Source organism: Centruroides vittatus, unplaced genomic scaffold (assembly GCF_030686945.1).
Source record: "Centruroides vittatus isolate TY-2023 unplaced genomic scaffold, ASM3068694v2 contig_790, whole genome shotgun sequence".
Taxonomy (NCBI): Eukaryota; Metazoa; Arthropoda; class Arachnida; order Scorpiones; family Buthidae; genus Centruroides; species Centruroides vittatus.
Window position 1 is genome coordinate 84,522 of NW_027122510.1, and position 288,358 is coordinate 372,879.

Below are 288,358 nucleotides of genomic sequence, written 5' to 3' on the forward strand. Positions count from 1 at the left end.
AATTTTAAATGTGAACGAAAATCACTGTTATAATCATAAATGATTATTTATTTATAGAACCTCATAAAATATAATTGAAATATACAAAGTTCTAATATATACAAGTAATTCAAAGTATTTTTTTTATGTACTGTATTGCAATATATATATATATACACACACTTAGTATCCCAAGTTTACATGCATACAAAAATCATACAATCAAAAGAAATTAATTAAAATGTCAGTATTTAGATTTGTCTTAGTCAATAGACAGAGTAAGGCAACAAAACACATCAATGATCTGCTACTTTGCAGATCTTTATATGTGGAAACCGGATTTTGTTAGGTCTTAGACACATAAACACATGAAGAAAACCCAGAACATTGCATTGTGGTCATTCAGCCACTGGTGGGCTGGAATCGTGTCACTGTATGTAGTTTTTGGACACTGCGTATGTATATTTATACTGTATATATACTAGAAATTCCTTTGTTAAGCATAATGGAATACTTTTTATGAAAAAGTAAAGATTAAAATGGTGAAGAGTAGAGGTTTGAAAAAATTGAATAGTGGCTAATATTTTTCAAATAAAGTTGTTTGTACTAACTATTGTGACATAGAGAGCAACAAAACAAAATTTCACTTCGAGTAAATAAAGATCGAAGTTTTAAGAATTTTACTTACATATACGTAAGGAGATGATGGCTTTTACATTAAAACTAGCATATGAGCCTGGTGTTGCGTAAGCAAAAGGTAACGATAGCGAAGATTAATATTATTAGATTATAGCTGATTTTTCCCATTTACAATATGTACAAAAATTAGGTTAACCTTCTTTAGAAACCTATCAGAACTTATACGAGAAGTCTGAAAATATGATCGATTTACCGTAAAACACCACATCTAAAATAGCACACTAAAATACAACTTTATGGAAATCCTTTCCCTCATTTATTCTGGGGGAAATTTCGAAAACCCCATCTTTGTCTACGTTCTCATGACATACCCTAACTGTGTACAAAATTTCAAATTACAACTCATAACCATTTGGGCTCATAACCATGTTATCAGTGGTAGATGAGCAAGTGTCAGTAGTATCATTAGTAGTAGTTGTTGTGTGTTTGCTATAATCAGTGCTCGTTACTGGACTATCCAGACAGGTTACATGATCATTATTAATGTTAAATGTTTCTATCTGTTGTTGATGTATTTAATCAGTAATCTGTTGTTCGATAAGTTCAAGTGTTGTTTGTGGGAAAATGCTGTTGTGTATAATTGTTCTTTTTTGGATCAACAACCCTTCGATCGGTGATAGTAAGGTGAAGATATTGTTGTATCAATCTATAGTGTAGTTGCTGTCTGTGTGCTGTCATGTTTGTTTCAAATTCTGTGATGGTGTAGTAAGTACAGATAATAAACTCGTTCTTTTCTATTATCCATTTCAGCTGTTTCAGTGGATTCCCAGCCTTTGTGGTCTGTGCATGCATTGACTCAAAACTCCATAGCTAGGTCGGTTCCTCACATTTGAGGACAATGCAGTAGCCATGTTTGGGCCGGTGCTACTTTTGCCACCGGTAACCAAGAAAGACTGTGTCCTATTTATCGAACGTGAGCTTCTTCCTAACTCACGACCGAGACCTTGTTCTCCCGAGCGACGTCCCAGCCAGTATCACACTTACATCATGTTACTACAGTAGAGACTCGTAAATCGGCACCCTGGTAATTGGAATCGCCGGTAATCGGCACGATTTTCAGTCGGACTGTGTCGTGCTGAATCGAACGTTTTTGATAATAAATTTACTTCTAAAGTATAATTTTCATGTTTTTATATTCTTCAATATATTTATTTTGTTTGTACAAAATGCAGAAATAATTTTTAACGATACGATAGCCTCGATTATTATTATAAAAATTTTCGTTAGGCTTAAAATCGACGAAAATTCAACACGAAGCGACACGCAACGGAGAAAAATTCAACACGAAGTGACACGCAACGGAGAAAAATTTGAACATCGGACATGTTAATGTATTTTTTCGTACATAATCGGTAATCCGAACAAATTACTAATCTGAACAACCCCAGTCCCCAATTGATTCCGATTTTCGGTTCGCTACTGTATTATCATAAATATTTCCACAGATTGTGGGTGTGGTCAGACATCTTCATTTCTTTCCATAGGCTTTACTTACTTACTGGCATGAATGTCCTTACCAGGAGCTTATGCTCCAGCCTGCATTGCCCTATGGATCAAAAAAATTACTGGGCTCTCCCACCACGACCAGGTGTAGCATGTAATATATGTACCTGCTAATAGCAGATGCCAGTATTCAGCAGACAAACTTATCTGTTTTGAAGTTGTCTGCTATTCAAAAGTTATACTCCATAACAAAACATTTTTCAAGATATATAGCAATGACAAATTTTCATTTCATCGTGATAAGTAATTGCTAATACACGAGCGGCAGAAGCAATACTAACAAAATGATAATAAATTACAGCAGTATTAGGCTCTAAATCTGTTAATAAGTTATAGAAACTCTGCAGTAAATATTTGATATTTGAAAAATTATCTGTTTTTGATAATTATTAACTCGAAACATTAATAAATCATAATTAATTGTATGTTTTAAAGTGATTTATAAATTCATAAAAAATTAATGGAAGCTTGACAAAAAATTGATTCTTCTATTAATTTTATTAAATGTATTTGTAAATGGTAAGATTATCAACTTTTAATGGCATTACTGTAGGCATATGCAGTATTCATATTAAGAAATATAAATTAACCTATTGTAGATAAATGAAATAATTTATCTTTCCATTTATTACAATCAGAACACGTATGAATATTTTTAAGCACTAGGTTAAAATGTCTGTTATTTTTAACGTTCTCGAGATATATCATTTAATAAAATTTATTTAAATTATACTTTCATTTCAGATTGGTAAAATCGACCTTATTGGTTGATTTTACAAACACACCACAAACATAAAATCTGATGAGGAGTGGACGTTTATATTGAGGCTCTTCTTTGCCTCAGGTTATAAAACTTGTGTGTTATCAATAAGAAATGCTAACACTGATATCGCTGTATGGCTAAAGGGAAGGTCTCTTATAACACGTTTTATATAATGATGTGGAAAAGAGTCTCAAAATAAAGGTGTATTACTTAACTGTAGTATATTATTAACGAAATATAAAAATAACCGACAAAGACAAACGTTTTATTTTATTTTTAAATACACAAGATGTTTACTGTATATTGTGTTTAGGGCTGTTTTTGTGTAGGGCTATGTTCTCACCACGTGTGACGCAATTATGTAGATGTATGTTGCACGATCTCCCATTGTATGAAAGCTCGACATTTTACTGTTTTTCCTTAAGCGTGATTTGTGATTTAATTTCAGACTGAATGTCGAAACAAGCAAACCAGGATTTTATGGCCACTTGCTGCATAGGGCGAAAATTTGCAAGTGGCGTATTTGGCCCTATGCGGCAAGACCTCTGCAAATATATTTATATGTAGTCTATTAATAATGTGAAAGCTGAAATGTAACATAAATTCACGTTTTTTAGTTACTTTGTTACTTTCTATTAAAAAAATGCAAGAAAAAATTGTAATAATGCTTACCGTATTCGCGGATGAAAATACATCTTCCTTTCTGATCGGGTTTAGGCAAAAATTGCATAACATTCAACGTTGAATGTTATGCAAAACATCGTTGAATGTTATGCAAAACATACTTCACCTTGGAATGAAGAAGATCTTCAAATAATTGAGGATAATGCAGTCTAATTTCGTAGTAATTCTTCAGCAACTGCAGAGATCTTCCCATTTCATATTTTCTAGCGCGAAGAATTCCCAGAAGGAAGATGTCGTCCATACAACATTTTATTCCTTGACCTTCTACGTTAAATAAAAAATGCCAATATTTTAATATCTAACATTATGTTTAGTACATATAAACTTTTAAACTTTGATTTCTCGTTTATCACCGTATTAGTGTAATATTTTTTAGTTAGTTGCAGTAATAATTAGTAGCGATAGTTATATTCCTTGTATGTAAAATAATAATTATAAAACTTATTAATTAGATTTGCTAGGTCTATTGTTTTACTTTCCCGGCTGTTCTATATATGACAGAAAGATGTATTAAAATCGTCTCAAATTTGACCTTCTTTTTTGCAAATTTCGATATTTTGAGACTCCTGAGCTTATAAAGCTAAAAAGAAATGAAGAACTTTATGTTGGTATGCATTGTACTTATGTGTTTGTTATTATGTGTGTGTTTGTGTATGTTGGCGTCTATTTCATTTAAATTAATAACTGAAGATAACGAAATAGATAATAAACACAATATGCCATGGTAGCTTATGTATACGAGGCATTGATGTTATTAAGTTTAGTTGAGTAAGGAGACACAAAGGATTGTGTGTCGTCATGTCTCGAGTAGGGTCGGACTTACTAATAACTTGTAAATTATTAATTAATTAATTACATTTAAAAAATAAAAAAATTCATCTCTACCCAAAAAGCTATCAAAGTTACTTAGAAATGGATATATAATATTTAAAATATTTTCAATACAGTTTCAGCTAAAAGCCTAGGAGTCTCGAAATCCAGATAAGTGGCGGAATCAGTTTATTGAATTACGTTGACACAAAGACCTAAAGGGCAATACGAGTACAGTTACTGCTATTGCCGTTTCTTAAGAAGCAATTAATAAATTAAATAAATATATGTACTGTTTCTAAATAAAATAAAAATATTTCACTTACTTATCATTCCTTTAAAATTTTTCAGAGCATTTTCATCCCAAAGAAGCTCTCCTTTGTTTTCCTCAAATATTAAACTTGTTATCTTCATTCTCGATACGTAGTGCTGTAATGTTTAATTAAATTATTTTTAGTGTGTGATATTAAATACTATTCGGAGACATTGATAAATTACAGGCTCCCGTGGTAAACCATAAAACTTATGTTCGAGAAAGTACGCATGCCCAAAAGTGCATGTGTTACACCCGCCGAATTACAGTGGATTACGTCGTCTTCTTGTTTGTGAAGTTGCTTTGTTACTTCAACAGTTATTACAAAGTTAATCACGCATAAAAGGTAATGTTTAGTTTTTAACAAACGGCAAATTATGCTAGGTTGTTCAGAAAACATACTAAACAATAGATATGACGTAATTGACAATGTTATATTAAGTTTTTTTTTCGTTTATTATACCCTAGCAGGAGAAAGTGTTTATAAAAAGCTAAAAATTTTACTTTACTGGCTGTTGTAATATAATACTGTATTGTCATCCTCTCACACTTCTATCCTGTTTTTGGTATCTCGACGTTTCAACATCCCTGAACCAAAAAATTGATTTTATGTAGCTAAACACATCTACATTTATATCCGAGTTAACAATTATAAGGTTGTTATTATGCACTATATATTTCTATTTATAAAGAAAAAAATTTGGAATTACATATGATATTATTAACAATTTTCCCAAGCGTGTTTTAATTCTTTAAATTAAGTAAATTTTATGGGATTTTTTTTTTATTTATCTAAATTACGTAGCGAATCGCAATATTTATATTCGTGTTCGGACTATATTGACAAGTAACTCTTAAACATAAAACATGTTATAATTAATGTCGATCCGAACAAAGACGTACTAAAAGAATTATATGATTTAATATCATTAATTTTTACAGTACCATCTACCAGTGGGTCTGTTGAGTGCAGTTTTTTGACCACGAAGCAAATTCATATATTGGCCAGGAACACTCACTCGGTCGGTGGGAAAATTGTCGTCGCTAGCGTTGCTTTCGATAGAAAAAGAGCTTTTAAATACGTCGATGGAGTCGACGACCAGCGACTTTATTGATAGAGTAATTAACGACTTTGCGGAAAAAATCGCCCAATAGAGTTAGTTTATAAAAAATTAAAAAAACAAGTTTTTCTATCATTGTTTGTATCGTATCAATTTGTATTATGTATGTAATAGTTTATAACTAAAATACATAAATTGTTTATTTTTGTCATTTCTAGTATTTGTTAAAAACTTTTATGGAAATGTCATGTACCGGACGGGTCTGACCCGTCACGAAAGAAGCGAAAAAACGGTTAATTTAGAGAAAAGTTTATTAGTTTAAAAAAACATAGGTGTTATAAAAGTCGTTTGTAGTCGGACACCCATTGTTTATATCAAACTGTCAGGCAGAAACCATAAATCGCGGAAGGAAGTCGTCCTATGATCGGTGGAAGATCGAATTTGACTTTTCTCACTCTCCAGGTATGAGTCTCGTTACGTTTAGTAACTAGGGACCAACCACTCGGGAAGCGTGATTGAGGTAGAACGACCAATCAAAATGGATGAAAGAAAGAACGGAGAATGATATAATCTCCGACAATCGAGGACACCTGGCACTCGGTTAACGTTCCGAATAACCAAAACACCGTGTGTCAACGCCCAAAAAAAAAAAAAAAAAAAAAAAAAAAAAAAAAAAAAAAAAATACAATTTCTCGTCTATTCTGCCAACCTGTAACCCGTGCCACTTTGGACTTAGACCGTGTTCCCGTCTCCAACGGACGAAGTCCCTTCGTGCCTTACAGACTTGTCAACGCCACTGTCCCGGGGCCATCTTCGATCGACCATCGAAGAACTACATCGACGCTCAGGACGTCCGAACGGCTGATTGTCCTAAAGCAAACTATTTTGTACATAGTGTATGTTTATTTTATGTTGAAATAAACGGTTTTTGTCAGATACTTGTCGTCTTTGTCTCTACAGCCACCACCCATGTACGAATGGACCCTAGACCATTACTGACGCGCAATTAAATTGATTGCCGCTGGAAGTCGGCTTCTTACAGAAACACAGCTTTCCAATCATCAAATGTCACGGCACGCCACTGTGATAAAGTAATTTCAAATCGAGCATTAATTTAAATTATAATTGAGGAAATTAATTAAAAATTCCATTCAATCAATACCTTTATGTTTTAACTGACACATCCTAAACGATTACAGAATAAATACACGAACTAATTGTATAGTTTAACAAATTTGCAGCAGATAGATGAAATTTGTATGTTAACTATAAATAATTATATTTTATCATAATTTATTATTTAAAAAGATGAAAAAAGTAGACTTTATTTTCTATTTATCAGTTGTTCTTGCGTGTCTATAGTGTTTAATGGATCTTGGCTGTTTATAGTATTTTTTAGTACTTGATTACTCCCTATTCTCTCTTTTATTACAAAAGTGAGAAAACATTTAATTTATATTTAGGAAGGTTCTCTTACGTAAGAGTTTATCACATCGAGTGCCCAATCTAATGTGTACAGTAGAGGAATAAAGAAATTATAAAATGTTTTTGATTTGTCACGTACGATAAATCCTTACGTAAGATAAACTTTGTAAATATAAGTCAAATACTATAATATTATGTATATAACATAGGGAAAATGTTGAACCGAAAATACTGTATTCCTATAAGTTCTCACTATCTACATATGTGTCTTTCCTTAATCCGAAGAATGCAGTCTGAGAGATAAATGTGGAGACGAGGTATGAAATCATATAGAAGATAAGCCCAGTTAACTATACGTCGACGAAAATCAAAAGTCATATTAAATATAAGCCTTGGCACCTAATTGGTTGATTTACCTGTTAGCTTTCTTTATTTAAACATACAGTATATTGTTATTGGTATTAATTTCTTACATTTTAATTTAAACAAGACTGCTATGGTTGTGTTACTATTGATTAATTTAGCAAACAATTAACGAATTCGTTATGCCGAAAACCTTTACTTTGTTAGGTTAATGTTACCTTAGGTAGCCAAGATGGCGGCTCGTCTCTAATTCCAGCAAGGAGACAGTGGGGACGCACGTTCTAACCTAACCTAATCTATTCTAATAATTTGGTTGCTAATAATTATGGTAATTTATTAGAATAGGTTACGTTAGGTTAGAACGTGCGTCCCCGCTGTTTCCCTGCTGGAATTAGAGACGAGCCGCCATCTTGGCGACTTAAGGTAACAGTAACCCTTTGTTATATATTATATATAAAAGGTAAAATTTGGATATTGAATGGGGGCTTAAAGCCTGTTTAAATTTTAAATGTTTGTCGAATTTCTAATCAGTTATTGCATCATATCGACAGGAAAGAACAAAGAAAATAAGTGAGAAAAATACTAAAATACTTGATATACAATACATTAATTAATACAGAAATAATGGTTTATTTCAAAATGCAGATACAAGGAAGTACCATAAGACAATTTAAGTACTTAAATTGGCATAAATAACGTTGATAATATTTTTATAGCCATTTTTATTATTTACAGACAGGAAAATAAATTATATAACAGTTAATTAAGTCAAACGTGAAAGAAGCGAAAATAATTATTAAATATTTTTTTGCTATATGTTATCTTTATAAAAAAAATTTATAAAATGCTTAATTAGTTGTTATGAGGAAGTATTTTAGTAACATATTAATTGAAAGAGGGTTTCAGTTTGTCCGAATTAATTTGAGTACTGCTGTGGCTAAAAATAAGGTTCAGACATGAAATTAAAAATCTTGTCTTGTAGAAGGTGCCGCTGAATAGAAATCTGAGAAAAGTGCAATGGTTTCATCGTGGCGAAGTGGCATATAGTTAATACTATATAGGAACTTTAAGATTTCAGTCACGTTGTTTCAATTGAAATCTTTCTCCTGAAAGGAGTGAGATAGACGACCGGGACAACTCTTGTAAGCAATAAAAGCATATTGTACAAGAGGCAGATCATTTCTAACATGAGGTGAAGAGCATATATTTTAAATTGAATTTCATCCCTACATTATGACGATGTCATAATAAAATAATTGCTCGTGTTATGTTTTTATAAGCTGTGAATTAAATAACACATCGATTTAATTTAAATATAAACACTTTAATACAGTATATTCGAAAATTTCGCATGTAAGATCTAAAACAAAATGGAATAAAACCACTAAAATTTTTTAAATCAAAATTTAGTTAATTGACAAGTAAAACAATATATTTAATTTTTTAATTAAAATACTTTATAAATTTTTTATCTTTATTAAATTTTTTTTCCATTTAAATTAAGAAAAATACTACTACTATAACATTTATTTCAGCTGTGACAGAATACGACTTATAGATCTGATCTTTTATAATAATAGAAGAAATATATATCAATTAAATTTAAGTAACATTCATAACCTTAATTACTAATTGTCAAAGTTGTTGGCCAAGATTTCGAGATGCTACTCTGGAAGTACGGGATTTTCTAACTAAATCTTGTAGGTAATAAAATCCTCACAAATGTATTGATGTATATAATAGATATATAAACGCGCTGTTTAGATTTATAGATCGTATTAAACAGATATTTAATGAAGTTTAGGTAAATTGGTATTAGATTAGTACAAATATTAAATCGTAAAAACTCGTAGATAATAAAAAGCAACAACGCCATAATGTAAGGAAGTCTCTTATTGGATGTTATGAGAAATCAAGAAAACTTTGTTTTCATCTTCATATAAGAAAACCCATTAGAAAGACTTAGGTAAGTACGCCAGTCCAATTTCTGTGCTGGTAGCTGCTATGTAAATTAATTAACATAATATAAAATAACTAATTAGTGTTATATATTATTTTCGTAATGAAATACGTATTATTTAAAGTTTTCACGTGTTATACAGGATTATTTTGTACCCATTCATCGATATAAAAGCATTAAAAAAATTAACAGTTAATTAATTCTATTTTTTTAAATATTATTTTATCAATATTAGTCTGTAAAAGTTTTAGCCTATTACAAATATTTTCTCCTGTTATGTTATAATTACCGAAAAAGATAATAATCTGACATTGTCAATTACGTCATATTTATTGTTTAGTATCTTTTCTGAACAACCGAGCTTAATTTCCGTTTTGTTAAAAATTAAACACTATCTTTTATTCGTGATTAACTTTGTAATAACCGTTGAAGTAATAAAGCAACTTCAGAAACAAGATGGGGAGATAATCTAGTGTAATTTCGCGAGTGTTGCATATGCACTATTGCGCCTGCGTACTTTCTCGAACGTTAGTTTAATGGTTCACCGCGAAAGCGCTGTAATTTATCAATGTCACCGGATTGTATTTAAGATCACACACAAAAATAATTTAATTGAAAATTACAGCACTACGTATCGAGAATGAAAATAAAAAGTTCGATATTTGAGGAAGACAAAGAGGAGTTTTCTTGGGATGAAAATGCTCTGAAAAGTTTTAAAGAAATAATAAGTAAGTAAAATGTTTTATTTTATTTAGAAATACTATATATATATTTAATTTATTATTTTTCTTCGGGGACTAATGGTATTGCTCTTCAGGTATTCGCATCAACCTAATTCAATAAACTGATTCTGCAACTTATCCAAATTTCTAGACTTCTAGGCTTTAACTCACACTGTATTGAATATCTTTCAAACATATTATATGCGTTTTAAAGAAACGTTAAAAGTTTATTTGTTACCATTAAATCCATACCCACAAGAAATTTTTTTTTTACTTTTTCACTATTTTTTTTAGTTCAGAAAGCTCAAAATATCGAGATTTGCAAGAAAAGGGGTCAAATTTGTGACGATTTCAATACTTCCTCGTAGTAAACGTTAGAGTAATATGCTGATAAATGCGAAATCAAACTTTAGAAGTTTATATGTACTAAACATGGTGTTAGATATTAAAATAGTGACATTTTTTATTTAACGTAGAAGGTCAAGGAATAAAATGTTGTATGGACGACATCTTCCTTCTGGGAATTCTTCGCGCTAGAAAATATGACATGGGAAGATCGCTGCAATTGCTAAAGAATTACTACGATATTAGAGTGCAATATCCTCAATATTTTAAAGATCTTCTTCCTTCCAAGCTGGAGCATGCATTATTGTTGAATGTTATGCAATTTTTGCCTAAACCAGATCAGAATGGAAGATATGTTTTAATTTTTGAATACGGTAAGCATTATTACGATTTTTTCTTACACTTTGTAAAGAAAGTAACGATGTAGCAAAAAGGTGAATTTGTGTTAAAATTTAGCTATCACATTATTAATAGACAACATATAAATATATTTGCAGGGGTCTCGCCGCATAGGGCCAAAATCGCCACTTGCGGATTTTGGCCCTATACAGCAAGTGGCCATAAAATGCTAGTTCGCTTGTTTCGACTTTCAGCGTGAAGTTGAATCACAAATCACACTTCAGGAAAAACAGTAAAATGTCGAGCTTCCGTACAATGGGAGATCGTGCAACATACATCTAGCTACATAATGGCGTCACACGTGGTGAGCACATAGCCTTAAATACAAACCGCTCGTCGCCAAATAATAGGACCCTCGTTTCAAGCGTTTCCAAAGATTGTAGCTTTGAAAATTTAGTGTTTAGTTTAAAGGCGTTTGGAAGATTCAAGCTTTCAGATAACGGAGCGAGTAAAATGCTAAGCTCTGGAGAAAGACGATATAGGTTGGAACCTTTGGAGTTTAGGTTTAATTTAGTTAATTTTAACTTTATTATTAATATTATTATTTTTCATGTTTAAACCTTATAAAGCAAGAGATTAAAAATTGTGATGTGATTTTCTGTTTAGAGAAAACAAGCTTCTGCAGATTTAACTCTTTTACGTCGTTAAAAGAAACTTATTTCTTCACGTTTACTTTCACATATTTTACATGCTATGTTCTGACAAGCGAATAAGCTTCGGACGTTACTGCATGGTAGGAAAATAGCGAAAATAAGGTAGCAAGTCTCAACGTTTTATTTTTTTAATTGTTAATATTATGGATAGTTCTATCTACAGAGGCTCGTTTACGGTAAACAGGAAATAACATTATAATTTATAATCTGTTGTATAATAAGCTATAAATCTGCGAAATAATAATAATAATAACGCTAAAAGTAATAAAAACGCTAGTAAGTAGTAATAACGCTATTAAGTAATATTCAATACTAAAAGTAATAATAACGCTAATAAGTAGTAATATAATAATGTTACACAAAAAAACTAACCCAAAATTTTGAACTCACATCGGCTAATTGTAGTTCATATCGTGTTATTCACTTGACCCCTCATCAATCTTGGATCTCAAATTTCCAGACTTATAAGCTAAACACTAAATTTTTACAGGTCCATTTCGGAAACGCTTGAGAAGAGAGTACTATTATTTGCGCAAGAAACTGTTTTTGTTTAAGGCAACGGGCTCACAAGTTTCGTTGGAATCGGAGACCGGAACGTCTGGCCCTCCCATTGTAAATGACATTTTACATGTTACCTTTCCTTTCCACATGCCAAACTGATAAGGATAACAGCACCTGCATTAATTAGTAAGTAAAACTGGTGGCGATAAATCATTTGAAATGGCGGAAAAAAAAATTAAAACTGGCAAAATGGTGGCGACATTTTAGATTTTCCAGAGTGATTAGTGATTTATTACTTTAACATACTGAGAAATTTAAACTTCAACTCTATATTAAATTTGAAAAATTAAAATTATTATATCATATCATTGTAAATACTTATATATATTTATAAATGTAGATTGTGAAAAAGTTTATAAAGAATGTTTTATATTTCTTTTACTATTTAAGATAAAATTTAAAAAATTTTTAAATATATAATATTGTAGAAGGGTTAGAAGTACAAAATAATCTAATAATCTTACTTGTTAATGTTTACTGTTGTTAGTTTATGCACAAGCAACGCCGGGCTCATCTGCTAGTATTATAAATGGTATTAACTCTATTGTTGAAAGTACGTAATATATTGTATGCTACTATTTATTGTAACTAAGTTTAATTATAAATTAGCGTAGCTAACGTGAAAGAACCTCTTGGTTCTTTCACATAGACAGCCAAAGATATGTTGCGCTCGTGTGACCTTCACATTATTTTTGGTATGTTTGGTTATAGATATCACTCTTTCTTATTTACCTTGACATTCGCGAAGAGGGAGCTGGCTAAAAATACTAAGTGGAAAATTGTAGAATCTACGATTGAAGTGAAAAAAAAGACTGATAGATCTGGAGGCCATGTTTGAGCTGTCGATGTAGATGGTGTGCACTATTGTAAAAAACAGGAAAGCAATAAAAGCAGAAAATATAGCTAAATATGTCACAACGTTGACCTCCAGGAGATCGCGTGTGATTGAAAAGATGAAAATATCTTTTTGGTGTGAATAAATGAGAAGTAATAGGCGGGTGTTATCAACCTTTTTGATGTACTCCAGGGCTGGAAAACTGTACAGATTAAACAAACGTTGTAAATTAATTCATGAAACGGAGTCAGAGATCAACATAAAAAGTTCAGCAACGAGTTGCTTAACATTCTGTGCAACAACGTTTAAAATTGTGTGCGTGTCATCTGTTATAATATTTTATTAAAAATATATATATAATTAATTATTATATAATGACAAATAAGACTAATTTCAATATTACGGATGAGTTTTATAAATATATATATATATATAAATGCTAATAACAAGTAAAATGTTAATTAGTTTATTACCTACTGGAAACGAGAAACGACCACTTTCTATCGATCCCACCCTTTTGGCCTTTAACAACCAAAATTTAATAGCGCCAATTCCCCTGATGTACAAACCTCCTTGCAAAATTTCAGAAATTGTTCAGGAAAAACACGGGAGTTATTAAGCTTCGAAGTGGATGAACAAAGTCGTGTCCTCACATTCACACACATCTATACATACAGAATTTTTACAAACAGAATCGAATCCTGCAAAATATTTGAATATCTCGAAGTTTCAACCTCCTCCCAGTTAAAGAAAATAAACATTCACTCTTCATTATGGTACAATAAATAACGTTTTCATTTAATTGGGCAGTATTTACGTGTTTTATTTACTATTTTCTTGTTCAATATTTAGGGCATTCAATTGTTAATTTTACCTTAAATTATGTATATTTGCTATTTAAGTTTATCGAATGGGTATTGTTTAGAGTCTGAGAACGGATTAATTTACTATTCATTATTTCTAATTGGGAAAATCTATTCGAACAATTCAGAGTTCGAACTGTATCGTGAAACGAGTTAAATTCGAAGTGCGAGGCACTGCTGTATTCAATTTTATATGATATTTCTCATTTATACGTGAAATCTCTTATTACTGTTTCAGGTAAATGGGATACTTCTGTTGCAAATGGATGTGAAATGTTTCGAGTTATGATGCTATTCTTTGACTTACAACTAAATTTACATCGATCTCAAGAAAAAAAAATCGTAATTATAGCAAATGCAGAGGGAATATCAATATCACATTTTCTACAACTTACGCCAAGTTTTCTGAATTCAGTAACAAAAGTTTTATTTGTAAGTAAACCGTAATTTATATGTAATACTTATTTATATGTAAATTTATACAACAGTAATTGCATTATTAATTTACAACACCAGATTAACGGTTTCAATAATTATAAAAATAAATAAAAACATTTCGGAAAATTGTACTAACTCACATAAATTTAAAGTACGTGTAGAAACATGCAGCTTGAAAAATAAATATAGATTTAATAATATTTTATTCTTATATGTTAATTATGTCATATAGGAAACAGTATATTACGTGAAATACATTTTTTCTGTAATCTGAAGAATTCTTGAAAGTTTGAACGAAAAGGAATGTATAGCTAAATCATTAGCAGGAATCTATAGAATTTTTATAATATTTCTAGTTTGATAAACATGAAGAATATGAAAGAATTAGTTGTTATCAGCACATTTAGAAACAAAGTTAAACCAATTTTGCATGTTTTGAAAATACAAAACAGAGAAAATTAAGGAAAGTAAGTTCTATTTGTAACTATTCACTTTTGGCTATAATGTACTGTACAGTGAGAACTGCTTAGGCGACCATTTGCATTCGACGGGCACCTGTCAAAACGAGCAAAAATTTCTGGCACGGAATAGTTTATACGTAGAGTCTTCGTATAAGTTACCTGTATTAATCGACCACCTGTGTAACGCGACCGAGGGCATTGATTTTTGCTCCGAAACAACATACGACAACTGACTAAGCGACTAGCACAAACTCTTGTTGGAACCCATTTCGGGCATTTCTCCCACTCTTGAAATTAGGTGCAGGTGTTAATGAATTAAGTCTACCAACAAAGGAAATTCATTTCTGTTTGTTTGAAATTGTCTGAAAAACGATAGAAATGCGAAATTCTGTCGTTAGAAGATCGGGTTAAAGTTATCGGAGAAAATGAAAATTGTTTATCTTAACGGCAATCACCGGCATTATTACAGCATCACCAGTATTGGACAACCACCTGTCTAAAAGACCACTTTTTGAAGAAACGGTGTGTGGTCGCCATAGACAGGTTTTATTGTATTCACTTTTGTTTCTTTCTTCGGATGACTAAATTTATTTTTTGTAAATTAAAGACACAGTCGATTCAAAAGACTACCATTTATTACGTGCTTTTAGATTAAAACATTTGGACGACCTTACCTTTCTTTTTAGGCTACTTGGCCGCCTTTAGTTTAAAAAACACAAAATTTATCCAATTAAAAATATAAAATTTTCTAAAAAACTGGAGTAGGTTGGTCTTACGACGTCTTCTAATAGTGTTCCATCCTGTTCCACTCTTTAATCTAAAAGCACGTAATAAATGGTGGTCTTTTGAATCGACTGTGTCTTTAATTTACAAAAAATGTATTCACTTTGTCAAAGTCACCACCACATTGTATGGTATATGATCGATGAGAATTTCCTTAATTATGAGTAAGTCTAAAATACAGATAATCAGAAAACATAACAAATTAGAACTGATGTCACCCGTAATACTCATTGTAAATTAAGGGGTAAGAAAGCAGGGTAGAAGTCAAATCCTTCAACAAATAATCTTCACTGATATTTTACATTTGAATTTACAATGCAAATGTAATATGGCGAGAAATAGATTGTCTGCAAGAAATTTTTAAAAAGTTACTTAAAGTAATATTTTCTAATCAACTTTTACAATTAAATTTTTCAAATATACATCTAAAAAATTCGTATGTTTATATGAGGTTTGTTTTTATTTTTTCCTTACTAGAGAGATTCGTATCAGGCTCGATTTAGTGAAATTCATTTCGTGAACTTGAATATCGTCATTAAGGCCATTCTAAGCATTTTTATTCCACTTTTACCAAGTAAACTGAGAGACAGGGTAAGTATTTCTAAATATTTATTAATTCGCATTAAATTTTTATTTTTTTAAATCTTTCTTTTAAATATAAACTTTTATAACACGAATAGAATCAAATTTGGGGAAACTCAACAATAATTTGACTTATACTCAGACTCATTAAATATTATAACACATACTCCTTACGTTGCTGAGAACTTTACTGCTTTAAACGAACGTTTTCAACCTGATCAACAGGCCATGGTCAGGTTATCAATTCTCTTGAACGTTTCATCAGTTTGCCCCAGCTTTGGAATGGTGCTTCTTGTTTACATCGTACATATGTTTCTTAAGTCTTTTTGTATGGTACCTTTTATACCCCAAATTGTTCTTTCTTGATCGTATCTTTGTTGTTCTGAAGCAAGTTATAAGTCGTGAGAGCACTTTTGTACAGTAATTTTGTGTTCTTGTAATCCTCGATTTTTTTCTAATATTGGACATGCTTCTTTTGTAAGTGAACTTAGTAACGTTGTTGTTTACAGTTGTCTTCGTCCACTCTTTGCTAGGATCTGAGTAAGAACTTATTAATTCTTCAATGACTTTTACTCCAAATCCCAGTCCTAGCAACGGCTCTAATCCTATCTAACTCCTACATCCTTTCGTACCAGTTGGAGCAATACTGGAATGCCCTTCTAAGTAGAGCTCTAAACGTTGGAAGTTTATAAGTATGTGGATAATTGGAGAATGAAGGGATGTATAATGGGTCGTGAGGGGGTTTTATGTATACCTTCGTGCTTAAGGAACAGATATTGAATGAAATGTCAATGTCTAAAAAGTGCATTTCTGTATTACTAAGTGCTAAGTATCTTTGTTGGAATTTATCTAATTCAAAAAATGTTGTATTCTTCTATCATTCCTCCATAAAATAAATACATCATCAACGTATATTTTGAATAGGATTATGCTTTCCCTATAACTCCTAATAGTGATCTGTTCTAATCTGCGTAAAACTAACTCTCAGAGTAAGCCGGACATCTGGCTGTCCATTGGAACCTCTTTCCTTTGTTTACAGATTTTGCCGTCAAAGCTGAAGAATGATTGAAAACATTCCACGTTTGCAAGAAGCTTCGTATCCTTATGAAATGCCGACACACCTGGGTTCAATCTGCGCAAGATTTAAATTAACGCATGATAACATGAATACGGACTTTCAAAGTCCATGACGCAACCAATCTCCTCATCCATTTAAGATAAGACCTGAAGATCATTTATTAAATTTTGTGGGTCCTCCGCACGATCATTCCCTCCCTAATCAGTTCAGATAAATATCTATGTAAACGTTTCTCCAGTTTTTATGTCGGTCCTTTACATTTCTGGACTATCGGTCTGATATTCTTGCTGCTTTTATGTGTTTTTGCAAAGCCGATAGTCTAGGTACAGCTGGGCCCAAGTACAATATGATAAATTTGAATTAAATAAGCTTGAACCTGATGCAGAAAACGTAAATGTAATTTATAAGTAAATACCTTAACGTACTGGAAATAGATATGGTCAGAACGTACAATATAGATATTGCTTTTTCCATATTATAATAATTAATAACGATGACAACTTTTAAAATAAATTCTCTTAACAGATAGTGTCACACCCAGTGTTTAAAATTATGATTAATAATATAACAGTTATTTTTTAAATAAACTCTCACAATAGCCTAGAAAGTTGCGCAACACGCTACTCGATTGTTTATTGTTCGACAGGACAAAATTCGGTTAATGTTACCCTAGGATCCAAAATGGCGGCCAGGGAAATTTTTCCCTACTTCGGAGACTGCGACGGGAAAAAAATTTTCCCCTGCATTCAAGATGGCCGCGGTTCCGGCCGCCATCTTGAATTTCTCTGCAGACTCCGCGGATTTTTTAACCGAAATAAACAATAAAAAACAACAAAAAGAGGAGTTTTTTACTCACTTTTCGATTGTTCGATATTCTGAGTATGATCTCCTGTTTGGGGGTCGACGAAATTTTTCGAATGGTTGACTGTTCTATGTTCGACCGCTACTCCTTCTATGTCGTCAATGTGCATATATCCTTTCCATTCGTCCGTTATTATCGTACTGCCGGAATTCACGTATTTACAAACGATCCAATTCACAGTGTTTTCTGATCTGTCGTTCACCTGACATATGAAGCATTTTATCTTCATCGCAATGAATGCAAACGGACTCGGTCGGCTGTATGCTTAATTTTACAGCAAAATTCGATGCGTTATCGATACGGGAGGCAAACCTAGCTCCGAAAAGTCGTCTTCCATTAACTTGTAGAAATCACGGGAAGTGCATCTCGACCAAAATTCGTCGTTGCAACTCAAATCGGCAAAACTAGTCATTATCGAACAATTGGCAATAAACTAAACGCGGGGAGGTAAGGAGAGGAAAAAACACGGTCTTTCCTTAATTTCTGATTACTTGGTTCTCTAACTTTTAGGATTAAATTGTAATAAAAGAAATAATAATACTTACTAATACTGGAGAAATTAATAATAATAAATATTCACCGATAGCAATTTGTGTGCAAATGAAATATCGTTACGAAGAAAAAAAAACACAGCAATTAATCCAATACGCAATTCGTCGCAACACAGCAGTAAACGATTCCAACAGGAAACTAGTCGATTTGCATAAAATTGCCCAGAAATGAACAGAAATCACGTCGCAGATCATGCATTTGCATATTCGTTCGTAACACCCCTACGAATTTCCCGCCGATTTTACTCTCGCACGACGTCACGAAAAGGCTCCCTCTACCGTCGCAAATTTACACACTACCGTCTCCGTTTCGAGGTTACAGGATACTCGGCAACGTCGAACGCAGGGTAGAAACCGAACGGGAAAAAATCCCCACGTCGTCGACGTCTCGACTCTAGGGAAAAATTTTTCCCCGTCGCAGTCTCCGAAGTAGGGAAAAATTTCCCCGGCCGCCATTTTGGATCCTAAGGTAACATTAACCCAAAATTCATTATAAAATTTATATTGCTGTTTAAACAACAAGCTAAGGCTATTAAAGTAAGTAAATGTAAAACTGAATTCATTAAATAAGGTGATGTATGACATTTATTTACTCAAACAGGAGCTTAAGTTTCGTCAAATAACGTCCTCTGAAATTCAATGAATTTCTTTCTGTTTGTCTTTCCTAATCAATGTTTTACGAGAGAAATAAATTTAAGTAATTTGCAGTGAATTATAATTTATATTGTAATTATAATTTATTTGTAAATTACAGGTGCATCTTCATTTTGATATGTCAACATTATACGAATTCGTCAGTCCCGATTGTCTGCCCTTAGAATACGGAGGAAAGTTGTCAAGTTTCGATCCTACTGAAGCCAATAATATGATTAAAGCTAACGAAGAATTCTTTCGCAAGAACGAAGAGTATTTGAAGTTGTACGAAGAACAAAGAAATAAAAATTTCAATCAAGGCACATTTCGCTTTGTTCGTGAAGAAATTGAAGACGATAAAGTGAAGAAACTTATAGAAAAAACAGAAGAAAGATTTAAATGTTATTCTCATGATCCAGAAGCATTTTTCGGTGCTATGAAAGAAGATTCTGAATTTGAATTTACACGTTTTTAAATGGTATAAACTTTAGCTATTCTGATGTAAATTCATATATAAATATATTTGAATTACTTTCAAATAATACGTAAAAGTACTGTTCGTAATAAATTTAGATATAATACAAATATTAAAATATCATTGGTTTAAAGATTCACACCCGGTTTTATCGACCAAATGGTAAGGAAAATTCGAATTTTGTTCATCATTCAATGGTTTAACAACCTTTATTCTTTTCTTCGTCGTACATTTATTACAACTTATTTTATGAATCATTTTAAAATTTATATAATTTCTAAAATAATATTAATATGAATCTTTGCTGAAAATGTCAAATCGCACGAAAGTTTAACAATATACATTTCTTTATTGTTATATCTCTTCGAATTACAAAAGCAAGTAAGAAAAGAACGTGAAAAATTTACTAGAAAATTTAGTAATAATTCATTATTCCCCAAAATATTTAAATGTTATTTTATTATAAATTTTAATTGAATAAACTCTTTTTTAATTCTCTTCTCTTCATTGCAAATGACTTTTATAATCCAGAATTGATATCGTCACTCCATCAATAGAATATAAATAAAATTTATGAGACAATCCTCAAAACATAACTAATAAAATGTCAAAAATACGAGTAGAACACTTTTATATTTTAAAACCACACTCTTTAAATAATCCAATGCCCTGACATGATTCTATCGATTTTATTATAGCAGTATATAGTTACACGAATTTAGTTATAATGGGCGATTTAAAAACTTTTCATACATATTGCCTATGTAATAAAGTATTATAATTGCATCGATAAATATGTTCCCACCATAATATTTTTTTTCGAACTAACAGTCTATGCTTATTGTAATTCATTCATTTAATCTGAAATTAAACGATAAACTATTTAAGATTCGATCAAATTATCATCCTGTTTGTTAAGATCGATCAAATTATCATCCTGATAATTTGATCGATCTCAACATTCGAATTCTATAAATATAATCATTTCTATCAATAGAAATTATTATATTTATAGAATTTTGATTAATTTTGATTAATTTGATCGATCTTAACAAACAAATCTTAACAAACGATCTTAACATGAGGACGATAATTTGATCGATCTTAACAAACAAATCTTAAAAAACGATCTTAACATCAGGACGATAATTTGATCGATATTAACAAACAAATCTTAAAAAACGATCTTAACATCAGGATGATAATTTGATCGATATTAACAAACAAATCTTAACAAACGATCTTAACATGAGGACGATAATTTGATCGATCTTAACAAACAAATCTTAAAAAACGATCTTAACATCAGGACGATAATTTGATCGATATTAACAAACAAATCTTAACAAACGATCTTAACATCAGGACGATAATTTGATCGATCTTAACAAATATAATGAAATCATTATATTTGTTAAGATCGATCAAATTATCATCCTGATCAGTTATCCACATTCGAATTCTATAAATATAACGATTTCTATTGATGTCCGCAAATATGGGATTAATCCCTTCAATTTTTATCAAATTTCCAAGTGGATGAGACGGTGTCAAAGAATATAGAATATCGCTCGTGTAATCGTTGTACTCTACTCCGCTGGTTACATCGCAATGAATATGAATATCATCGACTCCTTTGCTCCTATAACTGTAATAAATTTCTTATATAATAATAAATGCAATATTAACCATTTGATTATAAAGATCTTATATCAAATATTTAAATAAGTATTGTAATATTTATATTAAGCCGCGGGCTTGACCCTGCTTACCCGCTTCTCTGTCATAGGATGGCTATAGGAGGGCAAAAATCGAGTGGGAGGGTGAGTGAGGTGGTGGTAGGGTGTCGCTCGTACTCACTGATGAGACAGGTTTGACATAACAGAACACAATTTATTTGACAGGCAAACAAATATATACAAAAATAACGCAAAATAAACGTAGCTTATAATCTACCTATTCTAGAGTTTAACTAAAATAACATTATTTATCGGCCGTGTCGTTTGTATGTTAATGTTCGGTAATTACTAGTCTAAGTTATAACTATTCGTTAACTTATAACAATAACTAGTCTAACTGAGAGAGGAGAGAGAGTTTGTAATCTATGTAAAATATACCTCACGACTCTCGCTGCGTATGGATCGTTGGAGAGGCTGATCTAGTGGAGTATCGGAAGTGGACCGTCGAAGACTTGGCGTAGATGAGGGCGGCTTCGGGCCGGAAGTAGTAGCCGTAGAGTATGTGGCGGGCCAGGATAATCTGATTGACGTCCGCTGTAGAGTATGGCGGGTGGACTTCTGTCAATGGCCGCCCGGAGGTCTGTATCCGACCCTTTTTATACTTGTTTGGTCGGGGAAATGACTAATACAAATCATGATGTAATCTATTCGAAGTTCACATTGAACCGAGTGTTGTTTATATTAAAATTGATAACAACTGTCAAAACATTTGAAATAAATGTTCGGAGGTGACTAAGGTTAAGATTTGTCTTACGACTCTGGAAAAATTCGTTGCCTCTTATGGTCATGACGGTCCGTGTCATCGTAACATCTGTCGTAATAGGGGGATTGTAATGAATAAATTGCATTCAAAATTTACACAGAAAAGAAATGCTTCTACAGTATATACTGCATCTGTTTGATCTATACGAATCAGGAAGTCTTTTAAATAATTGTAAGATGTTCAGATGGAGAACAGCCTCAATATAAATCTCGATTCATCCAAGTGAAATTGGAGTGTTAACATATTGGTTACAAAGCTCAATTGTTTCTGTGTTTAAACTGTGTCATTCTAGCTTCAATATAACCCCAGAAGTTTACATTAAAAGTTGTATTTACAGCCATAAAGTGTCAACTGAAACATGCTAACAAGGCGTCACCTCTATAGTCCGTAGGAAATACGGTCAATGCTATGGTGTGGTTCACGATTATGAGCTGTGATTCATATTAATAGAAGAATATTCAAAAATTAATTTTATTCCTTTTAAACTTGAGTTAATTATTACGTTATATAATTTGTTTTCATGTCTATAAAGAATATTATCAAGGTTATTTGTGCAAATATGAATGACTTATTTGATAGAAAAAATAAAGAATTATCAGTTCAGTTATTGCATCATGTAGACAAGCAAGGACAAAGAAAACTATTGGAGAAAGTAATGAAAGAGTTTGACGTACTGCTTATTAATAATTATTTATTTCAATTTGTATATTTTTCAGCCAATGTAATTACAGGGCTTATTCAATTAGACCAACAAGATTACTTGAACAAGCCTCAGCCCACTGAAGCCTCAAAATTTAGTTTTCTACAAAAACAAAGCAATGGTTTTTCTAGGCTCATTATTTGTTTAACGATGATGACGATGACTTTTCCGAAAAACTAGATTGAAATTACTCCTAGTTAATATTTGTTTATTAAAAATTTACACAATATATTACAATAAGGATCTATAGATCCACACAAGACCACTCTTCCACACGGGAGCTTTACGAAGAAGTAGGCCTTTCAGATAAACTGGACTAATTGCACGAATATTTATCCTCAAAACTGCCAATGACCTATCTGACTAGTAGAAGCGTATCAGGTGCCCTGTTGTCATTTTCTATTGCCACGTGGTCAATCTTCGAGGAAGGAAACTCTCTTTACTTTCGTTGACTTCCTACGAATTTTGTAGGTTTCTCTCAACCCTGTGATGAGTTTGATACTCTCGTACATTGAGGTTAACTTCCCACTGTAGACTGCTTCCTTCTGCAACAATAGGATTCTATCCTATTCTGTAATTTTTCTATTTAATTTAGGTGACTCTACACGCAAGTGTCAGAAATTCCGCAACGGGAAAAAAACTTTACCTGTGTCAGGATACCACAAAAGTATCGATAACGATATCATGAGTAGATTTAATGTATTAATACTCCTATGATTTTTGTCAAAAATTTCTGAAATTTTGCCGAAAGATTTAGGTATCAGGGAGATTGATCGTATTGAATTTTGGTGGTTAAATATCGAGCGGATGAGGAGATATTGGGAATCGTGTGTATCTCCAGTAGGGTCAGATTTAATGACGATTTTATTCATTATTTAGCATTTAAATTTTTAAAAAAAAATAAAACCCATCTTTACTTTAAAAATTAAACTCTATATTTTTAACTATTTCAAAATAGCAAAAAGTTTTTTTTAAAATAAAATATCAAAACAGATGGCACCAACAAATGTTGCTGTGAAAAGTTAAGCAGTTTGTTGCTTGATTTTTTGTAAGTTTAGCTTAACCGAAAATAGCCTAAAATTCTATTTCGGTTTTTGATTCGGCTGCAAAATCTTATTTTGGTCAGATCTAGCGTCTGTGAAAAATATAACAATACTACGTCTGACACCAATGGAGAAGTATCGATACCAGTATCAGTATCGGGACATATCCAGTGGTAAGTGTATTATATAAGTGCAAAATAGAAATATCAATAAAACCATACCTTTCTATTCTTGGATAAATTTATGATTTTCATTCGTTTCTTGCCTTCCAATAAACAAACCCCTTTAATCTACTTTCTACTTCACTTTAATCTTTTGCTGTAATTCTGTGTAATAGATTTAATTTAAATCATTAATTCATCATTTGATTCAAACGATTCAAATGTCCTGTAAAACTTATTTATATCGACTATTTTAAATATATTTTTATAAATTTGGAGGAAAAGTAAGGCTCCACATTGCAGTTCAAATAGCATCTCGTTTCCACATCCTAATTCTCAATAAATAAATATTAAGTACATTTAAGAGAAGCAGCAGTGCCAAATTTCTTTCTATTGTCAGAATTACAAATTATATTTCTGAATTTACGATATCTTAAGTTATTATCAACTGTTATCATACATATTATTTATGAAATTTAAATCAAATATACTTACATGCATGGTTTCGGATGCTAGAGTCTGCAATAGCATTGCATAATTTTGTAGAACCTGGTCCAGCGCTTGAAAGCAGACTTAGAATATTTGTATCTGTAAGTAGTAGGGTCCTATTTCGAATCGCTTGATCATTAGTTTCTAGAACTCGTTATATGTCTCCACTTCTCTAATTTTTGGGTCTTTTTATGCAAAATCCCGGGATATACCCGTCAATTTTAGTTTCGCAACCCCTAAACTTTGCGTCTTTGCCTAATTGGTTAGTTTTACTATTTCATCTAGCGATTCAAAGAAATCAGTGATCTTAAGGCCACTAGGATTCCCCGAAAAGAAGGGTATTAAAGGAATCGTGCTCTCAAATCCGCCTAACGCAAGTGCAATTTCTGCTGTCTCTCCGCGTGCTCATCTTGGAAAATTTGTTCTCTACTAGCGTCCATCCTCTTTCGAATTGTCTACATCTCATTCAAAAATTCATTACTGCTCTGTCACCAATGTGACCGAAGGGTCAGCATTTCTTTGATGTCACTACATCAGGATGAAACTACTGAGTCCCGTACGAAATAAAATCCGCAATTGTTCTGTTTTTGAAAGTAGGTCACGCAAGCGGCCGCGTGGGTAAGTGATCGGATTCGAGTGAAGAACTGTGAGACAGTACGACAGAAATGATGCACTCAGCACTAGGTTTAACAAAGAAATAACTATTTAATTGAAAAGAAAAAGTTCATAGATATCAATTTAACTGACCTATATAATGTAAGTGGCACAAAAGAGAGAAAGCAACAATTTATCCTGAATATTTGATAAAATAATAAATTATCTTTCTGTAAACTGTATTTTATACACGACAAATATTTTCCTCGCAGAAATAATAATTTCTATAACTGAGTAAACCAATCAAAACCCACTAAACAGTTCCACTAAACAATTTAATGTAAATTCGACCAGATTTTTCCATCTTACATTAGATCAGTGACAATATAAAGTGGAAAGAGAAAAGTTAATTTCGCTCACAACAATTTCTTTTATGAGTTCTATTCTCTTCTGCAGTTCTTCGCTTCTATATGCGAAAGAAAAAAAATGAGATCGCTGTTAGTTATAAAAAAATTTTATAGCAGATGGCGCTACGATCTGACAACAATACGATAGAGGATGTCAACAGATCGTAGCGTCATCTGCTAGAACGGAACAGAATATAGAAAGGCAACACATCGAAAATTTCTGCCATGTTTGACGTGTTTTAAAAATTACCAATCACCCATTATCTCTGATTGTATATGTCAGTTTATATTATTAAAACATTTGCACTTCCCAAGATTCGTTTATTTGCGTCATTTCTAACACTGCATGCTACACCTGTGTACTTTATACGAATGGAGGAGATCATTTAAAATTTTGTAGCATAATTTTAAGGTGATTGATCATATCAATCAGCTTGTAAGTTATTGTATGATAAGTTAACTTAACATTGCAAAAGCCTTTCTATTTATAAACAATTAAAGTACATTGAAAACTGTCTACAGATTATTGTAATTTACAAAGATATAACAATAAATAGCAAGCCTGTTTGTAGTGTCGCCATTTTGTATTTTATTGTGTTTCGTTTCTCGGTCCCCTGACTACCTACAAGACTGGTTTTTTATGCGCGCATGATTTGAACACCTAATACTCTGTGCCAAATTTCAACTCCTGACATGTACTCCTTCATACCTGTATGCTGGTAAGACAGCAGGCAGTACGATTTTATAAATAAGACATAGTCTTGTCAATAATATCCAAAAATAATTACAAAATTTTAATAAGGGTTGTAATAAATTTATGATATGAAGAAAGAGAGCTTGTAAAAAAGTCGATTATAATAAGGAAAATTTTATTCAGAAAAGTACAGTGTGTACCTGACAATCTCATAATTAATGATATTTAAATATACACTTCTTGCCCAAAATTACCCAATATTATCAACTGTTAGTATATATGTTATTTAACAGATTTAAATCAAATATGTTTACATAAGTGTTAATCTACATCTGAATGGCATAAATTTACATCGTTTAGAAATGTGTAATTTCAAAGTCAGGATCTTTTTTCATGGCTTCCACAAATGCTTCTGGATCATGTGCATAAGTTTTAAATCTTTCTTCGGATTTTTCTAAAAGTTTTTTCACCTTTTCGTCTTCAAAGTCTTCACTAAAATAGCGAAATGCTCCTTCGCTGAAATTTTTACTTCTTTGTTCTTCGTACAACTTCAAATACTCTTCGTTCTTGCGAAAGAATTCTTCGTTAGCTTTAATCATATTATTGGCTTCAGTAGGATCGAAACTTGGCAAATTTCCTTCGTATTCTAAGGGCAGACAATCGGGACTGACGAATTCGTGTAGTGTGGACATATCAGAATGAAGATGCACCTGTAATATATGAGTTAATTATTATAATCAATCTTTTCTGAAATAAATAAAAATTATTTAAAAATTCTTTTTTATGATTAACAAAGGAAAATAAATTACAATTTTTTATATAGATTATGAGAAATTGTATCATATGTATATTTTATTGGTTTGATTTTCACAGTGTCTTTAAAGGTTAATTATTTATGAATAATTACTTATAATTTTTCAAATATAACTAATTTTCGGAAAAATTTGACAATAATAAATGACATAATGTTCAATAAAATACTGTAATTAAGTATTATATATTATACGGTGTTGCTTTTAATTCGAGTGTCTCGTCGTATTGTTGCAAGTAATAAGCAAATAAACTTTCAGAATGAATTTTAATTATCGTATAAATAAAACACTAATGTAGATATTAAAGAGTTGTTCTTCTACATAGAATCGTTTCTAGTGTAAATATGCAAAGACATTTCGGTCGTTTTCTAATATATGTTTTCGCAACTATAAAAACTGAAATGTAAAACTTTAATGTAATTAATAATCAATTAAATATACTTACTCTGTCTCTCAGTTTAGTTGGTAAAAGTGGAATTAACAGGCTTAGAAATGCCTTAATGATTATATTCAAGTTTACGAAATGAATTTCAGTATATCGAACCTGATATGCATCTTTCTATAAAGAGAAGATAAAATATACTAATTTCTAGTATTTAGTATTAGATAATATTTATTTAACTGGAGTAATTTGAGAGTTGCTAACTGGAATTAGCGAGGTTAAACGTCCAAACTTCTAAATTCAGCCGTAAAAGCCACTCTATATGGCTGTCAAGACTGTATTCAGAAACAAAAAGAAAAGGAAACAGGAGCAGGAACAACAAATTCTTTCCAATTTTATGTATACAATGGTTTGGTCTCTGAAGAATTTAATCTGTTAAGTAAAACGGAAGAAAAGTTTACAGTTGTAATCTTTAGCATAAACGGAAAATACTGTCCATAACAATATCAAAAAAATTACTTTTTTTCAAATAATAATGGTCATACAAATAATTCTGAATTAGTTTAAAGTCTTTATCCTTTTTTCTGATTCCTACCAAAGACAGATGATAAAAACGACATGAAGATACAAGCAAAAAAGATAAAGACTTTACACAAATAATTCTGGACCAGTTTTATCATTAATTGTTTGAGAAAGTAAATTAATCCTTGGGGATTTAAAATTCATGCAAAACAACCTTTTAAAACTTAGACAAACTGATCATGTGGAAGGTAGTGGTGTGTAGCTACAAAAAGAACTAATTGCGAATATCCTGCGCTTTAATTTTCTATATTTTCTATAATAAAGCGTGTACAAAACTCTGATTTTCACACTCGTTTTTGTATGTACAAGGATTTCTTTACATTTCCGCTTACTCTTATAATCAAATGCAAACTATTGTATCAATTCAGATTTTTGATAATGTACTTTATCTAATTAAAATTTAAATACTTGTTGCAGCAGTAATTCTTTAAAATAACATTAAAAAGTATTTTATGCGGTAGTCTATTTACAATATTATGATATATAAATAATAAAATATTAATACATTCCGTTTAATTTCTATTATACTATGCATTTTAGTCTGAATTTGTAGTGGCTTGCCCCTGTACATCATTCTTTTCCTGATTACAACAGAGTCATGCCGGTCATCTATGTAACTCCATCCAGGAAAAAATTTTTTAATTGAATTCACTGGTCTCGAATTTCATCTATCTAGCACAATTATGGAGATTAACGAAAGACAATGGAAATTTATAAGTGTACAATTTTTCAAATTGCAGCCCAATCTCATTGGTATGTGAAAAGGAAATAATAATCGCTTTCGAAAAGTAACCAGAAAAAAATATACACTTTAGACGATATCACACGAATTGAAACAGTTAAATTGCTTTATTAATCAATTATATACGTATAAATTAGAAATAAATTGATGTATTGTATAAATTTAAGTATACTCACAGTAATGTTCAAAATAACCACTCAGTCGGTTTGACGAAAAACACAAAATTTATATTTACAGTAAATGTACAAAGTAATCCAAATTAGAGTTACAATTAAATATGCACAAACACTAGTCTGAACAACAACCGACTATTCTCGTACAAATCCGTCGAAAGAACTCCTTACGAACAAACAGACTTGTAATTAACAAAACCTCCGGGTCAGGAACAAGTTCGTACACAAACACGTAACTTCCAACGAGAGAGTTAGTTAGCACCTCGATAACGACGATCTCCCTTGATCCGATCCGTTCCGATCACCTCCGATACGATCACACCCGATCCGCTGCCAGCCGATCCCGATACGAACTTCGATCCGAGCTTAAGTAGTCGACGGCGTTCGAACCCTGCTCCAATCAAATTTGAATGTTCCCGCAACGGCCGCCAACGGTCACTTCCCGCCGGCCAATCGTCCGATGGTCGACGATTTGAACTTTAACGGTTCTTCCCACGGAAGTTCCTAACGGTCGTTTCTACCGGCCGATCCTAACGACTTTTCCGTTATGAAAGTTTGTTATAACAAACAGGTGGAAATCGCGCGTCTTGGCGATTCCATACCTTACACTCACGAACAAAACTTTCGTCATTGAATTCATAAAACTTGGTGTACACTGAAGGAAATGTGATAATGATATTCCTTCCCCATTTGCTATAGCTACGATACATTTCTCTTGAGTTCGATGAAAATTTAATTGTAGATCAAAGAAAAGCATACAACGACGAAGCATATCAGTTGAACTTGCAACAGAAGTATTTCAATTAGCTATAAAAGAAACAAGAAACTAAATGTGTCTACAAGAAACTCTAAAAACAATTAATTTAGAAAAATTCTTTAGTTGCTTCCTATGCAATATCGAATAATAAATTATCTAATTTTAGTTGAGATAATTTATAAGTAAACTTTAAATAGTAACATACAATAAGCTATATAACAATGTAATATTGTATAATAAAATATTCAAATATTTTAACTTTGAAGGATATTGAATACAAAAACACTTTATATACTTTAAACAGTAAAATAATTTTAAAATTTTGTGATGAGAATTTTTTATATTAAAAAGACGTAGTCGCTTTAAAAAAAACTTGGTTGATCACCATTTATTTCATTAAAATGTTCCAGAATAAAAAATCCTCAGACTATCCCGACCTTTCTTTGTAGGCTACACGGTAGCCCAGGAAAAAAGTTCCTTAAAACACAGAAATAATCCAATTAAAAATAAAGAATTTTTAAAAAATTGGAATTGGTGACCTTACCACGTCTTGGCTTTTCATCTTGTTCCATTCCATTCGGAAGTTTCGGGTCCTTATATCCACTTGAAAATAGCGCTGTTGAATGGATATAAGGATCCGAAACTCCCGAATGGAATGGAACAGGATGAAAAGCCAAGACGTGGTAAGGTCACCAATTCCAATTTTTTTTAAAATTCTTTATTTTTAATTGGATTATTTCTGTGTTTTAAGGAACTTTTTTCCTGTGCGACCGTGTAGCCTACGAAGAAAGGTCGGAGTCGTCTGAAGATTTTTATTCTGGAACATTTTAATGAAATAAATGCTGATCAATCAAGCGTTTTGGAAGCAACTACGTCTTTTTATTTAATTAAAAAAAAAGCAAAATAATTATAAAACAATTTTATTTTTCCATAAATATAAATCTTATTTATATGCTAAAATAACTATTCATTATGAAATCTTATGGAAATTTCGGAATTTCAATGTAGTTTTGTAGTTTAACATGAAATAAATTTTGCAATAAACCTTTTATAAACTAACAAATATATTTATAAGATTTATTTAATAATAAAATGAAATCTGCATTCTCACAGTACTTTTCTTTTCTCAATTATTTTGTCAATTTAGTAACAATGCTTACTGTATTGAAAAAATGTAAACATATCTTCCCTTCTGATCGGGTTTTGGCAAAAATTGCATGCAATTCAGCGATAACACATGCTCCAACTTGGAAGGAACAAGGTCTTTAAAATATTGGGAATATTGCACTCTAATTTCGTAGTAATTCTTCAGCATTTGCATACATCTTTGCATTTCATTCTTTCTAGCGCGAAGAATTCCCAGAAGAAAGATGTCGTCCATACGACATTTTATTCCTTGATCTTCTACATAAGATATAAAAATATTAATGATTTTCTTCTCTAAAATTATATTTTAAAAATATTAAAGTTATATTGCCCGCTTATCAGTAACCACCTGATGTAATTGCTACTGAATAATAAGTGTATATTAAGTGGCATAAGTTATATAAGTCCCGGATAGTGGAAGAAATCGGGAATATTGATAAAATAATCTAAAAAGTAAAAGTTTGGCAGCATTTTCATGTATCCTATCAGCCACGTGCTGATCACGTGAGATTTTAGACACTTTTTGCATGTCGATAGTAATGGGTTTTGTGCTATTTATTAATGATACATCAAGATGGGGCTAACTAGACTAGGAGCTAGAACTATGGCTACCTACGGGCATAACCAGGGCAATTTCCTTTATTTATATGCTTTGTTTTCTGTCCTATATTCGTCTGCTGCACAAAAGAATTTTAGACATTTTACAGTTACCTAAGTCTTATTCTTTTAAGAACAAAGCTTGGTAGGTGTTTTATTGGCAGATTCTATATGACAGCTAACAGATTGTAGTATCAACTGATACAAAGAGTCTAACCTGTCTCGCGATACAGCGTAAGCAAGCGATTGCCCCGTACTATTAAAGGAAATATTATTACATCATTGTAGCTCCCAATTATTATTGTCTGGCATATTGTTTAGTTTACTCGATTTCTACAGTAATTTAATTAGTAAATTAAGGAATATTTATGCCTCTTTATGCAGTACTTTCTTTCAATGTACTATACCATAATTTCTCAGAGAAAATTCTTCAATCTTCTGCAGCATCTTGAAGAACGAACAATATTTCTCAATTAAGAACCGATAAATATATTTGACAATATTCAATTTACTTACCGGAAACATCCTAATGTAAGTATGTATTGAGTTTATATATATGGCAGATATAAATTTAATAAGTAAATTTATAAAAAAAATTACACTTTAATTTAATTGCTAACGTTTGGCACCGTTCCATAGAAGCATTCGTCTTAAACAGTTATATATAATTGGCTAATAGAGACAAATAGGACTGTAGATTTTCATATTTTAAGTATATTATATGATGTACACAAAATAATTTTTATCAAAATTGAAGCAATTTTCTATTTAGTAATTATAAAAAATTATATTTCACTCACTTATAATTTTTTTTAAAGTTTTTCAGAGCATTTTCATCCCAAGGAAACTCTTCTTTGTCTTCCGCAAATATTGAACATTTAATCCCCATTTTCGTCGTGTAATGCTGTAATTTTTAATCAAATTACTTTTCGTTAATCTTCGGAAATTCAAACCGGTGTGATCAGTTAAATGCATGCCATTTACAAACATTACCGATAATTTTCCGGTAGTGTTTGTGAAAAGCATAACGTAATGTGTAATTATTTTATGTTTGAAGACATAAAATAATTTTTACACCCTCAAAATAACAATTGAATAAACAAACTTATAAAATTATATTACTTAATTACTGTACAACACGAATATAAAATATAAATAAATAAAATACTTAACGAAATTTTTAAGGAGTAATAAAATGTATTTTAATAGTTCTAGAGGTGTAAACACCATGAAATCTTAAGATTATTTCAAGAGAATATACATAAAAATTCAAACAATTTCAATATTTTTAGTAATATTTTTACTGGAATTCTTAATTTATTATAAATTTTAATATTATAAATACTACAGAATGTATTTAAATAACTTATCTGTAGTAAAACCGATATAATTAAGCGGCGCAAATACTGCATTTATTATCGTATAAAAAACTCATTATAGTTACAGGAACAATTAAATACAGTCTTTATGAAGAGTTTAAATAAAAAATATTTACTTTGAAGTTTATAAATGTAAATGTTCACTACAGAAATAATACAGTATATAGTTATTTTGTATTTTTAAGTATTTTAAATATCATCTATAAAGAGAGAAATGAAATTAGTGCACTTACCTTGGTGTTCCTGAAGTGTTCTATTACTTGAACCTGAAATCAAATTTACCTTGATATCTCGTTGCTGCCAATAAAAGAAACTGTTATATTATCACATGTTGATTTGTTGAAATATTTCTATCTAATAGTTTTTTTTATTAGTTACTTGTGTTACTGGTTTAATACTAATTTACATAAATTGCGTATCAATTTAATAAAATGTATAAATCTAAACGATGATTTTATTATTTAAGCACAGTAAATGAACTTCAGTATCATTAAATTGCATTTATATAGGCACATTTACGTATATATATATCAATTATATACATGTATATAATATATAATGATTCACCTGTTATTTACATCAACCAAACAAATTTATATTTAAAGTAAATTCGATGTTGAAGTTAATTAAGCTTTTCTAAAATTTGTTTTTTATATTCATTCTATTTGTTACATACAGAACGGGTATCAATGTATATTATTTCTGTATTTACAAGGTTATTTGGTTGTTGTTTCTACATGTATGTTCCATAGACTTAGCATTGTACAGTAAATTTGCCACTTCGACATACCTAAATCTTTGCATATTCCTCAAATCTCTATTCAGCAGCATCATCTACATGAAAACAGTCTTCTTTCAATTAATATCTATATATATATATATAATCGAGATGAGTTGATAATAATAATAATAATAATAACATAGTTAACCTTCACTACAACAAATACAGTCACTGCGAGAGTTTTTCTACAAAAAACAAGAAATATCACAATTACATAAAGCAGTAACTCTAGCAGACTCAAATAACACACCATTAAACTTACACTCACATCATATGAACACAAGACAACATATAAAAAGCATAGACACCATTAAGCTTTCGTGGGCTCGAAAGGCACTCCATGGCAGGCATCCTTATGATCTGGCCCAAGATTCTGTTGACAAAACTGCGTCAAACAGCTGGTTAGCTCGGGGATGCTTCTTTGGGGAGACGGAAGGATTCATGATCGCCATACAGGATCAGGTCATAAATACTAAAAACTACAGAAAACACATACTCAAAGATGCAACACTCACAAATGACACATGCAGAAAATGTCATGTCATGCCAGAAACTATACAACACATCACTTCTGGTTGCAAGCTCTTGGCACAGACAGATTATTTACACAGACATAATCAAGTAGCAAATATAATACACCAAGAGCTTGTAAAGAAACACAAATTAGTAGACATCCACGAGCCATACTACAAGTACATTCCACAGACAGTATTGGAAAACAACACGCACAAAATGTGCTACGACAGAGCCATAATCACAGATAAAATAATTTACCACAACAGACCAGACATCACACTCATTGACAAACACAATAAAATCACATACATTATAGACATAGCCATTCCAAACACTCACAATATACAAAACGCATGCACTGAAAAAATTAGCAAGTACACAGAACTCGCCCAGGAAATAAGGCATCTGTGGAGGATGGATAGGGTGCTTGTTGTACCTGTTGTTCTCTCCTCTACAGGTGTCATACCACACACACTATACAAAAGCCTGGGCACATTACAATTGAATACAAACACATACACCACACTACAGAAGGCCACTATATTGAATACATGTCATATTGTGAGAAAATTCCTGAATACAGACACACACACTGATACACTTCTTTAATTTCTGTTTTGGTTACTATGCCTTGACTTTGGTCCGGCATAGTACACAGCCATTGAGGTTAACTGAGTATATCTCACTTAACCCAACATAATAATAATCGTAACGACAATAATCCTTAACGGAATTTCTAATAATGTAAATAGTTACATATAATGTTATCAAAGTTATTCGTGTTAATTTAAATACTTAAACGAGGTTAAACGTATACTGAATTTATATAACCTTGTGCGTAAATAATATATATTGATTCAGTTTTTGCATCATGTCAACATGAAAGAACAAAGAAATTAATGAGAAAAATACTATCAACGGTTGTTGATTAACATTAATTAATAATGGTTTATTTCAAGATGTATATTTATCAGAAAATACAGATACAGGGAAGAATAATAAGACTATTTGAACAGGCCTCAAGCCCGTTCGGCCTCCAAGAAACAATTCGATTAAATTTTAAACAATGTATATTTTAAATACGTAAACAATACGTAACACAATAAGGTATTTTATATCTTTTAAATGATTTTAAGTATCAACTACAAGCAATGAAGTTATATTGGTATAATTACTTCGGTCTTTCTGAAGTATTATGTTACATAAAGTTGAAAACAAAATTACTTTGTCATCACGTGGCATCCAATAAAAGATGCCGTTATATTATGACATAGTGATTTCGTGCAGTTGTTGCTCTCCACTAGTATTTTACTATTTTAATTTTAATTACAATTAATTTACATAAACTACACTGTGATTTAATTGTTCATTCTCAGTAAATGTACTTTAGCTCGCATTCAATGTTACAAAATTAAAAAAAGATAAAAATAAGATTTTAATATAAATTTTACAGGCAAAAATAAAAATATTTTATCTTATTTTTGGCTAATTTTTCGTAAATAAAATAATTGATTTGAAATAAGATATTTTGATTTGTTATTTGTAGATGTTGATTGACACAAATACCTTATGTAGTGATGAACAATGGAGTTTAGTGTGTCGTTGTACTGTACGTATTTTATTATATTATAGAATTGACTGAACCTAATATTTTGATAGTTGCAAAGTGTATTTTTATATATGGGGCATTAATGTGATTAAATATTAGTAGGTGAAGGTCAAAGGTGTGGTGAGATAGATAGGAATCAGTCGTGTGAGGTATTTCGAATGGATTCGGATTTAATAAAGATTATGGCCTTTATATTTGTTTTACAATCTTAATACAAAATTATAAAATAAGGCTTTTGCCTTTTTATAATAATTAATAATATAAAATTAGTTTTAAGTAATATCTGATAATAGATAGTGCCCTATAAAACTATGTAAGATATGAATGTCAAAAAAAAGCAGTAAACCCTTGTCGCCTTTCAATATAAGGCATTAAATTGGGTGTAATGACATGGTAATTGCATATAAGAAAATTTCCGAGTCAGTAACGGTAGGAAATAAAACATTAATAATCGTTTCTAAATATAGAGGATGAAACTACCGAACATACTGCTGGTTGAGTCTGGTTTTGTGCCTCGCCAACTGGTTGATCACGTAGAATTTTCCGGGTTTTTTCTCAAGTTAATAACACCTAAATAAGGTACACAAATAGAACACAATAAAAGACACACTGTTTTTTTTATTATTATTCAAAATAAGCATGAAAAAAGCGAAATTTAACGGGTTGATCACGTGTTTAACATCTAAATAGGAAACAGATACCCATTCAAAGCCCTTCTTCAAGACACCTCTTGGCAAATTACTCGTGTTATAGTGCCTTATTTCATAAGTCCAATTCAGTAAGTTACAATGTAAAAGTTTTGAAATCCGTGATTAAATAATTTTGCACCATTGAAACAAATTAATTTTATTTTATTTATTGTGTAATATTGGGAAAAAAAGAAATTAGAATTAAAAATAAGATAGGATATAACAGCATAGATGTAATAAAAATAACTCAACTTATGGGCGCTCTGTCAAGAAGAAAGTACTTTCCTGGAAGACTTTCTGTGAGAAACTGGCCACTATTTAGGTGCTGGATACGTGAATTCCATGCGTGATACATTGATTTCATCCACTCCCTATTTACGAGCAGAATTAAAAATAAACCATCAACGAGTTTCTCAACTTTCTTGGAAACATTTATAATTTTGTTTGGCAACTAATAACAATCGAGCCATGATGGTCATCTGTCTAACTGCGGAACGCTCTTCTGGGACATACTCTTCGACTTTCTACTCCACCTAAACTTTGAATATCAGTGCCGCATCTTCTCATACTCGGATGATGCTTTACTTATCTTTCCTGCAAACGCACGGAGGACAATTGATGTCGTGCTGAAGACAGTACTAGGAAGAACATCGAATGGGGTGATGGAAATAAGCTAAACTTTAATCTGGACAAAACCAAGGGCATTGCGTTATCTGCACCGGGGAAAGCAAATTTCTACAAATGTGTCCCTTGTGTGAGGTTTTACAACATGTCCATAAAGATTGTGAAGTAGCTTACTTTCCTTGGTGTGGTCTTTGACTATAAGCTTTCATGGAAGCCTCACATTCAACATATCACCAATAATACTAGCCTAATTTTTAACAACTCCTGCTTGTCGCTCGTAACAATTGGAGCTTGGAGTTAATCGCTACGAAGCAATTAACTCCAAGTTACGACTGTGTGTTCATCCCGGTTATCTGTTACTGCTCGGCTCGGCTGTTTTGGCTGAAGCCACAAGCTACTCCTACAGGCGGCTGAGGACCTGAGAATGGCGTGGCGTGGCCCAACGCCACGCCATTGATTCGTTTGTTCTTCCGACTCGGAGTTACAGAACGCAGCTCTGCCAGTTATTGCTGGGAAATCTTTAATTGTACAGCAAATCTGTTACACTTTGAGTCGGATCTATGTTTCAAGAGGAAGAAGTGCTGCTCTTCTGGGTATCTCGTTTGATGCCTCGCACATTGAGCTTGAATATCACTTTAGTGATCCTGCATCCTGCTTCTAGAAGCGATCTCAGCCTGGTCAACAGGCTCTCTGACATAGAGGCCTTCACAGACAGCTCGAAGACTTCACAAAGTACAGCTAGTGCATTTGTAATCTTTTCCTTTCGCGTAGAGACTCATCATGGTACTTTTAGCCTTCATCCGGTGTCCTCGGTGTTCCAGGCGGAAATCTTTGCTGTCTTTATGACTGTGTACAGTATTGTAACAATGAGTATAAGGAGAAACTCATCAACATCAGTATAGTTAGTGCCGCCATTGTACAGATCCTGCAGGATAAGGATACTGCCCACCCTATTGCTAGAAACATCCTTTCTGCCACCTCCCTGTCTTATACCAGCTTCCAAATCAAATGGGTCAGGGGTCATCAGGGCACTCCGGGCAATGAGAGTGCAGATTTCTTTGTCCGCACTGCTACAGAGAATTGTGATGGCGTCTTTGCCTACTGTCAGCTTCTCTCCTCCAGTATTAAGTGGTTGCTGTGGAACAGTATGGTTGAATGTTGTCAAAATGACTGGAATTCCTTGCCAGAGACTCGTATTACTAGGCAACTTCTCCCAAATGTCAGCAGTCGTCTGAAATGGAAGTGGATTCACCCACATCATCTCCTTCCTCAATTCCTAAGTGAGCACGGACGTTTCAACGCCTACTTACACAGATTCCATAACAGTAACACAAATTGTTGTCCTTTCTGCGATATTAGTGATGGGGTGTACCACTACCTCATTCACTGTCCTATTCTTGAGGACGCCGTCACCCCCTTTACCAGCTGATTGTTGATAGTATGGCCGATTATGGTGCAAGTTGGAACTTTTAGTGCCCGAAAGAAACGAATTTCACTTTCTTCAAGAACTGGTGAGACTCTACTTTGCTAGAACTAGTATAACCTAAGTGTATTGTGTTTGTACTACCGTCCATTCATTAATATGTATAATGTATTTGATTGTTGTTGATCGGCGCCTGCAATTTGACAAGTTCAGCCCTATTCTTGTAATTTACGAATGTATAACAGTAATTAACAGCTGGATATTGCCTTGTTTTCATCTGATAATTAAAGACATTGAAATGAACATTTCGTACCCAAATTTATTACCTAAATATTATTTGAGATATTTAAATCAAATATGTATAGTACATATAAATCGTAATATACACCAGAAGAGCATAACTTTATAACATTTAGAAATGTGTAATTTCTAATTCAGAATCTTGTTTCATAGCAGCCAAAAATGCTTCTGGATCATGTGAATAAGTTTTAAATCTTTCTTCTGTTTTTTCTATAATTTTCTTCACTTTTTCATCTTCAAAGTCTTCATTAACGTAGCGAAATTTTCCTTCGCTGAAATTTTTATTTTTTTGTTCTTCGTACAACTCCAAATACTCTTCTTTCTTACGAAAGAAATCTTCGTTGGCTTTCAACATATTATTGGCTTCAGTAGGATCGAAACTTGGCAAATTCCCTCCGTATTCTAATGGCAGACAATCGGGACTGACGAATTCATGTAGTGTTGACATATCAGAGTGAAGATGCAACTGTAATATGCAAATCAATTATTATAATCAATCTTTTACTGGAATGAGTAAAAAGTATTTTTAATTATTTTTATAAGAAAAAGATTAAGAAAATGAAAGAAAGTAAAAGAAGCACATAAATATATATTATAAATCATCTTGTTTTCACTTCAATTCAATATTTCTCCTGAACAATATTAGATACATGACCGGTATAACTTCTTTGTTAACAGGAAAAGTATGATGTACAGGGGAAAGACACTGGTGTAAGATCTGCAAATTACGTATTTGTCGGACATGAAACTTTGTCGGAAATTTAAACAAATCCGACGGAAGAACGCTTCGGATGAGAAATTAGATCGTTATCACCGTTTGTGATAAGAACCTGATGAGAAAATTGACAGGTAAGTGCCAACTCAGCACTGTTATCCTCAACATTTGACGGTCATGTGACCCCCTTTTTTCCACGTTAAGGAGATAAAAGCGAGAGTCACCGGAACTCGAGGAGAGAGATTACCGGGAAGTTATATCGGGACGTCGTGCGCACTCCGTCTCCCGACCTCCATACATCGGACTGGACCCAAGAAGAGGAGAAGACACCCGTTGGAAGAACATCCACGACAACGACCCTTTCATACAACGAAGTTCGTCGAATCGACTCTCCGCTACGCATAAAAGAGGTATTTTGGGGGCTAGAAACTTGTAAACTCCCTTCGCGAGCAAACCATTAGAACTTGGGAAATAGAACGAGCACGCGCTTCGCGAGCTAAGTAGAACTGTTTGGCTCTCCACCCTATAGGAGTATTTGTACCTGTATTTAACCGCATATAGATCTGCATATCCTAGCTTTAGTATAGAATAAACTTTTATTTTGGTTGTGTTGAAATCTGTCTCCTGTCTATCCGAGGAAACCTGTCGACTTACCGACGACCTCACCACTCATTTTGCCCTCCTATCCATCCGACGACTCCGAGATCGGGCTCTACCAGCCCGTGCGGATTAAGTTGTCAGAAGGGATTAACTGGCCGTGCAAACTTTACATCAATAGGACTCTAATACACTAAGTATGGTACACCTTAATTTTATTCTCTTTGTACAGTACATACGCGATATTTTGTTTTGTTTTGTTTAATAGTTTTGATGTCGGTTTTTTCTTATATTCGGCATGTGTCGACTGTGTAAACAGTGTACACACTTCCGACTGTGCCTAGAGGTGTCGGGTGAATAAAGAATAGTTTGTCTGTCTGTATTAATTCTGGTATTAGAGATTAGGACATATTTTACATTAAATAATATGAAGGTTAAGAATATAATACAAGTTTTTCTATGTTGTTGTTTAGTATGCAATTTGGAAAAACTCATAAGCTATATGTGTTTTTGCTTCTCCACAATAGTAATGAAAACTGAAATACAAGAATGTGATGTGAATTAATAATTAATTAATCATAGTTACTTACTCTGTCTCTCAGTTTACTTGGTAGAAGTGGAATAAAAATGCTTAAAAACGCCTTAATGATGATATTCAGGTTGACGAAATGAATTTCGATAAGTCGAGCTTGATATGCATCTTTCTAATAAAGAAAATACAAAATAAAGATATTAAGACATACTAATGTGAGGATCAGGACTATTTAATTAAATTAAGCAGAGAAATATATTTAAATTTTATATAAATTGTTTACAAGAGGGAAAGTTGCACTCGCAGTTTTGGAGAAAGAGGAAATCAACTTCCTTTCTCACACGGCCTTATCTCTTTTTCGAACGGCCATATGTCGGTTTACTCTCTCTGCGCTCGTTACATATCCCGTGTGTATCTTGGATGTTATTCGGCCGATGGCCCGTTAAAAAGGGAATTTTCCCGCCACTCGAGGCAGTTCTCGATGACCCCGAAGATGCCATAGGAAGCAATGCTCCATAAGAAGTAACTGCCACATGAACTAGGCAGTCTTCCATAATTTCAAAGGTGCCATAGAAGGCAGTTCTCTATAACCCAGAGATGCCATAGAAAAGTCTCGCTTTATATACTTTAACTTTGTGCGCATAATTACAGGAGAGGAATATCCTGGAACAGTGGACGTGACGTCCACTGTTCCAGGATTTTTCAATAAATAAAGAAACAATGCACTGTAAAATTATTATATATTGATATCATAGTAATATAAGCAGTTACCGAATTTGTTTACCTATTTAACAAACAAATTTTAGTAGAAAATATGTAAAATGTACACTACAGTATGTGTATTTTTTAATTAATTATTTTCTTCTTCCTATTACAGAGACAGTAACGTTTATAAGGAAACATTTCATTCGCCATTACAATTATAATTTTCTTTAATAATCAAACATGTATGAGCAAAGGAAATAAAAAGGAATTTAAATTAGTAACTGTGACTATTATTACAAGGAAACTGTTAAGAAAACTCCTGGAAATAAAGCAGTTATATACGTAAAAATTAGATATAAAATTTTAGTTTACTCACGAGCATAACTTTCGTCATTGAATTCAAAAAACTTGGTGTGGCTTGAAGGAAATGTGATAATGATATTCCCTCCCCATTTGCTATAGCTACGATTCTGTTCTCTTGTGTTCGATGGAAGTTTAATTGAAAATCAAAGAAAAGCATACAACAACGAAACACATCATACGAATTTGCAATCGAAGTATCCCAATTAGCTGTAACAGAGAAGAAATTTTAGATATTTATAAGAGGTTTGAAGAAAACAATTAAAATAGTTAAATTCTTAAGTTCGTTCCTGTAAAATTTGATAGATTAAATTACCCACGTGACCGCAACTTAAAGACAAACACAAGCTAGAAAAAAAAGTGTCTGGGCTTCAGTTTGTAATGGATGTATTCGTGCTGACAGGTCTCTCTGTATAAGTATTGGTAAGAACTTTCCATCCATTCTTAACCTATTCCCAATTGCTGTGTGTAAGACCTACTTTTATTACCTTGATTTCTAAAATCCTACAACTTATTGTGTATTACGTTGTGTTAAACATCACGTGATACAGTTCTTGCCTACATTTACCTGCATTTCTTTTTTATACATATGCAAATGTCGTCAGTCCTTAAGTTTTGCACACGTATATAATAGAATATTTATAATTAAACTAAATTACGATAACATACATTTAATGATAACATTATTTATAATAACAATAAGGCTTACCATATTGAAAAATAAAAACATATCTTCCTTTCTGATCGGGTTTAGGCAAAAATTGCATAGTATTCAACGATAAAACATGCTCCACCTTGGAAGGAAGATGATCTTTAAAATATTGAGGATATTGCAATCTAATTTCGTAGTAATTTTTCAGCAACTGCAGAGATCTTCCCATTTCATATTTTCTGGCGCGAAGAAATCCGAGAAGAAAAATGTCGTCCATGCAACATTTTATTCCTTGATCTTCTACGTAAAATAAACAGATATTAACGATTTTTTCCTTTAAAATTATATTTTAAAAACGTTCAAAGTTGTATTGTCCACTTATCAGTAACAACCGAATGTACAATACTTATTACTGAATGACAACATTCTCTTTACCAATTATTAGTATAGTTAGTATATATAGTATGACATGAAGTTTTCAGATATCTTTATAAATGGAGTCATCTATTGTATTTCTTTTTTATTTCCTTTCTCTACCAAATTTCTGCATTCTTAAGATATTTCGTCGTTGTCCAGGTTACTGTATTTCCTCGCATAAATGGGGGATAGAGGACAATTTATAATTATCTATTTTTTTTAAATATTTTTTTGGGAAATAAAGTTACAATTTTAACAACTTATACCACACGATATGCAATAGATTTGAACATAGATTGATATAAAAAAAATTTAAATTTTAACTAAAAACTCTTACATTTGTAATTCCCCTCAGTCTTTCCTACTATTATAATATTGGAGAGAATACAAATGTATTGTTGTTGCTTACAAACATTCTTTTCTATTCTATTGTTTTATTTTTCTTCGATTTTTTACAGTAATTAATTTAAGAAATCAAGGAAATATTCATATTTTTTTCCATTACTGCAGTTTCCTTTAATGTCCTGTACTGTTCTTTCCAAAAACAGATTGATTAACTTTAACCACCCTTTTTGTACTTTTCCTCGAAGACCAACGATTTTTCTCAATCAAGAACTGTTAAACAATTTTACAATATTTCAATCTGTTAAGCCGGAATTCTCTAATCTAACATTGTGATATATAGACCCTGTGTAAACCGGAATCGCATGGTTACAAATATTTTTTCTGCTTTGATAGGATTCCGTTTACAACAGGTGTTTTTTCATACACAAAATCTCTTCGTTTCGAAGAATTTTTTTCCGTTTTGAACAGGTTTTGCTGCATATATATATATATATATATACACTTTTCATAAATTATGTTTTGGCACCGTTCCATAGAATCGACCGTATTAAACTTACATATAATTTGTTTAAAGAGAAAATATACGACTGTACAATTTCATATTTTACCTTGCCAAGTTATTAGAACCGTGTAAAAAAAACTAGTAATTTGTTACTTCTTGATGTATGGATATTAGTGTGTGCAGTGCCGTCTTTAGGGGAGGGCCTACGGGGCCGGGCCCATTGCCTCGAGGTCGTAGGGGGCCCCTGAATCCAAAAGTAATAAAGTTACAAAGAAAACAAATAGGTTACTTGAAATGAAGAAACCATTAATAATACGATTGAAATTACTCCTCTAACACGTAGTGTGAAGTGTTGTGTACACGGTGAAAAACCTCACTGGCTAAAAAAAAAAGGATAAAGGTCAACAGATTTTCTGGGATATGTTAAAAGGGTGATAGCTACACCAGCGACCCGTAGGTCTGTAATACTAATATTGATTCTGTTTCTTTACGGGGGGCCCCCAACATTTTCTGGTCCAGGGCCCCTTACGTTGTAAAGACGGCACTGAGTGTGTGTATAGGGCACAAGATTTTATTCACCCTATTTAAAGCTTTATAACTCTTGTGATTTTTGTCAAAAATTTCTGAAATTTTACAAGGAGGTTAGTTTATATTAGGGGGATTGATGCTGTTAAATTTTGGTAGTTAACGATCTAGGGGTGAGCAGATAAAGGGGTCTCGTTTTGTATCTCCAATATGGTCGGACTTAATGACAATTTTACTTGTTATTAGCATTTATAATTTTATAAAACTCATTCATACCTTTAACATTGAGCTTGTTACCATTATATAATATGTATAAGTTAATTCCTATAAATGTTCAGGTCTTTAGTGTTTTACTGGATAACCAATTTACCCACAAACAAAAATAATAATTTTTAAATAGCACATTTAAAAATTAGTTAACATAAATATATATCAACAATTTATGACATTTACTCTTCTTAATTATAATAAAAATATATAACTTACTTATAATTTTTTTAAAAGTCTTCAGAGCATTTTCATCCCAAGGAAACTCTTCTTTGTCTTCCGCAAATATTGAACTTTTTATCTCCATTGTCGTCAAGAATGCTGTAATTGTTAATTAGATTATTTTAGAGGATATTCGGAAATTCTAACAAGATCTGTTACTGGATGCCATTCAAAAACATTACTATTAATTCTCCAGCAACCTTTCAGGAAATTGTCGCGTTATCATCTTAATTACTGTATAATTTACTGTCCTTGTCGACTTTCGAGGTCAATCTTGCATATGTATATCTGCTATTAACAATGATCTTATTCCCTGTTAATTGTGTAATCATTTGTTAGTATTTTCGAACATACCTGTTGTAAGTTTGATTTAAAATCTTTTATAATTTATTGAAGAATCATGTTTTTCACTTCTATATTTACAAGAAAGTGGGAATATAAATTATTGTATTAACACTATAATTTGGAACAGTGCTTATATAATGTGATTGACCATGACATTCACAGAGGTTTAGAATGTGTTTAGATTATTTTATGCTTTTTATAACAATGGATGGACACAACTGGATTTACTTTAATATAGAAACAATATGAATTTAAATTACAAAATAAATTATCACATTAATACGTTATTTTATATTTTCTTAATTATTTTAAATATCAGTTACAAGCAGAGAAATTAAATTGGTATTCTTACCTTTGTCTTTCTGAACACGTTTGTCAGCTTACAGGAGAAAATTATTTTGCCTTGAGAATTAACATTCAATAAAAGACACAGTTGTATTATGACGTAGTGATTTTTTGCATGTTTTACTAGTTACTGGTTTAACAGCTATTTATCTAGTACTAATTTGGGGAGACTATACGTTGTTTGACGTGATAACTAACTTCTTTTTTTTCTGTCTTATAGGTGGGTGTAGCTAATTTTTATATAATTTGTTTTCTTATTGTTTAGATAGTTCTCCCATAATTGTTTTGTTTAAAATATTATTTCTTAGTATTGATTTTGCATAATTAGTATTTTATTTATTTTCTGTTTTTGTTTTCTGTAATAATTCATGAATTGTACTATTACTGTAGTTTGTATTGTATATCTAATGATGTATGTATTCCTCGCATCATGGGTTTTTCCAGTATGTCTAAATAAATTAAATTAAATTAATAGTACCAGTGGCGTGCTGTGACTTTTGATGACAGGAAAGCTGGGTTTCTGTATGAAACCGACTTCCAGGGGCAATCAGTTAATTGCGCGTCAGTGATAGTCTAGGGCAGGGATGGGCAACCTGCGGCCCTCGGGCCGCATTCATATATTTTGCGGCCCGCGACGCATAAAATGCGAATAAATATATCAATTTCCCAGCTTAAGGAAGTACGCAGCAAAAATTCAAACGTTATTTTCTACAATTTATGTATGTGAATAGTTTCTCCCGCAATGAATTTAGTAAAAATTAAAACAAGAAACCGGCTAACAGAACACATCGAAACTAATTTAAAACTAGCAGTGACGAATATTTAACCAAATATTTCCAATATATTACGTTTACATCAGTTCCAGAAGCTAAACTAAGTATACCTATGCTAATTTATAATTGTATATGAATAAATAATTTTGATTTCTCAATATTTTTTCTCTCTTTCTCTTGTAGGTGGACCGCATCAGTTGAAAAGTCTTAAAATGCGGCCCTTACATAGAAAAAGCTTGTCCATCTTTGGTCTAGGGTCCATTCGTATTCATTTGTTCGATAAGCCAGTAAAAACTGTAGATGTTCTCTAAATGTATTTTTAATATCACAATTACATTCTGAATCGCTAGCCACGATATAAGAGCTAAAATTAAAAATAAATTATAAAAACCTATTTGGCAAAATAAAATGTGCGGGGGGGGATATACATACCTGGTACAATATATCGTTCAATTGTATTGATATACTTTTAAAGAAAATTATAATTAAATGTAGCTTTGTGAAGAAACGTACATAAAATTAACATAAAAAATTCTTTACTTTTTAAATTTTAAAACAATTCACTTAGTCAAATAGCTCGATACGAGTAGCTAATGGATGGAATCAGAGACGGTCCAGGTAGGTGTGCAGTGTGTGCGTGCCAAATCCCGAGGGTGCCGATACTGGTCAATGTCAAATGCCTCTTGTCGAATGACTAGTGTACCTCAAAGAACGCGACAGGGTTGTTGTAAATTTTAAACGTTTCTCACCATACCTGTAAAAATCTAAATATGTTAAACTTAATACTAAGTAGATTGTCTGTCATTCGTTTTCTAACTAATTCGTTTTAGGACCAGTGTCCACGAAAATTTACAACTTTTCGGTCACTCTCATTGAACTGGAAAAATTTCTGTCTTTATTATCTAATATTACGAAGAAATCAGCCCCTGCTGTACTCGGCTAGACATTGGTTCGGTTAAGCTTTTGTTTAAGTAAAATTCTGGCTCTTTCGGCAGGGTTTTATTTATGTCTCTAATCTCTTAATTATTTAATTACCTTTTAAGTAGAAATAAGTTGAAACCAGTTACTTTGTACCTTTTTTAACATTGTACAAGAATTCTACACGTTTTTTTTCTACATACCTTTATAGATGGGACATACGAAATCGTAATATCACTGGTTTAACATTGAAATCCGTAAGTAATATAAGATGGGAGAGCGGAATAAAAATATTAAATATTTTAATAAATTTTTAAATATTTTGTCAACTATACAGAACTATCATAAAAACATACCAGTAAATTCCTATCGGTTGGATTAAGTCATAGATCTACTTGCGATTCACATAATGGGGCGAGGGCAGCCAAATATCTATCAGGCAGGCAACTAACCGCCCAGAACCAGTCCTGGATAGAATCATCAGAAGCTTTATACGTGTGTAGCTTTCACCAGGTAAACCGGGTGAGGTTGGTTCTCTGTAAAGCGCTTCGAGCGAATGCCTATAATCTGGCTTCTTAGAAGCTGACCCGGTTTCGACAATACGGCGCTTCCATTCCGCCACTGATATAGAACATACAATAGCAATCTTATGGTTTATTTCATATGCAGTATAGAAATTTGTAATAAGATACATAATTCAATTATAATAAAATATTAAATTTTAATTAATTCAAACTACGTTAAAATATGAAAATTTATATTTTATAAAATATAAGGGAAGCGGCGCTTCCACCACTTTCAATGACGGCACGCCACTGAATACTACTAATTTACATAAACTCGTTACATAATATCTGTAAGACATAATAAAAACTATAAAACTGGGTATTAATCGTGTATGCTTAGTAAAGGTACTCTAACTTGAATTTAATTACATTATTATAGGAGTAGGTATGTGTTAATTGATACACATCATAAACGATTTCAGAATAACTAAACGATCGTGTTACAGTTTAATAAATTTGATATCGTGTAATTTTGTAGTAGATATATTTAATTTTTATATTAACCATAAATAATTATATCATCATTTAATCATCATTTAATTTTGATAAGCAAACCGCCAGCTTTGGTGAATCAAAGCCCTTGCCGGCAATTAACAATTAAATAACTGAATCATCAACTGAATTTAAATTTTCTTAATAAAAATGTCGACAATTATATATTGCCTGTTTTCACGCCATTAGTTTAATTTATTGCTTATTAAACATAACCGAAATATGTAATACATATTTAAAACACGTTTTCTTATGATACAAGTACGAGAATATACAACTTTTTAGCTATTAAAATGTTCTTTAATCGCTGAAACGAAGTTTTTATCAAAGTATTTTAAAATTTATACTAAATCAATGCTAAACTTATTTATAATTTATTAACGTTAATTAAAGTTTAATTCATTTTTTTTTCCTTTGTTTCTACTCCAAAAGAATTCTGAGCAGATAGCCTTGTGACAAACCTTGAATCGAAATCTGCATGAACTGTTTATCAAATTAGAACGTACACACCCATAAAATATTCTTTACAAATCGAAAATACAAATAAAAAAATGTTTAAGTTACTAAAAAAAGTTTATACGGTTTGGCTAACTCTTAAATAGGGAAGTCTTCCCCTTTCGTAGTCGTTACCTTTTCCCATCACTTCACTTTAATTACATTTTTATTTAAAAAAAATAAATAAATCGATGCATCTTTACATCCTACTGATTCATTTTTAGTGTTCCCATATAAGACCCAATTTTAAACGCGAGTAATGAATTTATAAAACAATGGTTTAGGGCCCCCCTGTTAGTGAGGGCCCAAGACAATAATTGCCTTTTTGCCCCTTGGATGACTTGCCACTGACGAGGATCCTATTATATCGACTTAAATAGATTATTTTATCTTTAGAAACAATCAATAACAATTAAAATTTGATTAATAAGTAAGATAAATGTGTAAATATAAATACAACCTGTCCTTGTTACAACCGTGTTAATGTTTATTACTAGTTTGTTAAAAATGGTTTAGGGCCCCCTGAACTTTAATGAAGCAATTACACATTACCACTTTAGAGCCAAGAAAGCACGTTCGTAACTTAAAAAAAAACAAACAAATATAAATAATTAAAAAGGAATAACAAAATACTTTTCTATCTTTCATCGATCACCTATAATGTTAATAACACAATTGTATTGTTTATATTTATCAAGATGGCAAGATATTTTCATTTATAAATAAGTTGGGTTAAACTGGATCAGTTTCAGCAAAATCGCTTATTGTAAAAGTAGAACAGAGGAAATTAAATTAATTGCATTGTTAGAAAGTGTCACAATTAGTAATTGAAAAACCATAATTGGCAAACACCTAAGTTTATGGGAATGATGACATTGACATTTCAAAATATATTGTCAAACGATCCAATGTAAAGGTAAAATGAATCGTACCTAATTTCTGTATGAGGTGACATGGATCGCATGCTTTTTAATTATGATTTAAGTTGCTAATTGGCTAATTAGATACAAATAAATTTGTGTTAATTACTTCTTTTTCATAATTCTATGCATTTAAAATTTGAAACACTTTATAAAAGAAAGGAAACATATCATTATTCTTTTTTTTCAAGTCCTGTGTATATCATCCTGTGTATCCTGTGTATATCATCTACTTGAACCTTGTTTAATAATTAATTAATAGGACTTATTATACTGGTGTAGTTTTTGATTAGGAAAGAGGGGAGCTCTTAGTCAAAAGTCAAAACAAAATGTCTTTATTTTCACCTAGTGAAAATAAATTGGCATAAAAGTAATTAAAAGGCCCTCTAGTGCTCTTAGGATGGCGTTCATAGTCTGAGGTTTAATAATACTAAACTATGAATACAAAAAGTTTAATGTATGGTTTATTTGTATGCGACAACACGACACGTGGCGATCCACCAATGAGGATGCCCCCAAGAGGATTTTCTATCAAAAACTGGTCCCTATTTAGGTGTTGTAAACGTGAAGAAAACCTAGAAATCTCCACGTGACTGCACAATGGTAGAGTCATGTGGAGTAAATGGAGCACTGTTACAACTTAAATTCAGTGTATAGTTAACTAGACAACTATTTTTTTATTTAAATTCCCTGTCTTTCGAGTTATTTGAATTAAACCAACACTGTGACTTGCCGCCCTGTCTGACTTTTAATGCTATCTATCGAGGAATGTCGGAGTCGAACAGGTGAGAGAATTTAATACTCTCTCTCCACTTGTACGACTGCACTAAACTGAATTAATGTAATGAAAAAACATTAGAAAAGTACACCTTACATCGCCATTCAAAATTACGCTTAATATCGATGGTCTGACTCATTTTAAGATCATTGCTCATCCGTTTTTATCGTTTCCATAAAAAAAATTAATTCTTTAATTGTGTTTAAACATTACATGTTATAATCCTGGTGTCTCAAATATTAGAATTAAATAAAACATTTTTTGTACAATAAGTGATTTAAATAATAATAATTTTATTTCTCAAAATTTACATATTTTGACATTAATTTAAAATGGATAACGTCTTATTACAAAATAGCTCTGGATTAAATTTTTGTCTACGATTTCTATAAAATACTTTACTCTGTTTTCCACTAATGTTCACCCATTTCTTCTTACCTTAAATATTTTTATCTATTTCTTCTTTATACATCATCAAATATTCTTCGTTTATTCGAAAGAATTCTTCGTTGGCTTTGAGCATGTTATTGGCTTCGGTAGGATCAAAACTTGGCAAATTACCACCTAATTCTGAGGGTAGACAGTCTGGGCTGACTAATTCGTGCAGATTACCCAAACCAGAATGGAAATACAACTGTAATATATAATAAGAAGATATATTATATTAATATATAATAAAATTTTTATAAAATAATAAGTAAATTTGAATAACATACCATATTTTTGATTTCTCTTGGCAAAAGTGGTAAGAAAAGTTTTACAACTGCTTTCATTATAAAATTCATATTGACAACATGCAATTCACTATATTGAATTTGATTGGAATCTTTCTATTTAAAAAATAAATATATTTCAATTTACAAAAGTAATTTAAATTAAATTAAAATTATAGTATTTTTATAATTAAACTTTATTGGGCATTCGTTGTAAATAAAAAAAAATGCAAAGTATGCATCACAACTTGCAGTTATAATAACATTTAGGATTGCTCTTTTTATCTTCTGTTTTAAAAACCAATAGGTGAAAAGAGCAATCTTATAAGAGGAATATCAAAGTAAAATGGGAAGTGAAAAGTATTAATACATCCTACGATTTGCATTGCTGTTACAACGTGGTAATTTGATTCTAGTTAATCACAGACTCGATGTTATACCTTACAAATGTATTTGCACCAATTGTTTTCTGCTTCTTTTATTAATAACTTGAATTATTCTACAGACATTTACTTGCTTTCCAACTATAAATAGAAATAATCTTGATAATGAAATATCTTAATGGGGTTATAAAGATTGTTTAGGGATAAGATAGGATTGATAGAATAAGGAGATACATGTCTTCCAGGATGACTTAGGAAAATTGTCCTTATTTAGGTGTTAGACAGCCATAAAAAACCAAAGTGGCCAACACTTTAATGAAGAGAACGAAACCACGTTATTCCCTTGGCAATTATTTAGGAAACATGATTAGGAAAAAATATTTTAAAATTAATTAACTGAAGTTGTGATTCATCCTGTGTATAAATATTATTTATTTATAACTCGATATTACTTACAAATAAAATATTCACTATTCCATTGATTAATTTCGGTGTAACTTGAAAAAAATGCGATGTGGAAAATCCCGCAGCATTCGTAATACAAACTATTTTATTCACTTGAGTACGGTGGAAGTTTAATTGAAAATCGAAGTGAAGCAACGAAGCACGAAATAAATCGGCTGCATTTGAAATAGAAGTTTTCCAATTACCTGCAAAATACAAGTAATTTTGCTGCAAATTCTGTATTTTTTTTATGAATTGAAAAAATAATAAAATGACGTAGTAAACGAATGTATTTAGCTAATTGCATAATAACAATAAATCATTTTATCAATATAATGAAATTAAATTAACAGAAATTTTACTTTTCGGGCTTAATTTTTAATAAATTTATCGAAAAATATGAAGAAAATGTTTTAGAAATTGTGCATTTGTGTTGCATGGCGAAACCATTTCAAAGTTTGCACGAAATAAAACATCAAGAAAGATCCAAATCAGTACTTTTTTGGACCTTCTGTCACTTGAATTACTTGGAAAAGTCGATTAATCATAGTGTTAATCAACAATTCCTGACACCCTTTAACTATTTCTTCAATGTACACTGAGTAGCTAAACATACAAAATACATGCAAATAACAAATAACTAAATTTTCTAATAGAACATATCGAAAATAGCTTGCAATGTATTTATTAGAGAATTACTCTTCTAATAAACAACATGGCCTCTGTCACGTGGTAGCCTATAACACGAATTAGTCGTGTAAAAATGGTCACGACTGCACGCTGCAGCATGTCCGGATGATTGGTTTTTACCTCATTATTCGCAAAGATAAGACTTACGAAGACGTGATTAAGCCACGTCTACTTATGGCTTAAAACTTATGGCCAAATTGCAATTGCTGATTTGGATAAATAAACTGTAAATACGACGTGCTATTCTAGAATAAGCAAAGTTTATAATTTACGTTATTTAGTTAAAATTTAAATTAATGAATTAAACTATGACTTACCTACTCGATTAATGAAAATGTATCTTCCTTTCTGATCAGGTTTTGGCATAAATTGAACACAATTCAGCGACAGAGCGTGCTCCACCTTAGAAGGAAGAAGATCTTTAAAATATTGAAGATATTGTACTCTAATATTATAATAATTTTTGAGCAAATCGAGGGATTTTTCCACGTCGAAACTTTTAGCACGAAGAAATCCAAGAAGGAAAATGTCATCCACGCGACATTTCATTCCTTCCTCGTCTAATAAAAAATAATTAAATAACTGAGTATTTTTGTTATAAGTTAATACTTATATTTTATTAAAATATAAGCAATTAAATTTTAAAATAATAAAAAAGCAATACAGGAATATAATACTGTTTCATGCAATTTAATTTGTGCTTGTTTCTTATCATCATTATCTCAATTAGTGTTTTAAACACTGTTTCTTTGTCATCTCATCTCGTCGGAGGCTTGCTTTTATCTCTTCATCCATGGGTTTGCAATTTTAACCCAAAATTTCTACCTTTATAATTTATACTTTTCTATACAAGTCTGAATTCCGTAATTACGATTTTACAAATTTATTAAATTATAATTTCAAATAAACAAAATAATATCGCTTACAATTTTATAGATACTTACTTATACGTTTTTTGAAAGCTTCTAGGGCATTTTCGTCCCAGGAAAATAATTCTTTCTCTTCGGGAAATATTGAGTTTTTTATAATTATTTCATTCATTGTAAACTGTAAAATTTAATTTATTTAAAATTACTGTTTAAAAAAAATCTCTTTCTAATTATAGACATAAAAGTAGTGCTACGAGATTCACTTATTATTATTTAACTTTAACTCTGATTAAAACACCTGAAAAGTTCTCCTGAGTATCACCCCTCTTTGGCACATCGCCCAAGTGTCGTTGCCTAATTCCGTCAATCCAACCTTTATCCATGTAAAAGCCAAAATCACGTGTGATCTCTGACATGCGAAATGATTGGATCACCCATTTGAATCTCTACGTACTGTACGTACAACAGACGAGCTATTTATCCTAAGGTGCATTTCCTTCGCTTAAATATTAAATCAAACTTACAAATAGTTTGTACAATAAAAATTATATGAAAAATATAATTACTATAACTATTCTACAGATATTATTGCTAATATAACACAATAGAATACTTGATATATATATACCCTTGGTAACATCTCTGTCAACATCTCATTCTTATTCACTGAATAACTGAATTGAATCCATTGAAATAAGACAAAAACTTATTACGAATACAAAACTATATAATTATTATTATTTACACAAGGAAATATAAAAAATAACAGAAGGTTGTCGCACTACTTTTTACTTTCTGGGATGTTATGATTATAAATAACAGAGAGAAAGTATGGCGATCGGTCAATAAACCACAATTTTTCTTATAAACCTCAAAATTAAGCATTTTGTCATTTTATAATATTTAATAATATAAAATTTCTTTCGTAATACTTCGCGTAATCTTGAGTTCATCAATTTCAAAATTCCTGCACGGACCACGGACCACCGGTTGGAGTCGGCCGATCTAGGTCTGTCTGAAGCACACGCCGTCACATAACATGATGTTTATTGTTAGTCGTACACAGTTCCAGCGCTTTATAGAAAATTTCTGATTACTTTATTCAATATTTATCTCATTCAGTAACCGGTTAATTACCTAGTTGTTCGATTTTTTGAGTACCTAAATTAATGTTACACGTAATACAAAAATATATTGATCGAAATAAGTTTTTTTGTATCACAGATAAACAAAATTTACTTCTTATCTCTTAAAATTATAGATGAGAATGTGAGATATATTACAAGGACATTGCGTGACTTTGTCGTATCTCGATAGAATTGAGGCGGAACCAGAAGGAAAACTTGTTAAGGAGCGCCTCTTCCCAGCCGCTTGCACCTGCTGGAACGGAAGAAAGGATCCTTACACATGCCTCAATGGAAGAGCAGTGGCTTATTTCAATGCATTTTTCTTTTGTTTTTGCCTCCTAAATTCCGTTAGGAGGCAGAAATAAAAGGAAAATTGTCACTCTGACCCCGCTGTATCTCAGAAACGAAGTAATGGAACCTCCATTTTTCATTATATATTTGGATTTATAATAAAACAAAATAATTTCTCGGTAGATGTGGTAGAACCAGTTTAAATTAAATAGCTACTGTTACAAAACTTGTTAAGGGAAAAGCAAAATAAATTAAGAAATCGCTCAGAATTTAGCACAGCAGATAAATATTTGTGAAAATAGTTAAAATTTCCTATTTCCTTCAAGCAGTCACCTTCAACCAATGTCCAATACACCAAAGTACGATTTAAGTTTAAGTTTAGAGAGTAGTGGAGTTTGAAAGGTGGTGGAGAAGATAAATTAGTTACTCATTTTAATCATGGAATAATTTTTATCCATGACAAAATTAAAGTAAAAACATTTGTTTTTAATCATTCGAGTAAACAGTCGAGTACATACGTTCGAATACCGAATTATTCGAGCTGCTACCAGCTCGAGTACGACATTTTCTATTTATTTATGTTATTAGCTTTATAAGGTATCCTTTCGCTGAAGGGAAACGGGTATTGGTCTTTGACACATTTAACAGTTAATCTCACACTTTGAATGTAAGGGCACATCTATATTGTAGGCAGCTAAGCAAGCCAATGATACAGTTCGCTTCATATGAACCGGACTCTGTCATTACTTTCTTACCTAAAGCGTAGACTTAACCTAGTCCAGTATTTTTGTTTACACTACATTATGTTTTAAAAACGTATAGATGTTAAAAACACGGTTCCAAAGCGACTAAAGTAGCCTACACATTAAACTTAAACACTACACGTTTACTTACCTCTGTCTTATAAGATGGGTGAGAATGATTGTAAATGTCGAGTGTACGAAACGAAGCAATCAAGTTTGAGCTATGACTTGTTCTACCTGTATGTCTGTACGGTTTTACTTCGACGCAATAAAATTGCAAAACAACTTCCTTATCATACGTAATTAAGTTTTCAAGAAAAATCACTTTTATTCAGGACGATAGAGTTGCTCTTTTTATATATTAAAATCAAACTTTGTCAATAATCAAACAATATATAAATTATTTTAATATCCTTGAATGTAGAAGGACTCCGAAGGTTAATGAAGCAAAGCACGTAATATTGTAGGAAAAAACTGGTAATGGACTTAAACACAAGAAAATTCATGATAGAAATGAAAGTTTCTGGCTTTATTTTTACAACTTTTACAATAATATTAACTTATTATCTACCATTTAAATACGAAAAATATTCAAGTTTTAATTAATCAAGTACTAAACTCAATTAAATAATAAGTATAGTAGAGACGAATTTCACCTTACTAAAGTGAAACAAACAGTTGGTTGGGGTTTCGTGCTTGACAACATGGAGTTTTTCGGGTTTTCTTCACGTGTATAACACCAAAATAGTAGCCAATTTCACCTAGAAAGTCCTCTTTGGCAGATTGCCCAAGTGTTGCATTATCTTCTCTACTGTCCTATATTCTACATCCTTGCAAATTACGAATTTTTATTTCGTTATTATAATGTTTAACTAAATTAAAAAATTAAATTAAATTTCCGTAATTATAAAATATAAATACAAATAACGCTACTATACAAAACCTGGGGTAAGGTTACTAAATAGTAGAATTCGTTTATTGTAATCATTGGGACTCGATAGTACTGACTATAATAACCCATCGATAAACTTTAAACAGGTTAAGTAAATAAGACTGCAGTTACGTATATCCTTGTTATTAATCCTTGTAATCCTTGTTATTAATAAATAGCTAATGAATCGGACAATGTACCAACGTGTACCAACCTTTAACTAAACATGGTTTAGTTAGACGTTGGTACACGTGGTACAATATTATTCGATGTACAGTACAGCGTGACTAAGTAGGCCTTATATCCCGCTATACATCGAATAATTGTTTCCATCCTAGTGTCATAAATTCTCTTAATAATATAAATTTAGTATTATTTATGTACGTTTGTAGATTCGATCCATCTTATTTTACAAAAATATCCTCAAAGATTATAAATAATTCTTTTGAAACGACGATAAAGATCTTTCTTAGTAGCGCAATCGGCAAGCATTTTAAAAATATATATTTCGAGAGACAATAATTTCTGTACATTATAAGGAAAATAATGGGAAATAATAACGTTTAAGTACTTTCAAAATATTCATGCCTCACTAGGTTTTGCTTCAAAAGCCAAACTAACTTACCTATATTCAGGTAAAGGGAACCGATTAAAAGGTAATAACATGAAGGCCCATTTCAGTTCTAAATATTAAACTATTATTTTGTCTCCTTATGTTAATACACAGATAATTTATTGATTTATTCGTTCCTTTATCAAGTTCAAATTTAATATGACTATTTTATTTTATTTGTTTTTTTCTAATTGGGCTGCAATTTAAAAAAAACTTGTAGGCTTATAAATTCCCACTGTTGTCTGTCATTCCTTAATCTGTACAACGGAGTTACATAAATGAAATCCGAGTTAAGATGAAGAAACCACAGGGACAGGAGGCCCAAATTAATTATATAGAATTATATATCTTTCTTAAACAGGCTTAAACTCCTCACACAAGCAGACAGATTTTCCCCGTTCCATAAAAAAATTGTTTTGGCGATTTTTCTTTAATTGTATTTAAACGATACGTATTATAATCCTGGTGTTTGAGGTAATAAAATTAAACTTAAATGCTGTTTAAGTCAATGAATACAGTATTTAATAAGGTAGCAAAAGCGAAAATTCGAACCAAGTTGATTCTACATAAATTTTCAATAAAACTATAATGAGAACTAAAATTTAGATAAGAAAGAATTTTATTTCTGAAAATTTAAATAATTTGACATTAATTATAAATGTTTAACGTAACATTCGAATCTCGTTACAAAATACATGTGGATCATTGGAATAATAATAATAATAATTCGTTTTCTCGTCTAAAAATTTCTACGAAATGTTTCACTCTGGTCTTCACCCAATCTTCTCACATTGAATATTTTTATCACTTTCTTCTTTGTACATCATCAAATATTCTTCGTTTATTCGAAAGAATTCCTCGTTGTCTTTGATCATGTTATTTGCTTCGGTAGGATTAAAACTTGGCAAATTTCCTCCGTATTCTAAAGGTAGGTATTCTGGACTGACGAATTCGTGCAAATTTCCCAAACCAGAATGGAAATGCAACTGTAATATACAATAATTTATTTATTCCATATAGAAAAGAAAAAGTCATAAGACATTTGGTTTAAATTTGCCTATGGTAGTCAAAATGGCGGCTCGTCTCTGATTCCAGCAAACGGAAGAAGGTAAACAGTGGCGACCACGTTCTAACCTATTCTAATAAATTACCATAATTATTACTAACCAAATTATTAGAATAGGTTAGGTTAGGTTAGAAAGTTCGTCCCCACTGATTCCCTTCTTCTGTTTTCTGGAATCGCAGACGAGCCGCCATTTTGACTACCATAGGTAAATTTAACCGACAATTGATATATTCTCTCCGAGAATAACGCCGGTAATAAAAAGATTAAAATACAAATTAGTTTTAACTCTATAATCGGGTATAGTATTTCATACAGCAAACAAATATCCAACGGTTTAACCACGTACAATTTATTATTCAATTTTCTCTTCTACATATGCATTTAGAACTGATGTAAATTCTCAACCTCTCATGACATGTTGTCTAATAAGCTGAAAAAATAGGCTTTTTAGGCTTAAAAATAGGCGTTAATAGGTCAAGGTTAATTTTACAGATACGAAGGAGGTAACAGGTTCTTTTCTTGTTTTAGGTATAACTTGGCTTATAAAGTTGGAAGAGAGCCATTATTTGGAAGAAAAATGGAAAAGATAACTGCAGATATTAGTTATGAGAATTTAAATTTAAAAAAAAGCTTTGGGCTGTTATAAATATTATTTAAGGTAAATAACAAAGCTGACAACTAGGAAGTATAAATACAAAAATATATATAAACTATATAAGTATGTATTGGACATTTACACGATCTACTTAAAACAAATATAAACATCAATAAATATTTTATCTTTCCGGCTATGTTATATATAACAAAAGGAAAGCGTGGCAATCGGTCAATTCTTCAAGACTTTTACATTTTGGAACTCAGGACACCTTGAAACGTCGAGAAATGCAAAGAAATTAGGAGGTTTTTCTGTATGTATGGATGCTAGTGTATGTATGTATGTGTGTGGGGGGGGCACGATTTCTGGTTCACCCTGTTTGAAGCTTAAATGTATAAGCAATGAAAGATTAAAATTGAATGGTTCTTGAATTGGTTTTTAAATTTTGGATATTAACAATCACAATTACTTTAATTGCAATTTTAGGACGTATGAGTTGAAATCTTTAAGGAGAGATTCGAAATTCTAGTTTGCTCATCATTGAATAATTAGGAAAAAAGAATTTTCAAAAACGTTAATAGAGATGAATAACCTGAAATTAATCAATAAATTCTTTTTAAAATAATAAGTAAATTTTAACAACATACCTTCCTTTTGAGTTCTTGTGGCAAAAATGGCTTGAAAATATTTACAACTGCTTTCATTATAAAATTCATGTTGACAACGTGCAATTCACTGTAATGAATTTGATACGAATCTTTCTATTTAAGAAAAAGTATTTAAATTTACAAAATAATTTCGTTTAGAATTAAAACTTATGGAATATGTGTGCAAAAATGCAAAGGATGCATCACAATTTACAGTTGTAATTACTGTATTAGGATGGCTCTCTGCATCTTCTGGTTCAAACTAAAGGATGCAAAGAGCATTTCAAGATGGATCAGGTTCCTTTTGGCAATCAGATTTATGACATGCTCACGCCGAGAGCACACATATCAAAGTAAAAATAGGAAATTAAGATTTTAAATTCATCTTACATGATCTTCATTTTTATAATGAGAGTTAGCATTACTGTTTCAATGTGTTAATTACTTTCCACTTCATCTATATCATTGAAATGACGTTATATATTACGAATGTACTGTACATTGCACCACATTGGTGTGTTATCCTACGGGCAAAAAAGGCAAAATTTCTAGGGGCACCCACCAACAATTCAATCTTTTATAATAAAAAATTTCCATCAAAAAGTTCCTTCAAAGAAAACACTGTACATAGGGTCCCTCATTCAAATTTACCTGGGTTCATCATTCATAATAATAACATCTGACTTGAAAATCTTCATGGGATCATATTGTTAGTAAATTTACACTGTTTTTAATATTTACTCCCTATTCAATTAACTAAATTTGTGATTCATCCCATACATAAAACATTGAATTAAATAGTATATATATTTGATATTACTCACAAATAAAATATTCACTGTTGCATTGACCATTTTCGGTGTTATTTGAAGAAAATGCGATGTGGAATATCCTGCAGCATCTGTGATGTAAACTATTTGATTCACCTGAGTACGATGGAAGTTTACTTGAAAATCGAAGTGAAGCATCGTAGCGCGAAACATCATATCAATTGAATTTGCAATAGAAGTTTTCCAATTACCTTCAAAACACAAAGTAATTTTGATAATTCTGAAAACAATTTTCCATAAGGGGCATTTATAATTTTTAAGAATTTCAAAAATAATACCGAATATACAGGGTGGTTTTTTTATCTTGAGACAATGAAATAACTTAATTGGATCTCATTACTTTGGGAAAAAGATATAGACTAAAGTTGTAGTGTTTCGAAGGTCCAATCAATTTGTGACCTTGACCTTAACCATCAAGGTCATTTGAGGGTCAAGTCTGTTTTTTCCAATGGGAACACATATTTTTGACCCTGACAATCGAAAGATTGGGCAAATTTCACAAACCGAATATATCTTTGACCTTATGGTCTATGTCAAAGGTCAAGATTATTTTAAGGTTTAAATTATAAGCAGTTTCTGATGGGAAACCATACTTTTTATTACTGGAATAGCAGGGAGGTAAAAGTTACATTTAGATGGAAAGAGCAAGAAATTTCACAATCAGCCATGACCTTGAGTACCCCAAATGTGACCACTGAAGGTCATCTCAAGCATGATAATATTAAACACGGCTCAACAAATGTATCGAAATGGATGGGCATCATTTTGAGCATTTGTTATAAAATTTTTCCCCGAAACCAACATCTCAAGCAATGCTAAGAAGTAAAGTGACTCATAGAAAACAAGCACCACGATAGTGAGAGGCAAGGGGACTCATTGAAAATAAGCACCTCAAAGGGAGAAGAAAACTACTACGTCCACATTGTTACTGCTGGATAGTGCTAAAAGTATTGAATGCTTTTAAAAGTCAAAGTAATAAGGTCGTGAAAAAATGTAACTTTTACCTCCTTGCCTATTTCAGTAAAAAAGGATGGTTTCCCATTAGAAAAAGCTTATAATTTAAACCTTAAAATAATTTTGACCTTTGACATAGACCACAGGGTCAAAGGTATATTCAATTGTGAAATTTCCCGATCTTTCCATTGCCAGGGTCAAAAATATGTGTCCCCCATTGAAGAAAACAGACTTGACCCTCAAATGATCGTGAAGGTCAAGGTCAAGGTCGCATCCAAGGTCACCAATTGATTGGCTCTTTGAAACACTACAACGTTTGTCTATACATTTTTCCCAAAATAATGAGATCCAATTAAGTTATTTCATTGTCTCGAGATAAAAAAACACCCTGTATATAATTATATTGTTAGTATTTATAAGAAAAATACAGCTAAACTGCAAATTTTCTGAAAGAATTTTTTATTATATTTTTACAGTAAAATGGTAAAAATTAAACTATGACTTACCTACTTGATTAATGAAAATGTACCTTCCTTTCTGATCAGGTTTTGGCAAAAATTGAACACAATTCAGCGACAGAGCGTGCTCCACCTTAGAAGGAATAAGATCTTTAAAGTATTGAAGATATTGTACTCTAATATCATAATAACTTTTGAGCATATGGAAGGACTTTTCCACGTCGAAACTTTTAGCACGAAGAAATCCAAGAAGGAAAATGTCATCCATACGACATTTTATTCCTTCTTCGTCTATTAAAAAGAAAATTAATTAAAAAAATAATTTTTAAATTTACGAGTCTTATAAAATCGGGCATTGTAATTCCGAAAAATCATGTTTAATTTTATATATATATATACAGTAAACTCGTTAATTCGAACTTGGAGTGAGGTATTAATATGTTCTTAAAACTGTTATTTTTTAATCTGTAACGGTTTTAAGAACATATTAATACCACATGGCATTCAGAATAAGGTTTAATTAATGATAAATTCAATACAAAGGTTCTGTATTGTCCACGAGAAGTCATGACGACCGTTCCCCACAGAGTGTCCTGTGCCTACTGATTTGAAATGTTTTAAAATTTTGATTAATTTAATTAAATTAATTAATTTATCTATTTTTAATTCGATCTTTAAACTCCTAAACTGAAAGTAAAATATTAATCTAGTAACTCACTCTTGATACGAATAAATAGAAGATGGCACTATCGAGTTCGAATTAACGAGATCTACTGTATTAATATAATTACTGTGTAATATTTATCATACTTAAGGCTTTTTATTTTTAATTATTAGCCACTTCGCTTATCCGGATATCCTGATTTAATCTATGCAGTTTAATTTATGCTTCCTTTTATATTATCGTATGATTGATTATTTGGTAAATTGTATCTTCATATTTCTATGTTTAGCATCATCCCTATGTTTAGCATCAATTATCCCTATGTTTAGCATCAATCATTCCTATGTTTAGCATCAATCATCCCTATGTTTAGCATCAATCATCCCTATGTTTAGCATCAATCATCCCTATGTTTAGCATCAATCATCCCTATGTTTAGCATCAATCATCCCTATGTTTAGCATCAATCATCCCTATGTTTAGCATCAATCATTGTCATCCAAACAATTGCCTCAGATCTTGTTTTGGTCAGAAACATCTCCTCAAGGGCTAGCTTTTACTCTTCATCCACGGGTTAGCGATTTTAGGATAACTTATTATACAAAACGAATAAATTACAAACGTATAAGTCCGAATTATATAATTATTATTTTAAAATTTATTAAATTATAAGTACAAATAACCCAAATAATGTCTTACAATTAACAAATTTTACTTACTTATCAGATTTTTGAAAGCTTCTAAGGCATTTTCATCCCAGCAAAATAATTCTGTTTCTTCAGGAAATATTGAATTCTTTAAAATTATTTTATTCATTGAAAACTGTAAAATTTAATTTATTTAAAATTACTATTTTAAAATTTTTTTTTAATTGGCAAATTAGAAAATTACGTTGAGTTAAATATCCTCTACCGATTATTTTTGTGCAGAAAGTTTATTACATTTTATCATTTTATCTTTTTATTTATAGTCAAAGTAACAATATTATATTGAGAATTAATACAACAATTTTGAAGAGAGTATATAAGATGTCCATAAGTCACACACCATACGAAAACTGTAATACGGGTTTATAATGGATTTCTCTATTTCTAGTAAACTATTTCTGGTGAATTCCCCAGACGATGGTTTGGTCGACGTGGGCCTGTAGAAACACCACCAAATAGACTCGACTTCACACCACTGGAGTTTTACATGAAGGGTCGCCTGAAGACCTTCGTTTATGAACAGATCATGTCACTTACCTTTTTGAAGGCAGATTCACACAGAGACGTCAAGTCGTGACCCCAAGATAAGTGGAATGATTCAATCACTAGTCTGAATAACTGTGCCACAAGAAGACAATTACGTCAAACGTTATTTGAAGAGCTATTTTGTCATGATGCGTGACATATGGATCAGCCATACAGTTAAGTCAGTAGTAATTTAACTTATAGTAAGTTATCGTACTAGAAAAGTATTCGAATAGGAAAAGGATAGGAATAATAACCAATAAAAATGTATTAAATTCAATAATTTAAAACTCAAATAGTCATATGGCTGCGTTACTTCTTTAACCAAAGATTTATCTTCCGTTCAGTATCATTAAATATTCAATCTTAAAGCTTTTACGCTATTATTATTATTATATCTTACCCTTGTTTTGCTGTCAGCGTTGTGAGAGAGTGACTGACCCGTATTACAATACTTATAATTACTTTTTACTTAACTTATATCAATAAAAAGTGCTACATACCCTCTTGGCACAAATACAGAAAGCTATACAGTCTTGATCCTATACTTTATCTATTAACAAGGACGTACAGTACACGTTTCAAGTAAATAAATTTGAAATTTATGGTAAATATAGACCCTGTACTATCGATTAATCAGGTACTGTACATTAAAGTTATTTATCAAAACTCAGAAACTTTCTAGATTTATATATTAATGTTGTGATACTTTTTTTACTTATAAAAACATATCTTAAGCTTAATGTTAGATAAACGATGCAATTTTATAATTATTTATCTGTAATTTGTTTATATTGAACAAGAGATATCATCTCTAAATTTAATTAATTCGTCGATAACGGCAGACTTCTCTTCAGAAACACGTGTAAATCGAAACAAATTACACTTAAAACTTTTAACTTCAACACATAAAAAGATGAATTTAAGTAATGTTGAGATATAAAACTATTTTTTTAGTAATATTTTTGCTTAAATTAATGTTTAAAATTGTCTTTAAAACAGATATAAATAAAAAGATTACAGTTTGATGTAAATAATTGTTATAAAGACTTTAAAACATTTGAAGAACCTTAATGAATACGTTACTCATTCACACGATTTGTGTGCATACAAGCCTATTTATTTGCTAGACACGTACTGGATTTCCTCCCGGAGGTGACTAGCATACCACGTGTCCACCACGTGACAACTTGTTACTCAGGTGAAACTGGCTCCAAAATAATAAGCATTTAAATTTTTGTTACAAAAAAAAACCATACGTTAATTATGTGTTAAGTTTAAGGGTAGGTGTATTTAAGAGCCTTGTAATTTGATCATTGTACTGTACATTTTATATTACTGTATTGATTTGATTTGTTTTAATAGATAGTTGAGCTGTTGAGCTGATAGTAAATGCTGTTGAGAAAGATTTTTATCAATTTAAAAGCAACCAAACCTAATTTGATGACATTCAAAACACATCGAAAACATTCTTGTGAAAGAAAATAAAGAATTAGTATCAGAATTTGCATCTACGGTATATTTAGCGTTGCAAGCAACAAAAAATATTTCTTCAAGACACTCGAGGCGAGGGATAATGCTTAGTTTGATCTTTACTTTTACGGTATAAAACCTGAAGTTGTCCCTAAGGTGTTGTTTTTCTCTTTTTTCCCTTCTGTTTATATCCAGTCTATTGTTTTGGTCTGAGTGTTACATGCAACCGGATGATCTGAAATTAGAATTGCATTCGTAACGTTGGCTGCAAAATGTAACCTGTTTCTATGGCCATGCAATAATAATTAGTCGTGGGTTCGCATCTGACCGACCGGCTGCCCGCGGGGAGTTTTGGGGTTTTCTTAACCTAAGTAACATGTATAAAGATGCCAGATTCTCACAGAAAGTTCTCTCGTGAGGTATTCCCTGTCGGATCGCCCATATATTGCATTAACTCATCCTATCAAACCAATCGCTTTTCTCAAGTTTCCTTGTAAAATTGTTAGCCAGAAAGTCTTCCTTTTCTCATTAAACAGGTTTTAGATTATATATTACAATTTTAAATAGCAAATCTTTTCATTCCTAGTCTTACTTTTCTTACGTTTTAGAAACAGATATTAAAATAAGTAATTAAATATCGTTAATATAACTATAATAAATGTACTCACCTTTGTATCACGTCTGTCTACACTGGTTGAGAATATCACAATGATTTTAAGTATTGCGTGTGCGAAGCAAGGTGATTCAGTTTAAGTTACTATGTTTTAATTGTACTGTACAGTACCTACGTGTGTACGATTTTACTTTAACGCAGCAAATTGCGTAAAACTTCTTTATCACACATAACCATCTAATTAAATTTTTAAGATAAATCACTTCTATTTAGGAATGCAGAGTTGTTTTTTCATAGTGTAACATCGACGTTTGATAATGTAGCTTAATATCTATAGACTATTTTAATGTCCTTGAATAGAGAAGTTTCAGTCCGAAGGTTATTAAGGAGAAAAACACAACGTTAATTACACGAAAACACTGATAATTATCAAAATGGAAATAAATTAGTGACAGAAATGGCTTTCTAGTTTTAATTATTTTCAATTTAAAGACGAAATTTATGAATTTTCTTCGCAGAAAAGCATTCTTCGATTTAAATTGTAAGGAAATGAGTACTAAACTCAATTAAATAGTTAATAGAAAAAAGTATAGTAGGGATGAATTTCACTTTACTTTCAACGGGCGAGTGGATAACGCCAGCAAACACTGATAGTTGGTTGTGGAATCACAAGTGATAGCGCGTCGTGTTTACCGGGTTTTCACCGAGGACCTAACACCTAATTAGAGTAAGAAAGTTCTAAAATGCATCTTCCCCTTGACAAATTGCCCTTGTGTTATGTTGCTTCATGTTATCAAATAAAACGAACCAAACCTACTCACGCAATAACGAATTATATTATGCAAAAATATAAACTATAATTAATTAAAAATTCAAGTTTCCGAAACTTTACAGTACTGTGTATAATTCGTTTATTGTAATTAATTTGCACTGATTATAATAACCGACCAGTAACTTTAATAGGGTAAGTAAAAACGCCAACAATCAATAGAAATTCTTATTTTATCGATTCCGATATTACTAATTTTATTAATTATTATTATTAACCAATATACAATTCATTTAGTATTGTTTTCCTTCTACTGTATTTAGCAGTATTGAAGTAAGAAGTAGTATTTACTACAAATAAGTACTGATTAAAATGATAAATAGTTAACCTTCAGAGAACTGTTTAAATCGATAACGATTGAAGGACAATTATAATATAATTAAATACAAGGGTTTACACTGAGATCGCTATCGATCACGCAGGAATCAGTGAATTAATTAGCAGTGTCGATAAAGTATTATGAGCCTTGTCCACTCACCAGTGGCCGAGTGAATAAAACCACTGAACACAGGTCGCGGGTTCGCGCCTCACTAACGAATTAGCCTCGTGCTTTACGGATTTTCTTGAGATATCTAACGCCTAAATAGGGGCCAGTTTCCCATATAAGTCCTCTCTACTGGTATCTACCACTTCACAGATTGCACGTGTGCATTCATTACCTTATACTATCTATCCTATACTAAGAATCATATATTCTTATAAGATCGGGAGATAAATCAATTATAATAATATTTATAACTTTAAATAGTGTTATATTCTAATAAGAAACTAGTTACGTTTTCTGATTTTAACTAAAGTTATAAGTTAGATTAATGTTTCCCCCATTTCAGGGGGTTCACACCATTAAAGAAATTAATAAATTTAAGTTAAGATTTAGTTTTTAGTTGCATTTAGAAGCCATTTATATACAGAAATTTTTTTAAAACTCATAATATAAAAAGAAATACAAGAAATGTTGGAAACAATACTCGTAAATATTACAGACAGTCATTTTAAAATCAATAGGAAAGATAGTATTTCTTTACTGTTTTGATTTCAAGGTTTACTACTACTTCTTTACTGATGTAAATATGCTATTTATATAGGCGAATACTACATATTTTGTCTTGATAAATCATAATTTTATTGGCTAATTTATTTAGAGGAAAAGTGGAACATTTCGCCTAATAATAATACAAATAAAGCTATAAAATTTGAAAGAAAATATACAATTTAAACTTCCTTACCGTTTTAAAGCAGATAAAAATATGCTAAACGTAAATAAAGTAAAATTAAGCATTTGACTTTTGACTAAAATGTATTAAGCGTGTGTATGTGTGTGTGTGTTTTATTAAAATAAAAGGAAAAATTAAATATATTTCAGTCACGCAAAGGATATATTTGATATCACAACTTGAAAATGAAGTATTAATAATTATTTCTGGGAGCCGAATAAACTTTCAATAGTAAAAAAAATTACATGAGATATTCGAATATAATGAAACATTTTAAACTCCTTTTTAAGTCTTTTATCTTCGAAAAATACCAGAATTTTGTGTATAATTCGCGCTCATCATTAAAACTTGAAATTGCTAAATAACGCTAATTCGCGATCCGTCATTAGGGGTCTTAGGAGTCATCTACACATAACACGAGAAACGTTGAGAACCATTGGTGTAGGTCTTTAAAGTGAAGAGCTGAATCGGGAGTCTCTGAATTAGATATTCTATTTAAATGCGCACTCCAAACAATGTTAAAGTAATTTAGGTTTTATGCAAATTTCATTTTTTTATACAATACATCCCCTACAGTGTTGTAGGGTCCAATTCATCTGAGATGAATCAAGCTATGAGAAGAAGGCTTATAGATGAACACGAAAATTCGGGGCCCTACAGAAAATTAAATTATTATATTAATTAAATGAGAAAATATTGTATAAGCCCCCTACTTTCCAGAGACCAGTGGCGCGTTATCCTACGGGCAAAAAAGGGTAAATGCCTAGGGACACCACCAGCAGGGGGTCCCAAACCAATCTTTTACAAGAAAATTTTCCTCGAAGAAAAATGTTTGAACTCAACGCCTGGGGCCTTCAAATTCAAATTTTCCTGCGACTCGTAAAGTTATAGCACGACATTGCTAGGGACCCAAGCTAATTTGTTTATTTTATCCCCCTCAAGGCTTTCCCAATGATAACTAGTTTATCATCATGTCATTCTGCTTTCATGTTTATTTTCCAGACATATCTTTACAAACACTTATTATTTTACGTTACAACAGAAGGTCGAACTTATACCACAAATTAATTTGCATATTTTGAATTAATTAACGAATTTGTAATTAAATGACTTTCCTGCCAAAAATTAATTAATTTAACGTAACAGACTGCTTTAGTTTGTCTCAAAATAAAGCAGTCGAACATAAATAAATTGATAGTAAAAGCGAATAAGCCATAAGAAACTTTACAAATTAATTTGTAATATATTTAGTTTTATCTAAATTCTAGAAATTTTATTTATTTTCGATATAATAACGATTAATTTATGCACGTCCCGTTCTTGTTTGAATATACACACCTATAATTTTAGCTTTCCTCTTCAAGGTTTTCTACTGATAACTCTATTTTTTTTTAAAGTAGAAACAATATGTAATTATATTTTTAATGACAACACTTTCAGGGTTAAATATTCCTTTACATATTTGAAAATATTATTTTAAAATTAATTAAAATAATGTTTAAAGTTCCCTTAAATAAAAGCATTTTTTCGAAATTAAAAGATATTTAACACAAAGCGGTTTTTCAGGAGGCGTGTCTTTCGAAAGTGTTTCCATGGTAATACCCAGTAGTACAACAGCTAAACGTTGATTGGTCAATTTATGTAGTGGGAAATTGAATATTCTCCATGCGAATTGGACGATAAGTTTTTCTTGTGTGTACGTTGATCAATAGTAATATATTTCGTCGTGTATATCCATGTCTGTCCACGTATGAGTGGAGATATATGGACACACATGAAAACACAAACACATAATTATCTGTCATGTATGTGGGCGTTGTTGTGTTATGTATTTAAGAACCATGTATTTAATTTTTAATTGCTTTTGATAAAATTCTTATGTATTTTCATATATATCATTGTATGAGTGTCAACAGGGCCGGCCTAAAAGTTTTTGACACTCGGCAGATTTCAATCTGCTGCCCTTTTCTTTTACTACTACTGCATGCGCCTTAAAGCTCATTGAACAACCTTTACTCATACACGCGATAGCTTTGGATGTATACGTAATATGTATAATTAACGTAATTCATAAATATTTCCGTGACGCCCGTGCCCTAGGCGACTGCCTAGTGCGTCTGATAGCTCGAGTCGAACCTGTGTTTCGTTATGTATGTCATTGTACGTTTGTCGGTATGTGCTGCCACCTATATATGGGTATTACGTCACGCGAATGACAGACGTTCCTCAGTTCACAAGTGTTACGTATTTAAATTTTAATTGTTCTTTCAAAAGTAAATGGATTAAGGCCAATTTTTATTGTTTCTTTACGCTTTATAAACTTTATTTTCAATAATTTTTCCCCTTTTATTCTATTGTGCAGCTATTGTGATATTATTACTGCTTTTGTGGTACAATACCGTAGAGAATTCGAGATATTGGGCGCATTGCCTGGTAAAGCAGCTCTACCACGATTGTATTTTACTATAAAACAACATAAAAACCGGTTCCCGTGTTTTCTGAAGTATAAATACCTCTACTGTAATATCAAGTAACTTATCAGCCGTCAGAGAACTAACGTAACAAGTCTGATAACAAGAAGTCGCGCGTCACAGGCGCCGCGACAGCGCTCACTATGCATAAAGCTCAATACAATGGCAGGACAATACGATTTATCAATCTTACGTAGTAAAAATAAAATTCGAAAATTCAATTTTTTTTACTATTGTCAGATATTTAATGTAACATTGAATTAATATTTATAATTTCATTATGGCTAATTTAATTTTCATTATTGCAATAAACAATTGATCAGATTATACTTGAAAGTCCTCATCTATTTAATGTAAGATGATGCAGTTTATATCATTTTATTCAGCAACAAATAATTAAATACAATTACCAACAGCTGAAACCATTATATAAAAAGCTGTTCTGCGAGTCAACATTGTCTTTTCCTATTATCAAGGTCAATTGAATTCTAAACGTTTGTAAATATAGGCCTACATGTTCTACGTATAATATATTAATAAAGTACAGATATAGAAGTATTTTTTCTATGTCAATTTACAAAATATTCAATTATTTATGCTGTATTATAATAATTATAAAGCGAAATGACGCAGAAGAGATACGAAAAGAGAGATTGAAGCACAATATACTTTGTATACATAGCAACAATCAATAATCACAGAGTAATCAGATAAAAATAATTAAATTTTAATTATTTTTATCAATGAGAGGGCTTAAGTACTTGGAATCCTCCCTATGCATTCGTCACTGCACGTCACAAAATGATTACGTCATCGTAGTCAGCCATCTTTAACTTGTTTTTTTTCTTCTTGCCAGATAGCGTACAAACGAAGTGCACTTCGCAAGGAAGTCGTATGCTGGATTGGCCGGAGAAATCGTTCATGTCGGTGTACACAGATTTCTTTTTTTGTAATTTTTTATCTTTAGTTAAGGAACTAGAAACAAAAGAAATAAAGAATATAATCATTAAAACATCAGTAATTAAAATTTATTACCTTTAGAAAATAAAACTTTTATACACCTTTCTCGCCGTAAAAAACAAACCTGCGTAAACCGGAATCGTACGACACAGAATATTTTTCCAGTTTGGACAGATTTTACTGTATTTAAAACACTTTTTATTATATTTTATTTAAAGTACATTAAATTAATTATTGTAATTTTAATTATAGAAAAAAGACAATATTGTAATGTTTAGGTATTAGTGAACGAAGCACTATCGACCTTGTGATTATTTTCACGTGGTAATTGTAAATCTTTCCAGTTGGCGGCAGATGTTGCATAATATGAAAACAGCTTACTCTCATCAATATAGTGTTTATAAATCTTTATTTTTTTCATTTCATTTAAAATTATTTTACAAGGTTATTGTTTAGATATCAAACGAAAAAAGTTAAGCAACAAGTTGCGTAATTTTCTCAGTGTGTGGTACCATCTGTTATGATATTTTCATATTGTATTTTAAAAACATTTTTATATAATTATTATAAAACGTCAAGAATGCTTAATTTTGAGTGTAAGTTTTCTAAAGAATAATCAATTCTAATAATGAGTAAACTTTTCATCAAGTCTGATCCCAATCGAAATATTATCCCTCTATCTCGTATCTCCTTGACTTATAATCTCTAAAACACAATAGGATAAAAGCCCCATATATAGAAATATTCCTGTCAGTCCAGTATTCACATTATTTACATTTGTATAACTTGGGATATTAATATAAACAATGAATACCCGTTTCAAAGAGGATCATTTACAGATGTACGACTTCATCATCAGCGCTTTCTTGGACGAATTTTGTAAAATTTTCTGGATCTTCTTTAAACATTTGAAATTTTTCTTCGGATTCTTGTATAAGTTTTTCTTCGTAGTTTACACCATCGGGATCGATATATTTGAAACTTCCTTCAGAAAATCTTTGTTGAACTGCTTCGTTATATATCTTGAGAGATTCCTCGTTTTCTCGAAAGAAATCTTCGTTTTGTTTTACTACGTCCACAAATTCATTTGGATCGAAATCGGGTAATGTGCCTCCATATGCTTCAGGAAGATATTCTGGATTAACAAAATCACGTAAAGTTGTTACACCGGTGTGTACAAATAACTGCAAAGAAGTAAAATTATTTAAAATATTATAATAATATTAATTAATATTCATGTAATTTCAATGCATTATTACGTTACACAGAATCAAATTTTGTAACAAAACTCAAGGAAAATTGATGGATTAAAACGACGCAACACATGGACACTCTAACAAAGGTGAGTGCCTCTCGTGAGATCTATGAGAAACTGGCTCCTATTAACACATTACATAAGTAGGAACCAGTTTCTCATGTACTACATATCTGAAGAAAATGAAGAAAATTACACCGCAACTAACGACTAGTGTTCAGTGGTTTTATCCGTTCAACCACTGGTGGGCGTGGGAAAAAATAGGAAGCATGCAGCAATCAATCAGCCGACAGTGCTGTCGAGATGGACAATTGGAGGTTTTTTTCCGGATCCGGAGAAAACAGAGGACCATAGTGGTTCGTAATGTACAAAATGGACCACTCTGCCCACGCCTCCTAAATCTCTCGAAGGCCCTCTTTTAGCATATATTATACTTAATTGCTGAAGTGGAGAGTATTTTAGAAGTAAACACGCAATTAAACTATTGCCGTTATTATATTTATAATTCAGTACTTCTAAATGTTTAGATTTACTTTTAAGGCAGATAAATTAATTTATCAAGCAATAAGTACTTCAGTCAATTAAATATGAGAAAGGATTAATAAAAAAAATTATGTAGCCTGTTGCATAGAATAGCTTTTATAATTAGGCCTATTATCTACAGGGTATCCGAAAAGTCTGGAACCAATTATAAAAATATGTATGCTGATGTCAATCGCAATATACTGGAAGAATATTGGTCCCAGGAAACATTTGGAACATCAGGGGTGAATATTTGGAGTTATATTGTACACGGGAATAGAGAATAAAGCCAATTTAGTATAAATTCCATTGGTTCCAGAATTTTCGGACACAATATATTCTAAATTTGTTACATTTATAAAAACCACTTACTCGTTTTCGTATTTTCACAGGAAGAAATGGAATAAGAATGCTCAATATGACTTTGACGATGGGGTTGATGTTGACAAAATGAAGTTCTTTGAGTCGTAGTTGATACGCATCTCTCTAATATAAACAAATTCATAGAAAATATAATACGATTAAATAAAAACGTTTAAGATTTGATTATAAAATTTGTATATTCCGTAGAATTATGCTTTAATCATTGGCCAAATTTACTTCAGTTCCACATACAAGATAAAGGCAATTACCAAAAGGCAACTACCAGTTTTATGTTCTATTACAGCTGAGTGGTAAAACTCAAATCAACATCTGAAACCATTTGTATGAGAGACGTATTCGACGTCTTAGCTCATAGCCTCAACATTGTTTTTTTTTTCATACGTTTTTTCTCTTTATGCCCTATGGACACTAAAAAAGATTTCTTCATCCAGGTCCACTATGAGCGACCGGGTGTTGAGGCACGGGGTCCAAATTATCCGGAACAGAATCAGATTCATACGATCTGCCAAATTTCTATGATAAATTGGCCTTAGTTGTGTTAGGCAGGTGAAAAAGACCCGGAAACCTCCACGTGGCGTTAGTAGTTATGCGCGAAACAACCAGTGTTAAGTGGTTTTATACACTGGATCATTGATGGGTGATATTAAATGTAAACAAATAAAAATTTTATTTAGAGAAATTCATACTTACGACTACTAAGGTTACTATATTGCTTATAAATTTGGGTGTAAATTGTAAGAATTGTCCAATGGTCGTTCCTCTAGCATTTATAATTGCAACTACTCCATTCTCTTGAAGGCGATGCAAATTCAACATTAAATCTATGTAAAGGAATACAACACGATACAAATCTAACGCAGTTGTTTCCGAAGGATCCCACGTTTCTGTCAATCAGAGGAAATTAAATTACATCAGAGATTAAAACATAGAAATGTGAAACATGCAAAATAGAATTTTTATTTTTATAAAATTCGTACAATCTATTTTAGTATAAATATAATAGTCTTTGTATAAAATATTAAGAGATTTGATGCTTTTAAATACTCCAACCGAAAAAAATCATTAAGCTCCTATTTTAAATTATATTTTAATGTTTTTAGTAAGATAAAATATCAGGAAATTATAATAAAAATACAAAATGTTACCAGCTTCTAGTATAACAATAACTCTTCCATTTTGATCAGGTTTCGGTATGACTTTTATATAATTTAAAGATAAAACTCTTTGCAGCTTCGATGGAAGGAGATTTTTAAAGAATGAAGGGTGTTCGTTCCTTCTAGTGTAATAATTCTTAAGCAATTGAAACGATCTTTCTAAATTAAACTTTCTGGCACGAAGAATTCCAAGAAGAAACGTGTCGTCCATTCTGCATTTTAGTCCATTTTCATCTGAAAATTTTATATTTACAGTAACTATAAACAGTATAGTTTTGGTAAAAATAATAAAAATATTTCATGATAATATTATAAATTATATTAAATTTATGTGCCACACTGGTGAGCGAATGGATTAAACCACTAAACATATGACGTGAGTTACCGCCTGTCTACAGTTTGGAGTTTTCTGGGTTTATTTATTTATCTAACACGCAAATAAGGGCCAGTTTTCTAGCAACACAACACAAGGACTATCAGGCATATGTTTGCCTGATGGTCTTTGTATTGTGATGCCTTATTCCACTAATGATAATTAAAGTGTTTTCTTACACTCCGATTACTACTTCTAACTTTTTTATTTATTAGATTAATTAACACTCTCTGGAAAATTCCTAATTTAATTTGATTGCCAGCAGGTTATATAATTTACCCAGTATCGTAACTGAGACCTAGGCCCACTTGCTTATGTAAATAAATTAATCAATTCAAAAAAGTACAAGAAACAGGTTCGAATGTGACAAACCACAGCCTACAATAAGAACTGTACGGTTTTTGCACGACCCCTAACTGCAATGAGATTAAAATGCAACTGCAATCTAGCCTAAACTTTTATACAATTTATCTATTTATAGGTAGCTTATACAGTAAATCTATTAGTTATACTATCTATTTTTAAAATTTACAGATGAAGACAGTTCAAAATTTCGGAAGCCAAGTGACTGGTCAGTTGTCTGCAGTACGCACTTTCTGGAATCAGATTATAAACCAGGATTGAAAAAGAGAACTGTGAACGACACATATATTCGGGAGAATCGTAGACCCAAAACTTCAAATAATAAACCTTTATCACGAAAAATAATAAAAGTGTCAACTCTATAAACATGGGGTGGCCACAACTGGTACACAAGTGAGCCAGAACTGGTACAGGCATGGTGAAAACTGGTGATTTTTGTAATATTTTTAAAAAATTTTAAATTTTGTTTATAAAATGTTAAAATTAATAAAAATTAATGTAATAAAGTAAAAGAGAACATGTTTTTGCATTATTTTTACTGTTTCACTGCTTTAAAAAAAATGTAAGAATATAAAAATATTTTTTAAAGTTGAAAATTGTCTTAATGTGGCCAGAACAGGTACAGTACATCCACCCTATTAATTATTATTGCATTAAACCGTCTAGATAATTATTCATAACATGTCTATTGTTTTAGATTGTTCTGCAGAAATCCGGGCAAAATCTTAATTAAAAAAAAATCAATAATTTGCTATATTCTATTTGAATTACTGTTTTATTTTACGAACATATGACAGCATGTACCTAGGATAACTTAATCAGTGTGTGTTGTTATGGTGCGTTGTGTGGCTCTATCTAGCGGGAGAAAATATTTTCGCTTGGACACAACTCCTCAACGGGATTTCCCTCATTTGACTAGACTGTTCTTATTGTAGGCTGTGGACAAACGTACTTATACACATGTGCATATACTATCTAAGAATAGGCCTAGTTTTTATCCACAGTTTTACAGGGCAGAATATGGCTTTGCATGTTCTAATTTGTCCATCCCTATTAGTAATTATTGTATAAATAGGACCATTAGTAAAATTGCAACCTGAAGTGTTCATTATGCACCCCTAATTAGTATTTGTACTAGTTAAGCTACTGTATATATCCTGCACTCATGCTAATAATTGTTGTAAGTAGTCAAACAAATATCACATATGCGGTATATTTTCATGTAAATAATACTTACTTATTAGTTTTTTAAAATCTTCAAGTATTCTTTGATCCCATGGAAATTCTTTACTGTCTTCAGGAAATGATTTGTACAATGCATCCATTATATATATTCAAAAAATACGTTCTCTCTGTATTCGAATCAAGAGCTGATAGATAAATAAATTAATTTTTGTATATATTACATTCATTACTTATATTATTAACTATTACAAAAAGTTTATATTTAAATAAATAAGGAATGTTAAATATTATTCGTTACTTTCTAAGATAAACCAGAGTCCAGAGATTAGAAATATTAAATATTTAGTTGATTTTGTCGAAACCGTGTTGTGTTTGATTAGTGTGTACAGGCACAATGAAGTGACGTTTATTTTTTCAACACTAGGCTAGTTGAATCTTTATTTAGTTAGAACGTGTTTTTCTACATCGACGTTTCGGGCTTCAGCCCCTCATCAGCTAACTAAACATATATAAAAAATATATTTTCTACATGGCATAAATAAAAATCAAAAAACTAAAAACTCACATAAATTCTTTGTAGACCATACCTTGCTTTTGCATGGGTACTATACACACAGCAGAAATCGGACGACACTTAGGCTTTACATTTTCAATATCAATTTTTTCTCGCAACTTTAACTCCATAAAAACCAAACCGTTTTTTCATTTTATTACATAAATAAGATAACTTCTGTAGAAATTAAAAAATTAAAAACCAAAATTTACAAATTCCAAAGGTCGTTTTTACTACCTCATCGACCAATCCGACAATTTGCATATAGCACTGTGTGCCGTAAGTTGCACCTATTAACAAATTAATTAGCCAACATTTAGAAACCCTTAAGGGAATTACAAAGATTTTTAATTTACAATTTTTTTATATTACAATAAATCACTATTTGGCTTAACGTTTACACTGTATATTTTTCTCTTTATCTAATTTACATAACATTAATACGGAACATTATTTCATTAAATAATTCTGTCTTTACCATTCGATTATCGCAAATTATAATAATTTAGTACATTTCTTCATATTATTTTCATTATATTATTTTTAACCAATTATTATGAATTTTAACGCTTAAGTTTTTATTTATACAACCTTGGTTTTTGTTTCGTAGTATTTCAACGCTTTCTTTAAATTTTCTATCATAAATCCTTTTCTCTTTATGTAAAATCTGTATATTTGATTGATTTATATTACAATTATTGATTACACAATGATCATAAAAAGCTGAGTTCAAACGACTATATTTTAAATCGGATATGTGTTCTTTAACACGCGTTTTTAATGTTCTTTTGGTTTCGCCTATGTAAAAACTATTATTCTCACAAGTACAGGGTATTTTATAGACGACATTTTTAATTTCATTTTTATCTTCTATATTATTTGTTGAACGTTGTTTCTGATTTAATCTAGATATTAAATTTTTATAATTTGGTGCAAGCTGTATGTTATTTTTTCTAAGTTCTTTATTAATCTTTTCATATACACATTTTATATATGGAAAACTTAAGTATTTAATTTTTTTATTATTTGCATCTTTTTTGGAAGGGAAAGGGCCTTTATTATGTATGTTTTTTTGCCAATTGTTAATTAATCTTGTAGGATATCCATTCAAACTAAATTTCTTTTTTAGACTGTTTATATATTTCTGATTTGTTTCCTGTTCGCTGGTTCTACTAAGTATATTCATATATTCCATATAAAAGATATTCCTTTTTATATGTAAAGGGATATTTGAACGATAATTCAGTGTCTTATTAACTGAACATTGTTTCCTAAACGGTTCAAGTATTAATTTTCTATTTTTCCGTTTTATCATCACATCAAGGTATGCTATGCTATTATCAGTTTTTTCTTTTTCTATAGTAAACTTAATTTCATTATGGATACCGTTAATTAATTCTTCTATCTTGTCTATTGTTGTTTCAGCTTCGTTATATACTATTAGTATGTCATCAACGTATCTTCTATAAAAATCTATACCCAAAATGTTTTTTATTTTAATATCGATTTCAATCATTATTAATTCCGCTAATTTCGGTCCTATAACTGACCCCATACTAATGCCGTCTTCTTGTGTGTAATATTTATTATTTAATTCTAGGTAATTACTCTTATAAGCAAACTCAATCAAATCTATAATATAAGGGTCTACATTCATTTTGTTTAACTGATTATTAATCAATTTCCATGTAATTGACGGATACATTTCAACAACGTCAATACTAGCTAACTTAGATGTGTTGTTTATCTGAACCTCTTTTAATTCTTGTAAAAATCCTTCCATATTTCGAATAGAACAGATTGAGTTTTCGTAGTCTTTAAGTTTTCCTTTTAGATATTTCTCTAAGTTATACAATACAGTAAATTTGAAGTCAACAATTGGTCGTACTTTTTCATTTTGTTTATGAGTTTTTAACTGAATATTTAATCTAGGGGTTCTTTCGTTATCCTCGGATAGTATAAATATCTTTTCGTTTTTGGTAACCTTTTTTTGTTTGTATAGTATATTAATTCGTTTTTTTAATTCTTCGTATATTATGTTTTTTGGATTTATCGGTAATTCTCTGAAATTCCCCTTATTTATAATTTCTAATTTTTTCGCTATTATCCAGTCTCTGGTTACAACTACAATTTGTTTTGACTTATCCGCTTTTATTATATTAAGGTTATTATCATTTAAATACTTGTACAGTTTTTCTATTTCAGCATTATATTTATAATAGTTTTTATCTCTAATTATTGTTCTATCTTTTTGCCTTATAATATGATGTTTTATAATATTACTTAAATTAATTTTCATTATCTCAGAATCTACTTCAGTCAGTCCTGCACAAGCTTTATCTAAGGTCGGTATTATATCTATTATTCTCCAGTTATTAGGACCATTAAAGTCTAATCCTTTTTGCATAATTTCTAAAATATTTTCAGGGATCGCGTAATTTGTTTTGTTTAACACAAGGGACTTTTTCCACTCATTTATTTCTTCAATAGATGGATATTTAAACTTTTCTATTAATTTTATACTTTTAGCCTTTTTGTAATTGTCAATGCTATCGGTATAAAAGGTTTTAACTTCTTCATTTTCATGTTGGTTTCTTTGTTTCTTATATTTTTGTAGGCTGCGCTTCAGTCTTCTAATATTAAATATTTAATTAATGAAGAAATTAACTGTAAACAGGGTATAAGGTACGATTATATATTAAACGAGATCATGTAATATGAGCCAATAAGCAGCAGAATTTTTTCACTCGACTACTTTTACACCAGATATTATTTTACTCTTTTCGTCCTGTGAACACTAAGAAGGCTTTTTTTATCAAGTCCATTATGGATTAGGCATACCCGTAATAGGGCAGCGGTTGTTGAGATACAGGGCCCGACTTCTAACAAATCAATAAAAAAGAATTGGTATAAATTGAATTAAATGATTAGGCTTCTACCCTGCCAACTTGGTATATGGGTCTAAAACAATACTTTTAATAAAAAGCCTGCCCCGAAAATTTCAGGCCTCGTACATCTCATTGAGGGCTAGCAGCACTCGTGATAGGTATGATTAAAAAGGCAGTCTTAATGCCCACAGGGTAGATGAGTTTAAAAAATCTAGACTGCCTAGACCTATCTATTGTACTAGTGACAGTTGTCACAGGCCTACTTGTCTGTTATTTTTTTTTTTACAAATTTTTTCAATAACAATAGAAACTTTGTTACTGTTATTTACAAATAACTCTAGTTTGCCCGCACTAATAAAATGTGGGTAGTTACCATCTCAATTAGTCGAAAGTAGGCCTTTACTCCATTAAAACTCAAAGTATCAATTTTAACGTATTTCTTTGTTATAAAATTATTAATATCCTTATAAATATATTTTGTACAAGCACACTAGGATAATTTTCTGTCACCGCGAGTCACCTTGACCTCTCTAACATATCACGTGACGTCCAACTTTGTCGTATGACGTTTTATCTCTTATATTCTTACTAGTAGGCATATAAGAAAAGTTATGACAATATTAATTAATACTAAAATCGAAATTAATAGTTTCACTAGTGTCTTTCATGTAGGAGTGGCTTTCAGGCTTGATTCTTCCCTATGCGAAATAGAAACCACCCGTGTCGTAACTACTATTTGTACAATCTGCGCAATAGCTCAGAGGCCAAAAAAAAAAGCAACTAGGGCTCCTGGGCGTCTAATACTACCAACGTAGTTGTTTTATATTATTTATTATTCCCTGAACACTGGGAGTTCGGTCGTGGGCCAGGTACGTGGAGTTTTCCGGTTTTCTTCACGTCTGTAACGTCAGAATAGGGGCTACATATCCTTAAAAAGACCTCTGAGAAAGCATTCCCAAGGCGTTGCGTTGCCATAACGTAACTAAACAAACAACAAACAAGTACTTTCTATCAGAAGTGGAAAAACTGGATTAAACTTCTCAGAATGCTATTCCATTCGTTACTATTGGTCACGTGTATTGTTCTAGTTATTCAAAATCAAGCATTAAGAGTTAGGATATGAAATTAACTAGTCATCATTTACTTTACTTACCATTCAGTAGCTTACGTCAACGCATATTGGTTAACTAGTAAGTCTAACTGTTGGTTCTTGGTTGTTAATACAGATGTAAAAACTGTTGCGTAAAAACCGTCTACTTGACTGAGGCGGAATTAGGTCATAGACAGCTTAGTAGACGGTTACTCCTCCGGCCAAATCCGGCGATTATGGGTCACGTCTACGTAACAAGTAGCTAATGACGATGGCTTGTTTACTTAGTCGCACCCAAGACAACAATGTCTAATACTTATAATTAATTTCTTGATACCGAAAATAATAAGTGAAATAGATTTTTATGCGAAATAATCTATGATAAAACATTTATCAGATTTGACAGTCAATAATTTATTAATTAATTCGAAATTAGATCTAGCATAAGCTGAAAATCACACAGGTTAGATCACAGGTAACTTAAGTTAGTACGTTAAGAATAAAGTTGTTATGCTGTTAAAGGATTAGATTAATTGTGCATACAGATATCCTAGCATGCGAGAATAACGCAACACACGCGATATTCATAAAATACACAATATAATTGTTTGTATACTGACCTTTAAAACATACAAAAATCTATCTAACCTCAGATTGTAGCGGGCCAGTACAGTGTAGTTTAACGAATGTCTGATTTCCTTCAACGTCATGACTTGCCTAACAAATACTCTCGCCGTCTCCTAACAAAATAAAATCATTTCTATGAAAAAAAATACAATAGATATTTTAGACAGGAACATCAATCAAGTGTTTAATTTTCAAAAATCATGTTTATCACGTTACAGTGAAGTCAAAAAAGTGGTTTGGTTCGTTTTATTCAATAACATGAAGAAAGTTAACAGGTGGGCAATTTTTCAAGGGATTTGTGCATACTAGGAAAACATTCTACGAGAAAATACTCACTAGTCACGCGAAAAGAAGCCAAAAAACATTCATATTATTGTAAATTTTCTTCGTACCGAAATTTAATTAATTGACGAGTAAACAAATATATTTTCTGTTCTTATAATAACGCAATTGGATGAGAGGTGAAGTGCTTTTTCTGTGCATAAATAATTTATTTACAGTATAGTTTTACGGATTTTATTAAACAGAAGCGTATGTATATTAGTGTTAAACTACTAAAAAACTAGTAAGCTAGGCATTAGGAATTAAAATAAATCATCACGTCATGATATAACGACGTCTTTCATTGGCTGTTCCAAAATTTTTTTTCGTTATTAACTTTCAAAATATTTTAGAAAAACCAAGAAAAGTACACAAATTAAATTTCTATATGTTTGGGTGTTAGTGCGTGGAAGAACGATTTTTTTACCCTGTTTGAAGCTTAATAACTTTGGTGCTTTTTGTCGAAAATTTACGAAATTTCTCAGGAAGTTTGTTTATTAGGGGAATTGATGCAAATAAAATTTGGTAATAAAAGGTCGAGAGGATGCAGAGATGCTAAGGGTCGTGTGAATCTCCAGTAAGGTCGAACTTAATAATTACGAATCAACCAATGCCGAATTATCGGGCTAGCAAATAGGTAAAGTAATATTAATAATTTAAGGTAATTTGGTACAAGAGTTAGGCGTTATGCGCCATCTCTTGTTAAATTTAATAATTAGAATTTTAATTAAATAATTTAAATAAATTTAGGCCTAACTGGAAGAAAAGAAACAGCCCGAAGCAGGATTCGAATATCCGTGTAGACACGTTACCAGTTACGCTACCCGGACCTCCGATCCGCTTTCCTCTTCCAGTTGATATAAGATTACCGTACGATCGACGGTCATTACAATGCCGGCTGGGAACACATTAATTGCCCACGTCCTCCCAAAAGCACTCAACCGCCCATCGCAACCGCGGCAAGGCGTATATATATATATAACTAAACATTACTAATTATTAACATTTATTTGCAAAAGCTTCATTTTGAGGGCAATGATGAGTTTTATAAAAGAAAAAATGTAAACTCCGACCATGCTCGAGATGTAGCATACACCCCCTTTATCACTTTCACCATTCGATCTTTAACGACCAAAATTGCATAAAATCAATCACCCTAATATGCAAAGCTCACTGCAAAATTTTAGAAATTTTCAACAAATAGCATAGCAGTCATTAAGTTTCAAATAGGCTGAAGAAAATCGTGCCTCCACACACTAACATCCATAATTACAGATATAATACACCGATTTTTTTTTTGCATTTGGGTACCCAGGATGTAAAAATCTTGGAAAAGTCATTTTTTGATCGATCGCCATCTTCACTCTGTTATATAGAGTAGAGGCGAAAAAGTAATATAATAAAGAACAGTTTATTTACTATTTTATTTATTATAATTTGTGGATGTAATTATATATTCATTACAATTATATAATAACAAAATAATCCTTACATATATCAATTTAACTTTAACTTTATAACTTTAGAAGAAATCTCTTGTATAATTGACAGTAAATAAGTTTGGGATACAGAATTGCAAATTCAAATATTTTTAAAATGTTATCAGTCGTGTAATGTCTTGAATAATAATATATTAATTAATGTTCTAAATATAATTTCATCGTACTTAATACATAAATGTATGCAAATATCGTCATTTAAAAATGTGTGACTTCCAGAAGAGTGTTTTTTTTATATTGTTTTCGGTAATTTTCTGGATATTCTTTGATGCGGTTGACTTTCTCCTCTACTTCATTCATAACTTTGTCTTCGTAATTCACATGATCCTGATCAATATACTTAAATCTTCCTTCAGACAATCTTCGTTGGACCTCTTCGTCATACATTTTCACACATTCTTCGTTCTCTCGAAAGAAATCTTCGTTTTGTTTTAATATTTCAATGAACTCACGTGGATCGGAATCCGGTAATTCTCCTCCATAAGCAATTGGAAGATATTCTGGATGAATAAATTTATGCAGACTCGTTACTTCACTATGAATATTCAACTAAAAACAAACGAAAAAAAATTATTTGCAAACGTTATAACAGTATAAAATGAATCTTATAATAAACGAGCTGAGTTTTGTTGGGTGACAGAACAGGGGAGCAATTAAGTAAACTGGTTCAAACAGGAAAAGGGTGAGGAAAAATTTCAAGAAAAATACGGACTTAATTTATTGACAGTCACTAAACAAAAAGTAATATTTCTACATTGAGCTACGATTAAAAATAAAATTCTTTTTTTGTTTATTTTGTATTATTTTGAGTGCATTGTCCATTTTTCAAATTTAATAGTAAAATTACTTACTCGTTTTACGATTTTTTCGGGCACAAATGGAATGAAAATATTCATTACTCCTTTGACTATTGAATTGACATTCACGTAATGGAATTCTTTGAATCGTAGTAGATAACAATCACTCTAATTTAAATACATAAAAAATTCAATTTGGTTAGAAAAAATATCTAGATTTAACATTTTGCTTTAAAATTTAAGAGAAAAATAAAATAATTTGTGTAGGTTTGTATGTATTCGAAAATATGCAAATGATATTAAAATTAAATACTAATTCTTTTCTTTACATGTAGCGAAAAATTTATATTTCAAATGATTCGATTTAAAATTAAAAAGAAAAAAAAAATCTGGCAAGGATCAAGAACAGAAATTATGAGAACCAGAAAGACATTTGTCTCTGAATGATACGTTTCGGACCTTGACAAAGCTGTAGAGCAGGCCTGGCCAACCCGCGGCCCGTCATGTTAAACTGTGTGGCCCGCTAAGCTATTAAAAGCTCTCTATTAAAACTTTTGTTTCCCGTTAAGTGTATACCAAAACAATTAAATAAATGAAAATTTGCGTGTGACGTTATAATGCGCAAGTGCGAGTACGAACTCTTGATATAACAATAAAATCTTATTCATTTTGTATTTGTTTTACTTTTTTAAAGCATGTTTGCCTAAATTGTGGCCTACCGAAATGCTACGCGTGATCAAAGTGGCACGCGAAACAATTTGGGTTGGCCAGGCCTGCTGTAGAGCATACTCATAGCAACAAAATAATTACAGGAACCATAACTCTACCAGTGACCCTTCGCGAGATATAGCCCCCAAAATTACTCTATGTTCAAAATTACTCTATTCACTCAGGCTGACCCAACTTCAGATGTCATTCATTATTTATCTTTTATCTCTCGCTTCCCATTACCTTTAATCACCAAAATGAAACAGTATCAATGTCCATATAAACAGATAACTCTGCCAAATTTCAGAAATTTTGGTTTGTGAATATCCGAAGTATATATCAAAATAAAGTTGTCACACATACATATAAACTTTTGTTAGAGTATTTTGTATTTTTGGACTTATGGAGTGTTAAAATATCTGAAAATACACACAAAGGGGTGAGTAATATAACGTCGTTTTCTCATCTATAAAATAAAACTGTGATATTTTTTTTATAATTCGGAATTGTTTATAGCATTGTTCCATTTAAGCAGTTTTACGTCTAACTTAAAACACGTTTATTGCTTAAATTCTTGAAGCAGTTTAAAACAGTCGATTATAGTTTTTATTTTAAAGTAGATACAATTAGTAAAGCAATTGCAGCGCTGATAAATCTTGGTGTATATTGAAACAAATGTCTAATACTTGCTCTTTGAGTATTTACAATCATAACCACTCCATTTACTTGCGTTCGATGTAAATTTAACATTAAATCTGCTAAAAGAATGTCAATACGGTGGGCATCTAAAATGTCCACTTCTGAAGGATCCCACCGTTCTGTAATTCAAAAATGAAATGAAATACTATCATTTCTATACATAATTATAAAGTACGATACAGTAACCCATTGATTTAACAGACTTCTATTTAGGAGACAAAAGTTTTTCTATAGGAAAAAATTTTTTTCCCGTCGCAGTCTCCAACGTAGAGAAAAATTCCTTCCATCGCCATCTTGGATTTTAAGGTAACATTAACCAGTTTTTTAATGAAAAGAATAATCTTTGTTTCTTAAACACTACGTAGTGTAATAAATTCGAAGACTTGGTGATCTATCATTTTTATTTAGTTCTGCAACGGTCGCCAACGCTGCGACTGACCACCGTCCCCAACCGGCGTGACGTCAAAGTCGATGCTAACCATTTTTCGGCTCGACGTGCTTCGGTTCAAACGTCCGCCTGGTGCGCTTTGACCCTTGTCTCCACGATCGACATTGTTATACTTTCTGTATATATAGTTGTACTTAGCTGTAAATAAACACGTGATAACGGCATTTAGACTTTTTCTTCGATTCGACAATACACCACTGAACGCCACGACGACCCTGTTCGTGGATGCGATCGGATTGACCAATCTAGCCGACTTCGACTATAGAGAGGTACCCTTAACGGTCCCCTCACTGGTGACCCGAACGTGATCTGACAACGTGGGAGCAACACCGAACATTCCCAAGCCCGAAGCCCGAAGCCCAGACGCCATTTATGGAAATTCAGGTAGGCCTCATTTTCTCTTCCACGCCGGTCAAGCAGCTGAACAAAGATGACGGAGCCCGAACCCACCGCAGAAGTGAACAGAGTGACTCTCAAACTACCTCCATTTTGGGACATGACTCCAGAGTTGTGGTTCGTCAATATAGAGGCCCAGTTCGCCATTTCGGGCATCACAAAAGACAGTACCAAGTACTACTCTGTCGTTTCCGCTCTCAACTCTGACATTTTGAACTACGCAAGCGACATAGCTATCGGCGGCTCACTAAATCAAGTTGACTCCTCCAACGGCACACCGAAGATGCAGCCACTAGCTTTCTTCTCTGCCAAATTAACAGAGCCACAACGAAAATGGTCGGTTTTCGATAGAGAGCTTTATGCCATATACGCATCAATAAGTCACTTCAAGCACATGCTCGAAGGCAGGGAGTTTACGGTTTTCACAGACCATCGCCCACTGACGTATGCCTTTAGTTAGAAGCCAGAGAAGTACACCCCTAGGCAATTAAGGCATCTTGACCTTATAGGACAATTTAGCACGGACATCCGCTACATCAAAGGCAGCGACAACACACCGGCAGACGTATTGTCGCGGATCGAAACTATCGAAGTACCAAACGCAATAGACTACGCGAGCATCGCGCAAGCCCAGATCAGCGACCCCGAATTACAACAATTACTGTCTTCGAGTACAGCCTTGCAGCTGAAGAAAATGCCCTTAACGAATGCAGGCCCCGAATTATTCTGTGATATATCTACGAACAAAATTCGCCCATATATCCCGGTTAATTTTCGCAGGCAAGTCTTCGACACCGTACACAATCTGGCTCATCCCGGGATAAGAGCTACCGCCAAATTAATAACTAGTCGTTTTGTTTGACCTTTCAATAGAAAGGACTCCCGTATGTGGACCAAAATCTGTATTCCATGCCAACGAGCGAAAATTCATAGGCACACGTGGAGCCCTGTTTGAAATCTTCACGTCTCTAACGCCCGTTTCGAACACCTGCATATGGATATTGTAGGTCCCCTTCCGCCTTCGCAAGGTAACATATATTGTCTCACGCTCGTCGACAGGTTCACCCGTTGGGTGGAAGCTTTTCCGATCGCCGATTGTACGGCAGAGACGGTGGCAAAGGTTTTCTACGGTCAATGGGTCGCGCGTTATGGTGTACCGAAGACGGTCACTACGACCAGGGTAAACAATTCGAATCGCACCTGTTCCGCGCTCTGACTAAATTATTGGGTAGCAGCCATATACACACGACAGCCTTTCACCCAATGGCAAACGGCCTGGTGGAGAACAGCCATCGCAGACTTAAATCGGCTCTCAAGGCTTGCTTGACCGACCGCTAGACAGAGGTCTTACCGTCAGTGCTGCTAGGGATGCGAGCCGCCTTTAAAAAAGACATCAAGGCAACAACCGCCGAACTCGTCTACGAGACGACCTTACGACTTCCCGGCGAGTTTCTCGCCCCAACACCATCAGACTCAAATGCAGCAGTTTTCGTACAACAGCTCAAGGAGCAAATGCACCAACTGACACCAACTCATACGAGATATCACGGAAGCAAGAAGATATTCGTCCCTTAGGACCTACAGCGCAGCACTCACGTTTTCGTGCGGCACGACGAAGTACGGCCACCTCTGCAGCCGACGTACGACGGACCATTTCCCGTACTGCAGCGTGCAGACAAATTCTTCAAAGTCCGCGTACGGCAAAAAGAGACAGTTATTTCTATAGACAGACTTAAGCCAGCTTACTGTCTGGCAGAACACCTTTCACCAAGCGAGAGACCACCAACAGACGACAAGCAAGAGACCGACACGGAACAAGTTCCCAGTTCAACAGAAGTACAAGACCCTAAATCATCGAGCACCACGCATTCGAAGCAGGAAGCCGAAACCAAAACTACGACGCGCTCCGGAAGACGCGTCCGATTTCCGGAACGTTTTCGTTAGCTACACGATCGTTACACTAAGAAGGGGGTACTGCGGCGGTCGGCAACACTGCGACTGACCACCGTCCCTAACCGGCGTGATGTCAGGGTCGAGGCTAAGCACTTTTCGGCTGGACATGCTTCGGTTCGGACGTCCGCCTCGTGCACTTCGACCCTTGTCTCCACGATCGACATTGTTATACTTTCTGTATATATAGTTGTACTTAGCTGTAAATAAACACGTTATAACGGCATTTAGACTTTTTCTTCGATTCGACAATACACTACTCAACGCCACGACGACCCTGTTCGTGGATGCGATCGAATTGTCCGATCTAGCTGACTTCGACTATAGAGAGGTACCCTTAACGGTTTCCTCAGATCAGCTGATACGCGATCTGAACTAAATAAAGATGATAGAACGAAGTGTTTGAATTCATTACACCACGTACTGTTTATGAAACAATGAAGTGTCAGAACACGGTTTCAGATTATCGAAAGAAATAATTTTTGAACCGTTATATCACATTAAAAAATGAAATATTGATAACACAATATTATTTTGAATTACATTACTCATATAATTTTTGAATCGTAGCCTTCATAAGCTATACAGCGACTTGAACGATTTAAAAACCTTACCAATTTCTTTTAGAATAATAATTCTCCCGTGTTGATCAGGTTTCGGCAATATTCTTGTAATATTTAGAGGTAAAACACTTTCCAGTTTGGATGGAAACAGATTTTTAAAAAAAGATGGATAATTGATCCTTTTAGAATGATAATTCTTCAGCAGTTGAAGCGATCTTTCTAGATTAAACTTTCTGGCACGAAGAAATGCGAGAAGAAACATGTCGTCCATTTTGCATTTTAATCCATTTTCATCTGAAAATTTTATATTTACAGTAACTATAAACAGTATCTTTTTGGTATAAATGATAAAAATATTTTATGATAATATTATAAATTATATTGAATTTACGTGCCACACTGGTGAGCGAATGGATTAAACCACTAAACATATGACGTAGGTTACCGACTGTCCACAGTTTGGAAAGGGCCAGTTTTCTAGCAACACAACACAAGGACTCTCAGGCATATGTTTGCCTGATGGTCCTTGTAATGTAATGCCTTATTCCATTAATGATAATTACAGTTTTTTCTTACACTCTGATTACTACTTCTAACTACTTTATTTATTAGATTAATTAACATTATCTGGAAAATCTCTGATTTAATTTGATTGCCAGCAGGTTATATAATTTACTCAGTATCGTAACTGAGACCTAGGCCCACTTGCTTATGTAAATAAATAAATTAATAAATTCAAATAAGTACAAGAAACAGGTTCGAATGTGACAAACGTACTTATACACATGTGCATATACTATCTAAGAATAGGCCTAGTTTTTATCCACAGTTTTACAGGGCAGAATATGGCTTTGCATGTTCTAATTTGTCCCTTCCTATTAGTAATTATTGTATAAATAGGGCCATTAGTACAATTGACACCTGAAGTGTTCATTATGCACCCTTAAGTAGTATTTTTTTTTTATTTGTGGTTTAAGGCCTTTTACCACTCAAAGAGAGTATAAAAAGGCCCCAAATTTAAGTAGTATTTGTACTAGTTAAGCTGCTGTGTATATCCTGCACTCATGCTAATAATTGTTGTAAGTAGTCAAACAAATATCACTTATGCGGTATATTTTCATGTAAATAACACTTACTTATAAGTTTTTTAAAATCTTCAAGTATTCTTTCATCCCATGGAAATTCTTTACTGTCTTCAGGAAATGATTTGTACAATGCATCCATTATATCTATTCAAAAAATACGTTCTCTCTGTATTCGAATCAAGAGCTGATAAATAAATAAATTAATAATATAAATAATGAATGTAATATATACAAAAATTAACTATTACAAAAAGTTTATATTTAAATAAATAAGGAATGTTAAATATTATTCGTTACTTTCTAAGATAAACCAGAGTCCAGAGATTAGAAATATTAAATATTTAATTAATGAAGAGATTACTTGTAAACAGGGTATAAGGTACGATTATATATTAAAGGAGATCATCTAATATGAGCCAATAAGCAGCAGAATTTTTTCACTAGACTACTTTTACACCAGATATTATTTTACTCTTTTCGTCCTGTGAGCACTAAGAAGGCTTTTTTATTATTCCCTAAACAATGAGAGTTTGGTCGTGGGCCAGGACGGGCTGGCTACGTAGAGTTTTCCGGTTTTCTTCACTTCTGTAACGTCCTTATCATTAAAAAGAGCTCTGAGAAGGCATTCCCAAGGCGTTGCGTTGCCATAACGTTACTACACCCAAGACAACAATGTCTAATACTTATAATTAATTTCTTGATACCGAAAATAATAAGTGAAGTAGATTTTTATGTGAAATAATCTATGATAAAACATATATCAGATTTGACAGTCAATAATTTATTAATTAATTCGAAATTAGAACCTAGCATATGCTGAAAATCACACAGGTTAGATCACAGGTAACTTAAGTTAGTACGTTAAGAATAAAGTTGTTATGCTGTTAAAGGATTAGATTAGTTGTGCATACAGATATCCTAGCATGCGAGAATAACGCAACACACGCGATATTCATAAAATACACAATATAATTGTTTGTATACTGACCTTTAAAACATACAAAAATCTATCTAACCTCAGATTGTAGCGAGCCAGTACAGTGTAGTTTAACGAATGTCTGATTTCCTTCAACGCTATGACTTGCCTAACAAATACTCTCGCCGTCTCCTAACAAAAGAAAATCATTTCTATGAAAGAAAATACAATAGATATTTTAGACAGGAACATCAATCAAGTGTTTAATTTTCAAAAATCATGTTTATCACCTTACAGTGAAAGTCAAAAAAGTGGTTTGGTTCGTTATATTCAATAACATGAAGAAAGTTAACAGGTGGGCAATTTTTCAAGGGATTTGTGCATACTAGGAAAACATTCTACGAGAAAATACTCACTAGTCACGCGAAAAGAAGCCAAAAAACATTCATATTATTGTAAATTTTCTTCGTACCGAAATTTAATTAATTGACGAGTAAACAAATATATTTTCTGTTCTTATAATAACGCAATTGGATGAGAGGTAAAGTGCTTTTTCTGTGCATAAATAATTTATTTACAGTATAGTTTTACAAATTTTATTAAACAGAAGCGTATGTATATTAGTGTTAAACTACTAAAAAACTAGTAAGCTAGGCATTAATAATTGAGATAAATCATCACGTCATGATATAACGACGTCTTTTATTGGCTGTTCCAGAATTTTTTTTCATTATTAACTTTCAAAATATTTTAGAAAAAACCAAGAAAACTACACAAATTAAATTTCTATATGTTTGGATGTTAGTGTGTGTTTTTGTGTGGAAAAAACGATTTTTCTTACCCTGTTTGAAGCTTAATAACTTTGGTGCTTTTTGTCGGAAATTTATGAAATTTCTCAGGGAGTTTATTTATTGGGGGAATTGATACTATTAAAATTTGGTAATATAAGGTCGAAAGGATGGAGAAATCATGAGAATCGTGTGAATCTCCAGTAGAGTCAAACTTAATGACGATTTTACGAATTATTAACATTTACATGCAAAAGCTTCATTTTTACTGTCAGGATGAGTTTTATAAAAGAAAAAATGTAAACTCCGACCATGCTCGAGATGTGGCATATTACACCCTTTATCACTTTTACCACTCGATCTTTAACGATCAAAATTGCATAAACTGAAGATTCTCTGAAGGAAGATTCAAGTATATTGTTTAAGATAATATGAATTACGAAGACAAAGTTATAAATGATGTTGAGGAGAAATTAAACCGCATCAAAGAGGATTCAGAAAATTACGCGAAACACTATGAAAAAAATGCTCTGTTCGAAGTCACGCATATGTAAACGACGACGTTTGCATATCTTAATGTATTACGTTTGGTAAAATTCTATATTATTATTGTTCAAGACATATACGTAATAACATTTCAAAAACATTCGAATTCTCAAGATACCGAACTTATTTACTGTATACGAAATGATATTATTTAATAGATAAAATATATCAATACATAAGCCTATATGTGTGAATTTTTTTTATTGTAATTGTAATGAATGGGCATGGAAAAACTATAATAAACACCAAATAAACCGTTAGTTAATTAATTTTAATTTGTTTGAGTGTATTCTATACAAATACTATACAAGAAACAGGATTCGTCTGCATCGAACTTAAAAACGACCGATAAGGCATATTTGGAATCGATAGAAAACGGATCATTAAAAATTAGTCAAATGTCTTTGTATATTTCATGTTCAAGATGTTGTAAATATTCATACTGTGATTTTGCTTATAAAAATATATTTTTAATGTTACTATAAAGGTCAGCACACCAAAATGTTTGGAAATCCCAGATGTAAATAGTTATTACAATAGTCTGCAGCTCACATGCAATCTTAAACTTTCCTAATGTGTTTCTTAACTATATAAGAGTTTTTAGTTTGCACCAGAAGTTACGTGACTTGAAATCAAAATCTTTTCTCTTAAACGAGTTAGATACATGATTGGCATAACTCTGTTGCTAAAGGAAAAGTATGATGTACAGAAGCAAGACACTATTAGTTTGGGGAAGAAAGTATATATTTTAAATTAAAGAAGTTAAAAATATAATTAGAAACCGCAGCCCGGCTTTGTGACGTTCTCACATTAATCGTTTGAAGTTACATTTTATGTGAAGTTTTGTATTATTGAATATTTTTCGAGTAACACGCAATTGAAATATATTAATTCGAAGCCATATAATTTGTGTTACTTTTCTTTGGTTAGAATTAAATTCCTGATGTGTGACTTGCAGAAATTAATTGTGAGGTTCAAACCGAAGTTTTAAATGCGAAAACGTCTACGTCAGACGTTCAGCGCAGCTTTCCAGTAAGCCTAGAAGTTTGACAATGGCATTTGGAACGTCTTATTCTTGACGTTCCAAACACCACTATATACTTTTATGCTGTAAATATGACCCTTATGACTTTTACAGTTTTGGACTCAGAAGACCTTGAAATTCAGAAAAATAAAAAAAATTCCAGGGTTTTTTTTTCATGTATGTATGAATATCAGTCTGTGCCTTTGATACGATTATGTTTATTCCGTTTGAAGCTTAATAACACCTGTGATTTTTGTTGAAAATTTCTGAAAATTTTCAGGGAGATTTGCGTGTTAGAGAAATTGATGCTGTTAAATTTTGGCGATTAATAATCGAGGAGGTAGAGAGTTAAAGGGAATCGTGTGTATTTCTAGTACAGTCAGACATTATGACGATTTTCCTGGTTATTCGCATTTAGAATTTTATATAAAATCGATGCCTACTTTCAAAATTAAGTTTTTTGCTATTTTATAATAATTTAAAAATATAAAACCTTTTTAAAATAAAATATGATTACAGATGGCGCTACCAGATGGCGCCGGAAAAGTTAAATAACGCGTTGCTGGATTTTTTAAAAATGTATCACAAATTAAATCGTTTAATTTATTTAAAATTTTACTTCTTAAATGTTATGCTTTTGTTACTTTTTTTGTACAAATGAAAATAGAGACCAGATATGGAAAGCTTAGGTTAGTAGCAGGAGGGCTTGATTACCTATATACTAACGGCCATTCTAGTCTGAAAGACACGTGATTTAAATTCAAAAATTTTAACTTAGAAAGTATATACAGAGATAAATTTAATTCAGAATTCATTTGCACTATAAACTAAGATCAGTAATATATCCGTCTATCATCTAAGGTGTGCAATATTTACGTGATTTCATATAATCTGTAATAAAAGTCACGTGAAAAATAACGTCATCATAGTGAACAAGTAATCACAGTATGAGATTCAGAGTTAAAAGTTACATTTAAATTAATTAAAACTTTAATTGTCATTTCCACTGGCAAATTAAGATACTTGGAGCCCTTAGGCTCAGAAGATGGGGTTCTCCTGTACATTATGACATCATAATAACGTGTGATTGGCGCTATTAATGCATATTGAGATATACAATTGCAATTATAAAATAACTTTATTATCTTTAAAAAAATAATCGTTTGTTTTCTTTATTCTAATTAATAATAGAAAATTTATTTTTAACAGCATCTTATAACAGATGGCGCCACACTCAATACTTTCCTATTGTATTTCTTCGATATAAATATTTTTTGCCAGGAAAGTTACGTGACTTGTTGCTTTGGCATCCTATGTCCCTAAACAAAAACTCACTAATGGCAGCCCGTTGGTAAATTCTGATGGCTAGGCGAGAACCAACGACCGACTACCCTGTATTGGTGGTGTTATTCACTAAACCTGTGTGCAGTGGCATAGCGAGGGTGATACAAGAAGGTCTATCATGCACCAGGCGGCATTCGCTGAGGGGCGCCCAAATGGTCTAAAACTATATATAATTCTGGAGGGTAGAAAGGAAAAGGGGGGAATAGAAGAGGGGGCAGAAGGGAAGGGGGAGGAGGAGGGAAGGGGGAATGGAGACGGGGGAAGGGGGGAGGAAGAAGGGTAAAGGGAAAGGGGGAAAAGGGAAGGGATAAGAGGGAAGGGAAAAAGCAATAAAGGAGAGGGGGAGGGCGCCAATAAAGTGTCGTGTCCCCTCCGAAACCGAGTAAGTCTCGTCGCTTAACCCCCGATTCTCGAACGTTGTTACAATAAGTAATTTCCATTTTTTATTTAATATAGTTCAATATTCATTAGAAATATGCAGTAAAGCTTTAATTACAATTTGCAGTGACGAAATCGAAATTATATAGTTCAATGAATATTGAACTATATTAAATAAAAAAATCGAAATTACTTATTGTAACAACGTGTGAAAATTGAAGGTTAAGCGACGATACTTACACGGTTTCCGACGACGGGAAGGTGAGTCCCGCTCAGGGGGTCAGTGGATGGCAATTTAGGAGAGCAAAAAAACGAGTGGGAAGTCGCAAATAAGTCGATAAGGTGTCGGCCGTGTTCGAGTAACCACACATATTTAATAAAGATACTATACAAAAGATACATATACTGGTAATAATAATAATAATAATAATAATAATAACACATACATCACTCTACAGAAACACATACATCACTCTAGAAACACATACATCACTCTACAGAAGGCCACTATATTGAATACATGTCATATTGTGAGAAAATTCCTGAATACAGACACACACACTGATACACTTCTTTAATTTCTGTTTTGGTTACTATGCCTTGACTTTGGTCCGGCATAGTACTTAGCCACCGGTGTTAACCGAGTATATGTAACTTAACCCATAATAATAATAATAAATGTACTACGACAGAGCCATAATCACAGATAAAACAATTTACCACAACAGACCAGACATCACACTCATTGACAAACACAATAAAATCACATACATTATAGACATATCCATTCCAAACACTCACAATATACAAAATGCATGCACTGAAAAAATTAGCAAGTACACAGAACTCGCCCAGGAAATAAGGCATCTGTGGAGGATGGATGGGGTGCTTATTGTACCTGTAGTTCTCTCCTCTACAGGTGTCATACCACACACACTACACAAAAGCCTGGGCACATTAGAATTGAATAGAAACACATACATCACTCTACAAAAGGCCACTATATTGAATACATGTCATATTGTGAGAAAATTCCTGAATACAGACACACACACTGACACACTTCTTTAATTTCTGTTTTGGTTACTATGCCTTGACTTTGGTCCGGCATAGTACTTAGCCACCGGTGTTAACCGAGTATATCTAACTTAACCCAACAAAATAATAATAATAATAATAATAATAATCGTAACGACAATAATCCTTAACGGAATTTCTAATAAGGCGGTTAGCGGGGTTACGCCGTACGTATTCGCGAGCAGAGAAAGGCTTTTAATCCCCTTTCTCTATCTATTCTTAACTAGACCTCGATCAACTGAGAGAAGAGAGAGTTCTACATAATAAGTCAAAAATTGCCTCGCTATCTGTTGTCGTCGGCGTCAATCAGTGTCGAAGGGACGGAGGATGAAAGTTGGTCAGTCCTGGGCTAGTATCCTTGACGTCATCTCTCTCTAATGGGGGTGCGAGCCCTTTTTATACCAAATTCAAGGGGTGTGAACTGTCATACTGTCAGGATTTATACGCACACCTGTTAGTGTGTTCGTGTCTGGATCTGGCTAGTACCGACGCCGGCAATTGAGATGTTTGTTTAAATTATAAACTTAAGTACTTTGCAGAGGTAAATTTCAAATATAAATTTCTATAGATTTGACAGCTCTCACCTATCAATTAGCGTCTAGCTGACAATAATTTCTTTAATTTGGTCAACAATCTCGATACTGTATATGTCAAACGTCGCGCTGGACGAAGAACTAGGTGATTTATTGCTGTAGCCACGAGTTCCGTGCAACAAAGAGGGGATAAAAAACATCGCCCATTCCCGTCTTGTTGACTCTATCGTCTATCCAATTACTCTAATACAAACGACTATTTCTTTCTTGTTGATATAATATATATATTTTAATAATTATTTCGAAGCGATCGTTGCTGTCGTTGACCTTGGAAGGCCTCCTTAAAATTTTTACATAAAATTAAGAGGTTTATAAAAAGAGCGATACTACTATAAAAGAGAATGGGGGGTTTAGACCCTCGCAAACGTCACAATGCCAGTACTGTACATTATACGTTTACTGTTAACAGTATAGTGATGTTGATCATCTATATAACTTCACCCTAGAGAAAATCTTTAAATTGAAATAACATGACCGGTTCAAACCAGAACTTCGTATTTAGTTAATCGGAACTTCCGGCCATTATGTTTACGATATTTAGTTTCGATTTTTATCTATACACTCTATACTAACGAAGAACTGACGGAAAAAACAGGAATGTATAAGTGTATTATTTCAAAATTGCAGCCCATAAATTAAAATTATTGTAACAGAAACACTTCAGATTATTTTCGATGATTGTTTACTGTCAGGCATTTAGGGTTGAATTGCATTGTGCAAAAATCATCATAACATAAACGTAATTAAACCTTTTATAAGGTTGCAATAAAATAGGATTGACTTACAAAGTTACAAAACTTAAAAACAGTATCAGACAATCGATCTGCCTCTATAAAGCCGCTTTTTGTCGAAAATTTATGAAATTTCTCAAGGAGTTTGTTTATTAGGGGAATTGATGCTATTAAAATTTGGTGATAAAAGATCGAGAGGATAGGGAGATGCTAAGGGTCGTGTGAATCTCCAGTAGGGTCGAACTTAATGAGGATTTTACTAATTAACATTTACTTGCAAAAGCTTCATTTTGAGGTTAAGGATGGGTTTCATAAAAGAAAAAATGTAAAGTTCGACCATGCTCGAGATGTGGCATACTACCCCCTTTATCACTTTTACCACTCGATCTTTAACGACCAAAATTGCATAAAATCAATCACCCTAATATGTAAAGCTCACTGCAAATTTTAGAAATTTTCGAAAAACGCATTGCAGTTATTAAGTTTCAAAGAGGCTGAAGAAAATCGTGTCTCCACACACTAACATCCATAATTACAGAAAGAATACTCCGATTTTTTTGCATTTGGGTACCTTGACGTTTGAAGGTTTCCAGAGTCCAAAGTGTAAAAATCTTGGAGGAGTCATTTTTTGATCGATCGCCATCTTCACTGTCTGTTATATAGAGTAGAGGCGGATAAATAATATAATAAAGAACAGTTTATTTACTATTTTATTTATTATAATTTGTGCATGTAATTATATATTCATTACAGTTACATATTAACAAAATAATCCTTACATATATCAATTTAACTTTAACTTTATAACTTTATAAAAAATCTCTTGTATAATTGACAGTAAATAAGTTTGAAATACAGTATTGCAAATTCAAATATTTTTAAAATGTCATCAGTCATGTAATGTCTTTAATAATAATATATTAAATAATGTTCTAAATGTAATTTCATCCTACTTAATACATGAATGTATGCAAATATCGTTATTTAGAAATGTGTGACTTCCAGAAGAGTGTTTTTTTCATATTGTTTTACGTAATTTTCTGGATCTTCTTTGATGCGGTTGACTTTCTCCTCTACTTCATTCATAACTTTGTCTTCGTAATTCACATGATCCTGATCAATATACTTGAATGTTCCTACGGAGAATCTTCGTTGTACCTCTTCGTCATACATTTTCACACATTCTTCGTTCTCTCGAAAGAAATCTTCGTTTTGTTTTAATATTTCAATGAACTCACGTGGATCGGAATCGAGTAATCCTCCTCCATAGGCAATTGGAAGATATTCTGGATGAATAAATTTGTGCAGACTCGTTATTTCACTATGAATATTCAACTGGAAACAAACGAAAAAAATTATTTACAAGCGCTATAACAGTATAAAATAAATCTTACAATAAACGAGCTGAGTTTTGTTGGATGACAACAGGGGAGGGGATAACTAAACTGGTTCAAACAGGAAAAGGGCGAGGAAAAATTTCAAAAAAATATGGACATAATTTATGGACAGTCACTAAACAAAAAGTAATATTTCAACATTGAGCTACGATAAAAAATAACATACTTTTTCTTATTTTGAGTGCATTGTGCATTTTTCAAATTTAATAGTAAAATTACTTACTCGTTTTACGATTTTTTCGGGCACAAATGGAATGAAAATATTCATTACTCCTTTGACTATTGAATTGACATTCACGTAATGGAATTCTTTGAATCGTAGTAAAAAACAATCATTTTAATTTAAATACATTAAAAATTCAATCTGGTTAGAAAAAATATTTAGATTTAACATTTTACTTTAAAATTCAAGACATAAATTAAATAATTTGTGTAGGTTTGTATGTATTCGAAAATATGCAAATGATGTTAAAATTAAATACTAATTCTTTTCTTTACATGTAGCGAAAAATGTATATTTCGGATGATTGATTTGAAATTAAAAAAAAAAGAATCTGGCAAGGATTCAAGAACAAAAATTATGAGAACCAGGAAGACATTTGGCTCTGAATGATACGGTTCGGACCTTGACAAAGCTGTAGAGCAGGCCTGGCCACCCGCGGCCCGTCATGTTGAACTGTGTGGCCCGCTAAGCTATTAAAAGCTCTCTATTAAAACTTCTGTTTCCCGTTAAGTGTATACCAAAACAATAAATAAATGAAAATTTGCGTATGACATTGTTATAATGCGCAAGTGCGAGTACGAACTCTTGATATAACAATAAAATCTTATTCATTTTGTATTTGTTTTACTTTTTTAAAAGCATGTTTGCCTAAATTGTGGCCTACCGAAATGCTACGCAAGATCAAAGTGGCCCGCGAAACAATTTGGGTTGGCCAGGCCTGATGTAGAGCATACTCATAGAAACAAAACAGTTAAAGGAACCATAACTCTACCAGCGACCCTTCGCGAGATATAGCCCCCAAAATTACTCTATGTGACATATTCACTCAGGCTGACCCAACTTCAGATGTCATTCATTATTTATCTTTTATCTCTCGCCTCCCATTACCTTTAATCACCAAAACGGAACAGTATCAATGTCTATATAAACAGATAACTCTGCCAAATTTCAGAAGATTTTGGTTCGTGAATACCCGAAGTATATATCAAAATAAAGTTGTCACACATACATATAAACTTTTGTCAGAGTATTTTGTATTTTTGGACTTATGGAGTGTTAAAATATCTGAAAATACAAACAAAGGGGTGAGTAATATAACGTCGTTTTCTCATCTATAAAATAAAACTGTGATATTTTTTTATAGCATTGTTCCATTTAAGCAGTTTTACGTCGAACTTAAACACGTTTATTGCTTAATTGCAAATTTTAAATTCTTGAAGCAGTTTAAAACATACGATTATACTTTTTATTTTAAAGGAGATACTTACAATTAGTAAAGCAATTACAGCGCTGATAAATCTTGGTGTATATTGCAACAAATGTCTAATACTTGCTCCTTGAGTATTTATAATCATAACCACTCCATTTACTCGCGTTCGATGTAAATTTAAAATTAAATCTGCTAAAAGAAAGTCAATACGATGTGCATCTAAAATGTCCACTTTCGAAGGATCCCACCGTTCTGTAATTAAAAAACGAAATGAAATACTATCATTTCTATACATGATTATGAAGTACGGTACAGTAAACCATTGATTTAACAGATTCCTATTTATAAAACAAAAGTTTTCCTATAGGAATAATTTAAAATCTTTTTTGTTCGCGAATACAGTATGCTTAAAGGTTGAAATAATCATCGACTTTTATCAATAGAGGACACTCCTATATCTTAATTTTCGCGTTAAATCTAGGGTTTCTAGTAATTTATTTGATTTTTTACTGAAAGAAATAATCTTTGTTTCTTAAACACTACGTAGTGTAATAAATTCGTACACTTGGTGTTCTATCATGTTTATTTAGTTCAGTTGATACGCGATCTGAACTAAATAAAGATGATACAACGAAGTATTTGAATTCATTACATAATGTAATGTTTATGAAATAATGATGTGTCAGAACACGGTTTCAGATTATCGAAAGCAATAATTTTTAAACTGTTATATCACATTAAAAAATAAAATATTGGTAACATAATGTTATTTTGAATTACATTACTCATATAATTTTTGAATCGTAGCCTTCATAAGCTATACAGCGACTTGAACGATTTAAAAACCTTACCAATTTCCTTTAGAATAATAATTATCCCGTGGTGATCAGGTTTCGGCAATATTCTTGTAATATTTAGAGGTAAAACACTTTCCAGTTCCGATGGAAACAGATTTTTAAAAAAAGATGGATAATTTATCCTTTTAGAATGATAATTCTTCAGCAGCTGAAGAGATCTTTCTAGATTAAACTTTCTGGCACGAAGAAATGCGAGAAGAAATATGTCGTCCATTCTACATTTTAATCCATTGTCATCTGAAAACAATTCAATAACGAGTTGCGTAACTTTCCCGGCAAAAACATTTAAAATTGTATGCGGCTATATCTGTTATAAAATTTTATTAAACTGTTTTATATTATTAATTAATATAAAACATTTCAATAAATTGGGAAAAACCTTAGTTCTGAACTCCTCGACCTTTTGTCCCCTCCACCTTTGAAACCCTCGACATTAGGCCGGATGGCCGAGCGGTCAAGGTGGCAGCCTACCGCTCTGGGGGACCCGGGATCGAATCCGAACGGGTCGAATAATCCCCAGGAATTTTTCGGGGGGTGGTCCGTTCGGATATGTCGGGCCCCGTCCCTCACCACCCGGTTGCCCCATTGTGGGCCTGGCCGAACCCATAATAAGTCTTCTAAAAGAGGCCCTCTTAGTGCCCACAGAACGGAAAGAGTTAAAAAAAAAAACCCCTCGACATTTAACCACCAAAATTTTTGTTGTCATTTACCTTTTTATTGTCATACATTATTAAATAGTCATTAGCACATCGTACACATAATTTAATGCCTTCAATTTTATTCGATAGTTTATCAAAATCTTTCATGAATATTTTAGCTATTTTTGGTTGAAATAGTAACGAAATTTAATGTATAATATTGCTTATGATAATACTTATAAGTTTTTTAAAGTCTTCAAGTGCTCTTTCATCCCAGGAAAATCTTTCTATCTCCTCAGGAAACATTTTGTATAAAGAATCCATTCTATATATCCAAAAGGGTATAGATTCTGTATCTAAAGCACGAAATAATGAGAAAAAAACACTGTTACCCTGAATATAATAAGAAAAAATAATTAATATTAATAATGAGAACAAAAAGTTCGTGTTTTGGTATTTCTATTTCAATGGATACATCTTTTCAAAGATGCCAATTTCGTACAATTTGTAAGAAAACAAATAAGTTATAAATGCTAGAAACAGTTATAAATGTCGCAATATTTAGAAAAATATTCACGAATGGTGTATAATTTCAAAGTATTTATATCGTAAATTAAGTGTTAAATGCTCTCAGAAAGACGGATAAACGTACAAATTACTAATATATTTTTAAAATTAGGCTGAAATTATTAGTTAAAACATCTTACCTGTTCTGTTAAAGGCGAAATCTTCGAATAAGATAAAACTAGTTTTAAACATGTGACTAATATTAAACAATAATATATGTGATATAAATACGTGAGAAGAATGCACGAATATTTTTCTTTTTGTAAATTTCATTTTACGAAAACAATTATAGAGAAGGAAAATTTCAAATCAGGAAACTTGAATTGCTGTAAAGTCACGCAAACTTTGAATATAATTATAACGAAATAAAAGTAAAATAAAGTATATTTAGCTTCGGTTGCGTGAGGATTGATATATTTTTATTGAAAACTACTCGAAAAATATATTCAATAATATAAAAATTCGCATTAAATGTGGCAATTAAAAAAATAAAAAATCTAGCAATGAATTGTGTATAATTCTCCCCAAAAATGTTTTCTCTCGAGTAAAGTCGAATTTATTCGAAAATACAAATGTGCTTACATGTACTGTACCTAACGTTCTTCTTGACGAAGTTCAAAACACGCAGGTTATTGTGGAGGGCGTGCATGGCCAACATTATAACAGAAACATCAAGAAACGTCTAGTCTCTTCAAGGACCTTTTATCGAACCTTCTGTTTACTTTGCTAATACAATTAATCTACATCTGTATCTTATATTTTCCATTTTAGATTTAATACAGTTCGGGTAGTTAGTTGTGTATATGCTTCGTTTATATCGTCGTGTTGTTTTGTTTCTTATAATAATAATCTTATGTTATCAGGTATCTATCTACATAAATTAAGTTCCTTCGGTTACTTTTCGACTGTTGACATGTACGAATAAGCCTTGACGACAATAAAATGGCTAAAAGAAAGTATCAATTGTAACGAAATACATCCGTGTCAAGGACCCTAATTTCATCTCCCCTACAAACTCCCACATCCTTTAACGGATCTGGATGAAATTCCGCACAGTTACTCTCTGGTAACCTGCACTACCTTTTAAAGAGTTTTTTAAGTGTTCGACAGAGCAGGGTTTTTTGTTATTGATACTACTAATTAATCACGATACGCAACAGATGTTCAAACGCTTATGAAGACTATAAAAGTTGGCAAGGTTTTTTCTATGATTTTCCTGAAACTCGTATATGTGTTGTGTTACATAAAGAAAGAATTCCGATAATTTCATTTATATTGAAGGTAGTGTTTGTATGTGAGGCCATCTGTTACGAAATTTTATTAAAAAATAATGCTTATGTTTTTAGTTAGCGCGTAAAGACAAATGTCGTATTTTTGGTCTACTGGCAAGTCTCTATGTGAATTGTGAATGCCAATAACGAGTAAAATTTCCACTCGAGGTTTGATCGCTCAAATTTAATTGATTCCGTACACCAGAAAAGTTTTTTTTCTGGTTTTCTTTTGAATTTTTCAGTTTAGGAATCTCAAAATGTCAAGATATGTAATAAAACCCACTGGGTAAAATATAGCACTCTTGCAATACTTTCCTTGTTTTCCTTGTTATAATTGATATGATGAAATTTTTTCGATGATATCTTATAACAGATGGCGCCACAAGCAATTTTGAAGATTCCTGGTGTGTTTATTGAACAAGTACAGTATTTTATGCAAGAAAAATGCGAATTTTTCTATTATTAATTATTTTTCGAGTAATTCGTAGTTAAATTATATTAATTCCCGCACAATCAAAGCTAAATATATTTTTGTTGTTATTGTTTCTTTAGAATTACATTTAAAGTTTGCATTTAATTACTGCAGTTAATTCAGATGTCTTGATTTGAAGTTGTTGGTATTAGTGATTATTTTGCCTTTGCAAGTTATAGATGAAATTTACAAAGAGTAAAGTGTTCCTGTGTTGCTCTCACATAATATAATTTACATAATATAACATATTGTTTAATGTTATTCACATGTTTAAATGCTTATTTACATTCAAATTCATCGGTACGATAAGCGCCATCTACATTGCATTTCTAAAAACTCATGCCGTCGAGATTACCGGAAGGGCTGCCATGTTTCGCTACCATAGGTAATATTAACCTAATAATAATAAGTGTTGGCTAGGTAAGAGTTATCTGTAGTCTACTGAAGCCGATTTGAGCAATTCATTAACCTGTAACAGAAGGCAAATTTACGTGTAAGATGAAAGGCGAGTTGTTGAGCCTGATTTTTCGGTCAAAAACTGCTTCTTGTAAGCCTTTATGGCTTACAAGAAGCAGTTTTTAACACAACATGACCTTTCCTACACAGCATAAAACACAGCATGACCTTTCCTACAGAACGAATTTAGGCTCAGTGAGACATATTACTTTTCGTTCTGTTATAACATATAAATATTAAAACAAGGAAAGTATTGCAAGAGTGCTATATTTTACCCAGTGGGTTTTATTACATATCTTGACATTTTGAGATTCCTAAACTGAAAAATTCAAAAGAAAACCAGAAAAAAAACTTTTCTGGTGTACGGAATCAATTAAATTTGAGCGATCAAACCTCGAGTGGAAATTTTACTCGTTATTGGCATTCACAATTCACATAGAGACTTGCCAGTAGACCAAAAATACGACATTTGTCTTTACGCGCTAACTAAAAACATAAGCATTATTTTTTAATAAAATTTCGTAACAGATGGCCTCACATACAAACACTACCTTCAATATAATTGAAATTATCGGAATTCCTTCTTTATGTAACACAACACATATACGAGTTTCAGGAAAATCATAGAAAAAACCTTGCCAACTTTTATAGTCTTCATAAGCGTTTGAACATCTGTTGCGTATCGTGATTAATTAGTAGTATCAATAACAAAAAACCCTGCTCTGTCGAACACTCCAAAAACTCTTTAAAAGGTAGTGCAGGTTACCAGAGAGTAACTGTGCGGAATTTCATCCAGATCCGTTAAAGGATGTGGGAGTTTATAGAAGAGATGAAATTAGGGTCCTTGACACGGATGTATTTCGTTACAATTGATACTTTCTTTCAGCCATTTTATTGTCGTCAAGGCTTATTCGTACATGTCAACAGTCGAAAAGTAACCGAAGGAACTTAATTTATGTAGATAGATACCTGATAACATAAGATTATTATTATAAGAAACAAAACAACACGACGATATAAACGAAGCATATACACAACTAACTACCCGAACTGTATTAAATCTAAAATGGAAAATATAAGATACAGATGTAGATTAATTGTATTAGCAAAGTAAACAGAAGGTTCGATAAAAGGTCCTTGAAGAGACTAGACGTTTCTTGATGTTTCTGTTATAATGTTGGCCATGCACGCCCTCCACAATAACCTGCGTGTTTTGAACTTCGTCAAGAAGAACGTTAGGTACAGTACATGTAAGCACATTTGTATTTTCGAATAAATTCGACTTTACTCGAGAGAAAACATTTTTGGGGAGAATTATACACAATTCATTGCTAGATTTTTTATTTTTTTAATTGCCACATTTAATGCGAATTTTTATATTATTGAATATATTTTTCGAGTAGTTTTCAATAAAAATATATCAATCCTCACGCAACCGAAGCTAAATATACTTTATTTTACTTTTATTTCGTTATAATTATATTCAAAGTTTGCGTGACTTTACAGCAATTCAAGTTTCCTGATTTGAAATTTTCCTTCTCTATAATTGTTTTCGTAAAATGAAATTTACAAAAAGAAAAATATTCGTGCATTCTTCTCACGTATTTATATCACATATATTATTGTTTAATATTAGTCACATGTTTAAAACTAGTTTTATCTTATTCGAAGATTTCGCCTTTAACAGAACAGGTAAGATGTTTTAACTAATAATTTCAGCCTAATTTTAAAAATATATTAGTAATTTGTACGTTTATCCGTCTTTCTGAGAGCATTTAACACTTAATTTACGACATAAATACAGTAGAGCATCGGTTATCCGACTTAATTGGGAACTGGAGTTGGTCGGATAACTGAAAAGTATGAAAAAATACACTATTAGTATAGTGTATTGTGCCTGCTTTCGTATTCGTATTCTAGAGGCGTCTGCGGCTGCTCAGGCCTTTACGCCGGAACAGAACAGAGTCGGAAGAGTCGGCCTTATAGAAGACAGCCAATCCGAGAAGACAGAGGAGAGGTCACGGACGCGACCAAAGTCGGCCTTATAGGAGACGGCCCCCGCGAGAAAGGGAGATAGAAGTGCCTTCCGGGAGGACTTGGGGGGAAGCTGGCCCCTATTCAGGCGTCATATGCAAAAAGGAAAACCCGGAAAAACTCCTGCTGCCAACTCGTCCGAGTGAGGTTCGAACCTCCGATCGAACTCCGGTGTTTAGGGTCTGGTCTTCGCCAGAAATGAGCGGAGACGGAGTTCACTCGCCCACCGGTGGGCTTGTGCCTGGTTTAAATACTATCCTCCCTTTTATTGTCGAGCCAGTGCTACGAGCTAAAACATGCAAAAATGTAACAAAAATAATATTAAAGTAGCCAAGACATAACCAAATATCGTAGCGCCACATCACTAGCGGACATTTGAATTTGCCGACTAGAACGCGGTTGGTTAACCGATAAGTCGGTTAATCGGGGGTCGGATAACGATGCTCTACTGCACTTTGAAATTACACACCATTCGTGAATATTCTTCTAAATATTGCGACATTTGTAACTATTGCTAGCATTTATAACTTATTTGTTTTCTTACAAATTGTACGAAATTCGTATCTTTGAAAAGACGTATCCATTGAAATAGAAATACCAAAACACGAATTTTTGTTTTCGTTATTAATATTAATTATACTTTCTTATTATATTCAGGGTAACACTGTTTTTTTCCTCATTATTTCGTGCTTTAGATACAGAATCTACACCCTTTTGGATATATAGAATGGATTCTTTATACAAAATGTTTCCTGAGGAGATAGAAAGATTCCCCTGGGATGAAAGAGCACTTGAAGACTTTAAAAAACTTATAAGTATTATCATAAGCAATATTATACATTAAATTTCGTGACTATTTCAACCAAAAATAGCTAAAATAATCATGAAAGATTTTGATAAACTATCGAATAAAATTGAGGGCATTAAATTATGTGTACGATGTGCTAATGACTATTTAATAATGTATGACAATAAAAAAGTAAATGATAACACAAATTTTGGTGGTTAAAGATCGAGGGGTTTCAAAGGTGGAGGGGACAAAAGGTCGAGGAGTTCAGAACTAAGGTTTTTCCCAATTTATTGAAATGTTTTATATTAATTAATAATATAAAACATTTTAATAAAATATTATAACAGATGGAGCCGCATACAATTTTAAATGTTTTTGCCAGGAAAGTTACGCAACTCGTTATTGAATTGTTTTCAGATGACAATGGATTAAAATGTAGAATGGACGATATATTTCTTCTCGCATTTCTTCGTGCCAGAAAGTTTAATCTAGAAAGATCACTTCAACTGCTGAAGAATTATCATTCTAAAAGGATAAATTATCCATCTTTTTTTAAAAATCTGTTTCCATCGAAACTGGAAAGTGTTTTATCTTTAAATATTACAAGAATATTGCCGAAACCTGATCAACACGGGAGAATTATTATTCTAAAAGAAATTGGTAAGATCTCTAAATCTTTCAAGTCGCTGTATAGCTTATAATGGCTACGATTCATTGTTTCATAAACAATACGTTGTGTAATGAATTCAAACACTTCGTTCAATCATCTTTATTTAGTTCAGATTGCGTATCAACTGAACTAAATAAAGATGATAGAACACCAAGTGTTCTAATTCATTACACTACGTAGTGTTTAAGAAACAAAAATTATTTCTTTTATTTAAAAAATAATTAAATTACTGCAAACCCCGGATTTCACGCGCAAATTACGAGATAGGAGTGTCCTCTATTGACAAATGTCGACGATTATTTCAACCTTTAAGCATACTGTATTCGCGAACAAAAAAAATTTTAAATTTTTCCTATAGGAAAACTTTTGTCCACTAAATGGAAATCTGTTAAATCAATGGTTTACTATACTGTACAGTACTTCATAATCATGTATAGAAATGATAGTATTTCATTTCGTTTTTTAATTACAGAACGGTGGGATCCTTTGAAAGTGGACATATTAGATGCACACCGAATTGACTTTCTTTTAGCAGATTTAATTTTAAATTTACATCGAACGCAAGTAAATGGAGTGGTTATGATTATAAATACTCAAGGAGCAAGTATTAGACATTTGTTGCAATATACACCAAGATTTATCAGCGCTGTAATTGCTTTACTAATTGTAAGTATCTCCTTTAAAATAAAAACTATAATCGAATGTTTTAAACTGCTTTAAGAATTTAAGCAATAAACGTGTTTTAAGTTCGACGTAAAACTGCTTAAATGAAACAATGCTATAAGCAATTCCGAATTATAAAAAAAAAATATCACAGTTTTATTTTATAAATGAAAAAACGACGTCACATTACTCACCCCTTTGTTTGCATTTCCCGATATTTCAACACTTCATAAGTTCAAAAATACAAAATACTCCGACAAAAGTTTATATGTATGTGTGACAACTTTATTTTGATATATACTTCGGGTATTCACGAACCAAAACTTCTGAAATTTGGCAGAGTTAACTGTTTTTATGAACATTGATACTGTTCCATTTTGATAATTAAAGGTAATGGGAAACAAGAGATAGAAGATAGATAATGAATGACATCTGAAGTTGGGTCAGCCTGAGTGAATATGTCACATAGAGTAATTTTGGGGGCTATATCTCGCGAAGGGTCGCTGGTAGAGTTATGGTTCCTTTAACTGTTTTGTTTCTATGAGTATGCTCTACAGCAGGCCTGGCCAACTCAAATTGTTTCGCGGGCCACTTTGATCTCGCGTAGCATTTCGGTAGGCCACAATTTAGGCAAACATGCTTTTAAAAAAGTAAAACAAATACAAAATGAATAAGATTTGATTGTTATATCAAGAGTTTGTACTCGAACTTGCGCATTATAACAATGTCACACACAAATTTTCATTTATTTAATTGTTTTTATATACACTTAACGGGAAACAGAAGTTTTAATAGATAGCTTTTAATAGCTTAGCGGGCCACACAGTTTAACATGACGGGCCGCGGGTTGGCCAGGCCTGCTCTACAGCAAAAAGTCCGAAACGTATCATTCAGAGACAAATGTCTTTCTGGTTCTCATAATTTCTGTTCTTGAATCCTTGCCAGATTCTTTTTTTCTTTTTAATTTCAAATCAATCATCCGAAATATAAGTTTTTCGCTACATGTAAAGAAAAGAATGAGTATTTAATTTTAATATCATTTGCATATTTCCGAATACATACAAACCTACACGAATTATTTAATTTATGTCTTGAATTTTAAAGTAAAATGTTAAATTTAAATATTTTTTCTAACCAGATTGAATTTTTAATGTATTTAAATTAGAGTGATTGTTATCTACTACGATTCAAAGAAATCCATTACGTAAATGTAAATTCAATAGTCAAAGGAGTAATGAATATTTTCATTCCATTTGTGCCCGAAAAAATCGTAAAACGAGTAAGTAATTTTACTATTAAATTTGAAAAATGCACAATGCACTCAAAATAATACAAAACAAACAAAAAAAAATGTCATTTTTAATCGTAGCTCAATGTTGAAATATTACTTTTTGTTTAGTGACTGTCCATAAATTATGTCCATATTTTTTTGAAATTTTTCCTCGCCCTTTTCCTGTTTGAACCAGTTTACTTAATTGCTCCCCTGTTCTGTCATTCAACAAAACTCAGCTCGTTTATTATAAGATTTATTTTATACTGTTATAACGTTTGTAAATAATTTTTTTTCGTTTGTTTCTCAGTTGAATATTCATAGTGAAGTAACGAGTCTGCATAAATTTATTCATCCAGAATATCTTCCAATTGCCTATGGAGGAGAATTACCGGATTCCGATCCACGTGAGTTCATTGAAATATTAAAACAAAACGAAGATTTCTTTCGAGAGAACGAAGAATGTGTGAAAATGTATGACGAAGAGGTACAACGAAGATTCTCCGTAGGAACATTTAAGTATATTGATCAGGATCATGTGAATTACGAAGACAAAGTTATGAATGAAGTAGAGGAGAAAGTCAACCGCATCAAAGAAGATCCAGAAAATTACGTAAAACAATATGAAAAAAACACTCTTCTGGAAGTCACACATTTCTAAATGACGATATTTGCATACATTCATGTATTTAGTACGATGAAATTATATTTAAACATTATCTAATATATTATTATTCAAGACATTACATGACTGATGACATTTTAAAAATATTTGAATTTGCAATACTGTATTTCAAACTTATTTACTGTCAATTATACAAGAGATTTTTTATAAAGTTATAAAGTTAAAGTTAAATTGATATATGTAAGGATTATTTTGTTAATATGTAACTGTAATGAATATATAATTACATGCACAAATTATAATAAATAAAATAGTAAATAAACTGTTTTTTATTATATTATTTATCCGCCTCTACTCTATATAACAGACAGTGAAGATGGCGATCGATCAAAAAATGACTCCTCCAAGATTTTTACACTTTGGACTCTGGAAACCTTCAAACGTCAAGGTACTTAAATGCAAAAAAAATCGGCGTATTCTTTCTGTAATTATGGATGTTAGTGTGTGGAGACACGATTTTCTTCAGCCTCTTTGAAACTTAATAACTGCAATGCGTTTTTCGAAAATTTCTAAAATTTGCAGTGAGCTTTACATATTAGGGTGATTGATTTTATGCAATTTTGGTCGTTAAAGATCGAGTGGTAAAAGTGATAAAGGGGGTAGTATGCCACATCTCGAGCATGGTCGAACTTTACATTTTTTCTTTTATGAAACCCATCCTTAACCTCAAAATGAAGCTTTTGCAAGTAAATGTTAATAATTAGTAAAATCCTCATTAAGTTTGACCCTACTGGAGATTCACACGACCCTTATGATCTCCCTATTTTCTCGACCTTTCATCACCAAATTTTAATAGTATGAATTCCCCTAATAAACAAACTCCTTGAGAAATTTCATAAATTTTCGACAAAAAGCGGCTTTATAGAGGCAGATCGATTGCCTGATACTGTTTTTAAGTTTTGTAACTTTGTAAGTCAATCCTATTTTATTGCAATCTTATAGAAGGTTTAATTACGTTTATGTTATGATGATTTTTGCACAATGCAATTCAACCCTAAATGCCTGACAGTAAACAATCATCGAAAATAATCTGAAGTGTTTCTATTACAATAATTTTAATTTATGGCTGCAATTTTGAAATAATACACTTATACATTCCTGTTTTGTCCATCAGTTCTTCGTTAGTATAGAGTGTATAGATAAAAATCGAAACTAAATATCGTAAACATAATGGCCGGAAGTTCCGATTAACTAAATACGAAGTTCTGGTTTGAACCGGTCATGTTATTTCAATTTAAAGATTTTCTCTAGGGTGAAGTTATATAGATGATCGGCATCACTATACTGTTAACAGTAAACGTATAATGTACAGTACTGGCATTGTGACGTTTGCGAGGGTCTAAACCCCCCATTCTCTTTTATAGTAGTATCGCTCTTTTTATAAACCTCTTAATTTTATGTAAGAATTTTAAGGAGGCCTTCCAAGGTCAACGACAGCAACGATCGCTTCGAAATAATTATTAAAATATATATATTATATCAACAAGAAAGAAATAGTCGTTTGTATTAGAGTAATTGGATAGACGATAGAGTCAACAAGACGGGAATGGGCGATGTTTTTTATCCCCTCTTTGTTGCACGGAACTCGTGGCTACAGCAATAAATCACCTAGTTCTTCGTCCAGCGCGACGTTTGACATATACAGTATCGAGATTGTTGACCAAATTAAAGAAATTATTGTCAGCTAGACGCTAATTGATAGGTGAGAGCTGTCAAATCTATAGAAATTTATATTTGAAATTTACCTCTGCAAAGTACTTAAGTTTATAATTTAAACAAACATCTCAATTGCCGGCGTCGGTACTAGCCAGATCCAGACACGAACACACTAACAGGTGTGCGTATAAATCCTGACAGTATGACAGTTCACACCCCTTGAATTTGGTATAAAAAGGGCTCGCACCCCCATTAGAGAGAGATGACGTCAAGGATACTAGCCCAGGACTGACCAACTTTCATCCTCCGTCCCTTCGACACTGATTGACGCCGACGACAACAGATAGCGAGTCAATTTTTGACTTATTATGTAGAACTCTCTCTTCTCTCAGTTGATCGAGGTCTAGTTAAGAATAGATAGAGAAAGGGGATTAAAAGCCTTTCTCTGCTCGCGAATACGTACGGCGTAACCCCGCTAACCTCCTTATTAGAAATTCCGTTAAGGATTATTGTCGTTACGATTATTATTATTATTATTATTATTATTATTTTATTATCCAGTATATGTATCCTTTACATAGTATTTTTATTAAATATGTGTGGGTACTCGAACACGGCCGACACCTTATCGACTTATCCGCGACTTTCCACTCGTTTTTTTGCTCTCCTAAATTGCCATCCACTGACCCCCTGAGCGGGACTCACCTTCCCGTCGTCGGAAACCGTGTAAGTATCGTCGCTTAACCTTCAATTTTCACACGTTGTTACAATAAGTAATTTCGATTTTTTATTTAATATAGTATATAATCGAAATTATATAGTTCAATATTCATTGAACTATATAATTTCGATTTAGTCACTGCAAATTGTAATTAAAGCTTTACTGCATATTTCTAATGAATATTCAACTATATTAAATAAAAAATCGAAATTACTTATTGTAACAACGTTCGAGAATCGGGGGTTAAGCGACGAGACTTACTCGGTTTCGGAGGGGACACGACACTTTATTGGCGCCCTCCCCCTCTCCCTTTATTGCTTTTTCCCTTCCCTCTTCTCCCTTCCCTCTCTCCCCCTTCTTCCCCCTCCTCCTTCTTCCTCCCCCTCCTCCTTCCCCTTCCCCTCTTCTATTCCTTTTATTTCCTTTCCACCCTCCAGAATTATATATAGTTTTAGACCATTTGGGCGCCCCTCTGCGAATTCCGCCTGGTGCATGATAGACCCTCTTGTATCCCCCTCTCTATGCCACTGCACACTGGTCTAGTGAATAACACCACCAATACAGGGTAGTCGGTCGTTGGTTCTCGCCTAGCCATCAGAATTTACCAACGGGCTGCCATTAGTGAGTTTTTGTTTAGGGACATAGGATGCCAAAGCAACAAGTCACGTAACTTTCCTGGCAAAAAATATTTATATCGAAGAAATACAATAGGAAAGTATTGAGTGTGGCGCCATCTGTTATAAGATGCTGTTAAAAATAAGTTTTCTATTATCAATTAGAATAAAGAAAACAAACGATTATTTTTTTAAAGATAATAAAGTTATTTTATAATTGAAATTGTATATTTCAATGTGCATTAATAGCGCCAATCACACGTTATTATGATGTCATAATGTACAGGGGAACCCCATCTTCTGAGCCTAAGGACTCCAAGTATCTTAATTCGCCAGTGGAAATGACAATTAAAGTTTTAATTAATTTAAATGTAACTTTTAACTCTGAATCTCATACTGTGATTACTTGTTTACTATGATGACGTTATTTTTCACGTGACTTTTATTACAGATTATATGAAATCACGTAAATATTGCACACCTTGGATGATAGAGGGATATATTACTGATCTTAGTTTATAGTGCAAATGAATTCTGCACCAAATTTATCTCTGTATATACTTTCTAAGTTAAAATTTTTGAATTTAAATCACGTGTCTTTCAGACTAGAATGGCCGTTAGTATATAGGTAATCAAGCCCTCCTGCTACTAACCTAAGCTTTCCATATCTGGTCTCTATTTTCATTTGTACAAAAAAAGTAACAAAAGCATAAACATTTAAGAAGTAAAATTTTAAATAAATTAAACGATTTAATTTGTGATACATTTTTAAAAAATCCAGCAACGCGTTATTTAACTTTTCCGGCGCCATCTGGTAGCGCCATCTCTTATCATATTTTATTTAAAAAATGTTTTATATTTTTAAATTATTATAAAATAGCGAAAAACTTAATTTTGAAAGTAGGCATCGATTTTATATAAAATTCTAAATGCGAATAACCAGGAAAATCGTCATAATGTCTGACCGTACTAGAAATACACACGATCCCCTTTAACTCTCTACCTCCTCGCTTATTAATCGCCAAAATTTAACCGCATCAATTTCTCTAACACGCAAATCTCCCTGAAAATTTTCAGAAATTTTCGACAAAAATCACAGGTGTTATTAAGCTTCAAACGGAATAAACATAATCGTATCAAAGGCACAGACTGATATTCATACATACATGAAAAAAAAACCCTGGAATTTTTTTTATTTTTCTGAATTTCAAGGTCTTCTGAGTCCAAAACTGTAAAAGTCATAAGGGTCATATTTACAGCATAAAAGTATATAGTGGTGTTTGGAACGTCAAGAATAAGACGTTCCAAATGCCATTGTCAAACTTCTAGGCTTACTGGAAAGCTGCGCTGAACGTCTGACGTAGACGTTTTCGCATTTAAAACTTCGGTTTGAACCTCACAATTAATTTCTGCAAGTCACACATCAGGAATTTAATTCTAACCAAAGAAAAGTAACACAAATTATATGGCTTCGAATTAATATATTTCAATTGCGTGTTACTCGAAAAATATTCAATAATACAAAACTTCACATAAAATGTAACTTCAAACGATTAATGTGAGAACGTCACAAAGCCGGGCTGCGGTTTCTAATTATATTTTTAACTTCTTTAATTTAAAATATATACTTTCTTCCCCAAACTAATAGTGTCTTGCTTCTGTACATCATACTTTTCCTTTAGCAACAGAGTTATGCCAATCATGTATCTAACTCGTTTAAGAGAAAAGATTTTGATTTCAAGTCACGTAACTTCTGGTGCAAACTAAAAACTCTTATATAGTTAAGAAACACATTAGGAAAGTTTAAGATTGCATGTGAGCTGCAGACTATTGTAATAACTATTTACATCTGGGATTTCCAAACATTTTGGTGTGCTGACCTCATCAAGAATTTTTCGACCTTCTTTCCAACTGTTATTCTTTTTTTTAAGTACAATCAATATCAAATAAATTAATTAAATCAGAAAATATCTGGTTAATGTTACCTAATCTATTTTAAAAATGGCGGCTCGTCTCTGATTCTAGCAAATAGAAGAAAGGAAATAGTGGGGACGCACGTTCTAACCTAACCTAACCTAACCTATTCTAATAATTTTGTTGGTAATAATTATGGTAATTTATTAAAATAGATTAGGTTAGGTAAGAACGTGCGTCTTTACTATTTCCTTTCTTCTATTCGCTGGAATCAGAGACGAGCCGCCATTTTGGAATTATAGGTAACATTAACCAAATACTTTTATAGGCAAAATCACAGTATGAATATTTACAACATCTTGAATATGAAATATACAAAGACATTTGACTAATTTTTAATGATCCGTTTTCTATCGATTCCAAATATGTTTTATCGATCGTTTTTACGTTCGATGCAGAAGAATCCTGTTTTTTGTATAGTATTTGTATAGAATACACTCAAACACATTAAAATTAATTAACTAACGGTTTATTTGGTGTTTATTATAGTTTTTCCATGCCCATTCATTACAATTACAATAAAAAAAATTCACACACATAGGCTTATGTATTGATATATTTTATCTATTAAGTAATATCATCTCGTATACAGTAAATAAGTTCGGCATCTTGAGAATTCGAATGTTTTTGAAATGTTATTACGTATATGTCTTGAACAATAATAATATAGAATTTTACCAAACGTAATACACCAAGATATGCAAACGTCATCACTTACATATGCGTGACTTCGAACAGAGCATTTTTTTCATAGTGTTTCGCGTAATTTTCTGAATCCTCTTTGATGCGGTTTAATTTCTCCTCAACATCATTTATAACTTTGTCTTCGTAATTCATATTATCTTGAACAATATACTTGAATCTTCCTTCGGAGAATCTTCGTTTGACCTCTTCGTCATACATTTTCACGTATTCTTCGTTTTGTCGGAAGGAATCTTCGTTTTGTTTTAATATTTCAATGAACTCACCTGGATCTGGATCGGATAATTTTCCTCCATAGGCAATTGGAAGATACTCTGGATGAATAAATTTATGCAGATCCGTTACTTCACTATGTATATTCAACTGTAAACAAATGATAAAATTATTCACAAACGTTATAACAGTATAAAATTGATTTTTATAATAATTCTGTAATTTATCTATGTGAAAATTCAATAAATATTGACCTGAATTTTATTCTCACGTAAAGAATTTATAAATCAGCAACTCTTTCTAAATGGATACAGCACGTTCCATTCGTAATATAACTTGTATAAGTTTCAAATATTAATAACGGGACGTTACATTTATGGAATAACTCTTACACATTAAATATGTACAAATACTATTTAGGTATTTTGGTGCGCATAATATTCAATTGCTGAAACATCCAAATGCCTAACAATTCTTTGCAAAGTTGCAAAGAGTTTCTGCTGCTGAAATTACATGAAGTTTTAAAATTTGATAACGGAGAAATTAATGTATCAAGCAATTAGTTAAGCAGTAAACAGTTGTCCATAAATCACTTCCATACTGGAAATGAGAACAATGTGAGGGGGAAGAGTTGAGGTTCAGATGACGTGCGTTTAATTTTATTAAATTATTTTTTGTATACAGTAGGCCCCACTATAACACGGTAGATACGTTCCGTGTTATATGAATCCGTGTTGTACGAGTCACTTAAATACATGAGCCAATCACAGCCCGTTTGCCGGGCTGTGATTGGCTCATGTATTTAAGTGACTCGTACAACACGGATACTTAAATACATGAGCCAATCACAGCCCGGCAAACGGGCTGTGATTGGCTCATGTATTTAAGTGACTCGTACAACACGGATTCATATAACACGGAACGTATCTACCGTGTTATAGGGGGTCTACTATATACATTTTATTATATTTTTTCAAAATTCATTTTATGTTTTATCTCTACTTGTCGTATATAACATCCATTAACTGATAAAAGTTATAAGGGATTGAGTTTTGTTGGATGACAGAACAGGGGGAAGAATTAAGTAAACTGATTCAAACAGAAAAAGAGCGAGTAAAAATTTCAAGAAAAATACGGACATAATGTATGGACAGTCACTAAACAAAAAGTAATATTTCTACGTTTTATGATGCTTAAATTCTTATGACATAACTCAAAATGGCTACAATTAAAAAGGTTTTTTTTTGTTTATTTTGTATTATTTTTAGTGAATTGTACATTTCTGACATTTAATAAAAAAATTACTTACTCGTTTTACGATTTTTTCGGGCATAAATGGGATGAAAATATTCATTATTCCTTTGACTATGGGATTTACATTTACGTAATGGATTTCTTGGAATCGTAGTAGAAAACAATCACTCTAATTTAAATACATTGAAAATTCAATCTGATTAGGAAAAAATATATAGATTTAACATTTTGCTTTAAAATTTAAGAAATACATAACAATTATATAATAATAAAAGCTTAAAACGAATGATCTTGTTGAATTATGATAAATTTCTCAATTAAAAGATATATATACATGTATATATACTGTACCATTGCTATATTCGTCCCTCTTATATCTGAACTGATCAAGTACAACCAAAAATTTTCGAAAATATTGTACACTGATGCAAATTTCACATTATTAATTATTATTAAAAAAGCCTTATTTAAGAGATAAGGGTTAAATTTTTAAAAATTGTAGATGTTACTAACGACTAAAATATTCACTCAGGCTGCTTGAAGGTAATGTGATTTATGACTTACCTTCTCTCTCTCTCTCGACTCCCATTACCTTCAATCACGAAAATGGAACAATATCAATATGCATATAAAAAGATAACTCTGCCAAATTTCAAAACTTTTAATTCATCGACACCTGAGGTATAGATCAAAATAGAGTTTCTCACATACATATATACTTTTTTTATGGTTTTTTCCCCATTTTTGGAGTTATAGTGTGTTAAAATGTCGAAAAATACAAAGAAAGGGGTGAGTAATATGACGTCGTGTTCTCATCTATAAAATAAAGCTGTGATATTATTTTATAATTTGGAATTGTTTATAGCATTATTCCATTTAAGCAATTTTACGTCGAACTTAAAACATGTTTATTGCTTAAATTCTTGAAGCAGTTTAAAACATTCGATTATACTTTTTATTTTAAAGGAGATACTTACAATTAGTAAAGCAATTGCAGCGCTGATAAATCTTGGTGTATATTGCAACAAATGTCTAATACTTGCTCCTTGAGTATTTATAATCATAACCACTCCATTTACTTGCGTTCGGTGTAAATTTAACATTAAATCTGCTAAAAGAATGTCAACACGGTGTGCATCTAAAATGTCCACTTTCGAAGGGTCCCACCGTTCTGTAATTAAAAAACGAAATGAAATACCGTCATTTCTATACCTGGATATGAAGTACAGTACAGTAAAACACTGATTTAACAGTCCTCTATTTAGTGGACAAAAGTTTTCCTATAGGAAAAATTTAAAATCTTTTTTGTTCGCGAATACAGTAGGCTGAAAGGTTGGAACAATAATAGACTTTTGTTAATAGTGGACACTCCTTTCCCCTAATTTGTCGGTAAATCCAGGGTTGCAGTGATTTATTTATTTTTTTAACAAAAAGATTGGTTAAAGTGTACCTAGGTAACCCCTATGGCGGCACTTCCGGAATCTCGATAGCATTTGCGATTATAAATGCAAATTTTTAATTTTCGTGGGCCCGATGACGCACGTTCTAACCTAACCTAACCTCTTCAAACTCTCTTCAAATCAAATCAAACGCCAAATTAATGATCGTGTTGTGCACTACGCCCTCTGCTTATATTGCAACTCATCTAAAATTATCATTAATTGAAACTCAATAAAACTAAAGTCTCTTCTCTACCTACACTGGACTGTAATGTAACTAAAATTGACATCAATAGGTTGGCACAATCACAAAATACTTCCTCTTGTGCCCCCATGCTTGCGGTCGCGCTCCGTCGTCGGTCGGGTGTCCCCGGCCGCCTCTGCTGGCCTTCCGGGTCCGGGTCGTCGAGGGCGGTTGTGATCATTCTTGGTCACGTTCGCCTTCGGCTGTGGCGGTTCCTGGTGGTTGATGTGGCGGCCGGAGGCGCTCGGGTGGCGGTGGGTCTGCTCTGCGTGGGGGTACTGATTCCGTTTATTTCGCCCTTACAGCTTTGGTAGCTTTGTACAAGTGCAATTTTTTCACCAGTCTGTCATAACTTCTTTTCGTTGCCACTCTCAAACACACGTCTTTTGCAGGACTACTTCTTCAAATAAAATACCCCATTTTCCTCTTGCCCCTGTATCCTAAAATCCAACAACACTACACTTTTTCTCACTAAAGTTAAAGTCATACACGAACCTTATTCGTATAAACTTCTCTTATTCTTCTCTTTGTCCCTTCTAATAGAAATTAGTGCTATTGTCCTCAATACTATATCAATACCCTTTCTCTTCACGGTGGTCATACCGAACCCTGCTTCAGATTTACTTAATTCTCCATTTTATCCTCTCGCCCCTTGTGGGCCTTGCTTGATATGTGAAGTTTACTGGGTTTCTTCACATTTTTGCCCAAATGGGGTCAAGCATCCCTTGTCAAGTCCTCCCAGTAGGCACTCCCCTGGCTTCCAGCTCGTGCTCAAGCCAGGCTCCCCTACAAATTTATTTATTCCAAATTGTTCGGTTTGACCATCTGTGGCTTAGCCATTGTCACTTTCTTTTCCTCCGTGGCTCTGGAAAAGTCAAAAATTTTGGTTAGGTTACGTTACGTTATAAAACTTTCCTATCTACCTATTTTTAAATCTTCTTCGTCTGCTCCCTCTCTGCACTGGCCGGTCGGCTCCTCATTAAACCCTTAATAAATAAATACTCACTAGCCAGACAAACTGCTTATTTTTAAAAAATTAAATTGAGTAAAATCTGATTCCTTCCAAAACAAATAACTAAAATTAAACTTAAATTCCCTTATCAAATTAAATTCAGCAATCTTCTCTCGCCCGGCCAGTGCGGTTTCTGGGAGTGTGGTGCACTATAGCACCTGCAGCCTATCCTGCCTACTAACCATTACTAACAATACTAACATTATTTGCTAATTCCTTACAGACTACAAAAAATACGTACTATTTATGAGCCCTTCCAAGGGACTAGTTCAAAACATTATGAGCCCTTCTGGGACAATTACACCATACATCTTCCTCTGGGTCCTTTAGTGCTCTCTGAGCGGGAAAGGACCCAATGCATTTATCCCAAAACTGTTCGCGGAAAAAAAAAAGAAACCTAACCTAACCTATTCTATTCCCTAATAAATTGCCAATAATTTGGTAATTTATTAGAATAGGTTAGGTTAAAACGTGCGTCATCGGGCCCACGAATATTAAAAATTTGCATTTATAATCGCAAATGCTATCGAGATTCCGGAAGTGCCGCCATAGGGGTTACCTAGGTACACTTTAACCAAAAGATTAATTCTTAAACTGCTATATCACATTAAAAGAAGAAATATTGATAACATAATGTTATTTTGAATTACATTACTATACATACAATATTTGAACTGTGGCCTGTATTAGCTATACATCAACTTGAAAGATTTAAGAATCTTACCAATTTCTTTTAGAAAAACAATTCTCCCGTGTTGATCTGGCTTCGGCAATATTCTCATAATATTTAAATGTAAAATACTCTCCAGTTTCGATGGAAACAGATTTTTAAAAAAGGATGAATATTTCATCCTTTTAGAATAATAAGTCTTCAGCAGTTGAAGCGATCTTTCTAGATTACACTTTCTGGCACGAAGAAATCCGAGAAGAAATATGTCGTCCATTCTACATTTTAATCCATTTTCATCTAAAAAAAATATAATATAAACACGAAAAAATTGCATATTTAACCGTTACACTGGTTTGTTTACAGTGATTTATACATTTTATAAATGATAAAAGCATTACATGAGGAATTTTTGAGTTAAGTCTACTAGCGTAAACAATATAATACATTTCATTCTTCTATGATTAATTAATCATAGAAAAATGTATTGTTTACGATAATACTTACTTATAAGTTTCTTAAAATCTTCAAGTACATTTTCATCCCAGGAAAATTCTCTCTCCTCAGGAAACATTTTGTATAAAGCGTCCATTTTCTTTATCCGAAAGTGTGTAATTTCTGTATCTGAATCACGAAATAATAAGAAAACACCGTTACACTGAATAAGCAACAGAAAAAATTCGTTATGATATTTTATTTTAAAAAACCTTTGTATATTTTTAACTATTATAAAATGATTAGAACTTTAATTTTCAGATTAAGGATGGGTTTTATATAAAACTGTAAATGCTAATAACGAGTGAAATCTTTATTAACTCCTACCCAATGCACACGACCTCATGCGACTATGCATGAGGTCGTGTGCATCGTGTGCTAAATTTTACATGCGACTATGTAAAATTTTGTTTTTTACGCTAATGGTTTGGAGGTGTTTGGATACTGCAACGCGACACATGGGCGATCTGCCAAAAGAGATGTCTACCAGGAGGACTTTTATGGGAAACTGGCTTCTATTTAGGTGTTACTTACAGCAGTGGCCAAAAGTAGAGCTACCTTTGACATATGTTTTAAAAATGCGACCTCTATTTTGTTCACCACCTACTACATAATTAATATTGTGATAGTTGAAAAGAGCACGAAAAAAAAGTCAAAATTAATCAATTAAATCAAACAGATTTTATTCTAAATCTGATTTACAAAAAAAACGAAGATTTTATATTATTTTACACTGTGACAAAAGTAGAAGTATGCAGATTTGTGCAGTATGTTTAGGACAAAATATTAGTATTTTGTGGAGTAACCAGAGCTTCTGATTACTGCATCACATCTACGTTCCATTAAATCAACTAAGTTGTCAAGAAGTATTTTGTGAGTCTCATACTATGCTTTTTGAATGGTAGACCACAATTCATCCGGATTCGAATACGTACGCTGGCGTATACGGCGCTCAACTTTATCCCAAAGATTCTCTATGCAATTTAGGTCTGGCGATTGGGCTGGACATGTCATAAGATTTACCCTTTTCTGTTAAATCCATTGCTTTACCAAACTTGCTGCGTGTTTTGGGTCGTTGTCCTGTTGGAAGATCCATTTCCTTGGCATTGAACGACGTGCATGAGGAAGCATTTGATTTTGCAATAAGTCTTGATAAATGGTTTGATCCATTATTCCATTAATTCTATGAATTGGATTAATTCCCTTTGCAGAGACACATTCCCTTACCATTATGCAGCTCACCCATGCTTTATTATCGAAACTATGTATTTCGGGTCATATCTCATGTTCACTGGTCGTCTGATATATCGTACACCATCACCAGAGAAGACATGGAGTTTAGATTCATTACTGCATAACACCTTAGACCATTTTTGTTCGGACGAAGTGATGTGTTCATGGGCAAACTCTAATCGCAGCTTTTTGTTTTTTGCAGGGTTGAATGGTTTCTTTGCTGGTCATCTCCCATGTAATTCAAAACTAGTCAAACGTCTTCGTACAGTCCTTAAGCTTATATCTGGATTACCCACTTCACGTTTAATATGTGAAGCAGTCAAACAAGGACTGGCTGCACTCATACGCCTGATCAAACTATCCAACTGTGGTGTTGTTTTTCGTGGTCTATCTGACTTTTTGGCAGAAACAATGGTCCCATATATTTGAAAACACTTCACCACTTTCGCGACAACAGTTTTATGCACATTAAAGATTTTGCCAATTTCGAAAAAGGTTGAACATCATCATTTCACTTCATCATCATTTTTTTTTAAATTTAACACACTAGATATTAGTATATTCCCGGTTTCGCTAAGCATAGCCGGGTTACAAAGTACAGAAAGTAATACAGTTAACAATAAATATTTACGTCAATACAGTAATATAAATATACAATAAATTGAAAGTGGGAGGAATACAAAAAGATGTGTTGAAGTGGAAACATTATTGTAGGATACAGGTGATAGTATACAGAAGACGGGTTTCTTATACAAACTATAGGCACGGTATATACACTGAATACAGAATATTTCTATATTGATAAGATGTAGATTAAATAGATTAGTATACAATCTTAGTATATACGCTAAATACATGTATATATACATAAATAACAATCAACAATATACAGAGTAACGATATACATATAATAAAGTAAGTACAATAGAGTATACACGTAGGATACAAACCCAATGCATATACCAAGCGATTATATAACTCAATTTTATATGTTATTTTTGTATATATTTATACATTATGTTAACAAGTGATATAAATTATATAATAGAGAATAAAACTAAACAAATATATAATGATATATTTATTATGAATAAGATAATTATATTATATTTTATGACGTATAAAATAATAATTTAATACGAAACATAACAAATTATAATTGTTTAATTTCTATGTTATTATATATTTATTAATTATATTTCTTTATTACTTATTTTGCTTTAAAACAAAATAAGTATTATATATATATGTTAATAAATCTTTGTAACGATTTTACAAACGAACCGTGGAATATAACATTATATTTTTTATTATGTATGTAATATTTAGCATTATAAACTGTAAAACACAGAATAATATAAAGTATAATAGCAGTATTTACCGCATTAGATAAGATTATATTATATTACAATTACAGTGTAGTACGTGTCAATTAATTTATAAGTATAACCTTCAAACAATCAAGACACGTTATATCAAATATATGAAATGAATGCACTTAAAATTTAATATTATGCATTTTACATATATAAATAGTATATATAAAATATGCCTAGATGGAATAAAAAAGAGAATTTCCCCGCGGTGGAGATGGAAAGGATTAAAGACAAAAAATCGCATCTAAAATAGTACTGTAGAAGCCGTTCTTCAGGTTAATCCTTAATGCTGTCCCCCCTTCGCGGGGGAATTTGGAAAAATTCTTTCTTAGTGTTTTCATGACGTACCCTGTGTTCCAAATTTTACCTCTTTAGGTTCAGCGGTTTGCTGTGGGCGATGATAAATCAATCAATCACTCAGTCAGTCAGACAGGACAAGTAATTTTATATATTTAGATCACTAATTTTAATTATTTAACACGCCAAGTCAGTTAAATATTTCGTGAGACATCTAAGATATTTGTACCTAATACATAAAACTCGGCGGAAATTATTATTTAAATCCTCTTACCTGTTCTATCAAAGGCAAACTCTTGTATGCCGGAATGTTCGAACAACATAAAATAAACAATTGAAACACGTGACTAACATTAAATATTCAATTATTTTATATAAATATAGAATTAAAACGTAGTAATATTTTACTCTTAACTAAACATATTCTATAACTGCTACTAAGAAAATAATTACTGATAACAGAAACTTGAAATCAGGAAATTTTAATTATATGCTGAAGTCATTCCAGGGCCGGTTTTAACATTGTTCTCCCGTAGGCCATCGTCTGGGGACGCCAAGACACATTACTTATAAACAAGGAAAAAAAAAGGTCATTAATTCATTTTAATTAATAAAAAGGTTTAAAATTGCTCCTCGCGCTATTGTTTTTACCAGTGTCTACGTGTATAGGTGTATGTGTGTATATGAAAATATACTATATATATAATATAATATAATTTACAGAGGCTTCTAAGTTTTCTTTGCCTGGGGGTCATATGTTTATATGATGGCCCTGAGTCACGCAAATTTCGAACACCATGCAGACGAAGTAAAAACTACATATATATATATTTAGCTTTGGGTGTGTAAGAATTGGTATATTTTAATTGCAAATTACCCGAATTTATAATTATTATATATTTTATTATGTCATCTGTAATTTTTGTATTAGCTTATAATTGAATTTCTTTATTATATATATATATATATATATATATACTATAAACGTCTTCGTTATAGGACGTAATAAAGAAGACGTTTATTGCATCGGAGTTCATGTATAGAATCGGGTCCTCCTGTCCCTACGAATTCCATATCTTGTTTCCTCTTTCATCTGTATATCTATATTCTTGAAAATAAGGAAGGACAGACCGATGGACGGACGACAGTAATAATTTATAGGTCTACAATTTTTTCAAATTGCAACCGAATAAATATCTATTTTTTCGTATGTTATATTTTAGTAATAATAAATGTTGTATAAAGACTATAAAATTCAATAAATGAATTAAAATATTTGTTCTGCTTTTTAACTTTGGCATCGATTGAAGCCTAATTTATTATTATTATTTTTTTCGAATTTATGGAAATTAGGAGCGAACACCGCCGAACACTGGTCTGGGTTCGCTCCTGGCACACGGCCTGGACAAGTGGAGGGAGTTAACGAGGTTTTCTTGTAAATAAATGTTTAAACAATATTTAAAAGACAATATATTTAAACAGTTAAAGGAAATTAATTGGTATTATTTATATAAAATATTTTCTTTTATTCGCAACGGAAGCCTTGAATGTAATAAAAAATTAAACATAGTTTAATCGTTTCAGAAAAATATACTCTACATATAGAACAATTTTCAAGGAGAACAAGAATAATTCATTTGATACGAATTTTAATTAACAAATATAATAAAATAATAATATGCTACACGTGGAGTTTTTGGGTTTTTTTCACATTTATTAGAAGAAATTGAAACTTTGTAGATACTCTTTTCGGGTGGCATCCTCTTGGCAGATTGCCCGCGTGTTGTGTTGCTTTCTTACATCCAAAAAAACTGCAATTTTACTTATAAATTATTGATTGCTTAGTTATTTTTACTTTCCTGGCTGTTATAGAACAGGGAATGCTTTATAATCGGTCAAATTTTTATCTCCCTAATGTTAACAGGCATGAAATTCTGTGTGTGTGTGTGTGTGTGTGTGTAGGGATTGGGCCGTATTTTACTTTATATCTCAGCATCCCATAGATCAATAATATTTAAATTTGGTACAAACACTTCTATATTTTGGGCCTTGAACCTATTAAATTTTATAAGTAAAGAGGAGGAGGAGGACGTATAGGGGAGATCGAGGGAAAAGGAGAAAGAAAGGAGATCTGTGTAATTGATAATTTCGAATATACAGAAGTTAGAGTTTGTGTGTGGAGTCTGTTAAGAGATTTTTGTTAAAAATAATGCTTTTAGTTTATTTTTAATAAAATAATTTATTTTGAAATTAATTTTCCTTTTTCCTTCTATTTTTTTTAATTAGCATGTACAGAAAAGTGTTATTTTTAAGTGTAGGGGCAAGTCTCTAAATGAAATGTAAATGCGAATAACTAGTACTGTACAGTTTGCATTTGTACTGATTTACGACAGTAATTCTCTGTCGTCAATCTCTCGAAGTCGGAATAGAACGAGCTTTTATTTACTTGATAAATTGTTCTAAAAATGGTTTTATTTTTAGAATTATAATATGCAAGTGTATACATATATATATATACATATATACACTTGCTTGTATCCCCTATTTTATAGTCTGAGGGCGCCGATGTTACAGTATAGTTATATAGTAACAGAACAGAAAATGAAATGTAATTCAAAGTTATGTTTGTTTATTCTAAATTCTCGTGCGCGGCGACAATTTGAGCAGCTTAGAGGGAACATTGTTTGCAATCGATCTTTTTAACTCTTTAAACACTAAAATTTTGTTTTTACTACGTATTTGTAGACTGAATAGTACCCTAAGGATATACTTTAGTGGGGACATAATGGTCTAGTTTCTCCCCAGTTGTGGAACAGTTCAAATATATTATTGATGGGTTTCTATTTGTGAAGTTTTATGATATTTTGTTGCTATTGTTTTTGTCAATATTTTTAAAATTAACATGATTTTAAATGTTATCTTTTATATATAATGAGAAATGCTCATTCTTTGCTTTATATATAAAATAAATTATATATTAGTTACTCATCTTCTAGAAGTAGATAAATAATTCTTTTATTAAATACGATAAGTTTCAATAAAACGTTTCGTAAATCATTTTAAAATATCATAAAAAATATTAAAATACTAGCAGATAGGCCCGGGGTTGCTCGCAAAAGTAACGATAGCGAAGATTAAGATTATTATATTATAGTCACACACAAAAAAAGAGTAATTTCATCAACGAACTAAGTTTTTCTAAAGAAAGATCGAATTTGAAAGTCGAATGTTCTGATATTGTTCGATTTTCACGACGTGTTCTGATTTTATCGTTCGGATTTCATCGAATGTTCTAAAGAAAAACCGAACTAATCTGTTTAAATTTGAAAACCGAATGTGTTCTAACATATTACTCTCTTTTTTTTTCTTTTCCAGAGCCCGTAAATCTTGCACGTCGCTTTCTCTTGTTCTCCATTGTTACTTAACACTTTGGTACTTAAATCTGGTACTTAAATCTGGACCTTCATCGAAAAGTGAGTAAAAAATTACTTTTTCCCTTTTTTTTTACTTTTTTTTCATTTCGGTTAACATCCGCGGAGTCTGCAGAGAAAATCAAGATGGCGGCCGGAATCGCGGCCATCTTGAGTCGAGGGAAAAATTTTTTCCCCGTCGCAGTCTCCAACGTAGGGAAAAAATTCATCCGCCGCCATTTTGTGACCTAAGGTAACATTAACCGTTTTTTCGTTGGATTTTTAGGATTTTAAACCCATCATGATTTAAATTTAATGGGTTTAAGTAAAATACCTTGGGCACATGCTTAATGACAATAGTTACGCCCCTGGATGTTTAAATGATCGCAAAGACTTTAAGAGGTGGTAAGGTTTCTTGTACGACTTTTATGATCCTCGATGTGGTGTGTGGGACAAAGAAGAAAGTCCAATAATTTCAAATATAGAAAGATATAAAATTTAAGATCAGTTTTAAATTTTAAAACGTAATGCGTTTCTAAGAATATTTACGAAAGTTGAGCAAATATACTTACATATTATAAACAAAGTTCTGTTATCAGTGAAACGGGTTTTACAAAATATTGTAAATCTAATAACGATTAAAATCGCCATTAATTAAGTCTGACTCAACTTGAAATATGACAAGCGACCCACTCCCTGGACCTTAAACCACCAAAATTTATTAGTATTAATCCCCCTAATATGCAAATTCCCAGGCAAAATTTCAGAAATTTTCGAGCAAAAAGTACTAGAGTTATTAAGTTTTAAAGTGTTTCCACTTTTGTGAGGTTATACAGAAATAATCCCCAAGGTTTCAAAGTATTTTGAACGAAAGAGTGCTTGTATATCAATCAGATAAGAATATTTTAATGTTCATATAGATCAGTGTTAAGAAGTGGTGTGTCAAGTATTGTAACAGATTACTACGTGATAATAAAACAGGTATTGGATATTACAGTTAGATATCGATATAAAATTCCATTGTCGTTTCTCGTGATAGAATATTTAGGAAATACAAAGGTGAGTACACTGATTTAATTTGTGTAATTTTTAGCTAAACTTTAACAAATATAGAATATATCAAGATCATATTTACGATTATTTTTTTATTATTTAAGAGGTACTTTGATCTTTTGTTTTGTTAGTTACCACAACGCAACACTTGGGCGATCTGCCTAGGGAGATGCCTTCCGGGAGGTGTTTTAAGGGTAACTGGCACTTATTTAGACGTTCAGGGAACGGAACAGCTTAGCCACTGGTGGGCCGAGAAGGCCTTTGAACACTTGTTCTTTCATTATAGGTCTGGCTGCACTCCAGACCTCTCGGGTTTGGGTAGGAACACAATGGGGTGGCCGGAGGAAAAAACATTAAACGAGCTGGTACTTTAAAAATTTAGGGCCAATGAAAAATGTTTTAAACTGATCGCCAGCATTTGATTCTGGATTCCCTGCAACGTTAAGGTGAGGACCTTAAATCACCAGCCTTTCGGTCTGCAGCCACGTTATTATAATTATGAAAATTTACGAATTATTTGCGTTTCCATGATTAGTTTACTCAAATAATCCAAATCGGTCATTCTTAATGTTTTCGTACTGAACGAAGTCCTAGAATTATTAAAATGAACTCATGCACCCTATGAAAGACTCCATTAAGTTTGTTTATTTAAAAGTTAGAATCGTCCTATTCTACTAAATTCTATTCTATTCTGAATTAAGAATATAATTCAAAATTGCAGTCCGACATCGAGATATTGCCACAATAAATAACTGCTCAATTGCAGATTGAAAAATTATTCGAGATTTGTAGTGTTGAGTCTTATTTTACTTCAAAGTATTTATGAAGGTTACATCGGGAAAAACTCATTTATCTGATAAAACATTTGTTTTTTATTCAGAAGATTTATCCGTTTATTTTTATCGAGGTCAAACTGTAAAAACTTAACAGAATGATGGAAAAAAACGTATAAAATTCAAAAGAAAAGAATTTTATCAGCTGTAGCATGTTCCGCGGTATATGATGCTGGACGTGCCTCCGAACCCCTTCCACCCATTGCTCCTTTCGCTCCCTGTATTTACCCACCGCCCTCAAAGGGCGATAGCGCCCACTTTGGGAACCATTGATATAGATTAATAAGAATATAATGCAACGAAAATGAGAAAATAAGCAAAAGTTAAACATATTTATTTATATAAGATCAGTCACCGATTTCAAAACGTAATACGTTAGTTAAACGTATTTACCAAGGTTGAGAAATAGACTTACATATTATAAAATTCTGTTATTAGTGAACTAATAAGAAAATTGCAGCAACGAGTTGCGTACCATTCCCGGCAAAAGAAAATTTAAAATTGTGGTGGTGGCATCTGTTATGATATTTAATTGAAACATTTTTTATATTGTCAATTATTATAAAATGGCATAAACCTAAATTTTAAGGATAGTGATGAGTTTTATAAAAAATTGTAAATGCTAATAACGTGTAAAATATTAAGTTCGATCCTACACACGACCTCTATCTCTGCACAACCTCATAATTTAATCGCCAAAATTTAACGAATCTTACGGAATAATTTCAAAAGATTACGTCAGAAAACACGGGAGGTATTACGATTCAAAATGTGTGAACAAAATCGTGTTTCCCACACACACAGAAAACACCTCAAGGTAACAAACTACTCTGAGCGAGAAAGTGCTTATATATCAAACAGATAAGAATATTTTTAATGTTTATATAAATCAGTGTTAAACTAAAAACTGGTGTGTCAAGCATTATAAAAAACCACAACGTCATAATAAAGCAGGTTTTTCTATTAGATATTAAATATCGAGATAAACTTCAGTTTTTGTTTCGTCTAACAGAATAATTCGAGAAAACTAAGGTGAGTACACTAATTCGATTTGTGCGATTTTAAGTGACATTTAAAAAGCAATTTAAGAAATATAAAACATATTATAACGCATATCGAATTTACATTTACAATAATTTTTCTATTCTTTAAGAGGGTCTTTTTACTCTGTGAGCACTTTTCGCTCTGTCAGCATAAAGAAGGCATCCCCATTGCAGGCCTGATTAAACTCCGAACCCCTCGAGTTCGGCCAGGTGCACAATGGGGTGGCCGGGTAGAAATGAAAGGGACCCGACCTACCTAAAACCCTGAAATATTCGGGATCCATGAAATATTCTTGAACTGATCACTCATCTTTAATTTTGGGTTTTCCAAAAACGGTAGAATGAAGCCTTAATTCCTCGGCTATTCTTTCTGCAACCACGTTATTATACATAACGAAAATCTGGGAATTTGCGTTTTAATGCTTAGTTTACTCAAATAATCTAAATCGGCTATTCTTAATGTTTTTTACTGCTTGCATTCCTTAAATTTTTAAAATTCGCTCTCGCTCCCCTAAGAAAGAATTCATTCAGTTTGTTTATTTAAAAGTTAGAATCGCTGCTTGACATTAGCTACTGCTTAAGCGATTAAAAAAAAAAGACATTGATTTGTGTACGCGCATAAATGTAGAAACATTTAGGTCTAGGTTAGGGAGTGTTACAGCAGCATAAACGCATAATTATATACTTAAACTTGATATTGATCTAGATTTATTGTAATTTTATTTAAAAAGAAGTTTATATCTTAAGAAAAATGATGGAAAATAACTTATAAAATTCAAAAGAAAAGAATGTTATCAGGTATACCGTGTTCCGCGACAAATGGCACTAGACCGTGCCTCCAAAGCTTCTGCTGTCCCTTGCTTCTTTTCTCTCCCTAGATTTACCCACCTCCCTCATTGGGCATTAGCGCACACTTTAGGCGCCATTGATCTACATTAATAAGAATATAATGCAACGAAAAATGAAAAAACAAGCACAAGTTAATTTAAGCATATTTATTTATGAAACTAAATTAAGCTAATGAAAATGAAATAATAACAATACTGTAAAACACCAATTTCACGTACAGTATTTTGGATTTAACGAAAAACATTTCGAGTCTTTATGCCGTATGTGAAAATGAATACTCTGTTAATTTTAAAACCTTCTTTATATGTAATTAAATTAGCAAGTTATTATTATTTTTTTCAAATCCGTGAGTTGCCTGCCACTCTTAACATTACGCCACAACGGAGGTGTTTTGATATATTATAAAAATTATTCGTAAGCACTCAACCATGGATTACTTCTTACTATTTCCTGGTTTACTAAATTCACATAAAACACGGGTAGAAAAAGTAATTTAAATTCGTCTGAATTGTTTGATAAATTCTTATACTAAATTCATTTATTTAAAAATTACAGCGTTATATGACTACAATGGATATAAAAAATTCAATATTTGAGGAAGAGAAGGAAGAATTTCCTTGGGATGAAAATGCTCTGAAAAACTTTAAAAAAATGATAAGTAAGTGAAAAGTTTTTATTATAATTAAACAAAGTAAATATATTTATTTAACTAATAACACTAATTAATTTGAAAATATTTCATTCGAAAGTTAAAATATACGGTTAAAATGGAAGACCGAGAATTTTCTGTTATGGAGTAAAAGAGATCTCGAAATTAATATGTCATTTTTGATGGTCATTATTTGTCTCTGGAAGCAAATATTTTAGAGTCTTCTTGCTTCTAGAAAAAACTGCGTTTTTATATTATTTGCTTTTGCAGTTTGTCTAGCGTAGATTTAATACAGGCCTCGAAATCGCTCACTTTTCTCACTTGCACTCACTTCTCTGAAGAATCTTCACTTTTTTCATTTTTTTGGTCATTTTTACGTGCTTAATTAGGAAGACGTGGGCCCAATCAAAAATACTTTTAAAGCCAGACGAACCATCGGACTAGAAGTTTTTGGAAGAAAATATATTCGGCCCCGAGCGGGACTCAAAATTGCAGTTTAAATCTAATCAACATGACACCACCAAAGTGCAAATTCCAAACTGATTGGTTGAAACAAAAGTACAAGGCAGGTTGTACAGTAGGATTATGGCAATTGTACTTTTGGACACCGACGTATTTTGAAAAGTATATAATTGCATAATACAAGTGAAAAAAGATTTCCAAGCACATTTTGATTATGAAAGTAGATATTTTTAAATTTTGAAAGTAGATATTTTGTGAAGCTTGTTTTTCAGTCTAAGTCTGCTATGCCTGATAGTAATGTATTTAATCCAAAGAAATTATTTGACAAGACAAATCTTTTGCCATTAGAGGAAATTGTTTGCAGTGCTGAGGTTGCCAATGAGTTGAATAAATTATTTCAAAAAGTTTAATTGCATTTACGCAGTTGCTTACAGAAACACTATTTATGGCTTCCACATACATGATAGAAAAAGCTCCAATTCAATTCAAACTGTTGAAATCATTAACATGTCTTCAACCAAGTAATATTAATGAAATAAGGACATTGTAAGCATTGTAAGAGCTCTTCCATGTGACATTGCTGAGGATACTTTGCAGGATGAGTGGCGGCAACTTCAATTTGAGCGAGTTGAAAGTGATTAGACAGACTCAACAGATGAGAGAATTGATTATCATTGGAGTCAGTATTTTAAATTGGCTTATTCCCTTAAGAATGCAAGATATCCCAGTGTAACCAAATTGGTGAAATCAGCATTGACTCTCTCTCATGGCAATGCTGATTGGAACGGGGATTTTCAATTTCACGCCTGGCACTTCCTCCTGATAGAGCATCAATGTCAGAAAGAATGCTTCATTCACTTTTGATTGTTAAGGAGGGACTAAACATGTATGATGACACCTTGTACCTATTGCAAAGGATCTACTGAAATTAGCTGCCTCAGCACATAAAAATTATCAAGAACAATTGGAAAACGAAAAGAAGTTTAAAAAAAAGAAGAGGAAGCACAGAAACATTTTGAAGAATATCAAAAGAAAGCTGTTCGTGACAAGGAAAAGATTACGGCACTGCAGCAGAGTTTAAAACAGAAAAAAATAGAAGAAAGTGAAATACACAAGAGAGGCCAAGTTTTATTTAGAAGCAGTAAATGAAAAACTGGAGAAGGCCATTAAATTAATAGCAAGAACATAAATGAAATACGGGCAGCACATGTTATACTTGTTAGTGTTAAAAGTGTTCAAAAGCAAGAGGAGGCAAAAAAAAGGAAGCTGAAAACAAGATTGAAATGCTTCGGTTCAGCTGATTTTAATATTGTCAGAATTATACTTTAAGAGAAAAGACTTAAATTCTCGATTGTGTCAAAGATTAATGCTTTGGTTCATGTACAGACCCTTGAAAAAAATCCATTAATTGAAGAAAGGTATAGTTTCGGATAAATATAGATACTACTCAGATTTTTTAATTGAATGATTTAAAATCTACACAGGATAAAGTCCAGACTAGTGAGAACAGGGATTGTTCGCTTTGTAGCAGCTTAGGGCCTTCCATTATGAGTCTATAGTTTAAAGTCTTGCTGTTTCACAGGTATCACTACCGGGAATATAGCTTAGAGTCACAATGAGTTTAACTGAGCAAAATTCCGACGAAATCAAAATGTCGACACAATCGAAATTGTCCCGATATCATCTTGTTTACTACATGCGTTTGATCCAAAAAAATTTCTAAAAAAACACATTTATGTATAAATTGCTGTATATCTCAAGAACTTTCTAATGGTAGTTTAGCAAATTGCCAAAAGTTTGACAGTTTGTTCAATATAGTGATATGTATTAACCTAGTATTAATGTCTTAATATAACATTTTACTCTTGTACATTTAAAGCTTAATAAAATCGTTTTACTTTCCCATCTATTATGTATATGCCTACATAACAAGGGAAAGTATCGGATTCGTATCCAATTTGCTCCTCCAAGTGGTTTTGCAAAGAGTTTTCAGGCCTCCTGAACCAAATAAAACCCAACCCCTCCCACCCAAAAATTTCGTACATGTGTTTCTGTGTTGTCGACTATTTTGTTTAATATCTCGGGATGGGATGCAAATTAAACTAAATTTGGCACGATAGCGTGTATACAGTGTAAGGGACATTAATGCTATCAAATTTTTATTGTGAAAGGTCAATAGGATGGAGAGATAGAGGGTGGTCATATATGGTCATAGGTTCGGATTTAATAAATTTACTTGTTGTTAAAACATTTAGTGTTTTATAAAACTCGTCTCTATCCTCAAAATCAAGTATTTTGCTATTTTACAATAATTAAAAATAAATATATAAAATTTTTATAACAAAATCTCATAACAGATGGCGCGACATACAATTTTATTTATTTATTTTGATTAATAACACTTAAGTTATTTTTAAAATAAAATCTCAGAATAGCCGGTAAAGTTAAACAACTCGTTGCTAGATTTTTTGATAAAACATGCGTTGCTATTTCAACTACGTTCGAATTCATATTTTTTACTAACAATTCGTGAAATTTTAGCAATTAATTATTAATTAACTATTAAGTTTATTAACTTAGACCTGATAAACACTAATGTTGTGTGTTTTTTCTTCAAAGACACTTGGCAAGTTTTCTATCAGATATCTTTATTCATTTTACTAAAACAGAAAAATGGTTTATACTAAACGAAGAAAATAACCGTATACCAAAACTAAATATAAAACTTAAAACGCATAAGATAGGCGAAAAAGTAAGACCAATAATAGATTTTAAATATTCAACCTTATACAACCTAGAAAAATTTCTAAAACAAAAGCTTAAAAAATACCATAACTCACAACTTGCAATTAAAAACGCAGACGAACTTATACAGGAACTAAATAAAATCGATATAGAAGACAAGTACAGAATGGCTAGCCTAGACATAGTTGATATGTATCCATCAATAACTTGGGACATAATAGAAGAAAAGCTTAATAATTTAAATGTCAACAAAGAAATAATAGACTTAATAGAATTCACGTATAGAAGTAACTACTTCGAAACCAACGGAGAATATTATACCCAAACAGAAGGAATAAGCATGGGATCGGTGATCGGCCCAAAACTTGCCGAACTGATTATGATAGATATTGATAACATAATATATAATATACCAGGCGTGAAATTTTACAAAAGATACGTTGACGACATTTTAATAATATACGACGAAACAGAAATTAATATAGAAGAAATTAACAAGCAAGTAAATGATATACACAACGCAATAAAATTTAAAATAGAAAACGAAGATATAACAAGACAAACAATAAATTACCTAGATATTACAATAACAAGACTAAAACAACATCTAGAATATAGAATATTCAAAAAACCGAGTTCTAACCAAGAAACAATTAGATACCACTCAAAAATGCCGTTATACGTCAAGTACAATATACATAAAATGGAATATGACAAAATAAAAAACCGGACAAGCCAAGAAGTACACATATATGAAAACCTCATGGAATTAAGAACGAAATTTCTCCTAGCAGGATTCCCGCAAAGACTGTTAAACCGATGGGAAACCAGACTCAATAACCCACAAACGCTTAACCAAAATAAACAAGTAACTAAAACGAAATATACTAAATTTCCTTATATGAAAGGCCTATATGAACAAATCAATACAGAAATAAAAAGAATAAACTACAAATTAGCACCAACATATCAAAAAATGGAGAGCAAGCTGTTAATTTTTATATGGTGCAGTTTTTTGTTATAAGTTGAAGACATAGTGATTGTTTCATTAAATTATTGTTGTAGATTTGTGTAAAACTTATAATATATCAAATAAAACAATCACGCATCTTACAAGAATATTCAGTGTTTACTACAACTGAGTAAAGAATTACAATAGAATAATAGGATACTCATAAATTAGCTGGTGTTATGTGACCCCTCGTGTAGATACTTCTCACCTGCTACGTATTTTTGAGGCAAAACTCATACTGCTTGCGCACCCTACCCGGAATCCTTACGCCCCACCAAACGGAACAATAGTTGTTACTATAACTGAGTAAACCTATAATTTAAGTAAAAAGTGTTTACGGGCCATGCTGATAAGGAAGGAACACAACTAAAATGTGAAAAAAAATATAATTTCATTTAGTTTTAGACAAAACAAATCGTTAATACAGTACTTTTATATTTTATGTAGAAGATCAAAGAATAAACTGCCGTACGGACGACATCTTTCTTCTCGGAATTCTTCGGGCTAGGAAATATGATATGGAAAAATCTCTGCAAATGCTTAAGAATTACTACGAAATTAGAGTGCAATATCCTGATTATTTTAAAGGTCTACTTCCTTCCAAATTGGAGCATGCATTATCGTTGAATGCTTTTCAATTTTTGCCAAAACCCGATCATGAAGGAAGATATATTTTCCTCATACAATGCGGTAAGCATTCTTACAATTTTTTGTAATTTTATGAGAAGAATTTACAAAAATAATCGAGGTAAGTAAATTAATGTTAAAACTTAACTTTTAGCCTCTTACCAATATAGAATTACTAGCAATGAGCTCGGTGTTGCTCGGGCAAATAGTAACGATAGCGAAGATTAAGATTATTAGATTATAGCCATTCTTACCCATTTTTACCGGGTGCAAGAATTAGGTTCACCCCTCTTCCGAGACTAAGAGAATTTTTAGATGGGTCTAAAAATATGTTCAGCAATCCGGCGCCAACCTTATGCCGTAAATGCCGGATTAGAGAACTTATATTGTGTGCAGTATAACTTCTTTATATGCGTATATCAATATAAAACTTATGTGACGTAGTACAGTATATGCGACTGTTCATCATAACCAAGATTAAGTATGTTATCCTAAATATATTTATGTTTACCATTCACAAATACAGAATTTTCTAAGAAATAGTTTAGGAATTTAAATTATTTAATTTTTCTGATGATTCTTATAAATAAATTGAATTTCTTCTTTCTATTACAGCTAACTGGGATACTTCTGTTGCAAACGGAGAGGAATTCTTTCGTGCTGTAATGCTTTTCTTCGATCTTCAATTAAATTTACATCGAACTCAAGTAAAAAGTATCGTATCTATAGTAAATGCAGATGGATGCTCGCTCTCACATTTTCTTCAATTTACACCAAGATTTCTGAATACAACAACGAAAGCATTGTTTGTGAGTAATCTGTGATGCATAAATTATATAAATTTCTTTCTAAATTTTTGCAATTCTCTTAGTTTTAGAAGTTATAGGATTTCCTCTTCGATTTTCGTACATTCATTAATTGTCTTATTAAATGTTGGCTTGACTTGAAAATTTATTTTTCTTTATATTCCATCACCAAGACGTTTCACACGTTCAATTTTACTGCACTTAAATAATATCGACTGGAACGTTCGAGCACAATATGTGGAATAAGAAGTCTATATGTCAAACTGTAAGCAACACATTAGAAAAAAATATGAATAAGCATAGAATTTATGCACTTCTATAAATTGTAATGAAAATACGTGTAATCAATTGTATTCAATAAGTAAGCTATAGGCAGATGAAAAATGTTTCGACGTCGGGAAGACTAGTGTCGGAAAATTCTACCCTCTCTTCACTCACTGTTTGGTATATTACCTGGTATGAGACGTATTAGCCTGATATAAGCAATAATTATGACAGTGGGAGTAAATCCCATTGCTCATTTGGAAAAGTTGCAGCGGACGACGTACCTTTAAAGTTGATTAGTAAAGTGACGTATTAGTAAACTGTTGTTTATGCATCCTCTGGTAGTTAAGATGACTGCTTAATATGATTCATTAACAAGACACACCATCAAGTTATAGATTACAGGCCATAATGAGTTCATGACATGTAGGTCTGACCGGAAATAAGCACGAATAGAACTTATAGGGGGTTAAGAATGATGTCACGACTCGTACCAGTCATAATACATTAAGGAATTCACAACTTAATTCAAAGTGAAAACTTCCCAAATCCGCAGGGTAACACTTTATATTGTGAGATTTAATCGATTACGACGGATGTAAATAAATTTCAAGGGTATTTTACATTTGAAAATTCTCTACATAAAAAAGGAGATATAATGTAACTGTAATAATGTCATGTATATTTAGATCTGTAAAAGAATTTATAAATTTTTGACAAAATAACATTTTTTAATTAACTATTAATATCAATCATTTAACTAAGAAAATACTGTGTTAAATCGTCTTTTTATCTTTAATAGAAAAATGCATATCCTGTTCGATATAAGGAAATTCATTACGTGAACTTGAACGTCATTGTTAAGGCATTTTTAAGCATTTTTCTTCCGCTTTTACCAAGTAAATTGAGAAACAGAGTAAGTGTCTGTAACTTGTTATTAATTTACTTCAAATTTTTAATGAAATGAGTACAAAATTTGCACTCATTAAACTAAAGATGTGCTATAATAATTGACTCGTACTGTACATTACAGTTTCATGTTCATTCTGATGTGACAACACTACACGAATTCCTCAGTCCCGATTATCTGCCCTTGGAATTGGGAGGAAATTTACCAAGTTTCGATCCGACTGCAGCCAATAATATGATTAAAGCTAACGAAGAATTCTTTAGAAAGAACGAAGAATATGTGAAATTGTACGAAGAACAAAAGAATAAAAATTTCAGCCAGGGCACATTTCGCTATGTGAGCCAAGAATTTCAAGACGAAAAAGCTATGAAACGTTTAGAAAGAACCGAAGAAAACTTTAAATGCTATTCTCATGACCCAGAAGCATTTTTGGCTGCCATGAACGAAGATTCTGAATGTGAGATTACACATTTCTAAATAGTATAAACGTAACTTGCTCTGCTCTGTATGAGCCGTTGACAGTGAAAGTAATGTAATATTTTTAGTCTATATTAAGAAATTTAGACCTGAAGTTAAGCACCGATACAAAATGTAGTAAGGATGTATTGTTACTTTCTTTTTCTTGTAGGTAAGTGACGTAAATATTTTGGAAAAACTGACTTACACGACTTTCGTGTTCAATCGTTTACGTAATGAATTCTGTAAATTCTATATTATCTATAACTACAGCTGATAATAAATTTCGATATAAAATATAAATCAAAGTGTCATTAATTGATTAAAACATTTACACGCGAGAAGACATTCCCTTTTATAAATCAAATGAAATCAATTATCAAACTGGATGCAATCAATAATTTGAATCTGTCGTCATTTTGTGTGGATTATCAGATTTCAAATATGAATCAAGGCTTTAGATTTCTTATAATGAATCTACAGTAAATACAATATAACATATTTTCAAATTTTACATTTAGTTTGTTCATTACTACTCATTAACAAAAGTATGGAATACTGTATTTTGTAATTGCTGCAGTAAAATTATATTGATTCTTAAACAATCAAACTCACATAATTATTATTAAACTTTTAATATATGTCGAATATAATAGACATATTAGAGTATTTACACATCAAACTTCGTAAAGATATTTGCATGAGTTACAAAATTGCCGCATTTTAAACAAAGTAAGAGTTAAAGAAAGTATGGAATAATACATGATTAATATTTCTTAGGGCTAGCTTTTGCTCTAATTTCAGCTTTAATTCTTTGTGGCGTTGTAGAAATAAGATTTTTTACACATTTCTGGATCAGCCCGTAACCACAATTCTTTAACTATCTTCTTTAATTCATATATCTTGTAGTTTCTTTTTTATCAGAGTTTATTTATTTTTGGTTTTTAGGTTATAAAAAGTACCAATTATACTTACAGAAGGTGTTTTAATACATGTAAAAGCCTTTTCTTTCAATAATCTCAACTTTTTCCTAAGATATATTAAAAAAATCATCGTAAGGTAATACAGAAGTATGTTCACTGCAAGCAAAGTATAAACGTTTTATCATAGATATAATAATAATGTAATTGTTCACTAAACACATAGCATTAAAACCTATAAATTAAGTAAAGAAATAACTCAAATAAAAAATACGTATGTATACAAACAACAAAAAAAGACTTAGGCCATACACGAGTGAATGCCTGGGTCTGTCAGACTCAAATTGTATGTTTGCCACAGCACATAAAATTATTCAATTTAAATAATACATAAATTTCTAGTACCACCCTAAGTAGGAAGGTATGTGTAATATGAATTGCCTACCTATATAAATACATAACGAAAATGTATTGCAAATGTCTATTTATTGCAGGGTTAATTAAGTTACGGTCATCTCTCTCGGCTGTAATCTCCCGCAGTTCCAAATGTTTTAAACTTTGAAATTATTTTCGGATCTTTTATCTATTTTTTTGTATCGGTAATTTTCCAGATACGAAAAGTCTCGTATTCCCAAAACACATCGTAAGTTACGACGTTATAAGTCTCGTAAATAGTACGATATCTAGGAAGTCTGGCCAACGGTCTAGCCACGTGGAGTTTTCCGGGCTTTCTTCACGTTTGTAATATTTAAATATTGGCCAATATCGTAGAAAAGTCCTCCCGAGAGGCATCCCCCGTTGGCAGATCGCAAAAGTTTCGTATTGCCACAACCAAACAAACTTAAGAATTTGAGTATTTGTACTGTACATGCATTTTTAGAAATGAATGTTTCTTTTGTATTCGTGTTTATGGAAGTCAAGTAATAGTAAAATGTGCTACTTAAAAATAATAAAATTAAAGCTACTGGCCGACATAAGTACTTGTTTGAATTGTTAAAAGAAAAGTATGTTATTCATAAAGTTATATTCGGGTCTTAAACAACCATCCATACATGTAATATTCCTCATGGTACAGTACAATCGAAACCGTGTTGTTATTTATATTTGTTATACTGGCACAATGAAGTGGCGCTTAATCACGCAGAAAATTAAGCTTAAATGGGTATCCAATTAGATTAATCAATCAATGAATGGAAACAACCAATAGATAATAATATGAAATTACTTGTTACAAAAGAAAAAACAAAACCAAAAGTAAAATACATAAGCTTTCCATACATAAAAAATATGTACGAATATGGGATTTTGAGTTATGTTCCTTTTGTTTGTGATGCGTTAATTCTAGTATTAAGAGCATACGTTGACGTATCTTAAATGATGTTTTACTGTATATATAAAGTCGTTCGATAATTTTTAAAATTAAAGGAAAACAACCGTTCTGCTATGACTGTCGTACGATGACTGTATTTATAGATACCGTAATACTTGTCATGCACTTTTTTGTCTCATGCTAATCCGTTAAATGTTGTTCGCAGGTGTGTGTTTTAAACCGAGGTATGTTTTACCAGTCACAAAATAATTTTCTGTTCGGTTAATAGCTAAAATTGTAATTTCTTATGTTGCTTTATGCCTTCCTTTTTTATGTTTAGTTAGCTGAAGAAGGGCGAAGGCCCGAAACGCACATGTAAAATAGCGTACTAACTAAATGAAGATGGAAAACTCGCCCAGTGTTGATTAAGCGCCACTTCATTGTGCCAGTATACCAATATTCCTCATATTAACGTATTCATATATCAACATAAGATATTGAATACAATATGTTGACATATGGGGACTTTACATGTATGGTCTAATTGAATAATTATATACTAATCCATAAGCGTTAACGTTTTAACTTTATATTTACTAATAACATTAAAAATAATACATATGCAGTAAAACCTGTGTAAACCACAGCCGCGCGATACCGAATACTTTTCTCGCATTGGTAAGTTTCCTATGTTATCTATGGGTAAAAAATAGTAATTGTCTGGGGCTGTCATCAACGGGGCCACGAACCATACTTTTATAAAATCATATCTGTAGAAAGAATATCAATATTTATTTGTCTATATCTGAAAACCTAGATTGAAGTACGGCACAGGTGCAGGGCGTACTGGCGCAGCGCAAAACTCATTCTTTAATGCGACTGGCCAGTTAACCGGCCAATTCCCAAAACCTTCCCAGAAGAAATATGTTTCAACTCAACACAATACAGTACATGTTACCATGTAATTCGAATTCTTCTGGGGCTACACGAAGACTTAACCTCTCAGATCAACCCCACTCCTGCTTTATTTGCTTATATGAAAAACTTGAAAAACAAGTAATTATAATTGTTTCTGGAAGCCAAATAAACATTGTTTATTGTAATGAAAAATTTCTCTTATAAAATAAATGTATTAAGATTAAATTTTTCATTCAGTTTAACTTAAATTTAGAAAGTAGTCCTGACCTTTGACGCGCAAAAGCAAAAATTCGCTTAATTATTTTCAAAATTCTTAAATATAGATATAGTAATCGTTACCCAATGGAATATATTTTAAAATACAATTAATATTTCTAACTTAACAATTAACTTTATTTGTAGAAAGTCAATTGAGTAGAAATATTCAGTTTTAATTCTAATTAATTAATACGATAATATTAAAGAACGCTCCTGTTATGAGCTGTGTAATAAGATACATTAAAAAATCAATAATTTATAGATTAAAAATTATTCGAGATTTGTAGTGTCAAGTCTTATTTTACCTTCAGAATATTTATCAAGGTTGCATCGGAAAAAATTCATTTATCGGATAAAATATTTGTTTTTTATACAGAAAATTTATTCGTGTCTTTTAAATCGAGGTCAAACTATATAAAAGTATGCTTAATATCTTATCACATATAACAATTTTTAACCCACTAAAATACTCTAACGAATTACACGGAATAAATTCACAAAATAAGTAATTGTTAAGAATGCATTTGAGTTAATAGACTAAGAAATTCATCGTGTTCTTTCTAAATTATTTTTAAAAAAATGTCACGTATATTGTATTTCAGGAATTTATTTTCAAGAATTTATTAATAAACATCGAATAGTTTACTTATAAATATTTTAATTATAGATTATTCAAATTATAAATATTCTAGAACATTTTCTTTATCGCATAATTTAAATTGGCATATTTACTTTGTTATCAAGTCATTATGTTTATCATTTAATTTTAATGTCGTATTAGCATAATGTTGTATTGTATTATAAAGCTTACTATTACGTAACGCGTCACACTGCCTGCAACAATACATACAGTAATTTTTTTATAAAGAAAATAAGTGCTTAAAATTTTTAATAATAAGGAACGAAATGATTTTAATACGAATGCAAATTACCAGCCATCGTCATAACTTCCCCACTATAGAGAAGCTATGCATCTATTGTTATTAATAATTACAATAGAGTTTTTGGAAATAGAACAAAGAAAGCAATTTTACATTACATGAAATTAAATTCAAAGTGTGCGTGCTTTGATCTGTGCAAATTGTCACCTGTCAAAAGTTGATTCGTATGAAAGAGACCAGAAACATATGTTCACAAATTGCAAGTAAACACAAATCAGAGGGATCATTGGTCTATTTAAATCAATGAAAACTAGAACAAACTTCTAATTTCGATTTGTTGATTAAGATCAGTGACCGATTTCAAACGTAATACGTTTCTAAACGTATTTACAAAGGTCGAGAAATAGACTTACATATTATAAAGTTCTGTTATTAGTGAACTAATAAGAAAATTGCAGCAACGATTTGCGTACCATTCTCGGCAAAAAAATTTAAAATTATGGTGGTGCATATGTTATGATATTTAACTGAAACATTTTTTCATATTGTTAATTATTATAAGATGGCATAAAGCTAAATTTTGAGAATAGTGATGAGTATTATAAAAAATTGTAAATGCTAATAACGAGTAAAATATTAAGTTCGATCCTACTCTTGATGTGACACACGACCTCCTCTATCTCTGCACAACTTCATACTTTAATCGCCAAAATTTAACGAATCTTACGGAATAATTTCAAAAGATTACGTCAGAAAACACGGGAGGTATTACGATTCAAAATGTGTGAACAAAATCGTGTTTTCCACACACAGAAAACACCTCAAGGTAACAAAGTACTCTGAAGGAGAAAGTGTTTATATATCAAAGAGATAAGAATATTTTTAATGTTTATGTAAATCAGTGTTAAACTAAAAACTGGTGTGTCAAGCATTATAAAAGACAACAACGTCATAATAAAGCAGGTTTTTCTATTAGATATTAAATATCGAGATAAACTTCAGTTTTCGTTTCGCATAACAGAATAATTTGAAAAACCAAGGTGAGTACACTAATTTGATTTGTGCGATTTTAAGTGACGTTTAAAAATATTTTAAGAAATATAAAATATATTATAACGCATATCGAGTTCATATTTACAATAATTTTACTATTCTTTAAGAGGGTCTTTTTACTCTGTGAGCTCTTTTCGCTTTGTCAGCATAAAGAAGGCATCCCCATTGCAGGCCTGATTAAACTCCAAACCTCTCGAGTTCGGTCAGGTGCACAATGGGATGGCCGGGTAGAAATGAAAGGGACCCGACCTACCTAAAACCCTGAAATATTTCGGTTTCATGAAATATTCTTGAACTGATCACTTACCTTCGATTTTCAGTTTTCCAAAAACGGTAGACTGAAGCGTTGACAGCCTCGGCTATTCTTTCTGCAACCACGTTATTATAAATAACGAAAATTTGAGAATTTGCATTTTAATGCTTAGTTTACACAAATAATCTAAATCAGCGATTCTTAATGCTTGCTTTTAATGCTTTTTTACTGCTTGCATTCCTTAAAATTTGCTTTCGCTCCCCAATGAAAGAATTCATTCAGTTTGTAAATAAACAAACTGAATGAATTCTTTCATCGAATCGCCCAATTGTATCGTATTTTAGCTTGACTTTAGCTACTGCTTAAGCAATTAAAAAAAATACATTGAATTGTGTACGCGTATAAATGTAGAAATATTTAGGTCTAGGTTAGGGAGTGTTACAGCAGCGAAACTGCATAATTAGCCTATATACTTAAACTTGATATTAATCTACACCCCTTTGTAATTTTATTTAAAAAGAAGTTTCTATCTTAGTTAAAAATGGCAGAAAATAACTTATAAAATTCAAAAGAAAAGTTACACGAAAATGGCACTAGAGCCTGCCTTTGGAGCCTCTGATGTCCCTTGCTTCTTTTCTCTCCCTAGATTTACCCACCTCCCTCATTGGGCATTAGCGCACACTTTAGGCGCCATTGATCTACATTAATAAGAATATAATGCAACGAAAAATGAAAAAACAAGCACAAGTTAATTTAAGCATATTTATTTATGAAACTAAATTAAGCTAATGAAAATGAAGTAATAACAATACTGTAAAACACCAATTTCACGTACAGTATTTTGGATTTAACGAAAAACATTTCGAGTCCTTATGCCGTATGTGAAAATGAATACTCTGTTAATTTTAAAACCTTCTTTATATGTAATTAAATTAGCAAGTTATTATTATTTTTTTCAAATCCGTGAGTTGCCTGCCACTCTTAACATTACGCCACAACGGAGGTGTTTTGATATATTATAAAAATTATTCGTAAGCACTCAACCATGGATTACTTCTTACTATTTCCTGGTTTACTAAATTCACATAAAACACGGGTAGAAAAAGTAATTTAAATTCGTCTGAATTGTTTGATAAATTCTTATACTAAATTCATTTATTTAAAAATTACAGCGTTATATGACTACAATGGATATAAAAAATTCAATATTTGAGGAAGAGAAAGAAGAGTTTCCTTGGGATGAAAATGCTCTGAAAAACTTTAAAAAAATGATAAGTAAGTGAAATGTATTTATTATAATTAAACAAAGTAAATATATTTATTTAACTAATAACACTAATTAATTTGAAAATATTTCATTCGAAAGTTAAAATATACGGTTAAAATGGAAGACCGAGAATTTTCTCTTATGGAGTAAAAGAGATCTCGAAATTAGTAAATCATTTTCGATGGTCATTATTTGTCTCTGGAAGCAAATGTTCTAGAGTCTTCTTGCTTCTAGAAGAAACTGCGTTTTTATATTATTTGCTTTTGCAGTTTGTATAAAAAAAATATAAAGTAAATTAAAATGTGATTTGGTTCAACTGATTTGTATATTTTCATTCCTGTATCTTAAGTCAGAAATTATAAATTTTCAATTTTTCATAAATTCATGCTTTGGTTTATGCACAGAAACTTGAAAATATCTATCAATTGAAGAAAAATATAGTTTCGGATAAATATAGATTTTAGTCAAATAGTTTAATCGAATTATTATTTCGTACGGTTTTCATTACAACTAAAATAATAGATGTAAAAATCTCCACAAGATTAAAATCCTGACTACTAAGTACAGTGCAAGAGTATCTGACCCTCCTAATCAAAGAAAATTTAGGTCACTTTATACCTTATCTATATATATATATATAACATTAGCTACTTATATGAGATAGAACTAAAGACACTAATCCATTTGCTTGGATAGTAGGGTAGCTTTACGCAAAATAGCCGGATTTGATAGCCGCATTAAACTCGTATATATCATAAAGTAGATTTTCAATGGGTCTCGAGTCATGTGGGGGTCCTCGGAAACGAAATAGCTGACCGTCTTGCCAAATCGGCTGTTAAATCTGCTATCACTAGCACTTTCAGTTATATTCCTACTTCTTACATTGATGTGCACGTCAAAAAACAAATTACCATTCTCTGGCAAGACACGAGACAACGAAGAGGTTTACCTACACTTTTATCTCCAGGGTTGACATAATTGTGACACTTCTTTTCCGCTAGCTTTAACTTCTTACAGGCCACTGGATCTTTCAAGCAATTTCAAGCAATAACTTCATAGGTTCAATTTTGGGAACAGACCATACTGCGACTGCGGATTGCATGTGGAACAAAAGCCAATGCATTTAATTTTTCACTGCGATAGATACACTAACATTACGAATAGCATAGTGACAGCAGCAATTTTGGAAGGATACGACTGACCATGCCATACCACAGCACGTACAACGTACAACGTACCGTCACTTGCATTCATTCATATCTGAAATCTAAAGCAAAGCTCTTGCTGTTTCTCTCCCTCAAGGCTCACCAACACATAGGTTTGCTTTCTTGCTTAGTTTATTTCCAGTTATAGTTTCTATAGTTGTTTGGTATTGTGTCTACGGCAATCTTACAAGCGCTGCTCAGAGAGATCCTTCTCTCCTCTTCTTTCTATCCCTTTATCTTCTATCTTCCCTTTCCTTTTGTCTTCCCTCCTTCTGCTGGATAAACACAGTGTACGTTTGGTAAAATGGCCAGGGATATCATTGTAAAATTAATACACAATTAAGACTATACAAATGAGTTTTTCCATGTTCCTTCTTACATCTCAGAAAAATAAGTCTTACGGCGGAGTAGAAAACTTCCTTTTGGTGACGACACAAATAAAAAATAACTTAAACATTTGATAAAATTGACTGCCGTAAGACCTTTATTTACGTGAAGTGTGAGAAAGGATATCGAAATACTCGTCTGTATAGTGTTAATTGTATTCTAATTTTACAATTATACTCCTAGCCATTTTTATTAAATAACTATTGTAGATTTTTGTAAAGACATAATATTATTAAATATTATAATTATTACTATAACTGAATACAACCATAATTTATATGAACAGTGTTATCATTTAATAGTAACTACCTGAGATGAAAACACTATGATGATAAGTAGGGAATGCAAGTAAAGTTTTCAAAATATAATTTTGTACAAAGCTAATCGTTAATACTTTTATATTTTATGTAGAAGATCAAAGAATAAAATGCCGTATGGACGACATCTTTCTTCTCGGAATTCTTCGTGCTAGAAAATTTGAAATGGAAAAATCTCTTCAAATGCTTAAGAATTACTATGAAATTAGAGTGCAATATCCCGAATATTTTAAAGATCTACTTCCTTCCAAGTTGGAGTATGCATTATCGTTGAATGTTGTTCAATTTTTGCCAAAACCCGATCAGGAAGGAAGATACATTTTTTTCCAACGAAATGGTAAGCATTCATATATGCAATTTTTCGTAATTTTATAAAAAAAGATATAAAAAATAAATGAAAAAAGTAAATTAATGTTAAAATTTAGCTTTTATTCTCTCAGTGATGTAGAATTATATATGCACAGGGTGTCCTATAAATCTGTAAATAGTTAAAAAATTCGTAAAAGTTGAAAGAATTTGTATATTTGAATGCGGTTTCCGTAAAAGTTATTCTCACGAAAAAGGATTTTTTTCGGTAGAGAAAAAGTAAATAGTTCACATTTTTGTCGATAGAGGGCGCTGAGCGCAAAAACTCTGGAATTGTGCAAATTTGAGTCTCATAAAATGCGGGGTGTACAATTAATAGCCCATTTCTGAACTTTTCCGTTTTACATTTGTAGATAAAGCACTATTGGTGAATTATTATGCCTTTCTGTCCTTTATTATAACTTAAATTTATCTTTGTATACTAGTACATTTATCAATTAACAGGACTTATTATACTGGAAAATTATGGATGCAGATATTTAGTCTTACAGATCAGAAATAATATTTTTTATTTACCTGTAGTACCTGTGTGGTACTACAGGTGAACTAAATAAAAAATATTTAGCCACTCGTTTATTAGCTGTAATCGTCTGGTTTGGTTCATCCTAGGTTATGGTGTGTTAGTTTAGTTAGTGAGTAAGTTAATGTTTAAAAATAAATAAATAAAATAATAATAATAAAAATGTTGAGGTCTTGCACGTTTGTCTCTGTTAGTCTGTTCGTCTCGTCTAGTTTGTCATTGTATTCTTTGCTTTCACGTTGTTTTTGTAGCTGTTAAGTAGTATTATAATTCGCGATCGCGTACAGTTTTATTAGCATTACGTAGATAAAAGTCTTCCTACTAACAGCCACTTGGCACTAACTTCTACACTTAGCTATTCGTAGCGGCACTCAATTATTGGTTTTCGCTACACTCAGGTTTTCTTTTAGACCTTCGGGGGACTACGGCCTTGCACCCAAAAACTGCACGCCAACATCAAACATAGTTGGTACTTTTTTTTTTTCATTAGGAAATTCATCATTTCCCCTTACGGGGATCAGAGTACCCCTCTGCCCCGCAGAGCACTACAAAAAATTTCCCAATCTTTATTTCAATCAAGCATTATAACACACTTCTGATAAAAACAAATGTAACAGAGATAGAATACAATACATACAGGTACATTGGTGCGTTTTGCAGATCGCTGAATTGTGTGGCAACTCGCCGCACAAAACCTTTGGGTGGCTTACCCGAGGTTTGAATCGTTACAGTTAAAGATAGCTTTAACTAGCCTTCTGAATTCAGGTAGGACGCACTTGGTCCTGACAATATGGTAAAGGTTGAGTGGAGTGTTATCATGGTCCATGTAGAATGAGCATTCTAGCTCGGTCCTCAGAGCTGCGTACCTCGCACACTCTAGCAACAGGTGTTCTACGGTTTGCCTATTTGTCCTGCAGATACACTCTTCAGTGTCATACTTATTTGTCTTCTTAAAGTAGGTCATGCATTTGGCGTGGCCTGATAGGACTTGGGTGAGATAGAAATCCACCGGAATCCATCTAAGATCACTAAGCCTTTCTTCTATATTTGGTAGGACATTGTAGGTGTGTCTACCTTTATCAGACTCATTCCACCTTAATTGCCATCTCCTCCGCATGCTGTCTCTAATTTCTCATTTAATATAGGAAGCGGGTAGTTCTGTGAAGTCAATTTCGGTCTTATTGGTTGCCTCTTTGGCTAACTGATCGGCCCTTTCATTCCCGACCACACCAACGTGTGCCCTGACCCATTTAAAGCCGATGGTCCCTTTGCCGTTATACTGTTTGATCATCATTTTTATGTCGTTAGTTATTCGGTTGGTATCCCTATATTGGCATAGGGCATCAAGGGCGCTTCTGCTATCTGTACAGATTAGCACCGTATTGTCAGTCATCGATTCAGTGTAATACCTCACTGCTTCTCTAATAGCCAACAGCTCGGCTTGATAAACCGTGCAGTTATTGTTTAGTCGGTACTGCCTATGGGCAACTTCCACGTTCTCCACAAAGACCACCAAAGCCGCCCCCACTCTTATTTCGCTTTTTGAGCCGTCTGTGTATATCTCGGCATCATTGTTCCAGCTCTTGCCATACTCTTTAATCTTCATGCAATCAGGGGGACTCGATAACTCAGTGAAGGCAGGTTTGGTGGAATAAAGCAGGAAAGATACTGTCACCAACACGGACCGTTAGGCCCTTCCTCACTTTATAATTTTGAGCCTTTTCATGAACCACTAGATCGATGGGAGGTACCCCGCAGATGACAAGCAGGGCCTCGGTGGAGATGGTGCGAAATGCCTTGGCAATCCGCAGAGTAGCGTGCCTTTGTGCTGTGAATAGCATCCTCTTATTCCGTACTTTGTCCGTGGCCGTGTGCCAAGCCGCAGCTGCGTAGGTAATCTTTGGGACGATCACCATATTATAAATTTCTTTAACGGCTTCTGTATCCAAACCCCAGTTGGCCTTAGCGACCCTGGCCAGATTGTAGTACATGAGGTCGCTCCTAGTTTTAAGCATTTTGATGTGCTCATACCAATTAAGGTTTTTGTCTAGACAACGCCCAGATACTTCATTGTCGGTACAATACCAATAGAATCATTCTCCATCTTAATGGTCGGCACCCGTTTATACAGGTCTGATTCACCTATCTTGTGGAAGATGATCTCTTGAGTTTTCTTGGGATTAAACTCTAGTTTATATTTTCTGCCAATGTCGACCGCTGTCTTCAACAGACTGGTCCGTGGGTTTCAATCTCCCTTCGGGAGTTGGCCCCAAAGAGTAAGATGGTGTCGTCAGCGTATGCGTATTCTTTAACGCCTTTATCGTGAGCCAGAAAACTATTAAAAATAATGTTCCAAAAGAGGGGCCCAGAGTTAGATCCCTGGGGACACCCTCTGTTAATTCCTCGTGTAACGTGAAGCCTCCCGTAGACAAACTCGACGGTCCAGTTGTGGAAGTAATTCTCCATGAGCTTGTACATGATGACTGGGCACTTTGCCCGCCTGAGATTCAAAAGAATCTGGGACCACCAGGCGTGATCGAAGCGCCCTTTATATTGAGGCTCAACAGGCAACAATACTTGTAATCAGAAGTAGTCTGTTTAACATCGTTTATGACTTGACATATGATGTCCTCAGTGGACTTCTCAGGCAAGAAGCCGAACTGTTTTGGGCTAAGAGCCCTGTCCTTTAAAGTTGGTATGTGAGCCTTTGGACTAGCAGATAATCCAATATCTTCCCCATCACCGGGAGCAGGCTAATGGGCCGATAGCTCCCGGGATTGCTTCTGCTTTTGTCCGCCGCCTTTGGGATAATTACCAGTCTGGCCTTTTTCCACCTTTTCGGGAAAATCCCGTATTCCAAGCACATGTTGTAAACTCTAACCAGGTCGTATGGGATAATGGTCCAAAGTTTGTGGACAATTTCGCTAGTTAGTCCATCTAGGCCTGGGGCCTTCCCTTTTTTGAGGTGTCTCACCCCCTCTTCAACATCTGCATAGGTGAACTTAGGCGCTTCGGCCTCCAGATACTCTGTTTCCAGCTCTTCCCGCACGATCTCATGGTCGTGGGTGTCCATCTCCGGATTGTCTACCAGAAAAAACCAGTCCATCAATACATTGATGGTATCTTCGGTGTCACAGGTGTGGCCGCCTGTAGTAGTTAAACTCCTCAAGACCGTGGGTGTCTTAAGTTTGTTACAGCAGCTCTTATAAATGTAGCCCCATGGGATCGCTTTGGAGCTTTCAGAACAGAAATCCCGCCATGATGATAGTTTGGTCTCCTTAATGGCCAACTTATATCGTTTTTCGAGCTGTTGGTACTCTTGGTACCTAGCGCTCCGCTCTTGTTGACCTCTTGCCCTCTGGTACCTCCGGTTAGGCGGTTGTTCTCCCCCCCCTCAGTTTGGTGAGTTCGGGGGTCCACCAAGGAACGGCCTTGTCCCTCTTCTGCTTCCTGGGGATGTGTTTGTCGCATAGGTCTTGAATAGTATCAATAAAGGTGTTGACCTATTCACTTGCTTCTAGGCTGTTCTCAGCTATTTCGAGTTGAATGGTCCGTACTCGTTGGATAAGATTAGTCTCGAGCGAAGCCCAGTCCGCCCTTCTAACATCATACTTCTCAGTGTGCTTGTCTATCTGGTCTTCAGTGCCGAGCATGTAATAAATATAGGCATGGTTGCTCAGGCTGACATGCGCTGAGACCTCCCAGTCGGAAACTTCTTTAAGAGCTCTGTTGTTACAGCAGGTAATGTCTACCCAGCTCTCCCCGATCGGGGCATCGAACGTGGGCAGCAAGCCGGGATTATTGAGGACATGTAGCTCTTTGGAGTTAATGAATTGCAGGATGTCGTCTGCCCGGTCGTCATTGTCCGGGTCGTCCCACAGGTGGGAGTGGGCGTTGAGGTCTCCTCCTATGATTATTCGTTCATGGGGGAGGGCACGGATTATGAAGTCCAGTTGTTTCAGGATCTTTTCAAGTTCTTCTGTTATGGCACAGTAAACACTGACAAGGATGTATTTGTCTTGTCCTGTCCCGATTGAAGCACAGGCAACTCTGGTTGTGCTCAGGTGCTCGTAATAGAAAGAGGGAATCCTATCGTTCCGGATTATGATGGCTGCAAGGGGCGCAGGCTCATGCAGAACGAGGAATTGTTTTCTCAGGCCCCCAATAGAGGCCCTAACCCAGTAGGGTTCTTGAATTAGGGCAACGTCTACCCTTTCCATGGTTTTGCAAAAGGCTGCCATAGCCGCTTTTGATTTTTGTAAGTTCACCTGTAACACTTTGATGTTCTTACCATTGACCACTAACCTACTACTGGCCATAGTCGATTTTGATCATTATTTTCTTCCTTATACGTTGTATGGCCGGACAGCTTTTGTCGCATGCATTATGGTGATAGTTCTCGGCCTTGTCCCTTTTACAATTGACACAGATCTTCACTCTCTTCTTGTTGGGACAGTCTTTATAGGTGTGGTCTTCCCCACACTGGCTACACACTCTTTTGGCCTCTGGGCAATCTTTGGCAAAGTGCCCGAGGCGACAGCATTTGTAGCATTGTATGACTGAGACGAAGTCGTCGACTCCGCACCGTATCCATTGTATGTTTACTTTCTTGATCTTTTTCAGGATATTCCGGTAGGTCGGACTGACCTCCAGAACCCAGTTCGTACTGGGTTTCTCTTTGCCACCAAGCGAAAACTTGGCCGTTACTTCTTGCTTAAATTTTTAGAGGTTGCCGTGTACATTGGCAATGGCCTCATTCTGGTGAAAGAAGCTTTCCACAACTTCCTCTTTAGTATATTCCTTAGGCACTCCATAAACCATAATGCGGGGCTTCCGTTTAACCGGTTCTGAGGTCTTCAGGCCTGCCCCTTCTATCTGTTCCTTAAGTTTTACTTTCTCTTCGGTGGTCGCTACTTCAATAGCAACTCCCCCTTTCTTGAGTTTTTGTACTCCCTGAATTCCGACCCCAAGGCTTCTGGGGTTGATTTTTTCCTTTAGTAACTTCCTGGTTTTCTCAAGGTCCTTTCCCTGGCTCTGCGGCTCTACGAAAATGATTTCTTTCGCTGCCGGTGGGCGCCTGTTGGCCACAACTTGAGAAAAGAGCGGCCTGCTCCCCTGTCCATTCATGGTGTCTATTTTGGCACTCATTTCTTTTAGTTGTTCGAAGATGTCGTGCGTCTCTCCCTCTCTGAAGACATTGATGATGCTTCCAACAACGTCCATAATATATTCATAATGTTCCCGCGTACCTAAGCGGGATTTTCCGTTCTTCGCTAGGTATCTTCCTAGCTGCTTCCGGTAGCTCTCAGCCACTTTGAACGGTTTGTCTTCTAGGTTGATCTCCATATATCCTCGCCGTCGCTTGCAGACGAGGCATCACTACTGCTTTCTTCTGGCTTTGGCCTTTTGGCTATGGCGTAGCCTTGAAAAAGGCTTTTTCTGCTTGCTTTTGGTTTCGCTTAGGGTAAAGCTACTCACAGGACGCACCTCGAGAAGGTAGCAAGCTTCCCAGAGTCAATACGCAAAAGATAATAGCTAAAGCAAAATAACGTAAAAACGCTACAAAAAACCGCTTCGAAACTAAAATATACGCTCAAACTCACAAGTGGGATCGCGTCCCACATAGTTGGTACTGTAGCTTTATGTACGCCATATACAGTGATCCTACCTTTCTCTACTGTCTATCTCTTCTCCCTCCTTCTTCCCAACCCACCAGTGGGCATGCGGTCTTCATACCCTGAACACCGGCAGTTCGGCGTGGGTTTGAGCTGACCACGTGAAGTTTTTGGGTTATCTCCATGTCTGTAACGTCTAAATAGGGGCCAGTTTCCCTTCGAAAGACCTCCCAGAAGGCATCTCGCCTAGGCAGATCGCCCAAGTGTTGCATTGCCATAACTAAACAAACAAACGAACCCTCCTTCTTTCCTTCCCCTTTCCCTTACCCTCTTTTCTGTCGACTAAACACTTTGTGTGCAGCCAATGTCTTTCTTGTATGTATCACAAGAATGGAATATTATTTACTTATCACTGATATTAACCACTCTGAATTTAATAATTTGATATGTAAAAGGCTTCTATCTAAAACATTTCTTATTATTAAAATTTTTATAAATTAGACATCGTTTCAAAGTAAGTGTTATACTTTTTATGTACTTTTACTAATGAAGACTTGACTCGTTATTAGCATTTACAAACTTTTATAAAACTTATTCCTACGCTCAAAATTAAGTTTTTGTTGTTTTGTAATAATTAAAAATATAAACAGTTCTTATAATAAAATATGTATAATAAATATGATTACAGATGGCGCTATCAAAATTTTCAACGTTACCGGGAATGTTAAGCAACTCGTTGCTGCAATTTTTCCTGATGATTCTTATAAATACATTGATTTTTTTGTATCTATTTTAGCTAATTGGGATACTTCTGTTGCAAACGGAGAGGATTTATTTCGAGTTACAATGCTTTTCTTCGATCTTCAATTAAATTTACATCGAACACAAGAAAAATGTGTGGTCTTTATAGTAGATGCCAGTGGAACATCACTATCACATTTTCTTCAAATTAAACCAAAGCAACTGTATACAAGTACAAAAGTAATGTTGGTGAGTAAACTGTGATTCATAAAATATATAAATTTCTTTCTAAATTTTTGTAATTTTCTTAGTTTTAGAAGTTATAGGATTTTCTCTTTAATTTTCTTATATCCATTAATTAATTTTTTTATTAATTGTTTGCCTGACTTAAAAATTTAATTTTCTTTATACTCCATCACCAAGACGTTTCACACGTTCAATTTCCTGCACCTAGATTATATCTACTGGAATTTTCAAGCACAGTATATGGAATTGAAAGTCCATATATCAACCTGTAAGCAACACGTTAGAAAATAAATATGAATAAGCGTAGAATTTATGCACTTTTATAAATTGTAATGAAAATACGTTTTAAAAATGAATTTTGTTAATGAAATTAAATCCACCAAGTAGTCATGTTCGCTTAAACTCTTACAAGAATTTAATTGGAACACATAATTACGGTTGTTAGGAATAATCAGATGAAGTATGTGTCGACGTTGGAAGTGTCCACTACTAGCCTAGTGTGAGAAACTTCTATTCTTTGCCTCATTCGTTGTTTGATACATTACATATATTACCTGGTATGAGATCTATTAGCCTGCTATAAAGAATCATAGTAGGCGTATATCCTATTGTTCCTTTGGAAAAATTGCAGCGGACGAGGTACCTCTAATGTTGCTCACTAAAATCGGTTAATGTTACACCAGGTATGGCGGCACTTCCGGTCGCCATCTTGTTTTCGCTCGCACATGTGCAAACAAGTTGGCGACCGTCAACAATAACCAAAACGCGCCTAAGTTTAAACTTTTTTTTTAAACTAAAATATTTTTAAAAACGTAAATTTGCTACTTACTTTTTCTCGACACTTTGGTTTTATTTCCTTATTTTGTATCGAAGACGAAAAATGAAGAATTCATCATTCTAACTAGAATCCATCGATAACTGGATGTAGTGGTTTACGATCTTGGATATATCAGTGGTTCGAACAGAATTTGCCAGCAGTGTACATAAAAATTTAAGCCTCGAAGGAACTGCAGCTTTGCGACTCACATCTCTCGCCATTTTGGCTGAGAGTGGCAGCGTCCCCACAGAGGCTGGCACCGGCGATCTAACCCCCCCCTCGCTTTCCATGTGTTGGTCACGTTGTCTCCTGGCGTTGGAAATAACAAGATATATATCCTTGATTATGACACATTTAACACATTTGCACATATCACATACATTTTATACACATTTAACACGCATTTCATACACATTTAACAAACATTTAACACACATTTAGAACATTTTGCACACATTTAACACACATTCAGAACATTTTACACACTTTTAACACAATTTAACACAGTAATTACCATTTATCAAATTTTCCTACTCGTTAAGTTTAAAAAATATAGAGAAAATTACACAAACTTTATATAAACACGGCCACCTTCAGAAAACTTAACAACAAACACCATCTGTCAACGTCGTAACAGAAATCGAAATTCACATTATTCCTCATGTTTCCAACACGAAAACTTTTGATCAAAATTTGCATACAAAACCATCATTACAATTAGCGTCATCTATATTTCATTTCTAAAAACGATTGCCATCGAGGTTAGCAGAAGCGCCGCCATCTTCGATACCTAGGGTAACATTAAACCTAAAATCGCGTATTAGCAAACTGTTGTTTAATGCATTCTTTAGGTTAAAATGAATGCTTAAATCATTTATTAACAACAGACACAATCATGTTGTAGATTACATTACCGGCCACAATTACGTTCATAAGGTCTACTTCTGTCCTGAATTTATAAATTTTAGACAAAATAATATTTCATAATTAACTATTATATGTATATATCAATCGTTTAACTAAAAAACTACCGTGTTAAATCGTCTTTTTATCTTTAATAGAAAAATGCATATCCTGCTCGATATAAGCAAATTCATTTCGTAAACGTAAATGTTATTCTTAAGGCGTTTCTAAGCATTTTTCTTCCACTTTTACCAAGTAAACTGAAAGACAGAGTAAGTGTCTGTAATTTTTTTTTATTAATTTACATCGAATTTTTTACTTTATATTTTTGATTACGGGTAGAAACTTAAATACATATACATAAGATAAATATAGCGAGTATATAACTCTATACGATAGAACCTACAGTATATGAATAAATTGCAATTAAATTAATGAAAATCAAAATTTACAAAATATTCGATTTTGTAAATAATTCATTTTTATTTTATTTTATTTTCTTAATCGCTGTTTTATAAGAAAAAATAATTTAGAATAATTTGCGCTCATTTAATTGTAGATTTGTTATAATAATTGACTCGTACTGTACCTTACAGATTCATCTTCATTCTGATATGTCAACACTACACAAATTTATCGATCCCGATTGTCTGCCCTTGGAATTAGGAGGAAATTTGTCAAGTTTCGATCCGACTGCAGCCAATAATATGATTAAAGCTAACGAAGAATACTTTAGAAAGAACGAAGAATATGTGAAATTGTACGAAGAACAAAAGAATAAAAATTTCAGCCAAGGCACATTTCGCTACGTTAGCGAAGAATTTCAAGACGAAAAAGCTATGAAACGTTTAGAAAGAACCGAAGAAAACTTTAAATGTTATTCTCATGACCCGGAAGCATTTTTGGCTGCCATGAACGAAGGTTCTGAATGTGAGATTACACATTTCTAAATAGTATAAACGTAATTGCTCTACTATATATGAGCCGTTGACAGTAAAAGTGATGTAAGATTTTTGTCTATATTAAGAAATTTAGACCTATAGTTCAGCACCGATACAAAATGTAGTAAGGATGTTTTGTTACTTTCTTTTTCCTGTGGGTAAGTGACGTAAATATTTTGGAAAAACTGACTTTAACCACTTTCGTGTTCAATCGTTTATGTTATGAATTGTGTACATTCCAATTAAATATCTCAAGGAATATGTATAACAACAGCTGATAATAAATTTCGATATAAAATATAAATTTACATAATACGAAGTATTTAGTTGTATAGGCTTAAATCAAACGGGATCCGTTATGAAATTCGATAGAATTAATAATTTCATTCTGTCGGCATTTCGTCGGTATTATTAGATTTTCAATTTCAATTCTTACAGTCATTAATGCTTCAAGTGACTTCAAATACTACCATCTCTAAGGGGTCTGAAAGTCGATGTACCAGGAACTGTAATGAGAAAGCCGAGATTTAATTTAAAATATTTATTTATTGTTGTGGCGTGATATGTATAATATACAACACAACACCAGTTTTCAAGAAATAGGATTCACGTTTAATGTTTCGCCATTTCAAACAAAAGCTGTCGCTTTTTCTTTCCGTTTTTCTTGTGTCTCTGGTGTTCAAAACATACAACTTCGAAATTAAAGAAATTACCGAATTACATATAATTCCGATAATTTACCAGTTTTAAACTTCATATATAGAAGTTTTTCTACCAAATTTCGATATAATTGGTCCAATGAGCCCTGAGAAATTCTACAAAATACAGGCCAATACTTACACACCTACACATACAGAATTTTATTCCTATTTGAGATTCTGAAGGTTTTTAGATAAAATATTCTAGAAATTAATAGAAAATCTTTTAAAATTGAATGTAATAATTCGAAATTTTCATCACAGCTACACATTAAAGAGAAGAAGGAACAAATGTTGACAGTCTGTTCCTGACTGTCATCATTTGTTTCTTGTCTCTTTAGTCATGGGAGATAAAGATCTCTCTCAGTAACTGACTGTAATGACGGTCAATTGTGAACAGAGATTTTTATCTCTCATGACTAAAGGGCTGACTAAACCGAAAAAGGTCATCATGACACCCAGTGAAATTATCCTAATTTGTAATCTCTATTAGATGAGAAAAATGGTATAAATACAGGATACGCGCCAAACTCCGAGCACAGTTCATAGTCCAGTATCCTATTATTGTGAATTTGTGTGCCATACTCTCTGGGATAGGAACCTCCGCCTAAAGAAGTTGATTCGGATAAATCAAGTTATTACAGAGGTAATATATTATCGTTTGTAAACTATTTCTTTTATTTTCCATATTAGGGATTATTATATTGTTAACGCTCTCTAAGTTAGATAGAATGTTTAGTTTTTTTATTTGTAATTTCTCTTATTTTTTGTTATTATAATTTTGTAGTTTACTTCTTCAGTTAGTTTAGTTGTCGTAGACTTAGTGCATCATAATTTCCTATCTCTTACTCAAGTGTCTCCCCGCTCTTCAGTTAATTAGCCCTCCTTTTAATGATAGAAATTTATAAATCGTGAGTTAAACCACGATTAGAAAGAATAGTTTAACTGCTGTCAGCATCCTGACGTTGATCGCGATTATACAATTTTGATTGTCAATAAGCTCAATAATCGCCATCCTTCGACGTAGAGGCTAATCAATACGATTAGTTAGCCGATTGTGAGATACAACGAGTGCAATCCAAACTCCGTGTCCCTGACCGTCGTCACACTGTTAACATTAAGAGGATAAAAATTTAACCAATTATAAAGCATTCCCTGTTCTGTAACAACAAGAAAGTAAACAAAATAAAGCAATCAATAATTTATAAGTAAAATTTCAGTTTTTCGGATGTAAGAAGACAACACAACCCACGGGCAATCCACTAAGGGGATGCCACCCAAAGAACGTTTACAGGAAATTGGCGCTTATTTAGGTGTTATAAACGTGAAGAAATCTCTGAAAACTCCATGTAGACAATCAACTAGAACCCACTACTTACTACTAGTGTTCATTGGTTTTATCCACTCAATCACTGTGGAGCATTATTTTTATATACTTCTAATTTTATGTGTTCAGAAGTATGTGGTTAAAATAATAATAGTAAATTAGACATGACTTTATTCCATATTTATAAAGCAAAACAAATCAGTCTGCAATAAATAATAATTTTTCTAGTTACATTTTTAATAATATTTATATAAAAGTAAAATATTCCCGCTTTTCTCTCGTATATTTATTAAAGTTACGACCAATAGTCTTTTCGAATAGCGAATACCAAATATTCGGCCAGGAGCGTGGCCGAATAGCTGAACATTCGGCCAAACTATTCGGCTTGATTAACGCAAGTACGAAAATTGGCGCGCAAACCGCATTATTGCAAGGATCGCGCACCTTGCTCTCTATTGGCCCGCTGTCACTACGCTTCGCCAATCACGTTAATTCTTGACAGTTGTAGCGGACAGACATGAGCGTCATGACAGTACGTGATAAGTGATGATATCAAATATGGATAACCATGAAATAACGTACACGTGTAAATAACAAAAAAAGAAGAAAGAAAGACCGCGAAGTGAAAATGTGAAAATAAATATGAAATTGAGTTGATAACGTAATCGAACAAGTCGAGGCAGCTTATTGGCGCGAAATTCTTTGCCGTCAATGCCAAATAATTGTTCTCATACAATTCGGGAAGCTAAGTGCTTGTAATGATAGTCACTTAGCGTGCACGGGCGAAAGCTTGGGGCCGTTCAGTCTATGAAGCTGTGAAATCGTAACTGTGACTTATACCGACGTCCTATCTGTCTCTTTTTTCCGTCATCACCCAGGCTATGTGTCACGTAATTGTAAAATGGGACATCTTTTCTTACCACGCCTAAACTTTACAAAAGGAACACACATTCAAATTTTTAAGTTTCTAGCACCAGTAGTTTTGGCTCTGCGTTAATTATCCCATTAGCACTTATTCTTTTATATACGAGTATATACATGACTAAACTACATAATAAGTAGGCAGTTTTCATTTGATTTGTTACCTTTTTTTGATCCCTTAAAAAATAACTTAGTTATATTACTTTTCCTTTGATCTATAAGATAAATAATAAAAAAAATTCCGATTTTTCGAATTTAAAATGTATCTTTAGCATTAATAAAAGTTACGAAAATGATTAATTTACTGTGTTTTTGTTGTTTCTTACTCCTGTTTTTAGGTATTCGACCGAATAGCGAAAAATACTCCGAATATGCCGAAAACCGAATAGTAATCTAATATTCGTTACCTAACTATTATTTATATAATATAATTTATTGTTTAATGATAATCACATGTTTAAATTTTTTTATTTTATATTGTTGCAGCATTCCTGCAGATAGCCTTCCTTTGCTAGAACAGGTAAGAGGTTTTAACTAATATTTTTGCTGTTATTCCTTTAATGAAATGCGTACAATTATCTTAGTGATTTCTTGAAAAATTTAACTAAGTTACAAAAATTATTATATATATGTAATGATTATTATATACATATATAGTGAAGTTTTACATAAGGAATATCGATGTTTTTCGCTCCGAAATGTGTTAAAACATAACCTAATGTAGAATTTAATCACTTGTAAACGAATTTTAGTAACTGTCATCAAAATTGCAACAATGTTAAAATTATAATTGTCTTTTTAACACTTAATTCATGTCATAAATACTTTGAAATTGTACACTATAGACTTGTTTTCCTGCAAAATTTTTTTAACTTGTACGAAATTTTTATTTTTGAAAAGAAGTGTCCATGATAAGTTATTGCTATAGAAATATCAAAATAAGAATTCTTTAAATATAAATACTGTTTCTATTTACGTTCTACATTCTCAGTAATGTCATATCCTTATTTCTGTTACGGGAATGTAAATTTTTCTTACGCAATTATTAATGTTAATTGGTTTTTACTTGTTATTTTCAGTGTAACATTGTTTTTCCAGCGAGTTTTTCTTGGTTCCGATACAGAAACTACGATTTTTCGGATATGCATGCTTTATACAAAATGTTTCCTGAGGAGAGGGAAGAATTTCCATGGGATGAAACAGCACTTACAGAGTTTAAAAGAATTATAAGTAAGTATTATCATAAAACATATAATACATTAAATTTTTATATGGTAAATTTGTATAAAAGTATAATTAGGAAATAGGCCCGGCGTTGCTCGGGCAAAAGTAACGATAGAGAAGATTAAGATTATTACGTTATAGTCACAAAAAAAAGTAATTTCATCAACAAAGTAAATATTTCTAAAGAAATGTCGAATTTGAAAATCGAATATGTTCTTACATATTACTCTTTTTCTTTTTTTTTTTTTTCCAGCGACCGTAAATTTTGCACGTCGCTTTCTCTTGTTCTCCATTGTTTAGTTAACACTTTGGTACTTAAATTTGGTACTCTGTGTACCAAATTTCAACTTTAAACTCCTAACCGTTTTAGCGAAAATTAAGATTATTACGTTATAGTCAACCTTACCCGTTTTCACAGAATGCAAGAATTGTTGGGATCCCCTGTTTCGAGACTAATTAGAAAACTTTTAGGTGGGTCTAAAAACATGTTCGATTTTTCGCAAAAACGAAAAAACTGCATCTGCGTCTTGCACATCGCTTTCTCTTAACACTTCCATTGTTGATATTTCCATTGTTGACACTTTCATTGTTATTTAACACTTCCATTCTTGATGAAAGTGATAAGCCTAAATCCTGTCCCTCTCCCCGTGGGAAGGAATTTCGAAAAATCCCTTCTTAGTGTACGTTTACGTGACGTAACGTAACTTGTACCAAATTTCAACTTTTAACTCTTAACAGTTTGGGCTCTTAACATTTCCATTGTTAACACTTCCATTGTTGACACTTCATTGTTACTTCACACTTTCATTGTTACTTCACAACTTCCATTGTTACTTCACAACTTCCATTGTTGATGGAAGTGTTAAGACTTAATCCTGTCCCTCCCCCCCGTGAAGAGGAATTTTGAAAAATCCTTTCTTAGTGTGCGTTCTCGTGACGTACCCTAACTGTGTACCAAATTTCACCTTTCAACTCCTAACCGTTTGGGCTCTGCGCTGATTATTATTAATTATTATCAACTCGACTCGATTATATATATAGATTTGTGACAACGACTTGATTTTTAAGTATAATGTCTTAATAACAGCTCACCATTATTAACTCACATCATTCTCAAGTAGAACTTTTAGCATGTATGAAATATATAAATGACTATAAAAAAACCAAATAAATGGTTAAATATATGAATTTTAATATTTTTATAATCATTTTTTCAGTTGAAAATGGATTAAAATGTAGAATGGACGACATATTTCTTCTCGGATTTCTTCGTGCCAGAAAGTTTGATGTAGAAAAATCGCTTCGACTGCTGAAAAATCATTATTTTACGAGAATCAACTATCCACGTTTGTATAAAAATCTGTTTCCATCAAAGTTCGAAAATATTTTACCTTTAAATATAATAAGAATATTGCCGAAGCCAGATCAACACGGGAGAATTATTATTACAATAGAAGTTGGTAAGATTAATAATTATTTTCAGTTCATGTATAACTTACAAAAAAAGACAATTTAATTATTGCAATTATTATTCTACTAGCAAGTAGACCCGGCGTTGCTCGGGCAAAAGTAACGATAGCGAAGATTAAGATTATTACATTACAGTCACAAAAGAAAAAGAGTAATTTCATCAACGAACTAAGTTTTTCTAAACAAAGGTCGAATTTAAAAATCGAATGTGTTCTAACATATTACTCTTTTTCTTTTTCCTTTTTTTTTTTTTTTTTTTTTTTCCAGAGCCCGTAAATCTTGCACGTCGATTTCTCTTGTTCTCCATTGTTACTTCACACTATCATCGTTACTTAACACTTTGGTACTTAAATTTGGTACCCTATCTGTGTACCAAAATTCAACTTTCAACTCCTAAACGTTTTAGCAAAAATTAAGATTATTACGTTGCAGTCAACCTTACCTGTTTTCACAGAATGCAAGAATTGGGTCGCCGTGTTTCCAGATTAATTACAAAATTTTTAGATGGGTCTAAAATTATGTTCGATTTCCCGCAAAAACGAAAAAACTGCAACTGCGTCTTGCACGTCGCTTTCTCTTAACAATTTCATTGTTACTTGACACTTCCATTGTTACTTGACACTTCCATTGTTGATGGAAATGTTAAGCCTTTATCCTGTCCCTCTCCCCCGTGGGGAGGAATTTCGAAAAATCTCTTCTTAGCGTGCGTTCTCGTGACGTACCCTAACTGTGTACTAAATTTCAACTTTCAACTGCTAACGGTTAGGACCTAACCGTTTGGGCTATACGGTGATTATTATTATTATGTTGGGTTAAGTGAGATATACTCGGTTAACACCGGTGGCTGTGTACTATGCCAGACCAAAGTCAAGGCATAGTAACCAAAACAGAAATTAAAGAAGTGTATCAGTGTGTGTGTCTGTATTCAGGAATTTTCTCACAATATGACATGTATTCAATATAGTGGCCTTCTGTAGAGTGATGTATGTGTTTCTATTCAATTCTAATGTGCCCAGGCTTTTGTGTAGTGTGTGTGGTATGACACCTGTAGAGGAGAGAACAACAGGTACAATAAGCACCCTATCCATCCTCCACAGATGCCTTATTTCCTGGGCGAGTTCTGTGTACTTGCTAATTTTTTCAGTGCATGCGTTTTGTATATTGTGAGTGTTTGGAATGGATATGTCTATAATGTATGTGATTTTATTGTGTTTGTCAATGAGTGTGATGTCTGGTCTGTTGTGGTAAATTGTTTTATCTGTGATTATGGCTCTGTCGTAGTACATTTTGTGCGTGTTGTTTTCCAATACTGTCTGTGGAATGTATTTGTAGTATGGTTCGTGGATGTCTGCTAATTTGTGTTTCTTTGCAAGCTCTTGGTGTATTATATTTGCTACTTGATTATGTCTGTGTAAATAATCTGTCTGTGCCAAGAGCTTGCAACCAGAAGTGATGTGTTGTATAGTTTCTGGCATGATGTGACATTTTCTGCATGTGTCATTTGTGAGTGTTGCATCTTTGAGTATGTGTTTTCTGTAGTTTTTAGTATTTATGACCTGATCCTGTATGGCAATCATGAATCCTTCCGTCTCCCCAAAGAGGCATCCCCGAGCTAACCAGCTGTTTGACGCAGTTTTGTCAACAAAATCCTGGGCCAGATCGTAAGGATGCCTGCCATGGAGTGCCTTTCGAGCCCACAATTGCTTAATGGTGTCTATGTTTTTTATATGTTGTGTTGTGTCCATATGATGTGAGTGTAAGTTTAATGGTGTGTTATTCAAGTCTGCTAGAGTTACTGCTTTATGTAATTGTGATGTTTCTTGTTTTTTGTAGAAAAACTCTCGCAGTGACTGTATTTGTTTGTAGTGAAGGTTAACTATGTCAATCAGGCCACGTCCGCCATCTTTACGTGGAAGGGTTAATCTTTCTGTGGCAGATTTAGGATGATGTTGTTTATGCTTAGTAAGTGTTGTTCTTGTTTTCCTTTGGAGTTGCTCAAGATCAGTGTGAGTCCAATGTATAACTCCAAAAGAATATGTGAGTACTGGGATGACATATGTGTTTATTGCTTTAACTGTGTGTTTTGCATTTAATTGTGTTCTGAGAATAGCATTTAACCTACTTTGGTATTCTTTAATTAATCTTTGCTTTATTTGTGTATGTTCTGTTAGTTTGGCCTGTTGGAATCCTAAATACTTGTAGAACTCGCCCTCTTCCATGGATTCAATAATGTCTCCATTTCCAAGTGCAAAATCTTCTTTCTTCAGGATTCCTTTTTCTATGTGAACTGTTTTGCATTTATCTAGGCCAAATTCCATTTGTATGTCCTTGGTGTATGAATGTGTGATTTGTAGGAGTTGATGAAGTTGTTTTTGTGTGGATGCATAAAGTTTTATGTCATCCATGTACATGAGATGTGACAGTGTAAACTGTGTTGTTTTTTTGTGTCTGATATTGTAACCATATTGCGTGTTGTTTAACATGTTGGATAATGGGTTCAGGGCTAAGCAGAACCAGAGAGGACTCAAGGAATCTCCTTGAAAAATTCCTCGCCTAATAAAAATTTGGTTTGTTTGTATGGAAGTGTTACTAACCCTGAGATGTAGTGTTGTTCTCCAGTGCTGCATAGTGTTTTGAAAGAATGTAATGAGTGATGGATGTATTTTGTACATGTGTAGAATATGTAGCAGCCAACTGTGTGGAACACTGTCGAATGCTTTTCTGTAGTCTATATATGCCATGTGTATGTTTCTGTGTTGTTTGTGTGCTTGCCGTAGAATGACTGAATCTATGAGTAACTGTTCTTTGCATCCCCTGTGGTTTCTACGACAACCTTTTTGTTGTTCTGTTAGAATGTCGTGTTCTTCAATATGTTTGTATATTTTGTTTGCAATACAGGATGTCAATAATTTTTAGAGTGTTGGAAGACATGTAATTGGTCTGTATTGTGTGGGGTCTGTGGTATTGTTGTTTTTAGGTTTCATGTAGGTGATGCCCTGGGTAAGAAAATTTGGCATGTCTTGTGGATTGATGATGATGTGTGTTAGGTGTTTAGCTAGTTCTTGGTGCAGTGATGTAAACTTTTTGTACCAGAAATTGTGAATGTTGTCTACACCAGGTGTCTTCCAGTTGTGTGTTCTGTTAACAGTGTATTGGAAATCATGTATGTTTATTTCAACACAGGGCATAGTTGGTATGTTGTGCAAGTTTCTGTTCTCCTCCTCAATCCAGCCTGCATCAGCATTATGCGTGACAGCACTGGACCAAAGAGAAGACCAATATGTTGTGAGTTCTTCTTCTGTTGGTGTGCCACTGTGCTGTGTATCAGTGTTTGCTTTGTTATTAATTTGTCTGTAAAAGAGTTTTTCATTGTTTGTAAATAATTTATTTTGTTGTTTTCGTAGTGTACATGTTTTGTAACGTTTGAGTCTACGTGCTTTGGCAGCAAGTTTTTGTTTTAGTGTATCAATGTATTCTGTAATGTGTGTGTTGTGATGTTCATGTTTTGTGTGTGTTTTTATTTTCTTGAAAATGTTGTTGAGCTGTTTCCTTAATTTGGGTGTTATGTTGCTTTTAGTGTATTGTGTCAGCCTGCCTAATTGCTGTCTAATGTCATTTATTTGTGTTTCTATTCTTCTCTGCCAGGCAGGCTTGTGATAGAATTGTGTTTTCTGTGTATTTGTCTGTGACTGTACTTTCAGTCCATGGTGTGTCACTACTGTGACTGCCCCAGCATAAACTAATGTATGAATGTCTGCGAGTGTAGAAATTGAATGAATGTAGTGTGGTATTAAGTGAGTGTTTACATAATTTAGTGTTTTTCCTACTTCCTTTGACGTGTTGATTTTTGGTATTCGTGGTCGTTGTGTGGGATCTGTGCCTGTATATTTAGTGAGTGTTTCCTGAAATATAAGTGAGAGCGTATTAACTAAATCCATGTCTATGTTATCAGTGATGGACGAGGAAGTGTCTGTAGTATCATTAGTGGTAATTGTTGTATGTGTGTTATTATCAATGCTTGTTGCTGGATTATCCTGACAGGTTACGTGATCTTCATTAATGTTAGATGTTTCTGTCTGTTGATGTATTTGATCAGCAACCTGTTGTTTGATAAGTTCAAGTGTTGTTTGTGGAATAAGGTTGTTGTGTATAATTGTTCTTTTTTGATCAACAACCCTTTGTTCGGTAACAGTGAGGTGAGGATATTGTTGTGTGAATTTATGGTGTAGTTGTTGTCTGTACGCTGTCATGTTTGTTTCAAGTTTTGTGATCGCTGTAATAAGTACGGATGATAAACTCGTTCATTTCTACTGTCCATTTCATCCGTTGGCGTGGTTTTCCAGCCTTTGTGGTCTGTGGATGCATTGCCACAGAAACACCAAGGCTGGGTTGGTTCCTCACATTTGTTGAGGGCATTGCAGTAGCCATGCTTGGGCCGGTGCTGCTTTCGCCACCGGTAACCAAGGGAGACTGTGGCCTATTTTTCGAACGTGAGCCTCTGCCTAACTCACGAACGCGGACCTTGTTAACCCGGGCGACGTCCGAGCCGGTATCACATTTAGATCTGGTTACTACCATGATACGTATCTCCACAGAATGTGGGTGTGTGGTCACTCTTAGCTTCATTTTTCCCCATAGACCTTACTGGCATGGGTGTCCCTACCAGGAGCTTGTGCTCCAGCCTGCATTGCCCTATGGATCAGTAAAATTACTGGGCTCTCCCACCACGACCAGGTGGTGACCCTGGGAGAGTTATTATTATAATTATTATTATTATTATTATTATTATTATCAACTCGTCTCGATTATATATATAGAAAATTTTTAATTTTTATTAAAATATCTTATGTTGTAAAGTCGTTCACTTTCGAGTTGCTCAATTGATTTGCTTAATTGAATAAGAACACAGTTCGCTGATTATATATGTATCAGAATACAATATAACATATTATATGATGAATACGTCACGTTGTAGTCTAATATGACGGTTAAAGAGTTATTCCATTAAATGTAAAAGGAAAACATTATATAAATCCTGAATTTAACGAACAGTTTGAGAGGCAAAGTGTCCTGTATTCACAATAGTTCAATATCGCTCCAACGTTATAGCGTGCGAAAAAAAAGTTTAAAGTTTTCCTATAGCACTGATATTTTTTTCTGCCAAATTGGAAGCTGTTAAAAGAAATGGTTAGTTACTTTACAGTACTATATTTTTGTATACATTTTTCAATTACAGAGAGGTGGGATCCTTCGAAGGTGGACGTGTTAGATGTGTACCGTCTTGGATTTCTTTTATCAGATTTAATGCTCAATTTACATCGAACACAAGTGAATGGAGTGGTTGTAATTATGAATTCTCAAGGAAAAAATATCCGACATTTGTTGAAATATACACCAAGATTCATCAGAACTTTAATTGTAAGTAATAAAATGATTAATTAGTGATTTTATTTATTTTTAAACTGGTTTAAAAATTTGAACAAAAAGTACGAACGTGTGATTTAAATTGTTTTTAGTTTAAGCTAAAAATACCTTTAACTGTGGAAATTTGTATAAGTTTGATCGTGACGTTGTAAAACTGTTTAAATGGAAACACAAGGGAAAAAGTCACTTTTATTACATCAAATGTCAGGATGTAATATGTAAGGAAAACAGGTATTTCTTTGATAGGCTGAAATTAGAAAAAACAATAGACCTGTATATTCCTGCTGTCGTTTGTTTGTTCGTCTTTAATCCCGATAACGGAGTAAGTCACATGCAAATTGAGACCAGATATGGAACGCAATAGGAAGGAGGTCAAATTAACTATACAGAAACTTCTGACACAAATCGGAACTCGCATTACTTCAATTCAAATAATTTCTCCTGAAAGGTGTTAGATAGATGACCGGCACGTCTCTATTGCTGTCAGGAAAAGTATGATGAACAGGGGCAAGTCTCTAATAATATGAGGTGGAGAGTATACATTTTAAATTTAATAAAGTAAAAAATATGATTAAAATTTGCAGTCCGGCATTTAGACGATGCTTGATTATAAATCACTGCAATATCTAATATATCAGTCAGGACTGAAGGAACAAAAACGTTTGAAATTTGGCAAGGTTATTCGTATATATGGTCCATTAATGGTATTAACTTTGGTGATAATGCAAATTGAAAGAGGGACCTATGGCATATAGGACTACGTGGAGTGGTATCAAACTTAATGAAAAGTTTACTCATTGTAGACATTTACAATTTTTTATCATTTCAAAATCAGGCTTATGTTTCATTATCAATATAATAATTAATAATATAAAAATTACTTTTTAATAAAATTTCATAACAAATTATACTACACGTAATTTTCACTTTGTATATGGTTTAGTAGGTTATAAAAGTAAAATTTAGACATTTTATTGACAAGAAAAAACTTTCCTGGACGTAAATTGTGATATAAGTAACATAACGAAAGGATGTTTCATCACGTATCGACCGATAATATAAAAGTTTTGAAAGAATACATTTACTCGCTGTCTCTCTATCGTTTCAATAGCAGCCACAGCGTAACGAGAATTACATTCTCATCTCCAAGACAGTTGGTGTGGATGATCAACAGGCTGACTGGCTACGATTTGTTCAAAAAATTCAAGAATTCAGATTTCTCACTTTAAAATGTCATGGTCAATGGTGGAATCGGTGCATGGATGGTTTTATCTACGCAAAGATTTAGCCATTGGCCGTGACGTTATCCTCCAACTGTTAAACGGTTGACCTCAAGAGGAGAAGCACAGCAGTTTAACTGTTCGCACACAATCCAAAAATTGACAGTCGGATGTAATCACGACTACGCGCCAGCACATAGACCGAAGATAACCTTACAGAAGCTGTCCATCTTGAACTGGGAGGATTTTCCTCATCTACCTTATAGCCAGACTAGTATTCTAATACTAGTATTATTCTTTATTCTCATTTTTTAATTCTCTCCGACCTATGGGGACTAAAAGCGCCTCGTTAAGCAAGCTCGTTATGGGGTAGGACAGGCCCACAATAAGGCACCCGGATGGGTAGGGATGGGGTAGACTTATTTAAATGGACTGCCCTCTGCAAAATTTCTTGACCTGCCCGAATTCTGTCCCGGTTTCTCCAGAGCGGTAGGTGACATTTTGACCTCTTTACTACAGTATTCTAATACTGTTTATTTCCGAATGCACGCAAACTTATGCAAATTATTGTTTCATAAAATATAAGAAATAAGAATATAAGTAAAATGTTATATATAAGATAAATGTTTCTTTTAATAAATTATTTTTAAAATGTATTTAAATTAGAACAGTTCTTCTCAACTACGATTAAAAGAAATTCATTGCTGTAAACACAAAATCCATTATCAGAGGACTGTATAAGGTTTTTACACCCATTTCTATCCGAAAAATTCCGAAACCGAGTAAGTAATTTTTGTTTTAAATTTGAGATATTCACAATAAACTATATATGCAAATATCTGTAATATTTTATTACATTATGTGTATATTGTATCATTATTCTTTTTAAACATAATCCAGTGTTTTGAATATGCAATCTCACAATATGCCAATAACGGATTTTAAACTAAAAATTTTAGCATCATAAAATAGTACAATTTATTTATTTTTATTAATTTTTGAATTAATTTTCGTTTAACTAATTGCTTGATTATAAAGGAAATTTTATACTATTATAACGATTGTAAATAATTTTTTTTTTATTTGTTTAAGGTGAAAATGCATAAAGGAGTGAGAACTTTGCATAAATTTATTGATCCAAAACATCTTCCAATTGCCTATGGAGGAGAATTACCCGATCCCGATCCACGTGAGTTCATTGAAATAGTGAAACAAAACGAAGATTTCTTTCAACAAAACGAAGAATATGTGAAAATGTATGACGAAGAAGTCGAACGAATATTCTCTGAAGAAACAATCGAGTATAGTGACGAGGATAATTTGAATTTCGAAGACGAAGTTATAAAAAATGAAGTAGAATAGAGATTCAACCGTATCAAACAGGATCCAGAAAATTACGCAAAACACTATGAAGAAAATGCTATGCTAGAAGTCACTTCTAAATAATATTTGTATATTTTAATCTGTTACTTACGATAAAATCATATATTATTATCGTTCAAGACATTATATAAGTGACAATATCTTTAAAACATTTGAATTCGTAATATACCGAACTTATTTGAAGTATGCCAGTGATGATTTTACTTAATAGTTTAAAAGCTGTCAATTAATATATGTATGAACTATTTTATTGTTATATAACTGTAATGAATATATAATTAAATGTACTAATTATAATTAAATTAAATAAACCGTTAGTTATTTAATTTTAAGAATGTATTTGCTATACTGTACTAGGCAGCAGCCAATGCAATAAACAGCCCTATGAAGCTATAACGCTTATATGCGTTACAGCTTCATAGGGCCCAGACAAACTGAAATTAGGAGATCCCATTTATAGGTTCGTTTCTTTTCTCGTTTATTGGGCTTTTTTCATTTTTATAAGAGTAGTTCTATACAAAATCATGTAAAATAACATAGAAAATCGTTCAGTATAGAACAATATCATATCTATAGTGAATGCAGATGGATTCTCGCTCTCACATTTCCTTTAATTTACACCAAGATTTTTACGTTCAAGCATAATATGTGGAATAAGAAGTTCATATGTCAACCTGTAAGCAACACGTTAGAAAAAAATATGAATAAGCATAGAATTTATGCACTTTTATAAATTGTAATGAATATACGTTTTAAAATTAAATATTTTAACGTGATTAAATCCACCAAGTTGGCATGTTCGCTCAAACTCTTACAATTTAATTGGAACACATAATTATAGTTGTTAGAAACGTTGTAGTTAATAAGTAAGTGTGACATTCGGAGAGAAGGGAATGAAAATGATTAAGTAATTAAATAATTAATTATTTATTTTAATGCGTCGTAGAAACCGGAGAGAAAAAGGTCAAAGAAGAGACCCACACAATTCCTATGAGACCTGTTTTGTCAATAATAAAACCGATCAGATGACTCACAAACGAAACAATTATTACTCAATTCGTAAGACAAATCTTAACCTTCAGTCACCTTCGATCATTTATCATGCGTATTTGACAGTCATTTTTGAGGTAGAATGAGTAATAATACCGGGGAAAAGGAAGTAATAAATTTGAGAAAACATTTGATTTGTGACAAGTTAATAAACAAACTCTAGACGCAGATCGAACTTCGAACACCTTACAACATTCGATGAATTAGTCAGCTTCCCCAAAAACGGGTATAAAAGGGGGCTGGACGCTGTCCTTAAAGGTCGATTTACACACAACGGTGACGTGCCGGCACAGTGCAGTAAGCACCGATAAATATCACACACAGAAAATCAGAATTTCATGTACGACATCATATAAGTGACAGAATACAGATCACGTGTCGTAAATGAAATTTTGATTGTCTGTGTGTGATATTTATCGATGTTTATGCACCAAACGATCCCTGTGCCGGCACGTCACTGTTGTGTGTAAATCGACCCTAAGGCGGACAGCGGCGGACATACAAGACTACGGCTGGTTTGCCACATCCCCGGCTCTATAAAGGATCCCTCTCAACGGATGGAGAAGTCCTAGTCGCCCTCTCCCCGAGGTATTATGTTAGATTGTTTGTAAACTCTCTCTCTCATCTTTCTAAGTTGATAGTATAGTTCTAAGATAATAGTATAATAGTAACTCCGGTCGAACGTCAACCGAACATTGACTACCGGACATTCGAGCCGAACAGGCAAGAGCATTGTCCCGTTTTAGTTGCAACTTTATTTGTTTTGTACCTTAGACTTGTAGTAAGCTATCTGTTTATTAAATTTGTGGTTTTATGTCAAAACCTGTCTATTCCTGAGTATAGCTGACACCTTATCCCGACCTCACCTTCTTCCCGCTCGATTTTGCCCTCCTACAGCCATCCTAAAGATTCAGTGACGGTCTTTACCTGACCGTGCCGGTAAGCAGGGTCAAGCTTAACCCCGCAGCTTAACCCCCTATGCTTTCACATAAGCGCTAGTAAGATGAAGAATGTTTCGACGTCGAAAGTTTCTATTGCTAACCCAGTGTCAGAAAATTCTATCCTCTCCTCACTCACTGTTTGGTTTATTACCTGGTATGAGTTATATTAGCCTGCTATAAGCAATAATTATAATAGTAAGAGTATATCCTATTGTTCCTTTGGAAAACTTGCAGCGGACAGCGTACCTCTAACGTTTATTACTAAAGTGACGTATTACCAAACTTTTGTTTAATGCATCCTCTAGTAGTTAAGTTCATATTGGTCAGAATATGAACTGTGTACGATCAAACTTACTAAAGAGGCCTTTCATAAGAGGCGAAATGCATTTAGGAAGTTTGTTAATGTAAATAAAAAGTTTTTCTCTGCAAGTTGATTTCCTTTTACCTTTTTTAACTTTTTTTTAACTAATCTTTTTTATTCATTGTTGATACAATGTTTTAAAAAAATATTTTAAATATACAATATCCATAAGTCAGAACTGGAAGAAAAATATAATTTTTTCGTGTACTTTAACATTAAAAAGAATGCATATCCTGTTCGATATAAGGAATTTCATTACGTGAACTTGAATGTCATTCTTAGGCGTTTTTAAGCATTTTTCTTCCACTTTTACCAAGTAAACTAAGAGGCAGAGTAAGTGTCTGTAATTTGTTATTAATTTACTTCGAATTTTTAATGAAACGAGTACAAAATAATTTGTACTCATTTAACTAAAGATTTGTTATAATAATTGACTCGTACATTACAGTTTTATCTTCATTCTTACGTGACAACACTACACGAATTTCTCAGTCCCGATTGTCTGCCCTTGGAATTGGGAGGAAATTTACCTAGTTTCGATCTGGCTGAAGCCAATAATATTATTAAAGCTAACGAAGAATTATTTAGAAAGAACGAAGAATACGTGAAATTGTACGAACAGCAATATAATAAAAGTTTCAGCCAAGGCACATTTCGCTATGTTAGCCAAGAATTTCAAGAAGAAAAAGCAATGAAACGTTTAGAAAGAGCCGAAGACAACTTTAAATGTTATTCTCATGACCCGGAAGCATTTTTGGCTGCCATGAAAGAAGATTCTGAATGTGAGATTACACATTTATAAATAGTATAAACGTAACTTGCTCTGCTCTATATGAGCCGTTGACAGTGAAAGTAATGTAATATTTTTAGTCTATATTGAGAAATTTAGATCTGAAGTTAAGCACCGATACAAAATGTAGTAATGTTGTTTTGTTACTTTCTTTTTCCTGTAGGTAAGTGACGTAAATATTTTGGAAAAAATGACTTACACCACTTTCGTGTTCAATCGTTTACGTAATGAATTCTGTAAATTCTATAATATCTATAACTACAGCTGATAATAAATTTCGATATAAAATATAAATCAAAGTGTCATTAATTGATTAAAACATTTACACGCGTGAAGACGTTCACTTTTATAAATCAAATGTAATCAATTATCAAACTGGATGCAATCAATAATTTGAATCTGTGGTGATTTTGTCTTGATTATCAGATTTCAAATACGAATCAAGGCTTTAGATTTCTTATATTGTATTTACTGTAGATTCATTACAACATATTTTCAAATTTTAAATTGAGTTTGTTCATTACTACTCATTAACAAAAGTAAGGAATACTGTATTTTGTAATCGCTGCAGTAAAATTATATTGATTCTTAAATAATCAAACTCACAAAATTATTATTAAACTTTAATATATGTCGAATATAATAGACATATTAGAGTATTCATCAGCATTCAACGTACTGACAAGAATTGCCATTTCACCACTGAGTTTTAACCTATTTCAGAAGATCTGTTTTTTTTTTGTTTTGTTTTTTTCATGTACGGCTTTGTTTTGACTATTCTTGTTTTGAATTAATGCTACTTGATGACAAAAATATGTTTTCCTTAACAATTTTAGCAATGAATGGCCTTGAAAAATTACGAGAACGATTGGTCTGGTTCTCACGGATCCACGCGATTAAACGTGTACGTATTTTTCCACGATGGTTTTTAGGTTATAAAAAAAAAGTATCAATTATACTTACAGAAGGTGTTTTAATACTTGTAAAAGCCTTTTCTTTCAATAATCTCAACTTTTTCCTAAGATATATTAAAAAAATCATTGTAAGGTGATACAGCAGTATGTTCACTGCAAGCATAATATAAATGTTATATACAGAAATATGATAATAATGTAATTGTTCACTAAACTTATAAATTAAGTAAAAAAATAACTCAAATAAAAAATACATATGTATACAAAGCACAAAAAAGACTTACACGAGTGAATGCCTGGGTCTGTCAGAACCAAATTGTCTGTTTGCCACAGCACATGAAATTATTCAATTTGAATTTTACATAAATTTCTAGTACCACCCTAAATAGGAAGATATGTGTAATATGAAGTGCCTACCCTATATAAACTCATAACGAAAATATACTGCAAAAGTCCATTCATTGCAGGGTTAATTAAGTTACGATCATCTCTCTCGGTTGTAGATCTTGGTCTACGTTGGAAAACTTAAATGCATGTTTTTATCCTGGCACAATGTAGCCATCGGGCTCTATATTGCATACACACTTACTTTGTTAACGTATTTTGTCCAGGGTTAAGATGAAAGTCATTGCACCTTATTGTAAATATTGTTTATTCTTAATTTAAACGCCATCGTTTTATTTCACTATTACTCTCTTTATTTACTTGTTGTTATTGTCATGGCTAACTTGAATCCATTGTATAAAAATCTGTAAATATGTTTTACTGATAAATTATTAATTGTTGCCTTGGCAAAATGAAAGCCATGGTCTTCCATACTATCAATTGTTGTATACCAGATCAACCGGATTCCAATTTTTGGCCAAGATGTTAGCCATTGTGAATTTGATATTTAATTGTATTGTTAATGTAATATAATTTAAATTGTTATTCTGGGCCAAGTTGAGCGCCGGAACACTCCATTATGTAGATATGTTCATTTGCTACATTTGTATATTGTTTTCTTCGGTTTCTTGGAAATTTGTTGTATAATCGTTAACTGTTACTTGTAATCTTATTTCATATTGTAATCTATTTATTTTGATTTTCAATAAAGGATGCAGGCGCTCATCTTAATTCTGCCCCCTATTTCATCACCTTATTTTCATCTCTCTCTCTTCTTTCATCACCTTTAAACCTCCAGGTTATACCTTTGAGTGGTACTTGGAGGTAGCCCATTCTTTCAAGTTTAAATAAATCTGTAGATCTTGGTCTTCTAACCCCTCGCAGTTCCGAAGGTTTTAAACTTTGAAATTATTTTCGGATCTCTTCCTTGACAGTATTGTAATGTTTTTTTTTCCTATTATCGCTTGTAGTTTTACTTCTTAATGCATTAAATGTATTAACTGTTTTTTAACTTCACTTAATTCACTACTGGGGCTATCACTAACTTCATTATCGTGTTCACTTGAATTTTATACTTTACTACAATAAAAGTAAATGTATTTACGAGAGTATAATACATTTTAACATGTAAAAGTTCAATATTTTTAATATAATAATTATCAAAATATTACAATTTCTTAGAATATTTTATTTAATTTCAAATTATTTTATATGGTAACACGTGAAATATATTTTTGTAAAGTTTTTACGGTTTAACCTAGATAATAAAAAGGAATAAATTTTTTAAATAAACAGCAAATATGTTATCTCATAAATCAAAATTTATTTTATAAATATCACAAGTTACGACGAAATTTCTCGTAATATTTCCGAGATACAAAAAGGCTCGTATTCCCAAAACACATCGTAAGTTACTACGTTATAAGTCTCGTAAATACAACGATATCTAGAAGGTCTAGCCACGTGGAGTTTTTTGGGCTTTCTTCACGTTTGTAACATTTAAATATTGGCCAATATCGTAGAAAAGTCCTCCCTTTGGCAGATCGCAAAACTTTCGTATTGCCACAACCAAACAAACTTAAGAATCTGAGTATTTGACTTGTCGCATGGATTTTTAGAAATGAATGTTTCTTTGTATTTGTGTTTTTCGAAGTCATTCGGAAATATAATATGAAGTTCTTCATATTAAGACAATTGAGAAGAAAGAGAGAGAGAACTAGCTCAAATAGGCTCTTTCTCTGATAGACATGTTTGGTCACTAGGCGACTGACGAGCCAGCCGTATCCGAACGGCCTAAACTCGCGAGAGGGGAAAGAATGCCTTCCAGGATGACATTTTTGGGAAACTGGCCCCTATTTAGGTGTTATCTGCAAGATAGCCCCTATTTAGGTGTTATCTGCAAGAAGAAAACGCGGAAAACTCCAAGCTGCCAGCCTGTCCGATTGCGGCGCGAACCCAATGTTCAGGATTTTCCAGTGTTTAGAGTCTTGTCACCACCCCTATGAGCGGCAACTGAGACCACTCGGCCACTGGTATAATATCCAGTTTCAAATTATTTTGTTTTATAAAGCCGAAAGATTTCTTTGTGTAAGGAACACTCAAAATTCAAAATGTTCAGATTTACATATAAAATCGTCGATAAACGTGGATTATTTTACAAATTGTATAGGGCTAATACCTATGATCTATCTGCTTGACTTATTAAGACCAGCTCTCCAGCGCCGGAAATCCTCTTTTCTAATTTTTGTCTAATTTTCTCAATCAATCAGTATACACGACACAAATCATCAATCTCCAGGACTATATATTTCGTTTATAAATTTGTACTTGTACACTTCATTTGAAAGATTCGATGATTAAAATATTAAGTGAGAAGTAACAGTATTTAATTTTGTTATTCGAAAATTAAAAGCGTATACTACTTAATCGCTTATTGTTCAATTTTAGAAGCTGTTATTAAGAATTCTCATTCTCTAAATAGTAAAATGTGCTACTTAAAAATAATAAAATTAAAGGTACTGGCCGACATAAGTACTTGTTTGAATTGTTAAAAAGAAAGTATGTTATTCATAAAGTTATATTCGGGACTTAAGTAACCATCCATACATGTAATATACCTCATATTAAAGTATTCATATATCAATATAAGATATTGAATACAATATGTTGATATATGGGGAATTTACATGTATTGTCTAATACTAATAAATTGAATAATAATGTACTAATTCATAAGCGTTAACGTTATAACTTCATATTTACTAATAACATTAAAAATAATACACATACAGTAAAACCTGTGTAAAGCGGAGCCGCGCGATACCGAATACTTTTCCCGCATTGGTAAGTTTCCGTATAAAACAGGTTCTTTTTAACAAAGAAAACCGCTTTGTTTCGAAAAATTTTTCCGTTTTGGCAGGTTTCTGCTTTATTCGGGTTTCATTTGGACAAGTATTGCACTATTTTACTACTCTTAATACTGTATATATTTTAAGAAAATCATTAGTTACTGCTTTTAAATCACTTCAAATTGTGATTATAAATCATACTGAACTATATATCGGTAAAACGTCTTTAAAACAAAACCTGAATTAAAAAAAAAAAAAAAAACAAATTATCATTCAACTCGCTAACATTTTCACAATACAGTATACACTATTTTTATTAGAAAAATTTATTAAACATTTAATCCTGTCAATAATAGCGGGTTATTTTATGGGCAAAGCAAAGCAATTGTCTGGAGTACTCATCAACGGGGCCACAAACCATGCTTTTATAAAATCATATCTGTAGAAAGAATATCAAAATTTATTGGTCTACTAGAAGACCCGGCCACGTGTTGTTGTTGCTCAAAATGTATCTATTATAAATGTATAACACTTCCCCGTTGGTGGGAAATTTCAAAAAAATCCCTTTTTAGTGTACAATATCTTGATGTACCCTATTAAAACGCAATCAAAAACGCAAAAAACTGCATCTAAAATAGTATAAACAAAAGCGGCATTTTTCATGGTAAGCGTTAATGCTGTCCATCTTCCCCCAGTGGGGGGAATTTCGACATGTATATTATATAAAAACACGTGCGTATTCGAATGCAACATTGTGCAAAATTTCAAATAAATCGGTAGAAACAAACGAACATTACACTTTTATTTATATATATTGAGAGATGATCTGGGGCCGTATTCTGGTCACCGTCTCTGGTCTCTCGTCTCTCACAAGCTGGTCGCTGATTGGCTAATCCAAATGATTAGCCAATCAGCGACCGGCTTGTGAGAGACGAGAGACCAGTGGCCAGAATACGGCCCCTGCTTTAGTTCATTCCCACAGAAGAGCATAATGCCTCACAGAAAAGCAAACTTACGTCGCTGTACTCGCGGAGTTAGCGCCATCTATTGGACATAAAAGCCTTAATCCTAGATGATATCTTTCAATTTATATGAATGTTTAACAGAATAATATACAGCCGATGTCCACCCTGAAGGTCTATTCTAAATATTGGTGAAGAATTTTTGAAATCGGATGAGTGATTTCGGAGATTACCTGCTACATTCAAACTTTCTTACCTCTTCATAATATTAGCATAGATTTCTGAAAACCTAGATTGCCAGTATGGCACAGATACAGGGCATACTGGCGCAGCACAAATCTCATTCTTTAAAGCAACTGGCCAATTAACCGGCCATTCCCCAAAAATTTCCCAGAAAAAATATGTTTCAACTCAACACAATACAGTACATGTTACCATGTAATTCAAATTCTCCTGGGGCTACACGAAGACATAACGTGCGACTGCCTCTCAGACCAATCCCACTCGTTCTGCGTTTTTTGCTTAACCTTTTCAGGCCAATACACTCTTCTTGTTACCCCAGAACCACTTAAGAATCCATCTTATTAATATTTCATTTATTAAACAATTATTTAACAACGATTAATACTAATTAGTTATTACTTAACATTACATTTAATTACATACTTCAATAAACTAATTTATTCCATGTATTTATTAATACAAAGCTTATAGGACAAACACTTTATTTATTTTTTCAGAGTTTATGACCTAAACTTTTAAAAAACGAAATTATATCCTGTTAACAATTTAATTTTATTTTTATGAATTTGAGGCTACCTTTTAAAATTTAAACAATTAACTTTATTTATAGAAAGTCAATTGAGTAGAAATATTCAGTTTTAATTCAATCTAATTAATACGATAATATTAAAAAAGAATGCTCCTGTTATGAGCTGTGTAATAAGATACATTAAAAAATCAATAATTTGTAGATTAAAAATTATTCGAGATTTGCAGTGTTAAGTCTTATTTTATTTTCAAAATATTTATGAAGATTACATCGGGAAAAATTTATTTATCTGATAAAATATTTGTTTTTTATCCAGAAAATAACAGCGCTGAAAATTTTTAATTATAAGGAACAAAAAGATTTCAATACGAATGCAAATTACCTGCAACAAATGAAAATACGAATGCGAATTAATGTTAAAATTTAGCTCTTTGTCTCTTAGTAATGTAGAATTATATATATACACTGTGTCCCATAAAGCTGTAAATAGTTTAAAAATTCATAAAAGTTGAAAGAATTGGTATATTTGAATGCGGTTTGCGTAAAAGTTATTCTCACAAAGGGGGATTTTTTTGGCAAAGAAAAAGAATAGTTCAAAATTTTGTCGATAGAGGGCGCTAAACGCAAGAAAATCACTGGAATTGTGCAAATCTGAGTCTTATAAAATGCAGGGTGTACGATTAACCGCTCATTTCTGAATTTTCCTGTTGACATTGGTGGAAAAAGCACTATTAGTGAAGTTCCCAGACCTCCGATAAACGTAGTGCACCACTGTGTGAGTGATTACACAAACTTCCCATTTCCTCGAAACGTCGTAGTAGGGAAACCAATCCGGCAGGAGTGATTGGACCTGAACCTTTCTTCATTCTCTTCTGTGTCCTGAACAGGACCGGCGCAAGGCAGGTTCTGCGCGTTTGCCGGAACCCGGCTCCGCGTTTTGAAAGGCCTCGCGGTGTACGAAAACTCATCAGACATTTTGCAGGACCCCCTGTATATTAGATTGAATACTCGGGTGTGTGTGGAAAATGCAATCGCATAATCCACTAATCGATGACGACTTGCTGCACACTGACATGAGTGCAAGATTTTCTCTCCCGTCTTTGCATTGAAATATTTCGTTGCAGCGTGTTGCAGACGTTGACAATAGCGATGTTGATGCCGAAGTTTAAAACGCGAAAACGTGTACGTCAGACGTTCAGCGCCGCATTCCTGTAAGCCTAGAAGTTTGACAATGGCGTTTAGAATGTCAAGCACGATTCCACAGACTTTCAAAACACCATTGTCAAACTTCTAGGCTTACAGGAAAGCGGCGCCGAACGTCCGACGTACACTTTTCCGCGTTTAAAACTTCGGCCTCAACATCACTATTAAATGTTGTCATCAAACGTCGACACGACTGCAACACGAGTGCGCAGGACGTTAGGTGTTAAGGTTAAACGATTAAAAGACTCGATTAAAAAACACCAATTTTGATTAACTTTTTACAGAGTTATAATACCATAAACAGATGGAAAACATTTCTTTAGTAGCAATGATTCAGTTTGAAGGCGTGACAAAAATCATTAAAGTTCAGTGTAAGTCCATAAAGTCTTTATATCCTGGTAACTAAAATCCAAAGGCAAACATTTTTTATTTTATTGTCCTTTTTATTTAGTCTAGTATGTAGTAACAAATAATATTTAAAAATAATTTTCACATGCCTTATTTTGGGCGAGAATGGGTTAAACAAAGACGCATCAGGCTATCCCATTGTTACCATCTTCAACGTTGGACTAATAAAAAATTATTTTCGATCATCGATAAGCCAAGACCGATTTACATCTCTGTCTATTCTTTCAATAGAAAGCGAAGTAGCAAACTCAATCAATTTTGGTGACGTAATCAAAGATTTTGCGGCGAAAAAAGCGAGAAAAATTATGTAATATTCAATTTACAAAAAATATATGTAACATCCTTTGTACTTATAATAAATAATTCCTTATTTTAAAATTTAAGTATAGGATTTAGATATATTCTGGTCCCGCAAAAAGTCACGCCGGCCCTCGTCCTAAACTTTCGTAAAGTTTCAGCCGGCGATTCGTGGCTGAGATAAAACAACTTCACCAATAGTGTTTTATCCACCAATGTCAACAGGAAAATTCAGAAATGAGCGGTTAATCGTACACCCTGCATTTTATAAGACTCAGATTTGCACAATTCCAGCGATTTTCTTGCATTCAGCGCCCTCTATCGACAAAAATTTGAACTATTTTATTTTTTTTACTCAAAAAAATCCCCCTTTATGATACCCAAACCGCTTTCAAATATACCAAATCCTTACACTTTTATGAATTTTAAAACTATTTACGAACTTATGGGACACCCTGTATGTTAGTTCATGATATTCACAACATTTCATTTCAAACTAAAATCCGTAAAATTCTCATTGAAAACATAAAATTGCCATATTATTCTAAATAGTTGTGTAGATGAATAAGCGAAACTTGTCATATTTCCTATCTAAAATAATTTGTATGAAATTTCAGTTTGTTTACCTTTTACAATAACACATTGAAAAAGTATTACTCAAAGAGTATAACTCAAAGAGATAATAACAAGCTTTAATATATTACTTTGTTAACAGTTTGTTAAACCAGCTCCCGATACTTCAAAATGTCCGATAATTTTGCAACCGCCGATAACTATTCGATAATCCGGAACTGTCTGTTAGTAAAGCAGAGTTTTAGTATTCGCCAATCGGAACTCATTTGGATACGTGGTTTGCTGATGACATGTTATATAGAGACAAGAAGACACCGAGAATACCATTGCTAGAACTGAAGCAATTTCACCATGATTTCACAACAATAATTAGGAGATCATAAACACCTATGCAGTGTGATTCGGTAAAACGTTTGTAGTACACAATATATTGTGATTTTTGCCGGATGGCCGGCGGTTAAAGTGTCAGCCTACTGCTCTAGGGGAACTAGGAACCGTTCGGGCGGAAATCGGTGCTAGATATTTAAGACATTGTCTCACACAATTCGGCTACCTAATTGTGGTCCTCGTCAAACTCATAGTTGTCCAGAGGGTTTTGTCCAAAGAATATATGAAACAAATATACTGTAATGAATGGAGATTATTTCAGTCGGACTGGCCACATATTCCAAATATAGACCTGTATATACACATACGTACACTAAAAACTTTCTAAGACGACTGTTACCAAAAGTTAGAAAACACTGGTCATTTGAAAGAAGTATGCATGTTAAAAAGAAGTGACGAAAATACTGTATAATGGATACAGAGAACTGTATATACTGTATAACTAGTGCTATGTCTAATAATAGTATTTAATTCATAGTATTGTACTGTACAGTACCGCGTAATATATACTGGGTGCTTTATATAAGAAGTTACAAATCAATAACTCGGAAATTATGTTTCTGATAAAATAATTATAAAAGTTTATTATTCAGAAACGAAGTCTATCTCATCCTCCCTTCTGAGTGTGGTTGGGTCAATTTCAAAAATTTCAAATAGAACCATCTCAATTTTCTTTTATATTTTCGGATACTCTAAATTTTTATTAAGAACTTTTAAACTTCTGAATATTTCTTGACTTCATTACCAAAATGGTGATGTTTTAATAGAACATGAAACAGCCCATTAAAGTTATTTTCTATTATTATAGCATTAGATTTAGAAAGCATTTCTAAGAGCCTTTAAATGATGTTTCTTAAATTGACAATCTTATTTGTGAAACGTTGATAGTGAATATAATGTAAAATTTTAGTCTATATTAAGAAATGTACACCTGAAGTTAAACACCGATACAAAATGTAGTGAGGATGTTTTGTTACTTTCTTTTTCCTGTGGGTAAGTGACGTAAATACTTTGAAAAAACTGACTTACACCACTTTCGTGTTCAATCGTTTATGTTATGAATTCTGTAAATCCCAATTAAATCTATCAAGTTATATGTACAACAGCTGATAATAAATTTCGATATAAAATATAAATTTACATATGACGAAGTATTCAGTTCTATACATCAAACAGGATGAATTTTGAAATTCGATAGAATTAATAATTTCATTCTGTTGGCATTTTGTCGGTATTATCAGATTTTAAATTTCAATTCTTTCAATCATCAATCTTCAAATGACTTCAAATATTACCATCTCCAAGGGGTCTGAAAGTCGATGTACCAGGAACTGTAATGGGAATGTCGAAATTTAATTAAAAATACTTTTTTAATTAAATCTCGTGATATGTAGAGCCGTGATACGTACAATATACAACACAATACCAATTTTCAATAAATAGCATTCACGTTTAATGTTTTGCCATTTCGAACAAAAGCTCTCGCTTTTTCTTTCCTTTTTTCCTGTGTGTCTGATGTTAAGAACATGCAACTTCAAAATTCAATAAATTTGAGAATTATTTTTCATTCCGAAAATGTAACAGTTTTAAAGTTCATATATAGAAGCATTTCTACCAAATTTCAATATAATTGGTCCAAAAAGTGTTGGCCTGTATTTTGTAGAATTTCTCAGGAGAAATTCTACAAAATACAGGCCAACACTTACACACTTACACATACAGAATTTTATTTTTATTGTAAGATTATAGAGCTTTTTAAATAAAAATATTATAGAAATGAATAGAAAATCTTTTAAAATTAAATGTAATAATTCGAAATTTTTATCAAAGCTACACATCAAAGAGAACAAAAGCAAATATTGATAGTCAGTTCCTGACTTTCAACATTTGTAATGTACTTGTCTCTTTAGTCATGGGAGATAAAGATCTATCTCAGGAACTGATTGTCAACACAGTAAGTTCCTGACAGAGATCTGTATTTTTAGTCATGGAAGATAAACTTCCATGACTAAAAAAAATCTAACTAAACTAAAAAGACTCATTATGACACCCAGACAAATGATCTTAATTTCTGATTGGTTGAGAAAAATAGTATAAATACAGGAGACGAGCCAAACTCCGGGCACAGCACATCGTCCAGTACCCTCTTATGAATTTTTGTGACATAGTCTCTGGGACGAAAACTTCCGCTTAAAGAAAGTGTTCGCATAAATCAAGTTATTACAGAGGTAATATAACATCGTTTGTAAACTCTCTTCTCTTATCCCCCATATTAGGGATTATTATATTGTTAACGCTCTGTAAGTTAGATGAAATATTTAGTTGTTTTATTTGTAATTTCTTTTACTTTTTGTTATAATTTTGTTGTTTACTTGTTCAGTTAGTTGTCGTCGACTTAGTCCTATCTCTTACTCGCGTGTCTCCTCGCTCGTCAGTTAGTTAGCCCTCCTTTTAATGATAGAAATTTATAAATCGAGAGTTAAACCACGATTAGAAAGAATAGTTTAACTGGTGTCAGCATCCTGACGTTGATCGCGATTATACGATTTTGATCGTCAATAACCTCAATAATCGCCATCCATCGACGTAGAGGCTAATCAATTTATTTATAACCATTTGTAATTTTCTAAGCATTTATTTTTAAAAAACCAATTAAATTAGTGAGAAAGAAGAAAAACTTATTACAGAAAAAATTAAATACTTTTCTTGTATGATGCTAACTTATATAATATATTTTTATTTTGTTTTATTTATTAATTAAATACAGTTAATATCAAATGAATTGTTTTTGCTATATATATATTAATAAATATACGAGAGAAAAGCAGGAATATTTTACTTTTATGTAAATATAATCAAAAATGTAACTAGGAAAATTATTATTCATAACAGTAAGATTTGTTTTGCTTTATAAATATGGAATTAGATCGTTTAATTTACTATTATTATTTTAATCATATATTTCTGAACACATAAAATTAAAAGTATATGAAAATAATCTGTCCACAGCGATCGAGTGGTAAAAGTACTGAACACTCTTAGTAAGTAGTGGGTTCGCATCAGTGGGCTGTGTACACAGAGTTTTCAGAGGTTTCTTCACGTTAGTAACAATTAAAAAGAAACCAATTTCCTAAAAATAACGGTATGTTTAAGCAATACCGGAAAAAATATATAGGCTTATGTAAATGTAATTAATGAATATTATATATATATATATATAATATATTTATTAATTTCGTTATTTTTTATTAATTCAATTATTAATGTTAATTGCTTTTATCTTGTTATTTTCAGTGTAACATTGTTTTTCTGAGTTTTTCTTCGTTCCGACACAGAAACTACGCTTTTTTGGATATGGATGCTTTATACAAAATGTTTCCTGAGAAGAGAGGAGAATTTCCATTTGATGAAAGAAAACTTAAAGAGTTTAAAAAAATTATAAGTAAGTATTATCATAAAATATATAATGCATTAAATTATTATATAGTAATTTGCATAAAAGTATCATTTGATCTGTCACAATGATGTGATTTTTAAGTATAATGTCTTAATAACAGCTCACCATTATTAACTCACATCATTCTCAAGTAGAACTTTTAGCATGTATGAAATATATAAATGACTGTAAACAAACCAAATAAATGGTTAAATATATGAATTTTAATATTTTTATACTAATTTTTTCAGATGAAAATGGATTAAAATGTAGAATGGACGACATTTTTCTTCTCGGATTTTTTCGTGCTGGAAAGTTTAATCTAGAAAAATCGCTTCAACTGCTGAAAAATCATTATTTTGCAAGAATCAACTATCCACGTTTTTATAAAAATCTGTTACCATCAAAGTTGGAAAGTGTTTTATCTTCAAATATAATAAGAATATTACCGAAGCCAGATCAACAAGGGAGAATTATTATTATAATAGAAGTTGGTAAGATTAATAATTTATTTTAAATGGATGTAAAACTTTTAAAGAAGGAAAATTTATTTATTGCAATTATTATTCTATAACGTTTTCTTGAATTTTTAATTTTTATTGAAATATTTAACGTTGTTTAGACGTTAACCTTCGAGTTTCTCAATCGCTTTGCTTCATTGAATGACATTACAGTTTGCTAATTATATATGTATTAGAATACAATATAACATATTATACGATGAATACGTCACGTTTTAGTGTAATATAACGTTTAAAGAGTTATTCCTTTAAGTGGAAAACAAAAAGATTACATAACTCCTGGATTGAACGATCAATTTGAGAGGAGGGATGTCCTCTATCCACAATAAACTATTATTTTTTAAATGATTTTTCAAAGTTTTCCTACAGCACTGATATTTTTGGTTGCCAAATTGGAAGCTGTTAAAACACATGGTTAGTTACTTTACAGTACTTTGTACCCTTGTATACATTTTTCAATTACAGAGAGGTGGGACCCTTCGAAGGTGAACGTATTAGATGTGTACTGTTTTGGATTCCTTTTATCAGATTTAATGCTCAATTTACATCGAACGCAAGTGAATGGAGTGGTTGTAATTATTAATTCTGAAGGAAAAAATATTCGACGTTTGTTGCAATATACACCAAGATTCATTAGCACTTTAATTGTAAGTAATAAAATGATTAATTAGTTTTTTTATTTCTTTCGGTTTAAGAATAAAGTCGGAAAATATTTTTAAACTGCTTTAAGAATTTGAACAGAAAGTACGATCGAATAATTTAAAATGTTTTGAGTTTAAGCTATAAATATCCTTTAATTGTGTTAATTTGTATAAGTTTGATCGTGACGTTGTAAAACTGTATAGACGGAAATACCAAAAAAAAACATCAGTTCTATTATATTAGATGTAAAGTTTTAATATGTAAGGAAAACAGGTATTTCATTGATGGGCTTAAATTTGTAAAAACAATAGACCTGTAAATTCCTACTGTCGGCCTTAATCTCGATAACGGAGTAAGTCAGATGCAAATTGAAACCGGATATGGAACGCAAAGGAAAAAGGTCCGATTATCTCTACAGGAACATCCGACGCAAATCGGAACTCGCGTTATTTCAATTCAAATAGTTTCTCCTGAAAAGTGTTAGATAGATGACCGGCACGACTTTATTGCAATCAGGAAAAGTATGATGGACAGGGTCAAGTCTCTAATAATATGAGGTGAAGAGTATATATTTTAAATTCAACTAAAAAAACTAAAAAATATGATTCAAATTTGCAGTCGGGCATTTAGACGATGCTTGATTATAAATAACTACAATATCCAAGTCAGAACTGAAGGAACAAAACATTTTTAAATTTGGCAAGGTTATCGGTACATATGGCCCATTAATGCTATTGACTTTGGTGATAATGCAAATTGAAAGAGGGACTTATGTCATATACGACAGGTGGAGTGGGATCAAACTTAATGAAATGTTTACTCATTATAGACATTTACAATTTCTTAACACCTCGACTTTATCACCTAAAATAAGGCTTATGATTTTTTTATCAATATAATAAATATAAATAAATATATATATATATATATATATATTTATTTATTTATTTATTTATTTAATAGAAAAATTTATGATACAGAATTACTGTTCTTATGGTTTAGTAGGTAATAAAAGTGATATTTAGACATTTTATTGACAAGAAAAACATTTTTGAACGTAAATTGTGATATAAGTAACATAACGATAGGGTGTTTTATTACGTATTGACCGATAATATAAAAGTTTCGAAAGAACACATTTACTCGCTGTTTCTCTATCATTTCAATAGTAGTAACAGCGTAACGAGCATCACGTTCTCATCTCCAAAACAGTTGAAGTTCAAGGATTCAGATTTTTTTTTTGAAAATGTCATGGTCAATAGTGAAATCGCTGCATGGGTGGTTTTCATCTATGCAGAGATTCCACCATTGACCATAACGTCATTTTCCAACTGATAGACGATAATCAACGGTTGACCTCCAGGGAAGAAACACAGCAGTTTAAGTGTTCGCACACATTCCAAAAATTGACAGTCGGGGTGTGGCCAGGACAACGCGCCAGCACATAGACCGAAGATATCCTTACAGAAGCTGGTAATCTTGAACTGGGAGGATTTTCCTCATCTACCTTATAGCCAGACTAGTATTCTAATACTAGAATTACACTTTATTTTGATTTTCTAACTCTCTCCGTCCTGTGAGCACTAAGAGCGCCTCGTTAAGCAAGCTTGCTATGTGTTCAGTCAGTGCCACAATGATGCACCCGGGTAGTTAGAGATGGGCTCGACTTATCTGAATGGTCTACCTTCTGCATAAGTTCTTGACCCGTCCCGATTCTGTCCCGGTTTCTCTAGAGCGGTAGGCTGACATTTTGACCTCTTTAGTATAGTATTCTAATACTGTTTATTTCCGAATGCACGCAAACTTATGCAAATTATTGTTTCTTAAAATATAAAGTAAAATGTTAAATATAAATTAAATGTTTCTTCTAATAAATTATTTTTAAAATGTATTTAAATTAGGGCAGTTCTTCTCAACTACGATTAAATGAAATTCATTGTGTAAACGCAAAATCCATTATCGGAGAAATGTATAAGATTTTTACCCCATTTTTATCCTGAAAAATTCCGAAACAGAGTAAGTAATTTCTGATTTAAATGTGAGATATTCACAATTAATTTTCGCTTATTCAATTGTTTGATTATAAAGGAAATATTATACTATTTAACGTTTGTAAATAAATATTTTTTTATTTGTTTAAGGTGAAAATGCATAAAGAAGTAACAACTTTGCATAAATTTATTAATCCAAAATATCTTCCAATTACCTATGGAGGAGAATTACCCGATTCCGATCCAAGTGAGTTCATTGAAATATTGAAACAAAACGAAGATTTCTTTCGACAAAACGAAGAATATGTGAAGAAGTACGACGAAGAACTCCAACGAATATTCTGTGAAGAAACAATCGAGTATATTGAAAAATAATTTGAATTCTGAAGACAAAGTTATAAAAAATGAAGTAAAATAGAAATTCAACCGTATCAAACATGATCCAGAAAATTACGCAAAACACTATGAAGAAAATGCTACGCTAGAAGTCACTTTTAAATGACATTTGCATATTTTTATCTGTTACTTACGATAAAATCATATATTATTATCGTTCAAGACATTAAGTGATAATATCTTTAAAACATTTGAATTCGTAATATACCGAACTTATTTGATGTATACCAGTGATGATTTTACTTAATGATTTAAAGCTATCAATTAATATATGTATGGATTATTTTATTATTATATAACTGTAATGAATATATAATTAAATGTACAAATTATAATCAATTTAACTAAACCATTAGTTATTTAATTTTAAGAATGTATTTGGGTATATTCTACAAAGGCTTTTACACAGGTATCGTTTGGTTAACACGATTAATTAATGCGTCGATTAGAAGTATCCCAATTAGCTATAATAAATACCAAAAAAAAATCAATGTACAGTACTTATAAGAATCATCAGAAAAAATTGCAGCAACGAGTTGTTTAACTTTCCTGGCATTTAAAATTATGGCATCTGTTATCATATTTTATTATAAAAACTTTATTATAAGTTATTTATATTATAACTTAACTATATTATAACTTTATTATAAAAACTATTATAAAAGCGCCCTACTCTCCCTCTATTATACAGGGTGCATAGGAAAGTCCTTTTAACCGGAAAATTCTTACGAACAGAAAGAACTGCAGCTATACAAGTGAGATAACGGTATAGTAAAGTGACTATGCCCACCTATTGCAAACGACAATTTCGCCCCTAGTCGCGAAATTTGGAATATAGGCAAAACGAAAACAGATAGAGAAAACTTTCCAATCAGAAATTTTTAGAGCATCATATATTTAGGACGAAACGACATATGCTTCACACGGATAAGATAAATTGTCGCCTGTATGCCCAAAAATGTCCGAAAGCAATGCACGCCATTTTGTGTAAACGTTAAAAGGAATAACCATAGGTATAAAGAAATACGCACAATTTATTGCATAAAATACGTACTTACGTCAATACAGTTTGATAACATCACACAAAAAACAACGAAAAGGTAAACTGTCACACAGTGATAACAAGTTGATGTCGAATATGTTCGAAAAGTTCGCCATTGCTCACGATACACGCGTGTATTCGTGAGAGTAATTCTGCATGCACATTTTTCAGCATGGAAGGTGTCACACTATTGCAAGCATCTGTAATACGACGACGTAGATTCAGCAGACTTGTATGTGGAGTTGCATAAACCTGATCTTTCATGTAACTCCACACGAAGAAATCTTTCATTCAGTTCAGTTTCATTAGTATTAAGTAGAAATAAGTCTTTCTACTAACAGCCACTCGACACTAACTTTAATAATTAGCTGCTCGTAGCGGTACTCAACAGTGTTCGCTACACTAAGGTTTTCTTTTAGACCAGACATGGGCAAATGCGGATCCGAGAGCCGCATGAGGCTCTTTCTGAGTTACATGTGGCTCTTGCTGAAAGTGTTAATTTCTGTTTTTTATTAATATTTTTACAATTTTATTTCCACAATTATGTGAAAATATCTAATTATATATATGTAATATTTAGTCATTTATTTCCAAGTTGGTGCAATAAATTAAATTGATGTTTCAAATCTATTTTTTTAAAACGTTCTCGACCCGGATGGGGACACCCTATCCTTCCCTGCCTTACCATACTATCCGCCACGACAGTACAGAACTGCGGCTTCCATGCATTGTGCAAAACCTACATTTCGGCTCCCACTGAACGCTTGTCCACCTCTGTTTTAGACCCTTCGGAGATGTTTGGTGTTGGCGTGCAGTTTTTTGGATGTAAGACCCCTACGGGCTTGCACCCTAAAAACTGCACGCCTCCATCAAACATAGAAGGTACTGTAGCCTTATGTACGCCATTCAGAGTGACCCACCAGTGGCCATGCGGTCTTCAGACACTGAACACTAGCAGTTCGTCGTGGATTCGCGCTGGCCACATGGAGTTTTCCAGGTTTCCTCCACGTCAGTAACGCCTAAATAGGGGCCAGTTTCCCTTAAAAAGACCTCCGAGAAGGCATCCCGCCTAGACAAATCGCCCGAGTGTTGCATTGCCATAACTAAACAAACAAATAACATCACACAAGGAGCACCCTTCTTCTTCTCCTCCCCTTTCCCTTACCCTCTTTTCTGCCGACTAAACACTTTATGTACAGCCGATGTCTTTCTTGTATGTATGACAAGAATGGAATATTATTTACTTACCACTGATATTAACCACTCTGAAATTAATAATTTGATATGTAAAAGGCTTCTGTCTAAAACATTTCTTATTATTAACATTTTTATAATTTAGATAGTGTTTAAAAGTAAGTTTTGCACTTTTCATGTACTTTTATTAATGAAAACCTGACTCGTCATTAGCATTTACAAACGTTTATAAAACTCATCCCTACACTCAAAATTAACTTTTTGTTATTTTGTAATAATTAAAAATATAAACAGAGGACCTATTCTGAGTTGTATCGTTAAGCTAACGAATACGATAAAAACCAGTTTCTATCGGAACCACGTGATTCGCGTTTAATCAATCGTGAAAATGCTATTCCGAGCCGTACGTTTTGTTTTTGGTACCGATAGCCAAATGCGATGACTAAGCTTTCGTTATCGGTCACTCTTGAGCTGCCGTTAGGAACGTAACTGAAGTGAAAACAACATGGAGTCTTTTATTGTAAGAATGATTTTACTTCACGAGCAATTAGAGAGAGAATTAATAAACTATGTTGTTGTACTACTTAAAAATAATTACTGTAACTGTTTATGAATATTGTATGAATAATGTAATTGCTTTCTTGTTAAAATTTAAATTAAGTAGCTATAGCATGAACATTATTTCTAAAATATGTTTTATTCGCATATGTATAAATTAAAATGATAGTCATACATTTATATATTTATATACAAAGTTATTAGTTACTTTTCGCCATCTTTCTGGATTTTTTTGTTAGCCGACTATGTCGGAATTCGGACGGTCGGCTATTTCTTCCCGCAATTTCCGGCGATTTTTTACGGTACAGGAAGCATCTAACTTTCCTGACATTAATTTAGGGTTTTCTTCTATAAAATTAGCGAGCATCTCGAACTGGAGACTTGTAGTTCGCTGGCTTCGTTGTCCTTTCTTCTACATTTTAAAACGAAACTATTTCACTAGCACTCTTTCACTAGCGCTGATGCACGACAATGCTAAAACCACGTGCTTCGCTTAGAAAAAGTGGGTTGCAGTCACGTGACAAAAATACAATGTTAGCCAAACTGTGATTGTTTAAAGCGTAATGGCTATCGATAGCACGGAACCCAAACGCATCTTGGCCGACTACCCGTAGCGAAACCCACTTAACGTGGAGCGCAGAATAGCGATTTGTGTAACAAGTAAGATTCATTAACTGCCTTTCGCTGAGGGGACTTATCGAAATATCCCGTGTATCGCTCTCGTTGAGTTATCGGAAGAGCTCAGAATAGATTCCCAGTTCTTATCATAAAATATGACTACAGATGGCGCCACTAAAATTTTAAATGTTGCAGGGAAAGTTAAGCAACTCGTTGCTGCAATTTTTCTGATTATTCTTATAAATACATTATTTTTTTTATATCTGTTATAATTAATTGGGATACTTCTGTTGCAAACGGAGAGGATATGTTTCTTGCTGCAATGCTTTTCTTCGCTCTTCAATTAAATTTATGATACATGGAACACAAGAAAAATGTGTTGTCTGTATAATGGATGCCAGTCGATCATCGCTATCACATTTTCGTCAAATTAAACGAAATCAACTATATACAATTACAAAAGCATTGTTGGTGAATGAATTGTGATTCATAAAATTTATAAACTTACATTTAATTTTCGCAATTGTCTTAGAAGTTACAGGATTTGCTCTTCAATTTTCGTATTAAATGTTTGGGTTACTTAAAAATTTGTTTTCTTTATATTCCGTCACCAAGAGGTTTCACACGTTCAATTTTGTTACACTTAAAAATTATTGAGCTAGCGGAAGGAACCGCGAAACTAAAGCGAGGCGCCTCTAGCGGCGAACTGGGGAAACAGAATCAGAGCTACAAAGACGGCACATGCTTCTTCTTTTCGGAGTGAACCAATAATAATTGTTAGAAGGCAGTGAGGTTTTGACGCAATATTTACCGAAATCCTGAGGAAAAGTAACTTAAAGAACTAACTAAATATTATACTCAGCTCTTTAAAATACTTAATGAATCATCCAACATCTGATGCTGAGCAATATTTATTTAACAGATATAATATAAGCAGGTATAATATACAGACATACATATAAATACTAAGCAGACAAAGTATACAGATTATACTAATCACATATAATATATACATGTACAGGTATTACAATAAAAGAGACTGATTAGTATTAATATTCTAATGTTTATTATGCTCTTAATTTTGTACAATTTAAAGGGTGGTGTACAATAACAAGTTAACTACATAACCATCGCGTGAGAAATAATAAAATTCATAACTAATCATGTATATAGGGTTTAAAGGAGCTTCAATAAGGACCACATCAGTAGCAGATGGTACTGCATTAACAGGGAGAACTTTTATCTTCATTTCCTCAAAATACTAATTTTGTTAATTAAGCTTAGTTCACACTGAGCGCGATTCGCTGGCGAAAGCGAAAGACAGAGCGAATAACACGTCAGACACGACGTCGTTTCCGGCGAATTTTACAATTTCGCGAATCGCTTCGAAGTTCGGAACTGTCCAGCTTTCCAATAATTATCATAATAGGAGTATATCCAATTGTTCTTTTGGAAAACTTGCAGCGGACGACGTATTTCTAAAGCCTAAGGCCAGGAACACACATTCGTAAAATTCGGCGTAAAATCTAGCATAAAACAGGAAGCATAAAAATTTTTCTGAAATTTTGGCTTCAACAGAACTGAATAAAGAGTAGATCATGTCTCTACTTTTTACGCCGTAAAAATTTTTAGCCAAAATTCCTCCAATAAAGAGACGTCTTTTTTGTGACGTCAAAGTAGACACGTGGTTTTTGTTATAACAATGGCGGCAATGAGGGTTAACCCTATAATTGTGACGGTCTCGAAAAAACGAAAAATAAATGAAATGGAGGGGTTTATCGAATCTGTTCGACCATACCAGTGTCATGTATAAAGACACTGTATTTAAACAACTTTTATGGATGGGTGTAGGTGCAAAATTTCAAACAACAGGTAGGTCTAGTAGAATCGATATATAGGCCTAGTATTTAGATCACACGTTCTTTGTTTGAATTCGGAACACAAGTATATTAATTTAAATTTTCTATATTATAGCAGATGAAGCGGAGAAAAATGGAAGGTACAAAGAGATAGATAGATATATGAGAGGAAAAAAATTAATAAAATGTAGCACTGTTAGTGGCAGTGGGGTTTCCTATTCGGCCAGAATTTTTACGTATGTGTGTTCTGACATAAAAGCGTAAAACAGACACTGAACTAAAAGTTGATTTCTGATTCAGTTTTCCGCCACACAATTTTACGCATGTGTTTCTTGTGTTCTTGTGTTCTCGACTACTGCACATGGCCTATCTAAGTAGTTTGTTCATGTTCACGGCTGGCAGATAGCGCATTTCAATTGTAGGGTAATTCCTGCATGTGAGTACACGCGACACGGAAAGACAACAGAACGGCAACCGTCGTCCGTTGGCAACCTTTCCTGCATGTGAGTACCAGGCTAAAAGTTGATTACTAAAGTCATTTATTAGCGAACTGTTGTTTAATTCTTTACTAGTTAAAATTAATATTTGGCTGTACTATAGATTACTCCCTATGGATTTTCGGGACTTTAAGTATATATTTGAACTCAGAGGTCCGAGACGAGTTCAACTCGTATCGTTGAACTCGTCTCGGTCCTTTCAGTTCAGATATATACTCAAAATCCCGAAATTCCATAGGGAGTAATCTATAGTATATCCAAATACTTAAATGATTTATTAACAACAGACACAATCATGTTGTAGATCACATTACCGGAAAGAATTACGTACATGAGGTGTACTTCTGAACTGGATTTATAAATATTAGATAAAGTAATATTTGCTAGTTAACTATTATAACTATTTCGAGATTTTGGGTATATATCTGAACTGAGGGGACCGAGACGAGTTCAACGATAACTTACTTTTGAACCGGAGACAAAAAATAAGAAAGTTATCATACTTTGTTCCGGCGATCGCGCGATGATCGAGAGTCGCGTCGCTCTCTCCGCTCTCGTATCGCGTGTTTAGCAGGCAGTCCGGCAAGTCGGCCATATATATCTTCAACAGAGGCAGATGTTCATCCACGAGCACACCGATCGTCTGCAGTTGGAGTTAAGTCCTTTCGCACGCCCCCGCGCTCCTCGACCTCGGGTCAACGGCCCCTCAGCCGCCGACACGCTCGCTATCGCTCGCGATCGGCTAGTACTACGCGCCGTTTCCGCAGCTTGTCCAACAAACCTAACCTATCTCTCCGGAAGATGACAGTAGTCCGACGTCATAGTTTGCAGACTTTACACAAAATAGTGGTACTAGCAACTATGATGTCGTCTGCATGATAGCATTAAAAAAGTATGATAACTTAAAAAGTATAATGACTTTCTTATTTTTTGTCTCCAATCCAAAAGTAGAAGACTGTTGAACTCGCCTCGGTCCTCTGAGTTCAAATATATACTCAAACTCCCGAAATGCCATAGGGTGCAATCTACGGTTCACCCCTTTATATTCATGATTTATCTAAGAAAATATAGTGTTAAATCGTCGTTTTATCTTTTAATAAAAAAATTCATATCCTATTCGATATAAGGAAATTCAATTCGTAAACTAGAATGTCATTCATAAAACGTTTTTAAACATTTTTCTTCAACTTTTACCAAGTAAACTGAGAGGCACAGTAAGTGTCTGTAATTTGTTTTTAGTTTACTTTGAATTTTTTACTTTATATTTTTTATTACAGGCAGAAACTTAAATACATATATAAAAGATAAATATAGCGAGTATATAAGTCTATACGATACAACCTACACTATATGTATAAATTGCAATTAAATTAATGAAAATCAAAATCTACAAAATATTCGCTTTTGCAATTAATTCATTTTTATTTCATTTTATTTTCTTAATGGCTCTTTTATATGAGAAACAATTTAAAGTAATTTGTACTCGTTTAACTAAAGATTTGTTATAGTAATTGACTGGTACATTACAGTTTCGTCACTACACGAATTTGTCAGTCCCGATTGTCTGCCTTTGGGATTGGGAGGAAATTTGGCATCGTTCGATCCGACTGAAGCCAATAATATGATTAAGGCTAACGAAGAATTATTTAAAAAGAACGAAGAATATGTGAAATTGTACGAAGAACAAAAGAATAAACATTTCAGCCAAGGCACATTTCGCTATGTTAGCAAAGAATTTCAAGACGAAAAAGCGATGAAACGTTTAGAAAGAACCGAAGAAAACTTTAAATATTATTCTCATGACCCGGAAGAATTTTTAGCTGCCATGAAAGAACATTATGAATGTGATATTACACATTTCTAAATAGTATAAACATAATTGCTCTACTATATATGAGCCGTTGACAGTGAAAGTATTGTAAGATTTTAGTCTTTATTACGGAATTTATACCTGAAGTTAAGCACCGATACAAATGTAGTAAGGATGTTTTGTTACTTTTTTTCCTGTAGGTAAGTGACGTGAATATTTTGAAAAAAACTGACTTACACCACTTTCGTGTTCAATCGTTTATGTAATGAATTCTGTAAATCCCAATTAAATCTATCAAGTTATATGTATAACAACAGCTGATAATAAATTTCGATATAAAATATAAATTCACATATGACGAAGGAATTTAGTTCCATAAATAATACGGAATCAGTTATGAAATTCGATAGAATCAGTAATTTCATTCTGTTGGCATTTTGTCGGTATTATCAGATTTTAAGTTTCAATTCTTCCAATCATCAATTATCAAATGACTTCAAATACTACCATATCTGAGAGGTCTGAAAGTCGATGTACCAGGAACTGTAATTGGAAATCGAGATTTAATTAAAAATACTTTTTTATTATTGTGCCGTGATATGTATAATATACAACATACCACCAATTTTCAATAAATAGCATTCACGTGTAATGTTTTGCCATTTTGAACAAAAGCTCTCGCTTTTTCTTTCCTTTTTTCTTGTGTCTCTAGTGTTAAGAACATGCAACTTCGAAATTCAATAAATTACAGAATTTCTTTTAATTCCGATAACTTACCAGTTTTAAACTTCATATATAGAACTTTTTCTACCAAATTTCAATATAATTGGTCGACAGAGTCCTGAGAAATTCTACAAAATACAGGCCAACACTTCCACATTTAAACGTACAGAATTTTACTCCTATTGTGGGATTCTGAAGGTTTTTAAATAAAAAATTATAGAAATTAATAGAAAATCTTTTAAAATTAAATGTAATAATTCGAAATTTTTATCAAAGCTACACATCAAAGAGAACAAGGAATAAACGTTGACAATCATTTCGTGACTGTCAACATTTGTTTCTTGTCCGTTTAGTCATGGGAGATAAAGATCTATCTCAGAAACTGTCTGTCATCACAGTCAGTTTCTGACAGAGATCTTTATCTCCCATGAGTAAAAAGGCTGAATAAACAAAAAAGATTCATCATGACACCCAGTCAAATAATCTTAATTCTTAATTGGAGGAGAAGTATAGTATAAATACAGGATACGCACATCGTCCAGTATCCTCTTTTGAATTTTTGTGCCATAGTCTCTGGGACGAGAACTTCCGCCTAAAGAAAGTGTTCGCATAAATCAAGTTATTACAGAGGTAATATAACATCGTTTGTAAACTCTCTCTCTTATCCCCCTATTAGGGATCATTATATTGTTAACGCTCTCTAAGTTAGATGAAATATTTAGTTGTTTTATTTCTAATTTCTTTTACTTTTTGTTATTATAATTTTGTTGTTTACTTGTTCAGTTAGTTGCCGTCGACTTAGTGTATCACGCAGTCCTATCTCTCATTCGCGTGTCACTCCACTCGTCAGTTAATTAGTCCTCCTTTTAATGATAGAAATTTATAAATCGTGTGTTAAACCACGGTTAGAAAGAATAGTTTAACTGGTGTCAGCATCCTGACGTTGATCGCGATTATACGATTTTGATTGTCAATAAGCTCAATAATCGCCATCTTTCGACGTGGAGGCTAATCAAAACGATTAGTTAGCCGATTAAGAGATACAACGAGTACAATCCAAACTCCGTATCTCCGGCCATCTTCAAACTAGTAACATTATAAGGATAAAAATTTAATCAATTATAAAGCATTCCCTGTTCTATAACAGCCAGGAGAGTACAGTATAAGTATTTAAGCGATCAATAATTTATAAGTAAAATTTTAGTTTTTCGGATGTAAGAAGACAACACAACCCACGGGCAATCCATCAAACAAATGCCACCCAAAGAACGTTTATGGGAAATTGGCTTTTATTTAAGTGTTATCAACGTGAAGGAAACTCTGAAAACTCCACGTAGACAGCCCACTGGAACCCACTACTTACTACTAGTGTTCATTGGTTTTATCCACTCAATCACTGTGGGCACATTATTTTCTTATACTTTTAATTCCATGTGTTCAGAAATATTTGATTAAAGTAATAATAGTAAATTAGACATGATCTAATTCCATATGTATAAACTAAAACAAATTTGTTTGTTATGAATAATAATTTTCCTAATTACATTTTTGATAACATTTGCTTAAAAGTAAAATATTCCTGCTTTTCTCTCGTATATTTATTAATGTTGCAACGAATACCGAATATTCGGCCAAGAGCGTGTCCGAATAGCTGAACATTCGGCTAAACTATTCTGCTTGATTAACGGATGTACGAAAATTGGCGTGCAAATCGCATTATGGCAAGGATCGCGCACCCTGCTCTCTGTTGGCCCGCTATCACTACGCTTCGCCAATCGCGTCAATTCTTGACAGTTGAAGCGGACAGACATGAGCGTCATGACACTTACTTACTTATTATTTATTAGCACAGAGTGCAGCCTGGCTCCGCATGAGCACTACCAGGTTACTAACTACAGAGGATATAAGAATTAACATAAAATGAAAGAATAATACAGTAGAACATAAAGCGATACATATAAACAGACAGCGCAATGGCAAAGTACAATCTACAGTAACATACATGATGAGTAACAATGCTTCCGATACGTAGAAACAGTGCATGATATGCAGTGACTAAGAGTAGGAGCATTACATTTATATGCATTAAGAGAATCAGCGAGGACAGTTAGTTAGTTAGTTAGTTATTGAATAAAATACCAAAAAGATACATTCCCGGTACCGTAGTATAGCATAACCGGGTGCATAACAGCGACAATGATAAGATACAATAGATGAGAGTGTTGATTACAATACATAGGAACGTAGATACGGCAAATTAAAATACCATATACAGTGTAAATAAAAACAACAAGAATACAGAAAAAATAATACAATAATACAATCAAAGCGCAATGACGTGATAAAGATAAGATTATAAAAAATTTATACATGAGAATTAAAATGTAAAACAAAGTTATGATAAACAAATAAAACCAAAAGTGGGATAAAATACAGTAGAATAAAATAAAATACAGTTTAATACAATACAAATACACATGATAGAATAAAGAGAAATAAAATGAAATATTTACAAATATTTACAAAATCTACAATGAATTGTGCGATACACAAGCAGAGGCTAGATGAACATGCTGAGGAGCGGGTGAAAATGGCCACTAGCCGTTGCCAAGAATTCAGTAGGCAGGTATAAGTGTTTTTTTAAATACATAGAAGTAAAATGAAAAAAGGTAATGTAGGTGTCTTTATATTTAAGAAGACTGTCCAGGTGTTGGGGGACCAGTTGTCGTTGTGGGTCTCGTCTTGAGGTGGAGTCGTTCCAACTCCAAAAGCGGGCATTGCAGGGTGTAGTGGGTGCTGCCATCAGAGGTTCCACACACGGTACAAGAAGGATTAGTAGTCCCTTTAAACCTAGCCAGGTAGGTAAAGAACCTACCATGGTTGGTCAGAAACTGAAAAAGATGGTGATTGAGAGTGTACCACTTAACAGTCAGGAATTCCTCTATATCCGGAATAAAGTTAAAGGTGGTAGAGTCGTTATAATTCCATTCGTCCTGCCAAGAGTCGTTATGATTCAATTCGTCCTGCCAAAAGAAGCCTTAATGGCCCTGATGAACTAATATTTCTGCTGACTTTTAAGTATTGCGTACAATCATCTTAGAGATTTCCCAAAAAATTGAACTGTTACGAAAAATTATTTTATATATGTAATGATTATTATATACGTATATAGTGAGGTTTTACATAAGGAATGTCGATCTTCTTCGCTCCGCAATCTGATAACTATTTACGAAATGTAAAATTTAATCACGTGTAAATGAATTTTAGTGACTGTCATCGAAATTGCAACAATGTTAAATTGTAATTGTTTCCTTAACACTTAATTCATGTCATAAATACTTTGAAATTGTACACTATAAACCCGTTTTCTTGCAAAATTCTAATTTCTCAGTAATGGAAAATCGTTATTTCTGTAACGGGAATGTCAACTTTTTGTTACGCAATTATTAATGTTAATTGCTTTTTAATTGTTATTTTCACTGTAACATTGTTTCTCTGAGTTTTTCTTGGTTCCGATACAGAAACTACGATTTTATTGGAAATGGATGCTTTATACAAAATGTTTCCTGACGAGAGAGAAGAATTTCCATGGAATGAAACAAAACTTAGAGTGTTTAAAAGAATTATACGTAAGTATTATCATAAAATATATAATACATTAAATTTTTATATGGTAAATTTGCATAAAAGTATCGTTTGATTTGTCACAATGACGTGATTTTTAAGTATAATCTATTAATACCAGCTCAGCACTATTAACTCACATTATTCTCAAGTAAAACTTTTAGCATGTATAAAATGTATAAATGACTGTAAACAAACGAAATAAATGGTTAAATATATAACTTTTTTGTGTTTATATAATATTTTTTCAGATGCAAACGGATTAAAATGTAGAATGGACGACATATTTCTTCTCGGATTTCTTCGTGTCAAAAAGTTTCATCTAGAAACATCGCTTCAACTGCTGAAGAATTATTATTTCACAAGAATCAACTATCCACGCTTTTATAAAAATCTGTTTCCATCAAAGTTGGAAAATATTTTACAGTTAAATATAATAAGAATATTGCCGAAACCAGATCAACACGGGAGAATTGTTACGCTAATAGAACTAGGTAAAATTAATATTTATTTTAAGTTGATGTAAAACTTATAAAAGACGATAATTTATTTATTGCAATATTATTTTATAATGTTTTTTTCAGATTTTTAATTTTAATTGAAATATCTTATGTTGTTTAGTCGTTAACGTTCGAGTTGCTCAAATGGTTTGCTTAATTGAATTAGACCACAGTTCGTTAATTATAAATGTATCAGAATACAATATAACATATTATATGAATAACACGTTAGGTTTTAGTCTAATATAACGGTTAAAGAGTTATTCCATTAAATTTAAAAGATAAAGATTACATAGATCTTGGATTTAACGAACAATCTCAGAAAAGGAGTGTCCTCTATCCACAATAGTCCATTATTGTTCCAACCTTTAAGCGTCCGAAAGAAAGGTTTAAAGTTTTCCTATAGTACTGATATTTTTGTCCGACAAATTAGAAGCTGATAAAACAAATGGTTAGTTACTTTACAGTACTTTGTACGCTTGTATACATTTTTCAATTACAGAGAAGTGGGATCCTTCGATGGTGGACGTGTTAGATGTGTACCGTCTTGGATTATTTTTATCTGATTTAATGCTCAATTTACATCGAACACAAGTAAATGGAATGGTTGTAATTATGAATTTTCAAGGAAATGATACTCGACGTTTCTTGCAATATTCACCAGAATTCATCAGAACTTTAATTGTAAGTAATAAAATGATTAATTAGTATTGTTATTTGTTTCGGTTAAAGAATAAAATAGGGAAATATTTTTAAACTGCTGTAAGACTTTGAACAGAAAGTACGAACAAATGATTTAAACAGTTTTGAGTTTAAGCTATAAATATCCTTTATTTCTGGTAATTTGTATAAGTTTGATCGTGACGTTGTAAAACTGTTTAAATGGAAATACAAGGGAAAAATCAGTTTTATTACACCAAATGTAAGGATGTAATATGTAAGGAAAACAGGTATTTCATTGATGGGCTGAAATTTGAGTGGACAATAGACCTGTAAATTCCTGCTGTTGTCTGTTTGTTCATCCTTAATCTCAATAACGGATGTTATTGAGATTAAGAGTCAAATGCAAAATTGAAAGCAGATATAAAACGCAAAGGAAAGGAGGTTTGATTATCTATACAGGAACTTTCGACGCAAACCGGAACTCCCGTTATTTCAATTCAAATAGTTTCTTCTAAAAGGTGTGAGATAGATGACAGGCACGACCATTTTGCTATCAGGAAAAGTATGATGAACAGGGGCAAGTCTCTAATCATATGAAGTGGAGAGTATATATGTTAAATTTAACAAACTAAAAAAATATGATTAAAAATTGCAGTCTGGCATTTAGACGATGCTTGATTATACATCACTACATTGTCTTAATATATAATTAACATACAACAAAAAATAACACCTTATCCTTGCCGAAAAAATATATAATTTGAAAACAATTTTTCTCGGCAAGGATAAGGTTATTTTATGTTGTGTTTGATGATTTGCTGAGCACTTTCTAATATATATAAGTGAAGACTAAAAGAACAAAGAAATTGAAATTTGGTAAGATTATTAGGTGTATATGGGCAATTAATATTATTAAATTTGGAGATAATACAAATTGAAATAGGGACCTATGTCATATACGACACTTAGAGTGGGATCAAACTTAAAGAAAAATTTACTCATTGTAGACATTTACAATGTATTAACACCTCGACTTTATCACATAAAATAAGACTTAGGTTTTTTATCAATATAATAATTAATAATATAAAAATTAGTTTTTTAAAAATTTGTTAACAACTCATACTAAATACAATTGTCACTTTGTATATGTTTTAGTAGGTCATAAAAGTGAAATTATTATATTTTATTGACAAGAAAAAACTTTCCTGAACGTAAAATGTAATATATTTTATATAACGACAGGGTGTTTCATCACGTATTGATTGACGATATAAAATTTTCGAAAGAATACATTTACTCGCTGTCTCTCTATAATTTCAATAGCGTAACGAGGATCACATTCTCATCTTCAAGACAGTTGGTGTGGATAGTCAACAGGCTAACCGGCTACAATTTGTTCAGGAAATTCAAGAATTCAGACTTCTCGCTTCAAAACATCATAGTCAATGGTGGAATTGCCGCATAGATGGTTTTCATCTATGCAAAGATTCTACCATTGACCGTGACGTTATCCTCCAACTGATACACGATAATCCACGGTTGACCTCCAGACAAGAAGCATAGCAATTTAAGTGTTCGGACACATTCAAAAAATTCACAGTCGGATGTGGCCACGACTACGCGCCAGCACATAGACCGAAGATAACCTTACAGAAGCTGGCCATCTTGAACTGGGAGGATTTTCCTCATCTACCTTATAGCTAGACTAGTTACACTTTATTCTCATTTTCTAATTCTTTCTGACCTGTGGGAACTAAGAGCGCGTCGTTAAGCAAGCTCGTTATGGGATCGGTCAGGCCCACAATAAGGCACCCGAGTGATTAGGGATGGGCTCGACTTATCCGAATGAGCTACCATCTGCAAAATTTCTTGACACGTCCGGATTTTCTCCCGGTCTCTCCAGAGAGATAGGCTGACATTTTGACCTTTTTAGTGTAGTATTCTAATACTGTTTATTTCCGAATGCACGCAAACTTATGCAAATTATTGTATCTTAAAAAATGAAGTAAAATGTTAAAAATAAGTTAAGTGTTTCTTCTAATGAATTAATTTTAAAATGTATTTAAATTAGAGCGATTCTTCTCAACTACGATTAAAAGGAATTCATTGTGTAAACGTAAACTCCATTATCAAACGACTGTATAAGATATATACCCCATTTCTATCTGAAAAATTCCGAAAAAGAGTAAGTAATTTCTGTTTTAAATCTGAGATATTGACAATAAAGTATAAATATTGCTATTTGTAGTATTTTATTTCATTATGTGTATTTTGTATTATCATTTTTTTAAACATAATCCAGTTTTGAATATGCAATATCACAACATGCCAATAAGTGCAATACGGATTTTAATCTAAAAATTCTATCATCATAAAATAGTACAATTTATTTATTTGTTTATTTAAAATTTATTTTCGCTTAACTAATTGCTTGATTATAAAAGAAATTTTATACTATTATAAAGTTTGTAAATAATTTTTTTTATTTGTTTAAGCTGCATATGCATGAAGAATTGACAACTTTGCATGAATTTATTCATCCAAAATATCTTCCAATTGCCTATGGAGGAGAATTACCCGATTCCGATCCACCTGAGTTCATTGAAATATTGAAACAAAACGAAGGTTTCTTTCAACAAAATGAAGAATATGTGAAAATGTATGACGAAAAAGTCCAACGAATATTGTCTGAAGAAACAATCGACTATAGTGACGAGGATAATTTGAATTTCGAAGACGAAGTTATAAAAAATGAAGTAGAATAGAAATTCAACCGCATTAAACAGCATCCAGAAATTTACGCAAAACACTATGAAGAAAATGCTATGCTAGAAGTCACTTCTAAATTATATTTGTATATTTTAATCTGTTACTTACGATAAAATCATATATTATTATCGTTCAAGAGATTAAGTTATAATGTCTTTAAAACATTTGAATTTGCAATATACCGAACATATTTGATGTATACCAGTGATGATTTTACTCAAGAGTTTAAAGCTATCAATTAATATATGTATGGACTATTTTGTTATTATATAATTGTAATGAATACATAATTAAATGTACAAATTATAATTAAATTAAATAAACTGTTAGTTATTTAATTTTAAAAATATATTTCAGAATATTCTACAAATGCACATATCGTTACATGGATATACATATATCGTTTGATTAACACGATTAATTAATGCGTCGTTTAAAATCGCGTACAACAAAACCGTATTAATCAAATACAGTGGTACATCGGTACTCGACCGAACAATCACGACCACTTGAACAAATTTTCGGTTAATAATAAGTAAGAAATTTTAATTTTTTCGTCAATAAATTAAATACTGTTTCTGTGATTAAACTGAGGAACAAATTTAAAACTCCAGTAACTAGTTGCTTAACTTTCCTAAAAACATTTGGTGGCGCCATCTGTTATCATATTTTATTTTTTAAAGTTTTTATGTTTTTAACCATTATAAAATGGCAAAACGCTTAATTTTCAGAGTATGGATGTGTTTTATAATGAAAAATTGTAAATGCTATTAACGTGTAAAATCGTCATTAAGTTTGATCCTACTGGAGATACACTCGACGTGTTTTATCTCCCTATCTCCTCGATCTTTAATTACCAAAATTTCACAGTGTCAACTCCCCTAATAAGCATACGTCCGTACCAAATTTCACATATTTTGGGCTAAAAGCACAACAGTTATTAAACTTCAAACAGGGTGAACAAAATCATGCCACTCACAAACATTCAAATACACACAAACATTTCCTTACTGTTACATATAACTGGGTTGAAGAATCGCGACAAGTAAAAAATGAACCTTAAGATTTTTACAGTTTTGAACTTACTGGGCCTTGAAACGTAGAGAAATAAAATAAAATTCGAGTGGGGTTTTTTCTGTATGTATGGATGTTAGTGTGTGTTTGACACGACGTTTTTCACTCTTTTTGACCCTTAATAACTTTTGTGCTTTTCGTCGAAAATTTCTGAAAATTTTCAGGGAGATTTGCGTATTAGAGAAATTGATGTTATTAAATTTTGGCGATTGATAAGCGATGAAGCATTCTTCTGTTGGTCTATTCATATTACTAAAAAAAGTATCTTATTTAAGAATATTACTCTATATTTTACTAGAAAGCAGCCCAGTGCACTACACGACCCTATGAAGCTATAACCCATATATACATTATAGCTTCATAGGGCCCAGACAAACTGGAATTAGGAGATCCCATTTACTTGTTCATTTGTTTTCTTCTTTATTTGAAATTTTGCATTTTTATAAGAACAGTTCTGTACAAAATCATGTAAAATAACATAGAATATCGTTCAGTTTAGAGGAATTTTTCTTGTTTATGCATGTTTGTTTTTTTCATGTAAGTTGTCTTATCGACAAGTTTTACTTGCATACAGTTTAGTATGATCTATAATCACAATTTCTAGTGGTTTAAAAGCGGTAATTAGTAATATTCTTAAAATATTTACAGCATTAAGAGTAGTAAAATGCAGTGAAACTTGTCCAAACGGAATCTTAATAGTGCAAATACATGACGAAACGGAGCGATTTCCTATATTAAAAAAATCCTGTTTGATACGAAAAGTTTCTAAAGCAGAAGAAGTATTCGATACTTCGCTACTCCAGTTTACACCAGAAACAAATACTCAGGTTTTTAGGTTTATTTTGTTACGGCAGCGTGACACATGAGCGATCTGCTCTCCCGAAAAACTTTTAAGCGAAACTGGCGTATATTTAGGTGTTACAAATGTGAACAAAACCATAAAAACTTCACTTTGGTGAGGCATAAAGCCACGATCAACTACTAGTGTTTATTTGTTTTACAAATATTTATTCGCCACATTTCTTATTACATCGAGTTTACAGACTTCTTAGAAATCGTAGTAGTTATTAGACTTACAATATAGTAACTTACGCTGTGTTTTGGAAATACGAGACTTTTTGTATCTGGAAAGTTACGAGAAATTTCGTCGTAACTTACGATATTAGTGGGAAAAAGGTCATTTATGAAATAAAATGTTTCTTTTTTATTTAGAAAACGTTTTCATTTTTGATAACTTTTAACGTTGCAATAGTATATTTCACGTGTTACCATATAAAATAATTTTGAATTTACTAAAATATTCTAAGAAATCGTAATAGATGGATAATTATTATATTAATAAATATTGAATTTTTACATGCTAAAATAAATAATACTCTCTTAAATAAATTTATGTTATTGTATTGAAGTATAAAATTCAGATGAACATGATAATGAAGTTAGTGATAGCCTTAATAGTGAATTAAGTAAAGTTAAGAAACAGTTAATAAATTCAATGCATTAAGAAGTAAAACTACAAGCGATAATAGGAAAAAAAAACATTACAATACTTTCAAGAATGAAATCCGAAAATAATTTCAATGTTTAAAACATTTAAAACTGCGAAATTAATGACATTTATATTTCATATTGAAATTTATTATCAGCTGTTGTTGTACATATTCCTTGAGAGATTTAATTGGAATTTACACAATTCATTACATAAACTATTGAACACGAAGGTGGTCTAAGTCAGTTTTTCCAAATATTTACGTCACTTACAGGAAAAAGAAAATAATACATCCTAACTGCATTTTGTATCGGTGCTTAACTTCAGATCTAAAGTTTTTAATATAGACTAAAATCTTACATTACTTTCACTGTCAACGGCGCATATATAGTAGAACAAGTTACGTTTATACTATTTAGAAATGTGTAATCTCACATTCAGAATCTTTTTTCATAGCAGCCAAAAATGCTTCCGGGTCATGAGAATAACATTGAAAGTTTTCTTCGGTTCTTTCTAAACGTTTCATAGCGTTTTCGTCTTGAAATTCTTGGCTAACATAGCAAAATGTGCCTTGGCTGAAATTTTTACTATATTGTTCTCCGTACAATTTCACATATTCTTCGTTAGCTTTAGTCATATTATTTGCTGCAGTCAGATCGAAACTACGTAAATTTCCTCCTAATTCCAAGGGCAGACACTCGGGACTGACTAATTCGTGTAAAGATGTTACATCGAAATGAAGATGCACATGTAACGTATGAATTAATTATTATAATTAATTTTTATTGAAATCAATACAAATTATTTGAAATTACTTTATCTTATAAAACAAAAATTAAAAAAACAAAATAAAATAAAAATAAATTAACTACAAAAGAGAATATTTTGTAGATTTTTATTGTCGTTAATTTAATTGTGATTTATACATATTTTATAGAATCTAGTGTATAGACTATAGACTCATTATATTTATCTTTTATATATACTGTACATTTAAATTTATACATGTGATGAAAAACATAAAGTTAAAAAATTCGATGTAAATTTATAACAAATTTCAGACACTTACTCAGTCTCTCAGTTTACTTTGTAAAACGGAAGAAAAATGCATAGAAACGCCTTAAGAAAGACAATTCACGTTCACGTAATGAATTTCCTTATATCGAACAAGATATGAGTTTTTCTATTAAAGGTAAAAAGTTGATTTAACACAGTATTTTCTTAGTTAAATAATTAATATGAAGTTACAATAGTTAAATAGAAAATATTACTAGGTGTAAAATTTATAAATTCTTTTACAGATCTAAATATACATAACATTATGATATTTACGTATCTTCCTTTAAATGGAGAAAATTTTCAAATGTAAAATATGTTTGAAATTTATTTATAATGGTTGTAATCGACCACGAATCAAAATTTACTCACAAGCAATGTATTTGTCATTGCTTTCAGATGACTTGGTTGAAGTTAAAGCAAATGTGATAGCGATGATCCACTGGCATCTATTATAAAGACCACACATTTTTCTTGTGTTCGATGTAAATTTAATTAAAGATCGAAGAAAAGTATTACAGCACGAAACATATCACGTTTGCAACAGAAGTATCCCAATTAGCTATAACAGATACAGTAGAACCTCGATTATCCGGACTAATTGGGGATAAAGATAGTCCGAATAAGAAAAAATCTGGATAATCGAAAAATAATACAGTACTGTATTTAAATCGTGATCAAATTTTCAAGAAACAAACGTTCGTTTTGAATTTGGACTACTAATGACCAGCACTAACACTGCCTATTGTTTAAAGGCCCTCTGGTGGTGCAAGAAGACGGATTTTATAAAATAAAAAGCAGTTGAAACTGTCAAATTTTTATTCATAAAAATAAAAACTATTTATCGTTTTATGACGAATACAATTTTTTCGTCGCGTTCGCGGCTTTTAAGAAATGCATAAACCTTTGAGGCACAAAGCCCCTCGGACCGCGAGGCCGTAGGTGGTGGCCTACGTCGCCCATGCCTTACACCGCCCTTGACCATAGAAATAATGTAATTTGAATATAAATTATTTATAAATATGTATGTCAAGTTATATTTTTATTACAATGTATGAAAAAGTTCAGGACCACTGTGCTGGGTGAGACATCGTTGGCACAAAAAAAGTTATGCATTTCATCACGTACATAAACAGTGTAGCAATCGCCAAGTCTAAATCAGCAAATGTGTAAAATGTTTGCTGATTTTGAACAATTCGGATAATCGAGGTTCTACTGTATTAGAAAAAAAAATCAATGTACTTATAAGAATCATCAGAAAAAATTGCAGCAACGAGTTGCTTAACTTTTTTGGCATTCAAAATTATGGCATGTGTTATCATATTTCATTATAAAAACTTTATTATAACTTATTTATATTATAACTTAACTATATAATAACTTTATTATAAAAACTATTATAAAATCGCCCTACTCTCCCTCTGTTATATATAACAGAACCTGGAAAGTAATTATTTATTACTTCATTTTAGTATAAGCAACATCAATACAAATACTTTAAATGATATATGTACTGTACAGAGCGTATTATAAATAAATTTTTTTTTATCGTAGCTAGGTTAGGCTTTAAATCGTTTTTTTTTTTTTTTTGTTTTTGCAAATTTGAAATTTCATTTTATATTTCTCTTTTAACTTAACAATTTCACGTTATATGCTAAAAGTGTAGATGAATTAGTGACAGCACGTTTTTTATTTAATTTTGACGTTAATCTCTCTGAGTGCCCATAAATAGCGCTAACTGGAAGGAACTTAAAATTAGACCACTAAAGATGCATCACAACTCCCTCAAGCAGCGCTACGTACCAAATTGCTGCTGCCAAAAGTGACAAAACTTGTAATTTACATGGCTATTTATAACTCTTTTTGTAAAACATTCTTTATATATTATGTGTAACTGTACAATAGTATCAGGGCCCGCTCTAGGGGCGGGCAACCCGGACATTTGTTCGGGGCGCCAAAGTTTAGGCGCGCTATTTTGGCTGTAACTGTAAGAAAAATATTAATGTGTTAAATACTCAATTAATAGAAAATGTCAGAGGGCAGGGATACGACAACGGATCCAATATGAGGAGCGATAAAGCAGGAGTACAATCTAGAAATAAACAATATAATTCGCGAGCATTCTATGTTCCGTGTAGCAGCAACTTTCTTAATCTTGTTAATGTTTGTTAAATAAATATTTCTCAGCATCAGGTGTTGGATGATTCATTAAGTATTTTAAACGGGTGAGTATGATATTTAGTTAGTTCTTTAAGCTACTTTTGCTCAGGATTTCAGTAAATATTGCATCAAAACCGCACTGCTTTCTAAGAATCATTATTCTTTCACTCCGAAAAGGAGAGCACGTGCCAGCTTTTTAGCCCCGATTCTGTTTCCCCAGTTCGCCGCTAGAGGCACCGCGATCTAGTTTCGGAGTTCCTTCCGCTAGCTCAATAATTTTTAAGTGCAACAAAATTGAACGTGTGAAACGTCTTCGTTATGAAATATAAAGACAAATAAATTTTTAAGTCACGCGAACATTTAATAAAAAAATTAATGGATATATGAAAATCGAAGAGCAAATCCTGTAACTTCTAAGACAATTGCAAAAATTAAATATAAGTTTATAAATTTTATGAATCACAATTTACTCACCAACAATGCTTTTGTAATTGTATACAGCTGATATGGTTTAACTTGACGAAAATGTGATAGCGATGATCCACTGCCATCTGCTATAAAGACCACACATTTTTCTTGTGTTCCATGTACAATAAATTTCATTGAAGATCAAAGAAAAGCATTGCAGCACATAGCATATCCTATCCGTTTGCGACAGAAGTATCCCAATTAGCTATAACAGATACAAAAAAATAAATGTATTTAATAGAATCATCAGAAAAAATTGCAGCGACGAGTTGCTTAACTTTCCCGGCGGCATTTAAAATTTTGGTGGCGCCATCTGTAGTCATATTTTATTAAAAGAACTATATATATTTTTAATTATTACAAATTCACAAAAAGTTAATTTTCAGGGTAAAAATGAGTTTTATAAACGTTTGTAAATGCTAATAACGAGTCAAGTTTTCATTAATAAAAGTACATGAAAAGTATAGAATTTCGAAACGCTGTCTAATTTATAAAAATTTTAATAATAAAAAATGTTTTAGATAGAAGCCTTATACACATAAACTTATTAATTTCAGAGTGGTTAATATTAGTGATAAGTAAATAATATTCCATTCTTGTGATACATACAAGAAAAACATCGGCTGTACACAAAGTGTTTAGTCAAAGCAGAAAAGAGGGTAAGGGAAAGGAAAGAAGGGTTTCTTTGTTTGTTTGTTTGTTATTGCAACGCAACACTTGGGCGATCTGCCTAGGCGGGAGGTCTTTTCGAGAGGTCTTTTTATGGGAAACTGGCTCCTATTTAGGCGTTACAGACGTAAAAAAAAACGCGGAAAACTCCACGTGGCCAGCGCGAATCCACGACGAATTGCCAGTATTCAGGATACGAAGACCGCATGGCCACTGCTTGGCTGGGAAGAAGGAGGGAAAGAGACAGTACAGAAAGGTAGAATCACTCTAAATGGCGTACATAAGGATACAATACCCTCTATGTTCGATGTTGGCGTGCAGTTTTTAGAGTGCAAGGCCGTAGTCTCCCGAAGGGTCTAAAAGAAAACCTGAGTGTAGCGAACACCAATAATTGAGTGCTGCCACGAATAGTCAAGTGTAGAAGTTAGTGCCAAGTGCTAATAATTAATTCATATGTTACAGGTGCATCTTTATTCTGATGTAACAACATTACACCAATTTTCAGGCCCAATTGTCTGCCCTTGGAACTGAGAGGAAATTTACGTAGTTTCGATCTGACTGAAGCCAATAATATGATTAAACCAAACGAAGAATTCTTTACAAAGAACGAAGAATATGTGAAATTGTACGAAGAACAATATAATAAAAATTTCAGCCAAGGCACATTTCGCTATGTTAGCCAAAAATTTCAAGACAAAAAAGCAATGAAACGTTTAGAGAAAATCGAAGAAAACTTTAAATGTTATTATCATGACCCGGAAGCATTTTTGGCTGCTATGAAAGAAGATTCTGAATGTGAGATTACGCATTTATAAACAGTGTAAACGTAACTTTCTCTGCTATATATGAGCCGTTGACAGTGAAAGTGATGTAAGATTTTACTCTATATTGAGAAATTTAGACGTGGAGTTAAACACAAATTCAAAAATTAGTGAGGATTTATGTTACTTTTATGTTATTTACGTTACTTACTTCTTCCTGTGAGAAAATAACGTAAATACTTTGGACAAACTGATTGACTCCACTTTCGTGTTCAATATTTTCTGTAATGAATTGTGTAAATTCCAATTAAATCTCTCAAGTAATACGTATAAGAACAACCGATCATAATTTCGATATAAAATATAAATATAAGTGTCATTAATTAATTTAAATATTTACACACGAGAAGACACTCACTTTTATAAATCAATTTTTCGCAGTTTTAAATGTTTTAAACTTTGAAATTATTTTCGGATCTCTTTCTTGACAGTATCGTAATGTTCTTTTTTCCTATTATCGCTTGTAGTTTTACTTCTTAATGCATTAAATTTATTAACTGTTTCTTAACTTTACTTCATTCACTATTAAGTCTTTCACTACCTTCATTATGATGTTCACCTGAATTTTATACTTTACTACAATAACATGAAATTTATTTACGCGAGTATAATACATTTTAACATGTAAATATTCAATATTTTTTCATATAATAATTATCGAAGTATTACGATTTCTTCGAATATTTTAGTAAATTCAAAATTATTTTATTTGGTAACACGTGAAATATACTATTATAATGTTAAAAGTTATCAAAAATGAATACATTTTCTGAATAAAAAAGAAACATTTTATTTCATAAATTATGTTTTTTCCCATTAATATCGAAAGTTACGACGAAATTTTTCGTAACTTTCCAGATACGTAAAGTCTCGTATTTCCAATACACAGCGTAAAGCCCTGGTCACACCATGCGATTTCTGGCCGCGCAGGCGACCGCGACTGCAACACGCGCGAGTCGCGCGCGTCTTCTGGTGGTCACACATTTTCGCTGGAGTTGCAACTCGGAAACACGTGACCCTATAATAAAACAATAAAATTATAGTAGTATAATATGTAGTATATAGTATAGTGTAGTAGTATAGTATATTGTTTTTGACTTCTTTCGTGAGTTTACCGACTTTTATGTTTTACTTCAGATTATTTATGGAATTTTATCCTCTTTTCTTAAATATTAAAATGGCAAGCAGATCCTTTTCTGGAATGAATAAAAAATAAAAGGCGATAATTTTGTTTGACCTGGCGAGAATATACGAAGAGAAAAATAAGAGAAACATTCATGCTGGGTTAAAACTTGGCGAAATGAAAATCAACGGACTAAACAATCTTGCTTTCACCAGCTGATGAATGAATTAAGGCTTTCGGATGTTGAAGGTTAAAAGGGATATATCCGTATGAATACGAATACTTATATTTAATTTAGGCGAAACGTTTCGTAGTTCGGCATTTCAATTTAGAGTGGCTCATAATTCGATATTAGTCTTGAAGCTAGCCGTTTCTATTTCAATAACTTGATTAATGACTTGAAACCGTGTCGCGCTTAATTCTTGTTAATTACCGAAACACAATTTAGTGCTTTGACGATCACTTGGCTTTCTTTTCCCTTTTATTTAGTTGAGATGATCTCTTTTAATGACTTTAATTAGAGTTATTAAAAGAGATCCTCTCAACTTAATAAAAGGGAAAAGAAAGCCGAGTGATCGTCAAAGCACTAAATTGTGTTTCGGTAATTAACAAGAATTAAGCGCGACACCATTTCAAGTTGATATCAGACATTACCCCAGAAGTTTTGTATGCTATTTATCAATCTTATAAAAAAAATGAATATTTGAGGGTAAGTGATGTTTAGAGGAAAGCTTCAATAGTTTAATTCATTTATAATCGATATATTTTTTTTTTTTATATAACATTTATTTTATTCAATTGCATATTATTAAAAGTAATCAAACTTTTTAAAATAAATCTAACAATAACTTTTATTAATTCAGATTTGATTTATATCAAATATAGCATTTAAATGTACTGAAATTGAGTTAATACAGATGTTATAATCAAGATATGTTGACAAATATACGACACAAAGTATGACGTGGCACAAAGACGTTTTCTGATTGGATGCGCGTTTGCAATCGCCCGCGCGACTAGAAATCGCATAATGTGACCAGAGCTTAAATTACGATATTGTAAATCTCATAAATACTACAATTTCGAGAAGTCTGTAAACTGGATGTAATAAGAAATGTGGTGAATAAATATTTGTAAAACTATTGAACATTAGTAATTGATCGTGGGTTTATGCCTCTGCAACGTGGAGTGTTTACGGTTTTCTTCACGTTTGTGACACCTAAATATACGCCAGTTTTGTATAAAAGTTATTTCAGGACGGCGGATCGTTCGTGTGTCGCGCTGCCGTAACGAAATGAACTTAAAAACCTAAGTATTTGCTTCTGGTGTAAACTGGAGTAGCGCAATATCGAATACTTTTTTTGAATTAGCAAGTTTTCGTATCAAACAGGTTTTTTTAAATATAGAAAACGCTCCGTTTCGTCATGTATTTGCTTTATTAAGATTCCGTGTGGACAGGTTTCACTGTATTTTACTACTTTTAATGCTGTAAATATTTTAAGAATATTACTAAATACCGCTTTTAAACCACTAGAAATCGTAATTATAGATCATATTAAACTGTATGTAAGTAAATTTAAAATTTATCTTGTATATTAGTATTTTTTTATTTATTAACAGGACTTATTATTCTGTATTATGGAATGCAGATATTTAGTCTTACAGATCAGAAATAATATTTTTTATTTAGTTCACCTGAACACATACATTTGTTATATTAGACTAAAACGTGACGTATTCATAATATAATATGTTATGTTGTATTCTGTTTCATATATAATTAGCGAACTGTGGTCGAATTCAATTAAGCAAACCATTTGAGCAACTCGAATAAACAACATAAGATATTTCAATAAAAATTAAAAATTTGAAAAAACATTATAGAATAATAATTACAATAAATAAATTTTCTTTTTTTATAAGTTATACATGAACTGAAAATAATTATTAATCTCACCAACTTCTATTATGATAATAATTCTCCCGTGTTGATCTGGTTTCGGCAATATTATTATTATATTTAAAGGTAAAATACTTTCCAACTTCGATGGAAACAGAGTTTTATAAAAAGGTTCTATAGTTGATTCTTGTACAATAATAATCAATCAGCAGTTGAAGCGATCTTTCTAGATTAAACTTTCCGGCATAAAGAAATCCATAAAGAAATATATCGTCCATTCTACATTTGAATCCATTTTCAACTGAAAAAATGATTATAAAAATATTAAAATTCATATATTTAACCATTTATTTGGTTTGTTTACAGTCATTTATAGATTTTATACATGCTAAAGTTCTACTTGAGAATGATATGAGTTCATAGTGCTGAGCTGGTATTAATAGATTATACTTAAAAATCACATCATTGTGACAGATCAAATGATACTTTTATGCAAATTACTATATAATAATTTAATGCATTATATATTTTATGATAATACTTACTTATAAGTTTTTTAAACTCTGTAAGTGCTGCTCTTACATCAGATGGAAATTCTCCTCTCACCTCAGCGGACATTTTGTGTAAAGCACTTCTATCCAAAAAAGCGTAGTTTCTGTGTCAGAACGAAGAAAAACTCAAAAAACAATGTTACACTAAAAACAACAAGAAAAAAGCAATTAACATTAATAATTGGGTAACAAACAGTTGACATTCTCATTACAGAAACAAGGTTCTTTTATTACTGAGTAAGTAGAACGTAAATAGAAACAGTACATACATTAAAAGAATTCGTGTTTTGATATTTGTATAGCAATAACTTACCATGGACACGTCTTTTCAAAAATAAAAATTTCATACAAATTGAAAGAATTTTGCAGGAAAACAAGTTTATAATGTGCAATTTCAAAGTATTTATAGCATGAATTAATTGTTAAGGAAACAATTACAATTTTAACGTTGTTGCGATTTCGATGACAGTTACTAAAATTCATTTACACGTGATTAAATTCTACATTTGGTTACGTTTATCAAATTTCGGAGCGGAAAAGATCGACATTTCTTATGTAAAAAATCACTATATACATATATAATAATTTTTGTAACTGTTAAATTTTTCGGGAAATCACTAAAATAATTATAAAAGTAGGCAGAAATATTAGTTAAAATGTCTTACCTCTTCTAGCAAAGGCAAACTCTTATCGTCGGAATGCTGCAACAATATGAAATTAACACTTTAAACACGTGACTAGCATTAAACAGTAAATTATTTTATATAAATATACGAGAGAAAAGCAAGAATAATTTAATTTTATGTAAATATAATCAAAAATGTAACTAGAAAAATTATTATTCATAACAGACCGATTTGTTTTGCTTTATAAATATGGAATTAGATCAAGTCTAATTTACTAGTATTATTTTAATCATATATTTCTGAACATATAAAATTAGGAGTATATAAAAATAATGCACCCATAGCGATCGAGTGGATAAAACCACTGAACACTAGTAGTAAGTAGTGGGTTCGCACCGGTGAACTGTCTACAGAGTTTTGTTCAAGTTAGTAACACGTAAATTGGGACTAATTTCCCGTGCCTGCTTTTCGAGAGGCATCCCTCTCGGTGTGGGCGATTTTCTCACGCGCTGCGTTGCCCTAAACAAATACATCAAACCAAAAATGATGCTTTTCTGTATTTCGTTTTTCTTTATGTTATAAAATTGAAAGATTTTTCTGTGTAAGGAAAACACACTATATACTGGAAACAAGGTCGTGGAATGCTAGTATGGAGTTTATTTCTTTTCTTAGAAGTGTCCCATACTAGAATTCGAGTTTTGTTTAACCTTTTGTTGTTTTGATAAAAAAAAATACACCGATTGTTTCTTTATTAATAAAAAGCAGTCTTGAAAATTATATTTTCTGTCAGTAACGGTATGTTTAAGCAATACTCGAAAAACTATATACGTAAAAAAAATTAATAAATATATATATATAAACTATTTCCTGGACGGCTGGATGGCCGAGCGGTAAAGGTGGCAGCCTACTGCTCTGGGAGACCCGGGATCGAATCCGAACGGGTCGAATAATCCCCAGGAATTTTTCGGGGGGTGGTCCGTTCGGATATGTCGGGCCCCGTCCCTCACCACCCAGTCGCCCCATTGTGGGCCTGGCCAAACCCATAATGGGCCTACTAAAAGAGGCCCTCTTAGTGCCCACAGGGCGAAAAGAGTTTTTAAAAAAAAAACTGTTTCCTGTTGTACAGAAGAAAAGTTTTGCATGTAATAAATTAGATAAACTTAAGTCGTTTTAGGAAAATATGCTCTACATATATAATAATTTTCAAATGGAGAAAAATTACAAAAAATTATAAACAAATCAAAAAAATATGAAAAATAGAAATAATATTCTATATTATGAAGCATTTTGAATCGTTTCTCAGTTTGGAAAGTACTAAAATTCGCGTGACATACTAATAATTAGTAGACCTATTTCATAGTCAGAGATGGGTGTTAATATAAATTGCTGGTAGTGGGTTCAGTCTCATCAACGAGCTTACCACGTGAAGTTTTTTGGATTTTCTCCACTTAACAGAAGAAATATGAACATATACATACACTTAACACCTTATTCTTGCCGAGAAATATAAATTTATTTAATTCAAACAAACGTTTTCAGCCTGATTCACAGGCCATCATCAGGTTTAGAATACATTCGAATTAAATTCTATCCTTGGAACACAAAATTCAAATTCAAATAAAATACATTTAAACAGAATATAAATAGCCAACATAAATACAAATAAAACTAAAACATAAAATACACATAAACATGCAACAAATGAATATATAAGTATTAATAAATGCAATACTAAGACATTCAATAAAACTGTTACAACGATTGGTTAGAGCCCTTATTAAACTTCTTAACCATGAACTTCCATGCAGAGGGAAGACTTTCTGCGTCCCTCGCATTTAGACAGCCTTCTTGCAATCTACTCCTATAAATCTGCAACTTCTCTGCCGTCAATGCCAAAGATGGAGAAGATAAAGGATTTATGATGGTCGCCTCATTCCATTTAACTATAGCTCCTGGCGCTTGTGCCATTTGGGACAAAATTGTTGCATTAGACCCCTTTCTGATATTATAACTATGCTCCTTGATTCTAAGCCCTAAACTTCTAGTGGTTACTCCAATATAGTCTTTTTTAACGTCCAATTGCATGTTCTCATACGGAATTTTATAAACTCCTGCTTTCTCTTCCGATTTTATATCATCTTTATCATTTCTGAGGATTTTGTATAAATTAGGCGCCCTTTTTAAAAGCATTCTCGAACCTTTTCTGTGTGCAATCTCCTTCATGACCGCATTCATACTTTCGCTATACGTAAATTTTACGCTTCTATTGGGAGCATTTTTAAAAAACTTTTTCTTGATGTTGGCTTCGTATTTCTTAACTATTCCCAGAATTGCACTTTTTTGGTAACCTAGGGCCTTGGCTACGTTTATTATTCTATTTATTTCTTTCCTCCTGTCTTGTACCCTTTCACAATACAAAAATGCCCTTCTTATTAAAGCTCTGAAAGCCGCAATTTTATATTTATACGGATCCTTAGATTGGGAGGGAATATACAAAGGGCTATGGGATGGTTTAATAAAAACGTTGGTGGACAGGTGGCCTTTTTTGAATGTAATATCAATGTCGAGAAAATGCAGATTCAATGAACTCTTCTGTTCTAATCTTAAAGTAAGGCCATCGTTGTTATCGTTGATCTTATCCAAAAAATCCTTGATCCTGCTGTTATTTCTCCATAATATAAATAAGTCATCAACGTATCTGCTAAAATACATGATATCCTCCTTGAAAGCATGAAAAACTCTTCTTTCCAGCCTTCTAACCACCAATTCACATAGGATCCCTGAAAGCGGGCTTCCCATAGGGACCCCTCTTCGCTGTCTGTAGACCTGCCCATTGAAAGTGAAGCAAGATTCACGGCAGACCAAACTAGCCAAATTCTTTACTTCTTCAGTATAATTAAGCAATTCTGAGTTATTACAGTATAAGAAGTCCAATAGCGCCTCCTCGCACGATTCTATCTTAACCGACGGATACATGCTCTCATAGTCGAAAACAGTTGCAACTTCATCTTCCATTAACGCTATATTCTGCAGATCCTTAACCACCTTCATAGGATCATGCGCAACTAGAGTATCTGTGTCCAGTTGCGAGGATAAATAGCTCATGCAACTCTTTTCTAACTCAAACGTGAAGGATCTTGTTCTCGAATATCGTTAATGGAAGATGAAGTTGCAACTGTTTTCGACTATGAGAGCATGTATCCGTCGGTTAAGATAGAATCGTGCGAGGAGGCGCTATTGGACTTCTTATACTGTAATAACTCAGAATTGCTTAATTATACTGAAGAAGTAAAGAATTTGGCTAGTTTGGTCTGCCGTGAATCTTGCTTCACTTTCAATGGGCAGGTCTACAGACAGCGAAGAGGGGTCCCTATGGGAAGCCCGCTTTCAGGGATCCTATGTGAATTGGTGGTTAGAAGGCTGGAAAGAAGAGTTTTTCATGCTTTCAAGGAGGATATCATGTATTTTAGCAGATACGTTGATGACTTATTTATATTATGGAGAAATAACAGCAGGATCAAGGATTTTTTGGATAAGATCAACGATAACAACGATGGCCTTACTTTAAGATTGGAACAGAAGAGTTCATTGAATCTGCATTTTCTCGACATTGATATTACATTCAAAAAAGGCCACCTGTCCACCAACGTTTTTATTAAACCATCCCATAGCCCTTTGTATATTCCCTCCCAATCTAAGGATCCGTATAAATATAAAATTGCGGCTTTCAGAGCTTTAATAAGAAGGGCATTTTTGTATTGTGAAAGGGTACAAGACAGGAGGAAAGAAATAAATAGAATAATAAACGTAGCCAAGGCCCTAGGTTACCAAAAAAGTGCAATTCTGGGAATAGTTAAGAAATACGAAGCCAACATCAAGAAAAAGTTTTTTAAAAATGCTCCCAATAGAAGCGTAAAATTTACGTATAGCGAAAGTATGAATGCGGTCATGAAGGAGATTGCACACAGAAAAGGTTCGAGAATGCTTTTAAAAAGGGCGCCTAATTTATACAAAATCCTCAGAAATGATAAAGATGATATAAAATCGGAAGAGAAAGCAGGAGTTTATAAAATTCCGTATGAGAACATGCAATTGGACGTTAAAAAAGACTATATTGGAGTAACCACTAGAAGTTTAGGGCTTAGAATCAAGGAGCATAGTTATAATATCAGAAAGGGGTCTAATGCAACAATTTTGTCCCAAATGGCACAAGCGCCAGGAGCTATAGTTAAATGGAATGAGGCGACCATCATAAATCCTTTATCTTCTCCATCTTTGGCATTGACGGCAGAGAAGTTGCAGATTTATAGGAGTAGATTGCAAGAAGGCTGTCTAAATGCGAGGGACGCAGAAAGTCTTCCCTCTGCATGGAAGTTCATGGTTAAGAAGTTTAATAAGGGCTCTAACCAATCGTTGTAACAGTTTTATTGAATGTCTTAGTATTGCATTTATTAATACTTATATATTCATTTGTTGCATGTTTATGTATATTTTATGTTTTAGTTTTATTTGTATTTATGTTGGCTATTTATATTCTGTTTAAATGTATTTTATTTGAATTTGAATTTTGTGTTCCAAGGATAGAATTTAATTCGAATGTATTCTAAACCTGATGATGGCCTGTGAATCAGGCTGAAAACGTTTGTTTGAATTAAATAAATTTATATTTCTCGGCAAGAATAAGGTGTTAAGTGTATGTATATCTATGATTTGCTGAGTGCTTCGTGTTATTATGAAATATGAACTCCACAAATAATCTTCTCGGGTGGCATTCCCTTCATGGTAGCCCGTGTGTTGTGTTGCCTTCTTACTTTCAAAAAACTAAAATTTACTTATAAATTATTGATGTCTTAATTATTTATACTCTCCTGGCTGTTATAGAACAGGGAATGCTTTATAATTGGTTAAATTTTCATGGTGTGAGGTCGGCCGGAGATACCGAGTATGGATTGTACTCGTTTTATCTCTTGATTGGCTAACTAATCGTTTTGATTAGCCTCTACGTCGGAGGATAGAGATTATTGAGCTTATTGACGATCAAAATCGTGTTGATCCCGATCAACGTCAGGATGCTGACACCAGTTAAACTATTCTTTCTAATCGTGGTTCAACTCATAATTTATAAATTAAAAGAAGGCTAATTAACTGACACGCGGGGAGAGACGAGAGTAAGAGATAGGCGTTTATGATGCAGTAAGTGGACAACAACTAACTGAACAAGTAAACAACAAATTTTAGTATTAAAAAGTAAAAAAAAATTACAAGTAAAAGAACTAAATATTCCATTTATCTTATAGAGCGTTAACAATATGATAATTCGTAATATAGAAAATAACAGAGAGTGTTTACAAACGATATTATGTTACCTCTGTAATAACTTGATTTATGCGAATCAATTTCTTTGGGCAGATGTTCTTATCCCAGAGAGTCTGGCACACAAATTCACAATAAGAGGATACTGGACGATGAGCTGCGCTCGGAGTTTGGCGCGTATCCTGTATTTATACTATTTTTCTCATCCAATAAAGCTTAAGAATTAAGATTATTTGATTAAGTGTGATGATGAGTTTTTTTAGTTTACTCTGCCTTTTCGTCATGAAAGATAAAGATCTCTCTTACGAATTGACTGTAATGACAGTCAGTTCCTAAGAGAGATCTTTATCTCCTATGATTAAAAGGACAAGCACAAATGTTGACAGTCAAGAACTGATTGTCGACATTTGTACCTTGTTCTCTTTGATGTGTAGCTTTGATAAAAATTTCCATTAATTTTATTTTATTTTAAAAGATTTTCCATTAATTTTTATAATTTTTTATCTAAAAAGCTTCAGAATCTCACAATAAGAATAAAATTCTGTATGTGTAGGTGCGTAAGTCTTGGCCTGTATTTTGTAGAATTTCTCAAAACTCTGTGGACCAATTAAATTGAAATTTGGGAGAAATACTTCTATATATGAAGGTTTAAAACTGTTAAATTTCCGGAATTATGAGTAATTCTGTAATTTATTCAATTTCGAAGTTAAATGTTTTGAACACCGGCGACACGAGGAAAAAAAATGCAAGAGCTTTTGTTCGAAATGAGGAAACATTAATCGTGAATCCTATTTATTGCTAACTGGTGTTGTGTTGTATATTATACATGCCGTGCCACAACAATAAATAAATATTTTAAATTAAATCTCGGCTTTCTCATTACAGTTCCTGGTACATCGACTTTCAGACCCCTTAGAGATGGTAGTATTTGAAGTCACTTGAAGCATTAATGACTGTAAAAATTCAAAATTGAAAATCTGATAATACCGACAAAAAGCCGACAGAATGAAATTATTGATTCTATCGAATTTCAAAATTGATCCTATTTGATGTACAGAACTGAATACTTCGTCATATGTAAATTTATATTTTATATCGAAATTTATTATCAGCTGTTGTTATACATATTACTCGAGAGATTTAATTGGAATTTACACAATTCATTACATAAACGATTGAACACGAAAGTGGTTTAAGTCAGTTTTTTCCAAAATTACTCTTCACAGGAAAAAGAAAGTAACAATACATCCTTACTTCATTTTGTATCGGTGTTTAACTTCAGGTCTAAATTTCTTAATATAAATGAAAAGTAAAACGAAAACGGCTCATATATAGTAGAGCAAGTTACGTTTATTCTATTTAGAATTGTGTAATCTCACATTCAGTAATTTCTTTCATGGCAGCCAAAAATGCTTCCGGGTCATAAGAATAACATTTAAAGGAACCTATACTGTAATACATACAGTTTTTGTTCTATCGTATACACTTATATACTCGCTATATTTATCTTTTATATATATATTTAAATTTCTACCCGTAATGAAAAATATAAAGTAAAACATTCGATGTAAATTAACAAATTACAAACACTTACTCTATCTCTCAGTTTATTTGGTAAAAATGGAAGAAAAATGCTTGAAAACGTCTTAAGAATGACATTCAAGTTTACGTAATGAATTTCATTATATCGAACCGGATATAAATTCTTTCATTAAATGATAAAAAGACGATTTAACACAGTAGTTTTTTAGTTAAACGATTAATATAAAGTTTCAATAGTTAATTAAAAAATATTATTTCGTTTAAAATTTATAAATCCAGGTCAGAAGTACACCTCATGAACGTAATTGTGGCCGGTAATGTAATCTACAATACAATTGTTTCTGTTGATAATAAATCATTTAAGAATTCATTTTAACTCATAAAGAATGCATTAAACAACTGTTTGGTAATAGATAACTTTAGTAATTTACGTTAAAGGTACGTCATCCGATGGAAGTTTTCCAAAGAAACAATAGGATATACTTCTACTTTGATAATTATTGTTTATGGCAGGCTAATACTGTAGATCTCATACCAGGTAATATTTTAAACAATGAGTGAGGCAAAGAATAGAAGTTTTTCACTCTAAGCTAGCAATCGACACTTTCAATGTCGACACATTCATCATCTGCTTATTGAATATAACTTTCCTAACAACTGTAATTATATGTTCCAATTAAATTATTGTAAGAGTTTGAGCGAACATGACAACTTGGGGATTTAATCACGTTAAAAGAATTCACTTTTATAACGTATCTTTATTACAATTTATAAAAGTGCATAAATTCTATGCTTATTTATATTGTTTCTAACGTGTTGTTTACAGGTTTACATATGGACTTCTTATTCTGCGTATTGTGCTCGAACGTTCCAGTCGATATACAGCTAGTGGAACTGAGTTGAGTGCCATCTATACACAGGCAAAGAAAACTGCTTTGGAAAAACACGTGTGTCTTTGGGTTGGATTGTCAGTGGCGTAGCGAACATAACTGGTGTCCGGGGCACGACACTTTATTGGCGCCCTTCCCTCTCCAGAATCACACATTAGTTCGTCTTGGAGACCATTTGGGCGCTCCTCTGCGAGTGGCGCCGGGGCATGATAAACCACTTGCTCCTCCTTCGCTACTCTACTATGGAATTGTATTGAAATGCGGTGCTTGTTTTCTTCTTGTGATAATGAACAAAATCTACACCATCTCTCATAAGAAGCAATTGAAAAATATTACAAATAAACTAGATAAAGTATTTGAGGAGGGCCCCATTATGGAGATACTTGATACACAAAAAAGCCTAAAAGAGAAAATAGGGAAACTTCAGTTCATTGGATCATCCGGCACATAGGCTCTACAGTGCTGCTTTGCAATCTGGCAAGGTTGTAAATCCAGCGCACTCTTCCAGAACCACCATCAAAAACAACGAAGTCCTCTTCCTCTACAACAAGGAGGAAGATAAAAACAGTGACATTCTTAAGAAAACCGTTTATCAAAAAGTGAAACCATCTAACTTAAAGATTGGAATAGTGCGCATACGCAACATATATAATGGTGGCATCGCTATCGAACTGGGGAATAAAGAAGACGCCAATACCCTGGAAAGCTACATTCGGGAAGTGTATACCTGATATTTCTGTCCGTAGACAACACAAGAGAAAGCCCTACATTGCCATCTATTCAGTGCCAACTGAAATCAAACGTAAGGATATAGTACAGCTCACATACAATCAGTATGACCTCCTTAATAAAAACTGGACCATAGACGAATTTCAGAAACAGGTCACAATTAAATTCAATATAGGAAACAGGAACAGCGCCTAAACCAGCTGGGCGATTGAGATCTCGCCACGAATCGGGAAGCACATGCTAATGCTGGGGAAAATTAACCTCGAAAGGTCAAGATTGTCAGGTAGAGGACTTGTGCCCAGTGCTACAATGCTACCGTTGCTGTAGATATGGGCATACTACGAAACACTGTGACCAAACAGCCACAACATGCAGTCACTGCACAGGCAACCACACCTTCCGTGAATGCCCCAACTGTGAAAACACCCCTGTCTGCCGTGACTGCAAACAAGACAAGAACAAAAGTCATAGTGACAATGCTCGTGATAACACATGCACGATACATCAACAAATTTAGGCTACCATCATCAATAAAACCGATTATGGATCAACATCCTAATCATACAGTTATTTTTCTGCAGTACAATGTTGGTAGGGGCATTGCTGCCACCTCCATCCTTATCTCACTGATCCACAAGTATTACTTTGTCATGTGCCAAGAGCCTTACTGTATCAAAAACAACCCAGTCTGTTTACCTTCCTACTGTAATATGTTCAGAGGCACCAACGATTACCCCTGGGCTGTCTCGATTGCTCCAAACAACCGTTCTTTCTATACTAACAGCACAACCTCCTCAGCAACAAATACATAGTCTGCACTGAAATTATCATCAACAATTCCAGGTATATCATTCTCAACTATTACTGTCCAAAAGGCATTAATTTAGACAATATGCTTACTGACATGCAACATATCATTGATAATTATGCTGATGCATATTTTATCCTGGCCAGTGATTCCAATTTCCACTCGCTCACCTGGGAAGCGAAAAGATTGATGTACGCTGAGAAATGCTTGAGGAGTTCTTTGCCCATAATGGTCTTCTGGTCATGAATAACCCTTCATCTCCACCCACCTTCCAGTCCAGCCAGGGTCACAGTTGGATAGACGTGACAGCTTGCTTTTCAGGTTGTTTTCTCTCTTCTTGTCAGTGAGAAATCCTTGAGGACTCCCTGGATGACCACTCCATTATCAATTTTAAAATATGTACCAACAGGAACAGCAATCGTTCTTATCTCCGCTCCAGGTACAATCTCCGAAGGGCTAATTGGAATGATATTTAAATCTACCTCTCCAACAATCTGATTAACTGCAATACAAATGACCCCACTGCTGCTCGTGATATCATTGATAAAAACATCAACATCATCAACTCCACCTGTCAGCATCTAATCCCCCAATACATCAATAAAAAAAGAGCGGTTCCCTGGTGGAGTGAGGAGCTTAGCAACTTGAGGAGCACTAACAACCATCTCTGAAAAGCCTTTCAGAAATGTCATACCAAGCCCCAGCGATCCACTTACAAGTATGAGTACCTGGCACATCAACGCAAGTACAAAAATGAGATCAAGAGAGCCAAGCAAGCATCTTGGAAGAACTACTGCACAAAAGCTTCTCGGCAAGCTGAAAAAACACCAGCTCCTTCACTCAACACTACCAATGATGACTTTTTTCGTGTAATTAACGAAAAGATGAATTTTTTTCTACCTCGAGGACCAATGGGATCAGGACACCAACTGGCAGCGGACTCTTCGTGAGGAACTGAACTCTGAAATCCACACTGACAACGCACCTCCATTTAAGAAGCATGAAATCCATAACATCTTCTACAACCTCCACAACAAAAAATCTCCAGGCCATGACGGGATCACTCCTGAGCTGGCCAAAAATCTTTGGAATCTCATCCCCACTCAACTTTACAACAGTTGCTTTACGCACAATTTTTTTCGGGCACTTGGAAACAGGCCAAGAGTGTGTCATCCCCAAACCTAATCATCAAATTAGTCTCGACTGATTTCCCTGCTGCATGTTCTTGGGAAGGTCCTCGAGAAACTTATTAACAACAGATTTATGTGGCACCTTGAGACTAACTTTTTCACTAATGATTCGCAATTCGGTTTCAGGCTGCAACAATCTTCTGTTGATGCCATTAATAAAGCAGTCACCATCATTCAAGGCCTTTCCAACTACAACAAATATGTTCTGGCTGTCTCTTTGGACATTACTAAGGCGTTTCACAGTGCCTGGTGATCAGTGGTGCAACACTGTCTTAGGACCACAAACTGCCCAGCTAACATCTACCGTCTCCTATGTGATTACCTACGCAATAGAACTGCTACACTTTAGTAAAGTGAACACACCATTAGTCGCAATGTTGTGTGGGGTTGCCCACAAGGATCCATGTGCAAACCCATACTTTGGAATATTTTTTCTAATACTCTACTTATGCAAAACTACGGTCAGGTCGGTCTAGTTGCATATGCCGACGACGTACTTGTTCTCATTGGAGGCCGTACCCGTGCCATTCTTGAAAAAAGAGGAAATAACATATTAAGAAAAGATTTACAATTTGGGACAACAACACAAGTTGAACTTTAACGCCAGCAAAACGAAGTGTATCATCTTCAACAAGTCAGGACAACCACATCTGTATTGTTGGGTTCCCACCATAAAAATGGGTGGACACAGCCTGAAAGTGGAAATTACTCTTAGATACAAGATGTTATTTTGGATCGTAGGTTGTCATGAAATGCTCACATCTCTTACCTTTCTGGGTCCGTTGGCCTCATATTCAATGCTTCTGCTGGCATGGCCAGGAGGAGGTGGGGGCTCCCAACCGAAGCTTTGAATACCATCTATGACCATATCCTTGTTTCGATAATCACATATACGCCTGTGACAGCTGGGAATGGGCTGCTCACAAGGCGCATCCAAAGCGCAAGCTTATTGCGGCCCAACGTCGTGCCCTCATCCAGCTAACCAAGCTGGATGAAGGCACGACTTAAGGCTTATTGCACCGCACCAAATGCCAATCTTCAGATTTTATCCAAAAAGCCACCCATCGACTTGCTGATAGATCTTCACTCCAATGTCTGGCACAACAAATGGGAGCAAAATGTTGTGCTCAGCAACATTACCATCAATGCAGACAATTTTGAGTGCAACCTTCATTTCAGCCTTTCTCAAAACCTTTCCTCATGTCCAGCCATCAATTTCACCAGGCCCGAACATGCAGACATTGAGATTTTCACGGACTGTTCCAAAACTGACGACCTTGTTGGCTGCAGCCGTGTAGCCTACAGCAACAACATTGAAATCCATACTGGATAATACAGGTTGAGTGAGCACTGCACTGTGTTTCAAGAAGAACTTTACGCCATTCACATGGCCACTGGCTGGTCTGCCAAAAACTATTCAAACAAGTACATTGCAATAATCACTGACAGTGCTTCCTCCATTACCCTTTTCCAGAACCACAATTATCATCCCATCGCTAACTCTATTCTTAACATTATCGCTAACACCACAAATAACTACCACATCTATTGGACCCGTGCTCACCAGGGTACTGAGGGCAACGAGAGAGCTGATACCCTGGCTAAGGCTACTTCTGTAGACAGTGATCTTTTCATTTCTTATGAAAGTTTTAATACTCACACCATAAAAAACATTCTTTGGCAGAACTTGATTCACACGTGGCAGCTTGAATGCGGATCATGATTGTCTCCACTCCATCACTCATAATTTGTTCTTTAACCCCTTCCTCGTTGTTCATATATGGCGATATGTAGGCGTTTATTACATATATAGGGGGATCGTAAAGTATTATAGCTGTTGTAATTATCTCGGAAGAAAGGTGTCAAATCAGTGCTATATCTATCAGATTATTGTTAACCCCTATACAGCTTTTTGGAGTACTGCCATTGTTTTTATAAAGGATTTGCAAATTTCCAAGCCTCACTATTGTGTTTTTTACTGTATATGGCTCTTGAATTAAAATCAGATCAGCTTCAAGTTCGTTAGCTTTATGCATCATTAAAAAGCTTGAAGCTTTTCCTCTTTGTGCGTTAATATGTAAAATATTAAGGCCTACATCAGAATTATTGTGATGGTCTTTCTCTTGCCTATTATGATTTGTGTTAGTCAGAGTGTTATTTAGAGTATGGTTATAGTCCATAGTCAGTTTTGTCAATCGTTTGAATCTTCAACTTTGCTAATATCGGACATTGGCTACTGAGGGCGTTGTGATTTGTTGACCTTTTTCTATCCGGCGATAGGTTTCTATCAGCTTTTTTGCAATTTATGCAAAATGGTATTGTTTTCAGTAATTGACAATCTTTATATCGGTAGCCCTTAAAACAATGACTGCATTTTTGTTTTTCTGTGCAGTCACGCGCAAGGTGGTTGAATCCACAACATTGATAGCAACGCGTAATTGGTATAATATCATCAACACGTATATTAGTCCACGACATGGAGATATACCGATGAGCTATTAAGATATTGCGGATTTTCGGTGTTACTGATAAAATGGCGTGTCGACAATTTTCCTTTGCTTTTCCTCTCCTTAATATTGTACTGATTCTGCATGCATCTCTGACGCTGTTGCTGTCCATTTCCTTCCATATGTTGTTCTGTTCTATCATTACCTCTATTAGTTTTTCATCCGTGATGCTGTTAGGGATATTAGAAAGGATAACTCTTGGTCTTTTTCCTTCAGATATTTTACACTTGACTCTAACTCTGATTTCCGGAAGGTCCTCGATTGCTTCTTTAAGTTTTTTTTTCATCTTCCATACTTCCTACTCTAATACATATACCATTTGCATTAATTGTTTTGACATTTTTTACTTTTATTTTTAGTTGGTGCGGTTCTATTTTATTGAGTATCTCATTTGTTACCTCTTTCATATTGATGTTCAAGCTTTCTTCGTTGCTTGGATATATTAGGACTGCCTGAGTCCCTCCCATTCCCTCGTTGTTAACCTTTGTATTCAATGAATCATAAATTGTCTTTGTAGTTCTACTTTCCCCAGATCTCGTACTAACCACCTCTGAGTATAAACGGGGCTTGTACTTATCGTTATCGTTATGATTAATTTGGTTTTTGGTGATCCTAAGTTCTCTGATAATCCCATATGCTTGATTTAACCATCCAAATATTCGTGCGGCACTTTCTCTGATTTCTGCTCTCTTCTTTTTGCAAACGAAATTATTACCTAGTTCGGGACATATTTGCATTACACGATTTAATAAATGTCTGGCTTCTCTCAATATTGACTCTTCTACATTCTCTCTTGCCTTCCTGTTGTCTAGTTTATGTGAATCTTGTGGAGTTGGGGCGGAGACTGTGACTCCTTATTCAATAACAGTTTGTTAGTTGGCTCCAGCTCATCTGATGGATACTGAATATGATCCATTACGAAAAGTCAACCAGCTTAAATTCTATATATGAACGTAACCGACTTGATGGATCGAAAATGTTCTCGCCTTCGTGATGTCTTTTTGACCTTTTCTTCTTTCGCACCGTCATTAACTGTCGCTCTGCCTCACTTCCCCCGTTGCTCGACTCTCCCTCGAACACCTCGTCTGCCCCGTAACCCATCGTAATTTATTATCCTAACGGTTTTGAAATGTAACACGCATAAACTCACCTAGAAGTATTGGTATAAAAAAAATTATACACCAAAAATATTTAAAACTAACTATTATAATATCCAATAACTTGATAACCTGACAATTAACTCGATAGAATAAAGATATTACATTCAAATTCGATAAAGTAATGAAAATTATTAAAAAAGCATTGTTAAAATAATCAATTCCGTTGTACTATGAATTAAGTAACATCTATTTTACAATTAATCCCTTAACCGTCAAAATCAAAGGTGCAGTTGCAATGATTAATATACAATAGCTAAACATCACATCCACTAAAAACATCCGCTAAAAATTCGCTAAAGAACGTTAGAAGACCGTTAAAGTCCATTATATTATTTAAATTTTCTATGTTATAACAGAGGAAGCAGAGAAAAAAATGGAAGGTACAAAGAAATTTGTATATGAGAAGAAAAAATTCATAAAATTAACACTGTTAGGCCAGGAACACACATGCATAAAATTCGGCGTAAAATCTAGCATAAAACATAAAACGTAAAAATTTTTCTGAAATTTTGGCTGAAACCGAACTGAAAAAAGAGTAGAGCATGTTTCTACTTTTTACGCCAAAATTCCTCCAATAAAGAGAAGTCTTTTCTGTGACGTCAAAGTAGACACGTGGTTTTATTTTAACAATGGCGGCAATGAGGGTGACACAATTGTGACCTTACAATTGTGACGGTCTCGAAAAAACGAAAAATAAATAAAATAGAGGAGTTTATCGAATCCGTTCGACCACATCAGTGTCATGTATAAAAACACTGTATTTAAACCACGTTTATGGATGACTATCGGTGCAAAATTTCAAATAACAGGTAGGTCTAGTAGAATCGATATATATATGCCTAGTATTTAGATCACACGTTCTTTATTTGAATTCGGAATACAAGTGTATTAATTTAAATTTTCTATATTATAGCAGAGGCAGCGAAGAAAAAAATGGAAGGTACAAAGGGATAGATATATGAGAATAAAAAAATTAATAAAATATAGAGCACTGTTAGTGGCAGTGGTGTTTCCTATTCGGCCATACTTTTTACGTATGTGTGTTCCGGCGTAAAAGCGTAAAACAGAAATTGAACCGAAAGCTGATTTCTGATTCAGTTTTCTGCCACACAATTTTACGCATGTGTGTTCTTGGCCTTACTCTCATGACCCGGAAGCATTTTTGGCTACCATGAAAGAAGTTTCTGAATGTGAGATTACACATTTCTAAATAGTATAAACGTAACTTGCTCTACTATATATGAGCCATTGACAGTGAAAGTAATATAAGAATTAAGTGTATATCGAGAAATCTAGCACCAATACAAAATGTAAGTAAGGATGTATTGTTACTCTCTTTTTTCCTGTGGGTAAGTGACGTAAATATTTTGGAAAAACTGACTTACACCACTTTCGTGTTCAATCGTTTATGTTATGAATTCTGTAAATTCCAATTACATCTCTCAAGAAATATGTATAACAGCAGCTGATAATAAATTTCGATATAAAATATAAATTTACATATGACTAAGTATTCAGTTCTATAAATCAAACGGGATCAATTATGAAATTCGATAGAATGAATAATTTTATTCTGTCGGCATTTTGTCGGTATTATCACATTTGAAATTTGAATTCTTTCAATCATCAATGCTTCAAATATCTTCAAATACTACCATATCTAAAAGGTCTAAAAGTCAATGTACCAGAAACTATAATAGAAAAGTCGAGATTTAATTAAAAAAACTTTTTTATTATTGTCGCGTGATGTGTATAATATACAACACAACACCAATTTTCAATAAATAGGATTCACGTTTAATTTTTTCCCATTTCCAACAAAAGCTCTTGCTTTTTCTTTCCTTTTTTCTTGTGTCTCTGGCGTTTAAAACATGCAACTTCGGTATTCAAATAAATCACAGAATTACATATAATTCCGAAAATTTAACAGTTTTAAACCTTCATATAGAAAGTATTTCTAAGAAATTTCAATATAATTGGTTCACAGAGTCCTGAGAAATTCTACAAAATACAGGCCAACACTTACACACCTACACATACAGAATTTTATTCCTATTGTAAGATTCTGAAGGTTTTTACATGTAATATTCTAGAAATTAAATAAAATCTTTTAAAATTAAATGTAATACAGTAGTGAACCGAAAATCGGAATCAATTAGGGACTGGGGTTGTTCAGATTAGGGATTTGTTAAGATTACGATTTATGTACGAAAAAATACATTAACCTATCCGATGTTCAAATTTTTCTCCGTTGCGTGTCGCTTCCTGTTGAATTTTTCTCCGTTGCGTGTCGCTTCGTGTTGAATTTTCGTCGATTTTAAGCCTAACGAAAATTTTTATAATAATAATCGAGGCTATCGTATCGTTAAAAATTATTTCTGCATTTTGTACAAACAAAATAAATATACTGAAGAATATAAAAACATGAAAATTATACTTTAGAAGTAAATTTAGTATCAAAAATGTTCGATCCAGCACGACACAGTCCGACTGAAAATCGTGCCGATCACCAGCGATTCCGATTACCAGGGTGCCGATTTACGAGTCTCTACGGTAATTCGAAAGTTTTAACAAATCTACACATCAAAGAGAACAAGGAACAAATGTTGACAGTCAGTAACTGACTGTTGATATTTGTTTCTTATCCCTTTAGTCATGGGAGATAACGATCTATCTCAGGAACTGATTGTCAACACAGTCAGTTCCTGACTAAATCAGATCTTTATCTTACATGACTAAAGGGCTGACTAAACCAAAAAGACTCATCATGACCCCCAGTCAAATTATCTTAATTCTTAATTTCTATTGGATGAGAAAAATAGTCTAAATACAGGATAGGCGACAAACTCCGAACACGGCACATTGTCCAGTATCCTCTTGTGAATTTGTGTGCCATACTCCATGAGATAACAACTTCTGCCTAAAGAAAGTGATTCGCATAAGCAAGTTATTACAGAGGTAATATAATATCGTTTGTAAACTCTCTCTGTTATTTCCCATATTAGGGATTATTATATTGTTAACACTCTCTAAGTAAGATGAAATATTTAGTTCTTTCATTTGTAATTTCTTTTACTTTTTGTTATTAAAATTTTGTTGTTTACTTGTTCAGTTAGTTGTCGTCCACTTACTTCATCATGGTCTCCTATCTCTTACTCACGTCTCTCCCCGCGTGTCAGTTAATTAGCCCTCCTTTTAATGATAGAAATTTATAAATCGTGAATTAAGCCACGATTAGAAAGAATATTTTAACTGGTGTCAGCATCCTGACGTTGATCATACGATTTTGATCGTCAATAAGCTCAATAATCGCCATCCATCGACGTAGAGGCTAATCAGAACGATTAGTTAGCCGATTAAGAGATACAACGAGTACAATCCAAACTCCGTATCTCCGTCCGTCCTCACACTATTAACATTAGGAAGATAAAAATTTAACTAATTACAAAGCATTCCCTCTTCTATAACAGCCAGGAGAGTAAAAATAGTTAAGCAATCAATAATTTATAAGTAAAATTTCAGTTTTTCGAATGTAAAAGAACAACACAACACACGGGCAATCTGCCAAGGAGATGCCACCAGAAAAGAGTATCTATACAGTTTATATTTCTTCCATTAAGTGGAGACAACCCAAAAAACTCCACGTGGTGAGCTCATTGATGAGGCCAAACCCACGACCGGCAATTTTATTCAACACGACAATTCCGACTATGGAATAGGTCTACTAATTATTAGTACGTCACGCTAACTTTAGTACTTTCCAAACTCAGAATCAATACAAAATGTTTCATAATAGGTAAATTAATTTACATTCTCTATATTTTTCTGATTCGTATATGACATTTTGTAATTTTCTAAGCATTTATTTAAAAAAAATTAAATAAGTAAGAAAGAAGGAACACTTATACTAAACATAATTAAATACTTTTCTTGTATGCTGCTAACTTATGTAATATATCATTATTTTGTGTTATTTATTAACTAAATACAATTCGTATCAAATGAATTATTTTTGCTTTATTTTCCTAAAACTACTTAAGTTTAACTAATTTATTACATGCAAAACTTTTCTTCTGTATAACAGGAAACAGTTTATATATATATAATATTTATTAATTTTCTTTACGTATATATTTTTTCTAGTATTGCTTAAACATACCATTAATTTTAGGAAATTGGTCTCTGTTTAAGTGTTACTAACGTAAACAAAACTCTGAAAGCTCCACGTAGACAGCCCACTTGAACCCACTACTTGCTACTAGTGTTCATTGGTTTTATCCGCCTCAATCACTGTGGGCGCAATATTTTTATATACTCTTAATTTTATGTGTTCAGAAATATATGATTAAAATAATAATAGTAAATTAGACATGATCTAATTCCAAATTTTAAAGCAAAACAAATCTTACTGTTATGAATAATAATTTTCTTAGTTTTTTTTTTTTTTTTTAATTTTTCAATTTTCCGTCCGATGGCGAGATTACTATTAACCAAATTGAAAACAAGTCTGCCCAAGAGGGATTTCTGGTGGTCCCTTTTGGGCAGACTTGTCTTCAATTTGGTTAATTTTCTTAGTTACATTTTGGATAATATTTACAAAAAAGTAAAATATTCCCGTTTTCTCTCGTATATTTATAAAAAATAATTTACTGTTTAATGACAGTCACCTGTTTAAATTTTTTATTTTATATTATCGCAGAATTTCAGCAGACAAGAGTTTTTCTTTGTTAGAACAGGTAAAAAGTTTTAACTAATATTTCTGCCGACTTTTATTTATTGCGTAACATTATTGGTTAATGTCAGCCAGGTATACAAAATGGCGGTGCTTCTAGTAACCTCGATGGCAGGTGTTTTTAGAAAAAAAAAATGTAGATGGTGCTGATAGTAATGACGCCTTCGTATGCAAATACGATCTTCGCTCGAAAATCTGATAAATATTTACCAAATGTAGAATTTAATCACGTGTAAATGAATTTTAGTAACTGCCATCGAAATTGCAACAGTGTTCAAATTGTAATTGTTTCCTTTACACTTATCATGTCATAAATACTTTGAAATTGTACACTATAAACTTGTTTACCTGCAAAATTCTTTCAATTTGTATAAACTTTTCATTTTTGAAAAAACGTGTCCATGGTAAGTTGTTGCTATAGAAATATCAAAACACGAATTCTTTAAATGTAAATACTGTTTTTATTTTACGTTCTAATTTCTCAGTAAGGGAAGATCCTTATTTCTGTGACGGAAATGTAAACTTTTTGTTACGCAATTATTAATGTTAATTGCTTTTTTCTTGTTATTTTCAGTGTAACATTGTTTCTCTGAGTATTTCTTGATTCCGATACAGAAAATACGCATTTTTGGATATGGATGCTTTATACAAAATGTTTCCTGAGAGGAGAGAAGACTTTCCATGGGATGAAAGAGCACTTGTAGAGTTTAAAAAAATTATTAGTAAGTATTATAAAATATATAATTCATTAAGTTTTTATATGGTAAAATTGTATAAAAGTATCATTTGTTTTCTCACAACGACGTGATTTTTAAGTATAATGTTTTAATAACAGCTCAGCATTATTAACTCACATCTTTCTGGAGTAATTTTATAGCATGTATAAAATATATAAATGACAGCAAACAAACTAAATAAATGGTTAAATATATAACTTTTTCGTATTTACATAATATTTTTTCAGATGAAAATGGATTAAAATGTAGAATGGACGACATGTTTCTTCTCGGATTTCTTCGTATCAAAAAGTTTAATCTAGAAGAATCGTTTGAACTGCTGAAGAATTATTATTTTACCAGAATCAACTATCCATTCTTTTATAAAAATCTGCTTCCATCAAAGTTGGAAAGTATTTTGCCTTTAAATATAATAAGAATATTGCCGAAGCCAGATCAACACGGGAGAATTATTATTATAATAGAAGTTGGTAAGATTAATAATTATTTTAAGTTGATGTAAGACTTATAAAAAAGGAAAATTTATTTATTGCAATATTATTTTATAATGTTTTTTCAAATTTTTAATTTTTATTGAAATATCTTATGTTGTTTAGTCGTTAACGTTCGAATTGCTCAATTGCTTTGCTTAATTGAATGAGACCACAGTTTATTAATTACATATGTAATAAAATTTAATATAACATATTATATGATGGATACGTCACGTTTTAGTCTAATATAACGGTTAATGAATTATTCCTTTAAATGTAAAAGAAAAACAGTACATAAATCCCGGATATAACGAACAATTTGAGAAAAGGATTGTTTTCTATTCACAATAGTCCATTATTGTTCCAACGTTTGAGCGTGCGATAGAAAGGTTTAAAGTTTTCCTATAGCACTGTATTTTTGTCCGCCAAATTGGAAGCTGATAAAACAAATGGTTAGTTACTTTATAGTACTTTGTATCCTTGTGTGAGTACCGAGGAGGGGTGAGGAAATCAGACCTCCTCCAAATCGGCCTTCTTGTCAGAGATGGCTTGTTTCCCTTAGTTTATCCCGTAGAGAGAGACGTTACTAGATGTATCAGGTCGAGTGTAGGAGGAAGGGATGTCGTCGATAGGGCGGCTTGCGATATACGAGTAAAATACAACACATTTAACAACTAAATATAAAGACTCATTAATGATTGATTCAGACTTGTCTACGAACATGAACATCGAGGAATTAATTCCCTATTTGTCTCAACGCGTAGGGAGATAAAATTTACAAAAGATTGGGGTCCATACCTCTGGGATAATTCCAGTAAAATCTGGCGTAGGTCATAATCTTTACTCCTCAGGGGCACAAGGTTAAAAATTATAATCCACCTAGACTTAGATGCGGTAGCAGTCGACGAAGGACTCCCCCGAGGGGGGAGAAGAAACGGCTTTTATAAGTTTGTTATGGTAAAATTAGTCAGAAGACTAATTGTTTGGGAGGTAAAGATGTACAACGCATGTGCGGAGGTTAAAGTTGTTCCCGCGACAAAAACAAAGTGGACGAAATTAGACGCTAATTGTAACCGTAAATTTTCCAAAATGAGATAGAGTGCCTGGTCATATGAATGTTTACATATAAAACAGGGAGGTTGAAATTCCTCAGTCAGGTTGCACAGTCGGGAAATTTATAGGATCCATTCGAACAAAAAAGCACAAGAAAAGTTCGGATCTCACACTTGTATACATTTTTCAATTACAGAGAAATGGGATCCTTCGAAGGGAAACGTGCTAGATGTGTACCGTCTTGTGTACCTTTTATCAGATTTAATGCTCAATTTACATCGAACGCAAGTGAAGGGAGTGGTTGTAATTATAAATACTGAAGGAACAAATATTCGACGTTTGTTGCAATCTACACCAAGATTCATCAGAACTTTAATTGTAAGTAATAAAATGATTAATTAGTGTGTTTATTTATTTCGGTTAAAGAATAAGGTAAGGAAATATTTTCAAACTGCTTTAAGAATTTGAACAGAAAGTACGAACGAGTGATTTAAACTGTTTTGAGTTTAAGGTATAAACACAGTATCTTTTAATTGTCGTAATTTGTATAAGTTTGATCGTAACGTTGTAAAACTGTTTAACTGGAAATACAAGGAAAAAATCAGTTTTATTACATCAAATGTTAGGATGTAATATGTAAGGAAAGCAGGTATTTCATTGATTAGCTGAAATTTGAGAAAACAATGGACAGATGCAAATTGAGACCAGATATGGAACGCAAAGGTCCGTCATTATCTATTCAAGAACATCCGATGCAAACCGGAACTCACGTTATTTCAATCCAAATAGTTTCTCCTGAAAAGTGTTAAATAGATGACCGACACGACTCTATTGATATCAGGAAAAGTATGATGAACAGGGGCAAGTCACTAATAATATAAGGTGAAGAGTATATATTTTAAATTTAATAAAGTAAGAAAATATGATTAAAAATTTCAGTCTGCCATTTAGACGATGCTTGATTATACATCAACCAGTGTCTTAATATATAAGTCAGGACTGAAGGAACAAAATATTTGAAATTTGGCAAGGTTATTGGTATATATGGATCATTAATAGTATTAAGTTCTGTGATAATGCAAATTGAAGGAGGGACTTATGTCACATACGACACGTAGAGTGGGATCAAACTTAATGAAAAATTTACTCATTGTAGACATTTACAGTTTTTTAACACCTCGAATTTATCACCTAAAATCAAACTTATGTTTATTATCAATATAATAATTAATACTATAAAAATTACTTTTTAATAAAATTGATAACAAATCATACTACACGAAATTTTCACTTTGTATATGGTTTAGTAGGTTATAAAAGTGAAATCAAGACATTTTATTGACAAGAAAAAACTTTCCTGAACGTAAATTGTGATATAAGTAACATAACGAAAGACTGTTTCATCACGTATTGACTGATGAATATACTGTAAATTTTCGAAAGAATACATTTACTCGCTGTTTCTCTATCATGTCAATGCTAGTCACAGCGTAACGAGCATCACATTCTCTTCTCCATGACGGTTGGGGTGGATGGTCAACAGGCTGACCAGCTACGATTTGTTCGATACATTCAAGGATTCAGATTTCTCACTTCAAAACATCATGGTTAAAGGTGGAATCGGTGCATAGAAGGTTTTCATCTATGCAGAGATTCCACCATTGACCATGGCGTTATTCTCAACTAATATACGATAATCCACGGTTGACCTCCAAACAAGAAGCACAGCAGTTTAAGTTTTCGCACACATTCCAAAAATTGGCAGACAGATGTGGCCACAAGAACGCGCAAGCACATTGACCGAAGATAACCTGACAGAAGCTGGCCGACTTGAACGGAAAGGATTTTCCTTATTTACCTTATATCCAGAGTAGTTACACTTTATTCTTATTCTCTAATGCTGTCCGTCCTGTGGGCACTAAAAGCGCCTCGTTAAGCAAGCTCGTTATGGGATCGGTCAGACCCACAATAAGACCCTTGGGTGGTTCGGGATTGGCTAGACTCTAGTAGTCCATTCGGATAAGTCTAGCCGCTAGACTTATCCAAATGGACTATCATCTGCAAAATTTCTTGACTCGTCCGGATTCTGTCCTGGTTTCTCAAGAGCGGTAGGCAGACATTTTGACCTCTTTAGTATAGTATTCTAATACTGTTTATTTCCGAATGTACGCAAACTTATACAAATAATTGTGTCTTAACTTATATTTAACATTTTACTTTATATTTTATCTGTTTCTTCTAATGAATTAATTTTAAAATGTATTTAAATTAGAGCAATTCTCATCAACTACGATTAAAAGAAATTCATTGTGTAAACGTAGACTCCTTTATCAAAGGACTGTATGAAATTTTTATCCCATTTCTATCCGAAAAATTCCGAAACAGAGTAAGTAATTTCTGTTTTAAACCTGAGATATTCACAATAAAGTATAAATGCAAATAACAAAAATATTTCATTTGCAGTATTTTATTACATTGGATGTATTTTGTATTATTATTCTTTTTAATCATAATTCAAACTTTTGAGTATGCAATCTCACAATATGCCAATAAGTGCAATATGAATTTTAAACTAAAAATTTTAGCATCATAAAATAGTACAATTTATTTATTTTTGTCACTTTATGAATTAATTTTCGCTTAACTAATTGCTTGATTATAAAGGAAATTTTATACTATTATAACGTTTGTAAATAATTTTTTTTTTATTTCTTTAAGGTGAATATGCATAAAGAAGTGACAACTTTGCATGAATTTATTGATCCAAAATATCTTCCAAATGCCTATGGAGGAGAATTACCCGATTCCGATCCACGTGAGTTCATTGAAATAGTGAAACAAAACGAAGATTTCTTTCGACAAAACGAAGAATATGTGAAGAAGTACGACGAAGAATTCCAACGAATATTCTCTGAAGAAACAATCGAGTATAGTGACGAGGATAATTTGAATTCCGAAGACAAAGTTATAAAAAATGAAGTAGAATAGAAATTCAACCGTATTAAGCAGGGTCAAGAAAATTACGCAAAACACTACAAAGAAAATGCTACACTACAAGTCAGTTTTAAATGCTATTTGCAGATTTATTCTGTTACTTACGATAAAATCAGTACAATTTAAATATTTTCAAAACATTTGAATTTGCAATATACCGAACTTATTTGATGTATACCACTGATGATTTTACTTAAGAGTTTAAAGCTATCAATTAACATATGTATGGACTATTTTATTTTAATATAATTGTAATGAATATATAATTAAATAAACAAATTATAATTAAATTAAATAAACCGTTAGTTATTTAAATTTAAGAATGCATTTGAGTATATTCTACAATTTCTGTTATACAGGTATCGTTTGATTAACACGATTAATTAACTCGTCGACTAGAATCGCGTACTTCAAAACCGTATTAATCAAATACAATAGTACCTCGGTACTCGATCGAACAATTACGACCCGCTTGAACAAATTTTAGGTTAATAACCAATAACAAATTTTAATTTTTTCGTCAATAAATAAAAAACTTTTTCTGTGATTAAATTGAGGAACAAATTAAAAAATCCAGCAACCAGTTGCTTAACTTTCTGGAAAACATTTGGTGGCGCCATCTGTTATCATATTATATTTTAGAACGATTTTATGTTTTTAATTATAAAATGGCAAAAAGCTTTATTTTCAAAGTTGGAATGGGTTTTATAAAAAACAAATTGTAAATGCTAGTAACAAGTAAAATCGTTATTAGGTTTGATCCTACTGAAGATACACACGATTTCCTTTATCTCCCTATCTCCTCGATTTTTAATCAACCAAAATTTACCAGTATCAATTCCCCAAATAAACATATGTCCATACCAAATATCAGATATTTTTGGAAAAAAGCGCAAGAGTTATTAAGCTTCAAACAGGATGAAAAAATCACGCCACACACAAACATTCAAATACATACAGAAACCTCCTCCCCCGCATTTCTGGAGGTTTCGAGGTGTCGTAAGTCTAAAATAGTAAAAATCTTGATGGGTCGGATTCTCACCGATTAAAATAAAATAAAAATAAATTGAAAGCTTAGAGCTGCTACATTTGTCAGATAAAATTATACTCGATCTTGCTTGCTTTTCTTTTTTCCGGCTGTTAAATATAACGGGGGGAATGTATGGCGACCAGTAAAAAATGACCGTTAAGATTTTTACAGTTTTGAACTTACAGGGCTTTGAAATGTAGAGAAATAAAATGAAATGCATGTGTTTTTTTGTATTTATGGATGTTAGTGTGTGTTTGACCGGTGTTTGTCACTCTGTTTGGAGCTTAATAAGTCTTGTGCCTTTTGTCGAAATTTTCTGAAAATTTTCAGGGAGATTTGCGTATTAGAGAAATTGATGCTAATAAATTTTGGCGATTAATAAGCGGTGAAGCAATCTTCTGTTGGCCTATTCATATTACTAGAAAAAGTATCTCATTCAAGAATATCACTGTACATTGTACAGTACCAGAAAGCAGCCCTGTGCAATATACAACCCGATGAAGCTATAACGCACATATTCTTTATAGCTTCATAGGGCGTAACAAGCTGGAATTGGGAGATCCCAATTAGAGGTTCATTTCTTTCCTCGTTTATTGGGTGTTTTTTATTTTTATAAAAGTAGTTCTGTACAAAATCTTGTAAAATAATATAGAAAATCGTTCGGTTTAGAAGGAATTCGGAAATACAGAATTTGTAAGAATTTTATTATTTTATTGTCGGGAAATTATTGCGATTTAAATTAATTTTAATTATAATTGTAACAAAAAAATTTTTTAATTGTTAATTGTAGAAAGTGTCGATTGAATGCCTGTTGAGGAAATATGAACAAGTCGGAAACACAAGTTTAAAGTGTATGTTCGATTATTATGCCTTTGTGTCCTTAATTATAGCTCAAATTTATCTTTGTATACTAAGTACAGTATTTTTTTTAGTATTAAGTAAGTACAGTATTTATTTATTATCAGCACTTATTATACTGAAATTTATGGATGCAGATATTTAGTCTTACTGATTAGAAATAATATTTTTTTTTTTTTACAGGTGAAATAAATAAAAAATATTATTTCTGATCTGTAAGACTAAATATCTGCATTCCATAATCCAGAATAATAAGTCCTGTTAACAAATAAAAAAATACTAATATACAAAATAAATTTTAAATTTACTTACATACAGTTTAATATGATCTATAATCACAATTTCTAGTGGTCTATAAACGGTAATTAGTAATATTCTTAAAATATTTACAGCATTAAAAGTAGTAAAATACAGTGAAACCTGTCCACACGGAATCTTAATAAAGCAAATACATAACGAAATGGAGCGTTTTCTATATATAAAAAAAACCTGTTTGATACGAAAACTTGCTAATGCAAAAAAAGTATTCGATATTGCGCTACTCCAGTTTACACCAGAAGCAAATACTTAGGTTTTTAAGTTCATTTCGTTACAGCAGCGCGGCACTCGAACGATCCGCCGTCCCGAAATTACTTTTATACGAAATTGGCGTATATTTAGGTGTCACAAACGTGAAGAAAACCGTAAAAACTCTACGTTGCGAAGGCATAAACCCACGATCAATTACTAATGTTTAATAGTTTTACAAATATTTATTCACCACATTTATTATTACATCCAGTTTAGAGACTTCTCGAAATCGTAGTACTGTATTTATGAGACTTACAATATCGTAACTTACGCCCTGGTCACATTATGCGATTTCTAGCCGCGCGAGCAATTGCAACCGCGACGGCTGTTCCCGTTAATTAGTAATCTCCCATCGAAAACTGGATCGACTGCAACCACAATTAGAAACAAAAAGTTTGTTCTACTCGCGACGATTGCAAACGCGCATCCAATCAGAAAATGTCTTTGTGCCACGTCATACATTGTGTCGTATATTTGTCAACATATCTTGATTATAACATCTGTATTAACTCAGTTTCAGTACATTTAAATGCTTTATTTGATATAAATCAAATCTGAATTTATAAAAGTTATTGTTAGATTTATTTTAAAAAGTTTGATTACTTTTAATAATATGCAATTGAATAAAATAAATGCTTATATAAAAGGAAAAAATATATCGATTATAAATGAATTAAACTATTGAAGCTTTCCTCTAAACATCACTTACTCTCAAATATTTATTTTTTTATAAGATTGATAAATAGCATCCGAAACTCCTGGGATAATGACTGATATCGACTTGAAACCGTGTCGCGCTTAATTCTTGTTAATTACCGAAACACAATATAGTGCTTTGAGGATCACTTGGCTTTCTTTTCCCTTTTATTTAATTGAGATTGATTTTCATTTCGCCAAGTTTTAACCCAACATGAATGTTTTGTCTTATTTTTCTTTTCGTATATTCTTGCCAGCTCTAACAAAATTATCGCCTTTTATCTTTTATTCATTCCAGAAAAGAAACTGCTTGCCATTTTAAGAATAATTAAAAAAAAGGCTAAAATTCCGTAAATAATCTGAAGTGAAACATAAAATGTCGGTAAACTCACGAAAGAAGTCAAAAACAAGCTACTGTAATTTTATTGTTTTATTATACGGTCACGTGTTTCCGAGTCCGCCAACGAAAATGTGTGACCACCAGAAGACGCGCGCGACTCGCGCGTGTTGCAGTCGCGGTCGCCTGCGCGGCCAGAAATCGCATGGTGTGACCAGGGCTTTACGCTGTGTATTGGAAATACGAGACTTTACGTATCTGGAAAGTTACGAGAAATTTCGTCGTAACTTTCGATATTAATGGGAAAAAACATAATTTATGAAATAAAATGTTTCTTTTTTATTCAGAAAATGTATTTATTTTTGATAACTTTTAACATTATAATAGTATATTTCACGTGTTACCAAATAAAATAATTTTGAATTTACTAAAATATTCTAAAAAATCCTAATACTTCAATAATTATTATATGAAAAAATATTGAATTTTTACATGTTAAAATGTATTATACTCGCGTAAATAAATTTCATGTTATTGTAGTAAAGTATAAAATTCAGGTGAACATGATAATGAACGTAGTGAAAGCCTTAATAGTGAATGAAGTAAAGTTAAGAAACAGTTAATAAATTTAATGCATTAAGAAGTAAAACTACAAGCGATAATAGGAAAAAAGAACATTACGATACTCTCAAGAAAGAGATCCGAAAATAATTTCAAAGTTTAAAACATTTAAAACTGCGAAAAATTGATTTATAAAAGTGAGTGTCTTCTCGTGTGTAAATATTTAAATTAATTAATGACACTTATATTTATATTTTATATCGAAATTATGATCGGTTGTTCTTATACGTATTACTTGAGAGATTTAATTGGAATTTACACAATTCATTACAGAAAATATTGAACACGAAAGTGGAGTCAATCAGTTTGTCCAAAGTATTTACGTTATTTTCTCACAGGAAGAAGTAAGTAACGTAAATAACATAAAAGTAACATAAATCCTCACTAATTTTTGAATTTGTGTTTAACTCCACGTCTAAATTTCTCAATATAGAGTAAAATCTTACATCACTTTCACTGTCAACGGCTCATATATAGCAGAGAAAGTTACGTTTACACTGTTTATAAATGCGTAATCTCACATTCAGAATCTTCTTTCATAGCAGCCAAAAATGCTTCCGGGTCATGATAATAACATTTAAAGTTTTCTTCGATTTTCTCTAAACGTTTCATTGCTTTTTTGTCTTGAAATTTTTGGCTAACATAGCGAAATGTGCCTTGGCTGAAATTTTTATTATATTGTTCTTCGTACAATTTCACATATTCTTCGTTCTTTGTAAAGAATTCTTCGTTTGGTTTAATCATATTATTGGCTTCAGTCAGATCGAAACTATGTAAATTTCCTCTCAGTTCCAAGGACAGACAATTGGGACTAAAAATTGGTGTAATGTTGTTTCATCAGAATAAAGATGCACCTGTAACATATGAATTAATTATTAGCACTTAGCACTAACTTCTACACTTGACTATTCGTGGCTGCACTCAATTATTGGTGTTCGCTACACTCAGGTTTTCTTTTAGACCCTTCGGGAGACTACGGCATTGCACTTTAAAAACTGCACGCCGACGTCAAACATAGAGGGTACTGTATCTTTATGTACGCCATTCAGAGTGATCCTACCTTTCTCTGCTGTCTCTCTGCTGTGCTTTCTCTGCTATCTCCTTTCTCCCCTTTTTCCCTGCCCTCCAGTGGCCATGCGGTCTCCGTATCCTGAACACTGGCAGTTCGTCGTGGATTCGCGCTGGCCACGTTGAGTTTTCCGGGTTTTCTCCACGTCTGTAACGCCTAAATAGGGGCCAGTTTCTCATAAAAAGACCTCTCAGAAGGCTTCCCGCCTAGGTAGATCGCCCAAGTGTTGCGTTGCAATAACTAAACAAACAAACAAAGAAACCCTTCTTTCCTTTCCCTTACCCTCTTTTCTGCTGACTAAACACTTTGTGTACAGCCGATGTTTTTCTTGTATGTATCACAAGAATGGAATATTATTTACTTATCACTAATATTAACCACTCTAAAATTAATAAGTTTATGTGTATAAGGCTTCTATCTAAAACATTTTTTATTATTAAAATTTTTATAAATTAGACAGCGTTTCGAAATTCTATACTTTTCATGTACTTTTATTAATGAAAACTTGACTCGTTATTAGCATTTACAAACGTTTATAAAACTCATTTTTACCCTGAAAATTAACTTTTTGTGAATTTGTAATAATTAAAAATATATATAGTTCTTTTAATAAAATATGACTACAGATGGCGCCACCAAAATTTTAAATGCCGCCGGGAAAGTTAAGCAACTCGTCGCTGCAATTTTTTCTGATGATTCTATTAAATACATTGATTTTTTTGTATCTGTTATAGCTAATTGGGATACTTCTGTTGCAAACGGATAGGATATGCTATGTGCTGCAATGCTTTTCTTTGATCTTCAATGAAATTTATTGTACGTACATGGAACACAAGAAAAATGTGTGGTCTTTATAGCAGATGCCAGTGGATCATCGCTATCACATTTTCGTCAAGTTAAACCAAATCAACTGTATACAATTACAAAAGCATTGTTGGTGAGTAAATTGTGATTCATAAAATTTATAAACTTATATTTAATTTTTGCAATTGTCTTAGAAGTTACAGGATTTGCTCTTCGATTTTCATATATCCATTAATTTTTTTATTAAATGTTCGCGTGACTTAAAAATTTATTTGTCTTTATATTTCATAACGAAGACGTTTCACACGTTCAATTTTGTTGCACTTAAAAATTATTGAGCTAGCGGAAGGAACCCGAAACTAGATCGCGGTGCCTCTAGCGGCGAACTGGGGAAACAGAATCGGGGCTAAAAAGCTGGCACGTGCTCTCCTTTTCGGAGTGAAAGAATAATGATTCTTAGAAAGCAGTGCGGTTTTGATGCAATATTTACTGAAATCCTGAGCAAAAGTAGCTTAAAGAACTAACTAAATATCATACTCACCCGTTTAAAATACTTAATGAATCATCCAACATCTGATGCTGAGAAATATTTATTTAACAAACATTAACGTTTTCTACCCAATATGATGGGCCATCTTCAGATGCAACCGAAATTCGAACGTATTTTAACTTAACATTTAAACGACAGGCCAGGTCGGTCCGTTTAAATGCCCATCATATCTGGTTGAAAACGTTAATGTTGGTTAAATAAACATTTCTCAGCTTCAGGTGTTGGCTGATTTGTTAAACTTAAAGAACTTTTTATTTACGTTATATACCAGTTATAGCAACAAGTAAATTTTAATGCCTTGCATATTTTTGTTAGAATGAAACTAGTAGATATACTGTAATGTACCGGTAACTGTTATTGTTAATTAAATTTCTCTTACCCACTGATATTTATTGTATGAGAAAGAATTTCATGAAAATAAAACAGTGTTTCCAAAAATTTGAGCATATTTAACTGTTTATTAAATATTCACACGCAAATTCCAGCTTTAAGCAGGTTTAGTATATAGATATGTATATAGGCATACATAATATACGGATATATAACTAAGCAGGTATAATATACAGACATACATATAAATACTATGCAGACAAAGTATACAGATTATACTAATCAGATATAGTACATATATATACAGGTATAACAATAAAAGGGACTGATTAGTATTAATATTATGATATTTATTATACTCTGAATTTTGTACAATTTAAGGGGTGGTGTACAATAACAAGTTAACTACCTGACCTTCGCATGACAATTAATGAAATTTGTAACTAATCATATATATAGGGCCTAAAGAAGCTTCAATAAGGACCACAGCAGTAGCAAATAGTATTGCATTAAAAGGGAGAACTTTTACCTTCATTTCCTAAAAATACTAATTTTGCTTCTTACTCCTTTCTTCCACAGATCTCTTAAATTCAAATATCATGTCATATGCCAATTAATAATATCTGTCAGATTAATAAAATATTTTAAAAAAAGGAAATTACCAAACTTTACATTAGAGAACTAAATTTAAAATAGAGGTTTTATACCAGGACCAGATCTCGTATCTACAAATTCCTTCACTCTTATTTGGTTATTAGGTCTAGGAAGTAATATACGTAAGACTAGAACTGACTACACAACAATTACTTTTTGATGTTTTGTGTAACAAAGACCTGTGGTTCATTATCACAGGAAAAAAACAAGCACCACATTTTAATACCAGTCCACAGTGGCGTAGCGAAGGGGCAAGGGGTCTATCATGAGGGGCGCCCAAATGGTCTCCAAGACAAACTATATGTGTTTCTGGAGAAAGGATGGGGCGCCAATAAAGTGTTATGCCCAGGCGCCAGTTATGTTCGCTACGCCACTGCCAATACAACCCAAAGACGCACGTGTTTTCTCGAAGCAGTTTTCTTTGCCTGCGTACAGATGGCACTCAACTCACTTCCACTAGCTGTATATCGACTGGAACGTTCGAGCACAATATGTAGAATAAGAAGTCCGTATGTAAACCTGTAAACGTGTTGCTTACAGGTTTACAGGTTAGAAAGAATATCAATAAGCATAGAATTTATGCACTTTTATAAATTTTAATGAAAATACGTTTTAAAAATGAAATTTTTTAACGTGATTAAATTCACCAAGTAGTCGTGTTCGCAAAAACTCTTACAATAATTTAATTGGAACACATAATTACAGTTGTTAGGAACGTTGTATTCAATAAGCAGATAAAGAATGTGGCGACGTTAAAAGTGTCCATTACTAGCCTAGTGTGAGAAATTTCTATTCTTTGCCTCACTCATTGTCTGATATATTTATATTAACAGGTATGAGATCTATTAGCCTGCTATAAACAACAATTATCAAATTAGGAGTATATCCTGTTGTTCCTTCGGAAAACTTGCAGCGGACGACATTCCTGTAACGTTGATTACTAAAGTCATGTATTAGCAAATTGTTGTTTAATGCATTCTTTAGTAGTTAAAATGAATACTTAAATGATTCATTAACAACAGGAACAATCATGTTGGAGATTACATTACCGGCCACAATTACGTTCATGAGGTGTACTTCTAACGTAAATTTATAAATTTTAGACAAAATAATATTTTCTAATGAACTATTATAACAGAGAAATTCTACAAAATACAAGCCAATACTTACACACCGACACATACAAACCTTTATTCCTATTGTGAGATTCTGAAGATTTTTAGATAAAAAAATTATAGAAATTAATAGAAAATTTTTTAAAATTAAACGTTATAATTCGAAATTTTTTTCAAAGCTACACATCAAAAAGAACGAGGAACAAACATTGACAATCAGTTCCTGACTGTCAACATTTGTTTCTTGTTTCTTTAGTCATGGGAGATAATGATCTTTTTCAGGAACTGTTATCACCCTTGGGATAAAAATCTCTGTCAGTTGCTGACAGATTTTTATCCCATGACTAAAGGGCTGACTAAACCCAAAAGACTCATCATGACACCTAGTGAATTTATCTTAATTCTTAATCTTTATTGGAGGAGAAAAATAGTATAAATACATAATACGCGCCAAACTCCAAGAACAGCTCATCGTCCAGTATCCTATTATTGTTAATTTGTGTGCCATATTCTCTGGGAGGGAAACTACCGCCTAAAGAAATTTATTTGCATAAGTCAAGTTATTACACAGGTAACATAATATCGTTTGTAAACTCTCTCTGTTATCTCCCATATTAGGGATTATTATATTGTTAACACTCTCTAAGTTAGATGGAATATTTAATTCTTTTATTTGTAATTTCTTTTACTTTTTGATATTAAAATTTGTTGTTTACTTGTTCAGTTAGTTGTCGTCGACTTAGTGCATCACGCAATCCTATCTCTTACTTACGTGTCTCCGCTCTCGTCAGTTAATTAGCCCTCCTTTTAATGATAGAAATTTATAAATGGTGAGTTAAACCACAATTAGAAAGAATAGTTAAACTGGTGTCAGCATCCTGGCGTTGATCGGGATCATACGATCTTGATCGTCAATAAGCTCAATAATCGCCATCCTTCGACGTAGAGGCTAATCAAAACGATTAGTTAGCCGATTACAGATACAAAGAGTACAATCCAAACTCCGTATCCCTGACCGTTGTCACACTATTAACATTAAGAGGATAAAAATTTAACCAATTATAAAGCATCCCCTGTTGTATAACAGCCAGGAGAGTAAAAATAATCAAGCAATCAATAATTTATAAGTAAAATTTCAGTTTTTCGGATGTAAGAGGACAACACAACACACTGGCAATGTGCCAAGGGCATGCCACCCGAGAAGAGTATCAATAGAGTTTATATTTCTTCTATTAAGTGAAGAAAACCCAAAAAACTTCACGTGGTGAGCTCGTTGATGAGGCCAAACCTACGACCAGCAATTTTACCAACACGTCAATTCCGATTATGGAATAGGTCTACTAATTATTAGTATGGCACGCAAATTATAGTACTTTCCAAACTAAGAACCGATACAAAATGCTTCACAATAGATAATGTAATTTTATATATTCTATACTTTTCTGATTTGTTTATAACTTTTTGTAATTTTCTCAGCATTTATTGTTAAAAAATATTATAATTACATTTATTTTTTAATAATATTATAATTTAAAAAACATTATAGTTATCTATATATATAATCAAGAAGAGTTGATAATAATAATAATCAACGCAGAGCCCAAACGGTTAGGAGTTGAAAGTTGAAATTTGGTACACAGTTACGTACGTCACGAGAACGCACACTAAGAAGGGATTTTTCAAAATTCCTCCTCACGGGGTAGAGAGACAGAATTAACGCTTCTAAAGACATTACGGAAACGAGTTCATAATAATAAAAATCAGCGCAGAGCCCAAACGTTACACCCATTTGCCCATTGTTACGTAACACTTCCTTGATACGTAACAATGGAAGTGTTAAGAGAAAGCGACATAGAAGACGTAGATGCAGGTTTTTTCGTTTTTCGGAAAATCGAACATATTTTTAGACTCATCTAAAAATTCTCTAATTAGTGGGACCCAATTCTTGCATTCTGTGAAAACGCGTAAGGTTGACTATAACGTAATAATCTTAATCTTCACTATCGTTACTTTTTCCCGAGCTACGCCGGGCCTACCTGCTAGTATATACATATAAGTATAATATTTATTGATTTCCTTTATGTATATATTTTTTCGAGTATTGCTTGAACATACCGTTATTTTTAGGAAATTGGTCCCTATTTAGGTGTTACTAACGTGAAGAAAACTCTGAAAACTCCACATAGACAGACCACTGGTGTGAACCCGCTACTTCTTACTAGGGTTCAGTGGTTTTATCCACTCGATCGCTGTGGACAGATTATTTTCATATACTTTTAATTTTATGTGTTCAGAAATATACGATTCAAATAATAATGGTAAATTAGACTTAATCTAATTCCATATTTATAAAGCAAAACTAATTTGTGTGCTATGGATAATAATTTTTCTAGTTACATTTTTGATAATATTCACATAAAAGTAAAATATTCCTGCTTTTCTCTCGTATATTTATTAATGTTGCAACGAATATTCAATATTTGTTTAGGAGCTTGGCCGAATATTCGGCTATTCGGCCAAACTATTCAGCTTGATTAGCGCAGGTGCGAAAATTGGCATTATGGCAAGGATTAAGCCGCATTATGGCAAGAATCGCGCACCCTGCTCTGTATTGGCCCGCTGTCACTACGCTTCGCCAATCACATTAATTCTTGACAGTTGTAGCGGACAGACAGGAGCGTCATGGCAGTATGTGATAACTAATGATATGACCTAACGTGGATAACAATGTGGATAACAATGAAATGACCTACACGTATAAATAACAGAAAAAGAACAGAAAAGTGAAAATGTGTAAATAAATATGAAATTGAGTTGATAACATAATCGAACAAGTCGAGGCAGCTTATTGGTGCGAAAATCGCGGCCGTCAATGCCGAATAATTGTTCTCAATACTTGGGAAAACTAAATATGCTTGTAATGATAGTCACTTCGCGTGCGCGGGCGAAAGCCTAGAGCCGTTCGGGCTACCAAACTGTATCGAATTTTTGAAATCATAAGTGTGACTTATACCGACGTCCTATCTGTCTCTTTTCTCTGTTATCACCAGGCTATGAGTCACATAATTGTAAAATGGGAAATCTTTTCTTAGCACGCCTAAACTTTACAAAAGGAACACACCTTAAATTTTTAAGTTTCTAGCACCAGTAGTTTTGGCCCTACGTTAATTATCCTATCACGACTTGTTCTTTTATATACGAGTATATAAATGACTAAACTACATAATAAGTAGGTAGTTTTCATTTGATTTGTAGCCTTTTTTGATCTGTTAAAAAAATAACTTAATTAGATTACTTTTCCTTTGATTTTTACGATAAATAAGCAAAAAATTGCGCTTTCTCGAACTTGAAATGCATGTTCAGCATTAATAAAAGTTACCAAAATGATTAATTTACAGTGTTTTTGTTACTTCTTACTCCTGTTTTTAGATATTCGGCCGAATAGCGAAAAATAGGCCGAATAGCCAAATAGTGAATATTAACCGAATATTCGTTGTAAAACTAAAATTTATATATAATAATTTACTGTTTAATGATACTTACGTGTTTAAAATGTTTATTTTATATTGTTGCATCATTCCTGCAGATAAGAGTTTTCCTTTGCTAGAACAGGTAAGAGGTTTTATCTAATATTTCTATCGACTTTTATGTATTGCGTACAATTATCTTAGAGATTTCCCGAAAAATTTAACAAAGTTACAAAAATTATCATATATATGTAATGATTATTATATACGTATATAGTGAGGTTTTACATAAGGAATGTCAACCTTCTTCGCTCGGAAATCTGATAAACATTTACCAAATGTAGAATTTAATCACGTGTAAATGAATTTTAGTAACTATCATGGAAATTGCAATAACGTTAAAATTATAATTGTCTTTCTAACACTTAATTCATGTCATAAATACTTTGAAATTGTACACTATAAACTTGTTTTCCAGCAAAACTCTTTCAATTTGTATGAAATTTTCAGTTTTGAAAAGACGTCTCCATGATATGTTATTCCGATAGAAATACCAAAACACGAATTCTTTAAATATAAATACTGTTTCTATTTTACGTTCTAATTTCTCAGTAAGGGAAGATCCTTATTTCTGTGACGGAAATGTAAACTTTTTGTTATGCAATTATTAATGTTAATTGTTTTTTTCTCATTATTTTTAGCGTAACATTGTTTTTCTGAGGTTTTTTTTGTTTTTTTGGCTCCGATACAGAAACTACGATTTTTTTTGGATATGGATGCCTTATACAAAATATTTCCTGAGGAGAGAGAAGAATTTCCATGGGATGAAAGAGCACTTATAGAGTTTAAAACAAATATAAGTGAGTATTATCATAAAATATATAATACGTTAAATTTTTATATGGTAAATTTGTATAAAAGTATCGTTTGATCTGTCCTAATGACGTGATTTTTAAGTATAATCTATTAATACCAGCTCAGCACTATGAACTCACATTAATCTCAAGTAAAAGTTTTACCATGTATAAAATCTATAAATGACTGTAAACTAACCAGGTAAATGGTTAAATATATGAATTTTAATATTTTTATAATAATTTTTTCAGTTGAAAATGGATTGAAATGTAAAATGGACGACATATTTCTTCTGGGATTTCTTCGTGCCAGAAAGTTTAATCTAGAAAAATCGCTTCAACTGCTGAAGAATTATTATTTTACAAGAATCAACTATCCTCCTTTTTATAAAAATCTGTTTCCATCAAAGTTGGAAAGTATTTTACCTTTAAATATAATAAGAATATTGCCGAAGCCAGATCAACACGGGAGTATTGTTACCCTAATAGAACTAGGTAAAATTAATAATTATTTTAAGTTGATGTAAAACTTATAAAAGACGATAATTTATTTATTGCAATTATTATTCTATAATATTTTCTCAAATTTTTATTTTTTATTGAAATATTTTATGTTTAGTTTAACGTTCGAATTGCTCAATTGCTTTGCTTAATTGAATGAGACTACAGTTCTCTAATTATTCATGTAACAGAGTACAATACAACATATGAGGGGACGGGAGGGTAGGATGGAAGGTTTAACTTTATGATGTAAAAAAACATAAAACAATATAATATGAAGCTTTTATTTTAATCGGTCTCGACAGAGACCTTAGATTGTTAAAAATGCTGTGTAATTAAAAATAATTAATATTAAATATAAAATCTGTTAGAAATCATGAAGTAAAAATGTCAAAAATTCCATCTTGCCCTCACCCTGAAGGCAAGATGGAATACATAGGATATTCGTATATTTCACAATTGACACATAAAAAACATCCATCTTTTGTGTCTGTACATAGTTCATGTGCCCAACCACAACACACTGTACACTGTATCCAGTCCTCTGTGGGCAGATTCACATATCGTTCTCCACATAATACATCAAGCCTTCATACATCGCCATCTGCATTGTTTCTTCAGTCCAAGAACCTCTGTTGCTCTTTCTTATATACTTGTTCACCATCTAAAAATAATTACATCCTCAATCAGTTAGATAAATTGAAAACAGAAATCAAAATAATTACGCGCGGGCAACATGGAAACTATTCCATCTTGCCCCGAAATGCAATTTTCCATCTTGCCCACATGCCGATTGCCAATAATGATATCAACGCATTAAAAATCCTTGAAGTTTTTTCCTCTTTAAATATCAATACATGCAATCTATCCCTAATAGGTACTTTGTATAAATACAAAATAGTAATACTTACCTTGTAGGTATAAATAATAACACTGCAAAAGTCCAATGATTGCGTAATAATCTGCTGCAAAATAAGAAATACTTGCACACGTCAATTCGTGGCACCAACTGGTCTGAGTTGCCGTTCATAAATACAAGATATCCGGTGTCTCCTAGTGCATGGAGATTCGGGTGCTTCATCGCGCGGTTCGGGGTGGGTAAGTAGTTTCCTTCTTGCCCTCCCTTCCCCTGTATGATGAATACGTCACGTTTTAGTCTAATATAACGGTTAAAGAGTTATTCCTTTAAATTTAAATAAAAAAGATTACATAGAACCTGGATTGAACGAACATTTTGAGAGGCGGAGTGTCCTCTATTCACAATAGTCCCTTATTGTTCCAACGTTTTAGCGTGCGAAAGAAAGGTTTAAAGTTTTGCTAAACCACTGATATTTTTGTCTGCCAAATTGGAAGCTGTTAAAACAAATGGATACTAACTTTACAGTACTTTGTATCCTTGTATACATTTTTCAATTACAGAGAGGTGCGATCCTTCGAAGGTGGACGTGCTAGATGTGTACCGTCTTGGATTCCTTTTATCAGATTTGATGCTAAATTTACATAGAACACAAGTGAATGGAGTGGTTGTCATTATGAATTGTCGAGGTACAAAAATTCAACATTTGTTGAAATATACACCAAGATTCATTAGCACTTTAATTGTAAGTAACAAAATAATTAATTATTGTTTTTATTTATTTCTAACTTCTTTAAGAATTTCAACAAAAAGTACGAACGAATGATTTAAACTGTTTTGAGTTTAAGCTATAAATACCCTTTAATTGTGGTAATTTGTATATGTTTGATCGTGACGTTGTAAAACTGTTTAAATGGAAATACAAGGGAAAATATTAGTTTTATTATATCAAATGTAAGGATGTAATATGTAAGGAAAACAGGTATTTCATTGATGGGCTAAAATTTGAAAAAACAATAGAGCTGTAAATTCCTGCTCTCAACTGGTGTTCGTCCTTACTCTCGATAACGGAGTAAGTCAGATGCAGATTGAGACCAGATATGGAACGCAAAGGGAAGGCGGTCCGTCATTATCTATTCAGGAACATCCGATGCAAACCCGAACTCTCGTTATTTCAATTCAAATAGTTTCTTTTGAAAGGTGTTAGATAGATGACCGACACGACTCTATTGCTATCAGGAAAAGTCTGATAAACAGGGGCAAGTCACTAATAATATAATGTGAAGAGTATATATTTTAAATTTAATAAAGTAAGAAAATATGATTAAAAATTGCAGTCTGGCATTTAGACGATGCTTGATTATACATCAACCAGTGTCTTAATATATAAGTCGAAACTGAAGAAACAAAATATTTGAAAGTTGGTAAGGTTATTGGTATATATGGGCAATTAATACTATTAACTATGGTGATAATGCAAATTGGAAGAGCGACTCATGTCCTATACGCCTAAGTGGAGTGGGATCAAACTTAATGAAAAGTTTACTTAGTGTAGACATTTACAACTTTTTAACACCTCGACTTTATCACTTAAAATAAGGCTTATGCTTTTTTATCAGTATAATAATTAATTATATATATATAATTTATTCAATAGAAAAATTTATGATACAGGAATAATTTTCCTATGGTTTAGTAGGTTATAAAAGTGAAATTTAGACATTTTATTAACAAGAAAAAACTTTCATGAACGTAAATTGTGATGTAAGTAACATAACGATAGGGTGTTTCATCACGTATTTACTGATAATATGAAAGTTTCGAAAGAATAAATTTACTCGCTGTTTCTCTATAATTTCAATAGTAGTCATAGTGTAACGAGCATCACGTTCTCATCTCAAAAACAGTTGATGTGGATAGTCAACAGGCTGACCGGCTACGATTTGTTCAAAAAATTCAAGAATTCGGATTTCTCGCTTCAAAATGTCATGGTCAATGGTGGAATCGGTGCATGGATGGTTTTCATCTACGCAGAGATTCACCATTGACCGTGACGTTATTTTCCGGCTGTTAGACGGTTGACCTCAAGAGGAGAAGCACAGCAGTTTAAGTGTTCGCACACATTCCAGAAATTGAGAGTCGGATGTCGCCAGCACGTGGATCGAAGATACCTTACAGAAGCTGTCCATCTTGAACTGGGAGGATTTTCCTCATCTACTTTATAGCCATACTAGTATTCTAATAATAGAATTACACTTTATTCTCATTTTCTAATTCTCTCCGACTTGTGGGCACTAAGAGCGCCTCGTTAGGCAAGCTCGTTATGTGTTCGGTCAGGGCTACAATGAGGCCACGGATGGTTAGGGATGGGCGCGATTTATTCGAATGGACTGCCATCTGCGAAAATTTCTTGACCCGTCCGCATTCTGTCTTGGTTTCTCCAGAGCGGCAGGCTGACATTTTGACTTCTTTAGTGTAGTATTCTAATAATGCATCATTCCGAATGCACGCAAATTTATGCAAATTACTGTTTCTTGAAATATAAAGTAAAATGTTAAATATAAGTTAAATGTTTCTTTTAATAAATTAATTTTAAAATGTATTTAAATTAGAGCGGTTCTCATCAACTACGAGTAAAAGAAATTCATTGTGTAAACGTAAACTCCATTATCAAAGGACGGTACAAAAGTTTTTTCCCATTTCTATCAGAAAAATTCCGAAACAGAGTAAGTAATTTCTGTTTTAAATCTGAGATATTCACAATAAAGTATAAATGCAAATATTTGCAGTATTTTATTACATTATGTGTATTTTGTATTATCATTCTGCTTAAACATAATCCAATGTTTTGAATATGCAATCTCACAATATGCAAATAAGTGTAATTTGGATTTTGAACTAAAAATTATAGCGTCATAAAAGAATACAATTTATTTAGTTTTATTACTTTTGAATTAATTTTTGCTTAACTAATTGCTTGAGTATAAAAGAAATTTCATACTATTATAACATTTGTAGATAATTTTTTTTATCTGTTTAAGGTGAATATGCATAAAGACATAACAGCTTTGCATAAATTTATTCATCCAAAATATCTTCCAATTGCCTATGGAGGAGAATTACCCGATTTCGATCCACCTGATTTGATTGAAATATTGAAACAAAACGAAGATTTCTTTCGACAAAACGAAGAATATGTGAAGAAGTACGAGGAAGAAGTTGAACGAAGACTCCCTGAAGGAACAATCGAGTATATTGACCAGGATAATTTGAATTACGAAGACAAAGTTATAAAAAATGAAGTAGTGGAGGAATTCGACTGCATCTTACAGGATACAGAAAATTACGCAAAACACTACAAAGAAAATGCTACGCAACAAGTTACGCACTTCTAAATGATATTTGCATATTTTAATCTGTTACAATAAAATCATTTATTATTATCGATCAAGATATTATATAAGTGATAATATCTTTAAAACATTTGAATTCGTAATATACCGAACTTATTTGATGTATGCCAGTGATGATTTTACTTAATGGTTTAAAGCTATCAGTTAATATATGCATGGACTATTTTATTATTATATAATTGTAATGAATATATGATTAAATGTACAAATTATAAATAAATCAAATAAACCGTTAGTTATTTAATTTTAAAAATGTATTTGAGTATATTCTACAAATGCTCTTATACAGGTATCGTTTGATTAACACGATTAATTAATGCGTCGACTAGAATCGCGTACATCAAAACCGTATTAATCAAATACAGTAGTACCTCGGTACTCGACCGAACAATCACGACTTGTTAGTAATATACATATGAGATTTATGTATATTACTATATTACCGAACACATAACGAGCTTGCCTAACGAGTAGCAGTAATCACAAAATTCAAATGTACTGTAAAATTCATGACACAAAATATTCTTCAGAAGTTTTATTAATATTGAAATTAATTTTATGACACACAGATCATAAATAATCATGAAATTGTTTTTATAGGTTGAAGTTTTATTATTACGAAGTTTTATGAGATAAAATTGTCGAGTAAATTAGTTAAAGTTTTTATTTGTGTGAAATTGAGTTAGTAGTAATTTGAAATAATTTAACACTGAAATTATTTTGATTGTTTTATTTTTACGTTACATTAATACAGTTTATGTAAGTGTTTCCAATTTTTTCTTCAGTTTTTCTAAGGCAAGACATATTTCTGCCATTAAGTACAGGAATAAATTTTCGCGATTCCGAACGATGTATTCTCGATCTAATTTTTGATATTTGATGATATAACACCACGAAAGTTGACTTTGGAAATCGTCGATAAATTGTTGCTCGAGATTTTGGTAACGAGAAACAAAATGCCAGTTTAGATAATTTTTTTATATTACGTAAAGTTGCGGTTTTTAATCGTTGGTAATTTAAAAATTTTTTAGCATCAAATCTGTGCATGATAATAATAATAAAATTATTTGAAAGAGTTTGAAATTTCGCAACTTTATTCCAATCGAGATGGTCTTTAAAATTACTTAGGAAATGTTTATCTAATGGCTGATATTGGCAAATTAAATCCCATTTTGCGTAATTAATATGCTGTATAATAAATTCGACGTTAAATTCGTAATTTTTCCATATGTATTCCCAATTTAACTTATCTGCGAATTCTGAAATAAATGTGTGGGTTAAATCTTGTCAGCGACTGATGATATCCCAATCAACATACTTTTTAAATTGCCGAATAGTATGTTCTTCTGTTGGCGAATTTGAGAAAGTTTTCCAGTGAATTAGGGATTGTGAATTGTCTACATATAAAAAAACATTTTTTTAAATATTGTTTTATTTGAGTACATATAAATAATATTTGACATATAAAATAACATTCGAATACATATAAATAATAATTGAGTACAAAATTATTTTTGAGATAAGTGTGAGAGTTCGAACCCACCGGAATTAAGCCGGAATTCATCAAATACATTTTCGAAGAAATCTTTGTCAGTGAAGTCTAATGAAGTTGTTTCTATAAGAGTCAGAGACATAATTTTTTCAAAAATTATTTAAGCAATAGCTTCTCCAGCTGTAATAGTAAACTTTTCTTGTCCAAAATTATACATCAAAATACCAATGTTTCCACGGGAGTTACAGTTAATTACTCCCGGATTAATTATATTATTTAAAGATAAAGTAAATGTTGGGGCTATTTTACCACACCAGTTATCTGGCATTTCAATAGACAGATCCGTAAATATTAGTTTTTGTTCATTTGGATTAATTACAAAGTCATTAACAGAAAATATATCATATCCAGCTGCTCTCATAGAAGCCTTTTTTAAAATTTTTACATTGTCAGATAGCTTTTATTAAAAAAAACAAATTCTAGAAAATAAAATATTCAATTATATGCGAGTAGGCATGTTCGCTCAAACTTTTACAACAATTTAATTGGAACACACACATAATTACAATTGTTTGTAACGTTGTATTCAATAAGCAGATGAAGAATGTGTCGACGTTGGAGGTGTCCATTACTAGCTTAGTGTGAGAACTTCTATTATTTGCCTCACTCATTGTTTGATATATTTATATTACCAGGTATGAGATCTATTAGCTTGCTATAAACAACAATTATCAAAGTAGAAGTGTATCCTGTTGTTCCTTTAGAAAACTTGCAGCAGACGACGTACCTCTAACGTTGATTAATAAAGTCATGTATTAGCAAACTGTTGTTTAATGCATTCTTTAGTAGTTAAAATGAATGCTTAAATGATTCATTAAGAACAGACACAATCATGTTGTAGATTACATTACCAGCCACAATTACGTTCATAAGGTCTACTTCTGTCCTGAATATATAAATTTTAAACATAATAATATTTTTAATTAACTATTATATGTTTATATCAATCATTTAACTAAGAAAATACTGTGTTGAATCGTCTTTTTATCTTTAATAGAAAAATTCATATCCTGCTCGATATAAGGAAATTCATTACGTGAACTTGAAGGTCATTCTTAAGACAGGTTAAAGCTTTTTTCTTCTAGTTTTACCAAGTAAACTGAGAGACAGAGTAAGTGTCTGTAATTTGTTATTAATTTACATCGAATTTTTTACTTTATATTTTTTATTACAAGTAGAAACTTAAATACATATATAAAAGATAAATATAGCGAGTATATAACTCTATACGATAGAACTTACAGTATATGAATAAATTGCAATTAAATTAATGAAAATCAAAATTTACAAAATATTCGCTTTTGTAATTAATTCATTTTTATTTTATTTTCTTTTCTTAATCGCTGTTTTATAAGAAAAAATAATTTAAAATAATTTGCACTCATTTAATTGAAGATTTGTTATAATAATTGACTCGTACATTACAGTTTCATCTTCATTCTGATATGTCAACACTACACGAATTTGTCAATCCCGATTGTCTGCCATTGGAATTGGGAGGAAATTTTCAAGTTTCGATCCGACTGCAGCCAATAATATGATTAAAGCTAACGAAGAATTCTTTAGAAAGAACGAAGAATATGTGAAATTGTACGAAGAACAATATAATAAAAATTTCAGACACGACACATATCTCTATGTTAGCCAAGAATTTCAAGACGAAAAAGCTATGAAACGTTTAGAAAGAACCGAAGAAATCTTTAATTGTTATTCTCATGACCCGGAAGCATTTTTGGCTGCTATAAAAGAAGATTCTAAATGTGAGATTACATATTTATAAATAGTATAAACGTAACTCGCTCTGCTCTATATGAGCCGTTGACAGTGAAACTGATGTAAGATTTTAGTCTATTTTAAGAAATTTAGATTTGAAGGTAATCACCGTTGCAAAATGAAGTAAGGATGTTTTGTTACTTTCTTCCCTCTTGTGAGAAAGTAACGTAAATACTTTGGACAAAGTGACTTATACCACTTTCGTGTTCAATCGTTTATGTAATGAATTGTGTAAATTCCAATTAAATCTCTCCAGTAATATGTATAACAACAGCTGATAATAAATTTCGATATAAAATATAAATTTACATATCACGAAAAATTCAGTTCTATAAATCAAACGGGATCAGTTATGAAATTTGATAGAATCAATAATTTTATTCTGTTGGCATTTTGTCGGTATTATTAGATTTTAAATTTGAATTCTTACAATCATCAATGCTTCAAATGACTTCAAATACTACCATATCTAAGAGGTCTGGAAGTCGATGTACCACGAACTGTAGTGAATAAATACTTGTAAAACTACTAAACACTGGTAGTTAGTGGTGAGTTTAAGCTTCACTAATGCGCTGGCCACGTAGAGTTTTCCTTGTTTTCTTCTCGTTTCTAACACCTAAATATTGGGCAGTTTCGTATAAAGGTTATATTTTAATTTTAACGAAATAAACTATTATCTTTTCTCAGAGGTTGCAAACTCGTAATGTAAAAAATTTTGAAAATACATCACTGAAAAACGCATTTCTATTGGGTCAATTAAAAAGTAAGCGATCCATAGTGATGTCGTAAAACGTACTCTTGTTACCAATTTCTTGTTTCGTGGTAAATTTTACGACGTCTTTTGTGAATAGAAAATGTAAACTATCGTTAAAATCTGATAGCATTAATACGTTAAGTATGAATAATTACGTGACCACAGGATTGGCACCTCTTCGATGCCACGTCAGGGCTGAGACACCACTGTGTCTTTACGGACAGACACATAATCGCTTTTTCGCGCGAGCGGTCGCGTTAGTAGGTGAGTAGAATCGGAATGAAGCCTGGTCTGAGAAGTAAATGCACACCACAGCAAATTTAACAATTAATAATACCGGTTTATTTATGGGCACTTTATGCAACTTTGTACATAGTTAAGGCGCTAATTTTATATCAATTATAGTCCCTGGTCGAGATAGAGAGTTTACAAATCGATCGCGCGTAGGTAAATACCTTAGTTGAAATTGGTTCCTTAGGGAATCGTAGAATCGGCGGATCGATGTACTGCTGGTCCGCAACGTGGTTCGAAAGGTGTTTCGATAAATCGAAACGATGAAAGTCTTTTTCCATCTTGAGAGGGCAGAGGATCGGCGACGGCTTCAGCAGTATCCGAAACAAGATCGGGCGCGAACACTAATTCAAAGAGATGGCGAACTAATGATGATGGCAAACTGCAATGACGAAGAACTCCTTCTTTGTATTAGGGAATCCTTTGTGGGTTTTTCCCATGTCCTCATAATTAATTTATGTAATAAACCATCTACAGGGGTATCTCTTATTCCATTCAACTTGCTTGCGTCATCGTACTCCAGAAATTGACAGAAAAAAATTGGAAATATGCGTTATTGATCCGAACAGTAGCCGAAAATAACCGAATGGCAAGCGGTTAAATCTTCGCTAAAAATCGTCGGCTTTCACACCAGTTTTCAATAAATAGGATTCACGTTTAATGTTTCCTCATTTCGAACAAAAGTTCTCGCTTTTTCTTTCCTTTTTTCTTGTGTCTCTGGTGTTCAAAACATCCAACTTCGAAATTCAATAAATTACAGAATTACTTATAATTCCGAAAATTTAACAGTTTTAAACCTTCATATATAGAAGTATTTCTACCAAATTTCAATATAATTGGTCCACAGAGTCCTGAGAAATTCTACAAAATATAGGCCAACACTTGCACACCTACACCTACACCTGCAGACTTTTATACCTATTAACATTAGAGGATAAAAATTTAATCAATTATAACAGCCAGGAAAGTAAACATAATTAAGCAATCAATAATTTATAAGTAAAATTTCAGTTTTTCGGATGTAAGAAGACAACACAACCCACGGGCAATCCACCAAGGGGATGCCACCCCAGAAGAGTATCAATGGAGTTTATATTAAGTGGAGAAAACCCAAAAAAACTCTACGTGGTGAGCTCGTTGATGAGGTCAAACCTACGACCTGCAATTTTATCAACACGACAATTTCGATTATGGAATAGGTCTACTAATTATTAGTATGTCACGCAAATTATAGTACTTTCCAAAATAAGAACCGACACAATGCTTCGTAACAAATAAATTAATTTCTATTTTCTATATTTTTCTGATTTGTTTCTAACTTTTTGTAATTTTCTAAGCATTTATTTTTAAAAAAAACTAATTACATCAGTGAGAAAGAAGGAAAACATATACTACACAATAGTAAATACTTTTCTGATATGCTGGTAACCTATGTAATATATTATTATTTTATTTTATTTGTTAATTAAATAAAATTCATATCAAATGAATTATTTTTGCTTTATTTTCCTAAAACTACTTAAGTTTAACTAATTTATTACTAGCAAAACTTTCCTTCTGTATAACAGGAAACAGTTTATATATATATATAATATTTATTTATTTCCTCTACGTATATATTTTTAGAGTATTGCTTAAACATATCATTATTTTTAATAACAGAAAATATAATTTTCGAGACTGCTTTTTATTAATAAAGAAACAATTGGTGTATTTCATTTAATCAAAAAAACAAAAGGTTAAACAGAACGCGAATTCTAGTATGGGACTCTTTCCTAAGAGAAGAAAAAGGACCTATACTTGCTTTGTTTACAGCATATATTATGTGTTTTCCTTACACAGAAGAATGTTTCAATTTTACAACATAACGAAAAACGAAATAAAGCATCATTTTTGGTTTGATGTATTTGTTTAGGGCAAAGCAACGGGTAGGTAAATCGCCCACGCCGAGGGGGATGCCACCCAAAAGAACGTTTAGAGTAAATTAGTCCCGATTTAAATGTTACTAACGTGAAGAAAATTGAAAACTCCACGTAGACAGCCCACTACTTACTACTAATGTTCAGTGGTTTTATCTACCCGATCACTGTTGAAGCATTATTTTTATATACTCTAATTTTATGTGTTTAGAAATATATGATTAAAATAATAATAGTAAATTAGACTTAATCTAATTCCATATTTATAAAGCAAAACAAATCTGTCTGTTATGAATAATAATTTTCCTACTTACATTTTTGATTAAATTTACATAGAATTAAATTATTCCTGCTTTTCTCTCGTATATTTATATAAAATAATTTACTGTTTAATGCTAGTCACGTGTTTAAAATGTTTATTTTATATTGCTGCAGCATTCCGACGATAAGAGTTTGCCTTTGCTAGAAGAGGTAAGACATTTTAACTAATATTTCTGCCTACTTTTATAATTATCTTAGTGATTTCCCGAAAAATTTAACAGTTACAAAAATTATTATATATATGTAATGATTTTTATATACGTATATAGTGAGGTTTCACATAAGGAATGTCGATCTTCTCCGCTCAGAAAACTGATAAACATAACCAAATGTAGAATTTAATCACGTGTACATGAATTTTTGTACTTGTCATCGAAATTACAACAATGTTACAATTATAATTGTCTTCTTTACACTTAATTCATGTCATAAATACTTTGAAATTGTACACTATAAACTTGTTTACCAGCAAAATTCTTTCAATATTTATGAAATTTTCATTTTTGGAAAGACGTGTCTATGATAAGCTGTTGCTATAGAAATATCAAAACACGAATTCTATAAATGTAAATACTTTTTCTATTTTACGTTCTAATTTTTCAGTAATGGAAGATTATTATTTCTGTAACGGGAATGTCAACTGTTTGTTACGCAATTATTAATGTTAATTGCTTTTTTCTTCTTGTTTTCAGTGTAACATTGTTTTACTGAGAATTTCCTGGTTCCGATACAGAAAATACGCTTTTTTGGATATGGATGCATTATACAAAATGTTTCCTGAGAGGAGAGAAGACTTTCCATGGGATGAAAGAGCACTTATAGAGTTTAAAAAAATTATAAGTAAGTATTATCATAAAATATATAATGCATTAAATTATTATATAGTAATTTGCATAAAAGTATCATTTAATCTGTCACAATGATGTGATTTTTAAGTATAATCTATTAATACCAGCTCAGCACTATGAACTCATATCATTCTCAAGTAGAACTTTAGCATGTATAAAATCTATAAATGACTGTAAACAAACCAAATAAATGGTTAAATATATGAATTTTAATATTTTTATACTAATTTTTTCAGACGACAATGGATTAAAATGTAGAATGGACGACATATTTCTTCTCGCATTTCTTCGTGCCAGAAAGTTTAATCTAGAAAGATCGCTTCAACTGCTAAAGAATTATCATTCTAAAAGGATCAATTATCCATCTTTTTTTAAAAGTCTGTTTCCATCCAAACTGGAAAGTGTTTTACCTCTAAATATTACAAGAATATTGCCGAAACCTGATCAACACGGGAGAATTATTATTCTAAAAGAAATTGGTAAGGTTTTTAAATCTTTCAAGTCGCTGTATAGCTTATAAAGGCTACGATTCAAAAATTATATGAGTAATGTAATTCAAAATAACATTATGTAATCAATATTTCATGTTTTAATATGATATAACAGTTCAAAAATTATTTCTTTCGATAATTTGAAACCGTGTTCTAACACTTCATTGTTTCATAAACACTACGTGGTGTAATGAATTCAAGCACTTCGTTCTATCATCTTTATTTAGTTCAAACCGCGTATCAACTGAAATAAATAAAGATGATAGAACACGAAGTGTTCGAATTCATTACACTACGTAGTGTTTAAGAAACAAAGATTATTCCTTTCATTAAAAAAATAAATAAATCACTGCAAACCCTGGATTTAACGTGCAAATTAGAATATACGAGTGCCCTCTATTCACAAAAGTTGATGATTATTTCAACCTTTAAGCATACTGTGTTCGCAAACAAAAGGATTTTAAATTTTTTCCTATAGGAAAACTTTTGTCCCCTAAATAGAAGTCTGTTAAATCAATGGTTTACTGTACCGTACTTCATAATCATGTATAGAAATGATAGTATTTCATTTCGTTTTTAAATTACAGAACGGTGGGATCCTTCAGAAGTGGACATTTTAGATGCACACCGTATTGACATTCTTTTAGCAGATTTAATGTTAAATTTACATCGAACGCAAGTAAATGGAGTGGTTATGATTATAAATACTCAAGGAGCAAGTATTAGACATTTGTTGCAATATACACCAAGATTTATCAGCGCTGTAATTGCTTTACTAATTGTAAGTATCTCCTTTAAAATAAAAAGTATAATCGAATGTTTTAAACTGCTTCAAGAATTTAAATTTGCAATTAAACGTGTTTTAAGTTAGACGTAAAACTGCTTAAATGGAACAATGCTATAAAAAAATATCACAGTTTTATTTTATAGATGAGAAAACGACGTCACATTACTCGCCCCTTTGTTTGTATTTTTTGATATTTTAACACTCCATAAGTCCAAAAATACAAAATACTCTAAGAAAAGTTTACATGTATGTGTGAAACTCTATTTTGATATATGCTTCAGGTATTCACGAACCTCTGAAATTTAACAGAGTTAGCTGTTTATATGGATATTAATATTATTCCATTTTAGTAATTAAAGGTAATGTGAGTCGATAGATAGAACGTAGATGATGAGTAACATCTGAAGTTGGGTCATCCTGAGTGAATATGTCACATAGAGTAATTTTGGGGGCTATATCTCGCGAAGGGTCGCTAGTAGAGGTATGCTTCCTATAACTCTTTTGTTCCTATGAATGCTCTATAGCTCTGTCAAGGTTTGAATCGTATCATTCAGAGCCAAATCCTGGCCGAATCCAGAGCTCTTCCTGGTTTTCATAATTTTTGCTCTTTGAATCCTTGCCAGCTCTTTTTTTATTTTTGTTTTTTTTAATTTCAAATCGAATCATCCCAAATATAAATTTTTCGCTACATGTAAACAAAAGAATTAGTATTTAATTTTAATATCATTTGCATATTTCCGAATACATACAAACCTACACAAATTATTTAATTTATGTCTTGAATTTTAAAATAAAATGTTAAATTTAAATATTTTTTCTAACCAGATTGAATTTTTAATGTATTTAAATTAGAGTGATTGTTATCTACTACGATTCAAAGAAATCCATTACGTAAATGTAAATTCAATAGTCAAACGAGTAATGAATATTTTCATTCCATTTGTGCCCGAAAAAATCGTAAAACGAGTAAGTAATTTTACTATTAAATTTGAACAATGCACAATGCACTCAAAATAATACAAAATAAACAAAAAAAGAATGTTATTTTTAATCGTAACTCAATGCAGAAATATTACTTTTTGTTTAGTGACTGTCCATAAATTAAGTCCGTATTTTTCTTGAAATTTTTCCTCACCCTTTTCCTGTTTGAACCTGTTTATTTAATCCCTCCCCTGTTCTGTCATCCAACAAAACTCAGCTCGTTTATTATAAGATTTATTTTATACTGTTATAACGTTTGTAAATAATTTTTTTTTTTTCGTTTGTTTCCAGTTGAATATTCATAGTGAAGTATCGAGTCTGCATAAATTTATTCATCCAGAATATCTTCCAATTGCCTATGGAGGAGAATTACCGGATTCCGATCCACGTGAGTTCATTGAAATAGTGAAACAAAACGAAGATTTTTTTCGAGAGAACGAAGAATGTGTGAAAATGTATGACGAAGAGGTCCAACGAAGATTCTCCGAAGGAACATTCAAGTATATTGATCAGGATCATGTGAATTACGAAGACAAAGTTATGATTGAATTAGAGGAGGAATTCAACCGCATCAAAGCGGATCCAGAAAATTACATAAAACATAATGAAAAAAACACTCTTCTGGAAGTCACCCATTTCTAAATGATGATATTTGCATATATTCATGTACTACATACAATGAAATTATATTTAGAACATTAATTAATATATTATTAATCAAAACATTATATGATTGATAACAATTTAAAAATATTTGAATTTGCAAAACTTTATCCCAAACTTATTTACTGTAAATTATACAAAAGATCTCTTCTAAAGTTATGAAGTTAAAGTTAAATTGATATATGTAAGGATTATTTTGTTATTATGTAAATGTAATAAATATATAATCACATGCACAAATTATAATAAATTAAATAGCAAATAAACCGTTTGTTATTATATTACTTTTCCGTCTCTACTCTATATAACGGTAAAGATGGCGATCGGTCAAGAAATGATTCCCCCAAGACTTTTATATTTTGGACTCTGGAGAGCTTCAAAATATCTGTTAAGGCATGGAAATTTAACTTGTGTACTTTTCTTGGTGTTTTTAAAATATTTTGAAAGTTAAAAGCGGAAAGAAATTCGTTAAAGCATAATACAAGAAACCCCCCTATAACACGGGAGTTACGTTCCAAAACATTGCCGTGTTACGCGAATCCGTGTTATACGAAACAAAGAACTAGTACGAAAAGGGGGATTAGGTTCCAAAAATTAAAAAACATGCTATTATATTTTCATAATTAAGATAAATATCTTTATTAAAATTTTCTTAAGTGATACATATTAACATAAATTAAACAATGTTTTCTTCGTCATCACTAAGCATTATTAACCGAGGGCGTTTTCTTTTTGGCAAGTTATCCTTATCCTCTGAGCATTTTTCTGCATTATCTTCAGATCCATGCTTTACCTTTTGCAAAAAGTATGTAATTTTAGATTGCGTGCTTTTAGTTAAAAGAGCTTTATTAATTTCATTATATGGTGCTAAGCACATATTAAGAATAAAGCAAGTATGAAATAAAGGAAAAACATCTGGCAACATCAAAAGCAGAAGCGTCGAGATCTGGCAACATTGAAACAAGTTTCGAGAAGAAAATTGAGGGCATTAAAGTATGTGTACGATATATCAATGACTATTTCATAATATATGACAATAAAAAGGTAAATGATAACACCAATTTAGATTGACGCTATTAAATTTGGTTGTTAAAGGTCGGGGGGGTAGAAAAATAGAAAAGGTCAATTGTCACATCTACATTAAGATTGAACTTAATGTTTTTTTTCGCTATAAGCATTTGCAATATTTTTCTTTTTATAAATTTAAGTCAACTTCAGAATTCAGGTTTTTTTTAATTTATTGAAATGCTTTATGTGAGAACCGGGGGGTAAAAGCTGCGTGCTTTGACCCCACTTATTGGCGTGGATCGGTAAGACCCGTCACTGCGTCACTGGATGGCTGTAGGAGGGCGGAAGTGAGTGGGAAGGGAGTGAGCAAGTAACCGATAACAAGAGACAAATTTTAAATATACAATATGATTATTTATTAAGACGCAAATATGTACTATATACAAACCAAAAGATAAACAAACGTAGCGATAAACATTAGTCTAGCGGAATATGATCTAAGCGATAATCGTAAAATCTACCAATTCTAGTATATGACTAAATAGACCTATTTTATCGGTCGGCGCGACACAGCACAGAGGCGACTTTTCCTTCTAGGCAGCAGCCTACAAGGAAAGGTTGCCTCCGTGGATGTGAAAATGAGGAGATGTCAGCTGGTAGCGAACGACGGATGATAAACGTAAACGAAGTAATTTGTTAAACGTTGTTTTATATATTCATTTTTACAAGGTATTATCAGATTTTAAATTTGAATTCTTACAATCATCAATGCTTCAAATGACTTCAAATACTACCATATATAAGAGGTTTAAAGTCGATGTACCAGCAACTGTAATAGGAAAGTCGAGATTTAATTAAAAATCCTTTATTATTATTGTGCCGTGATATGTATAATATACAACACGACACCAGTTTTCAATAAATAGAATTCACGTTTAATGTTTCCTTATTTCGAACAAAAGCTCTCGCTTTTTCTTTCCTTTTATCTTGTGTCTCTGATCTTCAGAATATGCAACTTCGATATTCAATAAATTACAGAATTGTGAAAATTCGAACCCGCCGGAACCAAACGCTAGTATTAAAATGCTTTATTGGTTGGTTCCCACGGAAAAAACATGAATCATGAGGAACAACATTCGAATAATGCTGGTTGGTAAAAACGAGAAACGTGACCAAGACGATAAAATGGCGACGAGAGAGGAAAAGCGGCGTCGGTTACATAGTATCCGTCCGATCGACTCCAGGTCGGTTACGTAGTGTCCATTGGATAGTGTGTGCGCGTCCCGACGTCTAACGAAAGGATACCCGAGGATATCTCAACCTTGTAACAAGACCGATTCGGACTACGAGGTATGACTCCCCAAATTTGTGTAAACTCTCCCTCCGCGTGGCTAAACCGTAGGCGACGGTAGCTCGCCCCTAATTGTAACTGTAGCTTTAGTCTTAATAAATTGTTGTTGTTTTTATACGTTGTTAATGTCTTTTATTCGAGTATCGCCGCCGCCGCTCTATCGTCGGATCCATCAACTTCCTCCACTCGCGTAACGCGTGACGCGTAACGAATCCGACCCGCCATCTTGACCGTGGGCAGGTCTCCCCGACCTGTTAGCCGAAACGAGACGGCGCACCCACAGAATCTATATATATAATCGAGAAGAGTTGATAATGATAATAATAATAATAATAATCAGCACAGAGCCAAAACGGTTAGGAATTGAAAGCTGAAATTTAGTACACAGTTATAGTACATCACGAGAACGCATAGTAAGAAAAGAGTTTTCGAAATTCCTCCCCACGGGGGAGAGAAACAGGATTAAGGCTTAACTCTTCCATCAACGATGGAAGTGTTAAGAGAAAGCAACGTGCAAGACGCAGATGCAGTTTTTTTTTCGTTTTTGCTGGAAATCGAACATATTTTTAGAACGTAATAATCTTAATCTTCGCTATCGTTACTTTTGCCCGAGCTACGCCGGGCCTATCTGCTAGTTACATATAACTCCGAAAATTTACCAGTTTTAAACTTCATATATAGATATATTTCTACCAAATTTTAACATACGTGGTCCACAGAGTCCGGAGAAGTTTTACAAAATACAGGCAAACACTTACATACCTACACATACAGAATTTTATTCCTATTGTGAGATTCTGAAGATTTTTAGATAGAATATTCTAGAAATTAATAGAAAATCTTTTAAAATTAAATGTAATAATTCGAAATTTTTATCAAAGCTACACATCAAAGAGAACAAAAAACAAATGTTGACAATCTGTGAACATTTGTTTCTTATCCCTTTAGTCATGTGAGATAAAGATCTAGCTCAGTAACTGTGTTCACAATCAGTTTCTAAAGGAGATCTTTATCTCCCATGACTAAAAAGTACTGAATAAACGAAAAAGACTCATCATGACACCCAGCCAAATGATCGTAATTCCTAATTGGAGAAGAAAAATAGTATAAATAAAGAATACGCTCCGAACTCCGGGCACATCCTCCTATAAATTTGTGTACCATAGTTTCTCGGAAGTTATTACAGAGGTAATATAATATCGTTTGTAAACTCTCTCTTTTATTTCCCATATTAGGAATTATTATATTGTTAACGCTCTCTAAGTTAGATGGAATATTTAGTTCATTTATTTGTAATTTTTTTTACTTTTTTTAATTAAAATTTTGCTGTTTACTTGTTCAGTTAGTTGTCGTCGTCTTAGTGCTTCATGGACTATCTCTTACTGACGTGTCTCCGCACTCGTCATTTAATTAGCCCTTTTTTAATGATAAAAATTTATAAATCGTGAGTTAAACCACGATTAGAAAGAATAGTTTAACTGGTGTCAGGTAAACCGTCCTCACACTATTAGCTATAAAAGATATAAATTTAACCAATTATAAAGCATTCTCTGTTCTATAACAGCCAGGAGAATAAACATAATTAAACAATCGATAACTTATAAGTAAAATTTTAGTTTTTCGAAAGTAAGAAGGCAACACAACACACGAGTAATCCATGAATGAGATTCCACCCAAGAAAAGTTTTTATGGAGATTATATTTCTTCTGTTAAGTGGAGAAAATTCAAAAAACTCCACATAGTAAGCTCATTGATGAGCTTACTACGAGCAACACTTCTTATCAACACGACAATTCCAATTATGGAATAGGTCTACTAATTGTTAGTATAAAGCAAAACAAATATGTCTGTTATGAATAATAATTTTCCTAGTTTTATTTTTAATAGTATTTATATGCAAGTAAAATATACCTTATTTTCAGTCGTATATCTATTAATGTTGCAACAAATAACCGAATATTCGGCCAGGAGCGTGGCAGAATACACGAATATTCGGCCAAACTATTCGTCTTGATGAACGCAAGTACGAAAATTGGCGGGCAAACCGCATTATGGCAAGGATCGCACACCCTGCTCTCTATTGGCCCGCTGTCACTACGCTTCGCCAATCGCGTTGATTCTTAACAGTTGTAGCGGACAGACATGAGCGTCATGGCAGTATGTGATAAGTGATGATATCACATGTGGATAACAATGAAATGACCCACACATGTAAATAACGGAAAAAGAACTGAGAAGTGAAAATGTGAAAATAAATATGAAATTGAGTTGGTAACGTAATCGAACAAGTCGAGGCAGCTTTTTGGCGCGAAATTCGCGGCCGTCAATGCCAAATAATTGTTCTCAAGACTTCGGAAAGCTAAATGCATGTAATGAAAGTCACTTAGCGTGCACGAGCGAAAGCCTGAGGCCGTTCAGTCTATGAAGCTGTGAAATCATAACTGTGACTTATACAGACGTCCCATCTGTCTCTTTTCTCCGGTTACACCAGGCACGGGCATATGAGTCACGTAATTGTAAAATGAAAAATCTTTTCTTAGCACGCCTAAACTTTAAAAAAGGAACACACATTCAAATTTTTAAGTTTCTAGCACCAGTAGTTTTGGCTCTACGTTAATTATCCTATCACGACTTGTTCTTTTATATACGAGTATATACATGACTAAACTACATAATAAGTAGTTAGTTTTCATTTGTTACTTTTTTTTATCTCTTAAAAAAAAGAACTTAGTTATATTACTTTTGCTCTGATCTTTAATCGCAATCTTCTGCTAATTTATCTTAAAGATAAATTAACAAAAGATTGCGATTTCTCGAACTTGAAATTTATGTTCAGCATTAATAAAAGTTACCAAAATTATTAATTTTGCTGTGTTTTTGTAATTTCTTACTCCTGTTTTTACGTATTCGGTATTAGGCCGAATATGCCGAATACTAAATAATAACCGAATATTCGTTGAATAACTGATATTTATATAAAATAATTTACAGTCAAACCTGTTTTTATGTTTTTATGTGCGATTTTTAATTTGTGTGGTATAGTTGGCGACTAGTCTCGTGCGATTCGTCATGTCTTACGTTGACTTATTATAGCTAAATAAACTTATTATAGCATAAATGCACTTATTATAGTAATATTATTGCATGAATATGCGAAAAATTAAATAATTTACTTTTCAAGTAAACAAAACACCACCTGGACTAAAATATGTAAAACAGACGATAGACCAGACGATGCAGTCAAGTGCTGACATCTGTTGTTAATAAATTCTATTTCGTACGGTTTTGAGTTATTTTCTATGTGAGACTTTTTTATGCGGTCCCTGTTGACCGCATAAAAAAATATTTTTTTAATTGTGTTGCGAAAACTATTATTTACAGCCATTCGTGAAGTTTCGTGAGATTTTTTTTATGCGTTTTTTTTAATGCGGTCCCTATCCCCCGCATAAAAACAGGTTTTACTGTACTGTTTAATGATAGTCATGTGTTTAAAATTTTTATTTTATATTGTTGCAGCATTCCGGCAGATAAGAGTTTTCCTTTGCTAGAACAGGTAAGAGGTTTTATCTAATACGTCTACCGACTTTTATGTATTGCGTACAATTATCTTAGTGATTGCTCGTACAATTTTACTAAGTTACGAAAATTATTATATATAATATATATATATATATATATATATATATGTAATGATTATTATATGCGTATATAGTGAGGTTTTACATAAGGAATATCGATCTTCTTCGTTCTGATATCTGATAAACATAACCAAATATATAATTTAATCACGTGTAAATTAATTTTAGGGATAACTGTCATCGAAATTTCAACAACGTTAAAACTGTAATTGTCTCCTTAACACTTAATTCATGCCATAAATACTTTAAAATTGTACTCTATAAACTTGTTTTCCTGCAAAATTGTTTCAATTTGTATGAAATTTTCAGTTTTGAAAAGACGTGTCCATGTTAAGTTATTGCTATAGAAATATCAAAACACGAATTCTTGAAATATAAATACTGTTTCTATTTTACGTTCTAATTTCTCAGTAATGGAAGATCCTTATTTCTGTAACGGGAATGTCAACTTTTTTTACCCAATTATTAATGTTAATTGCTTTTTTCTTCTTGAATTCAGTGTAACATTGTTTTTTGAGTTTTTCATCGTTTCGACACAAAAACTACGCTTTTTTGGATATGGATGCTTTATACAAAATGTTTCCTGAGGAGAAAGAAGAATTTCCATGGGATGAAAGAGCACTTGATGAGTTTAAAAAAATTATAAGTAAGTATTATCATAAATTATATAATACATTAAAATTTTATATGATAAATTTGCATAAAAGTATTATTTGATCTGTCACAATTACGTGATTTTTAGGTATAATCTATTAATACCAGCTCACTATTATTAACTCACATCATTCTCAAGTAGAACTTTTAGCCTGTATAAAATGTGTGAATGACTATAAACAAACCAGATAAATCATTAAATATATGAATTTTAATATTTTTATACTAACTTTTTCAGATGAAAATGGATTGAACTGTAGAATGGACGACATATTTCTTCTCGGATTTCTTCGTGTCAAAAAGTTTAATTTAGAAGACTCGCTTGAACTGCTGAAGAATTATTATTTTACAAGGATCAACTATCCAATGTTTTATAAAAACCTGTTTCCATCAAAGTTGGAAAGTGTTTTATCTTCAAATATAATAAGAATATTGCCGAAGCCGGATCAACGCGGAAGAATTATTATTATAATAGAAATTGGTAAGATTAATAATTGTTTTAAGTTGATATATAACTTTAAAAAATTTATTTCTTACAGTTATTATTCTCTAATGTTTCCTCAAATTTTTAATTTTAATTGAAATATCTTATGTTGTTCAGTGGTTAACGTTCGAGTTACTGAATTGCTTTGCTTAATTCAATGAGACCACACTTCGTTAATTATATATGTAACATAATGCAATATAACATATTATATGATTTAGTTTAGTGTAATATAACGGTTAAAGAGTTATTCCTTTAAATGTAAAAGAAAAAAATTACATAACTCCTGCATTTAACGAACAATATGGCAGGATGGGAGTCCTCTATTCACAATAGACTATGATTTTTCCAATGTTTTAGAATGTGAAAAAAAGCTTTAAATTTTCCTATTGCACTGATATTTTTGTCCGCCAAATTGGAAGCTGTTAAAACAAATGTTTAGTTACTTTACAGTACTTTGTACCTTTGTATACATTTTTCAATTACAGAGAGGTGGGATCCTTCGAATGTGGACGTGTTAGATGTGTTCCGTCTTGCATTCCTTTTATCAGATTTGATGCTAAATTTACATCGAACACAAGTGAATGGAATGATTGCCATTATCAATACTCAAGGAACAAAAACTCGACGTCTGTTGCAATATGCACCACCATTCATCAGCTCTTTACTTGTAAGTAATCAGTGTTGTTATTTAATTTTAAACTGGTTTAAGAATTTGAACAGAAAGTGCGAACGAATGATTAAAACTGTTTTGAGTTTAAGGTATAAATAAATTATGTTTTAATTGTGGTAATTTGTATAAGTTTGATCGTGACATTGTAAAACTGTTTAAATGGAAATATAAGGGAAAAAATCAGTTTTGTTACATCAAATGTTAGGATGTAATATGTAAGGAAAACAGGTATTTCATTGATGGGCTAAAATTTCAAAAAACAATAGACCTGTATATTCCTGCTGTCGTCTGTTTGTTCGTCCTTACTCTTGATAACGAAGTAAGTCAGATGCAGACTGAGACCAGATATGGAACGCAAAGGAAAGGTGGTCCGTCATTATCTATTCAGGAACATCCGATGCAAACCGGAACTGGCGTTATTTCAATTTAAATAGTTTCTTTTGAAAGGTGTTAGATGGATGACCGACACGACTCTATTGCTATCAGGAAAAGTTTGATGAACAGGGGCAAGTCACTAATAATATAAGGTGAAGAGTATATATTTTAAATTTAATAAAGTAAGAAAATATTATTAAAAATTGCAGTCTGGCATTTAGACGATGCTTGATTATACATCAACCAGTGTTTTAATATATAAGTCGGGACTGAAGAAACAAAATATTTGAAATTTGGTAACGTTATTGGTATAACTGGGCAATTAATAGTATTAACTTTTGTGATAATGCAAATTGAAATAGGACTCATGTCCTACACGACTACGTGGAGTAAAATCAAACTTAATAAAAAGTTTACTCAGTGTAGACATTTACAATTTTTGAACACCTCGACTTTATCACTTAAAATCGGGCATGTGCTTTTTATTTATCAATATAATAATTAATAATATAAATATTACTTTTTAATAAAATTTGATAACAAGTCATACTAAACGCAATTTTCACTTTGTATATGGCAGAGGTGGGCAAGCAAGAGTTCACTGGAAGCCGAAATGTAGGTTTTGCACAATGCATGGGATCCGCAGTTCTGTACTGTCGTCGCGAATAGTATGGTAAGGCTATGGTATGAAAAGTAAGGTATGGGAAAAATAGGGTATTTACCGTCCAGATCGAGAACTTCTTTTCAGAAAATAGATCTGAAATTTCAATTTAATTTATACCACCAATTTCGAAATAAATTACCAAATATTACATTTTTATAATTACATCTTTTTACAAAATTGTAAAAATAAAATTGTAAAAATAATAATAATAAGCAGAAATTAACACTTTTAGCAAGAGCCGCATGTAGCTCAAAAAAAGCCGCATTTGCACGTGTCTAATATATGATTTAGTAGGTTATAAAACTGAAATTTAGACATTTTATTGACAAGGAAACCTTTTTTGAACGTAAGTTACGATATATGTAACATAACGAAAGACTGTTTCATCAGTATTGACTGATAATATAAAAGTTCCGAAAGAATACATTTACTCGCTGTTTCTCTATCATTTAAAAAGTAGTCACAGCGTAACGAGCATCACGATCTCATCTCCATGACGGTTGGGGTGGATGGTCAACAGGCTGACCAGCTACGATTCGTTCAAGACATTCAAGGATTCAGATTTCACACTTCAAAACATTATGGTCAATGGTGGAATCGCTGCATGGATGGTTTTCATCTATGCAGAGATTCCACCATTGACCATCACGTTATCGTCCAATTGATAGATGATAATCTATGGTTGATCTCCACAGAAGAGGCACAACAGTTTAAGTGTTCGCACACAATCCAAAAATTGACAGTCGGATTTGGCCACGACAACGCACCAGCACATACAGCAAAGATAACCTTACAGAAGCTGGTAATCTTGAACTGTAGGGACTTTCCTCATCTTCCTTAAAACCAGATTAGTTTTCTAATACTACAATTACACTTTATTTTCATTTTCTAATTCTTTCCGACCTGTGGGCACTCAGAGCGCATAGATAAGTAAGCTCGATATGATTTCGGTCAGGCCCACACTAGAGCATCTGGGTGGTTAGGGAAGGGCTCAACATATTCGAATGGTCTAACTTCTGCAAAATTTCATGACTCGCCCGGATTTTCTCCCGGTCTCTCCAGAAAGATAGGCTGACACTTTGACCTCTTTCGCGTGGTAATCTAATACTGTATATTGCCGAATGCATGCAGACTTATGCAAATTATTGTGTCTTAAAATATAAGGTAAAATGTTAAATATAAGTTAAATGTTTCTTCTAATAAATTAATTTTATAATGTATTTAAATTAGAGCGGTTCTCATCAACTACGATTAAAAGAAATTCATTGTGTAAACGTAAACGCCATTATCAAAGGACTGTATAAGATTTTTAAACCAGTGCTACCCAAAAAATTCCGAAACAGAGTAAGTAATATCTGTTTTAAATCCGAGATATTTACAATAATCGTGTATATGCAAATAACAAAAATATTGCTATTTGTCGTATTTTATTACATTATGTGTATTTTGTATTATTATTCTTTTTAAACATAAACCAGTGTTGTGAATATGCAATCTAATATATAAAAATATATGCAATATGGATTTTAAACTAAAATTTTAGCATCATAAAACAGTAGAATTTATTTATTTTTATTACTTTTTGAATTAATTTTCGCTTAACTAATTGCTTGATTATAAAGGAAATTTTATACTATTTAACGTTTGTAAATAATTTTTTTTTATTTGTTTAAGACGAATATGCATAAAGACGTAACAACTTTGCATAAATTTATTCATCCAAAATATCTTCCAATTGCCTATGGAGGAGAATTACTCGATTCCGATCCACGTGAGTTCATTGAAATAGTGAAACAAAACGAAGGTTTCTTTCGACAAAACAAAGAATATGTGAAAAGATACGACGAAGAAGTCCAACAAATATTCTCCGAAAGAAACATTCGAGTCTAATGATATGATTTCTTAATAGTTTAAAGCTATCAATTAATATATGTATGAACTATGTTATTATTATATAATTGTAATAAATATATAATTAAATGTACAAATTATAATTTAATTAAATAAACTGTTAGTTAATTAATTTTAAGAATGTATTTGAGTATATTCAACAATTGCTCTTATACATATACCGTTTGATTAACAAGATTCATTAATGCGTCGATTACAATCGCGTACATCAAAACCGTATTAATCAAATACAGTGTTACCTCGGTACTCGACCGAACAATTACGACCCCCTAGAAAAATTATCAGTTAATAACCAGTAAGAAATTTCAATTTTCTTGTCACTAAATAAAAGCGTTTTTCTGTGGTTAAATTGAGTAACAAATTTAAAAATTCAGTAACCAGTTGCTTAACTTTATCAACAACATTTGGTGGCGCCATCTGTTATCATATTTTATTTTAAAAAGTTCTTATATTTTAACTATTATAAAATAGCAAAAAGCTTAATTTTTAGAGTAGGGATGGGTTTTATATAAAAAAAATTGTGAATGCTAGTAACAAGTAAGATCGTCATTTTAAGTTTGATCCTACTGAAGATACACACGATTTCCTTTAACTCTCTATCTCCTTAATCTTTAATCACCAAAATTTAACAGTAACAATTCCCCTAACAAACATACGTCCGTACCAAATTTCAGATATTTTGGGGAAAAAGCGCAAAAGGCGCTTTTTCCCCAAAATATCTGAAATAAAAGGAAAAAGCGCAAACCTCAAACAGGGTGAACAAAATCATGCCACACACAAACATTCAAATACATACAGAAATTTCTTCCTCGAATATTTTTTCATTTCTGCACGTTTCGAACCGTTGTAAGTCTAAAATAGTAAAAATCTTGACCGATTAAAATAAAGTAAAAATGAAAGCTTAGAACTGCTAAATTTGTGACATAAAATTATACTCGATCTATCTTGCTTTTCTTTTTTCCGGGTGTTACCTATAACGGGGGAAAAGTATGGCGACGAGTTAAAAATGACCCTTAAGATTTTCACAGATTTAAACTTTCAGCGCCCTGAAATGTAGAGTAATAAAATGAAATTCGAGAGGATTTTTCTGTACGTTAGTGTGTGTTTGACAGGATTTTTTCACTGTGTTTGAAGCTTAATTCGCTTTTATAATTTCAATCTTAAGCTTTTTTTTTCTTGCGAATTTCCTTTAAAAAACTGCTTTCAGTTTTTCAAAATTTCTAATTTAGACTATTTATGATAAATATGCATCATAATATTTATTGTTTTTTAGATGCCCTACTATCTTATAAATCCTACTGTATCCCACTCTACTGGAGTTTAACGACGTTGATCATAAAAGAACTTCACGCATTCTATGGAGCCATTTGTCATATCTTATAATTACTTTAAATTTCATTATTTTTGTTCTTATTTCTAATAAAAAAAAAGAGAGAGATGTCGTCGTTTATTTAATCGTTGACGCCACACAAAAAAATATATAACGTAAAAGAATCGATAAAAAAGCAAATATCACAATTCAATTAGCGAGGGTTCGTGTTGTTTATTGTTTTTTAAATACCTACCTAATTTTGAAAAAAAAATAATAAATTAAAAAAATGAAGTTTAATATTTTGTTAACAGATAAATTCAGCTTAACCAAAAAACTTATATTTCTCTTAAATATTAAAGTTATATATATAAAAATTAATTCTCTTAAATAAAATTTTAAAATATTGATTCCCTTAAGAGCTCTATATATATAAAAAAAACTCAACAAAAAAAAAAAAACTCCACAAAAAAATTTATATAAATATATAACTTTAATACATATATACAGTCAAACCTGTTTTTATGCGCTCTTTTTATGTGCGATTTTTATTTGTGCGATTTTTTTAATGCGAATTTTTAATTTGTGCGGTATAGTTGGCGACTAGTCTCGTGCGATTCGTCATGTCTCACGTTGACTTATTATAGCTAAATAAACTTATTATAGCATAAATGCACTTATTATAGTAATATTATTGCATGAATATGCGATAAATGAAATAATTTACTTTTTAAGTCAACAAAACACCACCTGGACAAAAATATGTAAAACAGATGATAGACCAGACGATGCAGTCAAGTGCTGACATCTGTTGTCAATAAATTCTATTTCGTATGGTTTTGAGTTATTTTCTATGTGAGACTTTTTTATGCGGTCCCTGTTGACTGAATAAAAAAAAATATTTTTTAATTGTGTCGCGAAAATTATTATTTACAGCCATTCGTGAAGTTTCGTGAGATTTTTTTTAATGCGTTTTTTTTAATGCGGTCCCTATCCCCCGCATAAAAACAGGTTTGACTGTATATATATATATCTATTAAAGTTATATATTTATATAAATAATGATTTTCTTAAGACGTATAAAAAAACAGCGATGTATATAAAAACAACAAATCTCTATGTATATAAAAAAAACACCTTTCTAATTTCAAAGAGAATAGAAAATAAAGATTAATATTTTGTCAGCAGTTAGCGCCAGCTTAACAATAAACTTATTTATAAGAATATAAATATATAAATATAAAAAAAATAAAATAAAAATATTGATTCTTTTAAGATGACTTAACAAAAAAACTTATATAAAGTATACTAAAAAAAGAAAGAAAAAATCGATGAAAAAAAATTTTTTTTCGCAAAAGTATCGATGAAAAACAAATAGCAAACGGCACGATCCGATTAGGGACAAACAGTTCGTGATATTTGTTATTTTTTTAATCACCTTCGTAATTTCGAAAAACCAATAAAAATAATTAAGAAAATGAAGTTTTATATTTTGCCAACAAATGGCACCAGCTTAACAAAAAAAAATACTTATATATATAAAAATAGCCAACTCTATTATAGCCAACTCTGGCCCGATAATTCGGCTCTTGTGGATGTGTAGCTTTGTAACGGGTTAGTCGTTATTTATTTATATAAAAATATATTAAAGCTATATATAATATTAATTCCTTTAAATAAAGAAGATATTGATTCTCTTAAGAGATCTATATATAAACAAAACTTATATATAAAAAAAATCTCTTAAAATTATATATAAAAAAAATATTGATTTTCTTAAAATTATTTCAATGTCCCGGCAAATTATTCTAAAAACACTCGCTCAAATTTCGCGGTGAAGTATATCCGAAAAAGCAACAAAAACGGGCGTGGTTTTAATGTCTACCAGAGCTTTTGGTATGCAAATATCGTAGAAATGCTCGAGCGATTCAACGGTAATTGCTATTTTTAGCCCTTGGTCCACGTCTTTCCACCGAAATGTTGAGCGTTACTAGGATAAAAGTTAGAAAATCTTAAAAGTTTAACAATTTATCCCAGAATCTCTCTCTCTTATACTACTTATACTATAACATCACTTCACTTCAGTAAAGAATATCAAATGAATTTAATGGAAAATGATATTACACTGTCAGAGTTTCATTAAATTTGTCACGCACTTTCCATTAAGCTCGTTTATGTACTTTCGTTAAACGAATAAATTATCGAATATCCATAAACCAATGAATACTGATATTTGCAGTGAAGTTGTATACCAGATTCAATAATAAAAAACAGACACAAGTATAATGGTTTGATGTCGTTTTTCCATTAACTTTTTTCCATTATTTACTGATATTACTTGATAGCACGAACTAATATCGATAAATAAAGAATTTTTTCTTAACATTTCCCCTTACTGAGGTTATTATTTGCCTATGAAAATTTCTGCTGTGCCCTTCTTGCACATTTCTCTGTTTATACATTCTTTTCACTTGGATTATGCATCGAAAATTTGTAGACGTTTCCCGAATGTGGTTATGGAATTTCAGTCTTTTCTTTTGAATAATTGATGTGAAAAGAACGGTGATCAAATTTCTCTTATATTTCTACTTTGTTCTTTTTTCTACTCTCGATACTTGTGTTGATCGTCTTCAAAAATTCATCTCCGTTGCTAACAATTTCTGTTTATTGAACTTACTTATGACCTGTAGAATGTAGTGAAATACTTTGCATTCTAATAGAACTTTTTGATTTGCCAATATATTTCTACTCCATAAGATAGAACGTAGCGTACCAACTACCTTTGTGGTTTTATTATTTCTTGTAATAATTTCGGCGTTTAAAATGCCTGCCGTGTCCGTGATCAATCTTAAATGTTATTTTCCCAATGTTATTTTTCATTCTTATTAATCAAATTTTTTTTTCTATATTAAGATAATCTGTTTTTAATTGATTTTATTCTCTATTTTGCATATTACGCAATGTTATTTATTCCACATTATTGTTCTTGTCTTATACAGGTGATAACACATTTGTAAATTTATTAAATAAGTAATTCCAGGCAAGACGTGTGAATTATATGAATTAAAAAGGTCATAGATATTATACAAAAAACTTAAACAAACACCTTAATGTTTGCTGAGAAATTTATTAATTTAACTAACATTTTCGGCTTATTCAATAAGCCATCTTCAGGTTTTAACTTTCGAACAAGAAACAATATTGTTCTATTAAAAGAATACAATAGTTTGAAAAAATTCAAATCATTAGTAACAGACAAAAAATAAAACAAAGAGGATGAACATGGTAATAAAAATAAATAAATATACATAAATAAATAAAAATGGTAATATAAATAAATAAATATACAAAAATATATAAAAACAAAAAAACAAAAAAAGAAAAAAAGGAAGAACGTGGTAATATAAATAAATATACAATAAAATCATAAAGCAGGTACACTCCCCAACTTTGGCAAGAACGGCTGAAAAGATAGAAATTTACAGAAGCAAACTAGGAGATAAATGTATTAACGCAAGGAACGCAGAAGGTCTTCCTTCAGCTTGAAAATATGCAGTTAAAAATTTATAAGAGACACGTGAGCTCTATGGGGAAGTATTTCTGGTTAGGATAGATAGTAGTATATATGGGCACGAGTAAAACGTTTTTACCTTACATTTGTTGTATCTTTTACGATTTTATTGTATATTTATTTATATTACCACATTCTTCTTTTTTTTTTTTTTTTTTTTTTTTGCTTTTTGTTTTTATATATTTTTGTATATTTATTTATTTATATTACCATTTTTATTTATTTATGTATATTTATTTATTTTTATTACCATGTTCATCCTCTTTGTTTTATTTTTTGTCCGTTACTAATGATTTGAATTTTTTCAAACTATTGTATTCTTTTAATAGAACGATATTGTTTCTTGTTCGAAAGTTAAAACCTGAAGATGGCTTATTGAATAAGCTGAAAACGTTAGTTAAATTAATAAATTTCTCAACGAACATTAAGGTGTTTGTTTAAGTTTTTTGTATATTGAATTCTGCTAGGTACGAGTGTGGTTTATACGGTCATATAAATTACTTAATGCATATTATTTTATTTAGTTAAAATTACACATAAAAAACTTTAATATATAGTATACATATAATTAAAGTTATTTTAACAAACTATACTAACATTGCTATACAGAAAATCATTATGCTGACAGAAAGTAAGTATCGATAAAAAACAAATAGCAAACGGCACGATCCAATTAGGGACAGATGGTTTGTGATGTTTGTTATTTTTTTAATCACCTTCGTAATTTCGAAGGACCAATAAAAATAATTTAAAAAATGAAGTTTTATATTATGCCAACAAATGGCACCAGCTTAACAAAAAAAAATACTTATATATATAAAAATATATTAAAGCTATATATAATATTAATTCTCTTAAATAAAGAAAATATTGATTCTCTTAAGAGATCTATATATAAACAAAACTTATATATTAAAAAAATCTCTTAAAATTATATATAAAAAAATAATATTGATTTTCTTAAGATTATTTTAATGTCCCGGCAAATTATTCTAAAAACGCTCGCTCAAATTTCGCGGTGAAGTATATTTGAAAAGGCAACAAAAACAGGCGTTGTTTTAATGTCTACGAGAGCTTTTGGTATGCAAATATCGTAGAAACGTTCGAGCGATTCAACGGTTATTGCGATTTATAGCCCCTTGTCGACGTCTTTCCACCGAAATGTTGAGCGTTACTAGGATAAAAGTTAGAAAATCTTAAAAGTTTAACAATTTATCTCAGAATCTCTCTCTCTTATACTACTTATACTATAACATCACTTAACTTTAGTACAGAATATCAAATGAATTTAATGGAAAATGATATTAAACTGTCAGAGTTTCATTAAATTCGTCACGCACTTTCCATTAAGCTCGTTTATGTACTTACGTTAAACGAATAAATTATCGAATATCCATAAACCAATAAATACTGATATCTGCAGTGAAGTTGTATACCAGATTCAATAATAAAAAACAGACACAAGTATAATGGTTTGATGTCGTTTTTCCATTAAATTTTTCCCATTATTTACTGATATTACTTGATAGCACGAACTAATATCGATAAATAAAAAATTTTTCTTAACAT

General features: G+C 32.3%; 10 protein-coding genes and 1 long non-coding RNA gene across 15 annotated transcripts; 5 read left to right on the plus strand and 6 right to left on the minus strand.

The window, feature by feature from the left end:
* The first annotated feature begins 9,542 nt into the window (after positions 1–9,542).
* LOC136981733 (alpha-tocopherol transfer protein-like) lies at positions 9,543–158,624 on the plus strand. 2 transcript variants are annotated; one of them, XM_067278084.1, is made up of 6 exons: positions 9,543–9,566; positions 10,186–10,288; positions 10,759–11,001; positions 14,177–14,370; positions 16,098–16,211; positions 19,448–19,911. In XM_067278084.1, exons 2-6 carry the CDS (start codon positions 10,201–10,203, stop codon positions 19,799–19,801), a joined length of 993 nt encoding a protein of 330 aa, XP_067134185.1. In that variant the 5' UTR covers positions 9,543–9,566; positions 10,186–10,200; the 3' UTR covers positions 19,802–19,911. The 2 variants fall into 2 exon arrangements, with proteins under 2 accessions (XP_067134185.1, XP_067134186.1); XM_067278085.1 differs by lacking the exons at positions 9,543–9,566; positions 19,448–19,911 and adding an exon at positions 158,233–158,624 and having other exon boundaries at positions 10,077–10,288.
* On the minus strand, positions 26,546–65,996 carry LOC136981731 (alpha-tocopherol transfer protein-like). 2 transcript variants are annotated; one of them, XM_067278080.1, is made up of 8 exons: positions 65,766–65,996; positions 63,112–63,214; positions 61,777–62,019; positions 44,740–44,841; positions 42,522–42,764; positions 41,829–42,022; positions 40,806–40,919; positions 26,546–27,101 (listed from the first exon to the last, which is right to left on the minus strand). In XM_067278080.1, exons 2-8 carry the CDS (start codon positions 63,206–63,208, stop codon positions 26,748–26,750), a joined length of 1,347 nt encoding a protein of 448 aa, XP_067134181.1. In that variant the 5' UTR covers positions 63,209–63,214; positions 65,766–65,996; the 3' UTR covers positions 26,546–26,747. The 2 variants fall into 2 exon arrangements, with proteins under 2 accessions (XP_067134181.1, XP_067134182.1); XM_067278081.1 differs by lacking the exons at positions 26,546–27,101; positions 65,766–65,996 and adding an exon at positions 38,905–39,369 and having other exon boundaries at positions 63,112–63,232.
* Positions 50,648–55,828, minus strand: LOC136981735 (alpha-tocopherol transfer protein-like). The gene is made up of 6 exons (XM_067278088.1): positions 55,786–55,828; positions 53,549–53,651; positions 52,922–53,164; positions 51,927–52,120; positions 51,091–51,204; positions 50,648–51,008 (listed from the first exon to the last, which is right to left on the minus strand). The coding sequence occupies exons 2-6, from the start codon at positions 53,643–53,645 to the stop codon at positions 50,814–50,816; spliced, it is 843 nt and encodes a 280-aa protein (XP_067134189.1). The 5' UTR covers positions 53,646–53,651; positions 55,786–55,828; the 3' UTR covers positions 50,648–50,813.
* On the minus strand, positions 71,577–90,229 carry LOC136981730 (alpha-tocopherol transfer protein-like). Of its 3 annotated transcripts, none has more exons than XM_067278078.1 (6): positions 81,572–81,590; positions 76,473–76,587; positions 74,491–74,733; positions 74,036–74,229; positions 73,334–73,447; positions 71,577–72,368 (listed from the first exon to the last, which is right to left on the minus strand). In XM_067278078.1, the coding sequence occupies exons 2-6, from the start codon at positions 76,558–76,560 to the stop codon at positions 72,018–72,020; spliced, it is 990 nt and encodes a 329-aa protein (XP_067134179.1). In that variant the 5' UTR covers positions 76,561–76,587; positions 81,572–81,590; the 3' UTR covers positions 71,577–72,017. The 3 variants fall into 3 exon arrangements, with proteins under 3 accessions (XP_067134179.1, XP_067134178.1, XP_067134180.1); XM_067278077.1 differs by lacking the exon at positions 81,572–81,590 and adding an exon at positions 81,015–81,089; XM_067278079.1 differs by lacking the exons at positions 76,473–76,587; positions 81,572–81,590 and adding an exon at positions 90,096–90,229.
* Positions 108,639–110,620, plus strand: LOC136981729 (clavesin-2-like). Its single transcript, XM_067278075.1, has 3 exons — positions 108,639–108,692; positions 109,855–109,968; positions 110,270–110,620. The coding sequence occupies exons 2-3, from the start codon at positions 109,924–109,926 to the stop codon at positions 110,618–110,620; spliced, it is 396 nt and encodes a 131-aa protein (XP_067134176.1). The 5' UTR covers positions 108,639–108,692; positions 109,855–109,923.
* On the minus strand, positions 116,063–118,818 carry LOC136981719 (clavesin-2-like). The gene is made up of 3 exons (XM_067278068.1): positions 118,756–118,818; positions 117,834–117,947; positions 116,063–116,674 (listed from the first exon to the last, which is right to left on the minus strand). The coding sequence occupies exons 2-3, from the start codon at positions 117,876–117,878 to the stop codon at positions 116,324–116,326; spliced, it is 396 nt and encodes a 131-aa protein (XP_067134169.1). The 5' UTR covers positions 117,879–117,947; positions 118,756–118,818; the 3' UTR covers positions 116,063–116,323.
* On the minus strand, positions 118,849–121,731 carry LOC136981720 (uncharacterized). Its single transcript, XR_010881763.1, has 3 exons — positions 121,648–121,731; positions 121,198–121,440; positions 118,849–118,949 (listed from the first exon to the last, which is right to left on the minus strand). It is a non-coding gene; the product is annotated as an uncharacterized lncRNA (long non-coding RNA).
* LOC136981758 (alpha-tocopherol transfer protein-like) lies at positions 132,158–139,710 on the plus strand. Its single transcript, XM_067278131.1, has 6 exons — positions 132,158–132,217; positions 132,285–132,387; positions 137,045–137,287; positions 137,840–138,033; positions 139,097–139,210; positions 139,328–139,710. The coding sequence occupies exons 1-6, from the start codon at positions 132,158–132,160 to the stop codon at positions 139,679–139,681; spliced, it is 1,068 nt and encodes a 355-aa protein (XP_067134232.1). The 3' UTR covers positions 139,682–139,710.
* A 59,343-nt stretch (positions 158,625–217,967) lies between the features above and the next one.
* LOC136981761 (uncharacterized) lies at positions 217,968–221,969 on the minus strand. The gene is made up of 2 exons (XM_067278135.1): positions 220,710–221,969; positions 217,968–218,042 (listed from the first exon to the last, which is right to left on the minus strand). The coding sequence occupies exons 1-2, from the start codon at positions 221,967–221,969 to the stop codon at positions 217,968–217,970; spliced, it is 1,335 nt and encodes a 444-aa protein (XP_067134236.1).
* Positions 221,970–222,074: 105 nt separating this feature from the next.
* On the plus strand, positions 222,075–227,394 carry LOC136981762 (uncharacterized). Its single transcript, XM_067278136.1, has 2 exons — positions 222,075–223,306; positions 227,091–227,394. The coding sequence occupies exons 1-2, from the start codon at positions 222,075–222,077 to the stop codon at positions 227,392–227,394; spliced, it is 1,536 nt and encodes a 511-aa protein (XP_067134237.1).
* A 28,525-nt stretch (positions 227,395–255,919) lies between these two features.
* On the plus strand, positions 255,920–260,753 carry LOC136981763 (alpha-tocopherol transfer protein-like). The gene is made up of 4 exons (XM_067278137.1): positions 255,920–256,007; positions 256,254–256,496; positions 257,922–258,103; positions 260,400–260,753. The coding sequence occupies exons 1-4, from the start codon at positions 255,920–255,922 to the stop codon at positions 260,751–260,753; spliced, it is 867 nt and encodes a 288-aa protein (XP_067134238.1).
* Positions 260,754–288,358: the final 27,605 nt, after the last annotated feature.

Excerpts from the sequence above, each read along its gene's own strand:
- LOC136981735 (XM_067278088.1), bottom strand. The coding sequence starts at position 53,645 with ATGAATGAAATAATTATAAAAAACTCAATATTTCCCGAAGAGAAAGAA. Across the intron at positions 53,165-53,548 it reads AGCTTTCAAAAAACGTATAA|ACGAGGAAGGAATGAAATGT; the intron begins GTAAGTATCTAT and ends ATTTTTTATTAG. Across the intron at positions 51,009-51,090 it reads CAAGAGAAATCAAAAATATG|TTGTATTTCCATTCTGGTTT; the intron begins GTATGTTATTCA and ends TATATATTACAG.
- LOC136981762 (XM_067278136.1), top strand. The coding sequence starts at position 222,075 with ATGGAAGATGAAGTTGCAACTGTTTTCGACTATGAGAGCATGTATCCG. Across the intron at positions 223,307-227,090 it reads TGGAAGTTCATGGTTAAGAA|TTCATTGGATCATCCGGCAC; the intron begins GTTTAATAAGGG and ends GGGAAACTTCAG.
- LOC136981758 (XM_067278131.1), top strand. The coding sequence starts at position 132,158 with ATGGATTACTTCTTACTATTTCCTGGTTTACTAAATTCACATAAAACA. Across the intron at positions 138,034-139,096 it reads CAACAACGAAAGCATTGTTT|AAAAATGCATATCCTGTTCG; the intron begins GTGAGTAATCTG and ends TATCTTTAATAG. Across the intron at positions 139,211-139,327 it reads CAAGTAAATTGAGAAACAGA|TTTCATGTTCATTCTGATGT; the intron begins GTAAGTGTCTGT and ends TGTACATTACAG.
- LOC136981730 (XM_067278079.1), bottom strand. The coding sequence starts at position 90,183 with ATGGATGCATTGTACAAATCATTTCCTGAAGACAGTAAAGAATTTCCA. Across the intron at positions 73,448-74,035 it reads ATATAGTAACCTTAGTAGTC|AGAGATGCGTATCAACTACG; the intron begins GTAAGTATGAAT and ends TGTTTATATTAG. Across the intron at positions 72,369-73,333 it reads CTGTGAAAATACGAAAACGA|TTATTTGTACACACCGGTGT; the intron begins GTAAGTGGTTTT and ends ACTTCTTTGCAG.
- LOC136981733 (XM_067278084.1), top strand. The coding sequence starts at position 10,201 with ATGAAAATAAAAAGTTCGATATTTGAGGAAGACAAAGAGGAGTTTTCT. Across the intron at positions 14,371-16,097 it reads CAGTAACAAAAGTTTTATTT|AGAGATTCGTATCAGGCTCG; the intron begins GTAAGTAAACCG and ends TTTCCTTACTAG. Across the intron at positions 16,212-19,447 it reads CAAGTAAACTGAGAGACAGG|GTGCATCTTCATTTTGATAT; the intron begins GTAAGTATTTCT and ends TGTAAATTACAG.
- LOC136981729 (XM_067278075.1), top strand. The coding sequence starts at position 109,924 with ATGAATATTTTCATTCCATTTGTGCCCGAAAAAATCGTAAAACGA. Across the intron at positions 109,969-110,269 it reads CCGAAAAAATCGTAAAACGA|TTGAATATTCATAGTGAAGT; the intron begins GTAAGTAATTTT and ends TTTGTTTCTCAG.
- LOC136981731 (XM_067278080.1), bottom strand. The coding sequence starts at position 63,208 with ATGAATAAAATAATTTTAAAGAATTCAATATTTCCTGAAGAAACAGAA. Across the intron at positions 44,842-61,776 it reads CATTTTCATTAATCAAGTAG|CATTCTTGACGACAATGGAG; the intron begins GTAAGTCATAGT and ends TAACAATTACAG. Across the intron at positions 40,920-41,828 it reads CAATGACGAAAGTTATGCTC|AAAGATGCATATCAAGCTCG; the intron begins GTGAGTAAACTA and ends TTTCTTTATTAG.
- LOC136981761 (XM_067278135.1), bottom strand. The coding sequence starts at position 221,969 with ATGAAGGTGGTTAAGGATCTGCAGAATATAGCGTTAATGGAAGATGAA. Across the intron at positions 218,043-220,709 it reads CCTCTGCATGGAAGTTCATG|TTGAAAATGGATTCAAATGT; the intron begins GTTAAGAAGTTT and ends TCATTTTTTCAG.
- LOC136981719 (XM_067278068.1), bottom strand. The coding sequence starts at position 117,878 with ATGAATATTTTCATCCCATTTATGCCCGAAAAAATCGTAAAACGA. Across the intron at positions 116,675-117,833 it reads CCGAAAAAATCGTAAAACGA|TTGAATATACATAGTGAAGT; the intron begins GTAAGTAATTTT and ends ATTTGTTTACAG.
- LOC136981763 (XM_067278137.1), top strand. The coding sequence starts at position 255,920 with ATGGATGCCTTATACAAAATATTTCCTGAGGAGAGAGAAGAATTTCCA. Across the intron at positions 256,008-256,253 it reads AGAGTTTAAAACAAATATAA|TTGAAAATGGATTGAAATGT; the intron begins GTGAGTATTATC and ends TAATTTTTTCAG. Across the intron at positions 256,497-257,921 it reads TGTTACCCTAATAGAACTAG|AGAGGTGCGATCCTTCGAAG; the intron begins GTAAAATTAATA and ends TTTCAATTACAG.